The 288,358-nt window shown below is 39.5% G+C and overlaps 2 protein-coding genes, 1 non-coding gene and 2 pseudogenes across 5 annotated transcripts; 2 read left to right on the forward strand and 3 right to left on the reverse strand.

Moving 5' to 3' along the window:
- Positions 1–653: 653 nt before the first annotated feature.
- LOC105492722 (protein FAM8A1 pseudogene) lies at positions 654–2,005 on the forward strand (annotated as a pseudogene).
- Positions 2,006–10,865: 8,860 nt separating this feature from the next.
- On the forward strand, positions 10,866–161,020 carry LOC105492687 (LY6/PLAUR domain containing 6). 3 transcript variants are annotated; one of them, XM_011759919.3, is made up of 5 exons: positions 10,866–11,055; positions 125,172–125,360; positions 136,878–136,976; positions 156,041–156,171; positions 158,062–161,020. In XM_011759919.3, exons 2-5 carry the CDS (start codon positions 125,243–125,245, stop codon positions 158,227–158,229), a joined length of 516 nt encoding a protein of 171 aa, XP_011758221.1. In that variant the 5' UTR covers positions 10,866–11,055; positions 125,172–125,242; the 3' UTR covers positions 158,230–161,020. The 3 variants fall into 3 exon arrangements, with proteins under 3 accessions (XP_011758221.1, XP_070928823.1, XP_070928824.1); XM_071072722.1 differs by lacking the exon at positions 10,866–11,055 and adding an exon at positions 80,866–80,920; XM_071072723.1 differs by lacking the exon at positions 10,866–11,055 and adding an exon at positions 86,179–86,381.
- LOC112428635 (U2 spliceosomal RNA) lies at positions 52,106–52,232 on the reverse strand (annotated as a pseudogene).
- Positions 161,021–244,489: 83,469 nt separating the features above from the next.
- LOC105492680 (metabolism of cobalamin associated D) lies at positions 244,490–262,475 on the reverse strand. The gene is made up of 8 exons (XM_011759917.3): positions 262,343–262,475; positions 261,768–261,828; positions 256,890–257,034; positions 254,181–254,398; positions 251,199–251,304; positions 250,480–250,610; positions 246,113–246,199; positions 244,490–245,198 (listed from the first exon to the last, which is right to left on the reverse strand). The coding sequence occupies exons 2-8, from the start codon at positions 261,774–261,776 to the stop codon at positions 245,004–245,006; spliced, it is 891 nt and encodes a 296-aa protein (XP_011758219.1). The 5' UTR covers positions 261,777–261,828; positions 262,343–262,475; the 3' UTR covers positions 244,490–245,003.
- A 23,136-nt stretch (positions 262,476–285,611) lies between these two features.
- On the reverse strand, positions 285,612–285,718 carry LOC112428638 (U6 spliceosomal RNA). The gene has a single exon (XR_003020685.2). It is a non-coding gene; the product is annotated as a U6 spliceosomal RNA (small nuclear RNA).
- Positions 285,719–288,358: the final 2,640 nt, after the last annotated feature.

The raw sequence follows: 288,358 nt of genomic DNA on the forward strand, positions 1-288,358 counted from the left end.
CAAGCAGCCATATGTTTTTCATTCACTTGATACACTGTTTCCTTTCAACCCCCACATCCTCACCACCTGTTTGTTTGTCTGAGCACCAATAAATAGCATGGGCTTCCAGAGCTCGGGGCCTTTGCAGCCTCCACACTCGCCATGGCCCCCTGGTCCCACTTTCTCTCTCAAACTGTCTTTTTCTCATTCCTTTGACTCCACTGGACTTCTTCGCCCCCATGACCTGGTGTTGGGTCTGATCACCCCAACATTCCTGGCTGCCCAACATGGGGTGACAAAGATCGCAGTGAAGGAATGCCAGAGCGTGTGAAAGTGAAGGATACATCATCAAAGGATACCTGAGGATGTCTGAAAAAAGCTCCGTGGGAAAGCTGAGCACTCAGAAGAGCCAGGGTAACAGTGGGACAAAGTGAAAGCAGACATTCTGCTTACTTAAGTTTTTTTTAAAGTGTTTGTTATGAAGTTGGGGAGTAAAAGTTAGTACTCAGAGTTTGTTATCACTTTTTAGTACAGTAAAGCAGTTTAGCCCACAATTCCTGGAATAGGGGACTATGGAGTTGGATGAATGGGAGAGAATTGGAAGAGACTTTTTAAAAAAGGTGTATAAAGACCAAGCAATGACAGGTACCATGGAGGGTGCTGCTGAGGCGATGATGGCAGAGGGACCCAAGGAAGCCAGAGGCTGCCCTCCCGGGGCACCACGAGGGCATAGGGGACCACGAGCTCTTCCCTTCCCTGAGCGGTTCTCCTGCCGCCGCCATCCCATGCCCCTGCAGCAGCCCCCAGGGCCACAACTGCTAACAGGTCAGAGCCACCTGGCAGGCTCAGAAGGAGCCAGGAGGCGACCTCTAGCTCCTGTGCGGGGCTGAAGGAGCAGGTGGGGTGTGAAGCATCCAAAGCCATGGTGCTGCAGGAGAGCCAGAGCAGCTGAGCACCTGTGGGTGCTCCCGGCAAGAGGACGAGTGGCTGCAGCAGTCCTGTTGTGGCTACCTCACCTGGCACAGTGGCCCGGCCACCTTCCCCACCTGCTGCAGCCCCCAAACCCCACAGAGCTTCCCTTCATGTGGCGCTGCTGTCCCCTAGGCCATGGTGCCGCCATTCCCGTGGCTGGGCTATTGCAATCCCTTCTACTTCCTGAGCCCTGGGCTGTGGGGCCTGACCCCGGGGCAGCTGCTGGCATCAGCACCCCTGCTCCAGTTGTGGGCCTGGGACCCCGGGATCCTCATGTACAGGCATAAGTCTGGGCCACTCCATTGAGGAAGGTAGGATCTGCAGCCCCTTCATGAAGCCCAAGTGAGACTGGGCAACAGGCAGGCAAAGAATATGTTATTCCATCATTGGGCCACAGATTTATGGCAAGGATGGTGGATTTCTTTATTCTCTTCTTTGTAAAAGCAACCATTGTCTTCAGCATTATGCATCACAGTGGGATAAAGGATAGCTCTAAGTTTGCTATGCACCATATAATGGAAGAAATAGATGAAGAGACATCAATGGAAGACTTTCAGAAAATGATGGTTATGGCTCTTATATACAGATTATTAGTTTGTTTTTATGAGATAATTTGCATTTGGGGAGCAGGTGGAGCTACCCCAGAGAAGTTCCTCGTGGGGCTTCGAGTTGTGACATGTGATACATTAGTGCTTATTGCACTAAGTTGGGTTTTAGTGATTCCTTTCTCAAATGTTAGCATTACAATGTCCACTATACAAGCTTTGATCGAGATTTTTTTTTGATTGCTTGTTTTTTCCCTGCTTTCATCACACTGCTGTTTTTCCAACTTAATCAAACAGTCTATGACAATGTAGCAGGAACCATTGTGGTAAAAAGAAATGGGGTTAGATGTTTCCCCCGCAAAGATCTGATTTCCACACACTATGATGACAAGACTAAATTATGTATCAAGGCCGTCAGTATCCCTGGGTTACACTAATTGATGATTTAGAAATTAAAGCAGTCATTCCAGTGTGATGCAGCTGACTATTCTAAAAGTATTGATTTTACCTGAATGCCAAAGAACTTTTCCAGAAGAAAAACCTATTAAATTCAAGTATTAAAATTTTTAGATCAGAAAGGTAAATTATTTTATAAACAATGGACAATACATACTTTCTTAAGATCCAAAGCACTTTCTTAAGATCTAAGAATTTGCTGAAAGCATTTTCAGTTTTGAAATCTCCAAATGAAACTTTAAAGTTTATTTTGGTTTATCCCAAAACAATGAAAAATGTCCAGTTGTGTTTTGTAAACATCTATGTAACTCATCTTTTAGTTCACACTTCCTGGGGAGCCACCAAAGAAGCTCCCCATGGGAGTTAGGGGACCCTTACCCTCAGAAACAGTCAGTCTACTACTTGGAAGGTCTAGTCTAAATTTAACAGGTGTTACTGTACATACGGGAATAATTGACTCTGATTCTACTGGAGAGATTCAATTAATTATTAGTTCCCTGACTCCGTGGTCTGCCTCCCCAGGAAAAAGATTGTTCAGTTGTTGCTGTTACCTTACATAAAATTAGGAAGCAGCACAGTGAAAAGAACAGGAGGCTTTTGTAATACTAATCCAGCATGAAAGGCTGTGTATTGGGTTAATCAAGTATCTGACAAAAGACCTATTTGCACAGTAACTATTCAGGGAAAAGATTTTGAAGGAGTAGTAGATACTGGAGCCGATGTCTCTATTATTGCTATAAATCAATGGCCCCAGCACTGGCCTAAGCAAAAGGCATCCATTGGTATTGTTGGAATAGGAGCTACCTCGGAAATTTTTCAGAGTTCTTTGATTTTACCATGTCAAGGGCTGGATGGTCGGGACTGGACAATTCAGCCTATCATTACATCTATTCCTGTCAATTTATGGGGTAGAGACTTACTGCAACAATGGGATGCTGAAATATCTATTCCTATGGATAAATATAGTAATCATAGTAGACAAGTGATGAAAAATACGGGATATTGCCTCGGAAAAGGACTAGGAAAAGATAAAAATGGCCAATCAGAACCTTTAGAATTAAAAGGGCAAACAGATCGGACCAGACTGGGGTGTCATTTTTAGGAGCGGCTGTTGTTGAGCCTCCGGCTCCCATTCCTCTTGTTTGGCTAACTGCCAAACCGGTTTGGGTGGAGCAATGGCCACTGAAACAGGAGAAACTGGAGGCTTTAAAAGAACTGGTGCAGGAACAATTGCAAAAAGGACATATAGAACCTACTTTCTCCCCTTGGAATTCTACTGTATTTGTCATTAAGAAAAAATCAGGGAAATGGAGAATGTTAACAGATTTAAGGGCTCTTATTGCTGTGATTCAACCCATGGGCATGATACAACCAGGACTGCCCTCCCCAGCAATGATCCCAAAATACTGGCCTCTCATAGTGACAGATCTAAAGGATTACTTTTTTTCTTACCATTCCTTTAGCTGCCCAAGATTATGAAAAATTTGCTTTTACTGTTCCTGCCATAAAATTAAGAACCAGCAGACACATACCATTGGAAGGTACTACCACAAGGCATGCTAAATAGTCTGATTATTTGTCACACTTACGTTGGGAAAGCTATTAAGCCAGTTAAAGAACAGTTTAAAAAATGTTATGTCATCCATTCCATGGATGATATTCTGTGTGCAGCTGAAACTAGGGAAGAACTGATGTTGTACTACAAACAGTTAGAAAAGGCTGTAAATACAGCAGGGTTAATTATAGCCTCCAATCAAATCCAAACTTCTACTCCCTTTCAATAAAGCCAAGGCTACATTTTTTTCAACAATGGAATATTACCCATACTATGGGTATTCCATATGACTCACAAGGACAAGCAATAGTGCAAAGAGCTAATAGTACTTTAAAAACTCAAATACAAAAGCAAAAGGGAGGGGACCAGGAATATAAGACACTGCATATACAATTGTGTTTAACTTTATTAATATTAATTTTTTTAAACTTACAAAAAGATCAACCCATCACTGCAGCTGAACAACACCTGACAGGACAAAAGAAGAATAAAAAGGCTGGACAAGATATATGGTGGAGGGATGCACATACAAAGAACTAGGAAAAAGGAAAGATAGTTTTATGGGGAAGAGGATTTATGTCTCTCCAGGTGACAATAAATGGGCCTGTGTGGGTGCCCACCCAACATCTGAAGATCTATCATGAGCCACAGCATCTAGCACCTGTACAGTGCAAATTGAAGGTTGAGGGATTGCTTTTAAGCCTTAATTTGCTTACTCTGTGCCTTCTGTTATAAGGGACCTGCTTCTTGTTATCAATAGTAAGTTTTACCCTGGTAATTAACTAAAGAGGCAGAAACTGAGTTACAAATGCTTCAGCAATGGCATGCCTCCCAGCTACAGCCACAAAAGTTTTTGCTTCTGTTTCAGTAGACTTACTAACGTGGGGGTGAGGGTATGCTTGTCTTTTTGCAGGAGATAAACAACCATGTAGATACCCTCAAGATGTGTACCACCATGGAACAGGAGACTGGAAGGACCCATGGATCCCAACCATGGACTGGGTTCCCCCAGTACGAGCCATGCTGAGAAACTGCTGGAACACCAAGGTTTTACCTATAGTTGCTTAACGGACCAATGCTTTCTGACTGAACTCCTCTCTACCCTGAATACAAGAGACCCTAATAGGTAGGCAGGAGTATCATCATCCTTATTCAGCATGAAGAAGTACAGAAGATGGACCTTCATCCTTATGCAACCCCTAGGATTAAGGGTCTTCTTGTAAAAGGGAAAGGGGAGATATGTGGGAAGCATTTGAACCACAGCAACTCCATTTTGAATAAGTGCTAAGAAAAATGAAGCTGGATCACCAACTGGCAATTAAGGGCTATACAGCCTGCAATTGCCTTGCTCAATTAATTAAAAAAGAGGCCACCTTATGCTAGTAACAATGATAGCTGTGGTGGTTTTTACAAAAAAGAGAAGAGGGGGCATGTTGGGAGAAAAGCTCAGTGTTGGGAGAGAAGCTGAGGCAGGGCTTGCATGTCTGCTAGACTTGCTGGCTCCTTGCTTCTAGCACTCCCATTATCTCAAGCAGCCATATATTTTTTCATTCACTTGATACACTGTTTCCTTTCAACCCCCACATCCTCACCACCTGTTTGTTTGAGCACCAATAAATAGTGTGGGCTCCCAGAGCTCAGGGCCTTTGCAACCTCTGCACTCTCTATGGCCCCCTGGTCCCACTTTCTCTCTCAAACTGTCTTTTTCTCATTCCTTTGACTCCATTGGACTTCTTCGCCCCCACGACCTGGTGTTGGGTCTGATCACCCCAACAATGACTCCCTGCTCTATGAGCTGCAGAATTGATGTTGTGTTATCAGGCAAGGAAACACATGAATCTCCTTGTACATTTTCATCAGAGCTCTGAGATAAGTAAGTGAATTGTCAATGAGTAGTAGTCGTTTTGAAATAAATCTTTTTTTTTTTCTAAGCAGTAGGTCTCAACAATGAGCTTACAATATTCAGCAAACCATGCTGTAAACAGATGTGTTGTCATATAGACTTCGTTATTCTATTTAAAGAGCATAAACAGAGTAGATTTAGTATAATTTTGAAGGGCCCTAGGATTTTTGGAATGGTAAATAGGGTAGCTTCACTAGCTGCATCAGCCCCTAAAAAGAGAGTTGGTCTGCTTTGTGAAGCTTTAAAGTCAGGCATTGACTTCTCTATAGCTATGAAATTACTAGATGGCATCTTCTTCCTATGGAAGGCTGCCTTGTCTATATTGAAAATCCGCTGTTTAGTGTAGCCACTTTCATCAATGATCTTAGCTAGATATTCTGGATAACTTGCTGCAGCTTCTCCATCAGCACTTGCTGTTTCACCTTGTGCTTTCATGTTAGGGGCATGGCTTCTTTCCTTCAACTTCATAAACCAACCTCTAGTAACTTTTTTTTTTTCCTGCAGCTTTTTCACCTCTCTCAGCCTTCATAGAAGTCAAGAGAGTTAGGGCCTTGCTCTGGATTAGGCTTCTGCTTAGGGGAATGTTTTAGCTATCTTTAATCTGAACCACTGAAACTTTCTTCATATCAGCAACAAGACTGTTTTGCTTTCTTATCATTCTTGTATTCACTGGAGTAGCATTTTTAATTTCCTTCCAGGACTTTTCCATTTATAATTTGGCTAACTGGCACAAGAGGCCTAGCTTTGGCCTATCTCAGCTTTCGATACCTTCCTCACTAAGCTTAATCATTTTTAGCTTTTGATTTAAAGTGGGAAACATACAACTTTTCCCTTCACTGGAACACTTAGGGGGAATTGTAGGGTTATTAATGGCCTATTTTCAATACTGTTGCACCTCAGGGAATGGGGAGGCTGGAGGAAAGAGAGATGGAGAATGGCTTGTTGGTGTGTAACAGTCAGAACACACACATTTATCAATTAAGCTTGCTGTCTTATTTGGGCATGGTCCACGGCCCCTCAAGACAACTACAATAGTAACAACCAAGATCACTGATCACAGGTCACCATAATGAATACAATAATAATGAAAAAGTTTGAAATATTGTGAGATTTACTAAAATGTGACACAGAAACACAAAGTGAGCACATGTTGGGAAAATGGCACTGATAGACCTGTTCAATGCAGAGGTACTTCAAACCTTCAATTTGTAAAAAAAAAAAAAAAAAAAAAAAAAAATGCAGTATCTTTGAAATGCAATGAAGTGAAGTGAAATAAAACAATATATGTCTGTATGTAGGAATAGGATTATTGGGTTATATGGTTAGGTGTATATTGAATTTTATAAAAGTGGCAAAACTATTTTTAGTGCGGACATACCATTTTGCACCACCCTCACCAGTGCTGTATGAGAGTTTCAGTTGCTCTGCAGCCTCATCAACACTTGGTATTGTCAGGTGTTTTTTTTTGTTTTTTGTTTTTTGACATTCTAATAAGTGTCTAGAAGTTATCATTGCAGTTTTAATTAGCATTTCACTAAAGACTAATGATATTGAGCATCATTTCATGTGCTATTTGTCACCCATATATCTTCTTCGGTAAAGTCTCTGTTCAAATCTTTTGGCCATTTAAAAAAATTTGGTTGGTTTCTTATTGTTGAGTTTTGAGAGTTCTTTGTATGTATTAGCTACAAGCCCTTTGTCAGGTGTCTGATTTGCAACTATTTTCTCCCAGTCTATGCTTGTCTTTTAATTCTCATAACCGAGTCGTTTGCAGAGAAAATGTTTTAACTTTTAGAAAGTCCAATTGATTTGCTTTTTGTTATGTATTGTGCTTTTGGCTTTGCAATTTCAACCTTCAATTTTTATATATTAAAATTTCTAAAAAAAAGAATTCCTCCTAGCAATAACAGATTATCTACATGTATGTAAATAATAATTACCTATATCTCCTAAATGTGAAATTAAATAAGAAGACATTAGATAATTTGTGCAGAAAACACAAATTAGAGTTAAGAAAGATGAGACAAGGATCTAATAATTTTTAAAACATGGAACTAATCTCTTTTCAATTTTGGGTAATAGTTGCATGTAAACACATGAAATAAAATGCCTCATGGGGTTTCAAATACCAATTCATTTATTTACCCATTCATTTTAGAATATTTACTGACACCCACTATAAACCAGGCACTGTGTTCTACATGGGGGTATTCATATGATGGGACCAAGAACTTGCAATAAATAGATAAATGGATAACACAATGTGGTAAGAAGTGTGATTGACACATGTTCAAAATGAACCAGGTTTCTTTTTGTACGTGTAGTAGTGTCTTCATGCCTATCTCAGTTTGAAATTGTTCATGTGACTATTTGATCTAAAGTGTTTCTCTCCTACTCGGGTGATGGGTAAACTACAATCTGACTTCACCATCATAGAATTCACCCATGTAACCAAAAACCACTTGTACTTCCAGAGCTATTTAAATAAAAATATACATTAATTTAAAAAATCAGAAAGGGCTGCTTTTAAAATAATCAATAAACAAGGCTGGGCATGGTGGCTCATGCCTGTAATCCAAGCACTTTCGGAGGCCAGGATGGGCGGATCACCTGAGGTCAGGAGTACAAGACCAGCCTGGCCAAAATGGTGAAACCCCATCTGTCTACTAAAAATACAAAACTTAGCTGGGCACCAACAACTCAGGAGGCTGAGACATGAGAATCGCTGGAACCTGGGAGGCAGAGGTTGCAGTGAGCCAAGATTATGCCACTGCACTCCAGCCTGGGCGACAGAGCGAGACTTTGTCTCAAAAGCAAAAACATAAACAAAACAACAACAACAAAATAATCAATAAACAGATCTGTAGTGAGAGCTGGGCAGGTTGGGAAGGTGCAGGGTGAGACCAACTGTGGTAAATGTGAGCTGGCAGACTCAGCAGCAGTGAAACAGAGGATGGCACTCTGCTGTGTTGGGCAGCGGTGAGGAGAGGGCTTAAAAAAAAAAAAACAAAACACAGTGCATCTCTCTTTTCGTGCACTCCAGGAGTATAAAGAAGGCGTTGCTTAATTCTGCCCTTGGCAGTTTCGAAGACTTGATTTTTAAAAAGGTGGGATTTGAAGTGAATCTTGAAGCAAAGATAGGAATTGCTGTTGAGGCAGGAGATAGTTGAGAAGGAAGAGAACGACAGCATTCTAGCACTGTGAAATCTTAGACACGGGTGTGTGAAGGTCCATGGACAGACAGTTGTATGTGGAGTAGAACCATCCTGCCTGCATAAGTGTGAGGACAGAAGACAAGACCAATGTGGAAGGCTGGGAACAGACTGGGAAGGAAACGCCTTGCCAACCAGGCTCTATTTGAACTTCCTAAAAGTGGGGTTGGGGGACTGAAGAATTTTAAGCTTGAAAGTGACATGATTACATTAGTGATTCCCAAATAGAGAGGGCAGCGTGTGGCCGACTGGAGAGCAGAGCAGTGAAAGCCTGTTGCTGAAGCGCTGGTAAGGCATGATGAGGTCTGGCAGTGAAATAGAGATGCTGGGAGGGATGGATCTGGAAGTCATCCTAGGAGACAGAAACACAGGACTGGGCGATTGATAAGATGTGAAGGGAAAAGCAGAAGGAAGATTTAACATTTTCGCTCTTCTGATGACTGAGGAGTGTTGCATGTTGGTAGTCAACATATTTAAAAAATTTTTTAAATTAATATTAATGTTCTTTAGAAAATACCATAAAGAACAAGAAAACCATCCATTATCCCAACACGCAGAGATAACCACTGCAGACATTTCATATGCATGTATTTCTAGCCTTCTTTGAAAATATATTTCTGAAAAGAGATCCTAAGGGTTCCATCTCTACCAGGAACTCGGCTCTCATAAATTGCATTAATACGTTAACCTTCACTTTGAGCCCAAATATGAGTATTTTCACTAAACTATACACCGATTTTTTTAAAATAAAGTAAGTACGTGGACTGGAACTGCCAACTGGAAACTAAATGAGTGTCAGCAGTGACACCCGGGACATGCCCTCATTAGTAGATGCTAACCCGCAGAGGTAACCTGCCTAGACACGGAGGGACATTTCCAATTTCAGGTTGATTAATTAATATTAAATTCATTCACTACGCTGAGCCCTGCAGGAAGACAGCCCGGCAGCGATCTCCACCTTGAGGGGGCGCTGTTTTTTGCCTACCTGAACCCTGAGCTTGGGCAAGCCTGTGCACATACACTAACAGAAAAAGTTTCTGAGGTCTACCAGCTGTCGATCAAAAACAGGTTATCCTAGGCTCTTCCAAAAAGAGGGACTGGGGAAGGAAGTTTAAAAAAAGAATAACAATGCTTTTATGTCGAGATGGATAGATTATTTGGAAGATCGGAGGCAGGGTGGTTCAGGAGAGGCCTGAGAAAATGCTCCAGGGGTAGAAAATCCAAGGAGAAAGTGAAGGGGTCTCAAGGATGGACAAATAGCCACAGGGCGGGCCGCCCTCACGAAGGTAGACTTGCAAGCCAAGTTCAGGGCGGCGGTGGGGACGCTGGTTCCGAACTCCCGGGCATACCCGCGGAGTCCTTCCTCCAGATCTTCCCGGGGACCTGGTCACCCCGGCTCCCCGCCGGGCCCCCGCGCTGCTCTGAGAGTAGGACTATGACCCACTTCCACTCTAAGACTCTAGATCGAAACGTCCAGGGGGGTCAGACAGGATTTACAACAAGGAAGAGAAAAACCAATACGTCCCAAGAGGGCTGCAGGGGCTTTACCTGGAGAAAGGCTTGGGCAGAGGGTGGCAGTATTATGCCCTGGACTTTTTTTCACCAAAACCCATAACCGGATTCCCACTTCCTAAGACCTGCCTTCCTGGCTCTTCCCACCGTCTCCATCCTCTGCCCAGCAGCCTGGGTCTTTTACTGCAAACGTCAAGTGGTCTCTGCCTGCCCTGGGTTAGGAGTTTCAGTTGCTCTTGAACTCTGCGGTCCGACGTATTTCGCGGGGCCCAGGGGATGGCTGGGGTCATTTCACACTGCCGGGCCTCCTGCCATGCACGCAACCGCCTGACTGGCGGCCAGGGAGAGGGGCAGGGGGTCGCGCACAGGAAGGAATCGGTGCACCCTCAGCAAACACTGCTCGCTTCCAATGCTCACTGGGAACAGGCTTCCCAGGCAGGTCCCAAATCTCTCCAGTTCCGCTCACCCTGCGGGCAGAAGCGCGGCGCCCCGGTGCCCCACCTGCGCCGGGCGGTCGGCTCCCGCGGGCCAGAGTTTGCAGACTTGGCGCTCAGGCCGATTCTCCTGGAGTTGGGTCGCGCGCGCCGGGCCAATGAGCGCGCCCCGCGGAGGGCTCCGCTCCCCCGGCACGCGCTGATTGGTCCCGCGGCCCTCGAGGGCCGGGCCGGCCGCGGCTGCGGGCGGCGGCCAGTGCCCGGCGCGAGTGGGAGTGGCGCGCGCGCCCCCAGCCGCCCCCGGCCTCTCCCCGCCGAGCTCCCTCGCTCCCTCCTACTCGCTCCCTCCTACTCGCTCCCTCCCTGAGCTCCCGGGCTCCGGTAGCGCGCTGGCGGGGCTCCGCATTGCACACTCTGGGGGCGCCGCAGTGTTCGTGGGATGGGGCAGCGGGCTGCAGCTGGCGGCCGGAATCCGCGCGCAGCCCGGGTGAGTAGAGGCGGGCTTCCCGGGAGAGCACAAAAGAACAGGGGGTTGGTGCCAGCGGCCCCGGCTCAGGCGGGGCCTGGCCAAGCCGGGGAGTGCGCTGAGTCGCTGGAACTACCCAGTGTTAGGGGGCCAGAGGAACTGGGGTTCCGGCCTCTGGCGTTTTGCTCCGAGTGGGCAGAGAGCCCAGCGCGCAACCTTAACGGGTCCAGAGGGGCGTGTGTACTCGTGTGTGTTGGGCTGGCGCGCGGAGGGTGGAATGGAAAGGTCAGGAGCTGCCAAGTTCAAGGCTGGAGGAACCTTTCCCAGGAGTAGTAATTCAGCATCTTCCCACGGCCCAGCATGCGTCCACCAGGAACTCCAGCTGGAGGGAGTTCCAGGGCGGCGGACTGGCAGCACCCCACATGTTGCTGCGGGGCGGTGGCGGTGGCCCTCCTGCGCTCACCCGGAGCTTCTGAGGGAGGTGCAGTGTGCTGGGGGTACCTCCCCGCAGCTGCAAGACCACGCTAGGCCTTTCAGCCATTCACCCCGACGACTCGGGGAAGGGGCCATCCACCCACAGAGTTGGGAATTGGCCTGGGCTTGACTTAGCGACCTGTTTTTCTCTCTGGTAACAGCAGTTCGGTTGATTCACGTTTGGCTAAGCGTTCAGTTACAACCTAAAGCTTGCTGTCTGACGGTGTGACTCACTCTGACCCCCACCACATCCTCACCGTCTCTGCGGCTGCCCTCCTCCAGTCCCCTCTCCCGCCCCGGTATCTGCCCTGCTCCTCACTGCGAGGCTCAAAACTTGGTGTTTGAGCATGATTGCCTTCGGTGTGGTCCTTGGCATTTTCAAGTGTCACAATCACATCCCGTTTCCTAGAGGACTCTGAAGACTTGTTATAATGGGATAGGGGGAGAGAATTGGGTGGGGGTTGGGGGGATGGAAGAGGGTCTTTGGTAGTGACTTGTTGGAAGAACAGCATTGACCTCCCAGAGCATGTAACAAAAAGAATGTTAAGCTTCTTTCTCTGGTAACCTACCCAAGGTGTGACCTCCAAAATTCAATTTTCTTTGTGGGAGGCAAGGGAGTTTAGATTCTCCAGGGGGAAGCTTATTTCTTGTTAAATTGACTTGCGGTGACATACACTCTGTTCTGCTCTGCTCTGGCCAGCCATTGCAGATGCCATGATATTATTAGAGCAATTCCCTTAAAGCCATTACATTTTCTTTCGAGTGAGAGGAACTCGAGCTAGCTGTTTAAAATTTGAGATCTGCACCTTATTTCTCTAGAAGACATTAATGGTTACTGTATATGCGCTCACGTGTACCAAGTTTGCAAAAGATACTTGTGCAATCGCCCGTGAAATGGCTTAATGCACATTTATGTTAAACCCATTTAAATGTAAAACATCTATCTGTTTTCAGTTTTAGTTTCCACCTCGACCAAAGGCACCAGACTGAAACAGGACTTAAAAGAGGCTTAAATAGATGTTTATAGAACTCTGGTCCTGAGAGCACACAGTAAGCTTGCTGAGCTTGTAGGCACACAAAGCTTGTTAAAAATTGTAAATTGGTTCCTTGGGTTAAAAATAATGGAAATGCTTCCAGACCAAATAAGACAGACAGTTGATGAAGCTACACTCTGAAACTGTTGGCAGTCTTTGTAAGGTGAATGTTTATAGTACATAATGAATAAATGGGGCTGATTTTAGGCAAATAGTGTCAAGTAAAAAACCATACCATGTGTTGTATCATACTGGATAGTTTATATGGCACATTGAAATCTGCTGTTAAAGTGTCTGAGGAAATCATATCTTTATCATCCCCATTTCACAGATGAAACAACTGAGGCTTTCAAAGATTGACTTTTCCAAGATCAATAGAAGAGTTTAAAGTCAAGTGTTTTTCAAATTCTTTCCTCCCTCACTCCTCCCCTTCCTTCCTTCCTTTTTGGTGTTTACCTACTTCTGATTTCTGCACCTTTTTAATGTTTAACCTGTAGCTTGAGGGACCATTATGATTCATCCCCAAAAGGCTTTGCTGTCTGTAAATATCACTTAGCTCCCACTAACGTGAGAGCTGATAAAGATTTAAGGTGAAAACTAAGAATGATTTTAGAGAGCTACCCTTTTCAAAGAGATACATTAGTTTTGCTAATGAGTTGTTAAAGGTACATACAATCAAAACCCTAAAGGACGATGTCCTAATGGTCATGTTTCAGAAAAACCAAGGAACAGTAGGAGAGATGCGTGAGAAATAGGTAAGTCTCCTATTTTATAAACACACTCTTTGTAAGCTCTGTAGACAAGTAACAATAGAAACAATAAATGAGTATCTCATTAGTGCTATTATTTTTAAAGAGAATTGACAAAATTGATGACTTAAATAAAATCAGAACTGCTCTGGAAACACAAAAAGCACCCACTTATCAAAAGTCCTGAAATCCTCATTGACTTGTGTACAAATGTAGCAGAAGACATTGGTTAAAGAGAAATCATATTTTTACTTGCAAAGCTAGTAATAAGAAGCATAAAGATATCTGTCTATCTGATTATTTTTTAAGGACTCATTTGCAAATCTTTTCTTGGAATATGATTGCTTACAGTATTTACTTGTGTCATTGCATAATATCTATTAATGGGATTAATTTCATTTGCAATAATGTGGTGAAGTGTTGAGCTTACTAGTAGTAAGTCTTGGTTAAGTATGCGGGCTTTGGATTCAATTCTTGTCTTAACATATACTAACTGTGGAACTTCAAAAGATGATTGAACTTCTCTGTGCTTTGGTTTTCTTATGTGTAATGCATGAATAATGCACCTACCTCATGCAGTTTTTAAAATTTATTCATGCAGCAAATATTTAGTGATTGCCTATTATGTACCAGCTCTGCTCTAGATGCTAGGGATACATGTGCAAACTCCTTGCCAGTGAAGTTTACCATCTGGTGCCTGACATCTAATGACACAATGCATTTAAAATGCTTGGGATGGGACCTGACACCTACCAAATGCCCCGTTATTGTTAGCTGTTGGTATCACACATTCTTTCAGGAAATGTTCAGAGTGCCTACCAGATGTAACACAGATTGCAGCATGTAATGATGAATGATGCGTATTTCAATTCAATTAAGACTTCTAATGGAAGAGGGGACTCCAAAGAAAGACATCAAGAGTATAATCAGTCTCTAAAAAGGAATTCAATGCTGGTATGTTAGGGAAGAAATGAAAAGAAATAATTTACCCGTAAGAAAGTGGGGAGCATCTGAATTACCTTATAGGAACCCAAAAGTGATAAGAAAAACAAGTCTTGTACCCAAGCTCTGTAAAACACTAAACACATAGGGAAAACATGCAGGGAAAGTAAAGAAAAGAAAAAGAAAGCTTACTTGGATACATATAATGAAAAAGGAAAACTCGAAGGGTCAGTTTATTAAATTGACCTTATGAAGGGCAACAGATCCCAGGCATACTAGAAATGGGGTAACCAAAAGTGAATTTGTTTAAAAAAAAAGTCCTTGCAATGGATTTCCAAAACAATAATGAAAGTCCCTTAAATACTGTGAAATAAGAATTGTGGAACTACTCGTCTTTCATCATACCAAAGATGTACTGGGAGATAAAAAGAGATAAAACAGAGTGTAAATGAATTCTTTGCTTCTGTTTTTGCTGAGTAATATTCCTACACCCATGCTTTCTCAAGCAATACACACATTGGAGGTAATACATCAAGAAGTGGCAAGTGCTGAGGATATTTCAGACCTGATCAGCAGACTAGTTAGAGATAAATTGCCAAGACTAGATGGCCTTCACCTAAGTATATTGAAGAAGCCTAGTGTGTATGTGACAGCAATCTGGGGTATTGCTGGGGCATTGGCTGGTGTCTTTAGGGGATCCAGTCAGGGGAAGGGTTTCCAGAAGGACTGGGGGCAAAGAAACCAGGCCAGTGTCCCTGTGGATGATGGGGAGATGGATATTCAAAGTAAACACACATTACAGCAAGTCACATTTTTTTTTTTTTTTTCTGAAGAAAAGAGGGATTGACGTATTAGAGTTAAAGAAGGAAAATACAGTCATGCACCTCATAACAATGTTTGGGTCAAGAATGCACTACTTATGTGATGGTGGTCCCATACGAGTATAATGGAGCTGAAAAATTCCTATCACCTAGTGACATCTTAGCCGTGGTGATGTTGTGGCACAACACATTACTCACCTGTGGTAATGCTTGTGTAAACACACTTACTGTATTACCAGTGTTATAAGAGTATAGCACATACAATTATGTACAGTACGTAATCCTTGAGAATGATATTAAATACCTATGTTACTGGTTTATGTATTTACTGTTAATGTGATTTATCATTATCTTAGAGAGTACTCCTACTTATATTCTTAAAAAGTTCACTGTGAACAGCCTCAGGCAGGTCTTCAGGAGGTATTCCAGAAGAAAGCATTGTTATCATAGGAGATGTCAGCTCCATGCATGCTATTGCCCCTGAAGATCTTCCAGTGGGACAAGATGTGGAGGTGGAAGACAGTGATATTGATGATCCTGACCCTGTGTGGGCGCAGGCTAATGTGTGTGTTTATGTCTTAGTTTTTAACAAAAAAGTTTAAAACATGTTTTTATTTAATAGCAAAAAAGCTTACAGAATAAGGATTTGAAGAAAATACATTTGTACCATGTGTTTGTGTTTTAAGCTAAGTGTTAATTACAAAGGAATCGAAAAGTTAAAACATATAAAAGTTTGTAAAATAAAAAAGTTACAGTAAACGAAGGTTAGTTTATCATTGAAGAAAGAAAAAATGTTAAAATGAATTTAGGGTAGCCTAAGTGTAGTGTATATAAAATCTTTAGTAGTCTATAGTAATGTCCTCAGCCTTCACATTCACTTCCCATTCACTCACTTGCCACTCACTCACTCACCCAGGGCAACTTACAGTCCTGCAAGCTCCATTCATGGTAAGTGCCCTATATAGGTGTATCTTTTTTCTTTTATACGGTATTTTTATGGTACCTTTTCTATGTTTAGATACACACATGCTTACTATTGTGTTACAGTTGCCTGTAGTATTTAATACAGTAACATACTGCACAGGTTTGTAACCTAGGAACAAAAGGCTATACCATATAACCTAGGTGTGTAGTAGGCTTCAGGCTTGTGTAAATACACTCTGTGATGTTCACACAGTGACAGAATCACCTAATGATGGCTTTCTCAGAACGTATCCCCATTGTTCAGTGATACATGACTATATGTTGGTTGCTAAGTGTTACAGGAAATATATTTTAATGTTTCAGAAAGCCTAACCATGTTTCCAATTCCAGTTCCCTCCTCATTCATGACCCTTTCTTATGAATGGGAAATTGGCTAAGGAAACAAGAAACAAAAAATGGAGATCAATAGGTATGTCTCTGAGTGGACAAATAGCCTCTTCCAAGAAGTAGTTTGGGGATGGTCTAATTTAACACTTTTATAAATGCTTACGGGTGATATGCAGTTCTTATGGTAAGTAAAAACCAAGCTGCTAAAGTTGAACTATAGAAATAACTTAAAAGACAATCTAAATAGGAAGAAAAATAATAGAAGATTAAAGTCAAAATGGAAGATCGAAGACAAGTGTACTTGGAAAAAGCAATCCCAAGAACATTTATAGGAGATAGTTTTAAATTCTGTTCCCATCAGCAGACAACATAGCTGGCTAATAGTCTCTCAGCGCTCTAAAAACATGTGTCCACCAAGTTAAAGTCAATGTTAGAAAAAGGGTAGGATATAAAACTCTGTATTAATGTGGTGCTATTTTAAAAATATATATGGTTGAATAAGTTTATATAAATAAATCCTCTATGTGGAAGGAAATACATCAAAATATTAACGTGACTATCTCTAAGTATTATGGGATTAGAAATGATTTTTATTATCTTCTTTTACCTGTTTTCTCCAAATTTTCTACATCAAACACATATTATTCTTATAAGACAAAACATTACGAAAATAAGATTTAGTATTATAATCTCAGGATTCGTTAGTCTTAATAGAAAGGCTCAATTGATTATCATTTCTTTGTCTTCTGAAAATCTGTAGTTGAAAATGTTGCCTTTTTCTCCCCTCTGAATTCCCCATGTGAAAAGGGCAGCATGTTGAAATAACTTTTTTTTTTTTTATTTTTTGTATTTAGTGTTAGGAAAAAATGTGGTTGAAGATGAACACCTGTGCTTTTTAAAATAGAACTAGGAAATGTAAAAAGATTTTGTTTTTGCCGTAACTCTTAGGATTTGAAGAACCAAGTTATAGAAGCATTGCTGATTTCTTTCTAGACTGTAAGTGCTATGAGGACAGGCACCAAATCTGTTTCTTTCCTTTCTATGTAGTGCTTGCCTTGGTGTCTAGCACAGAAGACTCTCCCAGTAAATATGTTTGAATGTTTTGAATTGAATGAAAGGATTGAAAACTCTGATAGGCATGTAGAAATTTGAAATAAGAAGAGTTTCTAGGGCCCATTATATCCTCTGAGGTCATATGATTAACTCACGTCTTAGTTTAATTGTTTCTCTGTAAGTTATCCTGGCAGTCTTTGTACCATATGACCCCAGGGCCACGAAAGTGGTTTGTGCTGGTCATCTGGGATCCTCTGGCTTATTCTCAAGTTTTGATCCAGCTCCTGCCACTTGCATCCATCTCTCATTTCAGTTTGTTTTGTGCTTTGAGGCTGGTGTTTTGTTTCTTTCCTTGGCTCTGGATTTTATCTCTCTTTCAGGCTTTGGCTTGGGTTCATTATCTTTTTCTCCCACTGTGGACACCAGTGTATATAATCCCAGTTAGCTCAGGCCCCCTTTTAAAAAAACTTTAATTTTAGATTCAGGGGTACATACACAGGTTTGTTATATAGGCAAATTGCATGTTACAGGGATTTGGTGTACAGATTATTTCCTCACCCAGGAAAGAAGCATAGTACTCAATAGGTAATTTTTCATTCTTCACTCTCCTCCCACCCTTTACCCTCAAGCAGACCCCAGTGTTTGTTATTCTCGTCTTTGTGTCCATGTGTTCTCAATGTTTAGCTCCCACTTATAAGAGCATGTGGTAATTGGTTTTCTGTTCTTGGATTAGTTCACTTAGGATAATGGCCTCCAGCTTCATCCATTTGGCTGCAAAGTATGTGATCTCATTCTTTTTTATGGCTGCATAGTATTCCGTGGTGTTTATGTACCATGTTTTTTAAATCCGGTTTACTGTTGATGAGCATTTAGGCTGGTTCCATGTATTTGCTATTATGGATAGTGTTGCAGTGAACATACACATTCTTGTGTCTTTATGTGGAACAATTTGTATTCGTTTGGGTATATATCCACTAATGGGATTGCTGGGTCAAGTGGTAATTCTGTTTTAAGTTCTTTGAGAAATCGCCAAACTGCTTTCCACAATGGCTGATCCAATTTACAATACCACCAGCAGTGTATATAAGAGTTCCCTTTTTCTCTGCAACCATGTCAGCATCTTTTATTTTTTGACTGACCCTTCTTGATAAGCTAGAATCTTTTACAGAGTGGTTTATACCATAAACTATTAAATATTAACAATTGAATGTTACTGTGGTCTGAATATTGGCATACCTCCAAAATTATGTGTTGGAACATAATCCCCAATGTAATAGTGTCAAGAGGTGGGGCCTTTTGGACCGAGCCCTCGTGAGGGGGATTAGTGCCTTTATAAAAGAGGTTGAAAGGAGCTCCCTTGTCTCTTCTGCCATGTGAGGACACAGCAACAAGGTGCCATCCATGAGGCAGAGAATAAGCCCTCACCAGACACCAGATCTACTGGTGTTGTCATCTTGGACTTCTCAGCCTTCAGAACTGTGAGCAATAAAATTCTGTTATTTATAAATTACCCAGGCTAAGGTGTTTTATTATAGCAGCCTGATGGACTAAGACAAATATTAACACCTGATCCCCAGAAGGGATCTAGGAGTCATTGTAGATTATTCTCCAATATTAGCTTAATAAGGCACTGTGGTCAAATTATTCAGTAATATCGCTGGTACTGTCAGAAAGAATCTTGGCAGAAGAACAGAAAATTTTATGTTGTTCTGACATAAAATCTGATATATATGTTACAACATGCAACCCTTATTGTCATTTTCAAGAAAGACAGATAGGGAGGAATTGTATAAGAGCAATAACATAGTCAAGCCAGTGCCCAGGATTTTGAGTGAGGACTTAGGGGAAGTAGCTATTTTCTGATGACAGAATGTAAAGAGAACTCTGGCTTGGAAGATAAAGGCTCAAGGGATAGGACCTTGTGTGTACATTATGAAGGCCACTGCCTACTAGAGAGTCTTCTTTAACTAATCTGACTCCAAGACTAACATAGACCAACCCAAAGGCTACGTATAACCAGAAGGCCCTAGGGCAGGAACTCCCGCTTGCCATCAGGTGCTTCTCTTTGAGGGAGTTCTTGAAATGGTCCACGACTCAGGTGTGAAGAGGTGAGATCTATATTGGACAGGTGCTGGAGCCATCCTGACTTAGAAGCCTCATACCCCTAGGAGCTGATATCTCTTGTAACTCCATAGACAAAGCTTCCAGAGTCTCATAGGGGATGTGCCCAGTTTACAGAATCATGGCCCTCAGGGAAGCGCCAAGCATGATGTCCTGTCAAGTAATTTTAGTTTTCACCCAGCCTACCAATTACAGTCATAGCTGTAACTTGTTACTATGACGTTTTTACCCTTATCAGGTTGCTACAATAAAACAGATACCCAAAGTCAAATTCTCATGCACAGTTACAAGTAGAGTGAATTTGCATTATTTTTCACAAACATTAAAAACTGGAACTAGAATACATCTGTTGATATCTGAAAACAAGGGATTTTAGACAGAAAGCAGTAAGGTCAGACTACGTAATACCCCTGCCTCCTGTCCTGCATTCCCACCTCCTCATCCTTATTCTCTGGAGAAGAGGATGCAAAGCAACATTAAAAATAGGTTCAAAAGTGTTTAGGTGTATGCATGAGTAATTACCACATAATAGATTGTTAGGCAAAATGAAAGTATTGGGTGTAAAATCTTCATCTTTTGCTAGAATTTTTATTGAATTCTTCTAATTCAAATTTCCGATCACCTAACAGAATGAATTCACAACAACTTTTGCAGCAGTTGTGATTTGCTCTCAGCCATGGATGTAGGAATTCATAAACCCAGGATTGTCCTACTATTTCTGCCTGTTTTTTTTTTTTTTTTGGAAATCATTATTGTTACTTGAACTATCAAAAAAGTACATTTAAGCACTCCAGATGATTAAATAACAATGCAGTCAGTGTGTTTTGGTAGTAGGATTTTGGGTAAACATTTTCAAAAAATATTTAATATTTTGATGACCTAAAAAAGCAGGAGAAATAAAGGTGGTTTTAAGCACAATTTTTAGTACCTTGTAGTGTAACATATTAGCCCAAATGTACACATTACTTAAATTTCTTTCAAGATATCTAGAAATACTAGTTATTTTATGCTGTTACAGAACTTTAGATAATATATACATTTATTTGCACTTATAATAACAGCATTTATTACCCTCTACTTTTGCTTGCATGGTTTTTCATCCACAGGACTCTACCTGCTTGTGAGAGATTATGTTAATTTTTCATTGGCAGAGAGGCAATGTAGAGGGAAGGTTGGAGGTCTGGGCTCTCCTGTGGTGTAATTCTGCCTCCACCAGTTGCTACCTGTGTGACCTTGGGCAAGTTATTTAGTTTCCTCCAGTTTTACCGACTACACCATTAACTAGCTGGCTGACCTTTAGGCAGTAGGTTACCCACTGTGTGGGCATCATTTGCTTCAACTACAAAAATCAAAAGGCTGCACTAACTTCCCAGATGAGTGGGAACCAACGTGTATTTTTTTGACACTTAAAACTACCCATTAATGCTGATCTAATAAAATTGCTTTGATTAACTGAAAGTGTGGCATAATATTGGTATATAGCCTAAAATAATTAAACATTCAAGAATTCTTGTCTTCTAAGAGCATGATACCTCTAATAAATAATTTAAAAGATGTAGCACATTCCCCCAGAATATATTTTCTTGCTATATAGATCTTCACTGTTCTTTGACTTGCCATGTGGAATACATTTAATTTCTTAGAAAATTTTCAATCGTGGAGCAAAAAATTCTCTTTCAAGTGTTCTGAAAATATTGCCACTTAAAAATACTGACTTTAATAGAAGTAATATCCTGCGTTTACATAGTGGCTTTTCATGGAAGATCAAAGGAATGGCATTAGAAGTACATGGTTTTTCTTTTATGTATAACTTCATAGGAGAATTTTCTTTTATTGAGTTCTTTTAATTCAGATTCCCGATCGCCTACCCGAGTGAATTCACAAAAAGTTTTGCAGCAGTACTGACTTGTTCTCAGTCAGGTGTGTCCTTGGTCAGGGGTCTCCTTCCATCCATTATTCCACAATTGACAATGCTTTTCATCCTTCAAAGCCTAGTTCAATGCAGCTTCCCCAAAGACACCTTTTCTCCTGATTCCCTCATCATGCTCTTTTACGTATACCTGTATTTTGTACTGACATGTTCTTTGTTACATTCTATACATTCTCTTCTTTGTTACCTGCATTTGCAGTCTTATTTCTCATGAATGCCAGCATGAACATAATGTTTTGCATAGAGTAAGCCCTCAGTAAATATGCTGAATAGAAGAATACCTTTCATAGAGAAAAGCTGTAAAGATCTGGGGGGAGTCACAAAGGATTGCATCTTAGACTCGTTGTGCTACTATAACAAAATACCTGAGACTGGGAAATTTATATCAAACAAAAATTTATTTCTCACATATCTGAGGCTGAGAAGTCCAAGATCAAGGCACCGACTGGTGAGGGCACAGTCTCTCTGCTTGTAAGATGGTACCTTGTTGCTGTGTCCTCACGTAGGGAAAGGCAGAAGAGCAAGTGAGTTAAGGCCACGTGAAGAAGCCTCTTGTACAAAGCCCTAATCCCATTCGTGAGGGAGGAGCACTCATGTGTAATCACCGCTTGAAAGTCCCGCCTGTCTTGTACCTAATGTAAATGATGAGTTACGGGGTGCAGCACACCAGCATGGCACATGTGTACATATGTAACAAACCTGTCCATTGTGCACATGTACCCTAGAACTTAAAGTATAATTATAAAAAAAAGAAGGGTACTGGGGGGGTATCGGTCAAAGGGTACAAAGTTTCAGTTAGAAGGAATAAGGTTTTTTTTTTTTTTTTTAAATTATACTTTAAGTTCTAGGGTACATGTGCATAACGTGCAGGTTTGTTACATATGTATACTTGTGCCATGTTGCTGTGCTGCACCCATCAACTCGTCAGCACCCATCAACTCGTCATTTACATCAGGTATAACTCCCAATGCAATCCCTCCCCCCTCCCCCCTCCCCGTGATAGGCCCCGGTGTGTGAATAAGGTTTTAAAATCTATTGCACAGCAAGGTGACTTTATAGTTAATAATAATGTAATATATGTTTCAAAATTGCTAAGAGAGCAGATCTTAAATGTTCATACCACAAAATAAAATAAATATCTGAGGTAATGATAAAAAAAAAAAAAAAAGAAAGTCCCATCTCTTAATACTATCACATTGACCACACCTGAATTTTGGAGGGATCACCGTGAAACCATAGCAGATTGGTTTAGATGGAAAGGATAGGTTTTGCATTATATGACAAACTGTCGCCTAATTTGGGTCCCTGGATGTCCAGGAAGAACAAATGAATACCACAAGCTATACACATTCTTCTTAGAGACTGTACTCTGCCGCTGTGTCCTTGGAATGAATACCTTTTAGGTATTGAGGGTATTCACAAAACAGACTCTAAGCCCTGAGTTGCCCATGACCTAGGACTTTGGAAAGTTAGGTATGATATTTTTACCCTTATCCTGGCGGGGGGGGCACCAAATCATTCATGGAGGATCTGCCCCCATGACCCAAATTCTAGGCCCCACCTTCAACACTTGGGATCACATTTCAACATGAGATTTGCATGGGATACAACACCATATCAGTAGGTAATTTCTGGTTTTTAAAAATCACAAAAGTTTAAGGAAGAAAATAATCATTCCCCATTTTATCACACTGATTTAATTATTCATGTATAATTTCTTTATTATTTTAGTGATATTCTTTTTCTGTATATCACATGGTGGCTGCCTAGTTATGGATATAGCATATGTTGAATGTATTTGATCCTTATCTTAATAGAGTAAACCAGAGGCCAATATAGCAAATTGACTGTGTATAAAGATGTACACTGTTCTTCTATGCTACTGAAAAACACTTTCATCAGTGGGCTCCCATATGGCCTCCTATTTGTGGAAGGGACTAATGTGCATAGTTAGGGCTGGTGTTTTTTAAACAAAGAAATAGACAAGGCCAGATCTGTTTAATCTCTAATGGCCAATGTTCTTTCTGTTTATTTCCATAGATTAGAATCACAGCCAGCTGGCTTAAAATGTTGTTTTAAGGAGCACCAGGTGAGAGGTGGTCAGATCAGTATCAGCTCCCCACAGTCCTGATAAACGACTCAGGGTTCAACTCCTCCTGTTGCCAATATTGTTATTCTTTGGTAAGGTGAACCAGGCAAGCAAAAATCAACATGGTACAAAAAAATTTTTCTCACCAAAGCTATTCAGTGGCTCATCTTTCTAAATGAAGGGCACTGCATTTCATAGATAGAATAGCATTTTAAGGATATGTACTGTCTATAATGGTACTTTCTTCTTAGTTGGGAACTGTCTAGGAGAGATCTTTGCTAGAGGAGACAGTTTTCAGCTAGGACATGCAAATTCAAGAAAGGTACAGTGCCATAGCGTCTACAAGACACTAGAGAAGTGAGCAAACTCATTTCCGGTAGCTTCTGGGCAGTTCTGGCATTGCATGTGGGTTTCAGATCTCTTCTGGAGAAGCAGTGTACTGAATAAGATTGAACACGGAAATGGAAAGGAAGAGTGGGCAGAGAAGGTGGAGCTAAAGGACTTTTAGTAAAGAAATTATCATCTGCTTTATAATAGATTAAAAAAAACTTTTCGATCCGATCTAACTCCTGTCCTGTCAGAGAAATCCCTAAAATAAAGAAATTTGAGGAGAACGACAAACATCCATCTGCCTTAAATTATCTCCCAGATTTCTGCCACTCCCACCTTCAAAGCCACTCCTTTGGCAAGTCATTGATTCAGCCTTAGAAGATCACTGTTAAAAGTCTTCCCTGAGGGGAAAATCATGCTCATTAATGAATAAATCTAAGCTGGGTAACATACTCTTCCAGTAGGCAAGTGAAAGCTGGGGGAATATGAGTCCAAGCAAGGGGACTGAGATGGGGAAATAGAGGAGGTAACTTTTTCCTTGTAAGGTGTAGGTGGAAAGGAAAGATGTTGAGATCTTTGCTTGTTTCTCACTTTTATCTAAACTCTCATCATGCTGTTTGCTGAATTATCAGCCGCCAATTAGTGATAGGTTTTAGGCCAAGCCAGTTAATATCTTTGAACCTCAGTTTCCTTAAAATGATTGCATAAGATCGGCACTTCCAAAGGAGGATCTGTAAGGAAAAACATTGGTTCTGTGGGATATTGCAGGAAGATAAAACAATGGATTGAGAAACAATGGATTAAAAATGTTTTTGCTTTTTGAGTTGCAGGACTTTTAGAACATTTAGTAACTGAATGTTCACTCTGTATATCCGAAAGAAGGTGTAATATATAATATTCAGTGACTCCCAGACCTATTTGACAGTGATAATCATTTTGAGGGTTCATCTTGAGGGTCAGCGTTTTCTGCAACACAAAATAATGGATTATCTGATGTCTGACGTCCTTCTGAGTTTTAAATTCTGTGAATATACAATTAGTTTGTCTCTCCTCCTATTTCTTTCCTAGCCAACCCCCTTGCCTCTTATCTAGAACAGTTTTTGTGTTGTGTGTAAACCATTTGATCAAAAATGTACTCTGTTAGAAAATCTCTGCATCTGCTTTAAGAGAAGTGCATGTTGAGGTAGTGCAAACCTGCAAGCTATGCACTTTTCCCTTTTATTTTTATATTTGAGACTACAGTAAGTCAAAGGCGTCAAAAAGCAAACAATAAATTCCCCAAGTGCCGTACACCCTCCCCAATATCCTAACAAAAATATTGAAACATTTATACTAATAGAGGGCATAATATTTCAGAAAAGAACAATTTATAAAGACCCAGATTTTATTCTCACGGAGGCATTTCTAAGCAAAGCAGGGCAATTAATCATAGAGCTATAACATAAAGATGAAAAGATGAATACTGAATATACAGAAAATGTGCACTATTCTTCCCTTCATCTTTAGGATTACAAAAGATGTTTATCACCCCTTGCCTTATGAACACCAATCTTGGATTTTTTGTTTGGCTTCTGTACCGGATTCACCCTTGACTTGATGAGGGGCAAGTAAAAGCTGAGGTGCTTTGTGGGAGTGGGTGTGGCAGTGGAGAAAGCTATAGACATCCAGGACGTAGAATAGCTGTGTCTGAATTAGACCTCCTCCTACAGAAATAGCTCCTCTTCCAGAGGTTTTTTAAAGTGAGGGAATACAGGGTGGTCATCTATAGTCTCCTGGGTCAGGAAGGGAGAGTAAGAGGTAGGTGTAGTGTCTCGTGCTTATAGTTCACCTACTTGGCAGGCTGAGGCAGGGGTATGGATTGAGTCCAGGAGTTTGAGGCTGTAGTGTGCCGTGATTGCACCTGTAAATAGTCGCTGCATTCTAGCCTGAGCAACATGGTGAGGCTCCATCTTTACAAAAAATAAAAATAAAAAGAGAGTAAGGATTCTCACTGACACACTGCCTGACCCCATCTCTGAAAAAAAAGAATGAATGAAGAGTAAGGATTCACACTATTTTTCATATACTTATTGTTGCATATCATGAATTCTCTGAAATTAGAGCAATCTGAATATCTACAGGTAATCTACAGCAGACAGCTTACTGAAGGCTATGTGTTTGGTTTGATTGTCGTCCACCCTTAATTTAAATTTTTAAGAATATTTGTCAAATTTTCTGTTACTTGAATTCAAGCTTACCTCTGATGAAACATTAGTGTTTCTATTTAGTTTTCCTTGTCTTATTTAAAAAATTGGAATTTGTTGTGTACATTTGATTATATATATTTTAAAACTCCAAATTGCATTTTGAAATTTGGTAGACAACCGATAACTACATTTTTCTCAAGTGATACAAGATATATTAATAATATTAGCTTTGTTCTGAGGTCTCGTAGGTCCACAGCCTCCTTGAGTTGCCTTAGAGAGGCTTCCAAACTGCACTGTGCTCCAGTTTTTGAATTCAACCCTTCCATTTTTACAGGCCACCTTTACTATTCTCCTAAACGTATAAACGATGCCTTAGTTTACTAGTCTCAAGACCTGGCAGAGAATAGATACCCAACAGATATTTGATGAGCAGACTCTCCCTACTTGATCAGTGTTTCTTGAATAAATGAATAAATTGTTAATGATAAGTGCTTATTATAATTGTCACAATTTCATTCCAGTAATGTAGCCACTTCTTGGCATCTAACACTATTTTTTAAAAACAATTAAAAAATAATTTTTTTTTGTAACTCACAAACTTGATGCTAATTAGTATTTAATGTTTGTTTTTCTATTTAAAAAATACATAAAGTTAAAATTATTGTACATAAAAGTTTTATACAGATTTCACAAAGCTGAACATATGTGTCCGTGCAGTTGGTTCTGTACTGCAGCAGCTCAATGAACTTGGAGGAGACCTGAGTCCTCTCACGTAGGACTGAGTTGCTCTTTATGGGACTGAACATAAGTGCCATAAAATCACTTGGTAGGGTTTGTTTTGGCATGTTACAGCATTTCCCCTCGGGAATGCTCAAACATTTTATGGATGGAAGATTTCCATAAAGTCTTCTACATAACCTTCAAGTCATCTTGTGTGAAAAAGAACTTAGTTTGCATTTGTTCTGTAGATAATTGTCGATGTTTTATAGGTAACATTCTGAATGTGTAGAAAGATTGAGGCTTTCCAGCCACTTCTCAGACTTACTGACTAGTACAGAAAGAGGAGGAGGGGGGAGAGGAAGAAGAGAGAAGAGAGAGAAGCTAGCTCTTCTATGTCTCCTTAAGAGCACTAACGCTGTTCAAGAGAGCCCCACCTCATGACCTCCCAAAGGTCCCATCTCCAAATACTATCGCATCACATTGAGGTTTAGGGTTTCAGTGTATGAATTTTGGGGGACACAGACCTTCAGTTTTTAGTCCATATCTTTCTTTTTTAGGATGGGCAGGGGAAAGCCTCCTCATCTGTCTGTGGCATTCCCCCTATTTCCCCAATTTCCTAACAGTTTGACCAAAGCCATGACCAACATCATCACTGGACAAAATGGAATTGATTTATTAAAGCACTTGTTCATTTTAATCATCAACCTAAAGGAAAAAGAATTCAAGTTACTTGTTTTGGAGTCTTGCATTGAAATTTATTTTATTTACTGTAATTTTATCCCCAAAATGACAGATTCCTTTTTCATATTTTTTGAGTAGGTATTTGTGTCATTTTTTTGGCAACACTTAAGAAACTATCTCTGATTGGTGATTTTGAGAATTGTTCATACTTGAACAGAGATTATGAGCTTAAGTTTAAATAGCTTTGAAATCTTTAAAAAATAGTTACATCTTTTAATTGCATCAACACTGTCTATATTTAACATGTCCAACTATTTAAATGACCTAATATTTTGTATTTGCCAATGCAAACATAACAACAATCAGGCAACAAGTACTTTTTTTCTGGGCCCTACCCAGGGACATAAAAAAATAGAGTGGAGCTGGGCGTGGTGGCTCAAGCCTGTAATCCCAGCAGTTTGGGAGGCCGAGGTGGGTGGATCACCTGAGGTCAGGAGTTCAAGACCAGTCTGGCCAACATTGTGAAACCCTGACTCTACTAAAAATACACACACACACACACACACACACACACACAAAAGGAGTGGAAGACACGGCAACTGTTCTCATGGAACTTGGCTTCTCTCCCTGTCTCTCTCTTTAAATACCCAAGGGCCACCTCATGCCAATCAGTTCTAGGTGGAAAAACAATAATAAATGAAATGGATAAACGTCTCTAGGGATAAAGCAGTGAACAAAAACCACAGAAAATTCCTGTCCTGGTAAAGCTTACATTCTAGAGGAATAGAGGCAGAAAATAAGGAAATAAATCAGAAATGTGCAGTATGTTGGGCGGTGGTAAGTGCTATGGAGAAACTAAAGCAAGGAAGGGGAAAGGAAGTGCAGGTTTGGGTGGGAGGCAGCTGGTACCTTTACCTGTGGTTGTCATGGATGACTCCACTGTGAAGGTATCACATGAGCACCTGGACCAGGTAAGGGAGAGAGCCCTTAGGACCTCTGTGGGAAGAGCCCTCCAGGCAGAAATGCAAAAGTGCTGTGGTGGTCTCATGCCTGGCTTGCTCTCCAAGAAGGCTGGTGGAGCAAGCCAGGGGGAATGTAGTAAAAAGTCAAAGATGTAAAGGGCAGGCTGTCTAACATTCAAAGCCTCAGAGGTTATCACACTATGTTGACTCTTCCCCCACTTTCTTCCTTCCTTCTTTGTGAGTTGGGGAGCCATTAGAAGATTCTGCACTGAGGAATGACCTGATTAAATGATTTTAAAGATCACTGGTTATTGTGAGAATAAATATAGGAGGGCAAGGTTGGAAAGAGGGAGACTTAAGAGGCTGTTGTAGCAGTCCAGATGTTGGCTTAGATGTGGGTAGTTGCAGTGGAGATGCTGAAAAAGGGCATTCTTTGTCTATTTGGAAAGAGTGGAGGAGAGGATCTCTGAAGGATAGGATGTGAAGTATAAGTGAGAAAGCAGTGTCGAGCATGCTTCTAAGGTTTGGGGGACTGATAACTGGAAGGACGGGGCTGTCATATACTGAGATGTAAAGACTGAAGAGGAGCAGATTTGGAATAGGATCAGATATGGTGTACACACCTTAAATTTGGACACCTATTAGGCTTCTAAATGTAGAAATGGAGTAGGAGGTTGGGAATGTGAATGTGAATTCAGGGGAGACATCTGGGCCGAAGATATAATGCTGGGAGCTTCATGATCTCAGTAAAAGCCATAAAAGGGGAGCAAATCCACGAGAGTGAGGAGATGAGATCTGTCTGTCAGAGGCAGAGTGAAGACAATGAAGTTGCAGTTGTGTGCTCCATTATTATTTGCTGTAGGTACAGAGAGAAGTAGGAATTTGTGGGCTAGAATAACTGAAGCAACTTTCATGAAAAGTATGGGACTTGGACTGGTCCTTGCAAGTAGTTAGGATTTGGAGGGGTAGAGAAAATGAGGAGAGGGCATTTTGGTTAAAAGTTACCAGAGTTAAACACAATGCAGTATGAGGTAGTAAGGGAAAACATACCGAAGTCATGATGGGATTTTTCTCATGTGTGGAAGGGGTAGTACTTGAAGGTTTTGTTCAGTCTGTTTCCAAGGATCATGATATGCAAATGGTAAAGAGACTTGGGTCCCATTAAATTTTTTAACATTTCCCAATACTTTGCTAACAGCGTTTCCTCCTTACCCTTGCAGCTGGTGCTGCCTTATATTTTGTAGTAACTTGAAACTGACATGTGGGGAATTTTAAGTACATATGTTATCAAAACAGATGTTTCACAGACTTCATAGACTATCAGGAGGTCATCTTGTCTTTCAAAAAGCAGCCTGGAATTTGAATTTAGTTCCTCTTATAATTTCATGCTCCAAAGTAACTATATGAGAAATTTAAAATTTATTAGCAACTTTCTCTTGTTCTCAGATTTTAGAGAGATGGCAATTTCATTAAACCTGAAAAAAATATATATATGCTACGTTACCTAGAGGCAGATTATCGAATAACTTTACTTGCCTGGTGATAAATCTAAGGGACATGAGTATTTTAACGCTTTCCCAGCAACTTTGGAGTTATATTTTTACAAAGGAAAAACATCAACAACCCTGCAGTCCTTTTTGATGCAAAGTAGTGAAGCAAAAATGAACCTCATAAAAGAATACAAAGGATGCTGGCTTCAGAACAAATGGTTAGACACATTTTGCCTCTTGTCTCCTCTTCCCACTTTTTCCTAGAATCTAGATGAGAATCAAGTATCGTTTTTATTCTGTGTCAAAGTTTTTCATGGAGTTGCAGAAGCTAAGGACTTTGGCAGAACTCCCCGAAGTAAGAGCAAATTATGCATTTTGTTGTTCATTTTCCTTAAAGAATGCCTTCAAAATAATGTGGTGTTAATTGTTTGGCATAACCAGGCGTGACATTCCGTATCCCCATTTGTCCTTTGGGGTTTCAGAGAGGTGCAGAGTACAACTCCTGCAGGACTTGACAGTTTATCTGTGTCCCTTGAATCCTGCAGGTGTTGGCTGGAGAGCAGCAAGCAGTCAGTGGCAAAGGGGTTTGTAAAGAAACCCCGTGGACCCTCTAGTGGTGTCCAGTAGAATTTTCTTTTTATTTATTTATTTATTTATTTATTTATTTATTATTATTATACTTTTAAGTTCTAGGGTACATGTGCATAACGTGCAGGTTTGTTACATATGTATACTTGTGCCATGTTGCTGTGCTGCACCCATCAACTCGTCAGCACCCATCAACTCGTCATTTACATCAGGTATAACTCCCAATGCCATCCCTCCCCGCTCCCCCCTCCCCATGATAGGCCCCGGTGTGTGATGTTCCCCTTCCCGAGTCCAAGTGATCTCATTGTTCAGTTCCCACCTATGAGTGAGAACATGCGGTGTTTGGTTTTCTGTTCTTGTGATAGTTTGCTAGGAATGATGGTTTCCAGCTGCATCCATGTCCCTACAAAGGACACAAACTCATCCTTTTTTTATGGCTGCATAGTATTCCATGGTGTATATGTGCCACATTTTCTTAATCCAGTCTGTCACTGATGGACATCTGGGTTGATTCCAAGTCTTTGCTATTGTGAATAGTGCCACAATAAACATACGTGTGCATGTGTCTTTATAGCAGCATGATTTATAATCCTTTGGGTATATACCCAGTAATGGGATGGCTGGGTCATATGGTACTTCTAGTTCTAGATCCTTGAGGAATGGCCATACTGTTTTCCATAATGGTTGAACTAGTTTACAATCCCACCAACAGTGTAAAAGTGTTCCTATTTCTCCACATCCTCTCCAGCACCTGTTGTTTCCTGACTTTTTAATGATTGCCATTCTAACTGGTGTGAGATGGTATCTCATTGTGGTTTTGATTTGCATTTCTCTGATGGCCAGTGATGATGAGCATTTTTTCATGTGTCTGTTGGCTGTATGAATGTCTTCTTTGGAGAAATGTCTGTTCATATCCTTTGCCCACTTTTTGATGGGGTTGTTTTATTCTTGTAAATTTGTTTGAGTTCTTTATAGGTTCTGGATATTACCCCTTTGTCAGATGAGTAGATTGCAAAAATTTTCTCCCATTCTGTAGGTTGCCTGTTCACTCTGATGGTAGTTTCTTTTGCTGTGCAGAAGCTCTTTAGTTTAATGAGATCCTATTTGTCAATTTTGGCTTTTGCTGCCATTGCTTTTGGTATTTTAGACATGAAGTCTTTGCCCATGCCTATGTCCTGAATGGTACTACCTAGGTTTTCTTCTAGGGTTTTTATGGTTTTAGGTCTAACATTTAAGTCTCTAATCCATCTTGAATTAATTTTCATATAAGGAGTAAGGAAAGGATCCAGTTTCAGCTTTCTACTTATGGCTAGCCAATTTTCCCAGCACCATTTATTAAATAGGGAATCCTTTCCCCATTTCTTGTTTCTCTCAGGTTTGTCAAAGATCAGATGGCTGTAGATGTGTGGTATTATTTCTGAGGACTCTGTTCTGTTCCATTGGTCTATATCTCTGTTTTGGTACCAGTACCATGCTGTTTTGGTTACTGTAGTCTTGTAGTATAGTTTGAAGTCAGGTAGCGTGATGCCTCCAGCTTTGTTCTTTTGACTTAGGATTGTCTTGGAGATGCGGGCCCTTTTTTGGTTCCATATGAACTTTAAAGCAGTTTTTTCCAATTCTGTGAAGAAACTCATTGGTAGCTTGATGGGGATGGCATTGAATCTATAAATTACCTTGGGCAGTATGGCCATTTTCACGATATTGATTCTTCCTATCCATGAGCATGGTGTGTTCTTCCATTTGTTTGTGTCCTCTTTTATTTCCCTGAGCAGTGGTTTGTAGTTCTCCTTGAAGAGGTCCTTTACATCCCTTGTCAGTTGGATTCCTAGGTATTTTATTCTCTTTGAAGCAATTGTGAATGGAAGTTCATTCCTGATTTGGCTCTCTGTTTGTCTGTTACTGGTGTATAAGAATGCTTGTGATTTTTGCACATTTATTTTTTATCCTGAGACTTTGCTGAAGTTTCTTATCAGCTTAAGGAGATTTTGGGTTGGGACAATGGGGTTTTCTAAATATACAATCATGTCATCTGCAAAGAGGGACAATTTGACTTCTTCTTTTCCTAATTGAATACCCTTGATTTCTTTCTCTTGCCTGATTGCCCTAGCCAGAACTTCCAACACTATGTTGAATAGGAGTGGTGAGAGAGGGCATCCCTGTCTTGTGCCGGTTTTCAAAGGGAATGTTTCCAGTTTTTGCCCATTCAGTATGATATTGGCTGTGGGTTTGTCATAAATAGCTCTTATTATTTTGAGGTACGTTCCATCAATACCGAATTTATTGAGCGTTTTTAGCATGAAGGGCTGTTGAATTTTGTCAAAAGCCTTTTCTGCATCTATTGAGATAATCATGTAGTTCTTGTCTTTGGTTCTGTTTATATGCTGGATTATGTTTATTGATTTGCGAATGTTGAACCAGCCTTGCATCCCAGGGATGAAGCCCACTTGATCATGGTGGATAAGCTTTTTGATGTGCTGCTGAATCCGGTTTGCCAGTATTTTATTGAGGATTTTTGCATCGATGTTCATCAGGGATATTGGTCTAAAATTCTCTTTTTTTGTTGTGTCTCTGCCAGGCTTTGGTATCAAGATGATGTTGGCCTCATAAAATGAGTTAGGGAGGATTCCCTCTTTTTCTATTGATTGGAATAGTTTCAGAAGGAATGGTACCAGCTCCTCCTTGTACCCCTGGTAGAATTCAGCTGTGAATCCATCTGGTCCTGGACTTTTTTTGGTTGGTAGGCTATTAATTATTGCCTCAATTTCAGAGCCTGCTATTGGTCTATTCAGGGATTCAACCTCTTCCGGTTTAGTCTTGGAAGAGTGTAAGTGTCCAGGAAATTATCCATTTCTTCTAGATTTTCTAGTTTATTTGCGTAAAGGTGTTTATAGTATTCTCTGATGGTAGTTTGTATTTCTGTGGGGTCGGTGGTGATATCCCCTTTATCATTTTTTATTGCATCTATTTGATTCTTCTCTCTTTTCTTCTTTATTAGTCTTGCTAGTGGTCTGTCAATTTTGTTGATCTTTTCAAAAAACCAACTCCTGGATTCATTGATTTTTTGGAGGGTTTTTTGTGTCTCTATCTCCTTCAGTTCTGCTCTGATCTTGGTTATTTCTTGCCTTCTGCTAGCTTTCGAATGTGTTTGCTCTTGCTTCTCTAGTTCTTTTAATTGTGATGTTAGAGAGTGTTGAATTTTAGATCTTTCCTGCTTTCTCTTGTGGGCATTTAGTGCTATAAATTTCCCTCTACACACTGCTTTAAATGTGGCCCAGAGATTCTGATATGTTGTATCTTTGTTCTCATTGGTTTCAAAGAACATCTTTATTTCTTCCTTCATTTCGTTATGTACCCAGTAGTCATTCAGGAGCAGGTTGTTCAGTTTCCATGTAGTTGAGCGGTTTTGATTGAGTTTCTTAGTCCTGAGTTCTAGTTTGATTGCACTGTGGTCTGAGAGACAGTTTGTTATAATTTCTGTTCTTGTACATTTGCTGAGGAGTGCTTTACTTCCAATTATGTGGTCAATTTTGGAATAAGTGCGATGTGGTGCTGAGAAGAATGTATATTCTGTTGATTTGGGGTGGAGAGTTCTATAGATGTCTATTAGGTCTGCTTGCTGCAGAGATGAGTTCAATTCCTGGATATCCTTGTTAAATTTCTGTCTCGTTGATCTGTCAAATGTTGACAGTGGAGTGTTGAAGTCTCCCATTATTATTGTATGGGAGTCTAAGCCTCTTTGTAAGTCTCTAAGGACTTGCTTGATGAATCTGGGTGCTCCTGTATTGGGTGCATATATATTTAGGATAGTTAGCTCTTCCTGTTGAATTGATCCCTTTACCATTATGTAATGGCCTTCTTTGTCTCTTTTGATCTTTGATGGTTTAAAGTCTGTTTTATCAGAGACTAGTATTGCAACCCCTGCTTTTTTTTGTTCTCCATTTGCTTGGTAAATCTTCCTCCATCCCTTTATTTTGAGCCTATGTATGTCTCTGCATGTGAGATGGGTTTCCTGAATACAGCAGACTGATGGGTCTTGACTCTTTATCCAGTTTGCCAGTCTGTGTCTTTTAATTGGAGCATTTAGTCCATTTACATTTAAGGTTAATATTGTTATGTGTGAACTTGATCCTGCCATTATGACATTAACTGGTTATTTTGCTCGTTAGTTGATGCAGTTTCTTCCTAGCCTCGATGGTCTTTACATTTTGGCATGTTTTTGCAATGGCTGGTACCGGTTGTTCCTTTCCATGTTTAGTGCTTCCTTCAGGGTCTCTTGTAAGGCAGGCCTAGTGGTGACAAAATCTCTAAGCATTTGCTTATCTGTAAAGGATTGTATTTCTCCTTCACTTATGAAACTTAGTTTGGCTGGATATGAAATTCTGGGTTTAAAATTCTTTTCTTTAAGAATGTTGAATATTGGCCCCCACTCTCTTCTGGCTTGTAGAGTTTCTGCCGAGAGATCTGCTGTTAGTCTGATGGGCTTCCCTTTGTGGGTAACCCGACCTTTCTCTCTGGCTGCCCTTAAGATTTTTTCCTTCATTTCAACTTTGGTGAATCTAGCAATTATGTGTCTTGGAGTTGCTCTTCTCGAGGAGTATCTTTGTGGCATTCTCCGTATTTCCTGGATTTGAATGTTGGCCTGCCCTACTAGGTTGGGGAAGTTCTCCTGGATGATATCCTGAAGAGTGTTTTCCAACTTGGTTCCATTTTCCCCCTCACTTTCAGGCACCCCAATCAGGTGTAGATTTGGTCTTTTTACATAATCCCATACTTCTTGCAGGCTTTGTTCATTTCTTTTTTTCTTTTTTCTTTTGGTTTCTCTTCTCGCTTCATTTCATTCATTTGATCCTCAATCGCTGATACTCTTTCTTCTAGTTGATCGAGTCGGTTACTGAAGCTTGTGCATTTGTCACATATTTCTCGTGTCATGGTTTTCATCTCTGTCATTTCGTTTATGACCTTCTCTGCATTAATTACTCTAGCTATCAATTCTTCCACTTTTTTTTCAAGATTTTTAGTTTCTTTGCGCTGGGTATGTAATTCCTCCTTTAGCTCTGAGAAGTTTGATGGACTGAAGCCTTCTTCTCTCATCTCATCAAAGTCATTCTCCATCCAGCTTTGATCCGTTGCTGGCGATGAGCTGCGCTCCTTTGCCAGGGGAGATGTGCTCTTATTTTTTGAATTTCCAGCTTTTCTGCCCTGCTTTTTCCCCATCTTTGTGGTTTTATCTGCCTCTGGTCTTTGATGATGGTGACGTACTGATGGGGTTTTGGTGTAGGTGTCCTTCCTGTTTGATAGTTTTCCTTCTAACAGTCAGGACCCTCAGCTGTAGGTCTGTTGGAGATTGCTTGAGGTCCACTCCAGACCCTGTTTGCCTGGGTATCAGCAGCAGAGGCTGCAGAAGATAGAATATTGCTGAACAGCGAGTGTACCTGTCTGATTCTTGCTTTGGAAGCTTCCTCTCAGGGGTGTACTCCACCCTGTGAGGTGTGGGGTGTCAGAATGCCCCTAGTGGGGGATGTCTCCCAGTTAGGCTACTCAGGGGTCAGGGACCCACTTGAGCAGGCAGTCTGTCCCTTCTCAGATCTCAACCTCCGTTTTGGGAGATCCACTGCTCTCTTCAGAGCTGTCAGTCAGAGTCGTTTGCGTCTGCAGAGGTTTCTGCTGCTTTTTGTTGTTGTTGTTTAGCTGTGCCCTGTCCCCAGAGGTGGAGTCTACAGAGACAGGCAGGTTTCCTTGAGCTGCTGTGAGCTCCACCCAGTTCGAGCTTCCCAGCAGCTTTGTTTACCTACTTAAGCCTCAGCAATGGTGGGCGCCCCTCCCCCAGCCTCGCTGCTGCCTTGCGGTTAGATCGCAGACTGCTGTGCTAGCAATGAGGGAGGCTCCGTGGGCGTGGGACCCTCCCGGCCAGGTGTGGGATATATTCTCCTGTTGTGCCCGTTTGCTTAAAGCGCAGTATTGGGGTGGGAGGTATCCGATTTTCCAGGTGTTGTGTGTCTCAGTTCCCCTGGCTAGGAAAAGGGATTCCCTTCCCCATTGCGCTTCCCAGGTGAGGCGATGCCTGGCCCTGCTTCAGCTCTCGCTGGTCGGGCTGCAGCAGCTGACCAGCACCGATTGTCCGGCATTCCCTAGTGAGATTAACCCAGTACCTCAGTTGAAAATGCAGAAATCACCGGTCTTCTGTGTCGCTCACGCTGGGAGTTGGAGACTGGAGCTGTTCCTATTTGGCCATCTTGCTCCGCCCCCAATAAATGTTCCCAGTAGAATTTTCTGTCCTATTCTTGGTGACAGGAATATTCTACTTATGTACTTTCCAATATGGTGGATGCTACCCATACTGGCTACTGAGTACGTGAAGTGTGGTTAGTATAGTTGAGGAACTGAATTTTAAGTTGATTTCATTTTAATTAATTTAAATGCAAGTAGCCACATGTAGTTAGTGTCTCCTGTGCAGTTGTTTTTATTCTGTAGATAAAATAGTGACTGCACAGCCAAAGCTGACAGCTCATCTTGGGTTTTCTGGAGCACAGAGTGGACAGATGCCCACGCTACACTTGCCGGGGCCTTTCTGCCATCCTGATGGGTGTCCACCAGCAGATCTTTCACACAGGGACACGACACTCCTGATTATTTCCAGGACAGTATACAGGACTTTTTGAAATGCCTCCCTCTTGTCCTTACCAGAAGTGGGGAGAAGGAATAAGGAAAGGCAGAATGATGTTAGATGAGATGAGGTCATTGTTATGGTCTTAAAGACCTTTTTCTCACAGAGATATTTTTTAAAAATAGCCTAGGCTGGTTATGGTGGCTCACGCCTGTAATCTCAGCACTTTGGGAGACCATACGGGTGGATCACTTGAAGCCAGGAGTTCGAGACCAACTTGGCCAACATGATGAAACCCTGCATCTAATAAAAATACAGAAATTAGATGGGTGTGGTGGTGCACACCTGTAATCCCAGCTACTCGGGAGGCTGAGGCATGAGAATCCCTTGAACCTGGGGGGCGGAGGCTGCATTGAGCTGAGATCATGCCACTGCACTTCAGCCTGGGTGACAGAGTAAGACTCCATCTAAAAAAAAAAGAAAAGAAAAGAAAAACAAGCCTATTTGTTTATTTTATTACCGATTGAGAATTATCCTGGGCCGCAGATGTTAGAGGAAACATTAGTATATTCTCATCTTACTGGTGTCTTGAAAGTAAGAATTCTGTGAAGAACCCAATTGCATACCTGGAGGAAGATTGTGTGTTCATAAGGAATATTCTCTAGGTTATTATTTTTAAAAATTAAAAGTGGATTATTGAAGGTCTGCCATGTGCCTTCACGTAAATACAAAATGTGTATGTATTGTTCCAGGAAGGGGATTATTAAAGAAAGGCATAGATAGCACAGGGCATAAAAATGATGAAGATTGGGTTACTGTAAGCCAAGGAAGGACTGAGTGTGTGACGAGGACAGGCAATAGGCCCTGCCCTGGGATTTTCCAGAAGGGTGTTGCTGTTACAGAAATGCTGGTGAAAATCACACTCCAGGAGCACGATAGGTGATGCAGGATAAAGGAGGTCTTTTTGCTTCCCGGTGGTCAGTCTTTACACTGAAGAAGTTGGCCACAGTCTTACTGCTGCTGTGGTGAGCTGCCCCTGCCCTGCCCCAGTATCAAAAACTGTCCCAGTTGAATTTGCTGAGAAAGGTGTTTAAAAAGATTTGTTGGTTGATATTTCTGTGGACATTCTGCCACTCTCACTCATAAAACTAAATGGAGCTTATGTGCCAGGGACCATGCTTCACTTGCCATCTAAATGAGGAAGAAAAAAATGTGTACATGGAAGAAGAAAACTAATGATAAAAAATGCTACAAGATAGATCCCCAATGAGTGGTGCAGACAGTAACTGCCATATCCGATAGTTGTCTTCAAATGCATAAAGGGCTGTCAGGTGGAAGAGGTGTTAGACTTACTCTCTGGGGCTCCGGAAGGCAAAACTGGTGGTATTTCTCCTTAACTAAAAAAATGATTTTTGAAGGCCTATTTGTGTAGAGTACTCTGGGGAGAGAAAGTGATTTAGGAGAGGACAGCATGTGCAGGATATGAAGATACGACAGTGGTTGCAAGTTACAGGGAAGTTCATTCCAGTAAATAGAAGGGAGAGCTTCAGAAAACAGAACAGGCTGCTATGAGGAGGTTATCCCCCTTCCTCGGAGGTGTTCACAAAGACACCTTGCCTGTTGGCTGAGAAAGGGGTTTCATTCTGGTAGAGCAGGGGTCAGTCAAATCTGGCTGGCTACCTCCTTTTGTAAAAGAAGTTTTATTAGAACTCAGTCATTGCCCATTTGTGTAAATATCCTACATGGTTGGTTTTGCAATACAGTGGTAAAGGTGTGTAATTGGGACAGAGATGATTTGTTCCACAAAGCCTAAAATATTTGTTATCTGGCCCTTAATAGAAAAAGTTTACTGGGCCCTACATAGGATTAGATTTAAAGATTTGTAAAATCCTTTTTAATTTTCTGGTTGTAAGGGATTCAGAAAAGAAGACGAAAGCCTTGTGGGAAGTCTGAAGAAGGTTTCTTGCAAGATGGGAACTTTCTGTTGGACCTTAAAAGAAAGCACTTGCTGGTCCTGGCAGAGGAGGCCTGTCTACATGGAACACTTGGGCAGATCTCAAGAGGACTACATCTCTGGTCCTTGAATGCAGTGTACAGACACATTCCGACATTCGACATTCATGCATTCATTCATGCATTGTGCCTCCAGCATATTGCAGGCCAATGTAGTCATCTACAAACACTTCTTTGCCTGCTTTTGGTAAAGTAAGCACAAATTCTGGCATGAGATGTTGGCATTTTGATACTAACTTTGCCAGAATGAAAATGCTCATGAAGTTCAATGTTTATCATTGAGTTTTGCAGAGTTATTTTATTCTACGTGTAATTGTCTCACCTAGACACAACTTAGAATTTATTTACATATTCTGCTTAATTGTAGGATGTAAGAAATGATGGTTCCAAAATGAAAACCTCACTGTATTTGCAGGAGATGCAACTCGGAGTGTTAAGGATAGGATGATGCACATTACTATTCATGCCTTTTTAATTGATTAGCCTTTAAGGCTTCTGCAAGCCTTTAAAAGTTGTTTTGTCAACATTAGACCAGCTGCTGTGTAATTATGGTAGCTCTTCTTGCAGTTAAATTCCTTTAATAACGTGTTCAATCTGCCGATGCCAAAGTGCTTTGAACCTGTGATATATACTATGGAGAGCTTTTGTTTTACTTACAGATGGTCGGTGCCATTTTCTGGGCAACTCTAGAATTTTCACAGAAATTTTAAAGATGAATTACTTCAAAATGGGAGGCAAATGAATTTGAACATCAGGTTACTCCTCCCCCTATAAAATTTGTTCATATGTGACTTGAATTTTGAACTTGGCTCATAACATCATAAATGTGCTCATTAAAAAAAAAAATTCCACCTTGAAACCTTTTTAAGGCTCTTTTCTCTGACTCTCCAGCTTGTAAATGAAATCAAATCTTTCTGGCACCAGATAGATGATGGTGGAAACAGTGGGCCTGTAACAAGGATCACTGCTTAATGAGGAGTCACAAAAGGGTGGTTCTGCCTTCCATTCAGGGGCTGAAACTTCACTCAGAAACTGAGTGTGAATTTAGCAGTGTGTGAAGTCTGGCATGAGAACCTATCACTAGGGATAGGGTCTGGTGTCAGAAAGATACAAACAGAAGATGTTGTGTTTGTCTCCTACCCAGTTCACCCATCCTTTCCCCCACATTGGATTGTACTGGTGGATAAGGCATGAGAGGTGGGAGCAGTGATGATGGTGGCTGTAGAGGCTGCCCCTGTTAGTTCAGGCCGTTTTGGTGGCTTCTTTCCTATAGCTTTTCTTTTTTTTCCCAAGATGGAATCTTGCTTTGTCACCCAGGCTGGAGTGTAGTGGCACGATCTTGGCTCACTGCAACTTCTGCCTCCTGGATTCAAGCAATTCTCCTGCCTCAGCCTCCAGAGTAGCTGGGATTACAGGTGCATGCCACCACACCTGGCTAATTTTTGTATTTTTAGGTTTCAACATGTTGGCCAGGCTGGTCTCAAACTCCTGACCTCGAGATCTGCTCACCTCAGCCTCCCAAAGTGCTGGAATTACAGGCATGAACCACTGCGCCCGGCCTCCTATAGCATTTTAAAAGGCAAACCATTCAAAACAGAAGCGCAGAGCATCAACACATGAAGGAATAAGAGATTAGACCAAGCTACAGCAGCTTTCTATGGCCCCATTATTTAATTTGTATTAAGGAATGCACCTATGTTGTTGGAAAACCATGAGACGAGTCCCTCAACCACCTGTGCTCACCTTTTCTTTTCACTGTACAGCATAAGGGGGTGTGGAATGCAGTTGACCTTATACAGTGTGAAAAAGCCGACATGCTTCAAGCTTGAATAGAAGTTCAAGAATATTAATGACCTGCAGAATTTGGAGAAGCAGCTAACCTTGACGATATTGGCTTACATAATGGTAGGGCTAGCCAAAAATTGTGTCTCGTGTACTCTCTCACAATGTGCAGATTTGTTTGCCTTGAAAGCTCGTGAGCCCTGAGAGTTGGGGCATTTAAGAGTTTGAGGAACCATAGACTTACAAGCATAGAGCACTTGTGGTGGTATGAATTCAGTAGCCACTAGACACTCAAATGAAGAAAACTAGAATTTATGTAATTAAAAGTTGTTTAATTAATTATATTTTTTTCCTGTGGGATAAAACTGTTCCTGGTAAATGGCTTAATCTTTTCAAAGTTACATTAAATGTTAATCTGGAGTGTGTTTAATATTGCAAGCTCATAGAGTTGTGTACCAAGATGTGCCTAAGAAAACTACCATCAGTCTCAGCATTTTATTTCTAAATAACAAAACTTGCTAGTGTCAGTAGAAGCATACATCTTTTTGGTAACATCACCTTTTGCTAAAATGCATAGTTTACATTGATATGATAGGAATTAAATCAGCCTCAGTTGTCAGTTCTGATCAGCTGCATGAGACATGGTCTTCAATTAATCTTATAACCATTAGCATTTTATATACTTTGTCAAAGTCTTGCATACAGTTTTAGAAAATTAGAAACTTTTAGAACTTCTTTGAGGACTTCAAAATCGTTTTTGTTACCCTTCCAAAATAATCTTATGTTATCTTGAGATTGCATTGAATCAGAGAGGAGATGTTGGCTTTAGCCTCTGGTGCTAAGACCCGATAGTCATAAACCTACATACATACATATGCACATATATCCACATACATGAGTAATCAGTTCCCAAGGAACCCAGCGGTCAGCAAGACAAGGGACTTGTGTATACTCCCAAATGTCATGGAGGTCTTTACTTCTCTAGTCATCCCCTTAAGTCTCCTCTTATGTTCAGAGGTACCCAGGAATAAAATCTTTTTATTTTTCTTATCAAGTATTTAGAATCTTGTTTGTAAGCAGCAAATACGTGGCTCAAATTAACTTAGGAACATTTATCTCATGTGTCTTTCTCTTTCACTTGGCTTACTCTCTGTGGACTCTGTGAGGATTGGTGTTTGTACTCCGGGTCTGTGTGCTTACCTAGGAATAAATTTTTATGGTGATGAACTGTGCCACCCCTGTCTTATGTTATTAAGTGTAAAATAAATTGAAAGAAGAATTAAATAGTCAAAATGCTGGAAGAACAGGGCAATAGCAGGGACTTGAGAGCATTTAATACTCTTTCCCCACCTTTTTATTTTTTTCTATCATCTTACTGGTTTCATTCTTTCTTAATGCAAAACAAATATGCAAACAAGGTGGGAGTGATATCCTCAGATGCTCCTGAAATGTACAAATGTCATAGTTTATGCCACCATTTAGGACTGACTGATGCTTTTTCCAGTACCAGACTCAACAATCCTAGGGAAGAGAGCTCATTGGCCTATCTTGGGACAGATATCAACATGGACCAATTAGTTGTGGCTGGAGGTAGGACCACATTGTACAAACTTGTCATTGGTGACCCCATTTCTATGTATTAGTAAAAGAAAAATCACTGTGGGCTGGAGAAACTTCAAACACACGAGATGTTTTCCTTCCCTACATGGACACATCACCTCAGTCTTCCCAAGTATGATACTGGCCTCTTCTGGATATCTTCTTTCTTCCCCATTACCTCTAGCCTGAGTGCCATTTCTTTTCATGATTTGGTAAAGAACTTGGGGCAAGACATACTGTAGACAGGAGGAGAATTTCTGTGTTGGTGATTTAGAGCAGATCTCTTCTGATCCTTTCTCCTGAGCCCAATGACCCTCATCTTCCTTTTTGTCATGCAGGAGGAAGTGGCAACTCAGGAGAAGGCAGATGGAAAAGTTAAATGGTAAAGCTCACAATCTGCTTGTCCAAGGAAATGATGCCCTTTTCTTAAAGGCTAAATGTTTTTTCAGGATGAGTGGTTCAGTCAAGTCCAAATATTCTTGACTACTATAGGAGATATTTGATTCTTTAAGTATGTATAACATTGTGTAATAGTTGTAGATAAAGCAATTTTGATTTTTCTTTGTTTACTAATTTGTTTTCATTATCCAAATTCACTCGTATGTACTTTTAGGCTGAGAAGGTTTTACAAACCATTTTAACATGCGAGTCTTCAAAACTTTAATGGGATTCTTTGTGTTTGCTTAAATAGGAGCCATTCTGTTTTTTTTTTCCCCCAGGTTAATGATGCTAACACACTTATGTTCTAATTCTGACAGCCATTCAGTAGTAATGCGTTTCCAAAGGAGTTGCAGTAGATTTTTAAGCCTTGTGTTTTCAGTTCCTGCCTAGTTATCTACCCTGATTGGCATTTAACCATTGAATTAGATTTTTCTTCTACTAAAGAGAGCTTTATGAGCTTTAACTTCAAGTGCCTGTGTCACAGTGTGATTTGTTTGCATTGTGATTGACACTGAGTAAGCACTTTTTGCAGGAAAAGGCATTGTCTTTTAGGATTGAGGGAGGATTTGGACACATAGTCTCCTGACAGTTTTTTCCAGGGTTCCATCTAATAGTGGGCACATCAATAACAATCCCACCTGGCACATGTTAACATGGTTACTTTGTTTTTGCCATCAGTAACTATCATATTCCCTGAGAGCCGTTTCTCTGGGCCTGTTGACTGACATGGCCATAAATATATCCCCAAAGGCTAAAACTGTACCTGTTTCAGCACAGATGAAACAAAAACAAATGTCCCACTGTTTTAGGATTACAAATTAAAGTCTCACTACAGCATGAACTTTAAGGTGGTGATAATTCAATTTCTACTCTTTGATTTTGACATGATGGTACAATAAATACAGTTTAAAAACACTTTATTCAATTAATTTTCGTGACCATTTTGTGTGCCTGGTTCATTCTGTGCTCTCTAAATCATGAAATACATTGTATTTCTTTCTTTTCTTTACTTTTTTTTTTTTTTTTTTTAATAGACAAAGTCTCATCTGTCGCCCAGGCTGGAGTGCAGTGGCACGATCTTGGCTCATTGCAACCTCCGCCTCCCGGGTTCAAGTGATTCTCCTGCCTCAGCCTTCTGAGTAGCTGGGGTTACAAATGTGTGCCACTATGCCTGGCTAATTTTTAGATTTTTAGTAGAGACAGGGTTTTACCATGTTGTCCAGGCTGGTCTCGAACTCCTGACCTCAGGTGATCCGCCTGCTTCGGCTTCCCACAGTGCTGGTATTACCGGTGTGAGCCACTGTGCTCGGCTGAAATACATTATATTTCAAAAATAGTACTACCCTTCGAAGTTCTTACCTTTAACTGTTAATAGTAAATAAACAAAATAATGTTTTCTGGACCTATAAATTGATTTTGAACATATCCTTGCCTTAAAGAGACCAAATAATACACTTGCTGTTTCTTCCTATTATATTATCATATTCATTCACTCAATCAGCAAACATTGATTACTGTACCTCTGGGAACCTAAAACATACTAGGGATATATAGACAAGTAATAAGTCTTTAATAAAGAGTTAGATAAATCATGACATGAAGTACAGTGGGGACACAAAGATAGGGACTGGCTGGTTCCATTCGGGGATTGCTTTAACTAGAAGATAACATTTGAAGTAAGCCACTTATGCTAACTGGGAGTGCCCAGAGAGGGCCAGAAGGAAGGCCAAAAGAACGTGAATCAAGTCTTAGAGCATAAAGCAGCATGGGCAACTGGGGGATGTTGTTGAAGTTTAGAGTCAAATGTGTAAGGGAGTGAGTATCTAGAAGTGGGACACAAAAAAGGTGGGATAGAGCCTAATCAGAGATGAATATGCAAATATATATATTTTCTAAATATATATATATATTTGACTAGAATTTGAATTTTATTCTAGATATTAGTAGTATTGCAGTGTTTTTGGTTTACAATATTAAATTTAACAGGAGGATGAATATTCCTGTGATCGTCAACTTGGGGAAGTATCAGAATCTTGTTGGGCGAAGGAAAGGGGCACATTAATAATTTAAAAAACCCACGAGGTGATTATGATAAGTCCTTGCTTCCTCCCCATTGAGAATTATTGCTTTTGGTAGTGGAAACCACTGAGTTTTAAGTGGAGTCCTTAATATCAGTGACCTCATTACAGTACTATCTCAATTTATTATTCTTTAAATAAAACGATTGAAAAATATACTTACCTCCTCCATCTCTATGCTCCCATGATCCCCTATGTAATTTTTCAGTATCAAATTAAAAAAAAAACTCATTTGTTGTGCTGCTGGCATAAACATATTTTAAAAGGAGTGTTTGGGAATGGAACATAAAACAGAAATGGAAAACAAAATTGACATTATATGTGTCTATCTTTGATTTCCATGACTGCACATCTTTGATTTCCATGCACGTCTTCAGTTTTCATGACTTAGGGCTTTTCTGAGATTCCTTTGGGGGTGTCCAGGCTAATGGGAGAAGCAGCTGGAGGAGAGTATGGCAGGCTGAGTGCCCGGCATGCAGTAGGCATACAGTGATTGCTAGTGTCTTTAGCTTCTCCTTTTAAACTTTAGCTCTTTAGTTGAAAATTAGGAGCCACTGGATTTTGTTAGTGGCTAATGTCAAGAGTGGCTGAGAAAAACGTTTGAAACTGAGGAGAAAATAATGACTCAGATATTAGACACATATAAATATTAGAAGGGAATTTAATGATTATCTCATATCCCAACCTGCTGCTTCACAGATGGTGAAACCAAGGCCTTGAGAGGTTGAGTGACTTGACATCACAAGGCTATTAAATGACAGAGAAGGGCCAGAAGCCAGGTCTTTTAACTCCTTCATGTCTCTCAGATATGTAGATGGCATTTCTTCCTGTTTTTTCTTTTTCGTAGAGTTAACTCCATGAAAGGTTCTAATCAGCATATCTAAAACATAGCCCTTCATGAACTTCTTCCTCTTTCTCTGCTTTTTGTATCCCTCTATTACCAGAAAGGGGTCCCAATCCAGACCCCAAGAGAGGGTTCCTGGACCTCGTGCAAGAAAGAATTTGTGGCAAGTTCATATTGTAAAGTGAAAGTAAGTTTATTAAGAAAGTAAAGAAACAAAAGAATGGCTGTTCCATAGGCAGAGCAGCAGCATGGGCTGCTCACTCGAGAATCCTTACAGTTACTGCTTGATTATATGCTAAACAAGAGGTGGATTATTCATGAGTTTTCTGGGAAAGAGGTATGCAGTTCCTGGAAATGAGAGTTCCTCCCTGTTTTAGACTATATAGGGTAACTTCCTGATGTTGCTGTGGCATTTGTAAACTGTCATGGTGCTGTTGGAAGTGTCTTTTAGCATGCTAATACATTATAATTAGTGTATAATGAGCAGTGAGGATGACCAGAGGTCACTTTTGTCACCATCTTGGCTGTGGTGGGTTTTGTCCAGCTTCTTTACCACAACTTGTTTATCAGTAGGGTCTTTTTGACCTGTATTTTGTACCAGCCTCCTGTCTCATCCTGTGACTAAGAATGCCTTAATTTTAACCTCCTGGGAATGCAGCTCAGTAGGTCTCAGCCTTATTTTATCCAGACCCTATTCAAGATGGAGTTACTGTGGTTCAAATGCCTCTGACACCTCAGTGGCATCAGGCATCTACCATGCACTTGAGCTAGTCATTTCAGCATCAGTTTTGTCTCCATCTTATACAGCATTCAGCTAGTCATCGAGTCCTGTTGGTATCACTTTGGAAATGTCTCTCACATCTATATTTGCTTTTATTTCCTACATTACTTCCTTAATTTAGTCTTTCCTTGTTTTGTTTTTTTTTTCCCCTCTGGACTATTAAATTAGCTTTTTAATTGGGTTCTGCCTTCTGCAATCCACTGTCTCCACTGCCTCTGGAGTTTTCTTTTTGAAACATAAATCTGAATGATGGGTTTACCAGGCTTCAGTGGCCTTTCATTCTATTGAAAAGTCCCTTTCTCTAGCTGTAGCCTTTCACAATATAGCTTTGATGTCCCTCTTCAACATTTTCTTCTGACCATTTTCTACTCCTTTTATCTGCCAAGACTCTGATCACACCAGCCCATTCAATGTTCCTAACTTTCCAACGTACTTTCCTGGGACGCCCTTCATCACCTCAATTTGAGCACACATCAGTGCTCAATTCTCTGCATGTGTAGGAGAAGAAAAGTTGTTTTCCTTTGTTCTTCGTAATTCTTAATTGGAGTGGACCCCTGTAACAAAAGACAGATTAAGATGGGAAAAACAAACACAAGTTTATTAACACATATAGTTCATATATACATGGGAGATAAATGAGTAAATCTCAAAAAGGTAGATTTGAATTCAGTCTTAAATTACATCTTTAGCTAAAACAAAGAAAGCTGTTGAGGGATACGGTTATGGGAGGTAACCAGGAAAAGCATGAGACACAAGGGTAAGATTCCTTATATAGATTTAAATTGGTGCCTTCTCCATTAATACGAGTCTGTAGTGATTTAGAGTCATCTTTCCTGATGCAGAGAAGGTGACACAGTTACAAATAGAGATTTCCTTTACAGATGTAAACTTTCCTACAAAAGGGTAACTTCTGCCCTGCTTTTAGAGCTTCTCCTGTGTTTTCAGTGTTCAAAATAATCAGCTTGAAATAATCTTTATGCCAAAGAGGCATACTTTGAGATGGCATATTCTGGTCTCTTAAACACATCACTTTCTTTATGAGGCCTCCTTTCCTTTCTTGGTTGAGATAAACAGATGGATCCTCTGTTACCCACAGAGCACTATGTTTCTTCTCTAACCATACTGAGTGCTGTAGTCTGATGTGCATGAGAATTAATTTTCTTTTTGAATATGTCTGTTTTACTCAATAGTTTGTGAAGTCCTTGAGCTCAGCAGTTGTATCAAATTCATTTTTATATCCTTGGTACCTGTGGTAGACTGAATAATGGTCCCCTATAGATTTTCATGTTCTAATCCCTGGAGCCTGTCAGTATGTTACCTTACCTGGTAAAAGGGATTTCTTAGATATGATTAAGTTAAAGATCCTGAGATGGGGCTATTATCTTATCATGGTGGAGAAAGGCGGCAGGGTTGGAGCAGAGAAGATGATGTGATGAGAGAAGCAGGGGAAGAGAGGGGATAGTCAGAAGAAGCAGAGGTTGCAATGATGTGCTTTGAAGATAAAGGAAGGCACCATGAGCCAAGGAGTGCATGTAGCCTCTGGAAGTTAGAAAAGGCAAGGAAACTCATTCTCCCTTAAAGCCGCCATAAGGAATGAAGCTGTGCAGATGCTTGGTTTTAGCCCAGTAAGACCCATATTGGATCTAACCTTTAGAACTTTGAGATAACATGTTTGTGTAAGTTTCGAGCTGTTAATTTTGTGGTAGTTTGTTACAGCAGCAATAGGAAACTAATGCAGTGGAGGAGAGGAAAAATATTTTTTTCTCTACCCATTGTAGGTTTATGGATGAGGCCTCTATAACAAAAAACAGATTAACAAGAAAAAAAACATACAAATTTATTTAATAAATTTTTATGTGATGTGGGAGCCTTCATAAGGAAATTGAGACCCACAGAAATGGGTAAACCTGAGTAGTTCTAGGCTAGGTTTGATAATGAGTGGATAGTAGTGGAGAAGTGTGATAGGATAAAAAGGGCATAATGTAATGGGAATAAATTGAGGAGAACTTAGAAAGATCTGTTTGTTCAGATTCTGCTCCGTAACTGTCTTAATCCATTTTGTGCTGCTACAACAGAATAGCTGAGACTGGGCAACTTACAAACAATATAAGTTTACTTGTTTCATGGTTCCAGAGGCTGAGAAGTTAAATATCAAGGATCTGGCATCTGCGGGGGGCCTTTTTGCTGCATCATCCCATGGCGGAAGGTAGAATGGAAGGAGAGTGCTTGTGAGAGAGTGAGAAGTGAAGGGGGCTAGAACTCATTATTTTCTTAGGAATGTACTCTTATGATAACCCACTCTGAAACTAATGGCATTAATGCATTCCGAGTCACCTCTTAAAGATCCCACCTCTCAACACTGTTGCATGGGAGATTTAAGTTTTCAACACATGCAGTTTGGGGGACACGTTCAGCTCAAAACAGTGACCCTTTATCTTCAGAGACAAGGAAGTTCCTTTTCTCCTGGTATAGGGAAGCACCTCTTAGATGAGGGTCAATGATCTCCTTCAAGGGAAGGTCAGTAAGTTCTTCCTAGGTTTCTTGACCAGCTTTCGGGGAGAAGTATGGGGGCAGGTCAAAGAGACCTTCCTGCTACTGAAGGAATTTTTCTGACACTCCTTTAGCCTTAAAGTTTCAGTCCGCCACAGTGCCATGTTTTGGGTTAGTATGGTCTGAGCCCCATCAGCAGCACTTACACACATGTAACATACAGTTGGGCTCAGTGTATTTGCATCTGACCTTGACTAATCAGAGAATTGTTCTCGATGCCCATGATGATCAAAGCTAACATTTGTTGAACCTTTTGCTGTGTGCCAGTCACTGTGGTCAACATTTATACTTGATCCTCATAATCACGCTATGGCACCGTTATTATCCCTGTTTGGCAGATGAGGAAACTGATGCACAAAGTGTTTTGATAATTTTCCCCCAATCACACTACCCAACAGGTGATGGCACTGGGACTTGGAAGTGAGCAGTCTGGCTCCCAGGTCTGTGGCCACAGCACTCTGTCCTGCTTAGTCATGTTCTCATGTCACATATATAGAGTTCATGTGTGCTGTCCTAGTGTGGTATGTTGTGAAGAAGATTGGAAGAGCTAGATTTGAATATTGATGCCTACAGTAATCAGTTGACTCTGTAAATGTGGGCAAGTCAGCTAACCTAGATCTGTGTGCCTGTCTTTGTTAAATCATTCTTTTTGTGCTTACCTTATGGGGTTAATATGAAGACTGAATGATAAATCACATGAGAAAGTACTTTGAGAAACAGCAGGCACTACACATATGCTATTTATCAGTATATATTTGCTTGATGTATATCTTCTGCAGATTTCCTCATACGAGGATTACCTGGCTGGTCTGACTTATTTGGTGACTGGGGGCTTAATAATATTTGCTAAATGCATTTGATAAAAATGCTCTTTTGTTCTCATTCTTATATTTTGGGTTGTTGACACTAAAAATCTGAAAGCTCGGCCGGGCGCGGTGGCTCAAGCCTGTAATCCCAGCACTTTGGGAGGCCGAGGCGGGCGGATCACAAGGTCAGGAGATCGAGACCACAGTGAAAGCCCGTCTCTACTAAAAATACAAAAAAATTAGCCGGGCGCGGTGGCGGGCGCCTGTAGTCCCAGCTACTCAGGAGGCTGAGGCAGGAGAATGGCGGGAACCCGGGAGGCGGAGCTTGTAGTGAGCCGAGATCGCGTCACTGCACTCCAGCCTGGGCAACAGCGGGAGACTCCGTCTCAAAAAAAAAAAAAAAAAAAAAAAAAAAAAATCTGAAAGCTCAGAATTTAGTCTCCTTCATAGAACTTTATTTTCTTTCCTACTTTTAAAAAAAATGAGGCTTTCTTATCTCACTCCTGAGCTAATATGTTTATCTTGTAGCCCATAGGAAGGTGGGACTTACAGAAGATTTGCAATGATTTCAGCAGCTTTTCAGAAGGGCTTTGAGTGAACAGTTAATCTCTTGAGAATGCAAAGTCATTTGTGGCGGAGAGTCTTAGGCCAGTGTTGAGTTGCAAATCCTGGGGAGTCCTGACTCAAGAAGATAGGGAATTTAAAAAGAAAGCCAGTGAAATACATTTGATTCTTATTCTCCCTGTCCTGCCTTAGCCTGCAATGTTACTTATTCCTTTAAGATGCTTTAATTGCTAATTGTCTGCTGTTTGATTTCGAGGTTAGTTGAGATCACCAGGATGATGGAAGGCCTGACCTGACCAGACCTGAATTCATTGGTACATTCTCAACTTTTTGAAAAATTAATGAGTTTTGGCTGAGACACACCTGACTTTTGCAGCATCTTGTTTTTATTTATTGTTTCTTTTGTTTACTTGTCAGATATTCCCGCCCACAACATGGATTTACAGAGTAGATTTTTTTTTTTCTTGCATGTTCAAAGAAAGTCAAGCTATCCTGATTGGTGCAACATACAGACATAAAATGCTACTTTGAGGGGCATGCTTATGGATGCATTTTTGTTCCTCTCTCATTGTTTCCCTGATATGAATTCTTAGACATAGAATTACTCCAGGAAGGGTACCAACTTAAAACATTACAATCAAACCAAACCAAAAAAAGATGCATATTAATAGATCGTATTCCCTAAAGGCTGTACTAATGAACACTCCCACCAGTAGCGTATGAGAATGCAGATCTCACGGCAACTTTGTCAGTTTCACTTACTCCGTAGCGTCTCTGGAGTACTCACAGTCTTCCAGGTTCGGACATTTTTCAGAAGTTTTCCAAGTCACCCTAGGTGATTTGAAGCTGAAACCACTGGTTTAGTTAATAGGAGAAAAGTATTTTCTCACTATCTCTTAGTGGTCTGAATCTCTCTCACTATCCCCTTAAAATAGATCAGTTGCTTTAGGTCATTGGTGTGTTTTGCTATACAGGACATACTATTCCTAATGAGCAGCCCCTTCATCAGTCTAAAACTCTCTTGAACCACTAATTCACAGTAATGTCACCTCTAGGCTTATTAACATAATCTTTTGCCCATGCAAAGCTCTCCAGTGTTCAAATAATTCTGCTGGATGATGTTACCTTTCAATTGAACCGCATCATCTTGTTGGCAAAGCACTTCACGAATACTATCATTTCACTATTGCAGGGACCTTGGAATTAAGACATCTTCATTCTATTTTTACAGAAAAACAAAAAGGAACTCAAATAAGTAGCTTTTCTCTAAGGTTGTGCAACTTATAATCACATGTTAGGACTCAATGTAGGTCTTCTGACTTCAAGTTCAGAGTTTCCAATGCTGTGTCAGAACCTGTCTTTGGCCTTCTCTAGTTCTGCTGCTTTTTAAATATGCAAATGGATCTGGTTATTGGATTGTTATTAAGGTTTTTTTTTTGGTGTCTGCATTTCTTACGCTCATTTTCTTCTCTGTATGCTCATTTAGAATTCTACATATTTACAGCTGTGTTTCTCAACTTTTTTTTATTATTGCTCCTCCTTCCCTAGGAGAAAAATTTAATTTAAATTACATTCTTCCTAATGATAGAAATTAAATATTAAACTGATAAGAACAGATACTGTACTTGATCTTAGCCAAAAGGCTGAGAAGTGAAGAGAAATTAAATATTAAGGAATAAGATTTTGACAGGTACAGTTGAGCCTTGGAGGACCACAAACTATGATGTCTTATACTTTGTTCCTCAACAACCAATTTTAATCTTCTTGGGAGTTCAGAAATGCTGTTAATGGACACACCAATTTAGATAACTAACCCAGGCTATCAGGGCAGAGAGGAGAGCTGTTGAGCATACTGATGGATGGTATAACCATATGTGTGTAACTAGTGGAACATATGACACTGACATTACTCTCAGCTCACATCAACTAATGACTTACAGGGAAGCTGTGCTTCAGTGTGGATGGCTAATTATTCAAACATGCATTCTGTATGATTAAACCACATGGAATTTCACATTTGCTTTTGTTTTCCATATATTTTATGGGTCATATAGGTTATATCTCCACCTTTCACCCACTGCCTGCCTTTTTTATTAAATATGAGCTTTGTATGAGGCTTTTGGCTACTTGTGGTCACAGCTCTGGGCTGAACTTTTAGATTCATTAGTCTCTGATTTGTAGCAGTTACCTACATTTTTACTTATACTTTTAGATAAATAAATGCTGGCCTGTTCACAGGCAGGAAAGCACTGCATTGGTAGATAAGGGCCATTCCATGCTGGGCTTGACTGGTTGCCACCAACTCTGACATCCCCGACCCCTTGGCAGGGAAAGAATGTAAATGAGTGAGAATAAAGAGCCCCAGGTAGCTTCTGTTTGTTTTTGCAAGAGAGCTAGATCTAGGTGATTTGGGAGAATGCCAGATACTATAAACACAGAGCCAGAGAAAAAGAAAAAGGATGGCAAGAAAAGCCCAGGGACTGGGGGAGGTACACTTGCAGGGAGTGGAGGTTGGCCCTGAAGAAGGTTTTCATTCATTTCTATGTGTAGAATTTTTAAGATTAACTTGCTAATTTTTTTTTTATTGAAGTCAAGCAAGATTTTAAGTCATTTATCAGGGCTCATAGAGTACCTATTTATAGAAGTCAGAATAAAAGTAAATGAACCATGAATGCTAACACGCATCTTGCAAATTTAATAAGATTTAAAAGTTAAATAAACCAATGAGCCTACAGATTTTCTCCAGGGCCCCTTTACAAGTTTTAACTTTGTTTCCTTTCCACGAACTTCATTTTACACACTGTCTTGTGTGATTCTTTTAGCCTTAGCTTGTAGAATACTAAAATGATTACAAGCCTGCTTTTAGAGGATATTTCATTTTTAGTGAAACATTTACATGATAATGGTTTCCTATGTAACCTGCTGAAAAACAAAGTTTTTTTTTTTTTTCTTTTTTTCAAGTGCTAGACTGTCAATCAGGATAAAGGAGGTTGTATGAATTATTTGTTGTTGCATAACAAACTACCAGAAGTAAAACAACAAATATTTATTATATCAAATGTTGTATGGGTTAGGCGGGTCTTGTGCTTCAGGGTCTCTTACAAGGCTGCAATCAGTTGTTAGCCAGGACAGGGATCTTATCTGAAGGCTCAACCGGGAAAGATCCACTTCCGTGCTCCCATGGTTGTTGCATAATCCAGTTTGTTGAGGGCTTTTGGGCTGAGGGCCTCAGTTCCTAACTGCTTTGGGGGCCACCTTCAGTTCCTCCTGGTTATGTGGGCCTTCTCAACATTGGAACTTGCCTCCTCAAAGCCAGCAAGAGATACAGTCTGCTGGAAAGACATCCACCATCTTTGCCATATTATGTTGGTTAGAGAGTCGTTAGACCAGCCCACACTAAAGGGCAGGAGATCACACAAGCGCATTAACACCAGATCGAGGGGCACCTTAGGATCCTAGGCCAAGGAGATACGTGACTCCATCCCAACAAGCCTTCAGGATCTTAGATTCTTTGAGGGAAGAGACCTTTTTTTCAGAGTTAAAATATTTACAAAACCTTTGTAAGGTGGTAGCTAGCACTCTGTGCTGAACTGGATTGTGGAGCCCTGGGCTAGGACTGTGTGCGGCATTAAAGACCAGCCACTCTGTAAATGCACGTAGAAAACAACCTCCTTGAGCAATATCAAGCAAGAGAAAGAAGAGGCCTCAGAGCGCCAGCAAAACAATGGCAGAAAACATATCCTTATCTTTTCCTTCTCATTTTCAAAGCTGTGTTAGAGGGAAAGGAATATATTCTGGTTCTGGAGATTTTCAGTTTTCTTTTTATCTCATTAATTCCTGGCTGGGTGCTCCAGGACAAGATATCCAAAAAGCCTTTTTTGAATCGCAGGTACTGTGAATATAAATAGAAGAAAGACACCATCTCTTCCTTTAAGGAACTTACAGTCTTAAGGAAGAGGCACAGATGGAAGTGGACAATTACCAAATATCATCAAAAAGCCTGAGAAAAAGTTATGCGAAAGCTACTGTGTGAGCACAGAGGCTGTAAACCTAATCCTAAGTTGCAGGTGGGTAAGTATTAGACATCACTCAAGAAAGGCTTCATGGAAGAGGTGACACAGAGTTGAATTAGTTGGACTTAACCTTTGAAGAAATGAAGGCAGGCTTTGCTGGGAGGCATTGGAGTATTAGATATAAAGGCTTAGAAACAGTAGAGCATTTGGGACCTCACAAAACTGCAAGTTGTTCAGTGTGGATGGAGTTTAGGGGCCTTCTTGGGAAGTGGTAAAAATTGAGGCTGGAGCTGGGTGTGGTGATGCCTGAAATCCCAGCTATTCAGGAGGCTGAGGCAGGAGGATCACGTGAGCCCAGGAGTCAGAGGCTTCAGTGATCTATGATTGCACCACTACACTCCAGCCTGGGTGACAGAGTGAGACCCTATCTCTACAAATAAAAAATAAAAAGATGAGACTGGTAAGGTAGGCAGGAATAAAATGATCATCAGAGTTCTTGGATGTTGTTCCAATGATTTTGGACTTTACCTTAGAAGAATCAGGGGATAATTCAATCAGATTATGCTTTAGAAGTAGAGAAGTATTGGAGGGATGTTAGGAGACAAGAAGACCAAATAGTATGTAGGCGAAGGGAGAGGGGTCTAAAATACAACGAAGTCAGAGGGAGAAGAGACAGTGAATTTGAGATCCTAAGGATGCAGAATCCTCAAGACAGCGTGATGGCACTGGTTATGAAGGGAGAAACAGGAAGAAGGGAAGCTTGACTTGGATTTCTGACTTCAGTGACTGGGTAGACAGTGGGGTGACTCGCCCGTCTACAAAATATTGGAAAGTGATACGTTTGAGTTCAGTTTTGGAATTATGCATTATAGGAGTTTGTAGGAATCTGAGCAGAGATGAGCAGTGTTTCAGGGTGTCCAGATCTGGAGCTCAGGTGAATATGGAGGAGACCACCAGGGGAGCGTATGCAGACCCAGAGGAGAAAAAGAGTGAAGGGTGAGTGCCTGTGACATCTGCAGTTAGGGGGAAGAGGACACTGTAGGAGAGGAGGAGAAATGAGTGGTATGATAATCGAAGTTCCCAGGGTTACAGGCCACAGGAGCCAACACAAGCTAGCTCAAGCAAAAACACACCTTTTAGAATTTAGGATATCAGGCACTAAAGGTTCTGGAACTAGGACCCAAAAAGTCTCCAGGAGCACAGCAGGCACTCTGTCACACTAAGGTCCTCATATTGCAACAAAGCTCTTTCCTTTTTCTGTCTAAACACCATCTTCCTCCACTGCTTTGTGTGAGTGACAAACCCATAGCTCCTGAGTTGAAGCCCCCCCTTCCCCGAATAATGAGGTCACACATCCAATTGACTGCCTTTTGACCTCAACTCCAGTTTTCTGAGAGAATTAGTCTAGTATTTCATCTTGGAAAGGTGCCCATGGTGTCATGCAGTACAAATGTAGCTAATGAGGGCCCACCCTGGCTGTAGTCAGCCCTTAGGGAAAGAAGGATGTAGTTAGAATTGTATCTACCATGGGTAGCCAAAATGGTAGGAAGACAGTGGCAGGAAGAGGGGTCAAGAAAGCCAGACAAAGGGAGAGATTCAAAGAGGAGGGAGAAAGTGGTCCACTGTGCTAGATGCCGCTGACCCAACAGAAGGATTGAATTCAGGAAGAAGAGGACTGTGAGTCCACGACTGAGTAGCTAAGTTTGTGAAAATAAGTGGGCAATTGTTGGTTTTCATGTTGGTAAGGCATAAGTATGCTTCTCTGTGGGGGAAGAGGAGGAACAGGCATTAAATTGGGAGGGTAGACAATACAGATGAAGGAGGCCATAACGGATGGATGAGATTCCCGAGGAAGCAAGAGGGAACACAGGTGGAGGGATTAGCAGCAGACAGGAACAGGCCACGGTTCTCACCAAGGCAGGCAGGAAAGTGGGGTGCAGATGTAGATAATTTGGAGTGTGGGCTGCTAAGAAAGTAAGTCCAGATTCTGGTGACAGGAATTATTTACTCTTGACGAAACTCTAAGTTCTTCTCTTGCTCCTTAAATGTATTGAATCAATGCTGCAATTTAAAGATCTTTGACAACGAAAGAATCTGGTATTCCTATGCCGGGGGATTGACACAGAGAGCTTAGGCCAGGCCAGGACTCTTTATAGGAGCCCCCAGTTGGGCCCAGTGTCCCTGTCTGAAGTAAATGCTCCTGTGTTCCTGCTGTGGTCTGTGTTCCCCCAGAATCCATAATGTTGAAACTTAATTTCCAGTGTGATAGTATTAAGAGGTGGAGCCTTTAGGAGGTGATTTAGTCATGAGGGTGGAGCCCTCATGAGTGGGATTAATGACCTTATATAAGAGGCGTGAGGGTGCTGTTCATCCCTGTTCCCCTCCCATCTCTTTTACCTTGTGAGGGTGCAGCAACAAGGCACTATCTTGGAAGCAGAGAACAGCCCTCACCAGACACGGAATCTGCTGGTGCTCTGGTCTTGGAATTTCCACCGTCAAGAGCTGTGAGTAGTACACTTCTGTTGCTTATAAATATATCACCCGGTCTGTGGTATATTGTTACAGCAGAACAAACAGACTTGGACAATTCCTAAGTAAGTTCAGGAATATCCGAAGAGAAGCAAACATAAAAATATGAATGTATCACTCCAGCCTGGGCAACAGTGAGACCCTGTCCCTACAAAAAATTTAAAAAGTTAGCTGGGCATGGTGGTGTGCACCTGTAGTCCCAGCTACTCAGGAGGCTGAAGCAGGAGAGTTGCTTGAGCCTAGGAATTCGAAGTTACATAAGTGAGCTATGATTGCTCCAGTGTTCTCCGGCCTAGACAACAGAGTAAGACCCTGTCTGTTAAAAAATAATGAATGTAGCTAATGACAACTGTACACAAATTAGAAAACTTCGAGTTTGTCTTTCTCCTGTCTTCTCACCATGACTTTCCTCTCCTCACTGAGGCTGACTTCTTTTTATAAGTGACAGGATCCCACTCTGTTGCCCAGGCTGGAGAGCAGGGGGCGAGGCCATGGCTCACTGCAGCCTTGACCTCTCAGTCTCAGGTAATTGAGGCCGACTCTTGGTTGCATGAACAGTATAGGGCTGGGATCCTCTGCAAGATGGCCTTGCTCCCAAGTCTGTCAACTGTCACTGACTGGCAAAGCACGTATCTAAGGATGTCTGGCCCTAACTGGACTCATCTTCCCACCCACCACTCCATTTACCGGAAGACCTGGAAGGTTTTCTTCCATGCATCTTTAGCCAGGCTAAGTGAGAATTACTTGCATAGGATTCAAGAGAAACTTAGGTTTAGTAAAAAAGAGAAAGTGGAGTTATATAACATGAAATATTCTAAAGCAATATTTTTTCCTCTAAGAAATCTTCTGGTTTAGTTTATCAAAAAGAGGATGGGATGATGGTGATTTTACTCAAGTTAATTTATATTTCAAATGGAAGAAGCAAGCATGGTTTTTTATTTTATTTTTACTTTTATTTTTTGTATTTAGAAAGCAGAAACCATGATTTGTGGGAATTCTTTCATGGTGATAGTCACCAGCATTTTTTGAGTGCCGCACATGCGCCTGAAATCGTGTCGTCAGAACCTGTGCCTGGCACTTAGCAGGCGTCAGGAGGCACGGGTCTGCTGATGCGCTTTAACTAGTGTTTGTGTTACCAGAAGATGCAGAGGGCAGACTTTCTAGTACCAGGGATGAGCTGTGAGAGTAGCTTTGTCAAATCTGCCAGACTCTGCTGGAGTGGCCATAGTACTCCTATGTAATCCTGATTTTAGGCCTAGAGATTCTCTGCTTGATCTGAGGGAGGGGTATTGGACCATCAAGGGAGCAAAAACAAGTCCTTAAGCCCTTCTGTCTGCTCATCCACAGAGGCTTCAGAAATTCCAAACCCAGGGGAGATGGCTCTTTGGGCTTCAGGTGGCAGAATAACTCGTAGGAGAGCTGAGGCATTCCAGGGATTTGCTTCCCTGGGGTATTTATTTGAATAGGCCCTTATTCTGGACAGAAGGACTACAGGACTGTGCCTTGAAATAGAGGTTTGTTAGCCTTCTTCCTGGGTGAATAGAATGTTCAGTGGGTGCAGGTGAGGCTTTATCAGACTTCAAGCTGCCCCACCACAGCCCATCCTCATTGATTCCTAATACTTGCAATACAGCTCTATCAGTGAGACCTTATGCCTGGTAAAGTCCCCTTCCTCTCCTAAGACTATAGCCATATACTTTGCTCATGCTATTGTATTTTTGTCACTTTGAAGTCTCTGTTTGAATTTAAAGAGTGGTCTCTTTGACTAACTTTCCCTAGCAGAATATCCAGATTGGTTCAAAATCCGTGAGTAGAGGCAGTAGGTCCTCTTAAATACTGTTATCTTAAACACTGAGGGACAATTCACAAGGACACCTTCATCTGGAGTGTTGGGTGCATTTAATTCTCACTTTTTCATTAGCAAACTATTTTGAGAATTGAGACATTTGACATTAGATGACTCCAGGATATCTCTGTCTTAAAGCTGGTCTAATACACTTGCAGAGCATTCGAAAAATTTGGTTCAGTTTAAAAAATTATTGATCTGGCCGGGCACCGTGGCTCACGTCTGTAATCCCAGCACTTTGGAGGCCGAGGTGGGTGGATCACAAGGTCAGGAGATCGAGACCATCCTGACTAACACGGTGAAACCCCGTCTCTACTAAAAATACAAAAAATTAGCCGGGTGTGGTAGCAGGCACCTGTAGTCCCAGCTACTTGGGAGGCTGAGGCAGGAGAATGGCATGAACCCAGGAGGCGGAGCTTGCAGTGAGCCGAGATGACGCCACTGCACTCCAGCCTGGGCGATAGAGCAAGACTCTGTCTCGAAAAAAAAAAAAAAAAAAAAAAAAAAATTATTGACCTCTATGAGTCAATGTATATAATGGTCAAGAAAAGACAATACTAATCCGTTGTAATAAAAGCTAGAGTAGTAGTTTCCTCTGAAGAGGGTGGGAACAGGACAGGGCATAAGCTTTCTAGAATGCTGGAAGTGTTTATAACTTGGTTCAGGTGTGAGGTATTTTATACAAACATAAAAATTCATAGAGCTTTATTTATAGCAGTGAAAAAGAACACAAAAAGTTTCATCTAGGGGTTGATCTCATCATTCCCTAAGATTGCAGGCTTCATTATAGGTCCTTAGTGTAAATCTTTGTGGGGTTTTAAGACCCCATAGGGAGTTACAGGATCGGATTTATGCTTTGAGGAGCTCTCTCTGGTTGTTGCTAGAGAAGGGGTTGGAGGAGACTGAGTGAGAGCAGTGGCCATGACTGGGAGGCTGATGCTGCGGTCAGTAAGAGAGAGCGGGCCCTTGATTAGAGTGCAGGCAAGGGGCTTTGTGAGGTTCAAGAGAAGGTGTTGAAGGTGACTCCCAGGAGTCATACACGAGCAGTTGTGTGGAGGGAAGGGCCATTGCCTGGAGATAAAGAATTCAGCTGCAGACATGTTTAGTTTCTAATGCCAGTGAGCCACCCTTGAAGATGACAAGTAGGTAATTAAGTAGATGAGTCTGGAGTCAGAAAATCGGTCTGAGCTGAAGTTATAAATTTGGGAGTTGCTGGCATGGTATTTAAAGCAATGGGAATGCATGAAATCATTTTGAGAGAGAGCATAGAATAGGAAGGAAAGGGGTTCCAGGACTGTGTCCTGAGAAACTGCCACATTTGGAGGTCAGGTAGGGGAGGAGTCAGAATAGGAGGCTGAAGAGGAGTGAAAGGGGAGTACAAGGAGAGCAAGGAGACTGGGCTGTCCTGGCATCCAAGGGAAGAATGTTACAAGAAGTGGTCAGCTGTGGTGAGTGCTGTTGTGTAGTCGAGTAAGTGGAGGACTGAAATCCTCAGTGGGATTTCATAGCATGGAGGCCATCCGTCATCTCTGCAAGAATGGCTCATATGGAGGTGTGCTGGTAGAAGCCACACTGCAGTGAAGCAAAGCTGTACTTTTTTTCTTGCAGGTTATTTGTTGCTTTAGTCGTGTATTCAGAATATCAATCCTGCATGTAACATTTAATTATATAAGCTTAATTCTATTGTGTAATGTAAAGGGATTAATTGGAATCCAGTTTCCTTAGCTGTTTTAGTGAAATAAATTGAAGATAGAAAATTGCTGTGGGAAACTTATTTTTGAGGCTTTGTATTTACTCAGTTGGATTTTTAAAGAGGTCATTTTATGGTCCATTCCTGCCCCCATGCGGGAATGAACTGGACAATACTTGATTCATATTGCTTTAAAGGGCAAGGTATTGAGGGAACTTTTTGGGACATTTAGAATTTCTCTAGCTGATCCTGAGGCTAAGTATCCCTGGAGGCTAAATGGCCATCATCTTTTCTTAAACCAATCATGGGCCATGTGCAGTGGCTCACGCCTGTAATTCCAGCTCTTTGGGAGGCTAAGGTGGGTGGATCACGAGGTCAGGAGATCGAGACTATCCTGGCTAACATGGTGAAACCCCGTCCCTATTAAAAAAAAAACCCAAAAATTAGCCGGGTGTGGTGGCGGGTGCCTGTTGTCCCAGCTACTCGGGAAGCTGAGGTAGGAGAATGGTGTGAACTGGGGAGACGGAGTTTGCAGTGAGCTGAGATCGCACCACTGCACTCCAGCCTGGGTGACAGAGCGAGACTCCAGCTCAAAAAAAAAAAAAATAAATAAAATAAAATAAAAAAATAAGAAACCTATCGTGGAAATCCCAATAATGGAAAGAAACCAGGGCAGGGAGGTCTCACATCACTTTATTTCAGAAGTCAAGCATATGGTTTTGTTGACTAAAATACATAGACTGAGAAAAAAGAAAAACAAAGGGAAAAAGTCTCAATTCTATTCAGGTCTTGAGTGTAGGAAGTGTTTTGTGCATACGATGCATCTTATAGGTTTGTATTTGATATCGACTCAGTATTTAGTCAAGGTTGAAATGTAGAGTAGATGTGTGACTTTCCTACTTCCCGGGACACAGTAACATCTAGCCCTGGATCCTGGTGCTCCATGATACCGGGAATGAAGGCAGCAATTTGAGTATTATCTAGGTAGAGCCCAACAAGTAGTGGGTGCCCGAGTGATATTATGTTGAATAATGTTACACTGAAGGGAAGTCTGTCCCTGACAATCTCCCTTCTTTTGTTTGCTGAGTCTCATGCTCTTACGAGAAGTGATCTGTATTAATTTTCTTCTTATTCCTGTACTTAGGAGGTTCTGCTGAGAATCAAGAGGTTCAATCTATAATCTCTAGGTTTCTCTATGCTGTTGTCAACAGGGAGCATTAACATCCTGCCTCATAGGAAGGTAGCACATGTTAGGCTTTTACTATAGATGGTTAATATTTTCAGGATGAAGTTTGATTTTACAGCATAGTCATATTTATGCAATATGATATTATAATACAATTATGAGGAAAAAGTCATTTTGTTTTGTTTTGTTTCGTTTCGCATGCAAGGAAATGTGCTGGGATGACCAGGAAAGAAAACAATGAAGGAAACAACTTCACTCCCACTATTTGTGGAGCTTGTTTCATTCTGGCAGGAAGTCAGGGTTTCAGAGGAGATGGGATGTTCCGTTTGGTCCAGGTGATCTTCAGTCTTCAAGGATCTAGAGAGACTGGGAGTTGTCCATGATTCATCAGAAGAACTGTTTCACAGACCTCAGGGTTTGTTTTGGTTTAGAATCACAGTGCCTTCTTACATTTTTCTTAGATTGAGGTGAAGGTATGAGTAGGTTTATTTTGAAGGTAGACAAACCAGGATTTGCCTTGATTTCTTGAGTATTTTTCATCAGCATAAATGAACCCAATAAGTAAGTGCCCATGGGTGGCCCTGTGATTTTTGATATACAGTTGGTATCAAACTAATTGTAAAGGGTCTTGGTGAGATGAAGTCATGGACTGTGGGAGGTAGATGGGGTGTGAGTGGGGAATACTTGAGTGAGAGGTTTCTTTTCCTCTGAAGGAATGATGATGATGATAATGATGCCTACTGTTTATTGAATGGGCACAGATGTGGTCCTGCCCTCTGTCTTGGCATGATGAAAATAAAGCTCGGCAAGTTCTTATGTGTTTTTTGACCCTGAAATCCCAATGGTCTGAAAATAGATTGAGAAAATACCTTTCCTAAAGAGAATCAGAAAAATGTTTGGGGTTCTCCCAACATTTTCTCTTTGTATATTCTTCTTTCTCTGTTTCTTCTACTATGCTTTTTTGTGCGCCCATTTGCTGTACCTGTTACCATGACATTTGAAATTCCCAAGTGCTATACAGAGACAGCGTTGTTAGTGTTACTGTTTGTTGTTATTTTTATTATTGCTGTGATTGCAGGGAGGGAAGGAACTGGGTTTGACAGGTGGAAGGGGGAATTCCAACAAGAGTACGTCTGGGATGATGGGAAGCCGAGGACTGGGATATTGAGAGAGTTAGACAGGATGTGACTAGTGAGAACAATGCCATCAATATGCAAAGCATACAGAATTGCAAGTCTGGTTCAAAAAATGCTACCACTGCAAAATTACAATAGCAGCGTTTTCTTAGTGCATATGCCAAGTGTTATTTTAGCCTGAGAGGAGGCTGCTGAACTGGAGATAGTGAACGCACCTAAACAAATGTGGCCTGGGATGAAGCTGCAAAAACACAAAAGGGCTGCATGCTGGCATGGAAACCGCCTCAGAGCTGAAACAACAGAAGCTGAAGTTGAACAGTGTCAGCCCGGGATGTGTGGTTTGCCCTGGGTCTGTTTTGGAGGCCTTGGGAAAACAGCCCCACAGATAAATTCTCCAGATTTGCGGTCTAAAACTGGTACAAAAGAAACAGCTCTGTCTAACTTGGCAAGATTGAAGAGCTTTCTGGTGGTTAACTTGCACTGTGCATATCTATTTGTGTGCCCTGCATTTCATCTGAATACTATTAAAATAAATGGAGTTAGAAGTCCCTCACCCACCCCATTCCGACCCAGAACATTTTTTTTTTCCATTGCTTTCTGAACTCTGCTCAGTAGGGGGGCCCTCCTAGTTTGGAAAAACCACTGCTTGGGTGTTCTATAGGAGGGGATAAAGAACAAAGTCAGATAAACCTGATCTCCCATCTGTAAAATGCTGCTAATAATAACTACTTCATAGGGTTGTTGTGATAATTAAATGCAATTAATAACGTTGCAATTTAATATAAAATTCATTATCATTAGATGCCATACATGTGTAGAAGATCTAATAAAAAATATATTACTGGGTGCTCATCGTGTCTTACCCACTGTTTCACTGTCTTTATATGCAATTTCTCATTTGGGATAAGCACCTTAATCCAGGTACGCACATAAAGCTTATAAAGTGTAGAAAGATTTAAAATCCTCAGAACTGATAGCAAAGCTCACATGTAACCATTGCTACTGTTCGCTAATTTGGAATCTGGCATTTTGTAGGTGTAGTACTGACTAAATTCATTTAATTAAATACGGAGCAATCCAAAGTTCACATGTTCTTTTCTCCTGGTTTCATGTAAACTGTCGACAGTGCAGTCACCAAACCTTTGCATCTCCTTTGTCACTGGGACCAAGAGATAGCATAAAAACAGACTTCTGCTGTATATGGTTATACATATATGAGCCATCTCACTATAGGACTCAGCCGTCTTAACCAGGGTCTGGACTGTTGCTGCTAAGAAAATTGATGACCCCTGGTTTAGAACTTTGTCTAACAACAAACGACTTTGAATAGGCAAGTGGTTTTCTGTGGTGAAGTAGATGACTCTTTTTTTTTTTTCTGGGAAACATGCTGAGTGATGTCTCTCAGGTCTGCTGGCAGGTTTTGTTGCAAGGAGACTATGCAGGAATCTGCCTGCTTGGTTTAATCACTGGAAAAAAAAAAAAAAAAAGACAGTTGCTGAGCAAGTCCCAGGTTGAAGTGGGCACTGTGTACAAGAACTGCTTTATCAGACTTAAAGGGATGCTGCGAGAGGCAAGAGTACTTCTCCCGGATGTAGGCTCTAACCTTGAAGGAACAGTGGCTCTCACAGGCCCGGTAATAACATGAGCATAAAAAAGCAAAGTGGTCGGGCGTGGTGGCTCATACCTGTAATCCCAGCACTTGGGAGGCCAAGGTGGGTGAATCACCTGAGGTCAGGAGTTCAAGACCAGCCTGGGCAACATGGTGAAACCCTGTCTCTACTACAAATACAAAAGTTAGCCGGGTGTGGTGGCACATGCCTGTAATTCCAGCTACTCGGGAGACTGAGGCAGAAGAATTGCTTGAATCTGGGAGGTGGAGGTTGCAGTGAGCCGAGATCATGCCACTGCACTCCAGCCTGGGCGACAGAGTGAGACTTCATCCCCACCCCCACACCCCTCCCTCCAATAAAAAAAAAGCAAGGGAAACTGTTAGGACACCTCTGATCCTTCCAGTGTCTGTATCTGTGTTTGCTGGCTTTATCATTACCCTTGCCCTGGAGCCTCCTGCAGGCCTCATGTGTATTCATCGCAAATATACCATCTCCAATGTGCCAGGCATGAGTCAGGCCCTGGGGATCCAGTAATGAGACATAGTTCCTATCTATATATTGTCTCTTCCTTTTTCTATGTGCCCTCTAAAGCTGGAGATGCCATTTTACCTATTCTTGGAAAGACTTTCCTAGTTATGTGTAACTCATAGTAAGAATCAAGGGAGTATCTATGATTAATAATACATATATTTTGAGACAGGGTTTCACTCTGTCACCCAGGCTGGAATGTAGTAGCATGATCACAGCTCCTTGCAGCCTCAACCTTCCCTGGCTTAGGTGATCCTCCGACTTCAGCCTCCTGGGTAGCTCGGATTACAGGCACCTGCCACCACGCCCAGCTAATTTTTGTATTTTTTATGGAGACAGGGTTTTGCCATGTTGCCCAGGCTGGTCTCAAACTCCTTGGTTCAAGCTGTCCAGCTGCCCTGGCCTCCCAAAGTGCTAGGATTACAGGCATGAGACATTGTGTTCGGCCCAATTAAACTTTTAAGAGGACTTGTCCCATCGTTTCATGTTCATTCTCCTGTTTTTAAGTAGTCAGTTTAACAGCAATATTTTAACTTACTCTAATACTCACTAATGTATTAGCAAACATTTTCGGATGTCTCTTATCTGTAAGGTGTGATGTGGTTCATGTTTTTGATGAGTGGTTATTTTTGTTTGTACAGATTTTTAAAATGAGAATTTGCAGAAGTTGAAAGGGGAGTCTTGCATTCAGCAATTTGCCCTGTATTTAATGAGCCAGGCACCTTGTGTCTTCCCCTCCTATGACATAGCCCTGCAGCTCACCCTCCAATTGACACATGAAAACTTCTTTCATGAAACGCACAGTGTCAGTATCTCTCAAGTACTCTTCTCCTCCACTTCTGGGGCATGATCTTGCAATGTACTCCTTACTACCCCATCCTGGAAACTTTTACCTATATCTTTGTTTTCTATACAGTGTTTAGCTAAGGTCCTCGACCAGAATATAGATCACAAGAAGTACTGGTTGTCAAATGTCATAGTAACTGACATTTGACAGAGAGAGATTATATTTGAGGATGCCAAGAATTAGCAAACGTTTTTTTCTGATCATCTCAGGCTATTTGAAGAAGTTATGAATTCACCGAATTGACTGAAACCTGCCCTCTAAATAATTCTTCAGCACTACATAAACCAAAGTTTGTGTTGGTTCAAGCAGGCAGGAGGGTTGTGCATCTGTGGTATGGGAGTCCCCTCAACTAGAGGCTGGAAAAAAACAGCATTTATGCTGCAGCTGGTTTTAGTAACAGATGAGCAGCTTTAAATTGGGAGTCAGAAGAACTGGAAGACTGGAGCCCACGAGGAAGGTAATTGAAGCAGAGATGGCTCAGAGACCACTAGGACCTGTGCATCAACACCTGCCTCAGGTCTTTATGGACACAACTGCTAAACCTTTGGAAGCCTGAGGTTTACAAACCACTTACCTTAAATGTTTAACACTTAAATTTTGAAAAAAAAATTTTAAAAGTTTACCAAAGGATGCCCAGTGCCTGAAGTAGAAGAGACCTTCATTTTACAATTGATGTTTGGAAAAAATTCCAGATTAGTTCATATTAGATTCAATGAAAATCAGCAGTGGAAGAATTTATTCTCATGATCATGATTGAACTTATCTTGGGTGGGTGCTTCAGTTCTGTCTTTGTGTCAGGAAAGGCTGTGGGCTGTAAAGAGCTCTGAGCTCAGCTGTGTCTCATGTCAGCCATGCTCCTTCAGAACCACAGAATAAGGCAAGGACTAGACATCTGAAATCACTCACAGCTAATAGCTGTAATTCCATCATTTAGTTCATTAATTCAACAAATGTTTATCAAGCATCACCTACTAAGTGCCAGGCATCTTCCTAAGTGCTGGTTTACAGCAGTAAACAAACCAAATCCCTACCCTTGAGAAGCTTCAATCTGCAGCATGGGTGAGACAGACAGTGAGCAAGATAAATCAGTAAACAACAGTAGATATCAGAAGGTGAGAAGGAAGTATTGTAGAGAACTCCCTCGAAACAGAGCAGAGGAATGGGAAGGATTTAACTCAGGCAGCGTACCCTGTTTTCAATAAGGAAGGCTTCCCTGAGAAGGTGACCTTGAAGAAAAACTCGATGGAGGTAAGGAGGTAAGGAGGCAAATGCCACGGGTCTCTGGAGAATCTTCCTGACAGAGGAAAGAGCACATGCAGATGCCCTGAGGCAGAAGCTTGTTGGCAAGTGTGGGAAATAGTGAGCAGTGGAATGATCCTGAATAGGGGATAAGGTCAGAAAGGGGGAGAGGGGGCGGCTCTTGATTATATAGTTTCTTGAAGGCCTTTGTTATACTTCTGGATTTTGTTGAGTGAGGAAGAAAGCCACAGGGGGTTTCTAAGCAGAGCGAAGCTATAACATAACTTATCTTTTAAAAGAATCACTCTACATGACATGCTAAGAAGAGGCTATAGAGGTGAAGCAAGGAGCCCAGGTGAGAGGCTATTGCAATATTCCAGACAAGAATTGATGGAGGTGGTAAAGGGGTGATCCATTTGAAAGATTTGCATATGGTAAGTTGTGGGTATGGGACAAAGTGTAGAGTCAAGGATAGTCCAAGCATTTTGGCCTGAACAGCTAGAAATATGGGAGTGGCCATTAACTCAGGGAGGGTACCCTGTGACCATAGCAGATGTTTGGAGACTGACCAGTTATTCTGTTTTGGACATTGTAAGTTTTCTAAGAGCATGAGACCTCCAGGAGGAAATGTTGGGTAGACAGTTGGATACAGAAGTATGCAACTCAATGAAGACATCTGGGATAAAAATATGTAGTTGAGAGACATGAGCATACGGATCGTATTTAAAACCATCAGCCTGGATGAGCACACCAAGGTATGAGTGAGAAAGAAGGTATTGAAGGAAGGGTTTAAGGACTGACCTTTGGGATACTCAATTTTGAGTCTGGGACACAAGGACATAGCACAGTAAGGTGTGAAAAAACAACCATTAAAAAAGAAGGAAAGCCAGCCCAGAAAAGAGTCCCAGAAGCCAACTGAAGAAGAGGATATGAAGAAGATATGATCTGCTGTGTCAAATGCTGTAAATAAGATGACAATTGAGAACTGAGCAGTATATTCAGCACCCTGGATGTCATCAGTGGTTTTGAGGAGAATTGTTTGGGTGGTGTGGTGGGGCAGATGCTTTTTGGAGGGAGTTGAAAACAAAATGGAAGAAGAGGAACTGGAGACAAGTGTAAAGACTCTTGAAGAGTTTTGCTGCAAAAGGAAGAGAAGAATAGTCTGGTACCTTATAGGGGAACTTCAGTCAGGAGGATTCTGTTTTGTTGTTTGGTTTGGTTTTTGCTTTTAGAGGGGCAAAACAACAGTGTGAAGGTTTACTGCTGGTACTGATCTAGTAGAGAACAAAAAGTTAATGATATGGAGGGGAGAATTGCTATTGGGTTGCTGAGTAGGGAGGAAGAGATGCGGTCTGTTGATGAGGTGGCCCTGTTTTAGGAATATAGTTCATCCTCTGTAACAGGAGGTAGGCAGAGTGTTTGGGCAAGATTCTCACAGGTAGATAGAGGTGGTGGTGAGACCATGTGGAAGTTCTTTTCTGATTTCTTCAGATTTTTTAGTGCAGTCAGAAAATAGGTCACCAACAAAGATTGATGCTTGGGTAGAAAATGATAGAAATTTGAAGATAGAGAAGGAAGATAGAACATTGTCATCAAAGAGAATGAGAGCATGAGTGGACTAATGTCTAATACTGCAGACTAAATTTTAATGGTAACAGTAGATTTTTATTAACCTACATTTGTCAATGCTTTTCCATTTACCAAGTGCTTTCTCATATGTTGGTTGCCCCAACAACCCTGTGAAGTTGGCAGAGAGTTGGGTGTTCTAAAATCACACAGCTTGAAGTCAAAGTGTGGTTCTCAAATCCAGGTCATCTGAATTGCAGTATAGAATTCTTTCCTTCTGTTAATATTCTCTTTTTAAATGACTGTTAATTCGTGATCATTTCCAGGTCTGAATGTACTCATAGGATCTCTTTTTTCCCCTTATGTGTTTTATTGCTCTGAATAGTCCTAGAGAGACAAGATCAGATTAAGTATTTTTTGTCCATTACTATTAAATGTTGAGTTTCACCATTTTTCAGTTATAGTTCAGTGTATAGCAAGTTTTAATGGGGAGAAAGTCCTTGTGGAGCTTAAAAATGAAACCTTCTTAATAGGAAAAACATAACCTTGTTAATGGAAGTTTTGGTTGCTTTCCAGCCCCAAAATACATTTTTAGAAATACATTAATTAACATGAGAAGTTATAATTTCCTTAAGTGCTAAGTATTATTATAAATAAGGTTGAGGTAGATGGAATTGCTCTTCTTACCTTGCAGTCACATCTCATACAATGCTAATTGTGCTGTACGCATAAGTAATATTGGGTTAAAATGTCTCTAATGTTCCCTTAGAGATGATTAGAATTTTTAGGTGGAATTATTTTCCTGTTGTATTAGAAGTCGTTTAATCAATTTCAACTCGTACATCTTCTCCTCAAAATGCCTACTCTTAAAATGAACTCCTTAAATACTCCACCAAAAAGTATTTGCCCATTTCTTTCCACCCTTTTTTCCCAGACTTGATTCTATGGCCCCAAATCATGTTTGTGAACCTCATGTTGACATCAGTCAGCATTTCAGTTCAGTATTACTGTCTATACCATAAATCACTGGAGTTTCTAAATTTCTCATCAGCTTGATTCAAATCTTGCATAAGATTTAGTTAGTGTCAGAACAATTCAACTGTGCACAAATTCTCGTCAAACAAAAACTGTAAGAATTGAGATCATTTTAGAACATAGAAAAGTTTTAGAAAAGTAGTAGTTTTGATAGCATGTTTGCTATCAAATTGATAGCTATTATAATTCTGTTAGCTCATTAATGTAACAAATTTATGAAAATATTGTGGGCTCTTCTCTAGAATTCTTTAAGATAGATAAAGTTTTCTTATAGTACTTCATATATGGTTTTGCCTGGATAAAAGGCAATATATCTACAATCTTTGATCTCTTACAATACTCTCCAAGGAAAATGGTCAGAATAAAAACTTCAGATGTCAAATATCTGTTCTATAAAAAATTCTAATAAGTGCTTTTTAAATAAAATATTTCAATAGGGTATTTTTATTGTAGTGAAATATATATTGCATAAAATTTACAATTTTAACTAAAGTATGTAATTCAGTGGCATTAATTAATTCAGCGTTTTGCAACTATCACCACTATTTCCAAAACCTTTTCATTACCCAAACTTAGTAAGTGCTTTTGAAATTACAGAAAAATGTTAAAACTTTTCTATGCCGGTTGACTAACCCTGAATAATGCCTTGAGTTTTAATAGGTCAGTAAAAATGTTTTGGGTCAAAAACTGAGTGTTCATTTTGTAATATTTTTGTTTCTTACTAGGATAAACTTAACCACATCTTTTGGCTCATTGATTATTGTTAAAATTCAGTTTTTTTGGGGGTAGGGTGATTGCTTTTGTGAGCCTTCTTTTAATCCTTTTTATCAGAGTACCACAAAATTAAACTCAACATCTGTTTAACATCAAAGAGATTTGATGGTCATGTGCATTGCCACATGTACAGTCCAAAGATGAAAGTCAGTTCAGTTTAAAGAGACTCCAAAAACAGCTGACTAAAGGAAACAGTACATGGAAATGGGAGTGAGAGAAGCATTCATCTTATTGAGTCATTATGGGTCAAAGCCTTCCATGTACTGTATAAAAACCATAGAAAGAACCAGTTTGGTAAATTCCAGTGAAGTGATCATACATTGAGCACATTTATAACTTTTCAATTTAAAGCATTGGTCCATTTGCTTTTAGATGATAGTGGGGATGATTTCCTAGTAACGGATGATATGTACTAGTAAGTAATAAAACTGAGTTTTCCTACATATGGTGTGTTTATTATAACCTACACCTCTTTCTTCACCTATAAAACACATATTCGTCCCTAAGGATCTAAATTAAATACTTTGTTTTGTGAAGTCTTCCCCAACTCACATAGACAGTCAATCAATCTTCCTTTGGTGTAATAATATGCTACAAGAAATACATATTATAGCAAACCTCACATTAAATTCCTGTTTTTTCTACACTGTAAGCTGCTCAAGGGTGGGGGCTATCTCTTATTCCTGCTTATATTCTCAGTATAGTTTGTGTCCCATAGTAGAATCCCATTAAATATTTGTTGACTCACTATTTGAATGGATGAACTGATCAATGTAAGCATCCATACTGGAGTCTTCATTTTTAAACACTATCTCAGTTATAAGATATTCATAGTTTATTTACTAAGGCAATTAGCAAAATATATATAGGATTCAATCGTATGCATTGAGGCAGCAGACATTTCCATTTGTGACATAAGCTGAAGGCAAGTAGTATTATTACAAACTCGTGGGCATTTGTCAGTGCCTATAGAAAACTCAAATGACATCTGCAATAGAAACACCTGGATGTCTGTGTTTGTTGGTTGCCTATGCTAGACTATGAACTCTCCATCATCTGCTTTGTTCCTGGGCAAAGGCTCAGCACTGGCCCCAGTCATGGGCACTGGTTGGGGGAACATTCCATCTGACATGGCGCCTACCACAGTTGTGTGCTCGTGTTGGCACTATAGCTATTAATAGTACCACAGTGGTAATGGCACAGAGGGAACAGCCTGACTCAAGGTGTCACCATGCATCTTTGTGACTAGACAGTGGGACTTCCCTTACTCTTCTCCAGGCTCTGTTTGTGGATGTAGACAGCATTTCTCTACCTTCAGTAGCTTCGTGGGACCATCCTTTCATTTCCTCTCCTTTCATTTCCTCTCTCTTCCCTTTGTTTCCCTTCTGATTCCTCCTTTGCCCTGAAGGAAAGTTATGAATCTCTAGGTGGCAGAGTGCAAATGGGGAAAGATGGGGTGTTCATTAGTGCCTTTTTATCAGTTTTTATCACTGAATACAGTGATGTATTCACTGTGTGTAAACCCAGCCTACCCATCTCACAGACCGCCTTTGCCTGAGATCCTCTATTTAACGTGTGGCATTCAGAGCAGAAGAATCTGAAAGGCACATTTCTTCCACTAAGCCTCCAAGAGGACAGACCCAGCAAGGACATACTGGATTTATCTGAGTTTAATGGTATTAGCCTGAGACCAGCCATGATGTGCCAAAGACACTGGCCATTTGGAAAACTAACAGGGTCCCAATGTCAGTCATGTCTGCATAGGGCTACCTTGGTGACAATTTTGCTAAAATTCAGGGACTTGGCTGGTCTCCTCAGTCAGGCATTTGGAGTGATTTATTTTCTGGGACTGAAATGACCAGTGGATTCAGTGAAAGCAATTAGACTGACTCTGTATAGATACTGAAATTTTCCTTTCCCATGATTAACAAACAGAGTAATTAAGCCTTGTTTGTTTGTGCTCATTCTGGAACAGCTATGGCAAAGGGAGAGGGGAAAAGGGTTGACTTTTCTTTGGCACTGGAAATCAAAATGCACATTTGTCTTTGTGTATACAGAAAGAGAGGGAAAAAGAGAATGATGGGGCAGAGAAGGAGAGAGGCAGAGAAGGAGTGAGGCAGAGAACAGGAATTACCTGCTTTAGAGAGTGGAGTGGGGTTGGGACACCCTTTCCAGGGGTTGGGACACCCTTTCCAGGAGTTGGAAGATTAAGGCAGCACTTGGGTCTAGAAAACTGCTACTGTTCCCCCAGTACGGTTAAATAGATACATCTTGACAAAAGATTCAGAATTTCCCCCCAGACCTGTAATTAACCATTACAATTGCCTATGTTTTCCAAAATGAAAATTTCCTTAAAATTTAATCCACATATTTTAACCTTTTAAATCTTTTGTAAAGAGATAAATAGCATGTGGGGGAAGTTACCCCTTTTTGAAGAATGATGATTAACCTGAACTCAGCTATAATTATAAGGAAAGGAGAATCTTTAGAAAAACAATGGCAGGGTGCTAGGTTTTATATCCTGTTGTACCTAGATTTAGAGTATTTTGGTTTCCATTACAGCTGCCTGAGCATTTCTTCCTCTGTGTAAGATGATTTTTAGATTTCTCATTCACTACATGCTTTAAATTTTGATAATGTTACGGACATGGAAGGTCCTGATTTTCTGCTTCTTACCAGTCTCATCCTCTTACTTCAGCTGCTAGAAACTGTTCTCTCCACAGTAAGCCTGTCTGCAACCTAAAGCCTTCAGCAGTGAGGGTGGAAATGGGTTCTTGAATATGAGGCTCAGAGTGGGGACCTGTGACCTGCTTTCCAGATGGAAACCGTGAGAGCCATGCATGTAGACATATTCCCAGCTGCTGAAAACAAGGAGGTGTGGTGAGCACAGGATGGTGCTGGTGGTGAAGAACCACGTCTTCTCATTTAACAAAGACAGATATTCAGAAAATAGACATTTTAGAACAAATCTGAATGCTAATAGAATTTCTGAAAAGGGAGAGAATGGATGTAAAGTATACTGTAATCAACACTGGGAAGTTCTGGTAGACCAAAATGAATGTACAGTTTCTGTGTGGCAGCCTGTAGCCAAGCAGCAGATGGCTGCCTGTGGGCTTTACCTTCACTACCTCTTGAGTATAAGCAATGAAAAAAAATTGAGAACTTGGAAAGATGTTTTATCAAGACTTGGAAGATCTTTCAACCACCCTTACATGTAGTACACATTCATGGCTGTCACACCAGCTATCATGCTTCCCAATTATGAAAACAGAGCACTCTGTCCTCACCCCCAACATGACCCTCATGACTCTTGTGTCTCCTGGAAAGGCTGGGGACTGCAATGGCCATTGAACCAAGTGGAAAAAAAAAAACAAAAAACATCTCAGTGCACCCAGCAGGCCACTTCCCTCTAGCAATATCGAAGTGTGCTGTTTAGGAAAGCCAACCTCTTCCTTAGTTTGTGATCCTCTATTTTCATGTAATATTAACTCTCAGTTCAATGTGAACATCTAAACAAAAAGTTTTTCCAAATGAATAGAGCCAAGGGGAGATATTGTATTGAGTGTGGATAGCAGAATGAGAAAGAAAATGTTTTAGTACTTCTAGTTCCATAAATTTAGTTTTCTTGATACTTTTCTCTTAGGCCAAACCACTTTGAGTAACAGAAGTCCTTGGCTAAGTTCCTGGTGGAAAGAAGCAAACTGGCATTCAATTCAATTCTCTTTCTCACCTTGCCCTTTTTTGAGGTAGCACTGACTGGTATGTTAATTTCACTGATTCATTTTTCATTTAATAAATATGCACCTAAGATTTACTGCATGGGAAGCGCTGTGTTAGATGCTAGTGATGCAAAGATTAATAAGACAGGTTGCAGCCTGGAGTGACTCCTTGGGTGGAATTAAGGAAGTATCAAAGAAGTTAGCAACTCAGCAGGAAAGGATTGGGGTGGAGCTCTAGAGGGGGAATCTGCTTGAGCTGAGATAGGGCAGACGATGAACATGAGATGCTCCCAGCAAGGGGGATAGGTCAGAGAAATGTGGGTGAGTGAGAGAATATAGAGGGAGCTATGAGTGTAAATGATGAAATAAATGGAGAAAATGGGGACATGTACTTTATCAAGAGTTGGAGCATCTTCTCAATTGTCTTTGCATGTAGTACACAAAACCAAGGCTCATCCATCAGTCACTCTTGGCCTATGGAAGGTGGGGTCTACGTGAAATATGACCTTGTTGTTATACCAAGCAGTTTTGACTTCTAAGTATTTGGTAGGGAACACTGAAGGATTTGCAATTGGGACTTACATGTCCATATTTTCATTTTGGAAAATGTATTGTGACCCTCAGTTCTAAATGACCGAGCCTTATTTAAATCACCTTATGCCAAAATGAAATTTTAAGTTGAAATACTCTATGTCTTCTAAATAGTAACCTAAATTTCATTTAAGTAATTAAATATGTGTAACTACCTTTCTCTCTCTCTCTCTCTTTTTTTTTTTTTTGGTCTAGGTTGGTCTACAGTGTCTGAAAGAGTTGAGTGGATTTCTTTAGAAGCAGAGAGTAGTGTACTTTGATACTGTCAGTGTGCCATGGATATACAAGGACACAGGGTTAACCTGGGATGATTCATTCACATGAATTCAGAAACATTGCTATTAAATGAAAAAAAATGTATATATTATGGAGTAGAATGCAATTGGCATGTTTTAAAAACAAACATGAGGCATGAAGGAAGTTTCTACTTTGGGCTGAATCTCAAGCCCTCTTGGGTGGGCGCCTGCTGTGCTCTGCAGTAGGGTTGTCAAGAAGACTGAGAAGCACTGGGCTCTGTTGTTGAGCCAAGCCACGCACAAGGAGGTCCTTATGCAGAGATGGTGTGTCAGGAGAACATGTCTGGGTGTTAGTTAATGCTCATGCAACTCTCACAACTCCACCAGGGGGATGAGGAGCTGAGAAAGTAGGGGATGTGGTGGGAGGGAGAGTCATGTAATTCTTGTTTCGAGGCCTGGCTTCATTTTTACAAGATGATTAGCTACATTTAAAAAACTGTTCTTTACATATTCTTAATTTCACTGGAGTTGTAATATCTTTTCCTCTTCTCTATGTTGGTATTTTATGAGCAGATCAACTCAACCTGTTTTCAATAACATTCAAGTTAATAGTACTATGAGTTAGATTAAAAGAAAGATAAAAAATTACCAACAGCTTGGTATACTTAACCCTTCCTAATGCTGGACACATTAGCTCTCCTTTCCTGGATGGGCTGGGGAAATTCTGGAAAGTAGTTGCCCAACAAAATAGGTTAGTACTGTACTGCACACTTTATTCAGCTTTACTGTGGGCATTGTCAGATCAGGTTACAGCATAGGATTTAAAGGTCAATTATGCCATGACTTTAGGGGAAAGGGAGAGTGGCTAGAAGGTTAAAAAAAAGTCCTAAGTTTTGGCTTAAAGACTTATGAAATTGTATTCCCTTTGTGACATTTGATGAATCACTTTTCTTGATTTCCATTCTGATAACAATCTCCCTAACCTTTTCCTAGGAAGCTCTTTCATGGCAAAAATACTGTTCTGTGGATGCCTGAGAGAGTTGGGGCCAGTTAATACAGGGTGGGGGAGAGTTTCGGGAGCTATTCCTGTCTCTCCTAGTTGATTTGATACTGCTTCCTTGAATTTACTGAAATCAAGACACCTAAAGAGATTAAAATTTTGTGGCATAAAAACAGTCACAGCTAGGCATGGAACCGGCTTCAGGGAGAATGACCAAGTTAGGCATTTAGATGATGAGAACCAAATTAGAGATATATGAAAATTAGAGAAACCAAAATGACCCCATGCATTAATGAATGGCCTGAGGGAACATTTGTGATTGTCTGCATCTTAGCTTAGAAACTGAATCCAGGGACGTTTTCATCACAATGGCTGCATTTGAATAGCATGGAGGGTCACCAGGATTAAGAGTTTTGACCTGTCACCGCAATGGGGTTTAGGTTTGGTATCTTTATTTTTGGTCTGTAAGCTCTTTTGTTCAAGGCAAAGTTGATCTCTCCCTGAGTCAGGCCTTGAGTGGAGGTGGACTGGCTTCATGTTTCTAATTAGTCAGCCACTCCCCCTGCTGCTGACTACTGATGGATGTCCTGTTAGGACAGGACCCCCAAGCCCTCTCTCTCTTTGAGCTGCAGTGCAGGGATCCACTTTAGTACTGAACTGTCATTTGTATGGTTAGCATGGTAGCCGGCTCTCTTGAGATTATGTTAGCAGACCCCCTCCCTATCCCTGACTCTTGACCTTTCAGCATACAGCCTCTTGGCATTTTCCCAAATGGAATGATATATGTGTAAGCACATTGAACAGCATTATATGCTGTTTTCTAATCAGATGTGGTTGACTATAATTATTTTGCATTCAGTTCCTTGTTGGTAGATATTCTGTACAGGTAGTTCATTTGTATTTTGGATCTTAATTAATTTTCACAGTGCCATATGTTGACCTTGAAAGAAGTCTTGGTCAGTTTTGAAAATCTTTAGCCATGCAATGGTTAGTCCTTCAGCCCCACCATTTAGTTTGACTTTCTGGCCTCTTACCCTCAGCATCTTATTACTTCATCTCTACTTTGAATGATCTCTTGTCCATCCTTTGGGAGGACAGTGGCCCTTGTCCCTCAGGGGAGACCCTCCTACATGCTGTAGCTATGAAGCTAAATGCTCACTGGTTCTTACTGGTTTAGGGGATTTGGGGAGGCCTGGTTTGTCCTAGGTCCCTATCTTCCACTCATGCAGTACTTACTGTGGTTCCATTTAATTGTACATTTGTATATTGGTCATTTCAACCTTGCTTAGTGGCCCTCTGTCCTACTTAGAGACAGCTAACTTTTTTGGCTTTCTGGAAAATTCCTTGGGATTTGTTGCAGCAGTGCCCACTCCTCAGTTATGTAGGCCTTGTCTGTACTGCTTATCCTAGAACATCAGGGTACATATCCTAGCTTACATTATAAGTCTCAGTACCTCAAGTCTTATAATAGCCAATTCTGTCTTCTTAGTATTATGACTTCTTTTTTTTTTTTTTTTTTTTTTTTTTTTTGAGACGGAGTCTCACACTGTTGCCCAGGCTGGAGTGCAGTGGCGCGATCTCGGCTCACTGCAAGCTCCGCCTCCTGGGTTCACGCCATTCTCCTGCCTCAGCCTCCTGAGTAGCTGGGACTACAGGCGCCCGCCACCGCGCCCGGCTAATTTTTTGTATTTTTAGTAGAGACGGGGTTTCACTGTGGTCTCGACCTCCTGACCTTGTGATCCGCCCACCTCGGCCTCCCAAAGTGCTGGGATTACAGGCTTGAGCCACCGCGCCCGGCCAGTATTATGACTTCTTGATGTCCAGCAGAAAATACTGCAATCCATTAACGCACAGAATAGTATGGACAGTTAATTGAATGGAAATATTACTAGATGCACTTTATAGATGATGAACAGATTATGACATCATGTAGTAGATATAATTGGGTTCTTCCTTGGAGAGATTCATCAATAATAAAAACAACTTTTATTTATTGAGAACATATGCTGGATTGCATAATGCTCTATGTATTTCCTCTAACGCTTTCAACGTGTATAGTGAGCATTGGTATCTCCAGTTTATAGAGGAAGGACATGAGATACTTGCCTGAGGTGGAATCAGTGTTACTGTGCAGGTATATCTGACTTCAAAGTCAGTTTTCCATTAGGCTGTGTGGCTATATATTCACAAAGAAGACTCCTAGTGGTGATAATTAGTGACCTACTATTGGCAGGAGAAGACACTAGCGTTCTCTTGAATGTACACCATGTTTGCTCATTGACTGATTGATCCTTTTTTGTTATGTGCCAGGCGCTGAGATGGTCTCAAGTTTTAAATGTAAGTAAGACTTCAGCTCTTACCTCAAACGTTTCATAGTTGAGTGGGGGAACCACTTGTTTAATGTCACCGATTTTTTGGTCTGGTGTAGAAAGATCATGAAACTACTACCTTTGAGCTTTTTCTTATTCCAACTCCCTTATTTTCCCCTGATAATGGAGAAAACTTCTTGCCCTAAAGAAACACACCTTAAGGGATGGCATAGACTATTGTGAATCTTCATATGCTCGTGGGTTTTTTTTTTTTTTTCTTTAAACTTACTTTGTTACTGGAGCTGTGCGATCTTTGCTTTGAGGTCAATTCCACAAAAGGAGCTAAGATTGTGTAATTATGTTTCCCATCTATAGGGCCCCTCACGATCTATAAAATGCCTTCCATATACATTATTTGATTTGCTCCTAGAAGGGCAGATATTTGATCCCTGTTTCACTGTGGTACACTTAGGGGCCACTCAAGGGTATGTGATGAGCTGGACATGACCCTGAGTTCTCCCTGCCTGTGATATACTTCCCTTCCAATAAGAGGAAGAGGTGTTGCTGGCAGAAGCTTTCTGCAAGAATAGAAGGTATATTAGAAGGAAATGTGACTATGTGTATCCCTATTGGTGGGGAAATAGAAACTAATTGATGTATCTCAGCAGGACAAATGGTTGGGCCACCTGCGGCCCAGAAACAAAGCAGGGGGAAGCCATAGAAGTTGGTGCCTGAATCAGCTAGGGCTGCCATAATGAAATACCACAGACTGGGTGGCTCAAACAATAGACGTTTATTTTCCCATAGTTCTGAAGGCCAGGAAGGCCAAGATCAAGGTGCCTGCCAATTTGGGTCCTAGTGAGGGCACACCTCTTGGCTTACAGACCTTTGCCTTCTAGCTGTGTCTTCCCATGGGGACGGGGTGGTTAGGGCAGACCCAGTTCCATGGCGCCCCTTCCTATAGGGCACTAATCTCACCATTAGAGTCCTACTCTCCTGAACTCGTCTCAACCTAATCACCTCCCAAAGGCCAAATCTCCAAATACCATCACAGTGGAGGTTAGGGCTTCACCATGAATTTTATGGGGTACAATTCAGTACATAGCATAAGGGTGGAGAGGTTAAAACATGTGGAGGAAGATCGAACTCCAGATGTTCAGGGCAAGTGTGTGGGTGTTTTAAGCATGACCATAAGAGGCACAATCAAGAAGGTTATAGAAAACAATCAATCAGTGTTCTGTTTGGACTGCAAGTAAGAGGAAAGTGGGACTTGTGAATGCTTGGCATACCTCAGCCCTTCTCTCAACTCTTGGAAACTCATAGGATGACCAGTCCCCCTGAGGACCAGGGAAGCTGTGATGGCATGGGAGAGTGTTGTCCCCATTGCCATAAGCAGAATGTAGACGTGTTATTTATTTATTTTTGAGGCTATACGAATATCTGTTCTTTTGAAATACATTAGGTTCAAATTTGACACCCTGGGAAAGTTTTCTGTCAATTGAAAGGATACTGCTTTATGTATGACCCCACTAGAAAGACTAATCCTTGGCTGGGCACAGTGGCTCACGCCTGTAATCCCAGCACTTTGGGAAGCTGAGGCTGCTGGATCACAAGATCGGGAGTTCAAGACCAGCCTGGCCAATATATGGTGAAACTCCGTTTCTACTAAAAATACGAAAAATTTAGCTGGGCGTGGTGGTGAGCGCCTGTAGTTCCAGCTACTTGGGAGGCTGAGGCAGGAGAATTGCTTGAACCCGGGAGGCAGAGGTTGCAGTGAGTTGAGATCGCACCACTGCACTCCAGCATGGGCGACAGAACGAGACTCCATCTCAAAAAGAAAGACTAATCCTTGTACTTTGGCCCAGGTACATGGTGAAGTGTATGGTCTTGTGTTCTTTTGATATACTCACCTGATTGAGCAGAATCTCACAGAAGTCTTTCCTTGCTTCCAAAGTTACAATGACTCAGTGACATCTATAAAAGCTTTTTTTCATGGTAATTATAATCAGACATCTGAATACATTTATGCATCTGTAGCTTCTCAGTTTTACACGTAAATAGATGCCATCAGAAGTATTTTGAGGGCTGATTTAGCTCGAAGACGGTCCATTTAGAACCTATTCTTGTGTTCCCATCATTTTCGGCAGCCAGGCAGCTGAGGTCAGTGTGGTCATAAATGGCTTTGGGTGAGTGTGTGAATTAAAAGCTCTTCTCTGTGTGACGGTAACAGTGTATTTTCTGCTCACAATTACAGAAGCATACATTTTGAAAGTAAATAGCCTCATAGTTGTTGTTTCAGGTACTAAAGAGCCAATTTATCAAGAATTAAGGCCTACTGAGTTAAGGGGCATAAAAGCGGAGTGGACAGGGCAGCCTCACCAAGATGGAGCTTGAGCCAAATGTGGTCCTCCTGCCCTGTGCGCAGGCTACTGACTCCGTGGTGCACTAAGGAGCTGCCTTTTTGGACTGTATTACTTAAACATCAGAGGGTAAGTATTATGCACAAATCTGAGGAAGATTAAGGGATCTGGGTTGCTCTGTACCGTGAGAGAAGAAGAGATTAGCTTTCCCCAGCTAGAGAGACTGGAGACATTTTACAAAGCATTTTAACCAGAGGGTTTTCTAAGTTCTCCTGGAATCCATTACCATCTATTAGCTTTGAAACACTGACTGCCAAAAAGATAGGGCAGTGACAAGGCAATTTGCTGTCCTTTGTGGTGGGGTTTGAATCCCAAGGTGCCAGATGAGACTGGAAGGGCTCTCTAGACCTGCTGATAGAGGTAGGGAGATACTAGACAAAGCCCGCTTACAAATTGGGCAGCTCGACAGTCTCAAATATAAAATGTGGTCATTAGCTTACACTGTCACATATCTAGCTGGATGACAAGAGGACTTAAGACCTTCTGTTTGGAAAGTCAGAAACTAATGTTTTTGCTTCAACTCTCAGCTCCCAATAATGTCATCTCCTGTTGTTGCACAGTCCTGTGGAGAAAATCAGCCCATATTCTTGTTTTCCTCTGGATGGAGGTGATTTTAGAGCCATTAGTGCTTCTAGAAACTTCCCTCCCCTCTGGGTCCCTGAGGCGATACTTTTGGTACAAGTAGACAGAGTTGTCAACAGGTGATCATGGACCTCTGAAAATAGTAGTAAAAGGAGCAATCATTATTCTGTGTGTCAGGCACTGTGCCATGGGCTTTTACTCTCCACCGTATTTAAACTCCTCAAAATATAATAGGAAAACCCACCAACTTGGAATCCATTTTGGATATATGTTAAAACTAAATTTACACCCATGCATTTATATTTTATAATTTCAGTATATTTGATAATGAAATTTGTTTTTTTGATCATATAAAGTAAAAACTATTTGACATTTCATCTGTCTGTAATGACCACAAATAACATTTTGGTACTCATTCTTTCATCTCTCTCTCTGTCTCTCTCTCTGTCTCTCTCTACACATGCACTGGTGTGTGGCATGGGCATAAAGAGATTTTCACAAATTATTATACATTTTGTACTTATTGTACATATCTTTTAAAAATTATGTGTTGTTCCTTTCCTCCCCTTGATACTCACTCTGCGCTCACCACCATCAACCAGTGTTGAACAGCCTGGTTTGTAGATGTCCACATTTCTATCCGTGTTTTTGTAACCATCTATAAATGTATATATTTATGTTTTGTTTTCTACAAAAAGTCACCCTCCAAAGCAGTATTTGTCGTGTGCCCAGGATCCATTATTCACAATTCAAAATGGTGGACAAGATATTCCAAAAAATGAAGAGATTATTGTAACATATATTCTTTGCATGTTACTTTTCTCACTCAACAATACTTCATGGACTGCCCTTCCTGATGGCTTAGGGCTGACTCACTCTCTAATGGCCTTGGAATACGATGTGAGGTGGGAGACCAGCCATTTTCTTTTCCATATGAGTAGTCAGTTGTGCATGTGCCATTTATCAATAAGCTGTTCTCTCCACCTTGGATCACAAGACTCACCTTGTCACCTAGAAGCTTCTGTTGGTACTGGAATTGATTTCTGCGCTCATCAGTCATTTCTGTTGTTTATTCCCATGCCATGTTTTCATTTTAATGGATTTCAGTCTGATATGATACTACCCTCATTATTCTTTTTCAAATATTTTCTGCCAATTTTTGGATATTTGATGTTACCTAAAAATGTATTATATCCACATTAAAAATTTTGGGATTCTAATTAAATGTATATGTGAAATTTGAATTTGTATGCTTTAATTTTTCTTTTCCTTTTCAATGACAGTATAATGCTATTGTAATTTTTTTCAATTTGCATTACAGATATTTTAAAACGCCCTAAACTTTTCCTGCCACCTGATTAAATTCCTTCATTGATTTGAGTACTTTTTATTTTTAGAGTTGGTGTTCCTAGGAGTATGAATATATTATTAGCAAGAAGGGAAAATTCTGTCTTCTCATTTACTCTGTTTATAGAAACTATTTTTCCCCCTCAATTTGAATTATAATGATAACAGCAGGTATCCCATCTTATTCCTGGCATTTGATTGTTTGGAATGATGTTTGCAATTGATTTTTGATGAATCCATATTCAAGAGGTTTCTTTTATTTCTATTTTACTTGAAGTTGCATTAGAAATGGCTGTTGAATTTCACCAAATGCTTTTTTAGAACCTATTGATGTAACCAACCACTTTTACTCCATGCATTTGTTGCTCTCATGAATGATGGTAATGGATTTGCTGATGTGAAAACTGCCTTTCTGGAGTCGTCCTCGTTTGATCATTGACGATATTCATTTGATATAGTTTTGGGTTTTACTTCATAATGTTTTATTTAGAATTTTAGCAAATATTTACGAGTGAGATTTCTCTGTAGTTTTCTTTTATTGTACTGCCTTTACCAGTTTTGGTTTTAAGGCCAAACCAGTTTCATAAAATGGACTCGGGGATTTTCCCTATGTTTTTGTTGTCTTGAATAATTTAAACAACATTTCTGTCCTTTGTTATATAGACCTATCCATGAAATCAACTGTTTTTGCTGTCTGCTTTTTTTTTTTTTCCTCTTAGTGGTAGAAAATCTCTTCTGTCTTTCCTGTGGTAACTGGTCTATTCAGTTTTCTACTTGAGTCACTTTTGTTCCTTTATATTTTATGGAAAGTCACACCAAGAACTTCAGAATGCTCTTCTTTCTCCCCCTCCTGCCTGCAGCCCTGCTTCTTCCTAATGCCTATGTTTTCCTTTGTTCTTGAGTATTACTATATCCTTGAAGTTTGCCTCTTATTTCAGAAATCTTTAATATTTACTTACATGTTCTCAGTCATGGTATCATTATCCATTTAGATTTCATAATGTATTTGCAAGATACCCTTCTCACCACTCTTTTCTCCTTTCCCCTCCCCTCTCCCTGGGATCTCTGCCCTGATTTATTTTTGTTGCATTAGAGTCTTTCTTGATGTTTTCCTCAGATGAAGCCTGGGGTTGATTTACTATTGAACCTCTGCATTATTCCAAAGATTTTCTTTCTGACTGTATAATCTTGAGAATGTTATTTAACTTCTCTGGGCCTCAGTCTCCTTAAGTGTAAAATGGGAATACTAAGAACAGAGACCTTACAGGAACTTTATGAAGATGAAATGAGTTAATATATGCATTCTGGTTATCTATTGCTGCATTGTCCCTCAGTAGCTGTGGGGGACTGGTTCCAGGACACCCTCTGCCCTCCCATACCAAAATCCACAAGTGCTCAAGTCCCTTATGTAAAATGGCTCAGTATTTGCATATCACCTTTGCAACCCTCCTATATGCTTTAAATCATTTCTATATTATAATACATAATACAGTGTAAATGCCATGCAAACAGTTGTTATACTGTATTTTTTATGTTTTAAAAATATATTCTATCTGTGATTGGTTGACTTAATCGGTGTCGAACCTGTGGATATGGAGGGCCAACAGTATATAATGAACTACCTTAAAACAGCAGTGTAACAACAATGTATTATTATCTCTCATGGATCTATGAGTTGGCTGGGTTTAGCTGGGAAGTTCTTGCTTGGGGGCTTTCATGGTTGGAGTTAGATAGCAGCAGTGGCTGGAGTCATCTAAAGGGTCAGCTGGGCTGAGAGTCCCAGATGGTTTTTTTATTTATTGTCTCAGTGTTCCTCAATGAGGCCTCTGTCTCCATCAGAGTAACCTGGATTTCTTACCTGCTAACTCAGAGTTCCCAGAGGCAGAAAACTGCTGGTCTTCATAATGTCTTGGCCCAGAACTGGTATAGCAGTGCTTCAGCCATATCCTATGAGGTGGAAGAATAGACTGTACCTTGAGTTGGAGGACTGGAACAAGTAGAGAGGGAGGGAAGGAATTAATCATAGCCACATTTGTAGACAAACTACCACAATAAGTGAAGCGCTTAGACGAGAATCTGGCACTGAATAAGTGCTATAGAATTATTAACTCTGATATTATTGCAGTTGTTCAATTACCTTCAGAATTTGCTTTTACTCGGAGAGCTGAATGGTGTCTTGTATGAGTATAGAAGTCTAGGACTGCGGTTCTTTTCTGTAAGTAGTGTGCAGATGAAGTGTGATGCCAGTCTAATGACTTTTCCGTTGTAGGCAAGTTGTTACTTTTATCTAGGAGCTTTCAGGATTTTTCAGTAAAAGCAGAAATAAGATAGTTATCACGATTTGTTAACAGACCTTTGGAGGTTCTAGAAAATATAAGACAAGGAAGAAGTCGATATTGAAAAAAATAAAATTTCTTCTCTGTGCTGATGATTATTTTTAGCAAACCCAGGAAACTCCATTAAGAAAAAAACAACTAACTAGAATTAAAGAGGGAACATGGTAAGATGAGAGATTACAAGATAAACATGGAAACACAATAGCTTTTTTTTTTTTTTCCTATTCTAGCAAGTACCATAGTTTGGATTGATAGAAGTCTTTTATAATCTATTCTTAACCTGGAACTGGATGAGCTCTTTCAGTTCAGTTGGATGAGACTTCTTATGCCAACTGAAGTCTTTTTAAATAGTAGGGAATTTGGCCAGGCGCGGTGGCTCACGCCTGTAATCCCAGCACTTAGGGAGGCCGAGGCAGGCGGATCACGAGGTCAGGAGATCGAGGCCATCCTGGCTAACACAGTGAAACCCCATTTCTACTAAAAAAACACACATACAAAATTAGCTGGGTGTGGTGGCGGGCACCTGTAGTCCCAGCTAGTAGGGAGGCTGAGGCAGGAGAATAGCGTGAACCTAGGAGGTGGAGCTTGCAGTGAGCCAAGATCGCGCCACTGCACTCCAGCCTGGGCAACAGAGCGAGACTCTGTCTCCAAAAAAAAAAAGGAATTTTTCCTCTTTTATTTCTTCAGTTACTCTCTCTGTCTCTCTTTCATATACTCCTTTTTCTCTATTATTTGCTTGGCTGTGATATGAAAATTGCCTTTTCATGGGAAGATTTGTTCTTTTGTTATAAAGTTCTGTTTTTCCTATTGTAGAAGATTATCCTTTATGAGATGATGGGAATAGCAAAGATGGCTCTGTGTGTGTGTGTATGTGTGTGTGTGTGTCTGTGTGTGTGTGTATGTGTGTGTGTGTGTGTGTGTGTGTGTGTGTGTGTACGTGCGCATGCGCTTTGTTGTTTTTGTCTCCTGGCTGTCCTGAAAGTGTTTCCAGCAGATTTTCAGAGGGAGGCTGCTTTCCTTACTTTCTTGTTACTGAGGAGGCTGGAGTGGGGAAGGGATAGGGGTAGCAGAGAAGCTTTCCTGGAGACCTCAACAAAGGACAGGCAGCTAGACCTGCTCCAGCCCTAGCCCCTCTCATGAGGTTGTTGCTGTTCAGAGTGCCCAAATAGTTTGACCTGAATTGAACTCTGAGGGCGAATAGAACCATGAGAAGCCTGGAAACCAACATAAGGGGAACTCAGCCACCAGAAAATAATAAGCAGAAGGTAAGTGGTGCAAGTCAAACAGAATGGATAGAGGAGAAGGTTTAATCCTAACAAAAAGGTATAAAATAGTTCCGTTGCAAAAAATAAGTTTTCTAGAATTTAAACAAATAGTGTAAAAATGAGACATTCAATATATGGAAAAGATACCCAAGAAATTGCTAAGAGATTACCTCCAGAGAGGAGGCAGAGGGACGGCTGGGGACCAAGGTGAGAAGATGACTTCCTTTATTCATTGACATTTGCCACTATGCCAGAATGATATATCATGTATGTATGCAGTTATGTAGTTGAATGGAGAATGAAGAGGAAGGTGTTTTAAAAAAAATCAAGCAGTGGTGTTAGGCCGGGGTGGAAATTTCCTGTTTATGAATTATAGTAGAATACAACATTTAATTTGGAAGTAAAAAAATGCATCTTTATTTTCATTTTCTTCTTCTTCTTTTTTTTTTTTTTTTTTGAGACGGAGTCTCGCTCTGTCACCCGGGCTGGAGTGCAGTGGCCGGATCTCAGCTCACTGCAAGCTCCGCCTCCCGGGTTCACGCCATTCTCCTGCCTCAGCCTCCCGAGTAGCTGGGACTACAGGCACCCGCCACCTCGCCCGGCTAGCTTTTTGTATTTTTTAGTAGAGACGGGGTTTCACCGTGTTAGTCAGGATGGTCTCGATCTCCTGACCTTGTGATCCGCCCGTCTCAGCCTCCCAAAGTGCTGGGATTACAGGCTTGAGCCACCGTGCCCGGCTATTTTCATTTTCTTCTAATGAAACTGCAACAATGTTATTCGTACCTGTAACTTTGTCAGCAATAGAAATCAAAAATATTTTCATATAGTATTACAGTCGTTTCAGACATTTGAATATCATTTATGTTCATCAGAGCCTAAAGTTATAATTGTTCATAGTACCACCACTAGAGCTTGGTATTTAATGTCATAATAAAAGCACATGTCATTGAGTTTGTGCATTTTAGTATTTTGATACTTAAATAGGATTGGTTTCCTTAGTAATCCTATGGGTTTCACTTTATACATTTAAACGCATTATTTTTGGGATAGGGTCCCTAGCTTTCATTACACCACTAAAGGGATCATGCCCTCAAAAAGGTCAAGAAACCTGTGGGATATAGGGGCCACTGGAGTAAACTATTGGCCCAGAAGATCAAGTGGAAAAAGAAATTTAAAATACAGACCAAAAACGTATAAAAAATATAAAAATAAAAGTGGAACAAAAACAAAAAATAAATGATAAATTATAAAATATATAAATTATAAATAAGTATGTGGATAAATAAAAATAAGTACATAATGAAATAAATTAAATAAAATCATTAGAGGGACATAAAGAGACTTAGAGGACAGTCTAACACACCCAAAATGGGAAGAACAGAATCCTTCATAATAAAAGGATAAATCTTCCCAATAAAGGGTGGTTGGGAACATTATGTCTAATAAGGCTTTGTCCTTTATTGTTGCTTTATTTGGATGCTCATTTTAAGAAAAACACAGCATTGGCAAAGCTTTGTTGGACCACACTTTTACTGGTCCACAAAACCCTCCAGCTGACAACCCACAGACGCAGGGTGGAAAAGCCTGTGTGACTGTCGGAGGGGAGCAGCTGGGTCCTTCCCAGCACACTGCAGCTGGAGAGAGTGTCCTGGCAGTGGGAAGTCTCAGCACAATGGCCTGGTGCTTTTACACCTGCGAGAACAGCTAGTGATGTGTGTCCTGCGTGGGCAGAAGCAGCAGTAGTGTGTCCACTGTCTGAGCACTTCTTGCTGCTTACTCCACCCTCCTGGGTTACCCGGCTCTTCCCATTGTTACAGGGGTAGTGAAGATGTGGATTTGAGAATGCTTGAATTGTTTCCTGCTGACCATAGGTCGCAGATGGCTGTTTATGTAGCAAATGGAGAGCAACATCAGTTGTTGGGACTGGTGACTGTATGTGAGAAAACGATAAAAGGATGGGGGCAGGGTGTGTGTGTGAGTGAATGCCGCGTTGGTGTGTTTATAGTTCAGTGTCTTTCCGGAGCATGAGAGAGGAACAAGTATTGTTTAAACGAATGCTGTTTAAACCCTGGGATTATATAGTCATGTGAACTTTTTTGGAGGAAACTGCAAATGTTGCTAGCCATTGTAATTGTGTTAGTTCTTGACTAAATGTCGTATATAAACTTCCTGGTAACACAATTGTAATAGCGTTTGCCACTTAATTATAGCAGCATTTTACAAAAGTGTCAGGGCATCCTTAATTTCCATTTTGATAAGAGTGAAAGATTCAGAAAGTTTGCTTTCAGTTATCTAAAACTTGGGGCCTTCTCCAGCATATGCCACCAAATAGTAATGCTTAAATGTACTATGTATATGAGATGGGTTTTTGTTTGTATATATCTAGATGGATCCTCACTCCAGGGGCTTAACTAAACTGGGATTTACTTTTCTCATTAATATGAAGACTGGTAGTGGGTAGCCAAAAGCAGGTGTGAAAGCTCTGGGATGCTAGTCTCATTTCATCTTTCTGTACCTCATGCTCCCCCAAATGACAGCCATGCCTTTGGGCTTCTTGTCTGTATTTCAGGCAGCTAGAAGGCTGGAGGACAAAGAAGGAAAAGCAAAAGTCCAATGCAAAGGTTTCTTGGAAGGCCTGCTAGTGGCTTCCACTTACATCTCATTGATCAGGAATGCACCATATGACCATCTGTATGGATCCATATAGTGGCTTCCTCTTACATCTCATTGGTCAGGAATGCACCACATGACCACCTGTATGGAATTCTGGGAAGTGTATTTTGGGTCAGGCTGGTAAAAATTTTGTTACCTTGAACAAAATTTTTCTATTCATAATAAAGAAGGAGTGATTGGATTTGGGATATGTAAGCAGAAGTGCCAGGCACAGGAGCCTTCACCATTCCCCTCTGTCTTTGTTGCAGCTGATTTCTGTTCATCTGGAAGGCCTCTGTGTCATCTCCAGGAAGCCCCCTGTGAGCCCCAGGTGGGGTTAAGTGTCCATTCTTCGAGCATTGATGGTACTCTGTATCCATGCATCTCATATTCCCTATCTTTTTCCACATATAAATTTTCTATATCTGGTGGAAATCTCTACTTTAAGAGTATTACCTCATTATACTTGTAAGTGCCATGAAAGTAGGATTTGTATCCAATGTTTATTCCCAGCTCTTTTATTTTTAGTATTATTTTAATTTTTAATTTTTTAAATCTCAGTTGGTTTTTGGGGAACATGTGGTGTTTGGTTACATGAGTAAGTTCTTCAGTGGTGATTTCTGAGATTTTGATGCACCCATCACCTGAGCAGTGTACCCTGTACCCACGGGATAGTCTTTTATCCCTTGCCACCCCCCACCCCTTCCCCCGAGTCCCCAAAGTTCAATGTATCATTCTTACGCCTTTGCATCCTCATAGCTTAGCTCCCACATATGAGTGAGAACATACGATGTTTTGTTTTCCATTTCTGAGTTACTTCACTTAGAATAATAGTCTCTGAATACCTAATTCATGAGGGGCTTAAAACCTTGATGACGGGTTGATAGGTGCAGCAAATCACCATGGCACATGTCTATGTAACAAACCTGCACATTCTGCACATGTATCCCAGAACTTAAGACAAAAAAAAAAAGATTTATAGTCTCCAGTTCCATCCAGTTTGCTACAAATGCCATTATTTCGTTCTTTTTTATGGCTGAATAGTATTCTATGGTGTGTGTGTGTCTGTGTGTGTGTGTGTGTGTGTGTGTATCACATTTTCTTTATCCACATGTTAACTGATGGGCATTTGGGCTGGTACCATATTTTTACAATTACAAATTGTGCTCCTGTAAACATGCCTGTGCAAATATCTTTTTCGTATAATGACTTATTTTCCTCTGGGTAGATAACTAGCTGTGGGATTGCTGGATCAAATGGTAGATCTATTTTTAGTTCCCTTAGGAATCTCCACACTGTTTTCTATAGTGGCTGTACTAGTTTACATTCCCACTAACAGTGCAAACGTTTTCCCTTTTCACCTTGGCATCCACGCCAACATCTATTATTTTTTGGTTATGGCCATTCTTGCAGGAGTGAGTTGGTATTATATTGTGGTTTTGATTTGTATTTCCGTGATGACTAGTGATGCTGAGCATTTTTCCATATACTTGTTGGCCGTTTGTGTATCTTCTTTTGAGAATTGTCTATTCATGTCCTTAGCCCACTTTTTGATGGGATTGTTTGTTTTTTTTCTTGCTGTTTTGTTTGAGTTCCTTGTAGATGCTGGATATTAGTCTTTTGAGATGTATAGATTGTGAAGATTTTCTTCCATACTGCGGGTTGTCTGTTAACTGTGCTGATTATTTCTTTTGCTATGCAGAAGCTTTTTAGTTTAATTAAGTCCCATCTATTTATCTTTGTTTCTGTTGCGTTTGCTTTTGGGTTCCTGGTCATGAAGTCTTTATGTAAGCCAGTATCTAGAAGGGTTATTTTCCAAGTTATCTTCTAGAATTTTTACGGTTTCAGGTCTTAGATTTAAGTCTTTGATCTATCTTGGGTTGATTTTTATATAAGGTGAGAGATGAGGATCCAGCTTCATTCTTCTACATGTGGCTAGCCAGTTATCCCAGCACCATTTGTTGAATAGGGTGTCCTTTTCCCACTTTATGTTTATGTTTGCTTTGTCGAAGATCAGTTGGCTGTAAGTATTTGGCTTTATTTCTGGGTTCTCTATTCCATTCCATTGGTCTATGAGCACCTGTTTTTATACTGGTACCATGCTGTTTTGGTGACTGTGGCCTTATAGTGTGAAGTCAGGTAATGTGATGCCTCCAAATTTGTTCTTTTTGCTTAGTCTTGCTTTTGCTATGCAAGCCCTTTTTTGGTTCCATATGAATTTTAGGATTGCTTTTTCTAGTTCTGTGAAGAATGATGGTGGTATTTTGATGGGAATTACATTGAATTTGTAGATTGCTTTTTTCAGTATGGTACTGACAACATTGATTCTACCCATCTATGAGCATGGGATGTGTTTCCATTTGCTTGTGTCATTTATGATTTCTTTCAGCAGTGTTTTATAGTTTTCTTTGTAGAGGTCTTTTATGTTCTTGGTTAGGTATATTCCTAAGGTTTTTTTTTGTTTTGGTTTTTTTTTTTTTCTGTTGTGGAAGGGGATGAATTCTTGATTTGATTCTCAACTTGGTCACTGTTGGTGTGTGGCAGAGCTACTGATTTGTATGCATTTATTTTGTATCCTGCAACTTTCCTGAATTCATGATCATTTCTAGGAGTTTTTCAGATGTCTTTGGGGTTTTCTAGGTATATGATCATGTCATCAGCAAACAGCAACAGTTTGACTTACTGTATTTGGATGCCTTTTCTTTTTCTTGTCTGATTGCTGTTGCTAGGACTTCCGGTACTATGTTGAATAGAAGTGGTGAAAGTGGACATCCTGTCTTGTTTCAGTCAGCTTTTTGAGGGGGAAAGCTTCAGTTTTTCCCTGTTCAGTGCAATATTGGTTGTGGGTTTGTTGTAGATGGCTTTTATTACCTTAAGATATTTCTTTCTATGCCAATTTTGCTGAGGTTTTTAATCATAAAGGGATGCTGGATTTTGTCACATGCCTTTTCTGCATCTATTGAAATGATCATGTGATTTTTGTTTTTAATTCTATTTTTGTGGTGTATCACATTTATTGACTTGTGTATATTAAAACATTCCTCCATTCCTGGTATGAAACCCACTTGATCATGGTGAATTATCTTTTTGGTATACTGTTGCATTTGGTTCACTAGTATTTTGTTGAGGATTTTTGCATCTATCTTCATCAGGGATACTGGTCTATAGTTTTCTGTTTTTGTTATGTCCTTCCCTGGTTTTGGTATTAGGCTGATACTGGCTTCATAGAATGATTTAGGGAGGATTCCCTCTTTATCTTTTGGAATAGTGTCAGCAGGGTTGGTACCAATTCTTTGAGTGTCTGATAGAATTCAGCTGTGAATCTGTCTGGTCCTGGACTTTTTTTTTTGTTGGCAATTTTTTTATTACCATTTCAGTCTCACTGCTTGTTGTTAGTCTGTTCAGAGATATCTTCCTGGTTTAATCTAGGAGAGTTGTATATTTCCAGGAATTTATCCGTCTCCTCTTGGTTTTCTTGTTTATGTCCATAAAGGTGTTCATAGTAGCCTAGAATAATCATTTGTATTTTTATGGTATCAGATGTAATACCTCCTGTTTCATTTCTAATTGAGCTTATTTGAATTTTCTCTCCTTTTCCTGGTTAATCTCACTAATGGTCTATCAATTTTATTTATCTTTTCAAAGAACCAGTTTTTTGTTTGATTTATCTTTTGTGTTTTTTTGTTGTAGTTTCAGTTTCATTTAGTTCTGCTCTGATCTTTGTTATTTCTCTGCTTCTGCTGGGTTTGGGTTTGGATTGTTATTGTTTTTCCAGTTCCATGAGGTGTGACCTTAGATTGTCTATTTGTGTGCTTTCCGACTTTTTGATGCAGGCATTTAATGCTATGAATTTTCTTCTTAGCACTGCTTTTGCTGTATCCCAGAGGTTTTGATAGGTTGTGTCACGATTATCATTCAGCTCAAAGAATTTTTAAATTTCCATCTTGATTTCATTGTTGACCCGATGATCATTCAGGAGAAGTTTATTTAATTTTCATGTATTTGCATGGTTTTGAGGGTTTCTTTTGTAGTTGATTTCCAGTTTTATTCCACTGTGGTCTGAGAGAGTACTTGATATAATTTTGATTTTCTTAAATTTACTGAGACTTGTTTTTTGGCCTGTCACATGGTCTATCTTGGAGACTGTTACGTGTGCTGATGAATAGAATGTATATTCTGCAGTTGTTCGGTAGAATGTTCTGTAAATATCTGTTAAGTCCATTTGTTGTTATAATTTAAATCTGTTGTTTCTTTGTTAACTTTCTGTCTTGATGTCCTTGCTGTCAGTGGAGTATTAAAGTGCCCTACTCTTACTGTGTTGCCATCTGTCTCATTTATTAGGTCTAGTTGTAATTGTTTTATAAATTTGGGAGCTCCAGTGTTAGGTGCATATATATTTAGAATTGTGATATTTTCCTGTTGGACTAGTTCTTTTTATCATTATATAATGTTCCTTTTTGTCTTTTTTAACGGCTGTTGCTTTAAAGTTTGTTTTGGCTGATATAAGAATAGCTACTCCTGCTCGCTTTTGGTATGTATTTGCATGGATTATCTTTTTCTACCCCTTTTCCTTAAGTTTCTGTGAGTCCTTATATGTTGGGTGAGTCACCTGAAGATAGCAGAAACTTGGTTGATGAATTCTTATCCATTCTGCCATTCTGTATCTTTTAAGCAGAGCATTTAGGCTATTTACATTTAATGTTAATATTGAGATGTGAGGTACTATTCTATTCAATGTGCTATATGTTGCCTGAATACCTTGTTTTTTATTTTCATTGTGTTATTGTTTTATAGGTCCTATGAGAGTTATGCTTTAAGGAGATTCTATGTTGGTGTATTACAAGGATTCATTTCAAGATTTAGAGCTCATTTTAGCAGTTCTTGTAGTGCTGGCTTGGTAGTGGTGAATTCTCTCAGCATTTGTTTGTCTGGAAAATACTATCATTCCTTCATTTACGAAGCTTGGTTTCACTGGATACAAAATTCTTGCCTTATAATTGTTTTGTTTAAGGAGGCTAAAAATAGGACCCCAATCCCTTCTAGCTTTTAGGGTTTCTGCTGAAAAATTGGCTGTTAATCTGATATGTTTTTCTTTATAGGTTACCTGATCCTTTTGCCTCGCAGCTCTTAAGATTCTTCTTCCATCTTGACTCTAGGTGAGCTGAAGGCTACGTGCTTAGGCAACTATCTTTTTGCGTTGAATTTCCCAGGTGTTCTTTAGCTTCTTGTATTTGAATATCTAGATCTCTAGCAAGACTTGGGAAGTTTTCCTTGATTATTTCCTCAAATATATTTTCTAAACTTTTAGATTTCTCTTCTTCCTTGGGAACACCTATTACTCTTAGATTTGGATGTTTAACAGAGTCCTAAATTTCTTGGAGGCTTTTTTCATTTTTTAAAATTTTTTATTTGTCTTTGACAGATTGGGTTAATTTGAAAGCCTTGTCTTCAAGCTCTGAAGTTCTTTCTTCTGTTCATTTGATGATGTTGTGAAGACTTTCCAGTGCATTTTGCTTTTCTCTAAGTGTGTCCTTGATTTCCAGAAGTTGTGATTGTTTTTTATTTATGCTCTTCAATTTCACTGAAGAATTTTCCTTTTGTATTCCGTACCATGTTTTTGATTTATTTAAGTTGGACTTTGCCTTTCTCTGACGCCTCCTTGATTAGCTTAATAGTCGACTTTCTGAATTCTTTTTCTGGTAATTCAGAGATTTTGTCTTGGTTTGGATTAATTGCTGGTGAGCTGGTATGATCTTTTGGGGGTGTTAAAGAACCTTGTTTTATCATATTACCAGAATTATTTTCCTGGTTCTTTCTTATTTGAGTAGGTGATGTCATAAGGAAGATGTGGGATTCAAGGGCTGCTGTTCAGATTCTTTTGGCCCGTGGGGTGCTCCCTTGATGTGGTGCTCTCCCTTTTCCCCTTGGAATGGGGCTTCCTGAGAGCCACACTGTAGTAAATGTTTTTCCTCTTCTTGGTCTAGCCACCTAGCAGAGCTCCAAGGCTCTGGGCTGGTACTATGTAGTGTCTGCAAAGAGTCCTGTGATGTAATTCATCTTCAGGTCTTGCAGCTGTGGATACCACCACCTGCTCTGGTGGAGGTAGCAGGGGAGTGATGTGGGCTCTGAGAGTCCTTGGTTGTGTTTTTGTTTAGTGCACTGGTTTTGTGTTGGTTGGCCTCCAGTCAGGAGGTGGCGCTTTCAAGAGCACATTAGCTGCAGTCCTATAGGGAGAGGATGCACACTTGCCCTAGGGACACCTGGTTACGTATTCAGGTTTCTCAGGTGGTGAGCAGGGCCATAGAACTTCCAAGAGATTATGATCTTTGTCTTTGGCTAACAGGGCAGGTGGAGAAAGACCACCAGGTTGGAGCAGGGATACGCGTGTCTGAGCTCAGCATCTCCTTGTGTGGGGCTTGTCGCAGTTGCTGTGGGGGATGGGAGTGTGATTCCCAGTCCAGTGGAATTATATTCCCAGAGGGATTATGACTGCTGCTTCTGAGTCATATAGGTTGCCAGGGAAGTGGGGGAAAGCTGGCAGTCACTGAGCTCGCCCTGCTTCCACACGGCTGGCAGTCCTAAAGGCTGGTCTCACTCCTACCATGCCCCCCACCAACAATAGCACCAAGTCTATTTCCAGGCAGCCAGTGACCAGGGCTGAGAACTTGCCCCAGACCATGAGCCATCGAGAAAGCAAGCAGCAGACTCACAGTTTTTCGGCATTTCAGGGGGCCTGCAGCAGTGATCCATTTCTCCATTTCCTTCAAAGGGCCTGTGGATTCTCTTGGCTTCCCTGGTGTGTTCCTGCAGTAGTTCTTGGAGCAAAAGGTCATGATGTGCATCACCACACACTGCTGTGTCCCTCTGAGCAGAAGCTGCAAGCTAGTCCTGCCTCCTATGTGCCATCTTAATCCCCGGTTCCTATCTCTTAACACTGCACTTGGCATACAGTAGGTGCTTAGCTGAAGTTTGTTGACTTGAACTGTCAGAAACTAGTAAAACTTACTGAAATTTAGGGGTCTCAGAATACTTCTAGTTTTGTAAAAGTTCTTTTCTCATTTTTCTCTTTTTTGAGTGTAATGCATACATTTATAAGTGTATCTGTTGGATACATTTTTGGTTGTTTTTAATCTTGTAAAACATGCTGGTTGTTGGTGCCAGTATACATGAATATTTGTATGTGTGTGTGATTTGTATCTAGGTGCATTGTTAAATACATGAGCTATTTCCTATGGCATCAAGTGCTTTTGACAACTGTGAACCAAGTAGGAGTTAGAAGTGATGGTCTCAGACATAGGATTCTAGTGCTGTGACTAAGGTGCAGTTTACCCCTCAGGGATGTTGGGAAACAAATGAGGTTATTTACCTGAAAAGTAACTCTTGCTTCTCTGGAGAAAAGTCCTATGCCAATTTCTGGTACAGTTAATCCTCCATTCCCTGTGTCAATAGAAAAAAATAAAGAGTGCAGATTGTCTAAAGGTCATTGATTCCTGATTTTGAATTGAATTATAATGTATTTTGGATGTTGGCAGGAAATCAGCCTTCTGTGTGGATAAAACAAGGCTGTTGTTCATGCGAGTCAGTATTCAGTAAATCTGTATTATGAGCTCTTGTCTAAGCCCTATCAGGGGCAGGTGATGTGTAATACATTTGCATTATGAAGGGCCCAGGCAAGTACAATACATTTGTATGTATGGGTGTACTCCAGTTCCATCTTTGTTTTCTGGTTAGATCACAGGAAAGTTATGTGGCCTCATTAGGTTTGTAAATGCTTTCACCCTGTTACATTTCATTGTTTTACTGAAATGCTTATGTGAAGAGTATCTCCAGATCTTCAGCAGAACTACTGATGAAGTCATCAACTATTAGGATTAGTACAGTGGAATGGTTGGTCTAAGGTCCCAGTGTCTCAAAGTGTGGTCCCAGATCAGCAACATCAGCATCACCTAGGAAACTGTAAGAAATGTAGTCTCAAGCTCCATTCCACAGACCTAATGACTCAAATGAGAGTGGGATACAGCAGTCTGTTTTAACAAGCCCTCTGATGCAGGGTCAAGTTTGGGAACCACTGGCTAAGCTGTAAAATCAAGATGTTTTCAAAGTGTCTTGCATAACATCTCAGAATTCAACACCTGGTAAAAATGTGTGTGTATTTTTTTAAAAAAATAAATAGGCATGAAGTCTTTTTCCAGACAACAAGAGTGACATCACTCATCATGTTTCCATTTCTGCCTTTTCCTTCAGGAAACTTGGAGCTGTGCTTATTGCTTAATCATAGGCATTCCATTTATTCCATTTGCCTGGGCTTTTTATTTCCTTTTCCTTTCCATGAATTTTATTGGCTTGTTTTATTTAACAGGCTTTCTATGAATCTTTTATTATAGGCCTTCTCAAATCCATTTTGCTAGTAAATGGGTTGGCAGTGTAGGGTGGGATATAATTTGAAACAAATTGACTCACATGATATGATTGACAGTGGAAGTATTTGACAAAGAAATGATAGTAGGGGAAGCTAGCATGGAATTGAGCATATTTTGCAGCAAATACCGTGTATGCCCTTGAATATTTATACATGGTAAGAAAATGCATACAGTATAGAGAAATATGAAATGAGAAGTTTAAAACCTCCCTCACTCCCCTGGTGTTGGCTCTTTCCCCAAAGATTAATGCAGTTTAGAAAATAAAGGTTACGGCCGGGCGCGGTGGCTCACGCCTGTAATCCCAGCACTTTGGGAGGCCGAGGCGGGCGGATCACGAGGTCAGGAGATCGAGACCATCCTGGCTAACACGGTGAAACCCCGTCTCTACTAAAAAGAAGTACAAAAAACTAGCCGGGCAAGGTGGCGGGCGCCTGTAGTCCCAGCTACTCGGGAGGCTGAGGCGGGAGAATGGCGTAAACCCGGGAGGCGGAGCTTGCAGTGAGCCGAGATCCGGCCACTGCACTCCAGCCTGGGCGACAGAGCGAGACTCCGTCTCAAAAAAAAAAAAAAGAAAAAGAAAAAAAAAGAAAATAAAGGTTAATGAGATCACTTGGACTCGGGAAGGGGAACATCACACACCGGGGCCTATCATGGGGAGGGGGGAGGGATTGCATTGGGAGTGATACCTGATGTAAATGACGAGTTGATGGGTGCTGACGAGTTGATGGGTGCAGCACACCAACATGGCACAAATATACATATGTAACAAACCACGTTATGCACATGTACCCTAGAACTTAAAGTATAATAATAATAAATAAATAAATAAGTAAAAAAAAAAAAAAGAAAGAAAATAAAGGTTAGACAGAGCCCACATATATATGTATGTGTATTTATGCATTTGCCTTTTAAAAATCACAAAAGGGACCTAGTGTACATTCTTGTTTGCATCTTTTTTTCTCATAATATAGCGTATGGTCTTCTCATTAAAGTCTATATGATATTCTTTTGTATGATTGTACTTTATGAACCTACCTCCTATTATCAGGTATTTAGATTATGTGCATTCTCACCTGTATTATCTTGATACACTTTCAAAATTTATCAGCTAGGAAAATTGTTGGAAATGGAATTTCGGGATTAAAGAGTATATACATTTAAAAAATGAATAGTTACTGCCTAGTAACTTTCCAGAAAATATAAATTAATTTGCTTTTCAAATGAGACTCTCTTTTCCCATAGGATATTATCAAATGAAAACCTTTTTACCAATTTTATAGATGTACAAATCGAATCTAATTGTTTTCACGTTTCCTTAACTCTGATAAGGTTGAGCATTTGAAAAGGATTTATTAGCTAATTTTATTTCTTTTTTTTTTGTGGATTGGTCTTTAGAGATGACACTTATCTGTGTTTTTCATGATCTAATCTTAAAGTTCCCATACCTGGAAATCCTTAGAATCCACCGGACAAGCTGTTTTGGTTTATTTTTTTGATACAGATTTTCTGATTCTACTCTAGAGTTCTTGAGTCTGTTTCTCAACTCGAATAGCCTGCTTTTACAGATTCTTTTGCCAATCAGTCAGGTGTAGGCTGTGGTCCAAGAGCAGCATAAATATACATCTAAGGGAGCTTTCTCACACCAGCAGTGTCTCTGCTGTCTATATCCAATTGATTAGAAATCAGTTTTCAATATCGCATTGTGAGCGATATTATCATTGGAAGCCAAAATACTGTGTCAACTTTTTTAAGCCAAAAAAGCATATGTAAAAAGTAATTTCGTATTAGGATCCAAACTGTCTTTTGTGGCAGAAATGGACATGGAAAGTAGAGAATAATTATTTCTAGGAGAATTCTCATTTGTGAATGATGTGCTAGTTCAGTGTTTTCCTTTTATAATCATTAACTCATCATGCTCTCCATACTACCTTTTGAGCCTAGAAGCCCAGAACTGAATTTTAAGACCAATCATGTACTTTGATAGGTTTCTGATATTTATATGTTTTTTTGAATTTCTGTTGTTTTTGAGAATGTTACACTCATCTCCAAAACTCCACTGGGGCTTGTGTTTTCCCTTCTTCTTGACTTTATAAAGGATTAACACATCTTTAAGTATCGTCTGCAGTTGGCTTTTTCCTCACCCAAGGCAAACCGAGGATATTTGGGAATCCCCAACTGGGTCCTCCAGACACCCTCTGTTACTCAGTAATCATGGCGCCAACATCCTGCCAGGCAGCCTTTCCTTGCCCAGGAGAGACTAAGACGGGGGAAAGAGGAGGTTGAGTTTGTGAGTTACTGGATACATTTTCTGCCTTCTGATTTACTGCAACATGATAGAGAAACATGGATAAATAAACCAGCCCAAATTTTCTCATGTGTAAAGAAAAATGAAATGACGAGAGAGAGAGAGAAATTAGAAAAAAGAAGAGTTCATCTTTCTACTATGTTACAGACTTACCACACTACGGTTTATCTGGCCCAAAATTCTTTTAGTTGTTCATCTCCCGCTTATTTTATTCTCCTTTCCACCTCATTTCTGTGAGATTTGCACTTTCCATTTATTATTGAAATCAGTTAACAGTTAATCTATTCTCTGGCATTAGCACTTCCCCTGGGGACTTACCTATTGATTGGCCTTTTAATCTAGTTGTTAAAATTCTCCCAATGCTCACTGACATGGAGCAGTTTCAATTTGTGTGTTTTAAAGTATTGGCCAGGGTCATTAGAAAAGCGAAGTTCACATATCTACTTTGTGGCACCAGTACCTGGCAGTTGATTTGCTGTGTGACTGTGGGTTTTGGGGAAGAAGAAGAGAAGAGGTATTGGGAACAATTGCCAAGTCTACTCTAATTCTGGGGTCCCTCCGCATTCTGCACCATACAACACCGTCAATAAGAACATATCTTATAACCTTTACAGGTTATTGAAAATGTGCGTAAGTTAGGGATACTGGCCAAAGGGGGGCCACTTACATCTTTAAAATGTGTAGGTGATTCTTTAGCAATCCCAGAATCTATGGCCACTTTTCCCTAGAACTAGTTGGTGTTGTGTTTGTGTATTTTTACAAATTTACATAATTAGAAATAGGACTTGATAAGCAATGGAACTTTGATAGAGTAGATGTTCAGTTAAGAAACTTGTATTGTACCTGTTTTCTTCCCTCAGATTAATTTGTGTTTTATGCCACTATTCAGAAAAAGAAATTTCAGAGTATTAGAATAAGATATAATTTTAAAGTGATTTCATTAAAGCATTTGTTAAAACATTTACTAAATGTTCCCTAATATATTTTTAATACTCACTGTTAATATTTCTCAAATTCTTACTTTCTACAATTTTGTCATGACAAGATTTCTCATCCATTAAAATCTTTCTTTGGAAATAGCTGATGTTTAAAGGTGTTTCTAAAAAATAGTATTTTTAAATTTGCATTATATTTTTGTTTGTTTGAGATGGTACTATTCTTTGAAAATCAAAACATTGGCCTTTAGTAGAGAATATATGTATTAAAATCGCCTCAAATAATATAAAATTATACTTTTAACATTTCTGTCTTTCCTATTAAATTATTATTTTCTGGAGGATAAGGATCAACTCTTATTCAAATCTGAACCTTCATAACTAGCACAGAGCTTGGCCCGTATTGAATGCTCAGAAAATACTTGTTGAATAAGACAATAAATTAATTGCCTCTTTGGTGAGGTTAATATATTCTGTAGTAGCCTGAGGTTATGAAATACCCCATGAACTGAAAGGACAAAATCCAAAATATAATGACTTAGTTTCTTAAAATTGTGGCAGTTCAGCTTCTTAAGAGGCATTCTGTGGAGGTCATGTTGAGGCTGTGGGAGCGTTTAGAATGGTGGACACCAGCTGGCAGGCAGGAACAAAAACAGTCATTGGGTGCATTTGTCCTCCTGTTATGTTTTGTTAATTTTGAATCCGTTTACAACATTGAAAATGCAGTGATCTTATAATAAAAGTACAGACTTCTGAGGTTTCTTAAAAACTCAACAGAGTTAACCTCACTAGCACTTGTGGCAACATTCAGCCAGAGCTGGTAGTGGGTGTTCCTTATAGATGGACACACACTCTAGATTTTATCACTGTCCAGTGGGAAAGAGACATTTTGTGGGATGCATGCTGTGTAGTATAAATATATAGAACCCTACAACTTGGTGTAGGATGTGGAGGAGTCTGTGCTCCACAGTCAGGCAGATCCTTTTGAATGGCCATGCAAAAACAAATACGGAAAGCTGGGCCAGAATCAACTCTCGTCCTTAGACTGGCTGCCAAACCTCAGTTCCTGGAGAGAAAGCAGAGGGAGTAGTATAGATCCCCCTCTGCCTAGCTGAGAAAGGAGGACGGCTCTTTAGTGTGGAGTCTGTGAAGCACATGGCAGAAGGCAGGGGGCTTGCTAGGGGCAAAGAAGGGGGCTAAGTCTAGCGATGGTACAGGCAAATTAGGAAGGACCGAAGCAGACGCTGAGAGCAACTGACGGAGAAATATCTCTAAGGGAAATGGTGCTAGAGCTGGGGAAGGCTTGGAGAGCTATCAGACTGCAATGCAGGTCTCACCCTTATGAAGGAGAGAAGGAAGGGAGGGAGGAAGGAAGGAAAGAAAGAAGGAAGGGTTGGGTAGAAGGGCCTTACACTAAACTATAATTCTTTTTTTTTCTTTGAGACAGGGTTTCAGTCTCTCCCCCAGGCTGGGGTGCAGTGGCATGATCATGGCTCACTGCAGCCTCAACCTCCTGGGCTTCATCCTTCCACCTCAGCCTCCTGAGAAGCTGGGACTACAGGCACACACCACTGTGCCAGGCTAATTTTTGTAATTTTTTTTTTGTATTTTTTGTAGAGACAGGGTTTCTCTTCAGGTTGCCCAGGCTGGTCTTGAACTCCTGAGTTCAAGCAATCTGCCCAACTTGGCCTCCCAAAGTGCTAGGATTATAGGCATGAGTCACCATGCCCAGCCTTACCTGTAATTCTAAAAAAGTTTGACAAAGCTAACAATCTCGAGTCAAAGTTGCCACAGTTGTGCCTTAAAGACCTCTTTCTCCACTCAAGTTTGAAGAGCAGTGCCTCCATGGTTTCCATGGACTGCTTTTCCTAAGAGAGAACTCAGAATAGTAAAGTTAGCACAACAAACTATATCCCTTCCTCACCACAGTTAATTTGGGGTCTGCAGTGGGTACTCATCTTCTCCTTCCTGAGCTACCAACTCTGAGTTCTCTGTATCCCTAATTATCACCTTGGTGGGTCTTGCTGGCTTACTTAATGATGTGACCCAAATCCTCTTTCCTGGGGGAATGAAATCTTGTAGTCATGCCCTTCAGAGGCTGGGTTTGCTGCATGTGTCTGTTCAGTTACAGTGGGGTAAGGGAGTATCAGGAGGCACCCACATGGGTTTCATATGTATTCCTCTCTGCCTTACTTGGGTAAAAACAGCCCTGTCTCTTCCTGCCAGTTAGGGCCCAGTTATCTCTGCCAGTTTGTCCCTGGACACAAAGAGTCCAAGGTGCCCTTGTGGCAGCTGTAACTGTAGTTCAGTGGGACCCTTGGTAAGTTCTTTGGCAAGAGGGTAAGGAGACTAGGACCTCCCACCTTACAGAGCCCGGAGTTTTGTGAAGGGGAAGCATAGAATCCCCTGGTGAGTTATCAGGAGTGCTAATAAGCAGGGCTACTCCTGTTCTTGCTTTGGGGGCCCATGTCATCTTCCTATTCGAGACATAGCACCCTGTGGAGGACTCTGATGCAGTGCATATGCTGCATCTTAAAGTACAGCACCACATCCTTTCAGAAGATCGCTTCCTAGCTAGTGCTTCAGCTGCACATTTAGAAGGCAGTTCTAGTGTTCTGTGAGGCCTGCCGCTCCTGGGTGGTGCGGTATGTGATACAACACTGGATTCCATGGTCTTGGGTCCAATCCTGCATCTCTTTTCTGTGACAGCAGGGGAAGATGTCATGCTGTGCAGGATCTCATGCCTATGGATGAGGCAGTCACAAGCCCCCAGGTAACAGTGCTGGCTGGGGCTCTGCTGGGTGTGAGTGCCTTTATGACTGGGCCTGCCCAGTAGAACCTGGCTCATGATGGGTAGTTCCAGATTCAGGATCACTCATTATCACATGGGTAACACTCCATTGTTGGCAGGAATCAGTAACATGCTAAGGGTAGTTTCTTAAAAGGGCTTTACTCTTCTACTGCAGATGGCATGGACTTGCTCCAGAATCCCAGGGCCTATTTTTTGATTCTCCCACTGGGGCTCCCCACAAGCTCTATACTGCCTTGTATATACTGATAAAGCATTTACTCTTTATCCTGTGAGCAGTGGGAACCATTGACAGTTTCTAACTGTAGAGCTATATTATTAGATCTTTTAGAGAACTGTAATACAGAATGTTTGGAAAGAAAAGAAACAGACCAGCAAAAATTAAGGGTCTGAACTAAAATTTAGGCCATAGGCATGATGAAGAAAAGGGGAGTGATTTGAAGAGTATTTAGAAAGTAGGATCAGTAAAAAGGGGAAATTGCATGTTGGGAGGGAAAAACTGTCTAGAACAATTCTGGGGTTTGGGGATCTGCAAAGTAACCAGAAAGGATTTCATGTGTTAAATTTTTGATGCTGAATTTTAGAGTAAAGAGTTCCCAAGGACTATACCACTAAAAGAAACTTGAACTGTGTTGAGCTGTATTTAATCAGCTGGATTTTTAAGTGAATCGCAGTATTAATTAATATTGAATTAATTTTTCTTCCAAAAAATACTGAGCTGAGATAAACCAGAAATATAATGAACCAGAATATCAAATATTGTTTTCACCTCTTTTGTTTTTTTTTTTTGTAACACCAGAACCTATAGCAGTACCTAATACATATTAGACACAGTAAATATTTATTAAATGAATGAATTCTCCCAACTAAACCAATAATCCGAAATTTGTGATTCATTTTTGCCATGAGCATTGAGTTACTACTGGGAGATGTTGAACTTGCAGTGTAATAAATATTGGAAGAGAAATGCTTTGTTCACTCATCTTGTGGTAAGTAGGACTGGTTGTATTAAATTACGGACAACTCGGATGTTTTCTGATTTTGCATGGGCTAGATCTTTATGGCCTCATCAAATCTTTACATCAGGAAGGGATCAAGAAAGATCCTCTTTTTACTCCTGTTGATTATAAGCCGAAGGGAACAAAGATTTCCAGACAATATGGAAATCTCTTTGTGACACAACTGTAGGGGAAGGGAAACCCCCACATTCTTACTGGTCCAACCAGTGCAAACTGGGATTCGATCATTTCCTTTTCTCCCCCGCCATGTCTAGAGTTTATTCTAAGAAAATAATGGGACATAGACCATATAATGTAGTAGCAAGGATGTTGCTCATGCATTATCTAGAACATAAAAATTTGGAACTCTCTGAAATGAGTAATAATAAGAGATTGAAATGGGGGACATGGCCCTTTAAAATAACCTACATTTTGTTTTGTATTGATAAAATTTTATAGTTAAAGCAAACCGGGTTAAAGAGAAACCAACTTTTTAACATATAAAAACACTTCTTTCCTCTAATTCTCTCAAGACTTGCGCTGTTTCTCAGATACCTGTCCACAATCTTCCCATTGACTTTAATAGCTTGAGGAGAAGCTAGCAGATTCAGAGGAGGCCTAGAGCAATTGGCCAGTTGGCAAAGTGCGAGTCCCCCAGAGCCCCAGGTTTCAATGTCTGCTTCCTTCTCTTAACCCTTCTTCAGCACCCAGCTTTCACATGCTTGCTTTATACTTCTTAAAACCGAAATGATCACTTTCCCCTACAGTGACACAGTCTTAGCATGTCCAGGATACATTGAGCATGCCAGCCTCCTCTCAAAGGCAGTTCTTTTGTTCACCCTATCTTCTAACTGACTGAAGACTTTTAACACCTGGCATATGAAACCAGGCAGCTTCAATTCAAATTTTGAGTCTGCCACTTTCTATAATACAATTACAGGTGACAATTATCTCAGCTTACTCATCTGTAAAAACTGGGATTAAGATAATAACCTACCTCAGAGGGTAATTGATGGAGTCAAATGTAAAGCATGGAATGATTCTTTTCAAATAATCTATCACTGTCAGCCATCAACTACAAAAGAGGTGAGGGTAGTGTAGTACTTCTGCAGGTATGATGCCTGGTCTATTTCATTTCCTTTTGATCCCCTTTTACTGGGCTCTAATGATCGGGCCCAGAGTATCTCCCGTAGAAGCAGCTGTGCTATATTTTCTGATTTAATTAACGTTGATGTGTTGGTATTTCACTGGGTAATACTCATTCTTCTTCACCCTAGTCCTAATTGGTTCTGAGGTCACAGCTTTAAGTGATTGAATTTTATTCATTTATCATTAATTAAGAACTCTACTGTCCAGTACTGTGGCCACTGGCCACATGTGACTATTTAACTTAAATTTCAGTTAAATACAATTAAATTCAGTTCCTCAGTCACACATTTCAGTTGTGGCTAGTGACTCCCAAATTGGACAGCACTGACATAGAACATTTCTGTCATTACAGAAAGTCTTATTGGACAGCACTGACTTAGACCCCTTCTTTTGCTGCCCTTGTTACAGAGAATCATTGTAGCATTTATCCTCACCACCTGCGTGCTCCTGTGCACAGACAAGCTGGCAGAAAGCTTCAGATACCTATAAGCATAAAAACAGGAATTAGAACAACCAGTTATCTCATATCAAATGCCAATCCTTCAAAGACTTGATCAAATTCCTTTGCCTCTTGTAGGATAATCCTCTACAACATGTGCTCAGGGGTGTGTGTGTGTGTGTGTGTGTGTGTGTGTTTCCGCTCATAAGGAAAAAGACCTTGCAGGATACAACGTAACTACAGAAATTGTATGGTTTTGATATTGGAACTATGTTATTCTACGTTACAGAGTGAAATCTGAATGTATCATTACCTTTCCTGTTGACTCCTGACTACATTACTTGTATTTATTCCCTTTTGCCTTATTCCCAGGCCTGCCTGCTTTTCCGGTATGAATAACATCAGAACAAGTGACTAGAAAGAGAAGACAGGAAGTATACCACCGTTAGAGAGGGGTCACGTAATCAAGGCTTAGTTCTCACAAGCATAGTTACTCACAATCCAGATGTCAGGGTGGGGGTCCCAGTGAGCTGAAGGCATCTCAGTGTGCCACTGCAAACGAGGACATTGAACTGCAGGGAAGTTTTATTGCTCAAGTTCACCCTGCTCTTTGTAGCAGCGCAGGAGTCAAAGTTCAAGTCTGCAGTCTGCAAAAGCTGTTCTTTTCTGGTCGCTGCATGCTGCCTCTGAAAATGTTGGTGTCTGTGTATGTTTCATTTCTCAAAATCTGACCCGTCCCACTGGCTACCTTTAGAGTAATGGGTGTGAGTGTATGTTCATCCCCGGAGAAGCCTCAGGACATTTTCTCTTTTGTTGTCATAAAAATCGAGAGTGTACTTCACCTGGAGTATTTCAAGGGTAACACCGGACAATCACTTCATCAAGAGGGTGAAAAACACTTTAGGGAAGTTATTGCCAAAGAAGTGACGAGAATCCCATCAGGTTTAGGGCTGAGCATTGTTGAAACCAGGAAAGATGCCATGGTAGTTTCATAGGTCAGGGCCTGCCTACTTCCTCTCCCCAAAGACTTGGAAGAGCCACAGGCAGGATAGAGAGAGGAGACCTAGTGGAATACATCGTGCTCTGATTATGCGGGACTGCTAAGAGCCCCTTCACTGGGCCATGTGGAGAACTTCTCAGTGCTGTTTGCCGCGGCCTGTGGGAGAACAGAACACATTTCGGAATGTTTCTTCCCACTGGCAACTTTGCAGAAGCATTATAAGGCTTCCCAAACTGTGCTGCAAATTAGAATCATGTGGAGGATTCTTAAAATCCCAGTGTCAAGGTCGCATGCCATAACAGTGAAATGGTAGTAGGTGAGAGCCATCATCAGTTTTTCAGGATCCGCAGTGGATTCCGATGTGCAGCAAATTTAGAAACCTTGGCCCTTTTTGACACCCTCTTTCTTTCATCTCCTTCTCGCCTTTCATCCTTTCCCCCTCCTCTTCCCCTTTGCAGGTTTTCCCATAACTGTTGTTCCCTACTGTGGACCAGCACTTGTCTTCCTGGGACGTACCAGGGAAGCCCTCTTTCTTCCCCACCCTGAAACAACAGGAAAATAAGCAAAACCAAAAGGAAACCAAGGCAAGGTGGTCTTCAGTGATCCCATCCTTCCAGCAGAAGACACTGCTCAGGGTCTCCATGTCCTTCCAGTTCACATGGACCGCCCAAACTTTCATCTGGGTCTATTTCTCTATCACCTCATCCCCAGGATGCTTTATTGCTCCCAAGTCTCAGGCACCTGCCAGCTTTTTAGATTTAAAAATGTATGTTTTGGAGTTGGATGTGGTGGCTCATGCCTGTAATCCCAGCACTTTGGGAGGCCGAAGCAGGCAGATCACTTGAGGTCAGGAGTTTGAGACCAGCCTGGCCAACATGGCAAAACCCTATGTCTACTAAAAATACAAAACATTAGCCCGGCATGGTGGTGCATGCCTGTAATCCCAGCCACTTGGGAGGCTGAGGCAGGAGAATTACTTGAGCTTGGTAGGCAGAGGTTGCAGTGAGCTGAGATCATAACACTGCACTCCAGCCTGGGTGACAGAGCAAGACTCCATCTAAAAAAAAAAAAAAAAAATGTGCATTTTTATTTCTTGATGCCCAGTTTCTGTATCTGTAAAATGGAGTAATAATAATTACCCCTACTACACTGAGTGTTGTGGGGATTCACAGAAAGCACTTATGGAAGCATCTTGCACATACTAGGTTAAGCCATATGAAGTTGCTCTTTTTGTAGGTCAAAAATGATGGAATAGTGGCAATCTTATATTGTTCAGTCCTATAGTAAGTGCTCAATAAATGTTAATTGTTGTTATTACTTTCCATGTAACCAATGTATTTTATTTGAATATAATATTTGTATGTGGCAATTTTTATTTAGTTTTAAAGCCATATATTGGCTTTAAAGCGTAATCCCAGTTTTCTGTCTGTATTCATAAGTAGTATCATAATATTCATTAGTTAACGGAGTGGGAGAGGTTCTGTCTGTGAAGCTGTTTTCTCCTTTTATAGAAGAAAATACTTTTCAAATTTGAGAAAGTCTGCCCCAGACCTCCCCTAACTAATCTGTCTCACTTCTGCCTGTGTTTTTATCCTCACCACAAGATGCTGATCTTAGCTTGGGATCAGCTAGGAAGTCTGACAGGTGACCCAGGCTTTTGACTTCTTATAATAGAGCTTGGCATGCCATGGCGCCTTTCGGAAGACCTTTCAAAGGCGTTTCTGACTGGAAAGCAAATGTTCCTGGGCAGTGTCTTGACCCAGATGAGTAACTGGGTGCCTTCTTTGCCTACTGTGAGCTGATTTTGAGGACTATATTATATTAGCTAGCAAGCATGTGCCAGCATTGTTCAAAGTGTACTGTCTGCTTTAAACCTCCTAAGAGCCCTTTGGTTTTAATTTCCCTATTTTGCAATTGAGGAAACTAAGGCACGGAGAGATTAAGCAACCTTCCCAGTAGCAGTCAGCATGCTAGGCTGAGCTGGCCCACTCCAGAGCCTGTGCTCCTGTTCTGCACCACACTGCTTTCGATGCATTACCTATTCTCCTTCACAGTAATCCTAGCAAGTGGGTAATGGGGCCTGGGGTCTCTCTGCTCTGGAGCCCAGCACTTCATGTCCTTGCTGTAGTGGTTCCTAGTCAGCCTGCTTGTGGCTATTGGGTGTGGCTGCCCTATTACCCTTAGAGGCACTCCTTTCCAAGGCCAGGACTCTGCCCTGCTTAGGGTGATGAGATGAAATGGTTTCTTGGAGCCTTCCTAGAATAACTAAAAAACACGTTATCTGCTGCTGGAGCCTTCTCTTGACTGTATTTACCTTGGGGCCCCCAACACCCTCTCCCCTTTGAGTGTTCCAGGGCAGTGCTGGAGGAGGCTCAGAGACAATGGGGTTATTCAGTAGGTTAATAGTTTTCTCCAGCTGTAACTCTACTTCCCCAATGTTGAGAAGGCCTGCCTTTGTTAGTATGGCATCTTTCCCTCTGTGTTTCTTTCCATGAAAATACGATGACAGCATGTATTCTTACTTATTAATCCTTTCTCAGAGAAAAGAATATTATTATGAATCATAACAATTGTTATTGCATTTTTCTGGCCAGGGGTGATGGATCCAGGTTTTTAGAGAGTAGGACCCTCCTTAAGGAAAAGAACACACAATTATAGCCATAAAATTAGGAGCAGGGTCTTGTCATGCAATCAGGTACCCTGAAGCTTAGATTCCACTAAACTCCATGATACATCCACCTCTAGCAATGGGGTTTGTGAAGTTTTTCCTTTTATTTATTTATGTAATACCTATTTTTTTTTAATTTTATTTTTTAGGGATGTCACTCTGTTGCCTGGGCTGGAGTGCAGTGGCTCCATCGTAGCTCATTGCATCCTTAAGCTCCTGGGCTGAACAGATGCTCTTGATGCAGCCTCCTGAGTAGCTGGGATTAGTATTTTTAAAATTATATATATTTATGGTATACAACGTGAAGTTTTGCAATATGTGTACATTGTGAAATGATTAAGTCAGGCTAATTATCAGTCACTTCACATAAGATTTTTTAGTGATGAGAACATTTAAGAACTAACTGTTCTCTTAGCAATTTTCAAGTATATGATACACTGTTATTAACTCTAGTCACCATACTGTACAACAGATCCCCAGAACTTATTCCTCCTATCTCACTGACATTTTATACCCTTTGACCAACATCTCCCCCGCATCTACCCATCTTCCCCCATCAGCTCCTGGCAACCACCATTCTACTCTTCCTCTGTGAGTTCAGCTTTTTTACATCCTACATATAGTGAGATCATAGAATACAGTGTTTGTCTTTCTGTGCCTGGCTTATTTCACTTAGCATAATGTCCTCCAGGTTCATCCATGTTGCTGCAATTGAATTTTAACATCTTTTTCTCTAAGCCCTTTTATTTCCAGTGTCCAATAATAAAATAAGTATACCACTGGTATGAATGAACATAGAGGTTTATCTGATCTTTATAAAATGTAATGGATCCTGAGCTGAGTTGGCAGTTGGAGGCAACACCAAGACAGATAACCACCTGCCCCCACAGGGCAAGGAGGTACAGGGTGACCTCATAGGTAGCTGGAGGATCAGCTGGACTGCCCTGCCCATCTCCCAGCCTCTGTCTTCCTCTCTCATCAGCACCGTGGGGGCAGCTGTATCTCAGGTGGGATGTGGAGGTCAAGGAATTAGATTGGCCTGAAGCATTCATTAAGGGAAGGTTCTCTTAAAGTAAGCTTCTGGGGTATTTGAATTTTGAAAGAAAACATTTGTGAACCTTAAATACATTTCCATTGGGTGATAATATCAAGCTGCATCATGAAGGGAGGAAATTTTGATAGGTGGGATGCAGATTTGGGGTAGATTTTAACCACCCTGTACATTGCAAAATGAGACGATTGCCTACTTTCTCTGTTGAAGTTAAGCAAGGTTTAGAGTTGCCATGTTTCTGCTGACTGTGACATGGCACGCTGGGCTGAAAAGTGTCCTAGCCAGGGTGGCAGGAAAACGAGGCTGCCCTTGAAGCTCTAATTGTTTGCCAGCTTTTTTCTGTGGCTAGATACCTGAAATACTCTGTGCCTCAATTCCTTCATGTGTAAAATGACACACTTTGAATAGGATATTGAGTCCCCAAACTACTCCTCAGAAAACTAGACTGGTTAATAGATGTTCATGAGAAAATAAGCTCTCTGCCGGCAGGGCAGCAGGTGTCACTGTTCAAATAAGTGTGGGGAAAATGCTGGCTTAAGCAAAACCAAAGAGATTTCCTCACTGCACTACTTTTCAGAGCCTTTAGTATGCTCATGTGTATTCTGACTCTTAATGCAGAGTATTTCCCATGGACACCTCTGAGTAAGCTTGATTTGGGAGATGTGGGACACAACACGTTGCTGGTCCATCCAGCTCTGATAAAGTATTACTCAAAGACTTGAAGATTTCCCTGAAAGATGCCATCCTCTCAAGATAGCTTTATCTTCTCACTGTCCTCACCAGAAACACCCCAAATTCTTCAATTCCTTCAAGTTCCTGTAGCATGCATATACAGGTCAATACACACACACACACACACACACACATCCCTCTGTTATAAAAGCAGTTATTATGATTACTTCTATATAAAATCCATGTTTTCAACAAATCTGCTATCAGAGACCTCCTATGTCATAGGGGCTGGGGACCTAAAGATAAATCAGATGATGTCCATAAAATTTACGCCCTTAAGGAGCTCAAAATTTAGTAAAAAGTATGTCATCTTAACAGTTCTACTACATGTTGACAATCATAATAACTATTAAAAGCTATATGTGGTATATTAATTCGTATCATGTCCCTACAGCATAGAAGCTATCAGTCTCATTTTAGAGATGAGGAAAGAGAAAGTAACCTGTCCAAGGTCATAGTCCTAATAAGTGGCAGAGCTGGTACTTGAGCCCAAATCTGTCAAAATACAAAGCCCATTGTCCTTACGAAATAAAGCCTGTAGCCACCTTAGATAGGTAGAGGCCAAAACATCAGCAGAGAAGATGGTTTCTAATTGATCTGGTGTGAGGAGAGGGGATGGGAGCCTTTCTAAAGAAAGTGAACTGAGCCTTCAGTAGAAAATTGAAGGAAACCAAGGGTGCCAGCAGGAGCCAAGGCACTGAATGAGAAGCAGCTTGGTGCACTAGACACCTAATGCACTGTGGCTCTGTCAGTTGAGCTGAGATGTCAAGGGGCAAGTGGTAGGCAGGCGCCAGATCATGGGAAGGCTTGTAGACTTCCGCTTCTACCCAACACCGATGCTTCTCATTGCTGCTGGAGCTCCCACTTTACTTCCTCCCCAAGGTTCGTCTTAGGGTTGTTTTGAAGACAGAACTGGGCCCTACTTGCCAGACTGGAAAGCTTCAATGGGATTACCTTGGATCAGGGAGTCCAGGGCATTCCACAGCTCGCACCTGCCCCTCAGGTTATGTGTCATCACTGTCTCTCTCCCTTTTGTCCTTCCTTTTTTCTTGCAGATAAACTGCCTTAGTTGGAAGGAAGGAATATGGATGTCTTATTGGTTTTCATGGATAATGCCTGTGTAGGGGTGATGCAGTCATGTCACCTGACTCCTTTTCCTGCATCTCACATGTATGTGGCCTTGGTTCTAAGGATTAGCATCACAGCATGCTTACTCTTCACTAAGTGACTGAGGCCAGCATTTCCTCCCATGCTTTTGGCAGCCTTTGTGGGGACTTTTATTTTAAGAATAACATTAATGATTTTACTAAGAGAGCTCAAGAATTTGAGTATTATGCTAGAACTATTAACAATAATGTATATAATAGATAATGTTATCTATGCCTGCCTTGTAGAGCATGATGAATGGGTGAATGAGTGAACATGGAAAATAGAAAACAAGGAGGGCAATTTTTTTATCCATAAGAGGCTACTCAGTACTTTTTTCTCTAAAAAAGAAATTAATTTTGATGCAAAAACAAAAATTTTCTGTTATCAAGGAAAACCGTCTTTTATTAATAACCCCTATATCCTTTTCTGCCTGAATGAATGCTATGTAAAATCTTATTATATTCTGCTTTGCTACAATAATACACTTCTTTAACTGTCATTATTTATAGAGACTTAAATGAAGATGGTGCATTACAAAGGACGAATTCCTGCCTCAATGATACAGAGTTGTGAGCTTATTTGATACTTTTTTTTTTTTTTTTTTTTTGCCTTCAAATGCAGGATAGGGAAATCCTTCTTTCCTCTAAATAAGTGTGCTAATTAGTTAAATGTGTTTGAAAAGTCAAATTTTAGTTTAGATTGATTCAGCCAATCTTATACCCTTTCACAAAAATAAAACTGTGATGGTCTTTGAGCTGTCAGGAGACATACTGTGTGTAGCTGAAGGTATTGGTTGATCACAGATTTGGAGGATATGTACATGCATAGATTTGTTTTTAAAACATATTCATTATCAAGTAAGAAATATTGGTTAAGATTTAGAAGTTGGCTGCTAATGAACCCAGTGGTTTGCAAATAATGGTTTAGCCATAGGGTTTTTACATAAGCCATTTTGTTGTTGGCTGTTTGATTTTTTTTTTTTCTTTTTCCTGCAAGAAAAGAGAGCACAGGCTGGCTTTTCTCTGCTGTAAGAAATTCTGGAAGGACTCTCCACATGTACCAGATTAGTAATTACAGCTCTTTCTTGAACTTAAATTATTTCAAAGGCCAGTTGGAAACAACTCTCAAGGTTTTTTGACAAACATTTGGTCAGGATTCTTGGAACCATGGGAAAAACCCTACTCCATGCCAGGTGGGACATAAGATTCAGCATGAGTTGGTTCTTCCCAGTCTTGAGTGGGAATCAAGATGAGGCTAAGTGCTTGTTAATGGTTGAAGGTGAGCCATATTGTTCACATTCTCTAACCCCTTCTTGACAGCTAGCTACAAAGGCAGATGGTGTAGGCTTTGAGGTAAGGAGGAGAATTTGTGTGGAAAGAAAGGGCATGATTTGTAAACTATGGTGGGAGGGAGAATTCTGACTTCCTCTTGTCCCCAGAATCCATGGGACTTGGAAGAGTGAGTACCCTCTACTGGACATAGCTCAAAAAGGAAGAGCCTTTTTTTTTTTTTTTTTTTTTTTTTTTGCTGTGAGCTGGGCTTCTGTCAACACAAAGCAATGGAAGAAACATTTCATGAAGAGGTTAAAGATTTCAGGGTGGTTTGTTTACATTTGGCTTTCAGACAGTGTGGCGAGGGGTGTCAGGAAGGGCAGAAAACCCTTAAGAATGTGGGCGAGCAGGGCAGTGCCAAAGACATTGGATGGGGTGGGAGAATGAACCGACCTCAAAGCCTCAAACAGAATCTTCATGCCAGCCCTCTAAAATGATGACAAAGTGGCCCAAAACACCTTTCAATGGGCACTGCCAATAAAACTCAGTTCAAATAGTACAGAATATCTTCATGGGTGCATGGCTGGCAGCGTCTGCTTTATAATTGATTACTAGTACTTCTTGTTTCTGAATATTTGGAAACATGAATAAAAGAAAGGTAAATTCATCACTCCAAATACAGAAATGACTACCTCTGTATAGTGCCAAGATAACTCTTTTTTTTTTGATTAAAGGATATAAAACATATGCCTAATAATCTAATGTTAGATTTGGAACCAGGTTATTTTGAATGTAAGAAGAGACCTGGCTGCGATTTAGTTCACTTAGAACTATTATATTGTTTCTGAGTATGTTTTATACTTATACATTTTTGGAATATCTCTAGGGTAAAAATTCCTGAAAAAAATAAAATGAAAAATGGCATTCCGAAACATAAGAAGGGTTTAATAAAAGACACAAAAACAAAAATTTCTTTGGACAACCACCCCTTCCCAATAAATAAAAAATGACAAGCTGTAACTGAAATGTACCTAGTGTTCCATTGCTGCCTGGGAGTTCCTTGACTCCTTTCCTTTCTGGCTGTTTGCACTTGAAAATGTCTCCTTGTCCGTTCTCAAGAACCTTCAGATTGATGGAGAAAGCAAACAAGCATACAACCAACAAGCTGAATAGCTCCTAGAATAAATACATCCTTTAGAATTGTGAATATAGTCATGCACCGCATAATGACATTTTGGTCAACAATGGACTGCATATCCAGTAGTAATCCCATAAGATTATAATGGCTATACTGAATAGCCTAGGTGTATAGTAGGCAACCATTTAGGTTTCTGTAAGTACACTCTATGATGTTCACACAACACCAAAATCACCTAACAATGCATTTCTCAGAACCTATCCTCGTTGTTAAATGATGTATGATTGTATATTACTAGACATACACAAAAAGACATCATTTTCCCTTCAGGAATTGAAATATTTTGATGCAGTTGAACTTTAAATCAAATTGGGGCAAGACAGCTTTTCCCTATAACTCTAGCCTTGCCAAGGGGCTCCAGAAAGAGAAATGAACGTCTTTAAAAAACCTTGATTTTTATGCGGATGGATTCTCAGTTCAGATTGGGTATATGTGAATAACTTTCTCCTTCTAGGTGTAGAAATAAAGCATCAGTGTCTTTGAAGTCCAAGAGAGATCATCTCTGCCTAGTTCTCTATTATTGACATTTTTAAAACCACTTTTAACCTTTAGTTGATACGCCTTAAAGAAATATTAATGTAAAAAGCATATTTGTCTACAAAACAAATTTAAGCTGGTGGCCGGATCCTCTTGGAGGACTCTTTTGGAGCCAGAGTTCCTGACTGCAAGGGACAGAATGCCAGCTCAAACTAGCTTGGGCAAAAGGGAGATTTATTGGATGGATACTAAGGCTTCTATAATCATTAAGGGAAGAGTTAAAAATCGGCCAGAATGCAAGAGTTGGGCCTTTTCTGACTCTTTCTCATCCCTGTTTCTCTTAGCCAGCAAGGACCTTCATTCTCTTCTTCCTCCTCCATGATGGGAGGAACATGGCATACACATGTTCCTGCATGACACACCTTGGGGGCTCCTGTACCAGAGAAGACTGGTTTATTTTTCCATTCTCACTTGAAAAATACTCAGAAAGACTTCTAATTGGCCAGACTTGGCGAAAACGTCCAACACTGACCCAAATAACAGTAGCCAGTAAGATGGGCCATGTAAGAATGTGAAGCTCTTCAATAGTAACATATGATTGGTGTTAGCAGAAGACTCATTCCCATAAGAAGGGGGAAGTATAGAGCAGAATGAATTGCAAATGCCCCCTAGAACTTTGGTTTTATTGTTTCAACCTTATATATTGATTTGAAAAATTGTAATGGAGTGGTATTCAAGTTTTAGAAAATAAAATAGGTAACATTCCTACTTATCAATAGGAAACATGTCAATAAAGAACACTTCTATCTTCTGGTATTTGCAGAAATATTCACCAGAGCAACCTTTAGCTTCATTTGCATGCCTAGGCTAAGGAAGTTATTCAGACTCTGTATTGTTGTTATAGTGGTCATCTGTGGTTTTGCTCTCCCAGCATCTAGTCAGTCCTTCTGCTTCAGTTTGAAACACCTAGGTTTTCCTGTGGGAAACCAATACCTCCCGCACTGTCATACCTTGTGATTTCAATAAAAATTACACTTTTGCTCTTGTTCCAGCTACATGCTAGTGACACAGCCCTGGGCAAGTGGAATGACACATTCCTCTGGCCAATTCTTGGTCCAAAGATGGGCCTCCCTCCTTTCTTAGAGCTTTTCTTGAAACATTTTGGAAAGAGACTTCTGGAGAATGCTTTTGGAACTGCTGGTGACTGTAGTTTGGGAGGAGCTGATGAGAATAAAAGTAAAAGAGGGGGCAGAGCAAAGTTGAGGGATGAAAATTCCTGAAAACAAGGCTAAAAGTCCAGCCATGTCTAAACTAGATGGTTAGGTGAGACAGTAAAATGCTTCCCCTTCCATCCCAGTTGCAGTTTTAGTTACAGCCTATTTGATTGGGATTTCTGTACCTTACAACCATTGTGTTCTTAAAAATGCAATTGTCTTCATGAGCTGAACTGTAATTTCCAGTTAGCTCTTTAGCTCCACTTCCTTGTGTTTAGGTATCTGTAGCTGCTTTGCAAGTCACCACAGACCTTAGTGGCTGGAAGGCAGTAACAATCATTTTATTTTCTCTCATGATTTCCGTGGGTCAGGAATGTGAGAAGGGCTAAGCTAGGCTTTTCTGGAAGTTTCTATGCAGTTGCAAGGTAACTGTGGCTATGGAATAAAAGGGAGGAGCTGGGATTGGAGCCCCTGGGGGTTGGCTGGGCAGCTCTCTTTTTTCATGAAGTCTCAGTAGCTCCTTGTGGACTACTTGGGCTTCCTCATAGCATGGCAGCCTTAAGGCACTTAGGCTCCTTACATGGTGTCTCAGAACTTCAGCATAATTATTCCAGAGTACCAGGTGTAAGTTGCATAACCCTCTATGACCTAGCTTTTGAAATCACATAGCATCATTTATACCACACTTCGGTCAACTAGTTAGAAAAGTTGACCCAGAGTCAAAAATGACAAGATGTAGACTTCACATCTCAATGGAGACATGTGAAAGAATTTGCAGACAATTTTATTTATTTATGTATTATTTATTTATTTATTTATTTGAGATGAAGTCTCACTCTGTCACCCAAGCTGGAATACATTGGCGTGATCTCGGCTCACTGCAACCTCCACCTCCTGGGTTCTAGCAATTCTCCTGCCTCAGCCTCTGGAGTAGCTGGGATTACAGGTGCCCGCCACCATGCCCAGCTAATTTTTGTATTTTTAGTAGAGATTGGGTTTTACCATGTTGGCCAGACTGGCCTCGAACTCCTGACCTCAGGTGATCCTCCAGCCTCGGCCTCCCAAAGTGCTGGGATTACAGGCGTGAGTTGCCACACCCAGCCCCCAGACAAATTTTTAAAGCAGGGCATGTCTTGAGCAATTCCCGAATTGCAAGACAGGTGCCTGTGGTCAGAGTGATATATTTAAGGAGACTTAGCTTTAGAAAGACCTACCTTTAGTTTATACTTTTGGAACTGTATTAACTTTTTCAAGTAACTAAGGTACCACCATATTAAAAATTAAATCAAGATTGATTATGATCTTTTAGGCTTCAGATTTCCATTCTGCTCTTGTATTAGGCATTTTTAAATTTCTGTTTGAATAGCATTGAAGTATTTAGATTTGTATTTGTTTGCCACTTTATAATTGCTTATATGTTGATTTAGTCCTGAGGTTTTGGAATTTAGTACTTGTTTCTTAAGATGGCTTCCAAAGTGCATAATTTTCTCCTAGTGACCAGTTTAAGTGGAAGTATCTCATTTTATAGACTGTACATGAAGTAGTAATTAGGGTGTAGACTTGTAAAACTTGACCTGGGTTATGGTCCTAGCACTTTGCCTGTGACTGATGTAGAAATCCTCCTTTATATTGTCTAGTACCATCCACAGAGTGAAGGTTCAGAATGAAACATTTCTCAACTTTCTCTGAAGTGGAGGAAGTCCAATAGATCTTGAACTAATTTTTTTTTTTCTGTTTTGGAATGTAGCAAGTAATCCATTGGAATAAAACCAGCAGTTGAGTAACTCATGCAAAGGTAATTTAGAGCACAAATTAAATCTGTCAGAGTGGCATTAGATTTGCAAAAGCTCATAAATAACAAATGAAAGGTCACAGAGCTGTGAAAATGAAAGTGTACTTCTTCATAAAGAGAACCGTATTCAGGGACAGGATCCGCAGTGCATATTCAAATAGCAACATCATAAAATGGAAACCCAATGTCTTTTCTAAATGTCTAAAACAGTCCAAAGTCACCGCAGATTCTGTGGAAAAGCATCAAAGTCCCAGGAAAGACTTCATATCTGAACATGTCCAGCATCACATTTGTGAGGTTTGTGGATTAAAGCCCCATCAACTACTGAGAATCTGTGAGGAAAAGATACATCCCCTCAGCAGAGCTTGTATTTCAGTAGCTGTTAGGTTAATTGTGAATGCATACCACTCATCTTTCATTTTTTAGTTCCTAGAAAATACTAATAGAGTGAGTGGTGCTCCATGATTTATTGCAGGAATGTAAACAGTCGGTGATATGAATAAACAGTCCTGCCCATCCTGTTTTTCTCATGGAAAAGAGAGGTGGAAAATACAGTCTTGTCTACTATAAAGTAGACAAGTTCTTTTACTGTGCATTGTATGCATTTTTTTAGTCCTGTGTTGGTTGTGACTTTCATAAAGGAACAAAATCTATGTTTATAAAAAATAATGTGTGGGCTCTATCAAAATTAAGAACTTTTATAGATCAAAGGACTCCATCAAGAAAGTAAAAGACAACACAGAATGGGAGCATATATTTGCAAGTCATTTATCTGAAAAGGATCTAGAATCCAGAATATAGAACTCTTACAACTCAAAAATAATTAGTCAATATTCGAGCAAAATATTGGTCAAAGGATGTGAATAGACGTCACTCCAGAGAAGATGTACAAATGGCCAATAAGCACATGAAAAGATGTTCAGCATCACTGGTTGCTCGGAAAATACAGGTTGCTCGAAAAACCAGTGTGAGATAGACTTTACAGCAACTAGGATGGCTATAATTTTTTTAAAAAAGAAAGGAAAGTGTCAGTGAGAATGTGGGGAAATTGGAACACATACACTGCTGATGAGAATGTAAAATGGTGCAGCTTCAGTGGAAAATTGGCAGTTCCTCCAAAAGTAAAACATAAGACCACAAGACCCGGCAGTTCCACTCCTGCATATATACCCAAGAAAAACAGAATGCATATGTCCACACACAAACATGTATGTGAATGTTAACAGCAGCAGTATTCACAATAGCCAAAAAGTGAAAATCACCCAATGTATATCATCTGATAATGGATAAACATCGCATGTTCATACAATAAAAGAAACCTCAGATTTCCGTGCCAGGTGCTTGCTTTCTGTTTCCTGATCAGAGGTCCATCCGCACTGGGCTATGGCCGTCCATTCTGGCTGCTGAAGTGTAGGGGACGGAGGGAATTCCTTGTGGAGTGAAGCTTGATCAGTGGAACTGGATCAAGCAGGAAGGAACCAGGCAGATGACTTCTCCCTTTCTCCTTCCATGGGCTACACAAAGATGCAGCCCTTCCTCTTAATCTTCTACCGTTGTGACATGATTTGAGGTGGTGAGCAGCATAGTACCCTACAAGCACATTGCCTCCCGTTTTCTAGGCTTGCATCTTCCAAATAGTGTTAGGATACCAGGGAAGGGCATGGTAAGAGAAGAGAGAACATTCTGTTTCATATTGAATCTATTATTTTAGAAGACATATGACTATTTTGAGGTTATGTTCATTGGTTTTAGGTGAAAATCTGACTTGTGCATAAAAAGTCTGTCAAACTCATTCTTTGAAAAATGTTATTAAAAGTTTTTTTCTCTATGAAATAATACTTGCTCATTAAGATGTTTTGAACATGTAAATGAATATTAAAATACTCCCTAAATCCTACATTATTTTGGTGTCTATCCTTTCAGTCCTTTTCTAATTATACATAAACCTAGAAAAGACATACTCTTTTTTTTCCAAAGAAGAAATGATTTTACAAGTAAAAGGTATTGGGAGAATTAGAATTCAAGTACTTTAAGAATTTGTAAATTCAGCATTAAACACATGAAATTCAATGTTAAAAAATTATTTGAATCCCCCAAATTTGAAAACTTGTGCTAAACAAATCAGGCCTAAAGAATTCAGCTTGCTCTTTCCCATGATGAGTAGAGGTGGATCTCTTGTAAAGAATGAAGTAGTTGCTTTAATTTCATCTACGCTGATCCACCATCCTGTGCACACACAGGATGTGGCCTTGGAAGGCGATACAAGGCAATGTGCTCCTGACCTCCATCAGCATCTTTTATACAAGTAAAAAAAAATTTTTTTTGATGTCGAGATATTGCCATACAGTCGGGAAAGCTGTGGGGGACTTGGTTTAGTTCCTGGCTGCAAAGCAGGAACTTCGTTTTCTCATGAGGCACCCTGCTTGTTATGAGTCACAGCTTCAAGCAGCAATTGTAGCCGTTTGGGATTTTTGGCCGTTTGGGTTTTTTAGCTTCTATAAGCAGAGTGCTATACTCCAGTCCCTAGTTTTATGCTGTGAGCCTGGTTTTAGTTCCCTATCTCACATGAAAACATGTAAGACTGTTCTCCACAGAGGCCAAATTCCTGCTGCCACATCCCTGCTACTGGGTCCATTTCCCTGCAGCCCTATGGCGTTTTCCCCACACCGTGTATGTACTCTGTGACTGCTCTGTAAAAATATCCATCTCCTTTTAGACCTGAGCCTTGGCTTTTTGGTATTGTCCTTTAATATATCATTAGCATTAGTGTATAATTTCATCAGAAAGGGTGTGGAAGCATGATATGTTGTGAAGACATCGCCCACCATTTCTTGTTATATTATTATCATACTTTAAGTTCTGGGATACATGGGCAGAACGTGTAGATTTGTTACGTAGGTATACATGTGCCACGGTGGTTTGTTGCACCCATCAGCCCGTCATCTATGTTAGGCACCATGGAGGTACCATGATCACTCTTAGTTCTGCACATAGATATTTGCAAACCAATTAGATGATAAATAAGTGGTATGGTGGAGGGAGGGGGGAAGCATGTTTGACAATTTAAACACACTATTAAAGGCAACACAACAAAAATGGAAAATGCGTCATAAGATTACCTGGAAGAGTAAGTTAAAAATTGAAGTGATGCCACATAGTTTTATAAGTCGTTACTTTTTTCCAAAAAGTAACCAGAACAAAAACGCTGCTATACTTAATCCTCATCCATTTAAACTTTGCCATGAGTTTGCTTTACTGTTCACTTTACTATGAAGATAATTTTTCATATTCTTGATACTGTGAATTTTTAATGATGCCTTCAAGACATTTCTCACTCCCACTTGCTCATATTTTTGGTCATAAAAGATATAGTATACATGGCTTCAAATTAAGTCTTTTTCTATAGCATGGATCTGGATTTTTGTTTTTAGCTGATGTGATGATGTTTTTATCACTCATCTCTTATGGCAAAACAAAGGATGAGTTGACAAAGAGAAGGAGTGGAGGGCAAGAGGCCACCCCTGAGGTATTAGAATAGTCTGACATAAATGTTCCCATCCACTCCACAGAGGCTCTCGGAGCCCTCTCTGTGGCCAGGGTCTGAGGCAGGGAAAGTAAGGATAATCATGGCAAGTTCCTGTCACGAGGAGCTCATGGTCCTGTAACCTGGGAAGGAGTTTACAGTACTCTGTGTCACCTCAGATCAATTACACTCTCTTAAAATTATGAAACATTATCATCACTGGGACATGTCATGTGGGAGGAAATGTTACCTAAAAAACAAAACAACAGCAACAACACAAAGCATGCAATGGGCTGAAATGTGTGCCCCCAAAATTCATATGTTGAAGCCTAACCCCTGGTACCTTGGAATGTGATTGTATTTGGAGATAGAGCCTTTAAGGAGGTAATTAAGGCTAACTGAGACCATAAAGCTGAGATTATAATCCAGTCTGACTGGGTTCTTATGAGTAGAGGAAGTGACACCAGGACTATGCATGCAGGGCAAAGCCATCAGCAAGCCAAGAAGAGAGGCCTCAGGAGACAGCAGCCCCGCCGACACCTTGATCTTGGACTTCCTAGCTTCCAGAACTGTGAGAAATCTCTGTTGTATAAGCCCCCCAGTCTATGGTATTTTGTCATGGCAGCCTGGGCTAACTCATACACCATGTCTTTGCTATCTTAATTTTGTATTTTCCTCTCTGGTCTTTTGTCTGTGCTTTTGTTCACATTTTTGTTTATAGTTACACACATAATGTTCATGCCATTTTGATCTCTGACTCTCAATCTGAGCCCTGCTACATACAGATTGGGAGGAGATGGGGGTATTGGCCATGGTGCTGCCAGGTCTCCATGGGGTGCTGTGCAGACCTGTCCCAGAGGTGCAGCCTCACCTTACCAACCTCATCATGCTGGCAGAGAAAAGCCAGATGGATGTGGAAAGAAGCACTGTTGCATTCTTTCAAGATGAAGTGATGTTTGTCTCTGTCACTTGGCTGCTAACTTGCAAGGGAAAGATACTGGTGGATATTTGTTTTTTCATCATATTGTTCAACCAAGTGCCCAGCACAGTGCCTGGCAGTCACACTTACTAAGTGATTGAGTGGCCCATTCTCTTTCTGAATGCCAGGTTTGCTTGGGGAATTAAATTGTAAACAGAAGATGGCGTAGTGAGCGTGAAATTAGCAAGGTTGGCATTAGCAAGCTGTTATAAGTGATAAGAGAGCTCTACTCTGTTTTCTGACAATTTGCCAATTAAAAAAGAATAATCAACACATCTGGAAGTAATTTAGCATGTTATGCATTTTATGGCTTCAGCTATTTAAAAAAAAATTTAAGAAAGTTATAATACTATTAACTTAACCTGTGTCCCGTTCTGTAATTTTGAACAATTGCTTGCACCCTATAAACAGTTGGGTCTATTTCTGGCCTCCTTAGAGTGTTCTACTTTCTAAATTCATTTTTACACTTTCTATCATTGTGTTTTGATTAATTTTGCTTTGTAGTATATTCTAGATCTGATTGGGTCATACTGATTTTTTCTACTGAGTTTCTGTTTCATAATATATTTCCTTGTGTACGTATTTTTACAAATTTTGGAATTCTTTTGTTATGCATTTAAAAAATCTTGTTGAACATTTATATTAAACAAAATATCAAAATTGTTGGTTATCAGCTAGGTTAAAATAAAATGAATAACCTTGACTCCTGGCAGAGGAATAGAGATAATGGTACTTAGAAAAGTAGTAGAACATGAGGAATAAGCTTTATAGGAAACCAAGAAGATAGCAAGAGAATAGCACCTATATAAAAATTAAGACAGATCTCTGCATTCCCAGTAAGCAGAGCAATTCAGCCTTATTACAGATTGTCTTTTCCTCAATTTTGAGTGAAAAAAGGACACTCAGAATAAAGGACAGAGTAGATAATAATCACTTCGTGCTATAGCAACAACAGGATCTTATCAGTCCCCCCCCCCCCCCCGCCCCCCGAGATGGAGTTTCACTCTTGTTGACCAGGCTGGAGTGCAAAGCAACAGTGCAAACTCAGCTCACTGCAACCTCCGCCTCCCAGGTTTAAGCGATTCTCCTGCCTCACCCTCCTGAGTAGCTGGGATTACAGGTGCCCACCACCACATCCAGCTTATTTTTTGTATTTTTCATAGAGACTGGGTTTCACTTTGTTGGCCAGGCTGGTCTCGAACTCCCAACCTCAGGCGATCCACCCGCCTCGGCCTCCCAAAGTGCTGGGATTACAGGCATGAGCCACCGCGCCCATCCAATCAGTTTTTTAAATACCCCTTAAGTCAGTCTTGAGAACACAGAATTGCCTAGTGTTTAAAAATGCAGACTCCAAAGCCACATTGCCTGGGTTGGAGTCAGATCTGCTATTTATTTGCTGAACCCCAGTTTACCCAAAATGGGTTAATAATTGTGCCTACCTCATAGGGTTGCTGGGAGAATAAATGGATATACATAAAGGACTTCAGTAGTACCTGGCCAACAAATATTAGTTACATTAAGGAGATTTTGTATTACGGAGGCACTTTTTAATTTTGGAGAGACCAGCTTTCCTGTATTTGTTTGTTTTCCCAAATCTGAAAGTCTGCCCTGTACAGGTTTGCATGGCACCGTGGCCCAGTACGGCTGCACTCCCTATCTGACCTGCACCATTCTCAAGGAAATGCTTCTGAGCTTTTGCTTCTGACTTCTTTATCGTACTCTGACAGCCATCCCGTGGCCTCCTGGCAAAAAGTAGCTGGATATCATTAAAATTCAGTCTGTCTTGATACAGTCTCTGCTGGATGTAAGAGGGGATTGCTACCAATTGAGCCTTAGCAACCTGATTAAGACTGTCTCTGGGCTGGAATGTTCTAAGTTTTCTAAAATTACTGTTGATAAAGTTTCTCTCCATATCTACCCACTTCCTTATGCCCTGTTCCCCTCCATCCCATCTTACCAGCACGGGAGCTCAGCCAAGCCTCCTGTAGCTTTCTGCAGTTAATCACTGAGATGATTCTTCATTTTTCAGGTGCAAGTTCTCTGCTGTCGTCCTGAGTGCCCGCTCCCAGGCCCTCTGTATGAGTGACGCTTCGGTCTGCCATGGAACCTGGCCCTGCTCTGGCCTGGCTCCTGCTCCTGAGCCTGCTGGCGGATTGTCTGAAAGCTGCTCAGTCCCGAGACTTCACAGTGAAAGACATTATCTACCTCCACCCTTCAAGTAAGACTGTTCTCTTTGCTGCAGAAATATCACTTTATCTCAAATAAGAAGTGGTTCCAAAACCAGCCAGGAGAAGGCATCCTTCAGTATAGTGAAAACCTCTGGTGATTTAATTAGGGGGGCGCGGTAATTTACAAAAGATGTTTTATGCTTTACCCTCACCTTTTCACAAGAAGATTCTTGGTGGTGTTAAGGCAAATTATTGGGCTTGTTTTCTCTGTTCCCTACACAGTCACTCTGATTCTGAACACTCTTCCCCTTGTACTCATGCTGGTCCTAAGTCAGCTGTTAAAGTGAACCACCATATCCCAGAAGGAGGATTGTTTGTAAAAGATCAGTCTTTTATAGGTGAGATAATAGCTGGTCTTCCTCTCTGTGCATCTAATTCTCAATTTCAGCATAATTTCCTCCCACAGCTTCCAATGCCCTCTGCCTCCTTTTGGTTTCCTATATTTAAGAATTATCTAGGGAATGCATAATAACATAGATGCCCGGATCCCTGCCCCAGAGTTTCTGATTTGCATGTATCTCAGGCTGTACCTGTGGGTTTTTGCTTTCAGCAAGAACTTCAAGTACTTCTGCTGCAGATATTCTAAGGATCACACTTTAGGAAACACAGCAGTTTGACTTCCTCTTTCGTTCTCTATCTTTGTATGTATTGTGTCTGTCTGTATGAATCGTCTTCTCTATTGCCCCTGTTGAGGTGAGAGCTGGTTGTATTGTGTGTGTTCTGACCTTCAGCTTTTGCCCTCAGGTGCATGACTCTTTTGAAATGCTCTGCTCAACACATACAGTTTGAGTGTCCACTGTGTCAAGGATTGTGATAGGCTTGAAAGCATAAAGGCAAATCAAACACAGTCCTTGCTTTTGAGGATCGCATAGTCTACAAAGTGAAGGCAGCCATGTGGACTCCTTCAATCCACGTGGTTGGAATATTTAATGTCTGCATGTTCTGGGTTAGCTGAGAGGTGGTATGCAGAATGCCCTGGGGCTTGGAGTCCACCCACTAGGGTCAGCAACTAGCTTGGCTGCTTTGTGGCCTTTTGACTTAAAATAAATTCCCTGTCATTGCGAAGATTAAATTTAAAATGTGTATGAAGCACTTAGCACTGAGTGTGAGACATAGGAAATGCTCAATCAATGTTAGGAGAGTTCTTTGTGATAATTTTGTCTTTTCTAAAGTGATAAAGTAATATAGTACATACTCTGTAGCTTTATTTTATGGAACAGAAATAATATCTGTAAATCACTAGGCCTATACTACACCAGCAATCAAATGGTTGTTTACATTGTTGCTTTTATTATCATTGGCTTAGTAAACTGGGGGTGCTGAGAATATACTGCTCCAGTGTTGTATAACTCCCATACACTTTTAATACGCAGCAAATAATTTCTTTAGATTTCTATTGTCTCTGTACCCTCTTACCAGTATAGTCTGGTGCCCACTGGTTAATCATATGGAAGACTTATATGACTGCTTGTTTCATGGGGCTTTTTATTTTAATAATATGCATGAAGAGAAGGTGCTTTCATATTTGTTCTCTTTTCTAGATTGCATTTTGCTGTTTTCTCCAAACAGGCATGCTACTTTATTAGACTTGGTGAATCAAAAACCTAGGTTTCTGTCTCTTAGGGTTCATTGCCAGTTTTCAACTTCTGTGTGATTCTTTCTCAACTTCAGTGACAGACTCAGTAGTAACTGGGCTGCAGAAAAGGTCCACACGGGACCTACATGGAGGCTGTGATTGTACACACAGAGTGGGAAGGAGAATTAAGGTGATTGGATTTAACAACACACACACCACTTCTGCCTCAGTAGTGTAGTGGGTCAGTGCCCTGTGTGGTGGGCCTCTATTTGGAAAGTCAATTTCAGAAGGAGGTCTTGAAGGCTGAGTCTTGCAAGCCGAGGGAAATCACTTCTGCTCTTGAAAAATTGATGGAAAAGTTCTGCTCATATGACCAATGTTAATTAAATAAAGCCATGGCCTGATTAGAGGAAACTCGCCATATGTAAAGAATTAGTAGGGCTTCCTCTTCCCTCACTGGCCTGAGGTGATCTGTAAAAATGGTTCACTATAAACTTGACCTGGAAAACCAAATCATGCAAATCAGGGTTCAGATCTTCATGTTCACTTTAAGAACGCCTGGGAAAGTGCCCAGGCCATCAAGTGTATGCCTGTGCAAAAAGCCACTAAGTTGTCTGAAAGATGTCATTTTACAAAACGAATGTCTACCATTCTAACATTACAATGGTGGAGTTGGTAGGTGGGCCCAGGCCAAACAGTGAGGCTGAACACAGGATCAGTGGCCTGAAAAGAGTGCTAAATTTTTGCCGCCCATGCTTAAAAACACAGAGAGTCATGCTGTACTCAAGGGTTTAGATGTAGATTTCCTGGTCATTGAGCCTATCCAGGTGAGCAAGGGATCCAAGATGCATGGCTGAACTTACTTTTTTTTTTTTTTTTTGAGACGGAGTCTCGCTCTGTCGCCCAGGCTGGAGTGCAGTGGCGCGATCTCGGCTCACTGCAAGCTCCGTCTCCCGGGTTCACGCCATTCTCCTGCCTCAGCCTCCCGAGTAGCTGGGACTACAGGCGCCCACAACCGCGCCCGGCTAATTTTTTGTATTTTTAGTAGAGACGGGGTTTCACCGTGGTCTCGATCTCCTGACCTTGTGATCCGCCCGCCTCGGCCTCCCAAAGTGCTGGGATTACAGGCGTGAGCCACCGGAACTTACTTAAAGAGCCGTACATGAGCTCCCCCTGTCACATCGCGGTGACCCTTACTGAAAAGAATCAAATTGTTCCTAAACCAGAAGAAGAGGTTGCAGAGAAGAAAAAGATATCCCGGAAGAAACTGAAGAAACAAAAACATATGGCATAGGAATAAATGCAGCATAAAACAAATACAAATAAAAGTAAAAGAAAAAAGAATTGGTGAGGTTTTCTGATATGATTTTGAGATGTGGAGAAGGACAGAAGTTGTTCCTAAGGGAGATTATAAGTAGATGATTCACCAGCAGATCAGGGTCCAAGTTCTCGTTAGAGTCTCCCTCCATAACTTATGGGAATACTGTATAAATTCTTGTTAGAGTGAAGTTACTATGAATGGCTCCTACTTGGCCAGAACTTTGTTTATTCTGTCAATTTATTTTTATTTTTTTTATTTTTTGAGACAGAGTCTCGCTCTGTCGTCCAGATTGGAGTGCAGTGGTGCGATCTCGGCTCACTGCAAGCTCCGCCTCCTGGGTTCACGCCATTCTCCTGCCTCAGCCTTCCGAGTAGCTGGGACTATAGGCAACCACAACCACACCCGGCTAATTCTTTTTTTTTTTTTTTTTTTTTTTTTTTTTTTGTAGTTTTAGTAGAGACGGGTTTCACCGTGTTAGCCAGGATGGTCTTGATCTCCTGACCTCATGATCCTCCCACCTCGGCCTCCCAAAGTGCTGGGATTACAGGTGTGAGCCATCACGCCCGGCCTGTTCTGTCCACTTTTAAATCAGCGTTAACTTCTAATTTCTTTGAACTATTTTAGAAGTTTGTGGTGTGTGTGTTTTCACACTTTGATTTTTTAAATGGCATGGTTCTCTATCCTTGAGCAATAGACTGTAGTAAGATGTAGTCTCTACAAATAAGCAGGTATCTGTTGAACATAGACGGTAAAAAATATATGAGAGAAGTCTGGGATTAGTTTGGTTTTGAATTATTTATGTAGTCACCTCACTTTGTAGATGAAGGCACAAACAGGGTTCTTTTGTGAGTGAGCCACATTTCATTAATGTTACAATATGTAACATGAAGCTCAGAACCTGCTGAAGGAGGAATGTAGTGATGCTGGAGGCATGAGAACACACACACATTTTCTGTACCAGACAAGCAGAAGCTATTTTCTCCTCATTCCAGTGCCCAGAACAGCCATCACTGACGATAACTGGGGAGAGATTGGAACCCAGGCTGGGAAAATTCAGCCTCCCATGACTAATCTTTTTTGCTTTCTAGTTTCCTAATCTTTGAAGTTTCTGAACATTTAAAAGAAAGAAACTTCATGGCTTTCAAATCTGAAGCAGTGTCGTCAATAATGTTCTTTTCTATAATCCTTGTGTCATTTGTTGTTGTTTTTTTCTTTGCTTGTTTTTATGTGAAAAATGAATTTCTTCCTAGCCTATGATTAAAATACCAAATCAAATAAAAACTTTCAAAACAAGAGTTAGTATTAAGAGAAATGGAGCTGCTTATTTGGTAGTCAGACATCATAAGAGATAGCAGAATTTAATATACTAAGTGGCTGCAACCTATTCTTGGCCTCTGTTTCTTTCCTTTGAATAGAAGGAAACCTTTCCTAAGAATATCCAATTTTCCTCTGGTTGCATGTTTTGAATCTTTACTTAATCATGTGCACCAAAGAGCTGTATTCCTGTGGGGGCTTGTTTGTGCCCACGTAGAGAGCCAGATAAGTTTGTTCAGACTATATTACGTAAATCTTGGAGAATAAGGGGACTTGCTGGGAAGGTACCAGATAATGTATTTTTTTCTGTTAGAAATATGTCCCTGTTAAAATTGTACTCACAATATTTTGTTGCCAAGTGAACTGAGAAAAAACATTTATTAGATTTCTAGAATTTTTATATTTGCATCCAGTTTTCAGAAACAATGGAAGTTAATTTGGTAAGAATCAAAAAATGTTTGGATGCGTTACACATCAGCGTACCTTTCAAAACAAAAGTCTGTTCTCACCACGGTTTTGGTAACTGAAGGCCTTTGTCTAGGCAAAAGTTCCAAGAGGTGGAAACAAAGACTAAATCTTTTCTGATACCGTACAAATGAATTATGGTCGGTTGAACTATGGCTGACCATGAGAGTTAATGGACAGATTATTTTACAGGAAGTAACTGGGCACTTTGGCATTTCTTTTTTTCTTTACAATCACCTTCCCTTAAGGGACCAAGGACTTATGCCCTGAAATACAGGGTACTGAGCTTATTACCTCTGATCAAGAGCCAAATTAGATTCATTCACAGCTGGGGCCACAACAATTTGAAACTCCGCTTGCTCTGCAATGCTTTGAAGTAACAAAGAAGCAAATAGCACATCTCTTAGGAACCTCTTTCCGTCCTTTTTTTAAAAAAAAACACAAACCTCTTTATCAGATGCAGTGTCAGTTAGCAAGTTACTGGAGATAGTGATAGTTGTTCATCTGTAGACCTCATTTTTGGCAAAATATCTCAAGAGGGAAGAATTTAACCATTTACTTGGTATTATACCTTAATTATCCACTTAAAGCAGTATGTTTGCAGAGATTTGTCATTAATCAGGGTGTGATTATTCACTAATTGGTATTACCTGCCAAGATGTCAATAAAAGTTCCTACAAGCAAATATTAAACTCTAACCATTGAGACTATGCACAGATAATGGAACTGTAGATTCTAAAAGAAAATTCACCCAAAATGAGATAATTTGGTTAATTGTCAGTGATACGTGCTGATAAACTCAGAGATAAATGAATTTAAGCAAAGCTTCATTTTGCTGCCATAGTATTTTAGTCCCCATTCCTGTTTAAATTTCAGTATACTTTGGGTTAATTTCAGAATCCAGGCCTGCTTATGTAAGAAATAAGTGTTTGATTTAGTATGTCACTTGTCTCACAGAAGATCATTTTGAAAAGTCTATTAAGTAATTCAAATTTGGGAGCACTACAACTTACTAGGGTTAGGGTCTCAATAAGTTTGTTCTTGGAGTAGTTGGATTGTCAGTCTTCATTCAGAATTCTTAATTTATCTCTTTGATGGGAAAGTTTCCAGGAATAACTAATTCAATATTCCATCCAAAAATTTTACTGGCTGCAGTGACAGAACAGATAAAATTTGATGCCCCAGTGAATTAATCATGCAAACTGAAGTGGTACGGGTAGCTTGCAGCCATAAACCTTGGTGAATATGATGATCATTTTTTTGAGAAATGCTGTTCTTTGACAAATGCTTTATATCTTTTTTTTCCCAAAATGTCTACTTTGATCATTCCACTTCAAATTTTACAAGCTATTTTAAAGTCCAATCTTTGAAAGTTGTTTATGTATTGAGTATTTTAAACCTGATAGGGAAAGTATTTTTTAATGTATCCAATCAGGACAATTTCCTAAAATATTTTACGTGATTAGTTAAAATATCTGCAAGAGTATTGCATGACTTTGGCGTTTGAGAACCTGTTTTGTTTTTGATATTTTAATTCTTCAGACATGTACAGGAATACCTTAGAGATTATTGCAGGATCAGTTCCACACCACCACAACAAAACAACCACAATAAAGCAAGTTATGCAAATTTTTTGGTCTCCTTGTGCATATAAAAGCTACATTTACATTATACCATAGTCTATTAAGTGTGGAATAGCATTATGTCTAAAAAACAACGTGCATATCTTTTTTCCTTTTTTTTTTTTTTGAGGCAGGGTTTGGTTCTGTGGCCCAGGTTGGAGTGCAGTGGTGCAATCTCGGTTTACTGCAACCACTGCCACCTGGGCTCAAGCGAGCCTCCCACCTCAGCCTCCTGAGTAGCTGGGACCACAGGTGTTCACCACCATGCCTGGCTAATTTTTGTATTTTTAGTAGAGACAGGATTTCTCCGTGTTGCTCAGACTGGTCTCAAACTTGTGAGCTCAAGCTATCCACCTGACTCGGCCTCCCAAAGTGCTGAGATTGCATTGTTGGCCACCATGTTCCGCTAACAATGTATGTATCTTAATTTAAAAAGACTTTATTGCTAAAAATGCTAAGGATCATCTGAGCCTTTTGCTGGTAGAGTATCTTGCCTTGATATTGATGGCTGTTGAATGATCAGGGTGGTGGTTGCTGAAGGCTGGGGTAGCTGTGGCAATTTTTAAAAATAAGACAACAACGAAGTTTATCATATCAGCTTATTCTGCCCTTCACAAAAGATTTCTCAGTAGCATGTGATGCTGTTTGACAGCATTCTACTCACAGCAGAACTTCTTTCAAAATTGGAATTAATCCTATCAAAACCCTGCCACTGCTTTATCAACAGTTCTATGATGTTCTAAATCCTTTTTTGTCATTTCAACAATGTTCACAGCATCTTCACCAGGAGTAGATTCCATCTCAAGAAACTGCTTTTTTTGCTCATTCATAAGAAGCCAACTCCTCATTCATTTAACTTCTATCATAAGATTGCAGCAATTCAGTCGCTTTTTCAGGCTCCACTTCTAATTCTAGTTCTCTTGCTGTGTGCACCACATCTGCAGTTACTTTCTCTACTGAAATCAAAGTCATCTGTGATGGTTGGAATCACGTATTTCCAAACTGCTGTTAATGTTGATATTTTGACCTCCTGTGAATCACAAATGTTCTTATTGGTACCTAGATGATTAATCCTTTCTATAAGGTTTTTAAATTTACTTTGCTCAGATTCATCAGCGGAATCATGATCTGTGGCAGCTATAGGCTTACAAATATATTTCTTAAATAATAAAACTTGAAACTCAAAACGACTTCTTGATTCATCAGCTACAGAAGGGATGTTGGGTTCACAGGCATGAAAACAGCATTAATTTTCTTGTAGATCTCCGTCAGAGCGCTTGAGTGACCAGTTGTATTGCCAATGAGCAGTAGTATTTTGAAAGAAATATTTTTTTCTGAGCAGTAGATCTCAACAGTGGGCTTACAATATTCAGTGGACCATTCTGTAAATAAATGTGCTGTCATCCAGGCTTTGTTGTTCCATTTATAGGGCACAGATAGAGTAGATTTCACATAATTCTTAAAGTCTCAAGGATTTTAAGAATGATAAATTAGCATTGGCTTCATTTTAAAAGTCACCAGCTGTATTAACATCTAACAAAAGAATCAGCCTGTCCTTTGATGCCAGGCATTGAGTTTTCCTCTCTAGCTATGAAAGTCCTAAGTGTCTTCTTCCAATATAAGGCTGTTTTGTCTACACTGAAAATCTTCTCAGTGCCATCATCTTCAGTGATCTTAACTAGATTTTCTGGATAACTTGCTGCAACTTCTTCATTAGCACTTTCCATGTTACCTTATGATTTTATGTTATGGAAATAGATTTTTTCCTTAAACTATATGAACCATTCTCTGCTAGCTGCAGACTTTTCTTCTGCACCTTCTTCATGTCTCTGAGCCTTTATAGAACTAATGACAGTTAGGACCTTGCCTTGGATTAGGCCTTGGTTTAAGGGAATGCTGTGGCTGGTATGATCTTCTATCCAGACCACTCAAACTTTCTCTGTATCAGCAAAAAGCCTGTTCTATATTCTTAACATTCATGTATTCATTAAAGTAGCATTTTAAACTTCCTTCAAGAACCTTTCCTTTACATTTACAGCTTGGCTAACTGGTACAAGAGGCCTAGCTTTCAGCCTATCTCAGCTTTCAACATGCCTTCCTCACCAATCTTAATCATATTTAGGTTTTGATTTAAAGTGAAAATTGTATTACTCTTCCTTTCACCAGAACACTTAGAGGCATTTGTAGGGTTACTAACTGGCCTAATTTCAGTATTGTTGTATCTCAGGAAATATGGAGGTCTGGGGCAGGGAAAGAGGGAGAGAGGGAGATGGAAGAATAGCAGGTTGATGGAGCAGTCAAAACATACACATTTATTCAGTTCACCATTTTATGTGGGTGCAGTTTGTGGTGCCCCCAAACAATTATAATAGTATGTCAGAGATTACTGATCACAAGTCACCATACAGATACAAAAGTAATGAAGAAGTTTGGCATATTTCAAGCATTCCCGAAATGTGACACAGACATGAAGTGAGCACATGCAATTGGAAAATGACACCGATAGACTTGCTTAATGCGGGTTGCCATGAAACTTCAATTTGTAAAAATACAGTATCTGCAAAGTGTGCTAAAATGGATTGTGATACAACAAGGTATACCTGTCCTTAGCTAAATAGAACCTTTCAATTCAAGTGTAACCCATTTTTCTATAGGTGGGTAATGTGAAGATATAAAAAGTATTTGTTTATAGTTTACAAAATACTTCTCTTTATCACAATTATATGACATTTTCCCCCTATTAAAATTTCCTCATGAAAATGGAGTGGTTGGATGGCTGTGTCTGAGCTGCTTTCCATCATTTTGTAAAATCATCTATGCACTTTTTCTGTCATTCTGTTTACAAATTTGAGTTACTATGTGAGAGACTTAGAGCATGCAAATGGGCCCATAAAAAGTTCTGATTACTTGTCTTTTTTAGACTGCTTATGACTTTTGATTATGATACATTATTTGATATTGTCACAGTCAGGTCTGTGAAGTAATGCAAGCATGTGCATAGATGGGCAGCTATTCTTGGCAAGGTGAAAATCAAAGTGATATCTGGTCCATCGTTCTGGCCTTAAGCTGCTGCCTTCTCCTTCATTTATTTTTGATAACATATCTAATTGGTTCCATGTGGGCAGAGCAATTTACCCTGAGATGATTATTTCCGCCAGTGGGATATGCAGGCTCAGCCATCTGCGAGGGAGAACAGTTGGCTCCTGCAGATGAAGTGTTTGAGTGTTTGCAGCTTTCAAATAGGCCAGGTAATTTTACAAATTAAACAAAACAAGTTTTGTTTATGAAAGGCAAAACTCTAAGTAGTGAAGCAAGCAAATGATTAGAGCTAAGAAGCAATTAAATGCACATCAGTGGTAAGGACAAAGAACAGCTGGGCCTGACATTCTTCGGTGATCCTCATCTTTTTGTGGAGGGAAGGTCCTGTGTGCCCCTGACAATCTCCAGAACTTGAATCTCATGTGACCCCTCCCCACCTGAGCTTATAGGTAAAGAATAAAAGCCCTTGGAGGATGGTTCCTTCTGAAGGCAGGAAGAAGAAACTCACCAGTGGGAGTGGTGGGAAGAGTTAAGTGGGGTTTCCTGGAATGGCCTAGTCCTCAGGCTAGACCTGGTAGCCTCTGGTGCCTCATCCCCACGTCCCCTCAGCATCCGGCTTCTATGGACATGGGTCCAAAACACACCTGAAGAGGGTCACCTCTGCCTGGGCAGCATATATTTGAGCAATGAAGACTCTTCTCTTAGCTAAGGCTCACCATCTCCAGGGATTCATAACGACATCAGGTCTGACCAGATAAAAATTTTACAGTGTGCCAGAGAAATTGCCACTTTTGTAGATTGAAATGCTCAAACATCAGGAAATTTCGTGATGATTCAACCCAATATTTTTATTTGCATGTTGACATCTGTGTATAAGTTGACATGAGTAAGTTATTAGAAATCCAGAGAATGCCTTTTTAATTAAAATTTTTATTGAGATAATTTTACAGTCATATGCAATTTTAGGACATAGTACAGTGATGCTGAGTGTGGTAGTTCATGCCTGTAACGCCAGCAGTTTGGGAGGCCGAGGCTGGAAAATCCCTTGAGGCCAGGAGTTCGAGAAATAATACAGTGAGATCCCATGTACTCCTTATACAGTTTGTCCCAGTGGTGACATTTTGAAAAACTGTAGCATAGGCCGGGTGTGGTGATTCATACCTGTAATCCTAGCACTTTTGGAGGCTGAGGCGGGTGGATCACCTGAAGTCAGGAGTTCAAGACCAGCCTGGCCAACATGGTAAAACTCCGTCTCTACTAAAAATACAAAATTAGCCAGGTATGGTGGCACATGCCTGTAATCCCAGCTACTTGGGAGGCTGAGGCAGGAGAATTGCTTGAACCCGGGAGATGGAGGTTGCCATGAGCTGAGATTATGCCACTGCACTCCAGCCTGGGCAACAAGAGTGAAACCCAAAAGAAAAAAAACAAAAAACAAAAAACTATAGCATAATATCACAACCAATATATTAATATCAATATAGTCAATCTACCAATGTCATTCTGATTTCCCCGATTTTACTCTGTGTGTGTATGTTTAGTTCTACCTAATTTTATCATGTGTAGGTTTGTGTATCCTCCACCACAGTTGAGACACTGAAGACTTTCAGTAGCACAAGGGTTCCTCCTGCTGGCCTCAAACCCACCTCTCTCCCCACCTGTCCACACCTACTCCCATCTCTGCCATCCCTAACCCCTGACAACCACTAATCATTTCAAAAATGTCATATAAATGGAATCATGAAATATATAACCTTTTGGGATGGGCTTTATTCACTCCAAATAATTTCCTGGAAACTCACCCAAGTTGTTGAAAGTAGTAACAGTTCATTTGTTTTTATTGCTGACTAATGTTCCATAGTATGGATGTCCAACAGTTTGTTTAGCCATTCACCCACTGAAGAACATCGAGGATATTTCCAGTTTTGGGCTATGACAAATAAAGTTGCTGTTGACATTTGTGTACAGATTTTTGCATGAATACAAATGTTCATTTCTCAGGGATAAATGCCCAAGAGTAAAGTTGCTGGGTCATATGGTAGTTGAATGTTTAAGAAACTGCTAAGTTGTCTTGAGAATCCTTTCTTTAAAATGAAGAAAACATCAAACTTCACAGGATTCTGTGCCTTGTCTAAAAATTAATCTTTTCTCTTAATCCTTTTTTTTTTAGCCACACCATATCCTGGTGGATTTAAATGTTTCACCTGTGAAAAGGCAGCAGACAATTATGAGTGCAACCGATGGGCTCCAGACATCTACTGCCCTCGAGGTAAACTCTCAGTAGACTGATTGGGATCCCCTGGGCTGTCTGTGAGTGAACAGCCCTTTTGATTTTGGTGCATGTATAAAGAGAGGCATGCTTGCAATCTCAGCTGCTCCTCTTTTCTAACGCTATTAGATCTTTTGTACCACACCAGTAACATATCAGAGATTCTCAGAGACATAAACTGAGCCATAGGATTGTTTCCTTTCTCATGAAGTATTTTTGGTACTCCACAGGAGGTGATACCTTCCCCTGTACCCCCAGGTCCAGTGAAATGTAGGACAAGACAACAGCCAGTCTGTCTGCCACTCTTTGAGGCATTAGTCAGTGCATAGTAACCTCTTTGATGTAATGTATGAATTGATGTTCATATAAAGATTCCATTGATTACATATCTTGCCAGAGACTTTCACGCAGTCTCTAAAATTTAGAATTCTAAATGTCATCATTGCACAAATAAGATCCCTTGAGATTTTTAAACTATTAAGTTTTTTTTTGAAGGATGAGATGAACACTGAACTGAAGCATGGAATTTTGACCCAAAGGCCCGTTTCAAAATAAAGAAATACCCATTATATTCATGTCTCTTTTATCCTATAAAAAAATAGATGGTTATATTTGGCTACAGAGTCACTGTTAACTGGCTATTTTACTTTGGAGGAAAGTCTATTTATTTGGTGGGGGTAGAGATAATGAGGACAGGGAATTTTACTGACAAATGTTTGAGTGAGTAGTTAGATGGGTTTCACTGCTGATCTAATTCAGTTGTTAAAATGGCTTGGACACAACACCACCAAATCCATTATTTTTCAACATAACACGGGAACTATACAAGAGTTCTCATATTCAGCCCAGTGAGTGGTATTCTGCTTCTCATGGAGGATTGGAAATTGGGAGAGCATGGAAACCAAAATTACAGGAAACGTCAACTATCCAAGCTAGTACTCTTTAACCCAGGAACCTCCACCTAGGGTGTGCAGTAGAAGCACCTGTGAAACTTTTCAAAGAAATCACTGAAAGCTTTGCCCTGCCTAGACCAGTGGTTTTCAAGCTTCAGCAGCAGCATCATTTTCCAGAGGGCTTATTAAAACATAGATTTCTGCTCCCACACCCTTCTACACCTACATTTTTGATTCAGTAGGTCTGAGATAGGGCCTGAGAATTTGTATTTCTAAAGGGTTGTCAGGTGATGAGTTAAGAATCACAGCTGTACACAAATTGAACCAGCATTTCGGATATTAGGGCCCTGCATTGGTACTTTAAATATTGCAGTTGATTCTAATGAAAAGTCGGGCAAGAACCACAGGGAGCTCCTGTACATAAGAGAAATGTAGTGTTGTCATTTCTAGACTCTTCTTGTTTACTTTTAGGTAGAGATGATAATGGGGTCTACAGGACAGAAAAAAACATGGAAGCACTAAAGATTGGCTTAACTGAAAACTAGATATCCAGCCATCTGAGTAATCAAAAATAAGTTTTATTGTCGCCTATAGTCACTATTCATTTCCAAATGGGCCAGTATTTTCTAACATTACCTACTGTGGAATGACCATTGCTAATAGATCTGGTTAAACCACTGCTTCTCAAACTTGGCTGTCTATTGAAATTACCTGGTAAACTTTCGAAAACTCTAACACCTAGATTTATTCCCAGCGATTCATATTAAATTGTCCAGCTAGGCATAAGGATTTTTAAAAGCCCTCCAGATGGTTCTAATATGCAACTAAATTTCAGAACCATTATGAACAATGACTTTAGGCAAAACCAAGATGATTTGCTTTGTATATATAGTCGTCTTTGGGCTGGCTCCTGTGGCGATAAAGCTAGCTGACTTGGTTTTGAAGCTGGTACCTGTTGGTTAGAGCTAGTGTATGGGAAGTGTGTTTTAGTTCACTTGTGATGCTATCACAAAATGCCTCAGACTGAGTAATATATAAACAATAGAAGTTTATTTCTCACAGTTTTTGAGGCTGGGAAGTCCCAGGTCAAGGTGCTGGCAGGTTCTAGAAGGGCATCATCTCTCTGCTTTCAAGGTGACACCTTGTTGCTGCATCCTCTGGAGGGGAGGAACACTGTGCCCTCACATGACAGAAGACAAAAGCGGGGGAAGGGAACAGACCCACTCCCTCAAGCTCTTTTATAAGGGCCCTAATCCCATTCATGAGGGCTCCATGCTCATGACTTAATCACTCCTTAAACGCCCCGCCTCTTAATATCCTCATATTGGTGATTAAGTTGCATATGAACTTTGGGGGGCACATTCAGACCATAGCAAAATGTGACTGTGCTGCTTCTGGTACTGACTGAGCTTTGAGGTAACCTTAGTGGAGATAATGCAGAGGAAAAAGGAATGTGAACTGGTATTCTGTGTAGGCTCTGGGCCACGTTTGATGGTATACAAGTATATCCCTGTCAAAAAGAAAAAACAAGGGACCAGAAACACTGCTTGAATGCCTCTCAGAGAAAAGAGGAAGTTCCATCTTGATGCTTTCTTTTGAGGTCATAATCTATCATTTCAAAGTCCAGATACCTAAAGGTATTGCAGAGTGGTCTCTACACAATTTATCCTTTTCTCTTTTTTCTCCTCTACTTTTATCTTTTTGTCCTTCAATTTAAAGGGATAAATAGAAAGTCATGCACTGAGGTTCAAAATACAAAACAACCATGCTAGGCCCCTTGGGGAATTACAAATTGAAAGATAGGAATCTGGTTTCTTCTTTCAGGGATCAGGCAGTTTAGTTGGGCCGATAGGATCTGAACATATCAGATGTCAGAATTAGCAGGACAAAGGTAAGTGCCAAGTGGAACCTGGCATTAAGCGCTGTGGGAGTTTACAGGAAGAAGAGCTACTGGGGACTGAGGTGGCCAGCGAAAGCATCACGTGCTGGGAAGATTGCAGTAGCTCAACAACTTGGAACTGGAGGTCCAGCATTGAAGAGAACATGTCTTCCAGGAGCTCACTCAGAGCAAAGGTGTAGAGACAAGACTCCCCAGGTGTGCTCAGTGGATGGGGAGATACCTGACCTGGGAGTAGCAACTAGTTTGTATGAGAGGATTATGGACCCAAAATAGTGGAGCCAGGTGATTTTTGTAGGGCCTTGAGCATCAGGTAAGGAGTGGGAACTTAAAGCTGTAACCTGAGAAGGGGTGAGGCCACACTCAACTTCCTGTTAGGCCAGCCCTATTTCCCATGAGTCTTCTGCTCTTTCCTCCAGGTTTTCTTCAGATTTTTCTAACAATGGAAAAATGCCATTTTATTAATAAATTAAAATAGAAAATGTATTTCACTACTAGCTAACTCTAGATTTTTCTGCTTGTTAGTAGTCTGAAGCAGCTCTAGGACTACCAATGGGCTTAGGAAGGGCAACTGAGATATGGAAATTCTAAGACATTCCTGGTTTTTTGGTTTGTTTTGTGACATAGTTAACTAGGTTTAAATTATCACCTGATGTGAAAATAATTTGTTGAAAGTGAAAAAATCATCTCACCTAAGTATTCAATCTTATATACACAGAATAAGTGCACACCCCAAATTGCTTAGGGGATTCACTGAATGTCATGCATTTTCTAAAGCTGACCTCAGTCACATGCATGTGCATAGAGACATAGTGTATCTTAGCAATTGACATTCAGGGATTCAGACTTGTTTTGAGTTATTGTTTGGCCAAGTAAGTGTCAGGAAAGCTTCCTCCTGACTGGAATCACTCTTTTGGCAGTGGCGGCATCAGCTGGACACACCTGTAGCTAACTCAGGTTCCCTGTCCCTCTTCTTTTCAGAAGGTGTGTGATGTAAGTGCGTTCTCCTCCATTACATTATTTGTGCCTCTGGTGCTTCCAGATTCATAGTACCATACCTCCTTCCCAGAAACGGGAACTTAAGATTCTCTCAATAACTGACTCTGGTTGCTTTACTTGCTTGGCTTCCATTTCATCTTTGGTCTCTGAGCACTTCCTTTGCAACAACTTTAATTTCATCAGCTACTCATAAATCTGTCCAATTTTTCTTGACTTTGTGAGCCAGAATGGAAAAAGATCTTGAAATCATATTATGTGAGGGGCCAGGTGAAGGAACTGATGATCTAAAACAAGAGTGTTATGTGCTTGGATCTATGTTTGCCCATGACTTTTCTCTGTGCTGTAAGATGAATAGGTCCTAGAGAGAGGGACTGTATAAATGGTTATTAAAAGTCTGTGGAATTAAATGTGAAGTCAAAGACATTACAGTTTTTAAAAAGGCCTGTTTTGTGGAGTATACCTAAGCCAAAGACATTATGTTCCTTCTTAATTATGGAGTACAGATGCCTCCCTCTAAGGCAAAATCTCCATTTGAAAGTATTGCTGATATATAATCAGGAAAAGGAAATTTTTGAGTTAGAGGACACATACTCTTTTGGCTCCAGCTTCTATGCTCTTCACTGTTTTTCTGTAAAAGTAAAGAAAAAGCTGGACATATCCCTTGATAGTTTTTTCCAGATCAGTTGCCTGATGGTTCTTGCTACAAGCAAGAAATGTAAATGTGATCCTCAGCTCAACTGAGGACAAGACCATGGGTTACAAATTTTCAGGAACGGTTTCTTTATTATTGACTTTTTTCAGACATAGCCCAGGCTGAAACAGACAACCTTTGTGTTTGACTTAACCTAAGGGTGGAATTTTCTTCCTTTTAGGCAATTTTACCATTAGAATATAGCCCTCCAATTTTTTTTCATTTATACAGGAGTCTCTGTTCTCTCTCTGAATCCCATGGGGACCCAGCGCCTTGCGATTTATTATAGCTTATCTTTTAACATTGTTCTTTCCCTAGGAGAGAGAAATCAGTAACTTATCCAGTGTTGGCCCTTGACACTTTCCTTTTGGGAGAATTCATTTGTACATTTACAAAAAGTGTTGGTTACATTTTATCCAACACTTCTGGCTGCTTTGTAATAAGATGTTTTCAGATGATGTCTCTTATCATATTATTGTCATATTGCTCAGTGAAAGTCTTAGACTTCCTCCTTTTTAAAAGTAATTTTAAAGTAAAGTTGAACATACATACTGCAAAGTGAAGAGATCATAAGTGCACAATTTGTGAATTTTTGCAAAGTGAACATGCCGTGTTTCCACCCATAGCAATAGAACCCCAGAGGCTGCTGGGGTGCCCCAGTCATTATACTCCATCCCCAAAGGTAACAATGTTGAGACTACTATCACTGAGCATCATATAAGTGGAGTGGTATAGAATATAGTCCTTGCTTTCAGACATTATGTATGTGAAATTCCTCTATGATTTTTGAGCAGCACAGTCATGTTTTCTCAGGGATGTGTAGTAGATCATTATATGAATATACTAAAATTCATCTGTTCCACTATTGAAGGACATTTGGATTGTTTCCAGTTTCTTAATACTATGAACATTCTTCTGTATCTCTTTCGGTACATGTTCATATGCGTTTCTGCTGGGTCTTTCCCAGAAGTGGGATTGCTAGGCATGGGGTATGTAAGCCTTGCCTTTACTAGATACTGCCTGACCGTTTGCAAAATGACGGTACCACTTATAATCTCACCAGCAGTGCATGCAGGTACTAGTTGCTGCACAATCTTGCCAACACCTAGTATTGACAGAAACAATAGAAGGTAGAAGTTAACCAGATGACATTTTTAAAGTGATGAAAGTAAATAACTGCCATCCTGGAATTCTATGTGGAGACTATCAGTCTCGCTTCTCTGAACCTCCTTTCTCCTGCGGCTGCCCCGCTAGCTCTGATCTCCTGTTTGTGCTCCCAGTCCCCTAGAGACTGATGAAGGTGCTGCCCTACTTCTCTGTCCCTTAGCAGAGCTTTCTGCTTGGTTTCTCAGCCTCTCCACCTGTGCAGTTTTTGAATCAGCAAAAGCCTTGAGGGGAGAACAGGTATAGAATGTCAGGCACCACTCAGGGGGCTTGTCTTTTCTCTGGTACCTTGCTCTTTAAATCCAGTCCACAACGGCAGTCCCGTGCTTTCACACAGATTTTTGTTGTTTACATTTTAATTGGCTTTTTAAATTTTGTTCTCTTTCTTGGTAAGACAATGTAAGCCAGTCCATTTCAGCTGGCTTTATAATTCTCGGAATTAGTCTTAGAACTTTTCCAGCAAGTTTTTACCCTTAAGTTCTATCAGCCTATACAAGACATTTTTCATACACTGAGAGCATCTAACCTTCTCCAATTCACAATGTTTTGTCCAAATATTTTTTACAAATCCAGTTGCCTCAACTGGGACGCTTCCATTTGATGGCCTGCCTCATCACTTTTATTCTAACCATTGTTCACCATGAAGTCCTGTCTATCCTCACTACCTTTGCATACCTTCCCAACTGCCTTTTTGGAGTTGGCCTTGGTAATAAGTACATTGCCTCTTGAATTTCAGTGATTAGTTTTAAAAGAAGTTCCTCAAGTGAGAAGTTCATTAAGAAATGTGGAGGAATGTTTTTTTTAAAAAGATAGGGAAGTCTCCATTTGGCAGCTTCCTCAAGAGGTGCTGACTTCAGGGTAGAGGAGACCAACCAGCTATGATTTAGTCAGGTTGATGAGCATTTATTTGTTTTTAATTTCTGCCTTGAGGAATTTTTTACTTGGGACAAGAGGAGAAAACACATCTTTTTAAAAGATCTATGGAGAGTAATTGATAAGAGCAGAAAAGCCAAAAGAACAATCTGGTGCCTGAAAGCAGAGACTGTAGTAATTCCTAATTAGGGTAAGTTTTAAATAATTCAGTTTATCTGCAACTCAATTTGTAGTTCATCCTTTTCTTGAGTCTCTTTTCTTTCATCTTGGGCTCTTTTTTTCTTTTGCTTTCAATTTTACTGAACTTTGAAGTATTTTTATATATATATATATATATAGAATAGTAAATAGCATGATGGACTTTCACGAATTGAACACTCCATGTAAGCAGCACCCTGATTAAGAAATTGCCCTGCATCTTAGAAGCTCCCTGCATGTCTGTTTCCAGTCACTTTTCCTACCACCAAGCATCTCAGTTATGGACTGACTTGTGTCCTCCCCACTTTTCCCCCTACCTGCTCTCAAATTCGTATGTTGAAGTCCTAACCTCTATTACCTCAGAATGAGACTGTATTTGGAAATAGGGTCTTTAAATAGGTAACTAAGTGAGGTCATTCAGGTGAGCCCTGATCCAGTCTGACAAGCATCCTTGTAACAAGAGATGGGAACAAAGACAGGAACCGAGGGAAGCTGATGTGGAGACACAAGGAAAAGACTGCCCAAAAAGAGAGGACTCAGAAGAACCAGCCTTGGCCAACACCTTGATTTTCAATTACTAGCCTCCAGGACTGAGAAAACCTTTGTTTAAGCACTCATTCAGTGTTTTTTTTTTGTTTTTTTTTTTTTAATGGTAACCCTGGAAACTAATATAGTTACCCTCCTAATTTCCAGTAGTGTAGGTTAATTTTGCCTCTTACTGGGTTCTTTGTAGAGGTGGAATCATACAGTACAATTCTTTCGTGTTCGACTTCTTTCACTCAATATTATGTGAGATTCATCCATTTCTTTAGATTTAGTTGGAATCCATTCATTCTCATTGTTATGTGAACAGATGCCATCATTTATTCATTCTGTCACTAATTGACATTTTTTACACTATGTTTGTATGAATAGTTCTTCTATACACATTCTAGGACTTACCATTCCTGTTGGATGTATATTGAGGAGTAGAATTTTAGCTTCATAGAATATGCATAGGTTTACTTTTGGTAGTCCTGGCAAATAATTTTGAGAGGTGGTGATAGTATGTGAAAATTGCACTACTGGTAGAAGTGTAGTATTATTTCTCTTTTAAATTTGACGAGACTATTCAAAATACAGCAATAGGAGATATGTTACAGACATCATAGAACTAAATTAAAATGTTTTAATTTGGTTCACATTTGAATGGAAGAGCTCAGCTAGATATATTCTTCGCACCCATCCATCTCTGCTGGTAATACAGAGTTTATTAGAGATTAAATGCCTGCTATTGTGTGCAAGGCCCTGTGTTATATGTTGGAGGGAATGCAGACACCAACAAGAATGGGCCTGATTCTCAAGATTATAATGTACAGCACAACAGTAGATCTCAACCAGGAGCAATTCCCTCTTCCCTGCCCAAAGTATATTTGTCAATGTCTGGAGACATTCTTAGTTGTTATTGTCGGCATGACATTGGCATCTAGTGAGAAGAGGCTGTTGGATGCTGTTAAATGTCATACAATTCACCGAGCAGTGTGCCCAAAACAAAATTAGCCCAAAATATCAAAAGCTGAAAACTTCCATTTCTGGAAAGATGGAGCAGATGTACTTTTCTATTCCTCCTGCTAAGTAAAACAAAAAATTCTGAACATTATTTATTAAGAAACAAACCAAAAACATGAAAAGACTGAAAGGGGTAAAGAAAATGACAGACTAGGACTTCAAGACTCAAGGAACAACACAGTGCTTAGTTCACTAGGTTTTCTTTCAGTCTCATATATTCTAGACTTGAAGCTGAGGAAGTCAGCATTCTAAAAATGCGATAGACACTGGCAAAATAAACCTCCAACAAAAGTTTGCTCTTTGGCAAAAGGACTAGGAAGGGGGAAGCCTAGAAAGGTAACTTTTAGACAGTAGCTGTTCTACTTCAGCAAAACACTATGGAAAAAATTGTAGCCCCAACCCCATACCAGCAGAGGCTGAATGGAAAGCTTTGACTTCATCCTCAACAGGCTGTAATGAGATGTCCCAACCTTTCTGCTTGGGATTGTATCAGAGAAGGACAAGTAAAGGGGATTTTTATCCCTCCCCACCAAGCAATAACAAGGTCTCTTCCACAGTGTCAATGGAGACTGTGTTAGGGAGCCTAGACTTCACCTCCACCAGCAACAATGAGATGCCTCTACTTTCCCCTGACCACAGTTGTGTCAAAGGACTTTACCTTTCACCACCACCCACTGGCAATGAGGCTACAACACATCTCCCACCCCATGGCATCAGTAGAGGCCACAGGGGAAGCATTAATGAGACACTCTCGCCACTCTCAAACAGGGAGTGTAAGATCAAGAGTATCCTAACATGATAACAATATGTTTAGACTTCAATTTAAAAAATTGCTTGTCATACCAGGAAGATCTCAAACTGAATGAAAAATAGCAATCAATATATACCAACACCAAGATAAATAGGGATGTTAGAATTATCTGGCAAGGGTTTTAAAGCAGCCATAATAAAAATGTTTCAGTAAGTAATTACAAACACACCTGAAACAAATTTTTAAAATCTCATCAAAGAAATAGAAAATATAAAGGAGAACCAAATGGAAATTGTAGAATTGTAACATAATGTACCTGAAATAAAAATCTCAATAGATGGGCTGAACAGCAGAATGAAAGGAATAAAGGGAAGAATTAGTGAATTTGGGAAATAGAGCAATAAAAATTATCCAATCTGAACACATAGAAAACAGTCTGAGGGGAAAGAAACTTCTACAGAGCCTCAGAGATCTATGGAGCTGTAACAAATGTTTTAACACTACATCATCAGAGTTCCAAGAGAACAGTAGAAAGAGGGTGAAGCTGAAAAAAGTACTCAAAGAAACAGCAGTTAAACATTTTTCTAAGAAGCTGAGCAAACCCAAAAAAGATAAAACTAAAGCAATCCACACAAAAACACATAATCAAACTTCTACAAACAAAAAGTCTTGAAATAGCAAGAGAAAAAGAACATCTGATATGAGAAAAATCAGTTCAATGAAATGTTTTCATCAGAAACTATGGAGACCAGAAGTCAACGGTACAATATTTTTCAACTGTTAAGAAAAAAAAATATCAATGCAGAATCTTATATTCAGAGAAAATATCCCTCAGGAATGTGAAGAAATTAAGACATTTTCAAGGGAAGAAAAACTGAGAGAATTTGTCACTAGCAGACCTACCTTAAAAGAATGGCTGAAGGAAGCTCTATATGATGCAGACCTACCTTAAAAGAATGGCTGAAGGAAGCTCTATATGAAGAAAGGAAATGATAAAAGAAGGAAACTTGAAACATCAGAAAGGGAGAAAAAACTTAGTAAACATACTTTATACTACAATACAGTACAATGGAATGTCCTTATTCTCTTGAGTTTTCTGAATTATGTTTGACAGTTGAAGCAAAAATTATAATGCTGTCTGATGTGGTTCTAATAAATATATTGTAGTGGATTATTTAATATAATTATATTATGGCCAGGCACAATGGCTTATGCCTGTAATCCCAGCACTTTGGGAGACCAAGGCACGTGGATCACCTGAGGTCAGGAGTTCAGGACCAGCCTGGTCATGTTGGTGAAACCCCATCTCTACTAAAAATACAAAAATTAGCCAGGCGTGGTGGTGGGTATCTGTAGTCCCAGCTACTCGGGAGGATGAGGCAGGAGAATTGCTTGAACCTGGGAGGCAGAGGTTACAGTGAGCCAAGATCACACCACTGTACTCCAGTCTGGGCGACAGAGCAAGACTTTGTTTCAAAAAAAAAAAAAAAATTATTACAAACAAGGGAAGGTATTAGGGCATTAAAAGAGGTAAGTTTTCTATACTTCACTTTAATTGGTAAAATTACAATGCCAGCAGAATACGATAAGTTTTGCATATAATTTAATACCTAAGCAACAATTTTAAAAAGGGATATACTCAAAAGCACTGTGCAGCGATATACTCAAAAGCACTGTAGATAAATCACAATGGAATTCTAAAAAACATTCATGTAACCCATAGAACTGTAAGAAAAAGAAAACAAAAAAAAGAAAACAACAAAATTTAAGTCTTACCATATCAATAACTACCTTAAATGTGAATGGCATAAATATACAAAATAAAAGAAATGTATTGACAGAATATGTTTAACCATGACCCAAATATATGTCATCTGTAATAAATTTACTTCAAAATAATTATATAAGCAAATTAAAAGCATAGAAAAAGATAATGTAGAAATATTAATCAAAAGACTTCAGTGCAAACAAAATTACCAGAGTCAGAGAGGAACATTATAGCATGATAATAAAAAAAGCCAGTCCACTAAGAAGATACAGCAATCTTAAATATATAAGCATCAAATAACAGAGCTGAAAAATATGTGCAACAGAATAATATAAATGAAAACAGGAATAGATAAATCTGCAATTATGGTTGGAGACTTCAGTACCACTCTTTCAAAAACTGGTAGAACTACAGAAAAAATAAGCAAAGATATGGAATTCAACAGCACCATTAACCAACAGAATCTAATTGACATTTACAGAACACTCCATCCAGCAACACCAGAATATACATTGTTTCAAAGTGACCATGGAACACATACCAAAATAAACTATATCCTGGGCCAGAAAGCAAACCTCGACAATCTTTTAAAAATTGAAATCATACGGAGTGTTTTCTGACACACAAAACTAGAGATCAATGACAGAAAAATAAAAGGAAGATCACCAAACACTTGAAAACTAAACAATGCACATCTAAATAATCCACAGATCAAAGATAAAGTCTTAAGGGAAATTAAAAAGACAATGAACAGTGCTGAAACAGAAATTTATAGCACTGTATGCACTTATTTAAAAACAGGAAGATCAACTCTCTAAGCTCACACATCAAGAAGGTAGAAAAGGAAGAGAAAAACCAAAAGTAAAAACAAGCCTAAACAAAAAGCAGGAAATAATTATAAGAATAAAACTCAATGAGAATACATATACTAAAACATTTCATTGTACACTATAAAGACATACAATTTTTTCAGTTAAAATCATTGGAGGAAAACATTAAGGTACTAAGAAAAGGAAAATAAGAGAATAGTATGAACAGCTCAAAAACATAAGTTTGACAGCTTAGATGAAATGGACCATAACTCAAAAAACAAAGTACCACAATTCACTTAAAATGAAATAAATAGTTCTATAACTACTAAGAAATTTTTTTATATAACTTAAAAACACCCATAAAAGAACTATTCAAGCCCAAATAATTTCACTGGAGAATTTTACCACGTTTTAATAGAGTAACACAAAATCTTCCAGAAAATAGAGGAGAAGGGGGAATACTTCTCAATTCATTTTATGGAGCCGGAGTTACCCTGATACTAAAACTAGATCAAGACAGCACCAAACAAACCAAAAAATAAAATACAAAATTCCAATCTATTATTTTTTATGAATATAGACACTAAAGTTCTTAACAAAATATTGGCAAATAGAATATAGCAATATGTGAAAAGAATTGTGCACCATGACATAGTGGGGCTTAATCCAGGGATGCAAGGCTGGTTTAATCTCTGAAAATCAACCAATATAATCCACAGTATTAATAGGCTAAAGATGAAAAATCACATGTTCGTATCTTGGCAAAATTAGACACCATTTATGATTAAAACCTCTCAGAAAAACAGGAACAGAGAGAAACTTGTTCAACTTGATAACATCGATAAAAAACCTACAGCTAACATTATGCTTAATGATAAAAGACAGTGTGCATTCCTGCTAAGACAGAGGACTAGGCAATTATGTCTGCTTTCACTACTTTTATTTAGTGCAGTCCTGCAGGTTCTAGCCAGTGCAATAAGACAAGAAAAATAAATAAAAGACATACAGATTGGAAAGGAAAAAAATGACTGTCCTTTTTCACAGATAACATGATTTCTATATAGAAAATTCCAACAAATCTGAAGAGAATTCCTGGAACTAATAAATGAGTTTAGCAAGGTCATAGGATATAAGATAAATTCAGAACTCAATTGTGTTTATATATGCTATCAATTAACATGTGAACACTGAAATTTAAAATGTACCATTTATATATACCTTTTAAAATACACCATTATATTGCTCAGAAAAGTTAAATACTTACAGGTAAATCTAAGCACAACATATATAGGACTTGTATGCTGAAAATTACAAAACATCAATGAAAAAAATAAAATTTAAATAAATGGAAAGACCTCGTTCATAGATTGAAAGACAGCATAGTAAAATGTCAATTCTGTACAGATTGTTATATAGGTTTAACACAATTCCTGTCAAAATCCCAGGAAGAGTTTTTTTTTTTTTTTTTTTTTTTTTTTTAAGATACAGACAAAAGTGTTCTACAGTTTATGTGGAAAGGTAAGAAACTGGGATAGCTAAAATGATTTTGAAAAAGAAGAATAAAGTGGGAGGAATCAAACTACCCTATTTCAGGATTTAATATATAGCTGTAGTAATCAAGACTGCAGTATTGGCAGAGAAATAGACATAGATCAGTTAAACAGAATAAATAGACCCTTAAAAATATGCCCAACTAATTTTTAACAAAGGTGTAAAAGCAATTCAGTGGAGAAAAGATAGCCTTTTAAACAAATGGTACTGACGGAACTGGACATTCACAGGCAAAAAATGAATCTTAGCCCAAGTCTCACACCTTTTACAAAAGTTAAAGTAAGTCACAGACTTAAATGTGAAATATAAAAACATAACTCATTTAGGAAAAAATAGAAAAAAATCTTCATAAATCTAGGGCTAGGTGAGGTTCTTGATGACTCATAAAAGAAAAAGTAATAAATTGAACTTCATCAAAGTTTAAAACTTTTTGCACAAGACCCTGTTAAGAGAATGAAAATGCAAGCTATGAAATGGGAAAAATATTTGCAAATCACATATCTGACAAAGAACTGCTATCTAGAATATATAAATAATTTTCAGAACGCACCAGTAAACAAAATACATAATTAGAAAATAGGAAAAGTATGAACAGACATTTCACCAAAGAAGATAACCAGATGGCACATAAACACATGAAAACATATGTAACATCATTAGCTATAAGGGAAATGCAAATTTCAAGCATGAGATATTACTGTACTACTATCAGAATACCTAAAATAAAGAATAGGAAAAATGCCACATGCTAGTAAAAAGGAGGAGAAACTACGTCACTCATACGTTGTTGGCAGGAATGTAAAATGGCATAGCCACTCTGGAAAGCAGCTTGACAGTTTCTTAAACAACGAAACATGCAACTACCATGTAACCCAGCAATTTCACTTCTGGTCAGTCATACAGAGAAGTAAAAATTTATATTCACACAGAAACCTCTACACAAATGTTCATAGTAGCTTTATTAATAATATCTCTAAACTGGAAACAAACCTGGATGTCCTTTCAACATCTATACTGTGGAATACTACTCAGCAATAAAAGTTAACAAACTCTTAAAAATTAACAAACCCAGTGAATGAGATTGAGTGAAAATGCCCAATTCCAAAATATTACATGTGTGTGACTCATTTACATAACATTCTCAAAATGACAAAATTATAGAAATGCAGTACTGTTTAGTGGTTGCCAAGGCTTAGGGAAGGGGTGGGGGCAGGAGGGAAGAGGGTGTGACTATAAAAGGTCAACATGAGGGATGGTTATGGCTGTGAAGATGTTCTTTATCTTGACTGGGTTAATGTTAGTATCACAGTTGTGATATTATACCATAGTTTTGTAGTTGTTACCATTTGGGGAAACTAGGTAAAGGGTGTAGAGGATCTCACTGTTACTAGTATTCCTTACAAATGTATGGGAATCTACAGTTATCTCAAAATAATAGGTGAAATTTTAAAAAAAGTTTAAAAACAAAAGGTCAACTGTTTTGATCAGAAACTTTGATCTAAAAGGAAAGCCAGATACCCCAAATGAGAAAGTTAAGAAGGACTGGGGCAACATGGAGAAGAGAGATAACACTGACCTGGTTGGGAGGAAGATCAGGAAGGTTTCGCAGAATTTATCACATTTGGATTGAGCCTTGAAGAATATCAGGCATCCAGGAGTAGAAGATAGGAAAAAATATGCAGACCAAGCTAAGGATGCACGTTTTTCATCGTGCATGGTCAAAAGTTGTGGTACTATGTCTCAAGGTATATATGAGGCAATGAGATAGTTTGGAGCCTCCATCAAGGAGAACCTTGAGTAATGAGGGCTAAGTTTCAAATGCCAGGCTCTGAGTTAGAAATGAAATTAATTGATGATTCTATCAGGGAAGAGCAGTTACTCCAATGCACTTGACACACAGCTTCAGGAGCAGAGAGAGCAATGGCCTATTCCCAAGCCACTCAGGTAGGCCAAATAGGCATAGTAATTCAACAATCAGGATTCCTTGACAATTAGGTGGCATTCATGCTTTCATGTATGGTGAGTTGCATGTTAGAGACAAAGAAAACAAGAAACGATGAAGTCCTGAATTGAGGAAATGGAAAATGGAATAGGAAAGATCAGATGGATAATGGAGACATTTCAGAGGACTTGGAGACTCCCAGATTAGGGAGAAGTCTGAGCTGATTCCAGATTTCTAGTTCAAGTTACTGGAGAAGGGACCAGGAGGTCCCTTCCTGAGATAGATACATGTGAAGATAAAAGATGCAAAGGGGAGGGAGATAATGCATTGGGTTGAGACACATTAAGTGTGAGGTGATCCTGGCAGTGTCCAGAAAATAGTTGATAATTTGGTTCTGCAGTTCAGGAGAAAGAGTCAGACTGAAGACATGGCATCAGAAGTTTGACGAGACCACTTGAGTGAGAAGAGGTTCAAAGACAGAACACGGGAGAATATTGACTTTCATATTAGGGAAAGTGTTGAAAGTGGAGAGACCAGAGATGAGGAGAACATCTGTAAGATGGAACTCTGAAGTCTAGGATGAAGAGTCCCACAGATGAGGTTATCCATAGTAGAGTCCCAGAGTCACAAAGAGATCCTGCAGGGTCAGACATGGGAAAAGGGCATGGAATTTGATTCAGAAGGAACAGTCGTTGCAGGGAAGTAGGTGGCAGAAGTGAAGAGCTGCGTGAACAGTAAGGAATGGTGGCAGGGAGAGAGCAGGCAGCTGTGACTGGCTTTTCATTTTTCAATATAATTCTTAGTATTACTATTAAAGTATTCTCCACCCATTAATTTTCTTACACGTGAAGAATTATTCTCTAGCATCATTTTTATCAACCTGTATGTTTATGAAGAAACTAAAACTAGCAGAACTGTGAAGAATAATTGAGTGGTGAGAAAACCTTTTATAAGAAAGTTGGACATTTGTAATGTCTCAATTCAAATCATCTTATGTATGTTTTGTTTAAATATAGTTTCTGTTATTAAAAACAATATTGGTAGGTAAATGAAAGTTTGCAATTTAGCTTTGGGTTACTTTTAAATTTCAGAACTAGATTATGAACTCTGTGTGCATGCGTGCACATGGGTGTGAATTTCATAAAAATTACATTTTCCAATTGTTGATGAAGTTCTCTTTTCCATTTCTGATTTTAGTTGAATGCCTGTGAATCTAATAATAAAAGACTTTTGTTTCACAACCTCTGGGAATACCGTGTAGTTGCAGAATATGAGATTTTAGAGACTGAAACTAACCTGGTGGAAATTCAAATTCATCTTTTTATCTTTTAGATAAAAGCCTTTGAAATCCTTTTAGTGTGAAGTTATCAGCAGGCTTGATTCTCATATTACCTCATTACTAACCCAAGGAGTTTTCAAAATGCATGGAGAACAATGCTCTGTGGCTGAAACTTGGTTTTTATCCTTACTCCAGTCCAGTGATAAGCCAAATGTGGCCCACCTAGTTCTACTTGGGAAATTCTGCCTGTTCACCCCAATATACTGTTGGAGATCACAAGATCACAACACATATAGAAGGTTCTCATAAATTGTGCACTGAAGAAACCTGTTCAACTTTGAGCATTTTCAAAACTTCTTAAACCACAGAACCTTTTTCCACATTAACATTTCATAACTCACCTAGGATTTTTGTAAGATAAGAAGTGAAATAAATGCTTTTGAGGGGTTGATGCTTCAGCACTGAGGTCTGTACTGCTGGAAGTGAGGGCAGTGTTCTCTGTATATTTTTGTTTCATGAATTGGACTGGGTGAAGTAAAAGAAAAAATTCTTACTGCACTGATCTCCCTTCTACCCCCAGAATGGCAAAACATCAGCTTACTAGGTATTAAGCTTTTGCATGTTTTCCTGAAAAATTATTTTCATCAGTTGTTGTATCTACTTTCATTCAATGGAATACGCTGTCCATTAATAAATGTATAAGATATTTTGTTAAAGATAGAAAAGTATGAACAAAGAAGTAGTCATATCAAGTTCACCAATTGTTATTTTAAGGCTTACTTAAAACAGGATAATTCACTACTTGGAGGAAAAGGCTAGTTTCCAAAACTGCAGCTATGTAGTGATTTACTTATTCCATAAGCCTATGATCTTATCTGCTCGGATTTACATTTGGAGCAGTAAAACCTCTGGCAGCTGCTCTTAGCTGTCTGCATGAAGAGGAGACAGGAGATAAGAACATTCCTGATTTTATTGCTCTCTAGAACATTTGAAGTTGGGGTGGGGGTGGGAAAGATGAACCTATTGTGACCATAAAGCGTCCATCGAGTCTGATACCAAAGAAGTAAACCAGTCCTTTTAGAAGATGTGGTAAATCTCCCAGGCCACCGGCCTCCATTTTTCAAAACCTGTCAAAGGCTTAAAAAAGTGGAGAGCTGCTGCCTCATCTTCATCAGAAAAGCTATCACTCCAATGTTAACATAGTTTAGGGCTTTGGGAGAATTATTGCCAGGTAGAAAACTTTCAACTATTCTTATTGTGAGCTCCCCAGATGACCTTACCCTACTCCCAAAGAGCTCCGTAGGACCCTTAGCAACCTTGGAGCAAGTCTCAGCCCAATCCAACTAACAATTCCAGCCAGGATGCAGTGTGGGACAGCATTTAGGGGAGGGTGTTGACACACGCTCTGCCCAGGCACACCCACCAATAGCATCACCACTGGGAATGTGGCAGCTCTTAGTACGATTTAATTGGAAACTATTTGGGATTCCTGTCAGGTGAGGGTCTCTAGGAAGACTTAAAACCCCTGAGTTTTGATGACTTCCAGGATGTGCTAATGGGTCTGTATTAGCTCATTCTCAGGACCTAAAATTTTCTTATGCTTTATTTTTTGGACATTAGTTCTTCAGTTAAAAGCTGCCAAAATCATGACAGAATCTGGTAGGGGGGATTTTTTATTGCCTAATAAATAATCTCATAGGAGGTCATAATTCCATATTAGCCACTAAACATCTGAAATGTATAAAGCATGCAAAGTTGGGTCCAAGATGTGGATGAAAAACAGCTCGGTGACATTTCTTAAGAATTATTCATTTTCTTTTTTAATGTGAAAGGAGAGCAAGAACATTCTCCTAAATCCCATACTTAGAAAGCTGAACATTGCCTGGAGGTCTTAAAGAATTACATTGACAAAGCCATTTTTCTTTAGTTTTTAAATTACACATAAAAAGTTCCCCCAAAGAATTTTGGAAGAAATCACAAGCTTTCAGATTCATTAGACATAGAAGGACCTCTGGAAACTCCCTTCATGGCCTTCATCTGTCGTCCTAGGAAGACACTGAAATCACGCTAGGGAGAAACGAAGCTCCTCAGTTTTGGAAAAATGTTCGTTATTGTTTCAGTCTTCCTCTGTAATGCACCCTGGACCCAGCTATGCTCAATAGCACAAAGTTTTGAATTGTTCCGCTCTTGTGAATAGCTGCTTCCCCCAACACACACACACACACACGCCAGCCACTGCTGTAGTGTTTTATCTCCTTGAGGACCGCTGTTGTCTGCCTAACTCATTTTAACCCTGAGTTCTTTGAACCTCTTTGTCCTTTCATCTTCCTTAAAATTGCTATGACTTATACCTCTTAAGTCATCCCCCCCGAACCACTCATCCCCTAAAAATAAAAATCAGTCCAGTGGCAAAATTTGTTGAAAGGCAAGGAGAAACCATTGTGTCTTGGTTTATGGGAATAATGCTGGGCAGAGAAATCTTTATTCTTTGAAGACTGTCCTCCTACCATCCTACCATGGCACAGTGGAGCTCTCCAAGGAGGTCTTTGGGGGTGGACATAAACTCAAAGCAATGCACATCTTATGTGCTATTAGGTCTTTTCTGAAATGATAATGCTGACACTCCTGTTATTTTCCTTTTAGGCAGGTTGGGCCGACATTTCCCATCTCAAATAAAATATATTTTCTCTGTTGACAGAGACCAGATACTGCTACACTCAGCACACAATGGAAGTCACAGGAAACAGTATCTCAGTCACCAAACGCTGCGTCCCGCTGGAAGAGTGCTTATCCACTGGCTGCAGAGACTCCGAGCATGAAGGCCACAAGGTCTGGGCAACAGAGCAAGTGACCAGTACTACATAGCCAGCTGCTTCTCTTCAGACATCTGCCAGTAATCATGAGCAGATTCTTATTCCCCCATGAAGGCTGCCTTTTGACTGTCTTTATGCTCTATGAAAAGACTCTTCCTTTCGTGTTTGCTCTAAAAGAATACACATATATACCAGAGCATAGGGCAACTGATATAAATTGTGTAAACACACATCAAGAGGGTATTCAGTGTTATTGTAAACCCTTTCTTCACTCAGAGGAAAGTAATAAAGCTACTAGAAAAAAGAGGAGCGAGGGACCAGTGATGCCCATCACGGTGAAGCTTTGCAGATGTACCCCGTTCATTCATCACAAGGGGACTGAGGCAATTCAGCTTTGATAACTTTCTGTAAAGTAGGGCTCATATTGTGACTGGGATGTTAGTTTGGCGAGGGTCCGTTGGCTCTTGAGTCATTAGATAGGTGACAAGAGACCTATCTTGTGTGTTTGCTTAAGCTTTTTCACCTGGTACCTGTAGAAGCCTGTATACGGAAACACCTGGTGCCTACGTACAAAAGCGCTCAGTGTAAAATGAGCTTGGGAGGTAGCCTTGAAGGGCCATGTAAAGATCACAGAAAGGCAGCCTCGCCTTCCTGCTGTCTGTACCTGTGACCTTAACATATCAGGCCTTGGCCTTTATTTAGCAGCTGAACACTTCTCCTGCCGGTGGCCTTCCTGCTGGTTTGGGCAATGTCCACTCTCAATACCTGGGAACAGCACTGTCAGTAAGGGCTTCTTTCTCTTAAGGCAGACACCTAATTTTCAAGCAACCTCTTGAATACACTAATAATTAAAATTTTAAATATAATCTGCCTACTCTGCTCCTGGTTCAAACTGAGTAAAACCAAAGGCTTTCCCTGACCTCTCCAGCAAATTGGACTTGATTCTGAGGAGTTACTGTGGCCTCTTTACTAAGGAGAAAGTTAAGGATTAGAGAAGTTGGGTCATATGCTCAGTCACACAGCTGGTAAGTAACAGGCACAGAATTCCAACTCACCTCTGGTTTGGAGTCTATCTCTGCAACATTATACTGTCTTCCTGGCACATGTCAACTGTGACTAAAGACTCAAATCCCTGCAGGATAATGACTGTATAGGATATTATTAATAACCATCCCATGACTAGGAATCACCTGGGAATCTTGTTAAAATGGAGTTCTAATTCTCCGTCTGGGGCAAGGTTTGAGATTGTGCGCTTGTAACAAACTCCCAGCTGATGTTGGAGCGGCTGATCTATACTTTGTGTAGCCCCAAGACAATTTTTGCACTAACTCTGTGGGTTTCTTTCTTTCTTATGATCTACAAGTAAGGTGGTGTAAAGCAGGAATAGCTGCATGAATGAAAACCCTTCAAACATTAACTCACCCAATGAGAATGGAGACACTTATGCAAACAGTTCTATGAAAGTTAGTACACAAGTTGAAATTACCTGGGTTGTTGCCACTTGACTCTCACTTGAAAACTTAGCAAATGAAGGCTTACCCTCTCTTCCTCAAGTAGTCAGAAAGAGCCTCATGGAAAAAGAACGAGTTTCGTTATTCCCATTTTAAGGGTGAAATAACTGAGGCCCAGGAAGGCTACACACCTTTCTAAGAATCGTATGAGTAGAGGGGTGTCAGAAACAAAACCTAGATCTCTTGAAGTTTAGCCTGGGGAGTTTTCCTGTTGACCAGATTGCTTCTAGATGAAATATTATCCCCAGCCTTCCTGAACGTAGAGTTCCATCTCCTTCATAGATCAGGTAATTTTTACTTGCATCTTGCCATGTGGGTGACAGTTCCTTCAAAAACCCTGCCTCCTTCCAAGACATGCTGGCTTCTCATGATCTTTTTTTCTTCCTTTCTTTCAGGTCTGCACTTCTTGTTGTGAAGGAAATATCTGTAACTTGCCGCTGCCCCGAAATGAAACTGATGCCACTTTTGCCACGACGTCACCTATAAATCAGACAAACAGGCACCCACGCTGTATGTCAGTGATAGTGTCCTGCTTGTGGTTGTGGTTAGGGCTCATGTTATAGCAGCTCAGTGGCTCCATGTGTTAATAGCGATCCGTGGGGATCTCGATGGTCCACAGTCCTGCATGAGTCATTGGCCTGACAGTAATTACACACATGTGACACAACACTCTTGGAGGTCATCACAGCCAAGCATTGCCATTTACCATGAGGAATAAATGTTGCTTCATTGTAGCCATTTTGAGTCTAACCAGGACCCATCAAAGCCTTCTCTCAGTACAGCCCAAGTTCCATACCATAAACCTTTGTTTTCATTCCAAGAAGTAGTTCTGCATTTATCGAGATCCGGGGTTCTTAATTTGGAAGAATACGTGCATGAAATGCAGTAGGTCCTGAGACTCTAAGATATTAGGAGTATGTTATAGGGGCATGTATAGATGTGGGCTTTTCAGGAGAAAAGTAAAGAACCATTGGTTTAAATATAATCATGAATTCATTTGTAGCTTTAGAATTTTAAAACATTGACTCCAAAACGAATGGACTGTTTCCTTGGAAATTCTGACTGAGTCCCTGGAAGAGTAGTAATTCCAACAATTCCAGCCATTTGTTCAATTAATTTTCTTAACATTCTTCTCCCAGTGCTGGGAATTACATTCCCTCTGTTCCATGCAGAAGACAAAAAGGCAATCATAAAAGTTCGTTACATTTGTGGGGGTGCCTGGAGGAGGATTTTCCCCAACTTAATGGAGCCAATGTCCATAAAGTGGCTGTGTTATAATATATTCTTCATATAATATACTTCATGTAATTGGTGAGATCGGCCTTCTCCTTGACTTGGCACCTAATTCTGCTTCATGAGATCCTAGATTCCACCTGAGTCAATTGTGTCCAGAGCCCCAAACCAGGATGGAGTTGTTTTCCCCAGTTATGGGGCTCTATTCAGCCATAGGTAATCTAGACAGAGGATTTCAGAATGAAAGGAAAATGTGTGGAGATTAGTCCTAGTTCATTCTGAGGGCCAACTAAGTGGCTCAGCCAGCTTCTTACTCCATCGGCAGTTCGTACTGCCAAAGAGCTCCCACTTCCAAATCCCCAGTGACTTTATGGAGAAGAATCTGCATTAAATTGTCTTTAGAATGATAGGGAAGCAAGGCATAAAATGCGACGATGAGGAGAAAGTAGACCAGTGGGGTGATTGCAAGACTAACAAGGAGACTTAATGGGCAATTTTTATTTCTTTTAGATATTGTTTTTGAAGTAGATGGTAAAGTTTTTGTCATCCTTCCTGTATTTTTTGTACCCCAAGTTATGATTTTTCTTCTTCCTTGTAAATAATTTAAACAGTATTTATTTTTGTAAGGCATAACTAGAAACTAAAATATATTCTAAAAAATTCATTATTCTGAACAAAGTGATCAAATTAGAATACGTATTTTTCAACAGTGGTAGAGCTTTTAATATATGTTTATTGAAAGTTATCTATAATACTTGCACCAGTGTTGAAAAAGTTAACGTGAGCAAGAGCAATATGTCTCAAGGATTTTTCTCATGGTTTCCTCAGTGATGGTGTCCAGGAATCATTCAGGTGGTGACCATCACTGGTCTAAGTTTCCGTGCAGGGTTTTGGGATGTGTTTGTGTGAAACTTGGTAGAACCATGGCTAATAAAGAGGACAGTGTTGTCAGGGTCCATCTGCCCTCCATAGAAAAATGTCTCTGGCTCATAAAATGAGACTCCCTCAGGGACTAAATATGAACTGACAGCAGTAACTCTGATACAAAATAATCTAAATTGCATCAAATGGCCTTAATTCAGAGTTTGTTAGGCTTATCAATATGTTACTTTTAATTGGGGTAGGAAAGTAGAGGGAGAGAAAGCAAGACATTTATTAAGCACCTCATATGTGCCAGGCACTATGCTAAGCACTTTACATAAGTTAGGATTAATCCCTGCAAGAATCCTATAAGGAATGTTACTAGTATTTCCACTTTCCAAATGGAGGTACCAAACTCAAACACAATGTTGTGAAGCCATTTCCTTCAGATTTAGGTTATGTGGGATGAGGTGGGATTGAAGAGGAAAGAAAGGTGGAATTATCCCCGTAGGAATACTTTCAGGCCTGACTTCATGGGAATTCATCTATCTTATCATGTGGAGTTTATCTCGCCCTGCTGTTGCAGGATGCCATTTGCATGTGTCCCCAGATGATGTTTTTTCTTTGGGGAGTAGGGGTTTGGCTTCCTCATTCATCCCTCTTGCTAAAAGAGGAGATAGTTGATGTTGCATCTAAAGATGCTATAAGACAATGAAAATTTGATGTTGTACATACCTACAAGTACCATTTTTGTGCATGATTACACTCCACTGACATCTTCCAAGTACTGCATGTGATTGAATAAGAAACAAGAAAGTGACCACACCAAAGCCCCCCTGGCTGATGTACAGGGATCAGTTCCACAGTGGTGCAGATTCAACTACCACCCAGGGAGTGCTTGCAGACTCTGCATAGATGTTGCTGCATGCATCCCATGTGCCTGTCAGAATGGCTTGTGTTTAATTCTCTTGAAAGAAAATGATTTGCTCACTATCTCCAGCCTCAAGGAGCCAAGGGAGGTCATTCACATGGAAGGTCCAGGACTGATCAGCCATCTGACTTTTCTAACACATTAAATTCTCCATTAAATCTCACCATTGGTAATGGCTTAAGTGTAAAGAGCCGTGATGTGTATATTAAGCTATGTGCCACATATTTATTTTTAGACCCTCCACAGCATTCATGTCAATATGGGATTAATGCCTAAACTTTGTAAATATTGTACATTTTGTAAATCAATGAATAAAGGTTTTGAGTGTATCTTACCAGGCTCCTCCCTGCAAATGCACATGTCAATCAATGATTAATGCACCCAGGTTATGTACAAGGCACTGGGCTTATTAGCACCACAGGGAACTTGCTTCCGGAGACTCGCTTTCTAGTTGTATAGACAAGAATACATGCATGAGAAGATACAACACAATTCACCAATGCCAAATGATTCATACAGTCTGTTTACTGCAGAAAATAAAAGAAGGAAAGACGACCAGACTTTTCAATAAGGTCTACAGCTTCCCAAGAGCATGTCTTTGGTAAATCAGGAAATATAAAAATTATGTGTGTGTATGTGTAAATATACCACCCTATTAACTATTTTTAAATCTTACTCTATTTTGGGGGTTGTGTTAATGATGATACACCAGAAAAGATTTCCTCTTGATGGTTTCTCCTGCAACAAGAAACAAATACTGGAATAGTGTACATGTCATTTTTATCTATATAATGAATTTATTATATTTTTCTTAGTAAAGTGATAGACATCAAAAGCAAGCTTGAAAAATGTCAGCTTGTTTGTGATTCCTGATTATTCTCCTCCTCCTTGTTTTTGTTTTGTTTTGTTTTGTTTGAGACAGCAGGGTCTTGCTCTGTTGCCCAGGCTGGGATGCAGTGTCACCATCAAGGCTCACTGCAGCCTCAAACTCCTGGGCTCAAGTGATATCCTCCTGCCTCAGCCTTCTGAGTAGCTTGGACTACAGTATAGGCATGTGCCACCACACCTGGCTAGGTTTTAATGACATTTCTTGCAGAGACAGAATCCAACTATGTTGCCCAGCCTGGCCTCAAACTCTGAGGCTCAAGCAATCCTCCCACCTCAGCCTCCCAAAGTTCTAGGATTATACATGTGGCCACTGTGCCCAACCTCTGGTTGTTCTTTAATTACTTATGTTTTGAAATTTCCAGGGAAATCTTTTCCACAAATTAATATGTTTTCTCTTGGTCTGAATCAGTGACACAGTTGGTCACTGATGCTCCTTAAAAGTGTGGTACTTACGTGAAGATAGCTCTTATTGCTGATCTCCGTGAATAGTTATGTCTGTTTAATGTCAATGGTACTGCAGGTGGACTGTGCTTTTAGAAAATTTGATTTTGAAGATACAGACTTACATGTTTACTTAATGTGGGTTTTTTGTTTGTTTGAGACAGAGTCTCACTCTTGTCACGAGGCTGGAGTGCAATGGCGCAATCTCACACTTACTGAGACTCCGGCCTCAGCCTTCTGAGTAGCTGGGATTACAGGTGTCCACCACCACACCCAGCTAATTTTTGTGTTTTTAGTAGAGACAGGGTTTCACCATGTTGGCCAGGATGGTCTCGATCTCCTGACCTCATGATCCACCTGCCTCAGCCTCCCAAAGGAGTTTTAAAGAAATTCTTCACTTTATAAATGTATTTCATATCCCTTTCCTAACACATTTATTTTATTTACAAACAAGATTTAGGGCATGCCAGCTCTGTAAAAGTTAGAAGTGCTGCCTTGGCTGTGTTACAGTATCTTTTATCTGAAATACTTAAAGAGTGCTTACAAATGTTTTTATAACTTTAACTTACCTACTAGGAGTGAAGTACATGAAAACACTGAGAATCTGTTACACATTCTCGTCGTAACCGGGGGCACTTGAACTTAAAGATTCAGATATTTTTTCTAAGATTACACCTGAACTTGGGGCAGGAGTAAGGCATGGACATGAAGCATCATGACTACCTTGGGGCACTCGTCACTAGAGTCTACTGAAAACGGGCCTATGATTTAAAAAAAAAAATAAACATTTCTGACATAATTTGGTGTTACAAAACCAATGCAGATTTCCAAAATGTCTTTCAAATGAAGCCGTCACTTTTAGCAGTTACTCTCTCTAGCTATTTAAAAAAATTATGGCCTGTCTCATTAGCAATTACTATTGTCTTGCTGTTTATTGTCTTTGACAAATTTTAACTCCATTGTGGTTGCTGGAATTGGATTGGGGGACCTCTACATAACTGTATTTTAAACTGGGTAAAGACCTAAAATCTAGAGCCTAAGAAATTTATCTGGGGTCCTCTTTTCTATTACCCCAAAAGAATAATTTTTGTATATGACTATTTGCAAAGCACTTTTATATACCTTGCTTCAGTTGATCAGCATGACCCCGTTTATAGCTTTCATAGCTAAAGCTTTGGAGTGATTTTGGGAGGCCCCACTGGTGGTTTATACTACAAGGATTTTGATCCCTGATCCAGGACTCTGTTCCACACACACACACACACACACACACACACGTCACCAGGGTGACATGCATAATGGCCTCATCCATCTCTGGCACTTTTACTAGAAAGCCATTTCTCAGGTCACAAAGAGTAAGTAGAACCTTAGAAAACATCTGTTTTCTGGGTAGTCTACCCCCTTAGATTTATACAGGAGAGAAAAGAACCCTAGAGAACCCAGATCATTTGTCTCTGAGAATGACACATTGCTTGTGTTAAAAGATAAAGCTCATCAAAATGTCCCTTCTTTGATGCTCAGAGTAATTTAAGACATGAGTGATAGAAAACAATTTAGAGACCTCCTCTCCCTTTACTGTGGGATTGGCAGTCTCATGAGGACCATCATGGTAGTGAAGGGTAGAGAATAAAAGGGCAAAGTTTTGCAGGACAGCAAGCTAGCCTAATGGAAACAGACTTTTTCATTCTCATTTGAGAAGAAAAATATTCTGGGAAAATAATCATTTTCAGAATTATAGCCTAAAAAGGTAGAATGATGTGTCTAAATTAGACCTTATCAGTTATTCAGAAGTGGTTTTCTCGGGGTTTATGGCATGTCCCATGTCAGAAACTGGCCTCCCAAAACCATGTGTTGTCTCTATGCTCAGAGTTCAGGCCTCCATTGATGTCCTGGGGTGGTGACAGGGCTTGTGTTGTCAAAGTGGGAAAAAGTGTATCTGAAAAGCAACTGTTGGATTTAGGCAAAATGAACACAATGCCACCAGGATGTAGCCATGATGCAAAGAGAAGGGCTAAAAATAAGCCATGCTCTCAATAAATCCATTCATCTTTGAGAAGAATTCAAAATAGACTTAGTGTCTTGCTGCTTTTCCATCTCCAGAGGAGCGTGACTGGGTCCCATGGAGTTTGCACCCAGAGTCTGAGCACATGCCACCCCCCCCCCACTGGTGTGCCCCTGGCAATGGCTGGTGGTCCAGCTTCACAGCTACCTGCTGGCTAAGCTTTCCCCTGACCCTAGTTTCTCCCAACCATAAAAAAGGTCTGTGAACAGCGAGCAACCCACATCACACAGTGGCATGTGAAGACCAGTTGTTTGGGGAGAGGGATCATGCTTGAGAAGCTTGGCACTGAGGTGCTTTGGGTGGAAAGGGACTGAGTAGATGTCAGTGGTGGGAGAGAACACTTCTGGACTCACTCATGACTCAGCCTGGCTCAGTCCTGGCACATGTCGGCACTGGGTTTGTCCCTGCCTTTAAAGGCTTTAAACACTCAAAGGGTTGGGCCCATCCTTGACTTTAATATGTTTAATTACTTAATAACCTTGTGTATGTTTTGCCACCTCCCTAAATACCAAGTGTGCTGTGTAGAAACACATCCTCCTTGATGTGAGACAGCCTGAGACCACATGAGATGTACCATCAGACCTCCCATGAATGCCTTTTCTTTAAAGTCATCATCTTGAAAAAACTGAAAGGTCAGCCGGGCATGGTGGCTCACACCTATAATACCAGCACTTTGGGAGACCAAGGAGGGCAGATCACCTGAGGTCAGGAGTTCGAGACCAGCCTGGCCAACATGGCAAAACACTGTCTCTACTAGAAAAACAAACAAACAAAAAAATTAGCCAGGCATGGTGGGACACACCTGTAATCCCAGCTGCTTGGGAGGCTGAGGCAGGAGAATCGCTTGAACCTGGGAGGCAGAGGTTGCAGTGAGCCGAGATTGTGCCACTGCACTCCAGCCTGGGCAACAGAGCAAGACTGTCTTAAAAAAAACAAAAACAAAAACGAACAAAAACAAAAAAACCCTGAAAAGCCTATTTGGAGTATTTAGGAAGAAAAACATAGTGGATGTTTCAGCCAGGCTAGATCTGAGGATTTTAAAAACAACCAGAGTATAGGTCTGGCTTCAGATTAGAGGTGAGAGAAGATTCCCCAGGGAAAATAATATTTAATCCAATACTTGGAAAATGAGAAAGTGTCAGACTAGTGAAAAGAGTCCCCTTCTCAGACAGGCATCAAAAGGTCACGGATGTGGATTTTAGGAAAGCTGTGAGGTCAGTCTTGAGAGAAATCGGTAATTAGCTGTAGGTAAATATAACTTGCCAATAGACTCATCCGTGATTAATTTTTATAGATTGGTCTTCACTAAGGCTGCTTCTGTGATTATTATTGTTCATCTTTGATGGTTGTTGCCCTTCCAGTTTGTTAGCTAGTATCTGCCTGTTAGAATCAACTGGGGGTAGGAGAGCTTTCAAAAACTACCTGATGTTTTTAGAGCACTCCAGACCAACTTGATTAGCTGGGCTCATAACCACTTTAATTTTAAAGACAGTGGGACAGCGAGGGTTTCTCTACGTACTCACCTCGAGAATTCTGGAGTACCAAGGCAGCCTACTAGGAATATGATTTTCACTAGGGTCCTCAGAGCCCCTGTTCAGTGGTTCTAGCCACTGAACAAATAGGGTAGACAAATACCCAAATTCTCAGAAGACAGGGAATTCACCTTTTGGTATATAGAGAGATTGTGTGTGTGTGTGTGTGTGTGTGTGTGTGTGTGTGTGTGTGTGTGTGTGTGTTTTAAAGACAGGGTCTCAACTCTGTTGCCCAGGTTAGAGTACAGTGACACAATCATGGCTCACTGCAGCCTCCAATTCCTGGGCTCAAATAATCCACCTGCCTCAGCCTCTTGAGTAGCTAGAACTACAGGTGTGTGCCACCACACCTGGCTAACTTTTTACTTTTTTGTAGAGATGGGGTCTTCCTATATTGCCCAGACTGGTCAAAAACTCCTGACCTCAAGTGATCTGCCAGCTTCAGCCTCCCAATGTGCTGGGATTACAGCAGTGAAGCACTGCACTTGGCTCTGGAAATGAACATTTGATTCAGTCTAGGAAATGCCTCTTTTGAGCATAACTCTGGATACTTTTACTTTATTTTTCCACCCGCTACCTGGGGCGTTTTACCCCTGGTACTTACTCGAAGGGAATAATAAAGTTCAAAGAACTGGATCTGTCCCACCCACATTCACACATCATAAAAGGAAAACAAAGGAAAATTGACCTAAACCCTACTTCTCCATCCAGCTACCCCCTCTCTTTAGTACTCTCTACAGCCAAACCTCTTGAAAGACTTTTGTGCTCACTGACCCCATTTCCTCACAATCCACCCACTCATTATACCACTCCAGTCTGTCCTTGGGCTTCACAGTGAATTCACCGAATTTACTAATGAAGGACAAGTCGCTCAGCCAAACGGTCACTTCTCAGTCCTCTCCTCACCTAACTTCTCAGCTTCGTTCAACACTTCACCTAGTTCCTCCTTCTTGAAATACTTCCATTAACTTCCATGAGCTTTCCTAGGAGCTTTCCTAGGAAAAGCCACTCCTAGGAGCTTTCCTACTTAGAAAACCTGCTTTCTTTCTATACAAATTTAAATGTCAGAGTTCCTCAAAGTTTGTTGCTAAGATTCCTCTCCATTCTATAATCTTTCCTGGTTGATTCCTCCTTACCTGTTATTTAAGTTTCCAGCCATTCGTCAGTGACTGACAAATAATCTCTCCCCGTCAGATTCCTTATATGAATTCTAGAATGCTCTCCCCAAATCATCTACTCAACACTTCATTTGTATGACTCCTCAAACTCAAGCACCTCAAATGCAAGAGTGACCAAAACCAAATGTATCATCCACGCTCAGGCTCACCTCGTCTAGTGTCCCCATCTCAGTGAACAGCATTGACATCTAGTTGTGTGGACCAGAAACCTGGGTCTCTCCTTCACACTTCCCTCTACTTCACCTCCCAGGTCTAATCTGTCAAATCCTGTCCATTTTTTCTCTTTCAAGTCTACCCACTCCTTTCCATGTCCACTTCCACCCCTCTGGTCCCAGCTATGATCACCTCTTTCCCAGCATCCTTACTGATCTCACCCATCCTTTCTTGCCCTATTTCAATCCATTTTTCATAGCCAGAAGTAGATTTTAAAATGCAAACCTGATTAAGTTACCCATCTACTTAATACCATTCAAGAATTTCACATTGTTCATGGGGTGGAAAACAAGCCCTCCCTATGGGCCAGCAAGTCCCCCTGCACTGGCCACACAGCCTTCCTCCATGGCCTCATGCCTGTTACATGCCCTTTGACTTGAAAGGTACCTGCCACTCTGTTTTTATTCTTTTCTTTTCTTTCTTTTCTTCTTTCTTTTTTTTTTTTTTTTGAGACGGAGTTTCACTCTTGTCGCCTAGGCTGGAATGCAATGGCTCACTGCAACCTCCGCCTCCCGGGTTCAAGTGATTCTTCTGCCTCAGCCTCCCAGGTAGCAGGGATTACAGGCATGCACCACCACATCCGGCTAACTTTTGTCTTTTTAGTAGAGACAGGGTTTCACCATGTTAGGCTGGTCTCAAACTCCTGACCTCAGGTGATCAGCCCGCCTCTGCCTCCCAAAGTGCTGGGATTACAGGCGTGAGCCACCACACCCGGCCTCTGCTTTTCTTTGAACACTGTGCTCCCTCCAGCCTCAGCTGTTTGCACAGTGTTCTTTCCTCTGCCAGGTGTACTCTTCACCCTCTCTCCATTGACCCCCTTTATACCTTCCATATCTCAGCTCATTATCACTTCCTCAAGAACATCTTCCCTGACCCCCCCAAATTAGATCAAGTCCCCTTGTTGCCCACTCTTATGCGACCCTGAACTTTCCCTTCACAGTGCTTTTCAGTTTGTCTTCATGTGTGTGTGGGGTGTTTGTGTCTGTAATATCAGTGCCTGGCTCTCCTTCTAGCTCTAAGTTCCATGGGGCCAGGACCATTGTCTGCTTTGCTCATCACTTGCAGTGGTATTGCCGTGCACCACCCAGATTTCCCTTCAGGAATGATTGTTTCCTCGCTGTTGGGGGAGCGTTGCCCCAGCAGCCCTCTGATCGTAGTCCTCCTCGTGAAGCCATGGAGCTGAAGAGAGTTGCCTCACCCAAGGCCATGCCCCCTTCCCTAGGCAGCCCCTACATGCAGCAGTCATGGAGCAAAGTAAGAATATAAAGGCCCAGCCCCCATCACCTCCCTTGGACACCTTTGAAGGTATATCCCATCTTCAGAGCTCACGTGGGGTTCACTGAGACTTCATTGCAGCCCAGCTCCCCTCTCTGTTCAAGCCTGCATCTGTCACCTCCCTTCCACAAGTGTCGATGCCAAGAACAGTCCCTAATCTCTTGCACACTAATCTCCATCTCAGAGCCTTCTTCTCAAGAGTCCTGACCTATAGCAATACATATTCCCAGCATGGAGAACAGTGCCTGGAACAGAGGAGGTGCTCTGTAAACGTGTGAAGTAGACCCATAAAATGAGGAAGAAAGAGTACGGGACTATCTCAAAGCATCACAGCTAGTAAGTAACACAGCAAGAGTTAAAATTGAGGTCGTGTTTCTGCTAGTCCTGGCCTACTTCTGACACATCTTCATATATTTAAGTTTGCACTAAAAATGTATAATGTCAAATGCTGTAAAACTAGCATCTCTTTCTGGTTGCCACATAAATTGTTAAAGCTCTTTCACAAAGCAATTTGGCAGTATGTGTTGAGTGCTATGAGAATGGACATATTCTGACCCCATAATCCTACTTCTGTAAAGTGGCCTGAAATATTAGAAACAGTGTTATGGACAAATTTGTTCCTTGAAGCATTATTTGTAATTCCAAACAAAACAAAACAAAAGACAAATTGTGACAACCTAAATACACGAAAGTAAGGGAATAGTTAAGTCAGTAACAGCACATCCACTTGATATACTATCAACAAAAATGATTGCTCTACAGACATTTTCAAGTCAAATGAAAATAGTGCTAAAGCCATATGTTCAATATGTCATACTATGTAGGAAGCAAATATGTACATTAAAAAATGCTTGGAGAAGGCTGGGCATGGTGGCTCATGCCTGTAATCCCAGCACTTTGGGAGGCCGAGGCGGGTGGATCACCTGAGGTCGGGAGGTCGAGACCTGCCTGACCAACATGGAGAAACCCCATCTCTAATAAAAATACAAAATTAGCTGGGTGTGGTGGTGCGTGCCTGTCATCCCAGCTACTCGGGAGGCTGAGGTAGGAGAATAACTTGAACCTGGGAAGTGGAGGTTGCGGTGCGCTGAGATCACACCACTGCACTCCAGCCTGGGCAACAAGAGTAAAACTCTGTCTCAAACAAACAAACAAACAAACAAAAAAACACCAAAAAAAAAATGCTCGGAAAAAATAAACCAAAATCCTTTCTTTGTTTATGTTATGGTAATAACTTTTTTCTTTTAAAAAAAATTTTCCAATTTTATGCAGTGTAGTTATATTACTTTTATAATGAAAAACATAAATATAATAAATGCTTAAGACTATATATGTTAAGTTTATGGTTGTTATTACTTTAGGGGTTCCTCAGAAGTGTTGCGTTTAACCCAGTTCAGGGCTCAGACCCTGGGAGCCTGGTTCCCAGCTGTGGCTGCCCAGTGCAGTCCCTGGGGAGCTTTAAAATCTACCAGTGTTGGAATCCTACCCCCAGAGATGCAAATTGTACTGATCTTGGATGAGATAATCTGGAGTAAATGACTTTAAAAAATATTTCTTTTAAAACTACTTACTTTAAAATAATTCCAAACGTATATCAAGACACATTAATTTTTAAATTTTACCACATTTGATTTATCATTCTCTTTGTCTCTAATAATATATTACAGTTTGTGTTCTGAACCATTTTAAGGAAGGTTACAAGCACCATGCCTCCTTATCCCTTAATACTTCAACATTCCTAAGAACAAAGGTATTCTCTATCATAAGCAGAATGCAGTTATAAAAATCAAGAAATTTAAGATAGACACAACAGCTTATTCATATTCTAATTCTAAGACAAGCATTTGACAAAGAAGGTAGTTATTATGGAGGAACTGGCTTTCTTCTCATTGTTACTCTGACTACACAGACCATCAGCTACAAAGCAGCAGGAATCAGCCCTTATACCAGGAATCAGACCTGTCCTTTCTCATGTTTCTTCAGACTCCTTCCATTCTCTGAGCTCCCATATATCATTCTAGCCAGTCCCCTTTTATTCCAATAAGTTTTATGTTATCTAGGGTCAGTTTCTGTTGCTTGCCACCAAAGAACCCTGCTAGTTTAGAGTAGTTGAGCTGGGACTGTTGCTAGAATACTTGAATTCTTCATGAGTGTCTTTAAGCTTATTGGGCTGTTCTAGGACATTCCTCCTCTCCTTTTTAGGACACAGAATGCTTCAGGATACAGAAACTGGTGGAAGACAAGTATCATTCCTGTCCACAGGAGATCTGACCACACCTGACTGGGACTCCAAGGATCAAATCCTGACTTAAGAAAAATCCTAGAAGGCTGAGGCTCTGAGTGAGCAAAAAGCATTGCTAAAAGCTGCTGATCCCAAGACTAGAGGAAGCTATGGCCAGGGACCTCCTGCAGACATGGGACTCCAAAGGTGACTGCTTCAGTTCCCTGTGTCTGGAGAGTCCTCTGGATGGGAGCCCTGTGGAGGTTTGTCAAGACCGCACCTGTCATGGACACCCCCTCAGGTCTTAGTGGAGGAAAACCAGTTGTCTGCGGGCCCAGGGGATCCACCAGCCTCCAGGCAGGATGTCAGGAGCTGCCTCTGTCTGGCATTCCAGCATTGCGGCATTCAAGTGTAGGGCTTTTGCCTGCTCCATGATAAGAAAACCTTTGACCAGGGAACTTCTGTCTGGGCAAGTCTGCTCAACTCCAGGAGTTGTGGGCTGCATATTTCCCTGGAGGAAGAAAGATGCTGAAAAATGCATTTTCTGCCTCTCTGCTTCTCACTGTCTTATCTATGTTGATTGAATATGTGGGATTGTGCTAAGAAGGAAGGGAGGTTTTAATGCTCCCATTGAATACGAAAGCATGAGAAGGTCTCTCCTTCTGCTCTCTTTCTCTTGACCTCCTCCTTCTTTCAAAAGTTTCTGGCTCACTGGTCAAGAATTAGTTAGAAGACTCTAAATGGGAAGAAGGCTTAGACTCAAATTCTGACTATAAATAAATGCAATTGAGGAGGTGAATATATGCTATTTGCAGTTGGTTAAAAAATAGATTTTAAAAGTTCTCACTGCAAAACATTGATAAGTCTGTTAAGTGATGGATATGGTAAGCAACTTGATTTAATCATTCACAATGTAAGCATATATCAAAGCATTACATTGCAGCCCATAAATTATATAATTATTATTTGTCAATTAAAAATAGAATTAAATTTAGAAATTTTTGAAGTATACTTTTTTCTGAAATGTTATTGAACCTAACGGCACATTTTACAGCCAGAATAAACAAATCCAGAAAATGCAGTGTATATTGTTGTGACAAGAGAGAACTGTAAAATGGAATGAGCATTAGCTTGGGATCAGTAGGCTAGGTCTCCAGTCATGGCTCAGCCCCCCAAAAAAAGTGGCCTCAGTTAAATTTCTTCACATTGTGTTGAGGCTCAAAAGAGATCATGGAAAGCTGTTAACTCTGGGCACACAGTGAGCCCACAACAAATGTTACTAGATTTGTGTATGGGTTGCTCTCTTTCAACTGCTTATTCAGTTTCCATTGACTTGAATTGGATAAACCTATAGTACTGTCATCTGATTTAGGTTGAAGTTTACCAAACTGTTTGACATTTCAGAGCGTAGAGAAATGGATTAGAATAGCAAGGGACCCAATGTTGACTCTTGTATTGTGAACTGATTATCCTTAACCTATACCTTATTGAAAAATAAGTGATCTAGTGTCAGTGCCAGAGGACTGCAGCTTGCAGTTTTATGGCTGGGATATGTTTAATTTTACACAGGAATTGTCATGTTGCCAGGATTTCTGTCCAATGGGAAATCCATTTTCAGACTAAACACTAAGCATAGATTTAAAATGCCTTCCATGGGAATAGAGAAGAGAAAGCTTGGATCTTATGGAAAGACCATAAATGGCAGAGAAATTCAGATACAAACACAGAACTTCATAGATCCATAGCTACCCCCATAGTCCATGCATACCAGTCCTTCAGAACCTGGTGGATGCAGGTAAAGCTTTCCTTAGAAATTAATGTGTCAAGGCTTTCGGGTTGTTCTTCAAGCAAATGGATAAGCAAGGATTAGAAATAGAATTCCAAATCAAGAAACGAACATTCCAGCTTAGGCCAATCCTAGTGGGACCAAAACAAGGTAAGATAAAAAAGAAGCACACCTAAATCAAACCAGTTGTAATGAGCAAATGAGTAATTTAGGTTAAAAACAAAAGGTGGGATCAAAAACTGCAAAATGTGCTGCATTTTTGGTGTTATTTTTTTCCCGTTTCCCTCTAAGGATGTCTTTAGTACTGCCCGTGTCCAGACTATACCAAAACAAAGGTGGCAAAACCCAACAAAAGTTGGAAACTTAGCAATCTAGCAATATCTACTTCTTAGCCTTGTTCTGTTTCTTGTCTTGGGATATCTGATATCCAGCCACAGTGTTTTGACTATGCAGGTGGAGTGCCTGATATTAATCCTTCCATAACGAGTCCTGTTAAGTGGGTCATCACGGGCCCCTCAGCACAGGTCAAAAGGATTCATAGCACAAGTGATTGTAGTTAAGGGCCAGGGAGGGATGAAGTGTTTACATCTCGAGATGGAGAAAGGGAGGACATACCTTATGCTGCTGAGGGGAGAAAATTTTGTAGTTCTGTAATAAAATGGTACGTTGGTAGATAAAAGAAAAGCAACAGTTTTTACTCAGCATGAAAATGAGTAGGATAAGGCATTGGAAAAAGCATTAAGTTGAGTCACAATTACAACTTTCTTATCAATTTAATACACCTGTTGAGGCTGCAGGGGTGCAGGTAGAGCAAGGATTGGAGTTGAAAGGGAATTGCTTTCAGGCGTTTGGAGGACAGTCACGTGGGATGTTCCGTAAGTACTCATTGCCATGTTGCATTGCTGGTGCTGTGCCACACGCTTTCCTCTCTACCTGTGAGCCATTTAGGGATTGGAAACATTTTTTCTAAGCTGTCAGCATATGTGGACCTGGAATTCTCACTCTCCAGGTCATGAAATCTACTCTGTTTGTGTGACGCTGAGCCAGTGACTTTGGATCCTGCCAGAGCCCAGCAGCTTATCCTGTATTAATAGCAAGGCAAGTCTTAGCGGGTAGTTTCCATATTTATAGGTTTTATCTTTTCAAAGCACTTTAAGATAATTTCATTCCCCTAATGGCCCTGTCAGAAAGGTGAGCTCAAAATTAGCCCCATTTGAAAGATGGGAACATTAAAACACAAAATGTACATGAGAAGCACAATATGGAGCCAGGTTCTGTAGGCAAAGACACTATGGCCTAAAGGAACCACCTAGTCCCTCCAGACCTCAGGGTCACCAACTGGTGAAGTAGTAGACATTGAATCAGGGGTTTTAAAACATTTTTGGCTGCCATTCATACTAATAGTTTGTAGTGTGACTCATTGCACATATTTCTATGTATATAAAAATGCAACTGAAATACATTTCACAAAAAGGTATGGACCTTCACAATATTCATTATTATATTACACTCGAATATTGTCTCTATTCCATTCTGTTCCAGTTTACTATTTTTTTAGAGTCTTAATTTCAACACACCAATATTGATTTCATGACTCCACTAATGGGTTAAAACTTATAGTTTGAAAAACAGTGAACTATATGATTATTAATGACCCTTTCAATATTTATTTCCAGTTACATACCTGAAGTCGAGAAATCAGGAACTCAATACCTGGTCTAAAGACCATGCCCTGTCACTGCTCAGGTGTTTTGATAAGGTAATGCTCTCTTCCTGAATTATGAGTCCCACATTCACACTTGTACTAATTCAAGCGTAGTCCTGTAATCTTTCTGCAGTTCATTCGAATGTTTTTTGATGTGTTGATTAATTGTCTCACAAATCTTCTTGTTTGAAAAGACAAATCTAGGTTCAGATTCAAGCTTCGCTAGTTAAAACACTCTCCCTAATTTTCTTGAATCTTCTTCTTGTAAAATGGGATAAATGAGCTTGTTGCAAGGGTCAGCCATCAGCAATGTAAGCCCATAGCATGTGCAGGTGCAGGTGTGTGGCAAGCATCAAATAAGCAGTACTTTCTTGATGGGTGTGCTGGGCACTGTGCTGGCACTGGTGTGACAAAGACCATGACCTGGAATGCACCCCTAAGGGGCTCCGGTGCTTCTCAGGCTCACCCTCTTTCTCTTTTTGTTTTGTAAACTGCCTTGAAAATTTACCAATACATCACAAACATTTTTCTGTCAGCAAGTAGAACTGTATTGAAATAATTTTTAATGGTTGGTTAGTATTACATTTTATGATTGCACCATAATTTATTTCATCATTTCTTCCTTATTTTTTAGGTGTTTCTAGTTTTTTACTTTGAAAATCTTTTTATATAAAAGCAATGCATGAGGACTGAAATTTGAAATTGTTCTGTAGAAACGTAAAACCATACTCCCTTTCTACTCCATCTCTTCCCATTCTTCAGCAATAACTACTATTAATAGTTTCTTGAGTATACTTTTAAAATATTTTCTAATGCATATACAATTTTGCATATATTTATATAATTATGTGAATGAGTTAATATATATATGTAGAAAGCAAGATCTGCAATATGCCTTTTAAAATTAGTACATTTGGAACACCTTTTGTTGCTAGCACATGTAGATTCATTTTGTTTTCTAAGTGGCTGTATGTATTCCATTGTATAGATGGGCCATAATTTATTTAACTCATCCCCTACTTATTCAAATTCAGTGTGTTCTAAAAGTTGTGTCTAGATTTTGCTATGATAAACAATTATGCCATAAACATCTGTGCACCCTCTTGAGATAACTGTGGGATAACTAATAGAAATGGAATTGTTTTATGTGTTTATAGTTGTGATCTATGTTACCAAGTTACTCTCCTGAAAGATGTGCTAATTTACGCTTGTACCAACAGTGTATGAGAATGTCTATATCTGCAAAACCTCTCTAAACTTGGTATTCCATCAATATTTTATCTTTGAGATCACTTTTTTTCTTATTTGGAAATATTAACAAGAATGTTTATGTTAACTCAGTGGAGAAAAGTAGGAGACATTTGGATAAGAGGGGTTAATGCCCCTTCCCATTCAGGCATTATTTGGGAGGAAAGCTGCTCATGGGACAAGTCATTTTACCTTCCAGGAGAGATTTCACACTGGCCATTGACTATATGTGCAGCAAACACTTTTTCTGAAGGCTCTAGGCATCCACCATGTGACAGATCATGAATCAAATGACCTGCAAGGCTAGATAGCCTTTCTCAGCCCTGCCACAGGCAGCTATGTTGATGCTGATGTGACTGATTTTACTTCCTCCCCTTTATTCACCAACAGAGAGGTCGCTATCACACCACCATCTTCTGTTACTTAGGTCCTGGCTTATGAAGAAGAGACTCTGGGAGCACATTGGAAATCAACACTCTTGCCTTATGCAGGACAGATGCTGAAATTCTCTTAAGAGTAGCTTCATGATCATTTTCTTTGGAAACATGGATTAACTCACTTGTCATCTTCAGGCAGAAGAAAATCCTCTTCCCCTCCCCACCCCACCCCTATACCTTTTAGACTCTGCAACTCTGTATTCTGAATTTTTTAAAGAAAATCTACAAATTAGAAATATAATTTTAGGGACAATCAGTATTAGGTTTCAATGTAACAGCAACTGTTGAATAAGAGAAAATACCTACTTTCAAAGCCCACGTGTCAGTAAATAGTAATAATAAAGAAGTAGTAAAACTGGCTCAAGGAAAACTAGCAGAGGATTCAAAACTAGCAGATTCAAATGACCAAATGTACACAGAAGCAGCAAGATTCATACTGTTGAAATGTGACAGTGGACCTTAGAAATAATTAAATGAAACATCCTCAGTTCATGTGATGAATGAGAACATGGATACACAAAGAGGAGATATGACTTAGCCCAGGTCACACAGTATGTTAGAGGCACTGTCGTGACCTGTGATAATAGCAAATAAGAATGGCATGTTGAATTCTCAACAGCATGTACATTTGGCATTGAAAGGGAATTATTTTTATGTACAGAATGCTCCTATGTGAGCTGAATAATGTCATGTATTGAATGCACAAAAACCGAATGGATGCAATATCCAGTTTATTCTACATTTCCAGTGTTAATAGAGCATTTTAATCACCTTCTCTAGTCGAATTTGTTTCCTTCAGAACAACACTCCTGCTGAGCACCATGTTTCCATGAAACTCTGTTGTTTTTTTCTCTGCAACTGTGAAACTCTTGTCTTGCTCCTCTGAAATTAGATAACCACAGGCAGGCTCCAGGCTACACCCACATTCTAGAAATATTTTATGAAAGGTTTTCTAACTTCTTGGAGAAGATGCTGTTGTCTCTAATGGCAAAATCAATAGGGGGAAAATAAAAACACTTTAATTTGGGAAATTCTAGCACTTCCAACCAATGAGACCGGAAAGATAGGAAACAATCTGCTCTGCCCAAACATAAAAGTTCTCCCTGGGAAGTTCAGTGGAACACGGCAGCTTGTCTTAGACTCAGAAAATTCTGGGTCTTTGGGATTAAAAAAAAAAAAATTAAATTAAAAGTCTTTTTGTTGGCTTGTGTACCAGAAACAGAACATTCACTACATGTGGGCTTGCAGGAGAAAAGAGGCCAACTCTGGGCACAGTTTCCTCCCACCTTCCGGAGAAGCCACTGAGCCACACCCTAGTGCCTTCTGTGTGGGGCACAGTTTTAGTTTATTATTAGTATTAAACTCACTATCTGTCATCTTTCAGTAGGTTATGCTACGGTAGCCAACAACACTAAAATCTTAGTGGCTTCAAAAAGAAAGGGATTTTATTGTTTTCCCTCCTTGCTCACACTATCAACTGCAAGTTGGCACCACTGGTCTCCTTCATTCTGGAATTCAGGCTACAAGCGCAGCCTCTTTCTGGAGCTTGTCATTCTCTCGATAGAGGGCAAGGAGAGCAAGATGGCTGTGGGGAAGCCACAATGCCTCTTAACGCTTTCTGCTAGAACACACACGTTCACTTCCACTCTCATTTCGTTGGCCAAAGCCGGTCCCTTAGCCAAGCTGTTGTCAATATGGCAGCGCAGAGCGGCACACTCCTCGTCTTCTCCGACTGGGGACTCTGCAAGTCACGTGGCAGGGGCAAGCCAAGTGGGGAAAAGGCAGAGAAAACTTGGGAACAACTGCACAACCTGCCACTCAGGCTGAGTCCCAGAAACGTTGTGCTCCTCAAAAGTCAGAGGGGATGGGGTGTTCTGACCGATAGCTCTGAAGCCAAGGGGCATCAATATTTAGTCATGATTCTAAAAGTAGGGATGGGTTAAGGTCAAAGTTCATGGGAGGTGTGGTTTCACTCTATGCAGCCCACATTACCCACCCGTCCCACCCTCATCTTTTCCTCCTTACTGAAATCGGTAGGTTTGATGTGGTTTCTACGTTTTCCAAAATTGGATAAGATGGCAACAACAGAAAAAGTCTATTAGGATGTTTTCCATATGGCTGAGCCTTGGATTTTTTTTATGTGGAAAAATGGTTTAAGTGGGTGATTTTGAGTGGTGGCTGTAAAAGAAAAATCCAATTTTGAATCATTTCTGAGCCAATTTTCCCTACTTGTGTGTTTAGCTAAAACAAGGAAAAAAAGCAAGACTGAAGATCAGCTGCTTTTCAAAAATGAAATGAGTCTACTTTTTTTTTTTTCCTCATGAAAATCAGTTTTTGATGTTGATTCTGAAATGCAAGTCCAGCTCCAGCAAAGGGTTTTCAGTGGATGGTTTGTCTTGCCTTTTTCCCGCTGAGATCTTCAGGCATTCAGTACCCTCATGCTGCCCTCTGCAGCACTCTGGGCCAGGAATCTCCAAAATTCAGCAAAAATGTAGGACACGTGTACTCAGGGCTGGGAACTATGCCAGCTAGAGCTGAAACGATAGATTCCACACTGCCCCTCCCTTCAACAGCCAGCAATCTCAGAGGGGAGACAAACAAGTAAACAAGAAATTAGACTAGAGTGATGAATGCTGCAAGGTTGAGGTACACAGAGAACTTTTCAAGTGCAAAGGAGGGAAGTATAACTCACTTTTACAAAATAGGAAAGGCTTCCTAGAGAGGATGATTTATAAACTGAGAGATGAAGGATGCGTGGAGCCAGCCAGGTGATAGAGAGGAGAGGAAATCCTTTCTGGGACTCAGGCTGCACGCCCCTAAGTAGGAAGCAAAGGGTGAAGGGCTTTGTAGTTTACTCACGGCAGCATCCCTGACCACTAAGATAATGTGATGACGATGATGATTGTTAGTATTATTATGTTGAGACAGGGTTTTACACTGTCACCCAGGCTGGAGTACAGAGGTGCGATCTCGGCTTACTGCAGCCTTGACCTCCTGGGCTCAAGCAATCCTCCCACCTCAGCCTCCCAAGTAGCTGGGATTACAGGTGCATGCCACCATGGCTGGTTGGGTTTTTTGTGTGTACTTTTTCACAGAGATGGAGTTTTGCCATGTTGTCCAGGCTGGTGAGCGTTTTATAATGGTGATTCTCATCCTGTTAACAGTCTTTTTTTTTTTTTTTTTTAAACAATAAAAAACCGATCTCAGCTCCTGTTTTTGTGTTTTTCCAAAATATTTATAAACTGTTATAATTTATTTTTATTTTGAATAACTAAAGACCAAAAAGTTTAAAAAAGGATAATATAAATGCCAGTGTACTTCCCATCCAGAATTAGCAAATATTTGTATGTCATATTTCATTTGATTTTTAAAGAAATAAACTATTAACAATAAAGTTGAGTTCCCTATCAGCCTTTCTCTGGTTATATTTCTTTTCATTCTTCTCTCCTCAGAGTTAAATGCTATCATGAATTTTGTGAGTCTGGTTTTATACGTTTACTAAATATATATTAATAAACAACATTGTTTTATGTATGTAAATTTTACATAAATGATTTACTGTACATAATATTTTGCAAATTGAATGTTTCTCAACATGACGTTTTCAAGATTTACATATATACTGAGCTTCATGATATAAATATACCAAGATTAATTAGGCTGTACCACTGCTATGAAAATATGGATTGTTATCAAGTTTGTTTTCTTTCTAGGAGGACTGCAGTAAAAGTGTTTGAATGAGGCTATTTATCTATTTACTTATGTTTACACATTTAAGGGGTATTATCTCAAAATGTGATTACTGAGTCATTGAGAACACACATTTTCAGTTTTGCTAGATGTTAATATCTCAAATTGTTAGTTTTCATTTGTTTTCTTCTTGAAATCTTGGTGAGAATATTTCTTTCCTCTTGATCTTTAGTGATTGTGTGAGGTCCCATGTTAATTTATTTTAATTTGCAATTTCTCCAGTGAGGGAAGATCTGTGCAGATATACTCTTTGTTGAATGATTGGATGTGATGTTTCTCCTCACCACCTTCCCTTGCCTTGGTGCTATTAAATGCATTTCTCATATTTTCAGATCCAACACTCTCTTCCCTCCACACTCTCAATAAATGACTTCACTTCTTATTTACTGGAAAAAATATAAATAATGCAAAGAAAATAACCTGAAGAAGTACCTCCAGATTCACTAATGTGTGATTTGTATACCATACCTGCCTTCTCCAGTTACAGAGGGGAGGTGTCCTTGCTGGTAGTTAAGGCCAGTGCTTCCACTTGTACCCTGAATCTCATCTCTCTTAATCTGTTCAAGTCCACAGTTCCTCCAATTTCCCCTGACCTCCTACCTCAGGAGTCAGCACACTTTTTCTGTAAAAGACTAGATGATACGTATTTTAGGCTTTGTAAGTCTCATGACATCTGTTGCTATGTTTCAATAAAATTTTACTTTTAAAAATAGGCAGAAGTCTGGATTTGTTCTGCAACAATTGTTTGTCAATTCCTGTCCTATGTCATCCATAATTTCTCCAGCTCTACTAGGGTTTTTCCCTTCAGTGTACAAATGCGCTGCAATACCACCCATTTTAACAAATAGTCTTCCAACTGTGAGGTTCATTATAATTTCTCCTCTCAGTTCAAATGAAGTGAGAATCCATGGGGTCAGATGGAAAGTGCTTTGTGATAGGAGTGAGGAGAACTGATCCTCCCTCTACTTCTGATGCAAAAAGAAAGGAAAAGAAAAATATTGACTTCAACCCCCACCTCCCTCTAGCTGCTGCCCCACTTCTCTACTTCCCTCTACAATAAACTTCCTAAAGGGTTGGTCTGTTCTTGATATCCCCACTTCCTTTCCTCCCTTTCTCTCTTCAACCCGCTCCTATCCATGTTTGGTCGACCCTTACATGAAATATTTTTCCCGAAGTCAGCAGCCCCCATCTTGCCAGCTCCCAAGGCCAATTCCCAGTCATCTTCATCTCTTGGCAGCGTCTGAACTGTCTTCCATTATCTTCCTTTTCTGAGTGCCTCTCATACCTTCTTGCCTTCTCTCTCTGACTAAATGCAGGAGTGCCCCAGGCTCAGATCCTGGCTGTCTACTTTTCTGAATCTACCCTAATTCCCCAGATCTTATGCAGTCTCATAGCTTTAAATTACAGTTCTTTACAGATGACCTTCAAATTCATGTCTCCTGTCCAAATCGCTCCCCTGAGCTACACACACATCTTAGATTGGATGCCTAAAACTTAGCTCTAGTAAACATATGCAAGGCTGGGCACGGTGGCTCATGCCTGTAATTCCAGCACTTTGGGAGGTGGAGGAGTGTGGATCACCTGAGGTCAGGAATTCAAGACCAGCCTGACCAATATGGTGAAACCCCATCTCTACTAAAAATACAAAAAAGCGTAGCCAGGCTTGGTGGCGTGCACCTGTAGTCCCAGCAATTCAGGAGGCTGAGACAGGAGAATTGCTTGAACCCGGGAGGTGGAGGTTTCAGTGAGCCGAGATCATACCACTGCACTCCCACCTGGGCGACAGAGTAAGACTCTGTCTCAGAAAACAAAAACAAAAACAAAAAACAGAACCTCAATTTCTACCTTCTCAACTGTATTCCTCCCCAGATTTTTCCATCACAATGGCGCCGTCACTCATCCAGTAGTGCTGATGCAGGACCGAGGAGTCATCTTTAATACTCTTTCTCTCACATACTACATCTAATTCATCAGAAGACTCTATCACTTCGGCCTTCAAATTATATCCTGAATATGACCACTTCTAATCACGTGCATAGCTGTTACCCTTATCCATGGCACCTCCACCTCCAGGCTGGATGGGTGCAGCAGCCTCCTAATTGGTGTGCCTCTTCTACCTTTGTTCACATTCCATAAATTCTCAACACAGTAACTGAAATTATCTTTAGATGATGTAAACCCAATCATGTCATTCCCCTTTGGAATAAAACCCAAACCCTCCACTACCTGCCCCCTGGTCACCTGTGTTCTCTTTTCTCCCACAACCTCTCAGTTGATTGTGCTGCTTCCCTGACCCAGGCTCTGCATTCATTTCTGCCTCCACTTCTTTAATTTTCTTTGTCTCTGTAATGCTCACCATGACCTTCACACTGGCCTATTTCTTCCTGGTCTTTCTTCAGATGTCACTTCCTCAGGCCTTTTGAGACCCCTATCTCCACTTCCTTATTTAGATTAATTTTCTTTTTTAAAATTATACTGTAAGTTCTGGGATACATGTGCATAATGTGCAAGTTCGTTACATAGGTATGCATGCGCCTTGGTGGTTTGCTGCTCTAATCAACCCGTTATCTAGGTTTTAAGCCCCACATGCATTAGGTATTTGTCCTAATTCTATCCCTCTTCTTGCCCCCCACCACCTGACAGGCCCCAGTGTGTGATGTTCCCCTCCCCGTGTCCATGTGTTCTCATTGTTCAACTCCCATTTATGAGTGAGAAAATGTGTTTGGTTTTCTGTTCCTGTGTTAGTTTGCTGAGAATGATGGTTTCCAGCTTCATCCATGTCCCTGCAAAGAACACGAACTCATCCCTTTTTATGGCTGCATAGTATTCCACGATGTATATGTGCCACACTTTCTTTATCCAATCTATAATTGATGGGCATTTGGGTTGGTTCCAAGTCTTTGCTGTTATGAACAGTGCTGCAATAAACATACTTGTGCATGTGTTTTTATAGTAGAATGATTTATAATCCTTTGGTTATATACCAGTAATGGGATTACTGGGTCAAATGGTATTTCTAGTTCTAGATCCTTGAGGAATCACCACACTGTCTTCCATAAGGGTTGAAGTAATTTACATTCCCACCAACAATGTAAAAGTGTTCCAATTTCTCCACTTTCTCTCCAGCATCTGTTGTTTCCTGACTTTTTAATGATGGCCATTCTAACTGGTGTGAGATGGTATCTCATTGTGGTTTTGATTTGCATTTCTCTAATGACCCGTTATGATGAACTTTTTTTCATATTTTTTTGGCCGCATAAACGTCTCCTTTTGAGACGTGTCTGTTCATATCCTTTGCTCACTTTTAGATGGGGTTGTTTTTTGTTGTTGTTGTTGTTGTAAATTTGTTTAAGTTCCTTGTAGATTCTGGATATTGGACCTTTGTCAGATGAATAGATTGCAAAAATTTTCTCTCATTCTGTAGATTGCCTGTTCACTCTGATGATAGTTTCCTTTGCTGTGCAGAAGCTCTTTAGTTTAATTAGATCCCGTTTGTCAGTTTTAGCTTTTGTTGCCACTGCTTTTGGTGTTTTAGTCATGAAGTCTTTGACCATGCCTGTGTCCTGAATGGTATTAACTAGGTTTTCGTCCAGGGTTTTTATGGTTTTAGGTTTTACATTGAAGTCTTAATCCATCTTGAATTAATTTTTGTAGAAGGTATAATGAAGGGGTACAATTTCAGTTTTCTGCATATGGCTAGCCAGTTTTCCCAACACCATTTATTAAATATGGAATCCTTTCCCCATTGCTTGCTTTTGTCAGGTTTGTCAAAGAGCAGATGGTTGTAGATGTGTGGCATTATTTCTGAGGCCTCTGTTCTGTTTCATTGGTCTATATATCTGTGTTGGTAGCAGTACCATACTGTTTTGATTATTGTAGACTTGTATAGTTTGAAGTCAGGTAGCATGATGCCTCCAGCTTTGTTCTTTTTGCTTAGGATTGTCTTGGCTATATGGGCTCTTTTTTGGTTCCATATGAAATTTAAAGTAGTTTTTTTTTTCTAATTCTCTGAAGAAAGTCAGTGATAGCTTGATGGGAATAGCATTGAATCTATAAATTATTCTGGGCAGTATAGCCATCTGCATATTATTGATTCTTCCTGTCAATGAACATGGAATGTTTTTTCATTTGTGTCCTCTCTTATTTCCTTGAGCAATGGTTTGTAGTTCTCCTTGAAGAAGTCCTTCACATCCCTTCAATGGTTTGTAGTTCTCCTTGAAGAGGTCCTTCACATCCCTTGTAAGTTGTATTCCTAGGTATTCTATTCTCTTTGTAGCAATTGCAAATGGGACTTCACTCATGATTTGGCTGTCTGTTTGTCTATTTTGGGGTATAGGAATGCTTGTGATTTTTGCACATTGATTTTATATCCTGAGACTGTGGAAATTGCTTATCAGCTTAAGGAGTTTTGGGGCTGAGACGATGGGGTTTGCTAAATATACAATCATGTCATCTGCAAACAGAGACAATTTGATTTCCTCTCTTCCTATTTGAATATACTTATTTCTTTCTCTTGCCTGATTGCCCTGGCCGGAAGTTCTAATACTATGTTGAATAGGAGTGGTGAGAGAGGGCATCCTTGTCTTGTGCCAGTTTTCAAAGGGAATGCTTCCATCTTTTGCCCATTCAGTATGATATTGGCTGTGGGTTTGTCATAAATAGCTCTTCTTATTTTGAGATATGTTCCATCAATACCTAGTTTATTGAATGTTTTTAGCATGAAAGGGTGTTGAATTTTACTGGAGGCCTTTTCTGCATCTGTAGAAATAATCATGTGTTTTTTGTCATTGGTTCTGTTTATGTGATAGATTACGTTTATTGATTTGCATGTGTTGAACCAACCTTGCATCCCAGGGATGAAGCTGACTTGATCTTGGTGGATAAGCTTTCTAACGTGCTGCTTGTGGTTTTGGTTTGTCAGTATTTTACCGAGGATTTTCGATCAATGTTCATCAGGGATATTTGCCTAAAATTTCCTTTTTTGTTGTGTTTCTGCCAGATTTTGGTGTCAGGATGATGTTGGCCTCATAAAATGAGTTAGGGAGGAGTTCTTATTTTTCTATCGTTTAGAATAGTTTCAGAAGGAATGGTACCAGCTCCTCTTTGTACCTCTGGTAGAGTTCAGCTGTGAATCTATCTGGTCCTGGGCTTTTTTTGGTTGGTAGGCTATTAATTACTGCCTCAATTTCAGAACTTGTTATTGGTCTATTCAGGGATTTGGCTTCTTCATGGTTTAGACTTGGGAGGCTGTATGTGTCCAGGAATTTATCAGTTTTTTCTAGATTTTATAGTTTATTTGCATAGAGGTGTTTATAGTATTCTCTGATGGTAATTTGTATTTCTGTGGGATTAATGGTGGTATCCCCTTTATCATTTTTCATTGTGTCTATTTGATTCTTCTCTCTTTTCTTCTTTATTAGTCTGGCTAGTGATCTACCTATTTTGTTAATCTTTTCAAAAACCAGCTCCTGGATTCGTTGATTTTTTGAAGGGTTTTTCATGTCTCTATCTCCTTCACTTCTGCTCTGATCTTAGTTATTTCTTGCCTTCTGCTAGCTTTTTAATTTGCTTGCTCTTGCTTCTCTAGTTCCTTTAATTTGATGTTAGGGTATCAATTTTAGATCTTTCTTGCTTTCTGATGTGGGCATTTAGTGCTTACATTTCCTTCTATATACTGCTTTAGCTGTGTCCCAGAGATTCTGGTATGTTGTGTCTTTGTTCTCATTGGTTTCGAAGAACTTATTTATTTCTGCCTTAACTTTATTATTTACCCAGTAGTCATTTCATTCAGGAGCAGGTTGTTCAGTTTCCATGTAGTTGTGCAGTTCTGAGTGAGTTTCTTAATCCTGAATTCTAATTTGATTGTACTGTGGTCTGAGAGACTGTTATGATTTCCGTTCTTTTGCATTTGCTGAGGAGTGTTTTACTTCCAATTATGCGGTCAATTTTAGAATAAATGCTAAGTGGTGCTGAGAAGAATGTATATTCTGCAGATTTGGGGTGGAGAGTTCTCTAGATGTGTATTAGGCCCACTTGTTCCAGAGCTGAGTTCAAGTCCTGAAGAATCTGGTTAATTTTCTGTCTTATTGATCTAATATTGACAGTGGGGTGTTAAAGTCTCCCACTATTATTGTGTGGGAGTCTCAGTCTCCTTGTAGATCTCTAGGAACTTGCTTTATGAATCTGGGTGCTCCTGTATTGGGTGCATATATATTTAGGGTAGTTAGCTCTAATTGTTGCATTGATCCCGTTACCACTATGTGATGCCCTTCTTTGTCTTTTTTGATATTTGATGGTTTAAAGTCTCTTTTATCAGAGACTAGGATTGCAATCCCTGCTTTTTTTTTTTTTTTCTTTCCATTTGCTTGGTAAATTTTCCTTTATTCCTTTATTTTGAGCCTATGTGTGTCTTTGCATGTGAGATGGATCTCCCGAACATAGCACAGCAATGAGTCTTGACTCTACCCCATTTGCCAGTCTGTGTCTTTTAATTGAGGCATTTAGCCCACTTACATTTAAGGTTAATATTGGTATGTGTGAATTTGATCCTGTCATCATTATGCTAGCTGGTTATTTTGCACATTAGTTGATGCAGTTTCTTCATAATGTCATTGGTCTTTATATTTTGGAATGTTTTTGCAGTGGCTGGTACCAGTTTTTCCTGTCTATATTTAGTGCTTCCTTAAGGAGTTCTTGTAAGGCAGGACTGATGGCAACAAAATTCCTCAGCATTTGCTTGCCTGTTAAGGGTTTTATTTCTCCTTTGCTTATGAAGCTTAGTTTGGCTGGATATGAAATTCTGGGTTGAAAATTCTTTTCTTTAAGAATGTTGAATATTGGCCCCCACTCTCTTCAGCTTGTGGGACTTGTGCAGAGATCTGCTGTTAGTCTGATGGGCTTCCCTTTGTAGGTAACCTGACGTTTCTCTCTGGCTGCTGTTAACATTTTTTCCTTCATTTCAACCTTGGTGAATCTGATAAGTCTTGGGGTTGCTCTTCTCGAGGAGTATCTTTGTGGTGTTCTCTGTAGTTCCTGAATTTGAATGTTGACCTGTCTTGCTAGGTTGGGGAAATTCTCCTGAAGTGTGTTTTCCAACTTGGTTCCATTTTCCTGCTCACTTTCAGGTATACCAATCAAATGTAGGTTTGGTCTTTTCACATAGTCCCATATTTCTTGGAGACTTGTTCATTTCTTTTCATTCTTTTTTCTCTAATGTGGTCTTCACACTTTATTTCATTAAGTTGATCTTTGATCTCTGATATCCTTTCTTCTGCTTGATCAATTTGGCTATTGATACTTGTGTATGCTTCACAAAGTTCTCGTGCTGTGCTGTGTTTTTCAGCTCCATTAGGTCATTTATGTTCTTCTCTAACCTGGTTATTCTAGTTAGCAATTCCTCTAACCTTTTATCAAGGTTCTTAGCTTCCTTGCACTGAGTTAGAACATGCTCCTTTAGCTCAGAGGAGTTTGTTATTACCCACCTTCTGAAGCCTACTTCTGTCAATTCATCAAACTCATTCTCCATCTAGTTTTGTTCACTTGCTGGCAATGAGTTGTGATCCTTTGGAGGACAAGAGACATTCTGATTTTTGGAATTTTCAGCATTTTTGTGCGTTTTTTTGGTCATCTTTGTGGATTTATCTACCTTTGATCTTTGATGCTGATGACCTTTGGATGGGGTTTTTGCGTGGTCATCCTTTTTGTTGATGTTGATGTTATTGCTTTCTGTTTGTTAGTTTTCCTTCTAACAGGCCCCACTTCTGCAGGTCTGCTGGAGTTTGCTGGAGGTCCACTCCAGACCCTGTTTGCCTGGGTATCATCAGTAGAGGCTGCAGAACAGCAAAGATTGGTGCCTGCTCCTTCCTCTGGAAGCTTCATCCCAGAGGGGCACCCACCAGATGCCAGCCAGAGGTCTCCTCTGTGAGGTGTCTGTTGGCCCCTGCCGGGAGGTGTCTCACAGTCAGGAGGCACGGGTCAGGAACCCACTTGGGGAGGCAGTCTGTCCCTTAGCAGAGCTCAAGTGCTGTGCTGGGAGATCTGCTACTCTTTTCAGAGCTGGCAGGCAGGAATGTTTAAGTCTGCTGAAGCTGTGCCCACAGCCACCCCTTCCCCAGGTGCTCTGTCCCAGAGAGATGGGAGTTTTATCTATAAACCCCTGACTGGGGCTGCTGTCTTTCTTTCAGAGATGCCCCGCTCAGTGAGGAGGAATCTAAAGAGGCAGTCTGGCTACAGTGGCTTTGCCGCACTGTGGTGGGTTCAACCCAGTCTGAACTTCCTGGCATCTTCGTTTATACTGTGAGAGGAAAACTGCTTACTCAAGCCTCAGTAATGGTGGATCTCCCTTCCCCCACCCAGCTCGAGCATCCCAGGTTGACTTCAGACTTCTGTGCTAGCAGCGAGAATTTCAAGCCAGTGAATCTTAGGTTGCTGGACTCTGTAGGGGTGGGACCCACTGACCAAGGCCACTTGGCTCCGTGGCTTCAGCCCCCTTTCCAGGGGAGTAAATGGTTTTGTCTCCCTGGGGTTCCAGGTGCCACTAGGGTATGAAAAAAAAAAAAACAAACAAACAACAACAACCCAAAAAAACACAAAAAAACCTGCAGCTAGCTCAGTGTCTGCCCAAACAGCCACCCAGTTTTGTGCTTGAAACCCAGCGACCTGGTGTTATAGGCACCTGAGCAAATCTAATGGTCTGCAGGTTGCAAAAACCATGGGAAAAGCATAGTATCTCAGCCGGATAGCACCGTCCCTCATGGCACAGTCCCTCACGGCTTCCCTTGGCTTGGGGTGGGAGTTCCCTGGCCCCTTGCACTTCCCAGGTGAGGCAACACCCACCCTGCTTCTGCTCTGCCTCCCTGGGCTGCACCCACTGTCTAACCTGTTCTCATGAGATGAACCAGGTACCTCAACTGGAAATGCAGAAATCACCTACCTTCTTCATTGATCTTCCTGGGAGCTGCAGACTGGAGCTGCTCCTATTTGGCCATCTTGCCAGATCACTAGATTAATTTTCTTCATAGCACTTAATGTTAAAAAGCAACATTTGTTCTTTATTTCCTATGTGAAAGTAAGCTGCTTGAAGGCAAGGAGTTTACCCCATTGCCAGGAAGAGTGTCTAGCATATAGTAGCCACTAAATAAATAGTTGCTGAGTGAATGAATAACTTTACCTCAGAAGGAAGGAAGGATTTTAAACACAATCCCAAGGCCAGTTCCTCTCACCCCACATGTTTCCATGCCGTGACTCTGCTGGACGGTGGCAAGGTGCTCTGACACTCAGAACCTCTGGAATACATGTGATATTGCCACTCCCAGATTTTCCCACTGTCATTCACTCCTACCCTGTCCTTCTTCATCATTAGTCAACAGCAGTGTCACTCACCCTCTCCACCTTTGTAGTGCAGACAATTCCCCATTTCTCTGGCTGGTTCAGACCTTATCTGCTGGGCCAGTGACAAGCAGCAGGGACAGGAGAAAGGCTGTCAGATTGCTCCCTTTCTGGAGGTAAAAAATGAGAAGGTTACAAATGTGTCTTTCAATCTAATTCCACCAGTCTTGTAGTTTATAAAAATTCCTCCTAGAGTTGGGCAATAGCTTGACTGTCAGTACTAGCTCTGGCCAGTGTAAATACTTACATTTCATTCTGGATTTTCTTGGATTGTAATGAAAAATTGGGACACCAGGCATCAGTCTACACACTACAGTCTGCTGTCAAATAGAACTTACTTTCTTCCTTTATTTTACAATATACAGCCCCAGTCAACAAATAAACACATTTGTCTTCTTCCCCAACCCCCTCATATCCACCAGACACTAGAACCCAAAGGTAATGAGGAATTAGGCAGAATGTATACTTTTCATTAAAATATTTGTTTACCCATTTCTTGAAAGCTACTTTCAGAAGTGTGAGGTTCCCACTGAAAGAAGTTAACTCTGATGCTGACTTTTTAATAATTCTAGGTTTGAACTGAATACACCTCCCATGGGGAGAATGTGGAGTGGCAGGTGGCACTTCTGGAAGACTGGCCATGTTCCTGCCTGTTTGTCCCTGCTCACCCCTACCCCCAACTATGAATATAGCAGTTCTGACCTGTAAATATGTATGACAAGCAGAGACATGGCATCTTTCAGGGCTTGACACTGAGGATTTCCACAGCTGGGGACCCGACAGAGGGAGAGGCAGCTCATTCAAGGGAAACAACAAGTTCTCTTGACATAATGGGCCTGGAATGTAGATGTGGGATCTGTCAAAGGAGCTTCTCTCTTCTCCATATTGACAGCTCGTGCTTGCTCCATGACATGCTTGCTGCAGAAACATGACCTGGAACTGATGTGTTCTGACAGAAACAAGCTGGGAGATTTCAGGCATGCTCTCTCTGTCTTTCTCTCTCTCTCTCTGCCTTTTTCTCTCCTCACTGATGGTGCTGAACTGTTGAAGAGGAATGGGGCCACGTAGCTGTCAGAACAGGGTCCCCAGCCCCACCATCAATGCCTTCCTGAAAGCCATGCTCCTTGGCCTATTAAATCCACATGGAGGCTGTTCCTGGAAGTCTTGGAAGAATGCGCTGTTATCTGAATGTGGGATTTTACTGTACATAGAATACAACTCTGTTGTGATATCTGCAAAACAGGGATTGAAAGAATGAAAAAAAAAAAAGAAAGAAAAAGAAACCCACTTGTAGAGACAGGTAGTGTGGTAACCAAGATAACAAGAACTTAATATAGAAAAAGGACACTCTTAATTTTGATGTTGAAAGATAAATAATCTATTATGATCAGTCTTGATTGCCTATATCGGTACAATTGAACTCTCTCTGTGTAGTTTTAAAATTTCTTTTTGGGAGTGAGGATTAATCAAATTTTGCTTTGAAAAATTCTACCCAGATGGTCAAGCATTACATTAATCAATTCATTCATCAGGTATTGAAAGAGTATTTACTATGTGTTATGTACTGGGAATATAATGGTGTAGAAGAGGAGGGGGTTTCCCATCGGGTTTGTCTTTATCAAAGGCTTGGACTGATCAAAACAAGTACACAAATAGGAGAATTACAACATCTGATAAAGTATATGAAAGAAATGAATGAGGGGCTGAACCAGAGAATATGAAGGAGGGGTAAAGGACTGAAGCCAATATTTATAGTGAGATTCTAAAGATGAGATTAGAATATTCACATGAGGAAGTGGGAAAGGGCATCCAGGAAGGGGTAGCAGTGAATTCAAAGGCCCTGTGATAGGAGAGGGCAGGATCTGTCCAAAGAACTGATGGAAAACCAGTGTGGCAGAAGTTAGGAGGAGTAAGGGGGCAGAGGAGCTGAAGAAATGGGCAAGGGCAATATGGAGGACACGGCAAGGAGTTTGGATTTTGTTCTACATGTGATGGGAAGCCAGTAAAGACATTTAAGTTGGAAAGTGACATAATCCATTATATACACACAGGCACACACTTTATAAAACAAAAAACAAAAACTTAAAGTACAGCCTTTTCCCCAGAACCATCTGAGAATAAGTTGCAATATGATATCCTGTATCAGTTATCTATTGTCTAACAAATTACCCTAAAGTTTAGCAGCTTTAGGAATGAGATTATGTATTCAGAATGTATTTAATTCTAAAATAAAGGGAGAAAGGAAGTTCTATTTGACTGCAGACAGCAGAATGTAGTTTGAAGACTGATGCCTTGTGTCCCAACTTTTCATTAAAATCCGGGGAAATCCAGAAAGAAATGTAAATACTAAACAACATTTATTATCTCAGAGTTTCTGTGGGTCAAAATCCAGGTGTGGTTTGGCTGGGTCATCTGCCTCAGAGACTCTCAGAAGTCTTTGAACACGGTGTTGGCTACGGCTTCAGTCTCACTCAAATACTCAACTGTAGGAGGATTCACTTCCAAGCTCTTTCAGGTGGTCATTGGCAGGATTTAGCCCCTTTCAGGCTCCTGAACTAAGGTCTTCAGTTGCTTTCTGAGGATTGAGTTCCTCACTGGCATGTGGCTGGCGGCTTCCCTCAGTTCCATGCCATGTACTTCTCTCTATGGGGAAGCTCACAGCATGGAAGCTGACTTCTCAGTGTGAGTGAGCAAGAAAAGAAAGAGTACCCAAGATGGCAGCCATGATCTTTTTGTAACCAAAAATGCTACTCTCATAAGTGATATGCCATCATTTTTGCTGTGTTCTATTATTTGGAAGTGAGTCACTAGGCATAGATGTAACTCAACGGGTGGGGATTATATGAAGGCATGAATGTCAAGAGGAAGGGATCATGGAGACATATTAAAGGCTGCCTACCATGTGACTCATCAACCCAACCACTTTGTAACAAGGACATTCTCCTACTTCTCACAACACGATCCCACAAATCACGAAATTAAATCAATACGTTATTTATTTATTTATTTATTTATTTATTTATTTATTTATTTTTAGACAGTATTGCTCGGTCACCCAGACTCTTAGCTCACTAAAACCTCTGCCTCCCAGCTTCAAGCGATCCTCATGCCTCCCAAGTAGCTGGGATTACAGGTGTGCACCAACACGCCCAGCTAATTTTTGTATTTTTAGTAAAGATGGGGTTTCACCATGTTGGCCAGGCTGGTCTCGAACTCCTGACCTCAACTGGTAAACCCACCTGGGCCTCCCAAAGTGCTGGGATTACAGTCAATTACTATCAACTAATCCTTGGACCCTATTCAACTTTTGCCAATTGTCACAATAATGTCCTTTATGGCAAAAGGATGCCATTCAAAATCATGCTTTGCTTTTGGGTACCATGTCTCTTTAGTTTTCCTCAATCTGCTATAGTGCCTCACGTTTCCTTGATCTTGACACTTTGCAAGATTCGAGGCTGCTTCATAGACATCTCTCAATTGTGGTGTTTCTGATGTCACTTTATGATTAAATTCAGGTTATGTATACTTGGCAGGAATGTCATAGGCGTGATGCATTACATCCTACAGAGTGGCGCATGGTTTTGGGCAACCTATTTAAGCCAGTGATTTTAACTTTGATCACTTGATTATGGCCAGGTGAAGCCAGACCTCTCCGCTGAAAAGTTACCTTTAAAATTTGTATTTTATTTAATGAATATTTAGTATGATCACTAATTTTTGGTGCTAAAATAGTTCCAGATGTGACCAGTGGGAACCCCTTCAAGGTGGCTTCTGTGTTCTTTTGATATGTTTCCATCATTTTATGAACACTTTCTCAATTTCCCACACAAAACATTTTCCATAGTCATCTAGTACTTCCCTTGCCCCAGACTTGGGATGATCCATTTCAATTAGGAGCCCTGGTTCTTTTTAGTAGAAAATGGTATTTAGACACTTGCGCTTATTGTTACTTAGGTGTCACTGCTCCCAGGCTTTCTCAGTGGACAGAGTTAGGGAGCTATATGTGTAAGTATGTGTGTGTGTTTACACATATTTACCTCTGTTGATTTTTATGTCCATTGGTATATATTGGAATCATGAATTCATACTGCTATCTCCAATTTCAATGCAACACAACAGGTAAGTCCTGTTTTTATACCTTTCCATATTTGTAGCCCTTTTCTCCCACAGTGAGAAATATGGCTTCCATTACCCTTAATCTATTTAACTTATTTGATCAGTATCCCTGCATATAATCAGTCTCCCATTTTTGCTGCCAATCCTCTGTACCTTCCAGCATTGACAATCTCACCCACTTAGGCTCCAACAGCCATGCTGGGCTATTGCCATCTCCTCGCCCTCCTATGGGGATATCCTTCTCACCCACCCAGGCTTAGGCAACACCTGCCAAGCTGTCTCTCCACATGGATGCCCTCCTGAGCTCTCCCTGGGTTCTGACCCCCGTTTCTGGGTCATTGTGGCCAATCCCCCACAACATGAATGCCTATGTTGTTTAACACTAGTGAATGGCTTAGGGGCTGAATTGTTGAGGAAGGGTAAGGAACAAAGGAAAAAGAGGAGGAGAAGGAAGAAGAGCTGTGGTATATTTTAAACCAACATCCCTTAGATTTATCTGGAGAATGGATTGGAGAAGACAGGAACTGAAGCAGGGAAACTAGTTAAGGGGCTAATGTGCAAGGTCTGGTGAGAGGTGATTGTGGCACAATTGTGGTATGATTTAAGGTACATGCAGAAGAAAGAAAAATACATTATTTGGAGAGTTGAAAGCACTTTTTCTTGGATTGCATGTAGAAGGTAAGGGAAAGGTAGAAATTAAGGAAAATTCCTAGATGTATAGCTTGAGCAACTGTTAGAAAATGATGCTCTTGGGCCAGGCACAGTAGCTCATGCCTGTAATCCCAGCATTTTGGGGGGCCAAGGTGGGTGGATCACCTGAGGTCAGGAGTTCAAGACCAGCCTGGCCAGCATGGAGAAACCCCATCTCTACTAAAAATACAAAAAAAAATTAGCTAGGCATGGTGGTGGGCACCTGTAATACCAGCTTCTTGGTGGGCTGAGGCAGGAGAATCGCTTGAACCCGGGAGGCAGAGGTTGCAGTGAGCCAAGATCGTGCCATTGCACTCCACCCTGGGCAACAAGAGCAAAACTCTATCCCCCCACCTACAAAAAAAGAAAAAAATAATAATGCTTTTTAATAAGAGAGGAAGAAATTGGGGTTGGGGGGCAGTGTGTTATGAAAAATCAAAAATTATTTTTCAAATATGTCAAGCTGAAAATACGTGTATGAAATATTCAAAAGATGTTAAGTAGGCATATGGCTATGGTAGCAAACTCAAACCAGAAGTCTGGGTTGGCAATATAAATTTGAGAGTCATGAACATAAAAAAGGATAGAGAGAGGGAGGGCATTCAGGACTGACCCTCAGCAGCCCCCAAAATCAAATGCCAGACCTAGCAAGCAAGCTTGAAAAGGACAGGCTAGTGGCAGAGGAGAAAGCCCAGAAAAACAGAAGTGGTAACAGAGAACTAAGAGAACAACCTGTTTTAAGAAGGCAGTCATAACTTCACATTTCAAATATCATTAAGAAGACAAGCATGAGAACCCAAATCTTTTTTGGCTTTAGCAATAAGCACGTTGCTATGGACAAAATTGTGTTCTCCTCCACACCACTCCAACCCTGCAAAATTCATCTATTGAACCTCAAGCTTCCAATGTGATTGTATTTGGAGACAGAGCTTTTAGAAGCTAATTAAGGTTAAATGAGGTTGTAATGGTGGAATCCTAATCCATAGAATTGGTGGCTTTATAAAAAGAGGAAGATTCTCTCTCTCTTTCTGTATCTCTCTCTCTCTCTCTCTCCCTCTGTATCTCTCTCCCGGCTAACCCTCGACCACACATACATACAAATAAACCAAGAAAAGGTCATGTGAAGACACAGTGTGAAGGTGGCCATCTGCAAGCCGTAAAGAGCTCCCTCACAAGAAACCAAACCCTGTTGGCACCTTGATCTTTGATTTTCCAGCCTCTAGAACTGTGAAAAATTAAATTTTTGTTGTTTAACCCACTCAGTCTATGATATTTTCTTATGGTAGCTGGAGCTGACTAATACAAAAGTCATTGGTGATCTTGACAATATTAAATTCAGTGGAATGGTTCAGGAGGAAATCAGATTATAGTGGATTAAATAGAGAGAGAAAGAAAATGGAAATGTGGTATGAGACAGTTTTGAGAGGTTTGCTTGGAATGACGGGAGAAATGGTGCTATCCTGGAGGAGCATTTAGAGTCAAGAATGAGTCAAATGGTGGGTGATTTTGGAATCTGATCATATGTGGAGGGTGATGATCTCAGAGGAGGAGACTGATGAGGCAGAGTGAGGGGAGATAACCTAAAAGGGAAATCCTGGAGGGTGCTTGTGGTTGTTGACAAAGTAGAAGGTTAGCCTTTTAAATGAATAGTCTCCGTGGTGATGGAAAAAGATGAAGACACTATGGATTAACAAATATATTTGTCATGTAGGAGAATAGACATCTAAAAACCATAACCTGACTTTTGTTTTCTTTGTTATGTGCGTTTCTCTCTCGCTGACCTTCTACTATAAGGTTAAAATTACACATATTATTGCCCCAAGGAAGAAGTGGAGGGTACTGCCTTGAGTAAAACACAAAGAATAGAAGAGGAGGAGAAAATGATATGAGGGGACTTCCTGCCAGGCAGGCAAGGGGAGGACAAAGAGAGGAGATGCCAGAGAGAAGAAGTGTGAAAGAAAGAAGCAGCCACACGAATGTTCTTGAGGTCTAACTTGAGAGTATGTTATATTGGAAAGTTCTAGATAGATTTGTAGAAAACAAAATTTATATGGCTAGTACTTACTTTCCTGAGACACAACCTGGGGTGGTTGAAATCCTCTCAAATGAGCCCTACATTTGAGGCAGCATCATCTCCAAGAAGGCAAAGGAATGGGAGATAAATCAAGGCTGAAAGAGATGCTTGAGAGATGCTTCAACAAACATCTCCATCAACACAAAGCCACTCCCACAGATTTGAGAAAGCAGCTGGTTCCAGCCCCCATTGGTGGCGGAAGTGCTGAGAGGAGCCAAGGCTCAGAATAAGGCTGAGGTTGAGATGGAAGTCTGTGATGTGGTGAGGGACCAGAGTATCATCTGTGGAGGCTGCTGGATGGCCAGAAGCCCACTAGAATGACTTATCCCCTAATGGCACTGGGGGCTCAAAGGAGAGGAAGTGGACCAGACACCTCTCTCCCACTGCTGTGAATTCACACAGGGTTCCACTGTGTCCAGATGCTACCGAAGGAGAAGAGAAAGACAACAACAAATGGAAAACACTTTGAAAAATTGAGTATTTAACTCCACAGAGACTATTTAACCAACAGCTTCTTTTAAATGGAAAGAAACCAAGTTACTCTTAGTAAACTTATTATCATTTTTTTTTTCATGGAAATGGGAACTCCAGAGAAAGATGAGGTCAATTAGAGATAAGGAAAAAAAGTCACCCTTTCCCTAAACATAGCCTGTGATATAAATTTTGACAGCAATACAGTAGGTTTATTGGTGAGAAGATGAATGAGGTTGCATTGAATGGCTTCTATGTTGCTCATGAAATGTGAGGTGTGAGTGACAGTTTAGAGGAAGGGCTCGGAGAGAGGTATGGGAGTTTGAAGAAAGAGGAGAAGGTATAACATTGCTATCTCAGGGGGATTCAAAATGCACATCAGTATCTTTTTTTTGAGACTGAGTTTTGCTCTGTTGCCCAGGCTGGGGTGATCTTGGCTCACCACAACCTCCAGCTCCTGAGTTCAAGTGATTCTCCTGCCTCAGCCTCCTGAGTAGCTGGGATTACAGGTGCATGCCTGGCTAATGTTTGTAGTTTTAGTAGAGACGGGGTTTCACTATGTTGGCCAGGCTAGTCTCGAACTCCTGACCTTGTGATCTGCCCGCCTTGGCCTCCCAAGGATTACAGGTCTGAGCCACAGCGCCTGACCTGCACATCAGTAGCTTAACGTCTCTGAGAAGCCCTATTTTGTGAAAAAGACACCTACTTAAATTTATATACAAGCTGAGGAAGATTCAGGTTTGATGGGTATCAAAGTTTATACAATTTGAAGGTCTTTTTTAAGAAAAAGAACACAAAATTATGAACACAAAATTCAGAACAGAGCCTTGGAAGGGACCTATGAGAACAGAAGATTTAGCTTCCTTAGCTTTACCATAAACCCACTTCTGTCTACATGTTACAATGCCTGTATTTGCTCACCTGAAGAATTTCCCCTCTTCACGCCTACTAATAACTCCCAGAATAGGCTTCATTCACAGCAATTTGGGATATGCTGGCATAGACTGTTGCAGCTTCCCCTAACTTGTTTCCTTTCTTCCATTCCTCATCTCAAATGTAAATACATCATCCCACAGTGTTATTTTTCTGGACATGATTTTTCTAGGACACCAACCTCGTCCCCACAGTACATCTCTCTTCATGACTTAGGTTCCAACCTCTCTAGATGAGCACCTTCCGCACTTTTTAGACCACAACCCACAATGAGAAGTATGTTTTATATTATGACCCAATACTCATACATATCATTGAAAAAAATTTCACAAAATCAACCTTAACTTTTCTATGTGTGATATACTCTAAGATTGTCTCACTGATATACTCAATATACAAACATAATCCTGGTAGGGCCGCAGTAAAATAATTCTTACAGTTGGCAGGTTGAGAAACACTCCCTGGTCAGCATTGCACCCCGAATGCTTTTTTATGCTGCCATGCTTTGCTTTTTAGTCTGCTGTTTTATTTTTCTGTGTGGTTTGCTTTTGTGGTTCCCTCACTTTTGTGGATTGTCCTGTACCTTTGTTATGACTCTGCAAATTATTTTCACTCCTCCAGTTTCAACTCAAATTCTATCTTTTAAATAAAGTCATCCGTTGAATCCTCTGTGCTCTCCAACATTTTGCATTCACATTGCTATGGGAAATATTTCATTCTGCTTTTGATTATAATTAATTATTTAAAAGTCAGTCCTTTTGACTTCATTGTAAAGTCCTTGAGGGCAGGATCAGGTCATTTATAGACATGGTCATTTCTATAAATCCTTCCGCATCCAGCACCCAGTATCTTGCCAAGTTTTAAAGTTGGAAGAAATAATAGTGGCTCACAAGGTTGTTGTGATGATTCAATGAGATAATACATTTTAAAAATAATGGTATAACTAATATTTATGATAACTTGCTTTAAACTGAAGTAGCTGGCTTATGGTTGCACAAATAATAACTGGTGTTGCCAGAACTCAAGGCAAGCCCGATATTGGCAGTCACCACATTACAGTCTTATTCAAGTGCTTAGCCCATAGGAAGCATTCAGTAACTGGTAACTGTTATTGTCACTTAACAAAAGGGTGTTGAATCAAAGCTGAATGAATGAATTAGACAGAGACTGTAGATTATGTATAATAGCCTTTGGGCCTAGGGATAATTCCATTCATCATTCTGCTATTAGTTTGCTATTTAGTCTGCTGTTTTATTTTTCCGTGTGAGTGGTTGTGACTATATGATTAAAAATCATCAGATCAGGAAAATGAATTTATGGTCTTCAGTAGTCTTAACGGCCACATCAGATTAACTGCAAGACTGATTCAACTATGAACAAATTAGGTATTAAGATAGATGAAAAAAATCCAATTTTGTCAAAAATAATTTTGAGACTGCATAGATAATACTAATTTTCTTCCTTTGTGCACTTTAGTTCATTTCAATCTTTCAAATACATGGTGTAAGGCACTGCAGGAGATAGCAAAAAAAAAAAAAAAAAAAAAAAAAAAGCAATGTCTTTTGTTACCAAGGAATTTATAATCAAGTGTGAGTATCTTAGGGGTGGGGGTAGAAGGAATATGATGTCTATCTAAATAAACAACCCTAATAGAAGGCAGAGCAAGAGCTGTTTCATGAGGTTTCAATGAGCTCTGAGGCTCCAAGGAGGAATGAATTGTTTCTCCAATGAGGGAATTGTGGAGAGGAAAGGTGTTAAAAAAGTGGAATGAACAAATGTGATTCTGGTTCTCAAAATGAAGTAGCAACATTTTTTCACTAAAGATCATTGGGAATTATATAGATTCCAAATAAGATTCTAGTATTAATTATTAACAGGATGGTGGTGAGAAAGGAATCTGGTGATCATAAATATTGAAAAAGTCTTCTATGAAGACCTCAATCCTATTGACACTATTTGACAAGATAGAGAAAGAGGGAACCCTCCCTAATTCATTCTCTCAAGCCAGTAACACCCTAATACCAAAACCAGAACAGAACATAACCAGAAAAGGAAACTACAGATAGATATCACTGATGAACATAGATGCTAAAATCCTTAACAAAATACTAACCGAATCCGACTGTATGTCAAAAAGATAATCTACCATGATCAACTGGGTTTCATACAAGGGTTGCAGAGATGGTTTAACATATGCAAGTCAACAAATGTGATACACCACATAAACATAATTAAAAACAAAAATCACATGATCATCTGAATAGATGCAGAAAAAGCATTCAACAAAATCCAGCAATGCTTTACGATTAAAAACTCTAAGCAAAATCAGCATACAAGGGACATATCTCAATGTAATAAAAGCCACTTATGACAAACCCACAGCCAACATAATACTGAATGGGGAAAAGTGAAAGCATTCCCTCTGAGAACTGGAACAAGACAAGGATGCCCACTCTTACCACTCCTCTTCAACATAGTACTGGAAGTCCTAGCCAGAGCAATCAGGCAAGAGAAAGAAATAAAGGGCATCCAAATCTGTAAAAAGGAAGTCAAACTGTCATTGTTTACAGAAAATATTATTGTTTACCTCAAAAACCCTAAAGACTCCTCCAGAAAGCTCCTAGAACTGATAAAAGAATTCAACAAAGTTTCCAGATACAATATTAATGTGTACAAATCAGAAGCTCTTCTACACACCAACAGCGACCAAGCAGAGAATCAAGTAAAGAACTCAACAGCTTTCACAATAGCTGAAAAAAAAAAGACAAATACTTAGGAATATACTTAACCAAAGAGGTGAAAGACCTCTACAAGTAACACTACAAAACACTGCTGAAATAAATCATAGATGACACAAACAAATGGAAACACATCCCATGCTCATGGATAGGTAGAATCAGTAGTGTGAAAATGACCATACTGCCAAAAGCAATGTACAAATTCAATGCAGTCCTCATCAAAATACAACCATCATTCTTCACAGAATTATAAAAAACAACTCTAAAACGCATATGGAACTAAAAAAGAACCTGCATAGCCAAAGCAAGACTAAGCAAAAAGAACAAATTTGGAGGCATCACATTACCTGATTTCAAACTATACTATAAGGCCATAGTCACCAAAACAGCATGTTACTGGTATAAAAATAGGCACATAGACCAATGGAACAGAATAGAGAACCCAGAAATAAACCCAAATACTTACAGTCAACTGATCTTTGAAAAAGCAAACAAAAACATAAAGCGGGGAAAGGATACCCTTTTCAACAAATGGTGCTGGGATAATTGGCTAGCCACGTGTAGGAGAATGAAACTGGATCTTCATCTCTCACCTTATACAAAAATCAACTCAAGATGAATTAAGGACCTTAAAGAGACAACCCACAGAGTGGCAGAAAATGTTCACAATCTGTACATCTGACAAAGGACTAATATCCAGAATCTACAACGAACTCAAACACATGAGTAAGAACGAAAGAAAAAACAAAAAACAAATAATCTCATCAAAAAGTGGGCTAAGGACATGAATAGAAAATTCTCAAAAGAAAATATAAAAATGGCCAACAAACATATGAAAAAAATGCTCAACATCACTAATAATCAGGGAAATGTAAATCAAAACCGCAATGTGATACCACCTTACCCCTGCAAGAATGGCCATAATAAAAAATAAAAAAACAGTAGATGTTGGTGTGGATGTGGTGGTCAGGGAACACTCTACTCTGCTGGTGGGAATGTTAACTAGTACAGCCACTATGGAAAGTAGTGTGGAGATTCCTTAAAGAACTAAAAGTAGAACTACCATTTGATACAGCAATCCCAGTACTGGGTATCTACTCGGAGGAAAAGAAGTATTACACGAAAAAGATACTTGCACACACATGTTTATAGCAGCACAATTTGCCATTGCAAAATCATTTTGCCATTGCAAAATGCCCATTAATCATCGAGTGAATAAAGAAACTGTGATATATATATACACACACATATATATACATATATACATATATATACATATATATACGTATATATATGATGGAATACTACTCAGCCATAAAAAAATGAGTTAACAACATTTGCAGCGACCTGGATGAGATTGGAGAGTATTATTGTAAGTGAAGTGACTCAGGAATGGAAAACCGAACATCATATGTTCCCACTGGTATGTGGGAGCTAAGCTATGAGGATGCGAAGGCATAAGAATGATACAGTGGACTTTGGGAACTTGGGGGGAAGGGTGGGAGGGGAGTGAGGGATAAAAGACTACAAATAGGGTGCAGCATATACTCCTTGGGTGATGGGTACACCAAAATCTCACAAATCACCACTAAAGAACTTACTCATGTAACCAAACACCATCTGTGCCCCCAATAACCTATGGAAAAAGAAAAAAAAGTCTGCTGTAGGTGGAATGTTTTGGTCATCTCCAAACTTATGTTGAAACATAATTCCCAATGTAACATTATTGGGAGATATGGGCTTTGGGAGATGATTGAGTCATGTGGGCTCCACCCTCAAGAATGAGACTAGGAGGTCTCCTTGTAGAAGGGCTTGATGGAGGAAGTATGCCACTTTTTCCCTTCTGCCTTCTGCCATGTGAAGACATAGTGTTCCTCTTCTTCAGAGGACTCAGCATTCAAGATACCATGTTGGAAGCAGAGAGCACTCCTTACCAGATCCTGGCATCTTGATCTTGAACTTCCTAACCTCCAGAAATGTGAGAAATTAAATTTCTGTTCTTTATAAATTACCCAGTCTGTGGTATTCTCTTATAGCAACACAAGTCATATCAAACTAATTTTTTTTCAAGGGGGCCTTGATTATTAAATTGGTACAAAGAAGAAATGCAATATATAGAGGCAGCATCCAAATTTCATGATAGCCTTGGGAATGGAACAGAAGAAAAATGAGGAACATTAAAATTGATGAATTGAACAATTTTATCCAAAGGATGCTGATTAATAGATAGATGTTACCCTGAAGGACACTCTTTAGTGTCTTTTCATAGGCCTCTAACTTTAACACTGCTTGATTCATATTTAATCAGAAACTTGGATAAAGATATAGAAGACATGATCATTAATCTGCAGATAAACCAAAGCTGGGAAGAATGGTGAACAGTGACAAAATCAGGATCTAAATTGACCTTTGTTAGGTTGAAATAATGACTCAAATCTACCAACATATGGTCAGTAGCTTTGATCTTGGTCCAAAAGACAACAGTAGATTGAAAAGATGATGGAAATATGACTTAGTAACAGCAAAACACGCCTTTAGTTTTAATTAATTCACTAAATCAAGAGTATTATATGATTACTGAAACTATCACCATCTTCACCACACCACTATCACCACCACCACCACCACACCACCAACTCCACTACTACTGTCACCCTCCTCACCACCCCAGCCACCACCATAACTACCACCACCACAACCATCATCACCACCACCACAAGGACTTGCTGTGTTCTTAGGTTGTGTTCATGGAAAAACTGTTTCTGGAGTGGAAGGGATAGCACCACTGATCACATCACACAGAGAACTGAACAATATACAGTTTTACCACATGCACAGCCTGGAGATTATTCTGGGGGAGAGCAATTATATGAGTGAAGAAATCTTAAAGTGTGTTATATTCACAAAACTAAAAGGCCCTGGAGTTGGTTAGCCTGCAGTAGTGAAGTCTTAGCAGGAATATGATAAAAGTTCCCAAATGGTTCAAGGACTGTCATATAAGAAAAGCAATGTAATTTCTTTTATAGAGCTTCAAAAAGCAGGACTAGACAAGTAGCATTGATGATAAGAACAGAGGCTTCAGCTTATTAAAACATTTCTCATTGATAGAGATGTTTGAAAATGGAAAGTATGACTCCTGCTGTAGTGAATTTTCTTTTTCTTTTTTTTTTCTCCTTCAACTTTTCAGTTCAGGGGTACATGTGCAGGATGTGTAGGTTTGTTATATAGGTTAATGTGTGCCATGGTGGTTTGCTGCACACTTTATCCCATCACCTCTAGGTATTAAGCCCAGCATCCATTAACTATTCTTCCCGATGCTCTTCCTCCTCCCAACTACCCCCCGGACAGGCTCCAGTGTGTGTTGTTCCCCCCATGTGTCCATGTGTCTCATCATTCATCTCCCACTTATAAGTGAGAACACACACTATTTGGCTTTCCGTTTCTGCATTAGTTTGCTAAGGATAATGGCTTCCATCTTCATCCATGTCTCTGCAAAGGACATGATCTCATTCCTTCCTATGCCTGCATAGTATTCCATAGTGTATATGTACCACATTATTTTATCCAGTGTATCACTGATAGGCATTTAGATTGATTCCATGTCTTTGCTATTTTGAATAGTGCTGCAATGAACATACATGTGCAAGTATCTTTATAATAGAATGATTTCCATTCCTTTGAGATTATACCCAGTAATGTGATTGCTGGGTCTAATGGTATTCCCGCCTCTAGGTCTTTGAGGAATCACCATGTTCTCTTCCACAGTGGTTGAACTAATTTACACTCCCCCCAACAGTGTAAAAGTGTTCCTTTTTCTCCGCAACCTCACCAGCATCTGTTATTTTTGACTTTTTAATAATAGACATTCTGACTTGAATGAGATGATATCTTATTGTAGTTTCAGTTTGCATTTCTTTAATGATCAATGATGTTGAACTTTTTCTCATGTGTGCTGGCTGCATGTATGTCTTCTTCTGAGAAGTGTCTGTTTGTGTTCTTTGCCCACTTTTTAATGGCGTTTCTTGTAAAATTGTTTTAAAAGTTCCTTGTAGAGTCTGGATATTAGACCTTTGTCAGATGGATAGATTGCAAAACTTTTCTCCCATTCTGTAGGTTGTCTGTTCACTCTGATGGTAGTTTCTTTTGCTGTGCAGAAGCTCTTTAGTTTAATTAGATCTCATTTGTCAATTTTGGCTTTTGTTGCAATTGCTTTTGGCATTTTCATCATGAAATATTTGCTCATGCCTATGTCCTGAAGGAAAATCTATTGCCTAGATTTTCTTCTAGAGTTTTTATAGTTTTGGGTTTTACGATTAAGTCTTTAACTCATCCTGAGTTAATTTTTATTTACAGTGTAACGAAGGAGTCCAGTTTCAATTTTCTGCATATGGCTAACCAGTTCTCCCAGCACCATTTAATAAATAAGGAATCATTTCCCCATTGCTTGTTGTTGGCAGGTTTGTGGAATATCAGATGGTTGTAGGTGTGCAGTCTTATTTCTGAGTTCTCTGTTCTGTCATTGATCTATGTGTCTGTTTTTGTAGTAGTACCATGCTGTTTTGGTTATGGTAGCCTTGTAATATAGTTTGAAGTCAGGTAGCATGACGCCTCTAACTTTGTTCTTTTTGCTTAGGATTGTCTTGGCTATTTGGACTCTATTCTGGTTCCATATGAATTTTAAAATAGATTTTTTCTAATTCTGTGAAGAATGTCAATAGTGTTTTAATGGTAATAGCATTGAATCTATAAATTACTTTGGGCAATATGGCCATGTTCGTGATATTGATCTTTCCCATACATGAGCATGGAATGTTTTTCCATTTGTTTGTGACCTCCCTGATTTCTTTGAGCAGTGGTTTGTAGTTCTCCTTGAAGAGGCCCTTCACTTCCCTTGTTAGCTGTATTCCTAGGTATTTTATTCTTTTTGTAGAATTGTGAATGAAATTTCATTCATGGTTTGGCTCTCTGCTTAACTGTTGTTGGTGTATAGGAATGCTAGTGATTTTTGCACATCGATTTTGTATCCTAAGACTTTGCTGAAGTTGCTTATCAGCTTAAGAAGATTTGGGGCTGAGGTGATGGGGCATTCTAGATATAGAATCATGTCATCTGCAAACAAAGATAATTTGACTTCCTCTCTTTTTATTTGATACACTTTATTCTTTCTCTTGCCTGATTGTCCTGGCCAGAACTTCCAATACTACGCTGAATGGGAATGGTGAGAGAGGGTTCCTTGTCTTATGCTGTTTTTCAAGGGGAATGATTCCAGCTTTTGCCCATTCAGTATGATATTGATTGTGAGTTTTTCATATATGGCTCTTATTCATTTGAGGTATGTTCCTTCAACACCTAGTTTATTGAGAGTTTTTAACATGAAGGGATGTTGAATTTTATCGAAGGCCTTTCCTGTATCTGTTGAGATAATCGTGTATTTTTTTATTTTCAGTACTGTTTATGCGATGAATTACATTTATTGATTTGTGTATGTTGAACCAAGCTTGCATCCTGGGGATGAAGCCAACTTGATTGTGGTGGATAACCTTCTCGATGTGCTGCTGGATTTGGTTTGCCAGTATTTTATTGAGGATTTTTGCATCAGTGTTCATCAAGGATATTGGCCTGAAGTTTTCTTCTTTTGTTGTATCTTTGCCAGGTTTTGGTATCAGGATGATACTGGCTTCATAGAATGAGTTAGGGAGGAGTCCCTCCTTTTCAATTATTTGGAATAGCTTCAACAGAAATGGTACCAGCTCTTCTTTGTATCTCTGGTATAACTCAGCTGTGACTCCATCTGGTCCTGGAATTTTTTTGGTTGGTAGGCTATTTATTACACCTCAATTTCAGACTTGTTATTGGTCAATTCGGATTCAATTTCTTACTGGTTCAGTCTTGGGAGGATGTATGTGTCCAGGAATTTATCCATTTCTTCTAGATTTTGTAGTTTATGTGCACTGAGGTGTTTATAGAATTCTCTGATGGTTGTTTTTATTTCTGTAAGGCCAGTGGTGATATTCCCCTTATCATTTCTAATAGTATTTTATTTGATTCTTTGCTCTTTTCTTCTTTATTAGTCTAGTTAGCAATCTATTTTATTATTATTATTTTTAAAACCATCTCCTGGATTCGCTGATTTTTTTTGAAGGGCTTTTCAAAAAAAAAGGGAACTTCTGCTTCAGTTCCTCTCTGAGTTTGGTTATTTCTTATCTCCTGCTAGCTTTGTTTTTTTTTTCTCTTGGTTCTCTCGTTCTTCTAGTTGTGATGTTAGGCTGTTAACCTGAGATCTTTCTAGCTTTTTGATGTGGGCATTTAGTGCTGTAAATTTCCCTCTTAACACAGCTTTAGCTGGTATGTTGTCTCTTTGTTCTCATTAGTTTCAAAGAACTTCTTGATTTCTGCCTTAATTTCATTGTTTACCCAGGAGTCATTCAGGAGCAGGTTGTTCAATTTCCATGTAGTTGTGTGGTTTGACCCTCTTAAAGTCTGGCTGCTTTTTGGTAGAGCAGGTGTGCTTTGTTGAGGGGGACCCTTCCTCATCCGGACTGTTTAGATTCTCCAAAGCTGGCAGGCTGGAATGGCTGAGTCCACCAAACCACGGAGATGGTGGCCACCCCTCTCCCAGGGAGCTCCATCCCAGGGAGAGATCAGAGCTGTGTGCATATAACCCTGGCTGGAGTGGTTGAAGACCCTGCAGGGAGATTCTGCACAGTGAAGAAGAATGGATCAGGGTTCCTCTTAAAGAAGTAGTCTGGCCACAATCTGGCAAGGCAGCTGTGCTGTGCTGTGGGGGCCCTTCCTTGTCTGGACCATTTGGATTCTCCAAGCCAGAAGGCTAGAATGGCTGAGTCGACCAAACCCCAGAGATGGCAGCCACCCCTCCCCACAGGAAGTCAGTCCCTCTCAGGCAGACTCCAGCCTGTTGCTGTTGGCTGGCTGGAATTCCAAGCCAGTGGGTCTTAACTTGTGAGGTACCATTGAAGTGGGGCACACAGAATGACACTGCTTGGCTCCCGGTATTCAGTCCCCTTCCTAGAGGTGTGTAAGGACGGATCTGTAGCCTCGCCAGGGATCCTGAGGCTGAAGTATGCAAAATTCCTTGGTTTCTGTGTGTGCCTGAACAGCTGCTCTGCTGAGACTCCACCAGCTCTGTGTATTGGACCCAAGGCCCTGGTGGTGTGGACTTACGAGGGGATCTCCTGATCTGCAGGTTGCAAAGATCTGTGGTTCCTGACGGGGCCGCACAATCACCCACCACTTCCCCTGGCTGGGGATGGAGGTCCCTTTGGCTTCCTGCGCTCCCAGGTGGGCCATCCCACCACCCTGCTTTTCTTTGTTCTCCATGGGTCGAGTTGTTTGCCTCGTCAGTTCCAATGTGAGAACCTGGATATTTCAGTTGAAGGTGCTGAATTCACTTGGGTCTTTCATTCTCTCCTTGAGTGCCTGCCGCAGACCCAGTTGCTTCTAATCAGCCCTCTTGACCCCACTGTAGTGAATTTTCTATTGCTCTCTTGGGGCTTGAGCTAGTCATTCAAGTATTTGATAAGTAATTTGAGTCTGGCATTGCTGGTTCCTAGACAGACATCGCTGAGCGTGATGGAAACCTGCGGGCTCAGAGGAGAGGCGGATGAGAGGATGTGATAGTTAAACGGTGGGATCATCAAAAAAGGGAAGTTCCTCCAGTTGTGGAGGGAAGGCATGGGACAATGATCTGGAGGTGGCTGTAAGGGATTTGCTGACCAGTGCCTAGGGTGTGATGATGGGGTACAGGATGAGAGAAATGGAGAGAATGGTACCACTAGACAGATCCTGCACTGTCATGGAGGATAAAAATAAAAGCACATGTTAGTGGATGATATACAGAAAAGTTTGATAACCAAGTAGGCTGTTTGTAATCAAATGGAGGAACAGGAAGAAGCTGGAGGGGTGGTAGAGGGATCTGAAGAGGGGTGGGTTTGATTTGGAAAGCCTGAGTGTCCTGGAGCAGGTGGGAGAAGTGTTAGGGATTGCGGCAGCAAACACAGATAATGACAAGAAAGGAGGAGTTGGAAGGCCAATCTGACTTTCATGTAGGTAAGAAAAGAAGGACTAAGAGGCAGGATTTAATTAATGAAGATGCCTCTAGGACTAGTTCCCCATTGTCTACCCCCCCCCCCCGCCCCCACTGTCACCCTCAGTTCTCCTGCAACAGAGAGGTGAGGTATCACTTTGCACCAGCCTGCAGAGTGCACTGAGCTCTTGGCCTGTGTAAATACTGGAACAGATCCTGAGTGCACACACTGCTCCTTCCTCCTTTACAGGGTTCATATTTGTTTTTCTAATCTCTTTTTTGGGGAACAAAATCTAGAATATATCCTGAGGGGGTTTGGCATTCTGGCAACCCCTTATAGAAGATTCCAGACACTGGAGAAAGGAGGAGGAGCTGGGAGCTGGGAAGTGCCCTCATCACAGGGGTAGATGATGTGAAGCGTAGACTCTCAGAGTCATGCAACCTTTCTATAAAGAACATTTGAACCGTTTGAGGGTGAATTTTCTGGTTTTGTGTCTCCAGGGTCTAGCCCAATCCTTGTAATATAGTAACTAGACATTGACAGATATTATCTGGTTGACAGAGAGCTGGATCAATGCATGAGGTTGCCATTCCTGGAAGGTTGACTCCCAAAGCAGGTCAGCTTCTGGCCCTGTTCACCCTTCTCTTTCCCACTCTACTTTAAAGAAATGCGGACTCCACAGTCTTAAGTGCTAGATGTGAGGCAATCCTATTTCTGAGGCATAGATTCTGAAACAAGAGGAACTCACGGGTAAACAGGATTTTTTCTCTTTGCAAATAATGAGAAGTTCTGTCTTAGTAATAGCTGGATTCGGTAGCAAGTAAAGGATATTTATAAGGATATCTTTCTTGGAAGTATATCTAAATACTTTAACGCATACGTGGTCTTCAAAAAGTCCTTGTTCAGTGTATGACATTGTAAAATAGCTGAAGGCATGCTAGAAACCATCTGTAGATGACATTGAAAGAGAAGTTGAATTTCATTTTCACATTCCATTTAGACTTCAGTTCTTAGCCATAGGGTAGAATTTGCCTCCTGTGCTAAATAGCCACATTTTGCTTGTCATGGAATCTGAAATAAGATAGCTGTGTGTACAACGTGTAATGCAATCGTCCTAGACTCGAATACATCTGATTTAAACTGCTGTTTTTACAGATTGTTCCCATCGTTCCTATGGCTCCAAATAGCCCAGTTTAAAGGTACAGAAAGGCTGTGTGAAGACCTGGTGTCACTTTACTGTCTTCAAAAGTAGTTTACATCAACACTTCACTGAAGTAATCTGTTCTGTGTACTGGGCGAGCAGGAACCACCATTGGCTGTCAAGAAAAAAAAAAATTCCTAACATCACTTTGCCTTTGGCAGAGCAAAGACAATACAAAAGATTGCTTCCTGTCTCTCTACTGCCTGTGCACTTTTCAAAGAAAGAAAAGCATTTTCTTCTCTGTGGCCAAGACCGTGAACGCTAATAGGTGCAGCCTGTATGCACTCTATCCATCATTCCCTCTATTATTCTATGCCCACTGGCTGGCCCCGCACTTGGCACATAAGCGGTTTGAGTAATATTTATTTATGTTGAAGGAATGTTACTAGATCAGGTTCTACCCAGGGGAGCTTTTTTGATTAATCAAGAAACTATTTTCATTATTAAATTTGCATGAAAACTAGACTTCTCTTGAGACTTAAGTTCAAGAGAAAGAAAATCTATCCCTTTCATTTATTCAGAGTCAAAGAGCCCCGACTTGGAATAAACCTAATAAACACCATCCTACGGAAGTGGCTTTGTTGGTTGTTACTTTGAATCATCTCGTGACTGCTAGGAATCACTAAGCCGCGCATATAGAAAGAGCCTAATAAGATGGATAGCAGAAAGCAGAAAATCTGATTAGAACGACCCAGCACAATCAGAAAATAACCACATGGGCTGAACACAGTCCTGCTGTTCTCAGCTGATTGCTGCTGCGCCCTTCCCCATGGGCTTTTTCTTTTCCTCACTTAAGCTCCATTCATTCATCCTCTCTCTCTGTCTCTTTCCCCTCTTTTTCTCTTTCTCAATATCCTGGTCTTACATTTCTAACAGGGTTGGTCTGTGATAATTGTGATTTTGTTACAAGATGTAAATGCGATCCTGGCTTTGTGACAGGCCTAAAAAAAAAACAGACATCTGTGTAAATGTTTGGATTTGTAATCTTATCCCACTCCCAGACTACAAGTTTTGATAGGATTAACTGAAAAACTAGCGCCCAGGTAAATTCACACTGACTCAAACCCATCTGAGCCCCTGGTGGGTTAATGAGACCCATTGTCATCAGCTTCCCAAGCATGAGAGGTGTGTTCTCTGGAAGGCACTGTGGGGTGAGCATTCTCTTTGTGCACAGGGGGTAGCAATAATCACAGGAGAACTTCATGTCTTTCATCGCTGGATCGTTTTCTGAAATGAACCATGTGCAAAGTGATCCAGCAAAGCTGGGAAACAAGCTGACCTGTGGGTTAGCCCTGGCCAGGGATGAGGAAGTATTTAGCATTCTGGCAAATGCAAGAAGCCTCTAGCTAAGGCAAATCTGTTGCCCAGGCTTCACCCAGAGGTGGTGGAGACAGGCTTGTCTGCACACAAAGGCCTTTCCCCACATCCCCCTACACCTCAGTGCGTCTCCTGCAGGGCACAAACAGGTGAGCACTAGATTTCCTGGCAATTGAAAGAACGTGGGTCCCAAATATATGTGACTGACTTGTTGAGCCTCTGTCAACACCCTTCAAGTGAAGATGAGGACTGATGCCATGATCCAGACATATCAAGACCCCAAAGGTCTATTAATTGCAATATCCAATTAACTGAGAGTTAGCCAGGTAGGCTAAAAGTCCTGGGTAACTGTCCCTTCTCTTAGGATGTGCAGATGAGCTGATTGCAGGGCACAGGTTCTAAGCTGCACAGCCAGCCCTGGCCTGCTGTGTTGGTGGGAGAGCTTGTTGCAACTGCCAGTAGGATGCTGCACTCCAAGAAAAACAAGACTGATGACATTTACCATTGCCATGTGTACTCTGACCTAACTCACTGAAAGGGGATTTGTGTGTGTCTTTGGCCTCATCCTGTGTTGGGGGAATGTTCAGCTTTATAAGACCTTAACCTTACACATTTTTAGGGGTCTTCTTTAAGAGAAAGCATACAAAATTGGGTGTAGGAGTTTCTAATAACGTTAACCGTACACGTACTCTGTGACCCAGCAATTCTACTCTGACTTATATCCCCAAGAGAATTCTTGCAGATGTCCACAAAAAGACTAATGCAAGAATGATCACAGCAGCTTTATTCATAATGGCCCCAAACTGCGGAAATTTTAGCTATTTGAGATTGCAGGCTATCAGTTTTCCACTTTAGAGAGTGGTTCTAATGCAATTCCTCTGTTTAATCAAAAATTTTGATTTTTCTTGCTTTTAGCTGGAAAAATGACCATCCGCCAACTTTATACAGTCTTTACTTGTTTTTGATCCAGAGAATATAGCACATTCCTTGTGCAAGCTGTTGATTCAGCAAGGCTAACAACAACAAAAAGACAAGAAACTACTGAAGAGCTTGTAATTGCCTGTTTCTGTACAACCCAAATGTCCATTAACAGATGAATGCATAAAGGAAGAGATATATATTTATACAATGGCATACTACTCAGCAGTAAAAAAACATGAATTACTGGTATGTGCAATAACATGGATGAACTTTATATACATTATGCTAAGCAAAAGAAGCCACGTAAATGACTCCATTTGACTTTCTAGAACAGGCAAAATTAATCTCGGGCACTATCTATTAGAATGAGCAAATGATTAAAAACATCTGGAACTCTCTTTGGAAAGCACTTCAGCAGTTTCTTATAAAGTTCAACATACATTTAGCCCACAACTGAGCAATCCCATTCCTTGCTATTTACCCAAGTGGAACAAAACCTATGTTCATACAAACACCCATACATAAATGATTATTATTATTCATAATAACCCCCAAGCTAAAATCAGGCCAAATGTCCCTCAACTGTGGAATGAATAACCACATTGTAATATGTCAATATAATGAAATACAACACAGCAATAAAAATAGATCGTTGGTATACACAACACCACAGGTGGCGCTTCAGTGCTCCATGTTAGTAGGGGAAACCACACCCAAAGCACCCAAAGGACACATACAAACTCTGATTTCATTTCTGTGACATGCCACAGAAAACAAGATCAATGATTGCAACTGGTTGGCTACAAAAGGTGTGAGGAAAATTTTGGCGGTGATGAAAATGTTCTGTCTTTATTGTGATGGTAGTTACAAGACTGTTTATTTGTGAAAACTCACAGAATTGTGGCCTTAACTCCACGGAGGTTTCTCCTTCAGTAGAAGTTATATATGTTATGAAAACCATGTGAGAAACAGCCTGGGGAGAAAAATCAATGAATTAAACTCAGAGAAATATCCAGCAGGAGACTTAGCCACGAGCATCCACATAAAACTCTTTCCCATCTCTTAAAATCACAAACTCTATGGCTGGTAATATAGGTAGCAGTGTCCTTTTCTCTCTCAGAATCATGCCTCTCATCTTGGCAGCCTGGACATCTGCTTATTTTCTTGACTGAGAAAGCCCTGACTCTAAGGGAGAGAAATCTTTATATTAGATAAGTTAGACCAAACTGAGATAAGAAATAGACTCAAACATGTAATGGCTCAAACAATAGAAGTTAGCTAGAATTCAGTCACATCACCTCACCAAACTAGAAGAGAGGCTGTAATATCAAGTCCAGGTGCATCCCAGGAAGATGGGGAAAATGGAATTGGGGGCACAACCAGCAGTAGCTTTGATGCTCTGAAACCATTTAAAATAGCAAGTGGTACTTTCAACTGCTTTGCTTATCAAGGGTTTGGCTTAAACATAGGCAACTATTCACATATCTACTTTGTTTTGTTTAGTTTTGAGACAGGGTCTCACTCTGTTGCCCAGGCTGGAGTGCAGTGGTGCAATCATAGTTTACTGAAGCCTCAACCTCCCAGGCTGACGTGATCCTCCCACCTCAGCCCCCTGAGTAACTGGGACCACAGATGCATGCCACCATGCTGGGCTAATTTTTTTATTTTTCATAGAAATGGGATGTCACTATATTGCCCAGGCTGGTCTCGAACTGCTGAGCTTAAGTGATCCACCCGCCTTGGCTTCCCAAAGTGCTGGGATTACAGGCATGAGCCACAGAGCCCACTACTATTTTTATCAAGGCTTTGGACCATTCATAACTCTTTTGATAGAAAGATGGAGAACAATGGCAAAGAAGATAAAAAATCATATTAACAGAAGGTCCAATAGTGAAAGATCTTATAATTATGGTTTCAATTGAAGCTGATGAATTACTTGTAGATTTAATGATGACACCACTCTGATCTTAGGTAATTGATAGGGGTCAAATTATTAATATAATTAAATTTATATTTGATATAATACATAATAGGCAAATCAATAACTACTAGGTGTAGCTGCGTTTGAGTTGACCTGAACTGAGAAGGAAGGATAGGCTGGAATCTTTCAGACAGTAAGAAGCTAATTAGGGAGATTTTTCTAGGCTTTGCAATTTTTTTTTTAATGTCAAATGCATTTCACCATGAGCAAGGGGGAAGGTGATGGCGCTGGGGAAAATACAGTTATGTAACACCTAATGATAAAGGCATGTTCTGAGAAACGCCTCATTAGGTGAATTCATCATTATGGAAGCATTACAGCATGTATTTACACAAACCTAGATTGTATGGCTTACTACACACTTAGGCTGTATGGTACAGCGAATGGCTCCTAGGCTACAAACCAGATAGCATGTCACTATGTTGAACACTAAAAGCAGTTATAACACAGTGGTATTTCTGTATTGAAACACAGAAAATGTAGAGTAAAAATATGGAATTATAATCTTATGGGACCATCATCCTATATGTGGTCCAACATTGACCAGTATTGACAACATGGTCCAACACTGTCATAGGGCACATGACTGTACTCCAAAGGATGATATAACCCTAAATACTCAAGCATTACTCATGGAACAATGCTAATAATGACTACTGACAATGTGTACTAAATAGGTATATTTTACAACAAAAAGACAAAATGTAGGCCATGATTAGAAGGAATACTGGGAACCAAACAGAATGTTTTCCTATCTTTGTTTCAGAAATGCTGGGTTCTGTGGGAAGCGCTAGCTGTGAATTATTAAGTAAGACAGAAAGCTACCTGAGGTATCACAGGTAAGGACAAGAGGCTAAGCAAGGAGAGTAATATCTAGCTCTGTGAAGGTAAACTACAATATAAAAAGGACTTTTGTATAAAGTAAATGATCTTTAAATATTTGTCAAATAAATACATAAATTAATCAAAATCTTATAGGGTATAGAACATAGACGTATTTGCCAAATGCTGGAAGTGAGGATTAAGAAGATAAATTTAGCACACTCATAAAAAACAAAGAAGAACTTTGCACAAGAGCAGTAAACCTAAGGAACAAGTTTTCTTTTTTTTTAAATTATACTTTATGTTCTAGGGTACATGTGCACAACGTGCAGGTTTGTTACATATGTATACATGTGCCATGTTGGTGTGCTGCACCCATTAACTTGTCATTTACATTAGGTATATCTCCTAATGCTATTCCTCCCCCCTGCCAACAACAGGCCCCGGTGAGTGATGTTCCCCTTCCTGTGTCCAAGTGTTCTCATTGTTCAATTTCCACCTATGAGTGTTTGGTTTTCTGTTCTTGTGATAGTTTGCTGAGAATGATGGTTTCCAGCTGCATCCATGTCCCTACAAAGGACATGAACTCATCCTTTTTTATGGCTGCATAGTATCCCATGGTGTATATGTGCCACATTTTCTTAATCCAATCTATCATTGATGGACATTTGGGTTGGTTCCAAGTCTTTGCTATTGTGAATAGTGCCACAATAAACATATGTGTGCATGTGTCTTTTTAGCAGCATGATTTATAATCCTTTGGGTATATCCCCAGTAATGGGATGGCTGGGGCAAATGGTATTTCTAGTTCTAGATCCTTGAGGAATTGCCACACTGTCTTCCACAATGGTTGAACTAGTTTACAGTCCCACCAACAGTGTAAAAGTGAGGAAAAAGTTTTCTTAAGAGGCAGAACACGAAAAAATCAGTAGGACTGAGAGTGGATAAATAAATTCATGAACAATATATCATTAATGGGTTGCTAAGGGAAGCAAGGGATGTTTGAGGATTATTTTTTGGGACTGTTGCTAAACTATAGTGTAACTTGGGGGAAGTTCTCCAAACTATGCTTTTCTATAAATTGTCCCTGGATGTCACTATCGGAAAGAGGATAGTGGGATGAGCAGTCTATGTGTCCAGTATGGTTCTTCTTTTATAAAAACAAGCTTTTAAAGTAAAGCCAGAACAACAACAACAACAAACACCCAGGCATTTGTTTCTGTCCACAGCATTTGCAGATGGAGCCTGCCTGCTCAGAGATGCTGAGGAGTGCTCTGTGACTGACAGCCATTATCTAAAAAGACATCCATGACACGAGAAAGGAGTGGCCACTCAGGAAAGGGCTCTGTGCCCACTTGTGTTACAAGACACAGTCCAAGGAATCATAGTGATGGAGTTTCTGCAGCCTGAAAGAGTGAGGGTAACAATTAATTAATGTTCAAAAAAGTGGAAAGCGTGCTAGCTATTTTTGGCTGCTGTGTCTTCTAGAGTAGAGGCTGAATGGACAAGGAAGCAGGAGGTAGACAGAAAAGAGCAACGAAGAGCACCTGGAGCCACTCCCAGAACACAAAGCTTTTGTGCCAGGGAGCTAGCCTCCTGGGAAACTTGTTGTCTTTTCCTGCAAGCAGAAAAAAGCACTTAGGTCCATAGGAGCACACATGCCCTTATGCCAGAGGACCACAGCCAGAGGCAGTCTGTGTGGCATCCTGGAAAGGCCAGGATGGGACTGTGAAACAAAGGAGTCTCCCAGGCCCATGTGCTCAGCTCTGGTGACATCCTTTGAAACTTGGTTTCTGTTCTGAGATTTCCTCTTTGATCTCTTCATTCAAAAGTCTGATCTGCGGGAAACACAAGTCCCTTGAGCTGGGTTATCTCTCCATCCATCCAGTTCCTCTTCCAGGCAACTTGTTTCAGGACAAAAGTGCCAGAGGTGACTGCCAGCACGATGACTTCTGGGGCTTCCTGGCATGAGCGATGCTGTATCGCTTGGGTATAAGCATGGCTTGGATGCTACATCATGAGGACAAAATGTACTTTTCCTCTCCCTGCTCTGGGCGCGTTGTGGTTTGCTCTCTGCCTTTCTCTCTATACACCTGTCTCTCTCTCCCTCCTTCTCCCCTGCCCTCCCTCTCTCTATTGCTCTCCCACCCAAGACATTTTTCATTCTAAAAAATGTAGCAACACATTTAGTACCCCTGGGTAACTCCACAGACAATCAAGAAAATGCATTTCAGCATGATGAAGTGTCACACACAATGAACATAAAGCAAAATAAATTACCCTATAAATGAAGAAAAACATTTCACCAATGCATGGTTCAGAAATATCTGAAGGTAACAATTTACTTCAATTAACAACTATGTGGAAAAAAACAACAACCCTAAGTCAGAACCTGATATTTATAAAGGGTTTCAGACTTGTGCAGTGCAATTATTTAGCCAGTGAGTTTGTTAAGGTGGAAGGCAGGCTGCCAGCACTGAAGCCTACTCATCCTTCATGTCTCGTGATCTTATGAGACCCCCCCAGGTCTGTGTTGGTGCCCTCTGACCTCTCATTACCCACGCACATAACTTTATTTTGCATCTAGTGCATTGTTTTGGGATTGCCATTTCATGCACCTGCACATGTGGCCAGGTTGCAAGCTTCTTGAGGAACAGGTAGGACCTCAGCTGATTGAACTCTGCTGGCACAGGGCTCCCAGCATGATGGACAATTAATACATGATTGACAAATGCACAAGTGAATAATTGATACCAGCTCCAAGATCTTGATTGATTTCTGCAAGATGGCAGGGTGCCAAAACTAGTGTGTGGCTTCATGTTCTCTTGAGATCCAAGAAATATGAGTCAGGCCAAGTGGTCTGCAAGAGCAACTACCATCAGGGATTGCCTTTAGATGGCCTCCAGGCCAGCCTCACATAGGGTGGGACTCAGCAGCAACCTTTTACAGTGAGTCTATCCACCATTTTTGTAGCATTGGCTCACCTTCAAGTCTCTGCTTGTATCACCGTCTCAATGAGGCCTCCTCTGACCACCCATTTACGGTTGCACCTGCCCCACCCCACACCAGAACTCCTGACTCCTCTGGCTCTGTCCTCCATTTTCCTCTCTAGCTCTTATCTCCTTAATGTATTACCTGATTTACTCTTTCATCCTGTTTATTGTTTACTGTTTCTCTTTCCCACTAGAATGCAAACTCCCCTATGTGCTTGGCACATAGCAGGTGCTCAATAAATATGTGCTGAATGAATGTATACTACCTTATGACACTGGCCAAGATATATAAACTAAAGCAATGGGATTGTATCTATGTCATTTGGAAAAGAGAGTTCTGCTGAGATACTTCTGGCTGCAGGACGCTGAGAAGGAGGCCAAATAGTCAGGGTTTAGGGGATCTTCCTTCTATGTAGCCACTTTTGCCTGTTTTTTACTTTACGGTTTTATAAAATATTTATTTTGAGAAAGGAATTCTGCTGCTCTTAAAACATGTCTGAAACCTGCTGATATATAGCAAAATATACATGGCTCTGTATTTGAATAAAAGTGTAACAGGGAGGATCTTTATTTGATTACCTATATTCTGAACCTTATGTAAAAGTAGAATAAGTTCTTATCTATTGCTTGTCAAGGTGTACCACAATTTGCCTAAGCCTTTTCTACTCAAAATGTTTGGATCCAAGGACCAAAGATGATAGCATCACATGAAAACTTGTTGGAAATGCAAAATAGGACCGGGCGTGGTGGCTCACGCCTGTAATCCCAGCACTTTGGGAGGCTGAGGCAGGCGGATCACAAGGTCACGAGATAGAGACCATCCTGGCTAACACCATGAAATCCCATCTCTACTGAAAAACTATGAAAAAAAAAAAAAATTAGCCGGGCGTGGTGGCATGTGCCTGTAGTCCCAGCTACTCAGGAGGCTGAAGCAGAAGAATGGCATGAACCCGGGAGGCGGAGCTTGCAGTGAGCCCAGATCATGCCACTGCACTCCAGCCTGGGTGACAGAGCGAGACTCCGTCTCAAAAAAAAAGAAAAGAAATAGAAAAAAAAAAGAAATGCAAAATCGTAGGCCCCACTCCAGACTCACAGAGTTAGAATTTGCATTTTAACAAGATCCCCAGTTGATTCAGAGCCACCTCTAAGGACTGTGTCTTTAATACTGTAATTTCTTGCTTTTTCTAGAATGCTGTGAACCCATTGGGAAGCTAGACTTCACTGTGCTGTCTTTCTTTAGGTTGGATTTAAAGCACAGGACTGCTGACAAAGTTGGGTAGATAGAGTGGGCGAATATGGGGGAAGCAGTGTATGTGGACACACCACACTTGAGATAATAAAACTTGAACAGCTGACTGCATGCCTGGGACTGGATTATTTGGCTAAAGAACAGAGTGAGAGCTTAAGTAATTGAAATATACTATATTCCCTGAACTTCATTTCAGCCAATACTTTCAACATCTTCCTGTAATAAATCTTCTACCATTGCTGCTAGCAAGAGGTAAAATGAATGGAATTAAGTTTCAGCTCCTTTCTCTGCTCCTTTGCCAAGTGGAAGCACTAACAAGGGATGACATATCTGGAAAGTAGGCAGCAGGAAAAACAAAGGAGAAAAAGGGGAAGGGAAATGGAGGCTCTATACAATCCCAAAACATTACTGCCAAGCTATGGCCTCTGAAAAAGTAAGGACTCACTGCACATTAATTTGAAATTATGCACACATTCTGTAAGCCAAACTTTATTAATTACATTTGGGAAGAGAAGTTTAGTAAGGTAGCTGAGCTTTTACCCACAGTATACTTTTAAGTTACCTGCAATCAAATTGAAAGATACTTTAATATTTCTTGAGCAATTGCAAGAGATCCTATAAATACCTTTCAGTTTCATTTTATCTTCCCTGTAACTTAGGGTTGTGGTTCTTGATGAATGATTTGGCATCTTCCTATATGACTTTGATCATACCAGTTAGCAGCACTGTAGCAGGATACTTATGTGCCTTTGCTCTGAAACTACCCATTAAGGGATGAATAAAAAATCAACAACATTACCCACATCATTAGTTTATGTAATAAAAAGTGATTAAATACAGCTAGCTTTCAAATGCATGTAAAATAGATCTAGCTGAAAGTATAAATTTTCATAATGTTTACGTTCTGCTTGGATTGAATTACCTTAAATAACAGAAAATCACCATCCTACCTCACTGATAACAGTCAACACTGAAGTCATTACTGGATTATGACAATTTTGCAAAAATGGTTGGATGATGCTATAGTTTACATTGCTAGTATTGTTATAGTTCTAATTGGTTAAATTCCCCAAAACTGACCAATTATATCTTCAGCAAAAAGAAATGAGAGCATGAATTTTTAGGTGTTGGAAGTGGAAGTGGGATATGTGAAAGAGGGAAAGATGAACTTATTATTTAAGAAATATACATGGTTGACCAGGCACGGTGGCTCACGCCTGTAATCCCAGCACTTTGGGAGGCTGAGGTCAGGAGTTTGAGTTCAGCCTTGCCAACATGGTGAAACCCCATCTGCACTAAAATACAAAATTAGCCAGGCATGGTGGTGTGCACCTGTAATCCCAGCTACTCGGGAGGCTGAGGCAGGAGAATTGCTTGAACCTGGGAGGCGGCGGTTGCAGTGAGCCAAGTTCGTGTCACTGCACTCCAGCCTACACCTAGCAAGACTCCGACTCAAAAAAAAAAAAAAAAAAAAGAAAAAAGAAAAAAGAAAAAGAAATACATGGCTTTGCCCTACCAAAAGATTTGATGAGTCAAATGTGTGTGTTTACACTCTCTGTTTTTAGAGATTAACAGGATTATGGGCATTCCCAGCTCATGTCCACATTTCTGGACTTCTTTGGGTGGAAGTTCTAGGAGCCAGGGTACTATCGGTTTGGAAACTTCATCTCTAGAACACCCTTCAGGTGGGTGAGTCATGGCTTATTACTAATGCTACTTGGAAGGCCACCAAGTCTCAAGTTCCCTAATCAGCATCAGGCACTTCTTTTAACATTCACAAACAGTGTTCAACAGCACTCAACAGTGGTCACGCCTCCTCATTAAAAGGTTGTGTCTGGATGTGAGGTTTGTAATTTAATCTCTTTATGAAATACTTTTGACATGGAACTATATGAAGTTTTCACAACGGACATTTTTCAGTCTTTATCCTTACTGAGTTCTCAGCAGCACTCAAACCACTCTTCCGTGCTGGTGGCTCCTTTCTCTTTGAAACACTCTCTTGCCTTGGTTTCCATGACGCTGGATTATGCTGATGTTCCTTCTACTTCTATGATGAACACTTCTCTCTCTCGTTTAGTGGCTCATTCTCCTCATGATGGCCATTAAGTACAGATGTTCTATAAGTTCACTGTGGCCCTCAGTCTTATAGTCCTAAACTGGTCTTCTTTGCTTCTTGCTCTGTTCTCTCTTCCCAATCAATCTCATTCACTCCGAGGCTTCATTGACCATCCATATGATGATGACCCCTAAATTATTATCTTCAGCTCAGAACTACTCTACCACTAACCTTGTCCAACTTATGAATAGTATCCCCCACCAGGATTATTTTGATTGAACCCTCTCCAAATTATTCTCCACACTATGGCCAGAGTGATTGTTGGAAATTCAGATCTGACTGTGATGCTCCTGGCTGAACAGTTTCATATTGTTCTTAGGTGAACCCTGCCTTAGCCTTGCCTACAAAGGTTGTAGGAACTCACCTCTGAGGACTCATCATGTCTCACCTTGTCCCCTGACATACCTCTGGGCTCTGCCACATTGGCCTTATATTTTAGGTCTCCATGTGTTCTAGGGTCCTTCTTTCCACAGGCCTTTTTCAAATAGTTCTTCTTTCTGGAATTTCTTTTTCTCCTTTGTTGCCTTCCTATAGCAATTTTCAAGATTTTATCTTGGCTTAGTCTCTTCTCTCTGCACTTTCTCACTCAGAGTTTTAGTTTTTATCAGTTTCTGTGGTTCCAATAACCATTTCTGTGTCAACAATACTCATATCTACCTCTTTTTAATTTTTATATTTTTTCTCATTTAGAACCACGTGCATTTGAAGAGCTACCTCTTCAAATTACACTTTCAGTAATGAATATTTCTATCTACATGTCCTGTAAATGCCTTAATTTAATATGTCTCAAAATCACTTTTTTTCCTAAATCTGCTCCTCCTTGTGTTCACTGTATTCTGGTAATGGTATCAGCAGTCTTAAAGTCACTCCCTTTTTAAAATAACATCTTCATTGAGATAAAATTCACGTGCCATGAAATATATTTATATTTACATGAATATAAAAACCCTTCAAAGTGTCCAATTCAGTGGGTTTTGGTGGATTCAAAGAATTGTGCAATCATTACTAATATCTGATTTTAGAACATTATCATCATCTCACAAAGGAACCTCAAATCCATTAGCAGTTATTTCTCACCTGCCTCTCCCCCTAGTACCTGGGAACCACTAATCTACTTTCTCCCTCTGTGGATTTGCCTATGACAGGCACTTCGTATAAACAGAATCAAAGAATCTGTAGCTTTTTGTGTCAGGCTTCCTTCACTTAGCATAATGTTTTCAAGGTTTGTCCATGTTGTAGCAGGAATTAGTACTTTATTACTTTTTAAAGCTGATTAATATTCCATTCTCTGGATATACCACATTTTCTTTACCTACTCATCAGTTGATGGATATCTGAGTTGCTGCCACTTAAGGCTGTCAGGAATGATGCTGCTGTAAATATTCTCACGCAAGTTTTTGTGTGGATGCATGTTTTCCATTCTCTTCTATATCCCTGAGAGTGGAATTGCTGGGTCTTACGCTAGCTCTATGTCTGACTTTTTGAGGAACTGCCAAGCAGCTTTCCACAGTGGCTGCACCATTTTACATTCTCATCGGCTGTGTAGGAGGGTTTCAGTTTCTATACATCTTTACCAATAAGGCCACGCACTTTTGAAGCCATAGTCATGCTTGGATATGGAAACAAAGAAGGAGTAACTGATTAGCTGCCTCATCTCACTTATTCAATCTCTGCAATGTCTCCTGAATCTGCCTCCTGCTTTCCACGAGCACTGGTACTGCCTTACACCATAGCTTCATGACTTTTCCTCTGGGAGACTGAAAGGTGTGCAAACTCCTCTTTCCTTCCCTGTTTCTCCTTATTTTAGCTCTGCCTTTATCAAATTAATAGGGGCCAAATTAAAGCTCTGATTCTGTCACTCAAGTGGTAAAACATCCTCAATGACTTCCCAGTGCCAAATGAATTAAGCCAGACTCCTGGATGGGCATTAGGGGCCCTCCATGGTATGCCTCTTGCCTGATGTTTTGGTCTTAACTCCATCTACTCTAGCATAAAAGTTGATCTATTTGTAAAGCCTTTCCTGAATAATCACAATCACATTCCAAGTGGAAACCAGGTGAATTTTGTTAATCCTTTCCTAATACTTCCATAAGCACATCCATTTGTATTACAGTAAAAGGCTTCTTAGAACAATGTGCAAGTTCTAGAGCAATACATGTAGCAGGTGCACAATAATGCATCCAACAATTTTTTGAATGAATTTTTAAAATGTATGAGTATTCATTTTCTTATCTGTCTCCCATATACTCATTGAATTCATTCAACATCACTCTAGGGCGGTAAAGTTCCTGAGGGACAGGGCTGTATCTCAGACATCTTTGAATCTTCATCAGGTAACACATGACCTGGCATACACTAAGTTTTCAATAAATACTTGTTGAATGAATGAATGGATGAATCAACCAATGAAAACCACACTGTACTGTGTCCTGGTCTTTGGACATGGTCTGAACCTCTCCATCACCTTGCCTTTGATAACAGTGTTCCTTCTTCCTGAAATGCCATCTCTCTCCAATAAGACCCATTTCAGAAAGCTTCCTCCATTGAGCCTTTCTTCCTGCCTAGTCCAGTGAGAAACAGTCTCACGCACTACTCTTGTAGCACTTTATCAGTACCTCTCTCATGGCAAATCCTAGCCTGTCTTTCCTCATAGTCATTTTTGAACTCCTCTTATTCAATACTACCTGGGCCTAGCCCCTCCCTCAGTTATGATCCCTGGAAGAGGAAGACATAGGTATTATTATTCCAGGCAGAACGTTTTACACATAAGTAAATAGTTAAGGACTGAATCACGGAGTAGAACACTGATTTTTAACTGAGGGGAAAACTCGGAAGATACAGTAGAAGTCTGCTTTTCCCTCCTTGAGTTTTCTCATTTCAGTGTATGGCACCATTAAGCCAAAATCTGGGGATAATATTTGATTTCTCTGTTTTTCTTATCCATACATCCAATCTCTTAGCAAATTTTATTGATTTACTCCAAGGTGGATCCTGAACCCATTTATTATTTTTTTAAAGTCACCTTGGCTACTACCTTCGTCCAGGCTGCCATAGCTTCTCTCCCCAACTACTGCAACAACCTTGCAATTGGTCTCTTTATTTTCACTCGTGCATCTATGCAAAATTAAATTTATGTTAAAATGTATACATTTAAAAACACACAGCAGACTTTTGGCTGTCTGTTGTACTTAGGTTAAATCCAAACTCCTGTGTGTGGCTGTCCCTCTCTTCTTGAGGTGCTTGTCCCCTCGCATTCTCCCCCTTCTCACCTCTGCCAGCAACACTGGCCTGGAATACCAGGCAGGAGTTATATTTTACTTCCCATTCTGCTACTAGAAATGATAACTTTGGACAAGTCTCTTTACCTCTGGGGCTCAATCTCTAAGATGAAGGGTATGGACTAAAGGCTCATAAATGCTTCTTTTAGTTTAATTATCATCTGAGTTCCTGAAGTTATTTGTCTCTATAGCCAGCATGGATTATTAGTAGGAATCGGTTTTAAAACTGCTAAGCAGTAAAAAAAAATTGGTTGTGCTATGCCATAGTAATTTATTATGCTCAAGTTTTTTGACATAATATTTTAAGACATGTTTTGAACTCCTCTTATCCAATACCACCCATGCTTAGCCCTTTCTTCAGTTATAATATATGTAAGAAGAGGGAATACATATTATTATTCCTAACAGAATGCTTTACACATAAGTAATTACTCAAGAACTGAATCAGGAAATAGTACATATACGACAAATACATCTTCTGAGACCAGGAAGATGAAAACAAGTGCTTCATAAAGTATATAAGTGGTTGAATTTTTCTTCCTTTTTAGTAAATGAAGGTTTCAGACAGTCCCTAAAGTGACTGTAGCTAGTTCATACGTGCCATGTTGATTTATTTTGTTCACATATTACTTTACTAGAAAGTGTTTAGTTTGTTTTTTTTCTCTTATTAAAAATCTTTTTTGTTGGGTAGGATGTGTATTAATTTTCTGTTACTGCTTTAACAAATCGCCACACATTTGGTGGTTTAAAACTACACAAATTATGTAACTTAGTATTCTGGAAGTCAGACTATTGACGTTAGTGTTCTTGGGCTAATATCAAGGTGTCCCTGGTCTGGTTCCTCCTGGAAGCTTTGGAAAACCATTTGTTTCCTTTCCCTTTCCAGTGTCTAGAGGCTGACGGCAATCCGAGGTTCATGACCCTTTCCCTCTTCAGAGCCAGCAATGGAAGGTTGAGTTTTGTTGACCATATATCATCTGACAGAATCTCTGCTACCTCCTTCTTCTACACTTAAAGGCCTCTTATGATTTAATTGAACCACCTAGATACCATCTCCTTTTTCAAATTTTTACTTTTTTTGAGATGGAGTCTCTATTGGTCACCCAGGCTGGAGTGCAGTGGCACAATCTTGGCTCACTACATCCTCTACCTCCCGGGTTCAAGCAGTTCTCCTGCCTCAGCCTCCCGAGTAGCTGGGACTAAAGGCATGCACCTCCATGCCCAGTTAATTTTTATATTTTTAGTAGAGACAGGGTTTCACTATATTGGCCAGGCTAGTCTCGAACTCCTGACCTCAGGTGATCCGTCTGCCTCGGCCTCCCAAAGTGCTGGGATTACAGGTGTGAGCCACTGCGCCAGACTGATAGTCTCCTTATTTTAAGTCAGTTGGTTAGTTACTTGCCCAAAGGCAAATGAGATAAATTTTAGTTTTGACTGGAATGGATCACAAAGTCATCATAAAAATGATGAAGCTCAACACTCTTCTTTTAGATAGGTATAATCTGAAACCCAAGAGAGGTCACACAATTTTCTCAAAGGTACCTGTGAGGTAGCCACCCTGTGAGGTATCCAGGACTGAAACCTATACTTTCCAACATTCGACCCAGTGTGCTTGCCAGTGCAGTGAAGACTTGCAGGAAGACTGCTCCTATGCCTCCATTCAGTTCTTAGCCACTACCATTCTGTTTTTATGCTTGACATTCAAATCTTGGTTTCATTTACATTGTAGCCCATTATTTAAAGTAGTGTTAATTTATTCAAGCAAAGAGATTACAAATCTTTTTAAAATTTATTCAGTGAACGTATTCACTGAATCAATCACTCAAAACAAAACTCAAAAATTCCCTCATTCTTGGACATGCTCTGAACGGTAGGACCTTTTAATAAGTGTAGAGCCCCTGTTATGTGTATACTAATGGGCTAGTTTAGGAAGATGATGTGAATAAATGTACGATGCCACATCTCTGATAATTCAGGACAAGACAACAATAAGGAGACACATAATAATGCAAGTCAATGGGGGATTAGTTGCCAAATGAAATGATGCAATAAAAATGTTGATAATAAAGTTCAGAGCAGAAGAGACCAATATGGACTGTTTAGACATGGAGAACTGGATCTTTCTTGCTGGAAAGGACAGAGATTAAACAACAACAAAAAAAAAATGCAGAAGGAGATGACAGAATGCTCTAAGAAAAGACATAGTATGAGAAAAGAATTGGAAGTAAAACCTAACATGTTGTTCATAAATATAGTAAGAAAACTGCCCAGCCTGGAGGAAGAGATTAGCATCAGGAAACGGTGGATGATAAAGTTGAGTGGAGAGCATAGGACAGTTAGTGGAGAATTCTGAATGCTGTCATTTGCTTTTGCAAATATGAGAGTCAAGAAATGCTTGTCTCCGTCATTTTTTGCAATGATTTTCAGTTTTTATCCAGCAAAAGCAGAATATCTCACGTTCATTGATAAATTTCAGAACAGCTCTTTGTTTTGACAAAATTATACACAGAGACACAAAATGATCCGCTATTAAAAGAACACCAGAAATAAAACTATGCACTATATATATTTTGTCTAAGTGCCAATAGAATTGAGAAATGAAGAGTGGAGATAATGTATACTGTATCTTTAGGGATGCTGTTCTGAGATAGCTCAACTCATGCTTCGTCAATTCATGGAATCAACAAGTCTGGCGTCCTGCTTTGTACCAAGTGTTCTACTAAAAGGAGGGATTGTTAGGGCTGGGAACAATTACCTGCAGAAATTGAAGACTAAGAGTGTACCTGAGGGATAAGGTGGTGGGGAGGGGGCATTCCAAGTAAAGGGGAGCAGATATGCCAAGGAAAAGCTTTGAGGTTAGAAAAATTAAATGGGCAATGCCAGTATTCAGGATGCCTGAAGACTACTAGAAAACAAAACTGAAAGTAGGAAGGCGGGAGATAACGAAGGGCCTTACATACCATGCTAATTACTTTGAATGTCAAAGCAGTGATTTTTTTTCTCTTTAAAAATGTTTTAATTGACTAACTTCTGTATACTTATGGTTTGCAACATGATTTTTTAATAGATGTTTTCATTGTGGAATGGATAAAGTGAATTATCGTATGTATTACCTCACATAGTTCTATTTGTAATGAGAACATTTAAAGTCTACTCTCTTAGCAATTTTCAAGAATATATTTTATTAACTATAGCTACCCTAATATACAATAGATATCTTAAACTTATTCCTACTGTCTAACTGAAATTTTGTATTCCTTGACCAACATCTCCTCAGCCATTCGCTTTCCCTAGCCTCCGGGAATCACCATTCTACTCTATGTTAGAAGTTTGACCTTTTTTAGACTCCACTTATAAATGTGATTATGTAGTATTTATCTTTCTGTGTCGGACTTATTTCACTTAAAATAATGCTCCCCAGGTTTATCCATGTTTTTGCAAATGACAGAATTTCTCTATTTTTAAGGCTGAATAGTACTCCTTTGTGCATATGTGTGTGTGTGTGTGTCTCACATTTTCTTTGTTTATTTGTTGGTGAACACTTAGGTTAATTCTATATCTTGTATATTGTAAATAATGCTGAAATGAACATAGAGGTGCAGATATCTCTTCAACATATTGATTTCAGTTCTTTTGCCTACATACCCAGAAGTGGAATTGCTGGTCCTATGGTAGTTCTGTTTTTAATTTTTAGAGAAAATTCCATATTGTTTTCTGTAATGGCTGTAGTAATTCAATTCACACTTCCATCAACAGTGTGTAACGGCTCCCTTCTATCCACATTCTTGCCAACACTTGTTATCTTTCATTTTTTTGACAAATGCCATTCTAACAGGTGAGAGGTGATATCCCACTGCAGTTTTCATTTGCATTACCCCAATGATAGTGATATTGAGCATTTTTTTTCATATACCTGTTGGCTATTCATTTGTATGCTTTCTTTTTCTTTTTTTTCAACTCTTATTGTAGGTCCAGGAGCTGCAAGTGCAGGTTTGTTATATGAATAAATTGTGTGTCGCTGAGGCCTAACCCTGTCACCAAGGTAGTGAGCATAGTACCCAATAGGCAGCCTTCCAAGCCATCCCCCTTGCTCCGCTCCCACTTCAAGTGGTCCTCAGTATCTATTGTTCCCATCTTTGTGTCCATGTGTATTTAACATTCAGCTCCTACTTATAAGTGAGAACATGCGATTTTTGGTTTTCTTTTTCTGTATTCGTTCACTTAGGATAATGGCCTCCAGCTGCATCCATGTTGCTGCAAAGGACATGATTTCATTCTTTTTTATGGCTGCGTAGGATTCTATGGTGTATGTACCACATTTTCTTTATGCAGTCTGTTTGTGGCGTTGATGGGCATCTTGGTCGATTTCATGTCTTTACTATGATGAATAGCACTGCATGAACATAGATCACATGAACATAGGACACATGAACACATACATGTGTCTTTTGGGTAGCATGATCTATTTTCCTTTGAGTATATATCCAATAGACGGATTGCTGGGTTGAATGGTAGCTCTGTCTTCAGTTCTTTGGGAAATCTCCACACTGCTTTCCACAGTGGCCAAGCTAATTTACATTCCTACCAGCAAAATATAAATGTTCCCTTTTCTCTGCAACCTCGCCAGCGTCTGTTATTTTTCAACTTTTTAACAATAGCCATTCTGACTGGTGTGACATAGTGTCTCATAGTGGTTTTGATTTGCATTTCTTTAATAATAAGTGATGATGAGCATTTTTTCATATATTTATTGGCTGCACGAATGTCTCCTTTCGAGAAGGGCCTGTTCGTGACCTTTTTAGGGTGGTGATTTCTATATAGGTTCCATGGCGTTCTGGAAGTTTCCTTATTAAGGGGGCACTGTGTAGTGTTATGGGGAACAGTGCAGGTTGTGGGGAAATGGAAGAGGGTTCTGACACTCTCCCATTGCTCAACCAGTGCTTAATATAAGAATTTTTATTTGCTTATACTCTTACATAAGTATGTAAACAAAAGTTTTCAGGGCCAAAATGGTTATAAACCACTGGAGGAAAAAGGAAGCTATAAGATTTTGAAAAAGACAAAATCAGGTGCAATTTGAGAAAACTACTCTGAATTCCAGACTAGAGTATTAGTCTCCAATCTTAAGTGGCTGTTCCCCAAAGTATATTGGATTGGATTGATTGTTGTCAACTGGCACCATCAGCTCCAGTATCTTCTGAGGCTGGGAAATACATTTCTTGGAATTGCCTTCTCAGTAGAGTAATGTTTTAGAGTTTTCTGAGGAGAAGAACTTGGCGAAATTGAGAAGGTAGAGGTGAAGCAAAAAGCATCATATGCAGAAGGTCCTGGGGTCCCCAGAGATGGTCCCACACAGCAGTTTTCTGAGAATTCTGTGGGAGCTCCCACTTCACTGTCCTTATTTGTGGTCAGATCTACTGCTTCTGAGACTTACCTACAAACTCCAACTGTTCCGTCAGCATTTCTACTTCAAGCTGAAGTTGTTAGTGTTTCTCCAGTCCTGACTCTCCCCTTCCAGACCCACCTGGGCTTCCTAGCTTCTCCCACATTCAGGTAAGCTGTAATTCTTCAGTGACTCCTCCAATGCTTATAGCATCCTTTATCTTGACAGTACACAGGATGATACATGTATGTGTCAAATAATTCATTGAATGGGGAAGATCATCTTAGAACTTCTATTCACATTTATCTTTTAATCTGTCCATTTAAACATTTTTAATGTGTATAAACATCTTATTATATGCATATAATAGTGAAAGTATACATACTTATAAAGAAATCCGTGTGCAGGCATGGAGGTGTGTGCTCAATGTTTTCACCCACAGGGGTGTGAAGTTTTAAAAGTTTGGAGAATAGTGGTAGAAAAATGACCTTGGGAGGGAGAACAAAACTGAAGGCAAAACATTCCATCCATAGGCTATTACAGAAGTAGTGCAAGAGAGAATTTATGAGCATCTGAAGTAAGGCAGTGGCAGGGGCAGTCCTGATTAAAGTGGTATTTAGGATGTTAGATAAATAGGAAGCAGCAATTGATAGATCACCTTTGAGGAGTCAAAGAGAAGGACACTTTACACAGCTCGCATGCTTGCAGTTTAGCTGCTCCCATTCACAGAGCCAAGGCTGCTCAGTTTTTTGTTTGTTCTTCCCAGCTCAACCATTTAGAAAAGCAGCCAGTCTGCCACAACCAAGTAAGGTTTATCTTAGGAATGTGAGGGATGATATGAGAAAAACACTCCCTCAAATCTATCTCATAAGAGCTTTAAAAGAAAATGATTGTAGGAGCAAAAGCTAATTTTCCAGCCAAATTTTGTCTTGGCTTTTAAGTTGGCTTGACCCAGAAATGGCTCACATCACCACCACCGCTTTTTTTTCCTTCCCCACACTCTTTCCGCTCTTGTCAGTTGAATGTAGACCGGTAAGAACTTCGGAGTTAATATAGATATAAGGTGGAAGGAGTCTGGGTCCCTGAATTACCTTCTGGAGGAGAGCCACCTGCCTTCCTGTAATACGACTGAGAAGTAAGACTTCCATTGTGTTGGACGCCAGAATATATATCAGTGCAGGCCAATGTAGTAGTTTAGTCTACCTTAAATATGACAGCGATTATTATAATAGGAGCCCCAAAGTATGCAATGATAGTAAATAATCATTGCTGATACAAACTTGTGGAAAACAGATATCTTAGTTACTTTCTTAACAAGAGGTCCATGGACTTCCAGGGGTCCATGCATAGAATAAAATTTGGTTGGAAAGAAAATTAAATTTTTATTTTGGCATTCCTTTCCATTATGAATATAGGCAACAAATCAAGTGTTATTAGCAGTTCTTGTGACTTGTCACCAATAGAAAACACAGATTTTTCCCCATCATATTACAGCCGTTGCAGATATCTCATAAGATCCTTTCTCATCACTAATTCAAAATTATAGCAGCATTAGAATGCTGTTCGATTTTGTAATTTAATGCATTAATAAAAAGTATATATATCACAAACTTTAAAAATGTTTTTGATAAATGTGTTTCAAAATAATTGGATTTTTAGTAATTATATGTATTTTATGCATTTAAAAACATAATTCTGAAAAGGGGCCCATGGCATAAAAAAGGCTAAGAGCCCCTGAAAGATATTTTTTCAATGTAGCAATGAATAGCTAATGAAAACAAGGGTTGCTGCCTCCAAATTTCATATTTCTAGTTTGAATAATAACTAAGATGTAATAAAGAAACAGACAGAATTATAACAGTTAAAAAACTCACAGTATTTCTTAAGTACCAGAATAATATTAATTTGTAATAATATAAAATAAACAAAAATTTTAAAAACCTGTGCATATCTGTGTATGTTTGGACATATGCACATACATGTTTGTAACTTTTTTATTGAGGGCAACCATAGCCATTATACCTATTAAGACTTCTTTTGGGATGTTTCTTTCTAATTCATTCATACAATCACTTTATAAATAGTAGAATTCAAGTTATTTACACTATTCTTGAGCTTCACCAAACCATAAAAGCAGGTGCTAATAGACACTTTATTCAGGAATCATGCTGGGGACTGCAATACTAAAATTTTAAATTTCATCTAAATTTTGTTAGTCTAAAAATATACTAGTGCACTTTTTCTAAATCCAGAATTCAAAGCTTCTTGAACTTTTATTTTCAAACATGGCAGAACATACTCTGAGCCACCTGCCATATAAAGACTTGTATTATCAAGGCTTTTCATTTATGACTTTGGGATACCTAAAAAAAATCATTTATCAAAATCACTTTAAATCATGCTCCAATCACTTCGTTATAATCAACAGCCCCTCCCTTCAATAAAATATCCAAAAGTCATTTCCAAAAGTGAGAAGCTTGATCAGTGGTTTTCATGAAGCAGTAGGGCATGAAAGATTGGAACTTTCATATCAAAAAGACCTGAGTTTGGATTCCTAGTCCGTTACTTAGAAATGTTGTGAGCTTAAATCATTTACTTATTGTTTTCCGAGTTTCGATTTCCTCCTCAAGAACTGGAGATACTATCACTTATCCCATACTGTTTTTATGACTATTAAATGAGATACAGTACTTCTGTAAATTTTAACAGTTAATGCATGTGAAAAAATGGTTAATTTCCAATCTCCTACTGACTCGTAAATAGAATCATGACAATAGATGTGAACAGTTTGACCTTTGCAAAGACCTAGCAAAATCTCTATGGAGGGAACTATTTTGCACTAACGTAGGATTCTTAAAAACTTAGCTTTCTAAACACACAGTATCTGTCACTATAAATGCTGATACTTTGAAGACCTGTATTCTCTCACAGTGCATGTATATAAGTTTTTAAACTATTGAGGTGGAATTCTGTTGGATACAGTGTTTGCCTGTTGGGTTTTGAGGTACTGTACACTTCGCCAACAGGAAACCATTTCAAATGCCAATAAAAACTTTCCAAAAGAACATCTCTGGGCATGTAATGGCTGATTAAGTCTAAAGCAGTGAATTCCATGATTACTTAACACACTATCTGTGTATGAACAGCTAGTAGGGGTGCTCCATTTATTTGTTTTGGACGTGATGAATTGTTTGTGAAGGTATTACTTTTCCTTTTCCAAAGTTGTGGTGAGATTAAATACTAAAGTGTTCTGCCAAACACGTCCTCTTGAAGAGGTTTGTGTTATAATTTTAGGAAAATATATTTGGGGGTAATTTTTACTGTTTAGATGTCCACAAAATTTGTACACATTCAGAGGTCAGATAATAAGAACAGTTAAAATTTACTGACCTCTTCCACAGGAATAGTAAGAAATGGCTTGCATATGTCATCCCTCCTAAACCTGAAGCCTTCTCATGAGATGGGTATTAACAGAAGTGGAACTTGCTGAAGGTCAGGAAACCTGTAAATGGCACAACTGAGATCCAAACTCAGGAGCTTTTTTCCAAACCTCAGTCTCTCAACGATGCTGTATAGCCCTTTGATTTTGGATGAGTATCTGGATAACTGAACTAGTCATGATATTTCATGCATGTTGTAATGTTGAGAAATTTCAGAATCCTAAAACAGTTGTTAAACATTGGAACATAAGAATGAGCATGAAAATATTATAAGCGACTTGATTTCCTAGAACCAAATGGAAATTAAAACAGTACATGATGACGTAGCAAATTATTTGCATACATCAGAGAACAAAAGATAAGCAGAGCATTGCTACTGAGAGCTGTGATGACAAAGCCTGTCAAAACTCTTTCCAATGGGTTTGAAAATCTTTATTGTTCTGATCCCAGCCCTACCACACCCTCTGTCCTGAGCTGTGGAAAATCAGGGGGTTAGATTCTATCATCAAATGCAGTAATGGAGTTTCAAACATTCAAGTTGAGTGAAGTATGCATGTCATTCAATTTTATATCCTCTATCCTGAGTACTCTCTGAACGCTAGGTTCCCAACTCTAGGTATATGCAGATATTCACCACCATTTTAACTTTACCACATAAATTTAAAAGGGCTATATGCTACAAACTAGTACTTGGTAGTGAGACCACCAGGCTAGGCATTAGGGTCCAGGGCCCAGTTGCTTGTGTTCCAGTCCTGGCTCAGCCGTTCAATATCCATGCGACTTTGAACACATCATCCAGCCCCTCTCTGCTTCAGGTTTCTGATCCATGAAATGGGAATAATAATACTTATTTCATGGGGTTGTTATGAAGATTATATGCATTAAGTATAAAGCACTTAGATAAGTGCTGGGCACCGTAAGCACTATGAAAATGTTGGCTGTTATTATTATTACCAGTGCTATTATTATTCTTCTTTTAATCATCCATGTTGAAAACTGCAGTCTTTTGTTTGGATTGCTGGAAGTGGGATTGGACAGCAAGACCTAGGGAGCAGTCAGTCCCTGCTTTAATTTCTCCTTTGGAATATTTATGTCATTCTTACGGCCACCACCCTAATTTAGGCCTCTATTACCTTTGAGTTACCCCATTACAATAGTAGTCTTTTTGTTGCCAGTTACTTTTTGCCTACAATTTATATCCTATACCACCAGGAGAGCTATCTTTGCAAAAGTTGATTTAATCGAATTATTCTCCTACTTGAAAACCTTCAATGTTTAATGCTATAGCATATCGGCGAATCCCTTATTCTGGAACTAAAAATTCCTTCAATCTAGCCCCAACGTGTCTTTCTAGCCTCATTTCCCAAGTCCTTGCAGTCAAGGAAACTCTAGGTAAACCAGTCCACTCTCTTGTGTTAGTCTCACATTCCTAGCTCCTGGAATATCCTCTGCTCACTATTCAAATCCCACCTGCCTTTCAGGGGCCAGCTCAGATTTCCTCTCCTCCAAGAGTCTCTAGACATGCCATAAGCTCTACGACTTGGAGCAGACATAAAGGACGTCAGCATCAAACGTCAAACTTTACTAATTCAGAGTGGATGTATATTGGCTATGATTAAGTAAAAAGCAAAGGAAAGGTGTAGAGTTTGAGAAAACTTCTGTGAATCATAACATTTTAAGTGATTTAATTATTCTTATACAGTGTTAGTCCGTTTGGGTTTGTTTAACAGAATACCACGAACTGGGTAATTTATAGTTACAGGTAAATATGAACAATACGTGTTTGAACTGCCCAGGTCCACTCATATTCAGATTTCCTTCTGCCTCTGCCACCCCTGAGACAGCAAGAACAATCCCTCCTCTACCTCCTCCTCCTCAGCCTTCTCAACATGAAGACAGTGAGGATGAAGACCTTTATGAGGATCCCCTTCCACTTAATAAAGAGTAAATATATTTTCTCTTCTTCATGATTTTTTTTTAAAAAAACATGTTCTTCTCTCTAGTTTATTTCCCAGCACTTTGGGAGGCTGAGGCGGGCGGATCACGAGGTCAGGAGATCGAGACCATCCTGGCTAACACGGTGAATCCCCATCTCTACTGAAAATACAAAAACTTGGCCGGGCCTGGTGGCGGGCGCCTGTAGTCCCAGCTAATCCGGAGGCTGAGGCAGGAGAATGGCGTGAACCCGGGAGGCGGAGCTTGCAGTGAGCCAAGATCGTGCCACTGCACTGCAGCCTGAGGAAAAAAAAATACAGAATGTAATCATTTAACATACAAAATATGTTAACTACTTATGTTGCCAACAAGGCTTCCAGTCGACAGTAGGCTATCAGTAGTTCAGTTTCTGGGGAGTCAAAAGTTGTATGTGGATTATTGACTCAGCATGGGTTTAGGGTGGTCGGCACCCCTAATCCCCCTCTTGTTCAAGGGTCCACTGTAATAGAACTTTCTCACTGTTCAGGGTGCCGGCAGATGGGGTGTGTGGGAAGGGCTCTCTCTCTGCTTCCAAGATGGTACCTTGTTGCTGCACCCTCTGCAGGGATGAACAGTGTCCTCACATGGCAAAGGGAGGGAAGGGTAGAAGGGTCAAGGCGCTCTCTGAAACCTCTTAAAAGGGCATTAATCCCATTCACAAGGCAGAGTCCTCATAACTTAATCACTCTCCCAAAGGCTCCACCTCTTAATATTACCACCTTGGCGTTTAAGTTCTAAGCTTCCTAATTAACACTGCATTGCAAATACATTATCATGTAATGCAAATTGATGAAATTATAAAAGTCTATACTGTAATTAAAAAATCTTTTTTCATAAAAAATCAAATGTTAAAGTCACTTACCTGAATTATCAGAAATTGCCAATTAGACAAGAAGTAGTTAATGGACTAAGACCCAGAAAAGCTGTATTCTAATGCAACCTTGGGCAAATCATTAAACTTTTCAAGGCTTGAGTTTTCTCATCCAAAAAATAAAGGGCAGGACTACACAATTTCTAAGACCTCCCAAATCAATACTCTTTTATTTTTCTTGTCTACAAGGCTATTATTTGTGTAAAGTTCTGTTACTTACTTACCTTGACCTTGAAGTTCAATGTGTCTATTCCCACATAACTTATTTTTCAAATAATTAGAATATAATTTCTTAATATTAAAATAATTATAAATTTTGAGTTTTCTTTTACTTTTCACAAGACACTTTGGATTTTGCCATGGTCTGTTCTAAATACTCCATAGTAACATGACAAAATTGAATTGATTCATTTTTTCATGCATTTTCTCTGCATTTCACATAGTATGTTTTTAATGACTCTGTAAAACCATATTTTGCTTTCATGTCAGAGCCACAGTCCCGGTTTTTTTTTTTTTTTTTTTTTCCCCAGGAATGGGAGGCACTAAATAATTGCTTAACAACTAAAAATTAATTTTAAATATCAGATCATGTCAGATCTTTTGACTAAACACAGTGCTCTCAATTCAGGATTTCTTGACTGCTTTGCTGGTGAGAAAAAATTCACTATCTCACACCAGGTCTTTTTGCTGCCTCTTTCCTTATTTCCCTAAGTGCCTAGGAGTGCTCCCTTATCTTTCTTCTGATTCAAGACACTAGATTGTATTGTAACAGACTGATACTTTTCTAGAAACTCACAATTTTAAAAATGATAAAAATTACATGTATAATGATGGAACAACATGACACTGCATCAGGCATTCATTTTCTATTTCATAGCCCAAGTAATGGCATCTAGGAAATAGCACTAGAAAAAAATGCTAGTTTCTAAAAAGCCACACAAAAAAGTAATTATCAATGTGCAGGAACTTTTCTAATAGTTTACATTTCAAACATGCAGAATTGATAAGGTAACTTTTTTTTTTTTCTTGGCCAAACTACAAGTCTCAAATGTGAGGAATTTCAAGGTAACTAAATGGTGCCACCTATTGGCCAAATGTATCACTGCAGCCTGTCTTTTTAAATATAGAGGTTGTTCAATAAAGTTGGCAAAATCCTAAGTGCAAAATTAGAGGTTCTTATCCATTTGAGATAGTCACATTTGTGAGTAAATTTTAGTGCAACATAGATAACATATCTCAAATATATAACTATTTTTGTTGTTAGAAGGTTTGTCCATAAGGTGTGTGTATGTATAAGAAATACATATATATGCTCATGAAAAGGATGCTCATTGCAGCATTAGGTTATTTTTCACTCTGAAATGGAGGGGCATTCTGGAAAAGCTAATAGCTAAAGGCAATCCTGGACTTACAATAGCTCTTTCTGCTGGTTGAGACTAAACAGTACTCACAACACTGGGGATCTAGTATTTGAAATGACTGTAATTTTTTTTTCATACAACTTATGGAATTAGTTAATCTCAGTGATTTTCAGTTATCTTTCATAATGCAGTATCAGAAAAGGGGTTATCATAGTAGGCTTCTACAGAGTCTTTAACTTGCCTGTGAAAATAAACGTCACTTTAAAATGAAAGCCAGAATTAAGAAGCAGGCCACGAGTTCTGATAGCCCTAAAGAATAAACTGCTTGTTTTTTGCCTTATTGTGACTCCCCTACTTTGTTGAGAGAATTTTTAGTTGTATCTCTATTTTAGATTCCATGACCAACTTGCAGGGTTTTTTTTTTTTTTTGTCAATATGCTAAAATATTTTTTGCTTCTTAGAGATACTGTCTTGAATTAATATGGACTTTTGGCTAATCTACATAAAACTACACTGTAGGTTAACCTACATTTGATTCATGAAAAACTGTAACGTAAATAGAGAGCAATCTAGAAGCCAAGTGCTCATTCATTTGAGATTAATTGCCTCTTCAGATCACTAATTCATGCTCCAGTGTCCCAGGAGAGTTAATTTATTTCCCATGAGTGACCACTTGACTCAGAAGGTATTTTAACTCATCCAGGCTTTGTACAGGACAAATCTTGTTACTGTAACTTAGTTACACTGCTATAAACATAGTTTCCCTTTCTCTTTCTCAGCTTGATTACTTAGTACCAGAAGAAAGTCTTCTCTGTGACCACTGGTGACTTAACTCAGTTTGAATGGGCACAGATCCAGCACTGACAACATTGTGTGACACTGAAAATGGAGTTCATCTTATTTAAAATAACTTTAAACAAGGGTAAATGAAGTCACATTCACTGTAAGCAAACAAGGAATAGACCTCATGTCCTTCTGCAATCAAAAAGGGATGTGAAAAATAAAATTCTTATACAATTATTGTTTATTTCAATGTTGAGGATCTTAGTCACAAATTTAAAACAAACAGGAGACATAAAATAGCAATGAATGAACAGTAATCATGAACCTTCAAAGGCAACAACCTGAAATTATAAACTGATGATGAGCCATGGAGGCACTGTTTAACCCAGAAAGTGCTGATTTTCTAGAGTACTCAAAGCTTGTACCCTTTTTGGCTTTAGCAATTTTTTTTTTTTTGAGTCCCTCTACAATTTTACTATTAAAAATAACTGTCATTTGACAGCAATGTTGTCATTCACACAGAGTCACCAGATTCAGCAAATACAAAAAGGAAGACACTAAGATAAATTTGAATTTCAGATTAAAAAAACTTTTTTAGTATATGTGCTATTCAGTATTTGGGAGACAAACAGTGTATTTCATTAAATATACTATCACAATTGTGCCGATAAAATAGTGCTACAATTGTAAAACAGGCTAAACCAGTCTGAAACTACAGTCATGCATCTCTTAACTACAGGGATACGTTGAGAAATGGGTAGTTAGACTTCATCAATGTGTGAATATCAGGAGTGTACACAAACCTGGATTGTATAAGCTACTATACGCCTGGGTTCTAATGGTATAGGCTATTGCTCCTAGGCTACAAACCTGTACAGCATGTTACTGTACTGAATACTATAGGCAACTGTGACACAATGATACGTTTTTGTGTATCTAAACATAGAAAAGGTACAGTAAAAATATGACTACTATCATATTTGTGGTTCAAACTTGACAGAAACGTTGTTATATGGTGCATGACTTCAATTAAAGATCTCTACACCAGGTTTTTGGATTAAAGCGGATACATGACACAGCTCCAGTTTGACCTCAACAAATCTAGATTTACTCTTCTGAATCATCATTAAGTTAATCAGCATCTAATTCACATCTGTTACTGAACATCTATGTGACAGGAACTGTGCTCAACCATTCTTCCAGTAACAAAATTGGACTTTCTGGCAGGCACTTTTTCATGAAGTCTGTGACAAGGATGACATTAAACTATTTAAAAACTACTAAAAATTAAATTTTTAGCAAAATGGCATATACAGCTACAACATAAGCTATGAGTACAAACCAGTGTTTAAAAAGTTTAATGTCTATTTTTGTACTACTGAATTGTCACTCATTTTAAATAGAGTGGCAATTTAATGACACAAAATCTTTATACTAGAAGATATAAGAAGTCGTAACTTAAATATAATCCTATCTACATAAAATTAAAGCAATTAGAGCCTCTATTTTTATATAGAACAATGAGATCAAAGCAGATTATAGCATTGCAACCTTACCAGTTTAGCCTATTTTCATTTAAAGGAAACAAAGTTAGCGACTATGCCATTTCATATGAATACTCTGTGCCCAAGATGCAACATTTCATGAAATAACTGAAACAGTGAAAGAATGTTAGATTGATAGAGAGGAAATCTACATGGATGACTCAATGTCAGGAACCCTAAGCATGATTTAACTATCCAAGGATTAAGAGGTTCTGGGAAAACTCTTAAAGCGCTTGGCAAAAATGATCATGCTATAAAGAATGTAAAATATGTCTAATAACAATATTAGTAAGAAAAATAAAATGCTTTGAAAACTTGTTTTATATACTATAAGCATTAATGTATAATTAAAACTCTAAATATTTAATAAGAAGATAATTTTGCTTCAAAATTTCATTTACCTATAAATTTTAGTTCCTTTTTAAAAACTGGATTCAGTTTAAAGACCCTTTGCTGGCATCATTTATTTGTGAATAGGTTCTCCCACTATTTTAAGAGTGGATTTGATTGTATTTTTCAAAACTTTATTGGAGTATACTATACATACAAAAAAGTGCACGTTAAGTTTGCACAACTATATTCATCGTGTGGTCAATACTCAAATTCAGAAAAACAAAACAGAACGCAAAACATTACCAACATTCTAGAATCCTCTTTGTCCTTTCTTCCAGTCAATTCTTCCTTTCTGAAGGGTAAGCACTATCCTGACTTCTAGCAGCATAGTTTTGTTTTTGTGTGTGTATTTCATATTAATAGAATTACATAGCACGTACTCCTGTGTCTGGCTTCTTTGGTATATTATTACTTTCATCCATTTTGTTGCTAGTCATAAAACATTTATTCTCATTATTATATAGTATCTCATTATGTGAATGAGACACAACTGATATATAAATTGACAAAAAAAATTCTAGTGTGCATCTGAGTAGTTTCTTACGTTTGGTTATTTAGCACCGGTATAGATTTTTACATGAGTAAACATCTTTTGGTGAATATATACATACATATATACACACACACACATATATGCATTTCTGGTTGGTCTATACCTCAGAGTGAAATTGCCAGGTCCTAGGGCGCATTAAGCCTTAGAACCGTCAGTTTTCTGAAGTATTTATACCACTTTACATTCCCATCAACAGAATTTTAAGTTGTTCTACATCTATACTATAACTTGGTGTTATCTATTTTTTCATTTTTCATTCTGGGAGAGATGTAGTGGTATGGCATTGTAGGTTTAATTTACATTTCTGATGATTAATGAAGTATTCCACCTTACCATGTTTATCGACCATTTGAGTATCTTTCTTTGTAAACGTTTCTTTATTTTTCTGCTGGTTATTTGCTTACTGATTTTAGGAGCCTTTATATATTTTGAATACAAGCTCTTTATTGGATATGTATATTGCCGGATTGTTGATATGTACTTATCTTTAACTCTGTTAGCCGCCTTCTCTTTCCTAATGTCTTTTGATGAATTAAGAGTTCTTAGTTGTTTTGTGTGCACGTGTGTGTGTTTTTGAGACAGTTTCGCTATTGTTACCCAGGCCGGAGTGCAATGGCACGATCTCGGTTCACTGCAACCTCCACCTCCCAGGTTCAAGCGATTCTCCTGACTCAGTCTCCCGAGTAGCTGGGATTACAGGAGTGCACCACCACACCCGGCTAATTTTTTTGTATTTTTAGTAGAGACGGGGTTTCTCCATGCTGGTTGGGCTGGTCTTGAATTCCCAAACTCAGGTGATCCGCCCGCCTTGGCCTCCCAAAGTGCTGGGATTACAGGCGTGAGACATGGCGCACGACCAAGAGTTTAGTTTTAACATGATCCAATTAATTATTTTTCCCTTTGTATGATTATGTTGTGTTCTCTTAAAAACAAATCTTTACTCCAAAGCACAAATATATATATAACCTTTCACATTTAGACTTGGAATCAATTTAGAAGTAATTTTCATGTATGTGTCATGTAAAAGCAAAAATACATTTTTTCTATATGAATATCCAGTTGACCCAGCAATATATATTGAAAAGATCATTCTTTTCTCACTGCACTGCAATGTCACCCTTGTCATCAATCAAGTGACTTTATGTGCTTTTTATAGTAATGACATGGTTTTAACCGATTATAATTTCCAGTAATGAATGGAAGTCAAATGCTCAAAGTCTCAAAATACAAAAAATGCTCAAAGCCTTAATTTAAGTCTAGGTAATTTATAGTTTACATGTATTCTGAGAGGGCAATGAAAACCCTATGAAAAAGTTTAAAATATCCTGGTGGGTAATGAGAGGATAAGAGGAAAGTTATTACTGCATATTCAATGGTGTGTTTAAGTTTAGTGGGAAATTCGGTCCTTACTTTCCAAGTATGGGAGGCAAGATTTAAGACAAAAATACAAAGGAACTGTGTACAAAATCGTGTGGTGGAGACCAAGATACAAACGAAGGAAAAGACCAGTGAGGGATGGAAGAGCCAGGAAAGGTTTCATAGAGGAGTGCAACTCAAATCCTTGAACTGATTTAGGCCTGATTAGGTCACTCTTAATGCAAAATATTAGAGCCTTCACTTTTGTTTTCTATAGCTCCTTAATACATGAACTGGATGACCAAATCTTACTCTTACTTCCTTAGATGCCGCTAATCCACCAATCACTACTGAGTTTTAGAAGAGACCAGAGGTTGTAACCCTCAATGCACACTGAAACACCTGGGGAGCCCTTAAAAAGTACTTATGTCCAAACCTCATCAGACTAATGATATCAATCTGTGGGTGTGAGACCAAATCATCAGTATTAAACGCCCTCAGGGGGATCTAAATGTTCAGTTAAAGTTGAGGACTTCCAATCAGTGGTTCTCAACCCCAGTGATAGAGTTGTCAGATAAAATTCAGAACACCTGGTTATATTTGATTTCTGATAAGCAAGTATTTTGTCCCATAGGAGAAATATAGCAATAACTGAAGACATTTTTATCATAACCATGGATTGGTGTTATCTAGTAAGCAGAAACTAGGGAATGCTGCTAAACTTCCTACAATGTCTAGGACAGCCCACACAACAAAGATCTGGTTCAAGACGTCAGTAGTGCAGAAGTGGATAAACCCTGCTTTGGAGCAACAAGAGTCACAAGGACAATACAGAGTTGGAACTAAAAAGAGAGTTTTGTTCAAATGTAATAGCAATAAGGACTAGGTTGATATTACAAGTAACAGAAGCCCAAGAAAGACACGAAGATTTTAAACCTGAAGCTAGAGAACTATTGTTTGAAGTCAAGCATTCTATAATTGAATTTTTAGATACATGTTTCAGTAAATTTTCAAAGAAATTTGGAACAGATAGAGTTCAATGTAATGAATTCCTAAGTTTATGAAGTGGCAGCATTAGTTAACCCAAAAGTTCTTTCACTTTAAATTCTTCAACTCTTTGATATTTTTGATCAGACACTTAATAGACTTCTTGATTATGACCATGAAGAGTGAATATGGAAAATAACTATTGGACTAATGGTCAAGTCCCAGTGCTGGGTCTTAACACTAGCTGTGTGACCTGATGCATGCTCCTGTTTCCCATTTTGTCTATTATAAAATGAGGAATGTGGATCACATGATCTGAAAGATCTCTTTCAGCATAATTTCTATGTGCTTGATAAATTTTCATCTATGTAATCAGCATTCAAGAACAAAAATTCCTAAGTTCTTGTGAAAACATAAATTTAACAACAAACTTTTCTTCAGTGATAGCTCTAATAGTAATTTCAATGGCTCCAGTCTTATTTTAAAAGGTAGCAAATTTATGTTTAAGATACATAATTTTGCAAATTCTTTCTTGTCCACGAGGTCCTGATCAAGTGAACAAAGTTACCTCAGGTGTTTTTTTCCTGTGGTACATAATAGTCAACCACTTTGTATTATTATCATTCAGTAAAAGTTCCTTGGGTTATATTTCTAAAACCTGAATCTTGCCATAATACTTCAGAGAAAAAAGTTTTTATAACAGTTACTGCTGATCATGATGTTTGTTTCTGGAAATCCTGTTAAAAAGCAAGTTGATAAGGAGTCCCACCACCATGTACCCTTTCTCAGTACAACAGAATGCACCGAGTTAGCCACCTAGAGGGAATAAGCATCATTTTCAATCAGTAAGTGACATTTCATAATTGTTAAAGCAAATGTTGAAATTTCAAGGGAACTTGTCTTAAAGAATGGTGCAAGGTAGGAAATGGCTGAATAAGCAAAATACACATTAGAAATAACGAGTGGTACAAGGTACTTGACCAAATTCTGTATTGTGTAAAACTGTCCTCTGTACTGTGGGATGTTCAGCACTAACCCTGTCCTCTACCTACTAAGTTCTGTAGCACAACTCCCCCATATCCCTCCAAATTGTGAAAACAAAAAATGTCTCCAGACATTGCTAAATTTCCCTTGAGGGTCAAAGCTGTCCCAATTCAGAAGCAATGAGGAAGCAAAAACTACGCAAACAAGTGATACCATATATGATAATAGAAAATAATTTCACAATGTTGAGTAAAAGCAGTCAGATACTGAACACATTATACAGTTTCATATATATATAATATATATATAGTGTGTGTACATATACATGTGTATGTGTGTATATCTATATATAAAGCATCAAAAGAGGCAAAACCAACCTATACTAAGGAAATCTGGACAGTGGTTCCTCATGGAAAGGGCAAGGGCTGGGGCATGTTAAGTACTTAGAAGGGAGCAGGATGAGTATGTCTGAGGTATTCTGTGTTTTGATCTGGGTGCTGGTTACATAGACAAAAATTTATTGAGGATATATGACGTGCATATATATACATACACTTTAATGTTATTCTAAATGCTGTGGCAATCACTACACTTCATCATTTCAAAATGAATGAAAACTTTCTGGCTCTAGATCATAAGCAACACCTCTTATCAAATGACATGTTAACTAAGCTAGGGGTTTTAAAACAAGGTGTGATTAAAAAGTTATCTCCATGTAGTCCTTTTCAAAACAGGCATTTCATGAAAAGACAAAAAATCTATTTCAATTCATTTTGTAGAAGTTACTTTTACTCCTTAGATCTGCCTATTTCTATTAGAAAAGGTTCAAAAATGAAAGATAATTCTTTTGAAGTTTCTAATGCTGTAAAAACAAGCCCCATCTCAAATGAGGCACCTCTGTAAAGTACTGCAGTTTCTGCCTATTGCTAAAATTGAAAATAGATTTGGCAGTTAAGGCATAGTTTTATTTATCTGTCTCAACTTAGGAGTTAAGAGAGAATTACCTTTTTTAGTAGGGATAAGGACAAGACTCGTGTGTTTAAAGATATATTATCCTTCTTCTTTTCCTGAACATAAATTATTTCAAAGTAATACTCAGACTGGTACCACAACACTTTAATAGACAATAAAGATAAAAGAAAATTTGAAAAAGTAAAGTCTACAATGAATCCAAAATTCTCAACTGCATTATTAAAAAGAACTTTAAAAAGATTAATACAGAAACTTAAGAATCAATAATGATGGTATTTTAAAAATATTGTAATGAAAACACACATTATTGTAACCAAATGTGTGATTTATTTTGGGAAGAAAATAATTAAAACTGAGGCCTTTTTCCAAAAACGGGGAGAAATAACAATAGCAGATCATACCCTGGTTACAAGCTAATTACCACATCTCATACAATGTGGATGTGCTCAATGTGTATTCAATGATATGAATAACGAAGATTTGCAATGTTAAAGTCCCAAATCACTTGCCAATGTTGTAAATTCATAAATGCTGAAATAAATACTTAGAAATAAGTCTATTTTAAAAACTTTAGTATGACAGTGTTTATAGATCAATCCAAAGATCACATACAAATAGTACAGCAAATAAATGGACATTTCTGCTAATTTCCACTTAATTTCTTCATAATATGGCTGTCTGGTGTTGCATTAGTGAAGATACTTCCTACAACTACATGGGTACCCCAGAGACTATGGCGAATCACTTTACAGCATCCAAGGTCATCAACAGAGAATCCTAAATGTCGGTAGCGTTCGTCAGTTTCAAAAAGAGTGTTGTTTGTATATGGTCCAAAAAACTAAGGAAATAAAAATGAAGTATTTTCATTAGTAAGAAAGACATTTTAGTAATAAGTTTTAGGTAAACATGACACCTATCTACTTTAATATTCCAAATATTTAAAAAACTAAGTAAGTAAAAAGTCACATGCAACACTTAAACTGCCTTAACACCCCTTTTCCCCAATTCCTATGCATTCCGGAAATGTGAAATGATCTAGCAAATTTCATGTTACCTAGAATCAAACGCATACTATTGCACATCCTTTAAAGATGGAATAAACCTTAGACAATTATCTATAGTTCACCATCATTTTCAAGACAAGGAAACTAAAGACCAAGCAAGTTTTCCATTTCTCGATATCTTATTTGACTTTGAGAAGAAATGGTATATATTCCTATCTTAAGATTCAGAAAATGATTTGATTACTACTTGTTACTGAAAGATATATCCAGAATTTAAAATGTGACTACAGTAGTAGTTCAGTTATTTCTTCAAAGTATAACCTTATAAATGTTAATTTCCAAAAATTTACTGGTTTAAGTATTTATTTTTACCACCTGTATTTTAATCAATTAATTCTAATAATAATTATTTCTTCCTTACAGAAACTAGACTGTACCAATTTATAGTTTTCAAGTTATAAAAAGTAAACACACTTATGCAATGCAACTCAAATATATAATATCTACTAGTGAGAACAGAAAGTAAAAACATTTCTAATCAAAAAAATTGAAGTGATGGAGAAACTTAACTGTGAGTGATAGAGGTCTCTCAAAAGTTGTGAATTCCAGTGACTCACAGTAGTATTTATTTGGGTAAAATTGTGAGATTTTTAAAAAGTCTTAATCTATTACCAAAGTTATAAACAAATTTTATAATAAAAATCATCTCTACTTCACATAATTTGATTTTCAAATGATAATTACTCACTGCCAAACCAGATGATGGGTCAATAAAGTCAGCCCAATATCCCTCAGCTCGAAGAGCGTAGCAAATTTCCTTAGCACCGTTGATGAACTGCATTGAAAGTCACAAATAATATGCTTAAAGATAGCATTACTAGAGATTGTTTTATTTTTAAATAAAATTTTAAGTGACTATCTTGTTTCAGAAAAGAACTCAAGATTAATAAAAAATAAAAACCAATAGCAAATTAGACTATAAAAGCATAAGATTATTTTGACCATTCCAGAAGATTGTAAATACAACACTTTATTTTAAAAAGACTAAATTCTACACATTTTCTTTTGAATTCTTTCTTACTTTATGAACTACTTCTAATCAGTTCTATGCTACTAACTTCTGAATCTGTCATAAACTATCAACTATGGTTGCTATTTTCTATTATTACGGTGATAACAGATACAGGTAAAATACTAAATAGGTATTTTAATAGAAATAGGTAAAGGAAAACAAAATGCTCTTAGTGAAAAGATCTGAAACATTCATTCGTTTGAAAGAAAGTTGTTTAAAAACATTTACTTGTTTGTGTGTCCTTCAAAATACATCTATCTACTCACATAGTCATGAAATCATTCTGAAAAAACACATAAAAATAATATAACCTGGTAAATGGTGTACTTAAACAAGGTACTTGCTTCTCATTATATACTCTTCTCTATCTTTTGTATAGTGTACAATTACTACTACCATGTGCATGTATAAAAATTGTGGTCTTACCATCCTAATTTATAAGCTATTTTATTAGCTTTATCAGAAGTCTAAGTAGTGAAAAGACAGTAACAAATATTAAGACCAGATTACAATGTTGAAATAAAGAAGAGATCATGAATGTTTAAAAACAAGGGCACACAGCTACTCAGGAGGCTGAGGCAGAAGAATTGCTTGAACCCGGGAGGCAGAAGTTGCAGTGAGCCGAGATCACGCCACAGCACTCCAGCCTGGGCGACAGACAGACTCCGTCTCAAAAAACAAAACAAAACAAAAAAATCAAGGGCACAGTTCCACTTCTGGCCGTAACAGAGTTAACAGGTACTGAACTCGCAATCCTGTTGTAAAACTATAAAACTGATCAAAATACACAAGGTAACTATTTTTAGACCCTGAACAACAGGTGAGACAAGACCTTTGAGAGAAGGGAAACAAATGAAAAAATCCCCATATTTGCTCCAGCTTTCTGTCTGTGGACATTTGCCTGTCACAGGGCAAAGAACTAGAGCCCAAGCAAAATGATGTTGTCACTGGAGCTGAGGAGGTAGAAAGCAAGAGTTCGAGACAGCTGAGGCACCTGGGATTTGTAAGGCAAGGTACTGGAAATGAAGGAGATACATAAAATGGGCTCCTGAGTTAGGCTGCAGAACTATTCACCATAGTTTCTTAGCTAAGGGCTGAGCTGTGCACTCATGAGGCAAGATTCTGAGAGGCCTAGAGATCATGTGTCATGCAGTGCTGGGAGACATGGATTTCCGACCCACCCAGAATGAAAAGACCTTACTGACTAATTGTGGTATTTCAGCTGAGATCTCCAAAAGTCCAAGCCTTAAATCAAGACTTTATTGTAATTCAGAGGTTAGTAAGCTACTGTCCAAGGGCCAAATCTGATCTGGTGCCTGTTTGGATAAACAGTTTTAGTGGACACAGCCATGGCAATTCATTTACATATTGTCTACAGATGCTTTAACAACACAGGGGTAGAGCTGGGTAGCTGAGACCCTAAGGCCTATAAAAGCTAAAATATTTACTATTTGGCCCCTGTTAAACAAATTTTATGGGAGCTCCTTGTTTTGGACTAGCCTCCTGCACTAGGTCGCAGGAGATGAGACCAAACCAGAATGGAGTCACTCATGCTAGGTACTGCCTAATCTAACTGAATTCTGAAACAGACTAGTTTTCAAACAAACAAACAACAAAAAAACCAAGATTCACAGCAACCAATCAGAATGGGCCTAGTTTACCTGAGCCAGCATAAGAAAGCCACCTGTGTTTTAACCCTATGAGGAAAGTAACTTTGAAAGGAATAATCTGCTTCTCGTTTCCTATTGCTGCTTTCTCCAGCTCTTTGCCGTGTATAAAGCCAGCCTCCTCTGCTTAACTGTTTGTAACAATCTATTTTACAGAATGAGGCGTTGCTTGATTCTAGAATTTCAAATCAAAACCAATTAGATCTTTAAATTTGTGATAATTTGTCTTTTAACACCCCTTCCAGAAAAAGTTAGTTGACCTAAGGTAACTTTTCTCTTAATACTTTCTTGTAAACTAACAATAACCATTAAGATAATACTGTATTCTTTAGGTTATCTTCCATATTTAATATTTATTGCTGTATTTTATTAATCCTCACAATTCTTAAAAATAGGAAAACTACTGAATATGGCTTAGAAAACAGTCATTAGAATGTATTTCAATTTAATGAACAGATGTATCATACATAAACTACAAGGAGAGCAAAACAATGCAATGCAATCAAATGTTTACAAAGGTTAACTGAAAGAATCTCAAATTAACACAAAGCTGAAGTATTTTTCTTAGGATTTCTGTTCACCAACACTGACATCTGCTGGAAAAAATTAGAATAGATTTAAACCATAAAATATCAAATATTTACTTGGAGAGCTAGGTGTGGTTCCAAAATAATCACGAAGAAATCTTTAATCAAAAAAATCTTTTTTCACAGAAAATAAAATAGCTTCAGTCATTATAAAATTAAAACTCTCAAGTTGAAGCATGTTGCCATTCAAAGCCCTGAAACTGGTTATAGGAAACTAACTTAGAACTATACTGGAGTCACTATCAAATTAGGTTCAGAATCTTAAACTGACCAAAAATTAAAACTAATGCAATATACATGTGATAATATTCTAGCACTTCAATGATAGTGATGAGTATATATTTACTAAGCATTATTTTAATATGTAAATAGAAAATATCCTACGCCTCTCTATAACTTTTGTTAATCACTATATAATATGCTTGTGATTGTTAAAAACCACACAAAATCTATTAGCAGCTATATGACATTTAAATGTGAAATTATAATATTGCTGAATATGTAAATTACAATACTTTTACAAATAAAAACCATATATCTAATCCGAAAGAAAACATAAAATAATTCCTAATATCCTGCATAGAAATCACTAATGGGATTTTTAAATTCAAGTTAGTGACTTGAACCCCTTAGCTAACCTAAGTTGGAAAGAACTGCTAACACCCAGGGTAAGCTAGCATGACAGTTTATATACTAGAACAATCTTTTTGGTGGGCAAATTGGAAGTGTCTTATCAAAATTTAAAAGGTAGATACACACTGATTCAGCAACTCTCTATTTAGGAATCTATAGATATTAGCATGCATAAAAGTATTTGTAAAAAGATTGTCACTGCTTGTTGCCTATAATAGCAAAAGTTGGATTTTAAACTTATAAATGACTAAGAAACTTCTTTTATAAGAGATGGGAGGTCTCACTTTGTTGCTCAGACTGAAGTGCAGTGGCACCATCAAGGTTCACTACAGCTCGACCTCTCAGGCTCCAGTGATCTGCCACCTCAGCCTCCAGAGTAGCTAGGACTACAGGTACGCAACACTACACTTGGATAATTTTTTTTTGTAGAGACAGGGTCTCACAACATTGCCCAGGTTGGTCTCAAACTCCCAGACTCAAGCAATCCTCTGGCCTCAGCCTCCCAAAGTGTTGGAATTATAGGTGGGAGCCACTGCACCCGGTTAAAATTCTTAAATAACTTAAAAAGTTTATGGTTTACCCATGTGATATAATGCTATGCAGATTTTATAAAGAATGAAATATATCTATGTGTAAGTATGGAAACATGTCAAAGCATACTTTAGGTTAAAAGCAAAACACAGAAAAAAACGTGGGTAAACATTATTATACTGTTATTGTATTGCATACTGTTACTGTTTACTCTTGGAGAGAGCTGGCATAATTTTCACTCATTATTTGACATGTTCTAAGCCCAGGAGAAAGGGAAGATGGGGAGATAAAGGGGGAGATGGAGGAGGAGGGGGAGGGGGAGGCTGAGGGGAGAAGGATAAAGAGTTAATTTTACCTTTTTGTCATTTTCCAAATTTTCCAAAATAGACTTTTAAAAAATAAATTGAGGAAAGTAATAAACAGAATCTAAATTTTTAAGGATACTAGAAAAGCACTTTTATTCTCAAAAAAAATGTAAGTCCTTTAGCATTACAACACTTTGGAGGAAAATGAATAAAGGGTGGAAATGACCTTTAAATGACCTTAAAAAGTCATCATTTTAAGACACTGGTTCACTGTTACTTAGTGACCATAAAATTAAATTATTAGCAATTGAAAGAATTACCTTTTCTAAGAGCACTTCTCTTTCAATTTCTACTTCTTCACTCCAAACAGTCATATCATTCTTAGTTTTCTGTGTTACAGTCAGAATCAGTAGTTTGCTATTAGCTACTTCTGGAAACAGTGATTCAAAATCTACAAATAAGAATAAATATTCCAGGTAGAAAATAATTTGATTTTTAAAGAACAAATTTTTAAAGAAGGTTAAAAGTACTTCTTTAGAAAAATGCTGATTAAGTAAAATTACTGTGGCATTAGATTTTTATAAATGTATATTATTTTTGAAAAGGGTAAAATTAAACTTAGTTTTGTTTACTTCTGCTTTTGTTGGATGAACTGAAATATTACTACCAACAATCCTGAAAGGTAAGTAGGATTACACATTATTTGGGGTTAATATAATTTTCAAAAATGCCTACTAAGATTTTTCAGTATTATATTAACTCATAAAATTATAACTCTAATAATCACCCAGGAGTAAAAATGACTTTAATTTACCCTTAGGAAAAAAGTTATAAAAATTTTACTCTTCCTATCTAATGGCAGCATGAGGTCAGATGTCACAGGACATTTGAAAGCCTTTATCTTGGTCATGTAATCACTTCCAGCCAGATACAGTAAAATATAATATTAAGGTATAGAGCATTCCAATTTCTATAGAGGACATTATTCAACATATTAAAAAATTAGTAACAGTGTTTCAAAATATAAAGCATGACATACCTTTTCGCAGCAATTCTGGACATGTTTGTATCGCACACTCTACTCTGGCACTTTCAAAGTAAGTTTCTGCACTGTTAATTTCTTGTTCAACAGGTGCATCATTACCCTAAGGAGAACAAGGATGTAAGTCAACAAAATCTGGAGTTCAAATAGAACGGTATCTTGCCTGTTATAAACTTGTCTTCCTTAGAAAGCTTTTTGTTTGTTTTTACAAATAATTATAATCTATCTGGGAGGTGAGGTAATGATGTTTCTTCATTTACTCAAACTTTTCTCTACAATGAATATAAGATTTGGAAGTTCAAAAAATGTGAATACAGCAGATCATGACTATATAAATATCCTGATATTCTAAAACTTGCTATGAACAGAAATTGGCTAAGTAACTAAAATGCCATAATGTGTCTCATAATGTTACGTCTTCTATTTTATGGTAATATATTTAATTATCTTTTCTTCTATAATCTGTAAAATGGGGATAATGATACTAACTTACAAGATACATGATTAAATAATACAGCCTCTCCTACAGGAAGAGCTTAGAGGCTTTTATTCAACTGAAATTTACTGAGAGCCTACTATACATCAGGCACTATGACAGGAGAAGGCACTGCAATGGTAAAAAATTCAGTCCTTACTTTCAGCGATTTCAGGCCTAATAAAAAAAAAAAGCACAAGCAAATAAATGCAATTCAATATGACAAGTGCTATCGAGTTACGAATAAAGTCTTCTAGGGGCACAGATGAGGAAGAAACACTTTGCTGGGAAGAATCAGGAAATGATTGAAATGGTGATATTTGAGCTACAAGTTAATATATCTGACAGGTAAAAAATAGATGGTATAGAGATTATGAATTCAGGAGGAAAAACAGTGCAGCAAAAGACAATAAAGTGCAAAGACACAGAATGTTGTATTCAAGAAAAATGGCAAGTATGTTGTGGCTGGAGTACAGAGGGAATAGGAAGTAGTGGCAGATAAGGTGGGAAGGATAAGGGATCAAAATTGTGAAATGCCATTTTTTCAGCATTAAGAAATTTGGACTTTAGTCTACAGGCAATGAGAAATAGCAATATCAAATGCAAAAATTAGCCAGGAATGGTAGCATATGCCTGTAATCCCTGCTCGTTGGGAGGGTGAGGCATGAGAACTGCTTGAACTTGGGAGGCAGAGGTTGCAATGAGCCAAGATCGTGCCATTGCACTCCAGCCTGGGCAACAGAGCAAACCTCTGTCTCGGGAAAAAAAAAAAAAAAAAATCTTGTGGGCTAGAGATTATTACTATCCTCATCTGACATATAAAGAAACAGGAGTGGCCAGGCATGGTGGCTCACGCCTGTAATCCCAGAACTTTGGGAGGCCGAGGCAGCCGGATCACGAGGTCTGGCGATCGAGACCATCCTGGCCAACACGGTGAAACCCCACCTCTACTAAAAATACAATAATTAGTCGGGTGTGGTGGTGCGCGCCTGTAATCTCAGCTACTCAGCAGGCTGAGGCAGGAGAATCACTTGAACTAGGGAGTCGGAGGTTGCAGTGAGTCAAGATCGCACCACTGCACTCCAGCCTGGTGACTTCATCTCGAAACAAAAAAACAAACAAAACGACAACAACAACAAAAAAGAAACAGGAGCTTAGAAAGGTTAAGTATTTTCCTCGAGGTCACAAAATTAAGTAAGCTGCAGAGTCAATCTTTGAACCCAGATTTATTCTATCTTCATTGTGTGTCATGCTATAATGACTCTTAAAAATCCAGGTAAGACAAACAGGCCTTGAACTCTGGCAAAGAATTGAAAGGACACTAATATTTTAGGAGCAACTTGAGAGAAAAAAGCGATGTGATTTTTATATTATTTATAGTGATATGATGGAGAGAGAAGGTTGGTGCTCTAAGTTTTATCTTAGGAGAAAGGGGAGGATGGTTATTCCACTAACAGTATTGGTTATACGGGAGTTAGAACAGGTTTTTAAGGGAAAAAAAAAATATTACTTCAGTATTAGACACACAAAATCTGGGGACTTGCGAGACATCCAAACAAAGATGGTTCAGTAGGCATATAGAAATATAGAACTGGAAATGTCAGAAACAGAAATACTGAATTAGAAATTATAAAAACATAGACTGTGGAGGAGCCAACGGATTAAGTGTCCAAGGGGTGATTCAAATGAGAAGTTGTAGGACAGAAACTTAGGGGAAATGTAATTTAATTGACAGACAGGAAGAACAAGAAGCCAAGAAGGCTGAGAAGGAATTATCTGATAAAAACATAGGACTGGTCAACTGTGTCTCAGTGTCAGGTCATCTAATATAACTCAAAAGTAAGGAATTGCTGCTGCTTATAATATGGCTTTGATTTAAAAAAAAAAAAAAAACTCAGCCTAAAACTATGCAAAAATATGAAAAATGATAAACATCAGGGGTTTGACAGGAACCCTGAATTGCATGTAGCTTTCCACTTTAAACAATCACAAATGCAAGTTAAAAATGTTTAAAAATGAAGAAAAAAAAACCAACCTTAAGAAATTATTTAAGAAAAAATAAACTTATGAAACTGGGTCCTTTTTATTATTATATCTGAACAATTTCAGAGATCGCAAATTTTTCTTAAGCTTTTAAATGGCTAGAGGAATACAGAACCAGTTGGAATCAGCTCCATGTACAAATTTAATTGCCATTTATTAAAAGTGAAAAACAGGAAACCTAAATTTCCAGTATATAGATATAATTACATTATATCTATACTTAAAAACATATTTTTGAAGAAATATTTTAAAAATATTATAATCTACAGTACAAAAATTATATAGCAAACACTTTGTAGAGGACAATGCCAAGTCTTCCAAAGCTATATATGCTGTTTTTGTATATACAGGTATTGGAATTGATTTTTAACTTTTTCAACAAAAGTAATATGCTTATAATAATCAAGAGTAATATAGCATTAACAATCAGGAAACCACAATAAATGTTACCAACAATTTACCTGAAATTCATTCACATATTGTGCCATCACAAACTCATGTCTTTCACTTGATAAAGGTTCTGCTAGAACATCAGGCAAAGTTTTATGAACCAGGCTTTTCTTCTGTGAAGAAGTCCCATTGAGGTGACAATCAAAACCTATGTTCCCAGGAAGCTGGAACCTCTGATCTTGAGGTCCGAAGGGTCCCATAGTTTCATCAGGCCACACTGTTCGAGAGCCTGAAGAGAAACAACAAAAGGAACAGTTTCTCCTTAATAGTCAAGTATATTGGTAGACTGAAAGAATGTTCTTCTTAAAATTATGTATATTTTTATCTAAAAGATCTTTAAAATCTGTTTTCCTGTGTGAATATAGATAGTTTCCTATTGTTTCCAAAACACTAATCAAAGCAACTGATTGACAGATTACAGGCAAGTCTGTTATTAGGGGAAAGACTGAATAAAATAATCCATACTAAGAAATGCTTGAATGTCATTAAAAAGAAGACAATAAACCTTTACATACTGACACTGAATGAAATCCAGGATACAATGCATTAAAAGAAAAAGCTAAGTCAAAGAACAGCATGTATAATAACATTTACATCCTCATATTTGTGTATTGTTTTGTTCTGTTTTGTTTTTGAGACAGGTCTCTGTCATCCAGGCTGTAGTACAGTGGTGTGATCGCAGCTCACTGAAGCCTTGACCTCTGCGGTCCACCTCAGCCTCGCAAGTAGCTGGAACCACAGGTGCACACCAAAATGCCCAGCTAATTTTGTTTATTTTTGGTAGAGACAAGGTCTCCTCCTCCCTCAGCCTCCCCAAGTGTTGGGATTATAGTCATGAGCCACTGTGCCAGGCCCATGTTTTTAAGTAAAGAGAAGATCTAAAATGAAAGACGCTAAACTTAGTAATGGTCGTCTGGAGAGGGTCATTCTGCTGCTGTTACCTGGTGGCACAAAACATGAATGGGAAAAAAATTATGCATCACGTGACCTAATGCTCTGTTTACCAGCCACGTGAGTTAACATGGATTGCAAATACAGAACAAACCACATTACTTTATTCACTTAAAACTTAAAAACAATACTAACTTACAAAAAATTCAAAAAGATTCAGAAGAGAATAAAGTAGAAAATTAAACTAAAAATTACTCAGAGTAGCGATCTGGGCTTACAGAAACAGGGACAACTGCTATGCATATTACTTAGCAATAAAAATAGATATTTAAAAATATCCTGTCAGAGAACTAAGTAACTGAAAATGGCTATGTCAGTATGGCTGCCTCATTCCTAGATCATGAGCCACCATATCCCTCTTCCACACTTAGGGCATACATCGCCCATCAATCATGGAACCATTTCCTGCTGAACCCAGACGATGTCTCAAGATTCTCAACATAAACTCTAGTCCAATGCTTCTCAAACTCTAAAGACGTACTTAAGATACATCTGGGATCTAGTTTAAATGCAGATTCTGATTTAACAGGTCTGGAGTGGGGCTCAAGATTTTGCATTTCTAACAAGCTCCTAAATGATACTGATGCAGATCATGTTGAATAACAAGGCTCTATATAGACAGCCACTAATGACTACTCAAGTCACTTCCCAAGAGAAAACCTGTTAGCTATTTTTGAACAAGATGGTTTTTAAAGGTCTAACAATCTCTAGTTCTCTTTACAGAAAACACACGTCCCATATTAATAGTAGATTTGGGCAGTGGATTTGACCGTATGTTTACTGGTCATTTTAGGTTTTCTTTTCTGGGAAAGGCCTATTCATGTCCTTTTGTTTTCTGATTTTTCTTTCAGGTTGTCTTTTCCTATTGATCTATTACAAATTCTTTATATATTCCAGATACCAATCCCTTACATAATTTGAATGGCAAATCTTTCATTTATTATAAATATATGGTTAGTCTTCGGGTGATGTAAATTGGGGAGTAGTCAGAGAGTTAGAAAACTTGAGCAGGATGGACGGCTCTGAATGCTCAAGTGAACTTAAATTACACTGTAAGTAATGTGTGCCACGAAAAAAGGATTCCATGTCCAATATCTTTGGGACACATTAGGTTAAGTTTCTAAGAGTCTTTAATATTTTAGTGTGCATTATAAGCCTCCAAGACAGGAATATGGCATATAGCATTTCTCAAACTTACCTACCACAGAGACTATCCCCCCTACCCCCACTTTTTCTTTTTAACCTTGAATAATGCTTCATGGCTTGACGTTAGTCTGGGAACTACTGCTGAAAGCAATGAAAGGTAACAGGTTTTTCAAGAAAGTGATGTGGTTAAAATATTTTAGAATGATTAGCATGGTAGCGGTGTACCAAACAGATGAGAAGAAATAGACTTTGTAGAAAGCAGGTAAGTTAAATAAACACTAACACATAAAAAGTACAAGGTACACTTATGAAATTTAGCAAAGAATGGGAAGAAATAATAATATGGTTTAACAGGACCAAAAGGAGATTTGTTTCAGGGAAGACTCTATGTTTGAAGATAGAAAAAGTTTAAGAAGTTTTAGAAACCAGTACTTATTCTTTCTTCCTTTTTTATACTGTAGCTTTCTGACATAAATATATTTAGGCAGAGCTGTGATTCATTTTCAACAGAATAAACACAACTTCAGAAAAATCCATTAAGCCTTAAGAAGAAATATTAGAGGAAATACAACTAGAAATGTTTTGAAACAATTATAAGTAAAGCAATAACAACTTTCACTTGCATATATCTGGAGGTGCAGCGGCCACATGAGACTCATCCGAACCTGACGATCCTGCAGTCGAAAAGGCTCTGGGATTGACAACCCTTTTAACTAAAGAGCAAAATCCTGGGAGATAGGAAACCAGTCTGGCTCTGTTACAAAGCACCTAAAAATGACACAAAATTAAAATTATTTCTTCTGAATATAAATGTTATACTTACATAGACAATCTCTGGCAAATCTTCACACTGCAAGGTTCTTTTAAAAACCAACATTCTACTTTTACTGAACACCTACTATATGACAAGCATTATGTATATTTGTAATTTTAAAACTAAAAATAAATATTGAAAAAAAACAAGTAATGAGTTAGTTTGGGTAAAAGTCTATGTACTTTTCAATAAAGGCTAGAATTCAAGAGTGTCACACATGAGAGAACAGACATCTAAAAGTTGTCTTACTTAAACACACTAAAAAGGTAGCACAACGAAGAAGATTCTTCTATCCTCAATAAAGAACTCTCAAAACATCTCTTTGGACCAAAATCTGTCACTTTCGAACTTTCCTCTCTTCTTTTACTGCTATAAATTATGCTAATTCTCTCCCATACTGTCCTTTCATTGTAGTTTCACGGCAATGTCTGCTTTTCTCCATTTCAGCACATATCTTTGTGGTACATTTTTTTCTACTTGTATGTTCACTTACTAGACTGTGAGATCACGTATTACAATGGATGAATGTGTAAATATCTTTCATTCATAAATTTTTTCACAAAGTACTTGGGTCAGAACAATTTAATGCAGGGATTGGCGAATGATTTCCCAATACAGCCCACTGTTTTGGTAAATAAAGTTTTACTGTAACATAGCCATACTAATTTATGTATTGCCTATGGTCACTTTCCCACCACAATGGCACAGTTAAGTCGTTACAAGAGAGATTCTATGGCCCACAAAGTCTAAAATATGCACTATCCGGATATTTGTATTAAAAAACACACACACACTGGCAACTCTCAGTTTAGTGAAAAAGATATTAAGAACAAACACCAAATCATCTGTGAAATGCTATGAAAAGATTTGAATAATTATTAAGAAATCTTTGGGAGAAAAGGTAATTAATTTCATGGAGGATATACTAAGCTTTGAAGACAATAAAAATTTGCTTGGGAAAAGGTGCATTTCAACCAGTGACTTTCAGGAACAAAGGAATAGAGACATATTTCAAAGAGTGACAAATTCAGTGAGGGTAGGTATAAGAATGCAATAAAAAAAAGGTTTGAAATTGAACTTATGGGCAACTATATAAGACTGTATACTTAACTCAGATGGTAAAGGGCTTGTTACATCAAGATAGTCAGAATTTTAATTTGTAGGCAGGAAAGAGTCAGAGTAAACTGACAAAAACAAAGGCTGTTTCAAGAAATGTACCACTAAGGGCGGTATAAAAAATGGACTGGAGGAGCAGTAGAGAGGTGGTGTGAAAATTAGTTACTAGGATATTGGAAAAATCCAGCCATCTGACACTTGAGAATTATTCTATTTCCCTTTCACAAAGTACAGTATTCTAAAATTCAACCTATTTTTTCCTTCCACCTTTTCACCGTTAAGTATAAGAGTGCATCCTAACTGGTCTTTTTGTCTTTCTGACATAATTTCCTACAAATTTACCCTCACTTCCCTTACTCTACTTTTCAATCACATAAAAATATCTCCCCGACATTTCCCATATTTCTCTTCATTCTTTATACTGCCGTAAGATTTCTTCTAGAAGATACTGTTTCCTTATCATTCTAGAAAATTCTAGCAAATTCTTACTTTTTAAGACCTGTATAAATATAACCTCCTTGGTGATACGTGTCTCCAAAGAATTCTGTCTGCCTAAAATTTAAGCAGCCTCTCTTGGGGTCTGTACCCAACATGCCCAAAAAAACAAAAATGGTAATTACTTGGCTTTTTACTTACAAAAAACTCAGACTTTTGGGTGTTTATATATTACAAATTTACCTTTACAACTAAAGATATTTAAGAGAATGCACCCAAGATCTAAAGGAATCTAAAATTTCAAATTCCAAAAATATTTTCAGCAAGGGCTCAAAATAAGCAGCAGCAAAATAAAAGATTACCTGAAGGGGACAATATTTGAGAGCATGTAACAGTAATAATCAATTGATGTTGGACACTATGGGTCCAAGTTCTATAGTAAGTGCTTTACATATACATTGTTTTATTTACTTTCCATAACAATTCTATACACTGTTATTAGCACTAGTTCCAGGATGATTAATCTACAATCTGCGATCATTCACATCGTTTCACAAGCAAAAAACAGAAGCAAAAGGAAGATCATCCAAATTATTTCAAAAATTGCCTATTATTAATTATTATTTCAGCCTGTCTATCAAGGCCATTAGATTATATTTTGACATTCTTTTCTTGGTGATACAACTTTTAACAAAAGTTACATAATTACTAGTTTTGTTCCTAGCCTAAGAAAATCCAATCACCAAATTTCATTTTAATGGCAAAATAAACCAGTATCTAAATTGCCTACTGAAAGGGACAGTTGATGACAGTACTAATCTGTTTCAAATCTTACCCGTTAACCTGTAAGATTCTCAAATCTTGGGCGGGTGCAGTGGCTCATGCCTGTAATCCCAGCACTTAGGGAGGCAAAGGCGGGTGGATTACCTGAGGTCTAGCCTGGCCAACATGGTGAAACCCTGTCTCTACTAAAAATACAAAAAAAAGACAATTAGCCAGGCGTGGTGGTGAGTGCCTATAATCCCAGCTACTCGGGAGGCTGAGACAGGAGAACCACCTGAACCCAGGAGCCAGGCTTGCAGTGAGTGGAGATCCTGCCATTGCCCTCCAGCCTGGAAAACAAGTGTGAAACTGCATCTCAAAAAAAAAAAAAAAAAACAAAACCTCAAATCTCTAATTGTGGAAGTGGAGTATTTTCTGACCACCTGACAGATTTTATGACTGGTTTAGCTGGTGAACATAATAAAAAGTAATTGCCAAAAAGCAAGACAAAATTACAGCAGAGACTTCATTCTAGTTTGAGGGTAAGTACATATTTTATATATGATTAAATTCAAACTTCTAGACTTAGGAAGATGACATGCTATTGTGTTTTAACTTTAAAATCCTTATTAGTATATAAAAAGAAAGTGCCTTTTGTGCACTGCCTTTGGACTAGGTTCTGCTTTTGATCATGTGAGAAAATACAGTCTGTACAAAAACTAAAAACTGGTAGTTTATGCAGTGCATCCAAATCTATCCAGATATTTTTTGCAGCCCCCAGTGTTGCAAGATATTTGAATTAAATACAAACATTGAGTAATTGAAATATTTACACAAAAGGTCCAGAAATTTGGCTCTTCCTGAAAACTCAGAAGACCTGGCAGTATTGGACTCACATAACCAAATGGCATTAGTTAGCAACAAATCACTGTGGCTAAGGGAAGGCTGCTCCCCTTTTAACAGAAAGGCTTTGTCATAGTCCCCATGAAGGCATCTTAATTTACCTGTCTAGACTCTGAAACATCAACATTTTTGCCCCTTGTTATGAAACACCTATCTGCATATTTCATTAGTAACATCCATCCAGAATTTACAATCCATATAAATTAACACAAAAATTGTTAACGTACATTTGGATACTGAAACTTAAAATTTACTTTAATATGAACTCCTTTCTAACAAAAGACTTACAAAAGGATCTTCCCTACTGAACTATTATAATTTATTCATTTAAACCAAAATAAAACCAGGTCAAATAATAGCTTTCTATTCTACTTCAATTAATTTCTCTCCTTTGAAAGTGCCACATACTTCTTTTACAGCATTCTTTTTCTGTGCAGGTTACGGGCAGGCAAAAATTCACCGTAGAACTTGGCCAAGACTAGTAATCTACTCTTATGACTTGTCTCTACAGTCACACTTGAGACTTAATATATCATGTTCAATTACAGAAATACCATCCTGGCTAACTGCTGCCATATAAGTCTTCCTAGTACACAGCTCTAAGTGAATAATCACAATTTAAGGAATAAAGTCTAAATTACTGAGTTCGGCATTCAAGGTTCTCATTTACTTGGTACCAACCTCACAATTCAACCTTATCTCCCACTTATCTCTTTCACACATCTTACATTTAGGTTAGCAGGGAGCAATGACTTTTTTTCAGAGGGGTAGGCGGGGTGGGGAGTTCTATGAATATACCTTCCTGTCCTTCCCGCTCATATTTTAGACTATACAAATCTCACCCATCTTTCAAACCTTTCAAAAGTTAAATGTTTCCCTCATGAAGTGATCCCAAACTCCTCTCCACAAAGCCTTGAATCTGCATTGCACCTTTGTGTACGTTCTAAAAAAATTATTACTTTATACTTTAATTGTAGCTGTTTTTATATATGTCTTATGACCGCTACATATGAATTCTATAGATAGGATGTGTCTAATCACTGGAAAGTTACAGTCAATAAATATCTTTGGTGTGTGAGAGTATCTCCTGTTCTTATTTTGTAGGATTTGGAAGGTCACTTCCAATACAGAAACTGTTGAAAAGAAAAGAAAAAAACACCCTTCAGTTTAGCTAATCTAAAAGATAAAAAAGGGCCTAAAGTTACTGAAACGCTGTATTTAAAAATACCGAAAGGGTGCTTGAATTTCCACATCTGTACAAGTCAAATTGTATAAGTGTATTTGCAGTGAAAAGAATGCTACCACCTTCAAAGCATAACACAATTTCACACCACTTGCTTCCCCTGACATTTTTGATACATTATGTCTAACACTATGCCACCCAATGCCATCATAATTAAACCCGTTCTTTCATTTCCTAACATTCCCAAACTAGTTTACTATGCTGATTCTTAGGAGATAATGTACTCACATTGGCCATCTCCACTGGAGAGGGCAGTTCGCAAAATAGCTTTCCTTTGGTAAAGTTATTCCTGGGAAAGAACACAACAAAACAGACGAGTGACGGATTAAACTCCAACAACAGACAACTGAGGTAACGTCCACTCTTCGGAGGTGTGTCCTCCACCACGTCAGGACCAAAGTCCAAGCTCTCCCCGTACCCTAAGGAGGCCAGAACTCGCCCCCATACCGGGCACAGATCCCCCGGCCCGGAGCGGGCACTGCAGCTCAGAGCCCTTCCGGTTTACAGCCGCGGAAAATAAACTCGGACCAGATCGGGGCGGGGAATGGGGGCTGGGCGGCCACAATTCAGTCCCGGGAATCGAAGCGGCTGCTTTAATAGAGGTTGGGGCTGCATAACAACAGCTCCAGGCAAAGCTTCCGGCTAAGCTGAAGGATGAGGAAGCAGAAGAGGGACTAAAGACAGAGGGACAGGATGGCTGGGGACAACGACAGGGACCCAGTGAAAATACAGGCAATACCGAGGGCTGTAGCCCTAACACGAGCAAGTTTGGAGGGGCTAACGTGGGCGGAAACCGTCCGTACCAGGCACCACCACTGTCCCCAGCTGTCCCAGAACCAGACTCTTCCTGCCGTTAAAATGGCGGCGGCGACTGCAGCTGTGGTAGCGCCTACGCTGGCGGTGACCAGGCAGAAGAAGTTGCTGCTGAGCGCGTCGATGCGAAGGATCGCCGAACCGATGATGCGCACGCGCAAAGTAGGCCTACGTGGAACCGACCTGTCACTGGGTTAAACGCATGGGAGGAGAAAAGGTGGGGCGAGGGTGATTTGGGTGGATGGAGAGGAGGGCTCCCAACCTGCGTTAGGCGGTCAATTAACCTTCATGAACTCCTTGATGCGTTTGATAGTCTTCCCATCTTAAGCCTTTCTTACTGCCTCCAGGAGATACAGTCTTCTTTTTGTCATAGTTGTTTATTTTTCATGACTCGCTGTTTTTGAGCGTAGGACACTTACCTCTTTCTGTGTTCCCATCCCTACCACAGTGCCAGGCTCTCAATATGCTCAATAAATAAATATTAGGCGACGGATTTGTAAATCGTATATCATTTTCATGTATCTAATACGTTTTTTAAAAATTGACTAAAGCCCATAAGCCTATATTTTATTTCAGCTGTCCTTAGTTTTCGGCCTGGTGTTCTTTTCCGTTCCAGGTTCCTGTCCGGAACACGTCACCATGTCGCTCCAGGCTTCTCTGGACTGTGACCGTTTCTCAGACTTTCCTTGTTTTTGATAACCTTAATAATTTTGAAGCGACTTATCGGTCATTTGGTCAAATGTCCTTCAATTGGGTTTTGCCTGTATTTTTCTCAGGCATTGACTGAGGTTATAGGTTTTTTTGTTAAGAGGTAAGGTAAAGTGATCTTCTCATCACGTCATGTCAAGGGTATATACTATCAACATGACTTATTACTGTTGATGCTAACCTTTATCACCTTGTTAATGTAGGGGTTGTCAGGTTTCTCCACTGTGAAGTTACTCTCTCTTTGGAAGGGCATCACTCTGTGCAGCCCAACTGTAGAAATGGGAAATTGTTATACTCCACCTTTATGAGGACAGAGTATCTTCATAAATTATTTGGAATTCTTTTGCATGGGAGATTTGTCTGTACTCCTGCATTTCTTTAAGTATTCAATCATTTATGTCAATATGGACTCATGGATATTGATTTTACATTTTGGGTTATAATCCAATACTACTTTATTTTGTTGTTCATATTGGTTCCAGCTTTGGCTATTGAGATTTCCTTTAGTTGGCATTTGTGTCTTTTTGACACACCCTCCTCTTTTTATGTTTGTAGATTTTTTTCTTGAGCATTTTCTTAATTTCTGTAAGATGCTCCAGGCTCATCTTGTATATTCCCTGCCCCAATCCTAGAATCAGCTACTTCCCCAAAGAGCCAAGGGTCCTTCTAATGGAAAATGATATTAGAAATAAAGATTTGGACATTTGGGATATTGTTGCCTCTAGACCCTCTCAGCTGACAGAGCAAGGAAATGTTCGTGCATATGCTAACCTGACTAAATATGCATATCTGTAAGTATTTATATATGTATCCATCTGTATCTTTGACAGCTACACAGGAGTTCTAGGTTCAAGTATTAGAGCTGTTATCTTCAGTGCAATTCCAGCACCACACGGATCATTGTAGCCTTCTCCCCTTGCTTGTCTGTAACCTCCCACTCCAGTGTGAGACACTTGGCTGTCATCGTCTGCCATCCATTTACCTAATTGTGCAATTACAGGTTACATGTATAATGGATTCAGAACCGTTAACCCATATTCAGAGTACATGTATAGTTGTTTCTGAATCGTTATCAGGTATACCTGTGAGAAACAGATTTACCGATTAGAGTACAATGCTTATGGATAGTTCTTTTGCTTTTAATCTTATAGACTCCACTTATTTTCAACTGAAGTCAGCAACCCTCCATCCTACCTCTACCTGGCTTCGGTCAAGTTATTTTATATGCTCCTAATACAGTTGTAATCTTTTGCCACAATCTGCATTACCTACTGGGATTCTTTGAGTTCCTAAGATTTTTTTAAAAATCTTCCTCCATTTAAGTTCTCTTTGTGCAATCCTCATATTGCATATTTATTTTTTTTCTTTTCCTGTACCTAGTAGCAGACAGCTGGTCAGTAATGGGATAGATGTAAAACATTTTTTCACTTTAAATTTTCTTTCTATAGGGTTTGACAAATCCATACATAGTGTCATGGATCCACCATTATAACAGTGTCATACAGAAAAGTTACAGTTCTAAAAAGATCCCCTTTGTTCCATCTAGTAAACCCTCCCACCTTCCTATACCTCTAGCAACCACTGATATGTTTACTATCTCTATAATTTTGACTTTTCCAGAATGACATAGAAATGGAATAATACAGTATGTAGCATTTTCAGACTCGTTTTCTTCACATAGTAATAGCTACATTTAAGATTCATCCATGTTTTTGTGTGGCATAACAGTTCATTCCTGTCTTTTTATGGATTCCTTTTTAAGATGGTCTGATAGCTCTGTTGCCCAGGCTGCAGTCCAGTGGCACGATTATAGCTCACTGTAACCTCAAATTCCTGGGCTCAAGCAATCCTCCTGCCTCAGCTTCCCAGGTAGCTGGGACTACAGGCACACACCATCATGCTTCACTAATTGTAAAAACTTTTTTTATAGAGAAGGGGGCCTCAAACTTCTGGCCTCAAGGGATCCTCCCACATCAGCCTCACAAAGCATTAGTATTACAGGTATGAGCCTCTATGCCTGGTCTTTATTTCTCCCTTTTTGATCCCTGAATGGTATTCTAATGTATAGATGTACCATCATTTATACCTATTAAAGAACACTGTGATTCTTCCAGTTTTTGACAATTGTGAATAAAGCTGCTATTAAGTATTTAAGTTCAGGTTTTTCTGTGGACATGTTTCAAATCAGTTGAGTAGATATCTAGAAGCATAATTGCTGGCAATTGTATTTTTATAAGATATTTGAAAATAGTTCTGCTAGGTTATTTGAGCATTTCCCCACAATCATATAAACAGTTAATTTAAGAAATGCTGTTCTATGTTAATAACATAGAGCAAACTTCATTCCACTCCTGTCTGGTTACCACAAATTGGTGATGTCCGAATGAGTAGGCTTTACAAATCACAGGCTGACACTCCTGCAGCTGTTCAAATCAATGAATACTCAATCACAGATAAAGGAGAATATCTTGGAATGTCTTTGTTAAGGATATTCAGAGAAGGAATTCTAGGACTTTCCTTGGAAACCATCTGATAACTCAAAGAACCTTAATCTTAGGAAATTATCCCTGCCCCAGAATCCTCATGTTGTACATTTATTTCCTCTTCCTGTATGTAGTAGGAGACAGCCGGTCAGTTGTGGGATGGAAGTCAAAACATTTTGACTTCAAATTGTCTTTTTCTTTAATTGATTCTTTTTTATGCTGGGAATTTGTTGCTCCAAAAGTAGGCCAATTACTAAAGTCATCAGACTCTCTCTCAATTTCTGAGATGTGAAATTGAAGGAGAGCAGCATATTTTCTTACAGAAAACGCTAGATATAAGGCACAACCAAGGAAGGGGTGGCAGCTCTGTTTCTCTGTTGTGACTTCATGATTCCTAGTTAAAGTCTGTGGGTGTCAAGTTGTTCAGTGATGAAGAGAGCAGAAAAGTGCCAAAGAAGCTGGTGATTTGAGACCTTTACTTTGCAAACATTAGTCATAGGAAACTAGAGTTGAGAAGAAATTCTAAATTTGAAAAGTGAATTCTAGATTATCCTTCCAAACTAACTATGTCCAGGAGTTACTAGCCTGAAGACCTCTACCACCACTACTGATGCTATTTTATAAAGGCAGAATGTTGTATGTAATGGTACAGGTATAGACTAACACTATATGGCCCTGATTGGATTCTTGAATCTGACATTTCTAGTTGAGTCATTGTCTTAGTCTATTTTATGTTGTTATAATCCCACAGACTGACTAATTTATAAAGAAATTTATTTAGCTTATGGTTATGGAGCTGGAAGTCCAAGAGTATATGCTAGAATCTTCTAAGGGCCTGTGTGCTTCATTATCCTGTGGCCTGAAGAAATGTAGGGGATTGAGAACATTTCAGGCAAAGGAAGCAACATGAATAGAGGAATAGAATCCAAAAGACTGTGGGCAGTTGGAGAGATCCACAACTAGTTCAAGGGATTGAGTTGGAGGTAGATGGGGACCAGATCATAATTGGTCTTTAGTGCAATGCTAAAGCAGATATAATCTGGAAGCAATGAGAAGTAAGTGAGCAGGTTTAAGCAGTCATGCCATTATTAGATTTGTGTCTTGGGAAGATCCTCTGGCTACAGCTCAGAGAATAGATGGGAAGGGTGTTGGGCTGCAATTGGATCAACTAGTTAGGAGACTCTTGTAGTATCCATGAGGAAGAACACAAAAAGCCTGAACTAAGGGAAGGGGAGAGTTAAGGAATCAATATGGCATAGCTATCCATGGGTTGCTGATGAGAAAAAGAGGACAAGTTGAATCTTCAGCGTCTACATTTTTGATTTGAGATATGTGGCAAATGGAGTTCCTTTTACTGAGATTGGGAATCCAGTAAAAAGTGGATATTTGTAGAATATATCCTATGTGGATAGGCATTTTTTCAATATCTATTTTAATCCTCAATAATGCAGAAAATTGAGATATTATTATCTTCATATTATACATGAAAAAACGAAAGCACAAAGAGGAAGTATATTACTGAAGCTTCTGGGGCTGGATTTAAATCGGGTTCTGTTTGGTTTAAAACTAGTATTCCCTTTTTCATAGGATACTTCCTCCCAGGAAGAAAGCAAATTTAAGGAGAATAATATGCTTAGTTTGAATTTTGAATTTTAATTTAAGATGCCTGAGAGCATTCACATGGGTTTTTGTCCAATAAGTCATTTGAAAGGTCTATTGCTCAAGAAAGTTGTTTGTTCTGCTCAATGAAATAAAAGATGACACAAGCAAATGGAAGAACATCCAATGCTCATGGATAGGAAGAATCAATATCATGAAAATGGCCATACAGTCCAAGGTAATTTATAGATTCAATGCCATCCCCATTAAGCTACCAATGACTTTCTTCACAGAATTGGAAAAAACTGCTTTAAAGTTCATATGGAACCAAAAAAGAGCCTGCATTGCCAAGACAATCCTAGGTCAAAAGAACAAAGCTGGAGGCATCACTCTACCTGACTTCAAACTATACTACAAGGCTACAGTAACCAAAACAGCATGGTACTGGTACCAAAACAGAGATATAGGCCAATGGAACAGAACAGAGCCCTCAGAAATAATACCACACATCTACAACCATCTGATTTTTGACAAACCTGACAAAAACAAGAATGGGGAAAGGATTCCCTATTTAATAAATGGTGCTGGGAAAACTGGCTGGCCATATGTAGAAAGCTGAAACTGGATCCTTTCCTTACACCTTATACGAAAATTAATTCAAGATGGATTAGAGACTTAAATGTTAGACCTAAAACCATAAAAGCCCTAGAAGAAAATCTATGCGATACCATTCAGGACATAGGCATGGGCAAGGACTTCATGTCTAAAACACCAAAAGCAATGGCAACAAAAGCCAAAATTGACAAATGGGATCTAATTAAACTAAAGAGCTTCTGCATAGCAAAGGAAACTACCAGCAGAGTGAACAGGCAGCCTACAAAATGGGAGAAAATTTTTGCAATCTATCCATCTGACAAAAGGCTAATATCCAGAACCTACAAAGAACTCAAACAAATTTACAAGAAAAAAACAAACAACCCCATCAAAAAGTGGACGAAGGATATGAACAGACACTTCTCAAAAGAAGACATTTATGCAGCCAACAGATACTTGAAAAAATGCTTATCATCACTGGCCATCAGGAAAATGCAACTCAAAACCACAATGAGATACCATCTCATACCAGTTAGAATGGTGATCATTAAAAAGTCAGGAAACAACAGGTGCTGGAGAGGATGTGGAGCAATAGGAACACTTTTACACTGTTGGTGGGACTGTAAACTAGTTCAACCATTGTGGAAGACAGTGTGGCGATTCCTCAAGGATCTAGAACTAGAAATACCATTTGACCCAGCCATCCCATTACTGGGTATATACCCAAAAGATTATAAATCATGCTGCTATAAAGACACATGCACACGTATGTTTATTCTGGCACTATTCACAATAGCAAAGACTTGGAACCAACCCAAATGTCCATCAATGACAGACTGGATTAAGCAAATGTGGCACATATACACCATGGAATACTATGCAGCCATAGAAAAGGATGAGTCCATGTCCTTTGTAGGTACATGGATGCAGCTGGAAACCATCATTCTCAGCAAACTATCACAAGAACAGAAAACCAAACACCACATGTTCTCACTCATAGGTGGAAATTGAACAATGAGAACAACTGGACACAGGAAGGGGAACATTATACACTGGGGCCTGTCGCTGGGTAGGGGTGGGGGGAGGGATAGCATTAGGAGATATACCTAATGTAAATGACGAGTTAATGGGTGCAGCACACCAACATGGCACATGTATACATATGTAACAAACCTGCACGCTGTGCACATGTACCCTAGTACTTAAAGTATAATAAAAAAAAAAAGTATATAATTTAAAAAGTAAAAAAAAAAAAAAAAAAAAAAAAAAAAAAAGAAAGTGGTTTGTGTATGTGAGAGATCAAGTTTTGAGTTTTTTTGTTTGTTTGTTTTTGACAAGAGTCTGGCTCTGATATCCAGGCTGGAGTGCACTGGAGTGATCTCTGCTCACTGCAACTGCCGCCTCCCAGGTTCAAGTGATTCTTCTGCCTCAACTTCCCGAGTAGCTGGGATTACAGGCATGCGCCACCATGCTGGGGCTAATTTTTATATCTTTAGTAGAGACCGGTTTCACCATGTTGACCAAGCTTGTCTTAAACTCCTGACCTCAAGTGATCTGCCAACCTTGGCCTTCCAAAGTGCTGGGATTACATGCGTGAGCCACTGTGCCCAGCCAGAATTTGAGAGTCTTTAACAAAGAGTTAAAGCCATTGGAATCCCTTCAACTGGAGTACAATGATGGGTTTTGCAGAGAGTGAAGAAGATTTGTGAAATTCCTGAAAATGCATGTAAATTCCTGTATATTTATAAGTAGGTTCTCTTCCCCCTTAGAGGGAGCCGAGCTTCTTTAGGTCTTTGAAGGAGTCTGTGCCTCTGAAAAGATCAAGGGCTGCTAGTGGAGAGTGTAAAAGAAAAAGGGCAAAAGTCAGAGCTCTAGGAACTATCAATTAAAGGAGTAACCGAAGAAGAAAACTAGCAACAGAGACTGAAAAACTTTAGTCAGTGGGTAGACAAAAATCAGGAGAAATACATATTTTAAACATCATGAAGATAATTGCTCAACATTATTAGATGCTACACAATGGTCTTATTAAGGACCAAAAAGAGATAATCATATTTGATAGGGCAATAGTGACTTTGCTGGAGGAATTTCAGTGGAACAGTAAGAGATGAAATTGTGATTACTGTGGTATTCAAAGGATGAAACATAAACCTCTTGAGGACAGAGATTTTTTTATCTGTTCACTGTTCTTAAGACTTCACTATGTTCCTGCCACAGAGAGGTAATCAATAAATATTGTTGAAAGTTGAACAGATGAAGAAGTGGTGGCAGCGACCATTAATAACAGCTTTTCTTTGTTGTTCTATTGTCAGGCTCCATACCTACCTAACATCGATCTTCTCAAGAGCTCTGCCAGGGAAGGAGTAGTTTCTGTGTTCCATAAACAGACTGAGACTCAAAGAAGCTAAGTAAACTACCTGAAGCCATATGGCAACACAGTGACGGATGTGAGATTCGAACTTGGATTAATCTGGCTCCAAAATTTCTGTTTTTTTTTTTTTTTCCCACTACAACAAGACTAAGGAGAAGAGACAGAGGTGAATGGCTGTCTCTCAGTGGTTATTCTATTTTCCCTTATCTACATGTTTTCCTCCTTTCACTCTCTTGGTTTGTTCTTATCCTTCAGAGGTAAAGAGGAGCCTTCAGAGAGCTATAAAGGTTGATCAAAGTACCAGATTATGAGATTATTCAGAGACTAATATGTAATCCTTGGGGTTTCCTTTCTCATCTCACTCTTACAGCTGCCTGTATTATTGCTTTCTGATTAACATATGGTCTCCTTTTTACTTTAGAAAACACTGGATCTGAATAACAAAGGATGCATACTTAAGCAAACTAAGGCATATATAGTTATCACTAAATGCTCAACCTGGAAAGAATATTGGATTGCAGTCTGCTCTTTCTGTAAAGACAATAGTATTATAAAACCACAAGAGACTAGAGGGAATATTTTCTACTCAACTAAGCATATCTAAAAGCACATTTGAAGTTTGGAGACAATATTCTATGTTATTTTAAGAAAAGATTCTATAGCATTATTACCTGGTGGTAAGAAAATAACACGTTAAAAAAAGATAATAGTAAGAATAAAAAATAAGTAAAATTATGTGAACATACTAGACCCGGTTATACAACTCTACTGTTGAGAATCCATTTTTTTAAAGTTGCCTGCATGGTTGCTCCAAGAGTTCTTCAATATTTAGTGTATGAAGACAGGCATATGCTCTGGCCATTTCCAGAAAAGCCAAGGCTGTCCTGTATGTTCTAGCCATCCGTTGTTAGGTGAAATGCATGAATGGTATAGAGAAATGTTATGGAGAGTGAATGTTACATGCCTCTGAGATACAATAGAAAAGAAGCCCTTGATTTAATATTTTAGTTCTTAGTTTGACTGTGACTCACAGGGAGTGATCCTGACCTGGGCCTTTCTGTCTCCTTTGTATCAGGAAATGATTTAGTTCAGAGAAAAGCAAGCATAGGTTTTAGTGGGACTCCCACCAGGATAATGGCCTTCTTTGTTCCTAGCTACTTCTTGAGGTGACTATGGCTATCCTTTAGGCCTCAAGCATGTGGACAGAGTCGAGAACAGGGTTAAGGAGAAGACTTAAGCAAAATCTCTTTAGCCACTGAGCAAGAAGCACTTGTAAGTTTCATTTTGTAAACTCAGAGGATTTTACAAATATGTAGTCTGTGGTGATCTAGCTACGTAAGAACTGGAAATGCCTAGGTTTAAAATCAGGGTATCAAGCAACCCAGAACTTGTTAGATATGCAAGATCTCTGGCTCTATCCCTAAACTACTGTGCCGGAATATGCATTTTAACAAGATTGCTAGTGACTCATGCTCAATAATGTTTGAAAAGTCCTGCTCCAGACTATTGAATAAGATTGGCCAGGAGGTGGGAAAAGGGATGGTAGCAGTGGTGCTTTCAATGTACATAGCTCCAGATATACCGAATCAGGATTTGTAAGAGTGGGGGCTTAGGAATCTATGTTTTAACAAGCTCCTCAGGGAATTTTTATGGACACTGGAATTTGAAGATCACAGGTAAGAAATAAAAACAGCTCAGGGGAGAAGTGTGATATACACTGTGAACACCAGCTGTCACTACTCTACAATTTAAAAATGACCTTGATAGTTAACAGTGAAACGCATTATTACAAGAACATTTTCTAAATTTGAAATGTAAAGATCTAGGGAACATGAGCTCTAAGTTAAACAGATTTGAATTATCCTGTGATTTTATTAAAGATCTCTAGACATATAAATAGTTTACAGAGAGTAGTGGTTGGAGATTTAGAGATTTTGGGTACGTGTGACTAAGTCCATGTCAGAATAATGTCTTACTGTACTTGGGGAAATAAAGTGAATGCTTTTGTGGTTTAAAACCAAACTGGACTCTACAGTCTGAAAGTATGTAAGGCAGGTCAGTGACTTTCTGAGAATATCTTTTCATTTTCTTGGCATTATGTCATGATGTTACTGGGTTTTTCAGATACTTAATTTTCATGTGCAGCTCAGGGATTAAAAGTCTGTCTTATACAGTATTCACAGGAACTTTTTCTGTATTTGTAGACACCGCACCACACTGGCAGACTTGGATTTGAATTCTGACTTTTGCTTATAGCTTCATGCAGATTACAATGACAATTCCTTAACATCTCTGAGCCTTTAAGTGTGCATAAAAATACCCACATAAGGGTTGTCATGAGGAGGAATATGAAATGCTCTACCAATTGAAGCATTAAATAAATGCAAAGTAGTAGTTGAATGCTTATGGTGTTGGGCCTTCACTTTTATATTTGATCTTTGGAACCCCACTATAGCACCCATTTCCATAAAAATGACTCAGGTTTCACTAGGAGCCTAGTTACTTTTCCTAGTTAGGTCTTTTTTTTTCCCCACCCCAAATAGCATTGCCTGATAAAATACTGGACAGCTAGGTAAGTTTGATGTAAAGTTTGATTTCATGTAAACAATGAATTTTTTTTTTTTTTTAATTCTTCAGCTAAGACAGCGGAAGAGGTGATTTGTTGTATGGTTGTTACACTCGGCCACAAGTAAACACAGAAGTAGGCCAGAATGTCACAGGTCCAGGGCAAAAGACCAACAAGGGCAGTTTTGGTTATGAGCAACATGGGTCTTAGAGGTGATTGGTGATCAGAGGGCAATGAAGTTCTAGATCATGAGATAAGCTCTGGACAGTAGCATGCAGTCCTACAACTTGTACCAGCATCCCCAGCGTCTAGCATTCCATGTTTCTGCTCCTGTGGCCTCCACGGTGCAAGAAGCTAGTGGTTTACTTGGACATCTGACTCATCTTTCTTCCTTTGCGCTTCAACCTGCACATTTGCTTCTTCCTCCACTTGGCTTTCATGGCACAGAGGTTTCTAAGAAAATGGTGCTAAGGCCGAGAGGACAATGAATAATTTTTTAGTATGACTATGTCCCATGTATTGCACAGCAAACTGGAAAATCTAACTCCAAGACCAAATGCTATCTACATTCATGCATCTTCTACTCACCAATGTCATCTGATTACTTACATCTTCTATTTTGCCTGTATTGAAAAACTCTGATTCAAAGACAGTAATGTAGATCTAAAAATGCTCTTGAGAGAAATTATTGCTATCTGCAAGTGCACGTCTTAAAAAATTTTTACACTTCCTGTCTAGAAATGGCTCTGGCTTATCTCTAAAGATTGCTTAGAATAAAATAGAGTCTCTTAAGTACTTACTCCTTGGGATTATTTTTGATTTTTGTTACATTCTGTTATTCTGTTGACTTTTGGTTATTCATTAACATCTCTTTCTCTGTCTCACTGTGTGGTTGTGGGAGTAGAAGGAGGGAAGAGGTGAATCTCCAAAATGCAATAATGCGAAAGCCACTTGCATGTTGCTATTATGAACAATTCTGAGGCATTTTTGGTACAGCTTTCTCTTTCCAATTATCTTTGGTGTAGCAAATAATGGTATTAAAATATATAGACTTTATATAAAGAAAGGCCACATGCTGATACTGAAGGAGAGGAGGAAGAAGGAAAGGTGGGAGTTTGCTGTGTGCTCAGTAGAAAGAAGGGTCGTCCTGGGGAACACTTTGCAGTTTCAAAGTACTTGAGGAGGGTAGGTCACAAAATGGGAGTTTAACAGCACTAAAATAAATTCTTAATGACACTTTCACGTGGATACCCTGAAGTAGAGTGAGGAATCACACCAGGAAACCTGATGTGGGAGAGAGCCACGTCCCACAGTTGGTTCGAAGAAAAATGTCACCTTTGGGCTCACCTAACTCCGGACACTAGGTGTCAGTATACAGCAATGTAACGATTTTAGGATACGGGATGGATGTGCTGATTTAGTAGAGGAAGAGTTGTGAGATGATGTTTCGTTTCCTGCTGTTAACATAGGTCCTCGATTTATGGTAGAAGGTTCTTTCAGCTGTGATCTTATGAATCACCAATTGAGACAGGAACTGTGTTAGAGTCACCTCTGGGGGTTTCCTTCATATTTTCTTTTTCTTTTCTCACCGACTAGGACTGATTACTTCTTCACACCTCTGCAAAGTACTTAATTAGTCTCATCAGGCAGCCAAACTTGATACCTTCGTCCAATTTTAGATACAGAGATGATGAAGGTGTTTCATTGGTAGTTGGAGCCATTAGAGGGACCCTGCAGGGCAGAGAGACATTGCGTTGAGGCGATCTGAGCTGAGCACAGGGGTAAGGATATATTCCTGGACTGTGCGCTGCTGTCAGTGAGAACATTTGCAAATCTGCTGACACATTACAGTGGGAATATCCCCTGGACGCATGGAAGGCCCAGTGCCCTGTCATTTGAGCAGTGCAGGCACGTCACCAGTCCATGGGAATGTCAGTGTTTATGCTGCTCTTTGATATAAAGTTCGCATTTTCTATATGGTTTGATGATGTTTAGTGGGATCAGTGATGCCTGTTTGTTAATAGCTTACAGGAGATTTGGGCTTAAAAATAAGATCTTGGTAATATTCTCTGTTTTAAATTTTATTGATATTTCTGAATTCCAAGGAAATTACATACATATCAGATGATCTTTGAGACCTCATTTTTTTCTATTATTTTTAGTATTCTCTGCACTCTCTCTTATATTTCTACCCTTTCTCCTGCATAAGTAAAACAGAATGATTTGGTTAGAATTTGAGGATGAAAATTATCAAGCCTATATTCTTAACAACAATCTGGGATTTGAGTTAATTTTAATGTCCAATTGGTATCCCACTTGCCCCCTTTACATGTGTGACTTTATTTTCAGCTTTTAATATTATTCACTCTTAGTCATACGAACTATGCTTATCCCTATCTAAGTCTTTCTCATCTCGTTATCACCAGCTGGTAAATTCTTCCTGCTTCCTTTACTTATATAAATGTAGCTGCTTTTTCAATATTCAGCTCCAAGCCATGTCCTCCGTGAAGCTATCTGGGTAATTCGTGGTAATTTGCTTTCCTGAATCATAGAGCATTGCTCAGTTTAGCTCATGATTATAACCTAGTCTCAGTCACTTTTTAATTAGTTTTATTCACATGTACATATACACACACATGCCCACACACACGACCAACTAGATTACAAGCTTTTCAAAAGTGGGGGCTGTGCCGCAGTGACATCTAGTAATATGGTGGGTATTATATATACATTTTCAATAGATAGCCATTTTTTGTTTATCTCTTTGATTACGGAGGCTAAAACATAATAGGTATTTAATAAATGTTGAGAGATCTGAGGAATTGATTTAAACTACTCTGCTGAAGTACTAGATCTTTGATAATATTAGATTGTGACATTTGGTGTGACAAACCTGGTAGTCATTAGCATATACCTTTACAAGAGCTAGCTCAAGTCGTATGCCTTCCATGACAACTTCTCTAGGCTAATACAGTCCTCATTGCTCCTCCTGGTCCTGATTTTCTCCTTCTTCTGTTTCTGAAAGCATCTTATCATATCTACATTGGGCAAGTGCCTTAGGACTATATCTGTAGAATGGGTTTAATAATAGTGCCCATATAATTGGAACTATGATAATTAAATGAATTAATATATATAAATTACTTAGAACATTTTCTGGCATATGATAAGTAATCAATTTAGTCATGGTTCTCCAGAGAGGCAGAACTGATGAGATATATGAATTAGCTCAGTTGATTATGTAGGCTGTGAAGTCCCATGACAGGCATCTGCAAGCTAGAGAACCAGGGCAACTGGTAGCATGGCTCACTGGGAAGTGTGGAGGCTGCAGAACCAAGGATGCCAATAGCATAACTCTCAGTTCAAGGCCAAAAACCTGGGAGCCTGGGGGTTGCTGGTGTGTTTCTCAGAGTCCAAAAGCTAAGAAGGGGAGTTGTAACATTCAAGACCAGCAGGAAGGTATCCTAACTCTAGAAGACACGGCAAGATTTTGCCCTTTCTCCACCCTTTTATTCCATCTGGGCCCCCAGCCAATTGGAAGGTATTTGCCCACATTGAGGGGGGATCTTCCCCACTCAGTTCATAGACTCAAATTCTAATCTCTTCTCAGAACATTCTCAGAGACATACCTATGGTGGCCCAATAATTTTAGTCAAATGCCAAATCACCTGGAGTTTCCTTTCAGCAGAGCGAAGGACTTTAATTTATCACAATCTAGCTGGAGAGATTGTGGAGAAAAGGGAAAACTTATATACACAGTTGGGGGGAATGTAAATTAGTTTAGCCATTGTAGAAAGCAGTTTGGCAATTTCTCAAAGAACTTAAAACAGAATTAAGATTTTTATCCAGCAGTTCCATTATTGGGTATATACTAAAAGGGACATAAATCATTCTACCATAAAGACACATGCACGCATATATTCATCACAGCACCATTCACAATAGCAAAGATGTGGAATCAATCTAAATGTGCATCAGTGGTAGACTAGATAAAGAAAACGTGGTACATACACACCATTGAATACTATGCAGCCATAAAAAAGTACAAGATCCTGACCTTTGCAGCAACATGAATGAAGCTGGAGGCCGTTACCCAAACAGCAAACCAAATACTGCATATTCTCACTTATAAGTGGGAGCTAAACATTGGGTATGGACACAAATAAGGGAACAACAGACACCAGGGTCTATTTGAGGGTGGAGAATGGAAGGAGGGTGAAGATCCAAAAACTACCTATCAGGCATTATGCTTATTACCTGGATGATGAAATAATCTGTACACCAAACCTTGTGACTTGCAATTTGCCTATGAAAAAAACCTGCACATGTACCCCAAACCTAATTTTTTTAAAAAAGTCACATATTGATGTAAAAAAAAACAAATAATTTTTATTAGAAAAACCTTATCCCAATCTACCTTATACCTCTTCACATATAGTATAAGAACATCACAACAGGGTGCTTCCATCTCTATATCCTGATGGCTGCTGTTCTCATGTATTTTACTTCCACATTTGCTGTGAATCCCATACTACACTGCTCTCATTTTTGCTTTAAACAGTCGATTATGTTTTGATGATATTTTTTAAAATGAGAAAATTGTTTTTTCACATTCCCTTACATATTTACCATTTCTGGCTTTTTTAATCCTTTGTGTAGATTTAATTTTCCACCTGGTGTTATTTCAGCTCTGCCTAAAGAATTTCCTTTAGCGCTGTTGGAATGCAATTCTTTTGGTGATGAATTCTCTTTATTTTGTTCTTCCAGAAATGTTCATTCATCACATTGGAAATATATTTTTCTTGATAAAGAAATGTAGGTAGACAATATTTCCCCCTCTCAATACATCTGGCTTGCATAGTTTATGATGGAAGTCTACTGTCATTCTTCTCTTTATTGCTTTGTTTGCAGTGTGTCACAATGTATCTTATTTTTATGACTGATCTTAAGATTTTCTTTTTATCATTAGTTTTTGGCAATTTAATTATATAGTGCTTTGGAATGCAATACCATTTTCAGGCTTCTACTTGATACCTTATATATTTGTTTTTTGGTTTTTAAAATGTTGTTGTGGTTGTTATTGTTTCATCTTGGCTGGTAGGAATATGAACAATTCCTAGCCTGCTGTGAGCTCCAGGAATATTTCTGACTACACCTTTCTTGTGGTTCTTTCCCAAGCTTGAGTCGTTTCCTCTTATGCATGCACAGATCAATACTTAGGCAAAGTGTCCTCCAGACCCCACTGCAGATCTCCAGAGTTCCTTTTCCATGCAGCTCCTTCCTCTGTGCTGCTATGCCCCACAAACTCCACCTTTCATAATATCCCTGAATTCTAATCTCTCTTTCTTCAGCTTAAAAACACTGCCTGACTCTGCTGTTGCCTGGAAACTGCCTACAGGAAGTAAGATGGTACAGGTTAGCATTTCATCATCTGGTTTCTTTCTCTCAGGGATCACAGTCTTATAATGCCTCTTTTCAAATGCCTGTAAACCACTGTTTCCTATGTGTTGTCCGATTTTTTCTAGTCGCTTACAGCATGTGATGGGGTGATAGTGCTAAATCTATTCCATTTAACTCTATTTTAACTTGCAACAAAAGTGTCCATGGAGATGGAGCCAGTTTCTTACTTCCTGAATTCTTATTCCTAAAGACTAATAGAATACTCCAGAGTTTATGATAAAAGAGAATAGCCATTAAATTAATGATAAGATCAGTGCATATATGAATACTTCAGTAATTCCCAGGTGATGATAAATAAAATGATCACAAAGAGCTGCAGTATTAGAAAGCTATTTGAACTTTGAATCAACTATGTTGAAGCAATATCATGAAATACAGAGTCTTTTCTTCTAAAGACTCTGTAAGGTCATAGAATTTTAGAAAGTATTGTTCTCATTATTTCTGATGCAGTAAAGTTCAAAGAGGTAATTACATTGCTTTCTGGCAGACAATTGACCAGAAAGGCCAAAGTAGAACTCATAAGCCAACTGCCTTAATGGTTTTGGTAGTGGTATAGGTAAATGAAAAGGCAACTTTAATCTTCTCACTTCAAATTACAAGATTATATATTTAACTTCCTAATAGATAAACATATTATTGCCTTTCAATTCATTTTTGTTTGAAAACAGCTTCTTCTAGAATTCTGTTTTGGTGTATTGCCTTAGTGTGGGCACAAATTCCCAAAGATTCCATGAAGAATTTAGTATATAATCTCCCTTAGAAAAAATACAGCATTCTTATGAGCAGAATAATAATATTCAGAAATGATATAAATGTACACACAGGAATATGTGTGTAGCTTCAATCTCTATAAGGAATTATAATTTTAACATTTTCTTTTTATTGATCTTTTAAGGTGTTTTGAGTTTTCAAATAAAATCACTCTTTATTATTGTGCACTTAGAAATACTTTTCCAGGCAATAATATGTAATTTCATTGCCTTTTCAAGCTGTGCTATGGTTTCCCATTGTACCATGGAATAATATATTCGGAAGATTTTTCTGTTTTGTGGCAGTTTTAACTATCTTTTTAAAATGGTTAAAATTTCCAGTTGCAATATCTTAGCGTTAAATTATTTAAAAACTGTTATGAAGAAATATATCTCAGGATTAATAGAAAAAATTTCTTATATTGGCCAATTTCAAATTTAACCACAATTCTTAATACATTTCTCTTTGACATGAATTTATAAATACCAATTATAATGAGTATGGTTCTCTAAATCAAAGAACCTGTTAAAACCAAATGATCCAATTACAGGTTTATATTAAAAATGAATGAATAAGGAAAGCTTTTTAGCCCTTAAGATGCTATCATTCCTTTTATAGAATGTCAAGATTTACAGAATACCAGGAAAGCAATCAATCTTCCTTTGATTCGGCTTGTATCTTCTCTTTCTCTCAAATTTCTGCAGACTTTCCTTTTGCTAGGGGGAAAAGTGGAAAGCTATGGGACAGTGAAAGATGACAGTTAAGAATTTCGAAAGGATTCAAGGGTGTAGAAACAGAAATGACTCAGATGGTCATTGCACTTCAAATTCCATCAGAAAGGCTGAGATGCTGTAGTCCTATCCTGAACTAGTCCTAGTATTCTACCTTCACATATGATTTTAATTTTTATTGCATATAGAATTCTAGGTTGCAAATAATTTTCCATAAAAATTTTGAAAGCATATTTCTATTGTTCTCTGATTTCAGATTGGAATTAGAGAAATCTCTGCCATTGTGATTCTTGAAACTTTGTTTGAAACTCCTTCCCTTTAAACTTGTTTCTGGACTCTTACATTTTATTATTTTAATTATTACTAATAATTTTTTTAGATATGGGCTCTCCCTTTGTTGCCCCAAACTGGTCTCAAACTGCTGGGCTCAAGCAATGTTCCCATCTTGGCCTCCCAAAGTGCTGGGATTACAGGTGTGAGTCACCATGCCTGGCTTCTCTGGACTCTTACTGGATTGTCTAGTTCCTACTCACCCTCCCCCCGACCACGTGTTTTACAATTTCGTAGTGATGGCATTTGGTGTAGGCCTAATTTCTTTCATTATGCTTAGTACTGACTGGATCCTTTCAATCTGGAAACTTTTGTCTTTCAACTCTATAAAATTTTCATGGATTTTTTCCTTGATGATTTTCTTCTCTCCATTTGTATTTTTCTCTGAACTCCTATTATTCAAATAGGAGTTGTATTGTTGTTCTATTTTTTTCTTTCCTGTTTTCCGTATTTTGACTTTTTGTCTTATTTTTGGAATATGTACTCAATTTTTTCTTGCAGCCCTTCTATTAAGGTTTTGCTTTGTTTTGTTTAGGTATGAAACGAATGTCTATTTAGGCTAAGAAATTCCCACCAATTACAAATTTTAAAAAGGTGACAAATATTATAAACATTATTTTTTGCTATGCTTTTCAATAATATTTGTTGGTAATTTGAATTAACAAAGTAGATTAATAAAGATCATAAAGGCAAATTAAGTATATTTTTCTGCTACTGGCGTTACTTGTCAGATTCAGCAGTCGATTTATTATCTCCTCTTACTCAACTGTTCTACAGCATTTGACAGCGGTGACCACTGCATACCTCTTTTGACACACTTTCTTCTTCAGCCTCAATTACACCACAGTCTTCTGGTGGTTTCTTCTACTTTACTGGTTGGTCATGCTCAGTATTTTTTGCTGGCTTCTCTTCCTCTGCTGAATTTCTAGATAATGGAGAATTTAATAATGTGCTGAGAATTTAATCCTAGACCACCTCCTCTTTTCTTATTAACCCTGTAGGTGATTTTATTTTTTAAATACAAACTTTATTGAGCTATAATTCACATACCATGAAATTCACCATTTTAAGTTGTTTAATTCAATGTTTGTTGTACAATCATCATTACTATCTACTTCTATTTATTTATTCAAAAATATATTTGTATTTTTAAATGTTATTTTTACTTGAAAAATTGTAATTATATATATTTGTGGGCTATGATGTAATATTTTTATATATGTATTCAATGTGAAATGACTAAATCAAGTTAACTGACCTAGCCATCACCTTACTTACCTATTGTTTTTTACAGTGAGATAGTTGAAATTTACTGTTATTTTGAAATACACAATACATTTTTATTGACTGTAGTTACCTGCTGTGCAATAGATCTCAACATTTATTTATCCTGCCTTTCTGAAACTTTGTACCCTTTGACCAGCAACTCCACATTCCCTTCCTTCTCTCAATCTCCCAATCTGTAGTAACCATCATTCTACTCTCTACTTCTATGAGTTCCACTTTTTTAGGTTCCACATATCTACACGTCTGTCTGTACCTGACTTATTTCACTTAGCATAATGTCCTCCAGGTTCATTTCTGTTGTCACAAATGATAGCATTTCCTTTTTTTAAAAAAAGTCTGAATAGTATTTCATCATGTACACATACCACGTTTTCTTTACCTATTCATTCACTAAGAGATACTGAGGTTGATTTCATATCTTGGCTATTGTGAGTAATGCTGGAATGACTGTGGGAATGCAGAGATCCCTTCAATATGTTGATTTCAATTCCTTTGATTATATACTCAGGAAATGAGGTTGTTGGAGTATATGGTAGTTCTAGTTTTACTTTTTTGAGGAACATCCATACTGTTTTCTTTATAATGTCTCTGCTAATTTACATTCTCACCAGCAACGTGTAAGAGTTCCCTTTTTGCACATCCTTGCCAACACTTATCTTTCATCTTTTGAATAAAAGCTATTCTAACAGGTATGAGGTAATATCTCATTGTGGTCTTAATTTGCATTTCTCTAATGATTAGTGATACTAAGCATTTTTTTTTCATGTACTTACTGGCCATTTGTATGACTTCTTTACAAAAATATCTTTTCAGACCCTTTGCCCATATTAAAATCATGTTATTTGTTTTATTGCTGTATTAGGTCAATCTTGCATTGGTATAAAGAAATACCTGAGACTGGGTAATTTATAAAGGAAAGAAGTTTAATTGGCTTATGGTTCTGCAGGCTGTATAGGAAGTGTGGTGCTGGCACCTGCTCAGCTTGTGGGGAGGCCTCAAGGACTTTTACTCACCGTAGAAGGCAAAGTGGAAGCAGGCACATCGCATAGCAAAAGCAGGAGCAAGAGGGGTGGGGTGAGGTGTCACACACTTTTAAACGAACACATCTTACAAGAACTCACTCACTATTGTGAGGATAGCACCAAGTCTTGGGGATCCACTCCCATGATCCAGTCACCACCCACCAGGCCCCCCCCCCACATGTTGTGGGAGGGGTCCAGGGGGAGGTAATTGAATCATGGGGGCCGGTCTTTCCGATGCTATTCTTGTTATAGTTAATAAGTCTCATGAGATCTGATGGTTTTATCAGGAGTTTCAGTTTTTGCTTCTTCTCATTTTCTCTTGCCACTGCTATGTAAGATGTGCCTTTCACCTCCCGCCATAATTGTGAAGTCTCCCTAGCCATGTGCAACTGTAGGTTCAATTAAACCTCTTTTTCTTCCTAGTCTCAGGTATGTCTTTATCAGCAGCATGAAAACGGACTAATACAGGTGGGCACAAATACTCAAACTATATCATCCTGCTCCTGGTCCCCCAAGTCTTATGTCCTTCTCTAATTGCAAAATACAATTATACCTTCCCAATAGTTCTCCAGAGTCTTAACTCATTCCAGCATTAACTCAAAAGTTCCAAGTCCAGGTTCAAAGTCTCATCTGGACTCATTTGCTTCTATTTATGAGCCTGAGAAATCAAAACAAGTTATTTACTTCCAAGATACAATGGGGGTACAGGCATTGGGTTATCATTCCTGTTACAAAAGGGAGAAATCAGCCAAAAGAGAGGGGCTACAGGCCTCAAGCAACTCTGAAACTCAGCAGCACAGCCATTAAATTGTAAAGCTCAAAAATAATCTCTTTTGACACCATGTCCCATGTCCCATGTCCAGGGCACACTAACACAAAGGTTGGGATTTACAAAAGTGGAGCTCATGGTGATAGAGAGTAGAATGGTGGTTATCAGGATCTGGGAAAAGAAGAGGAAGAGGATGAAGGGAAGTTTGTTAATGGCTGCAAAAATACAGTTGGCTAGAAGGAATGAGTTCTAAAAATCAGTAGAGTAGTAGGGAAATTATAGCTATCAATAATTTATTGTATATTTCAAAAAATAGCTAGAAGAGAAGAATTAAAATGTTCCAAACACAAGAGATAAATATTTGAGGTAATGGATGTCCCAATTACCCTGATTTGATCATTACACATTGTATGCATCTATCAAAATGCCATCTGTATCCTCAAAAGATGTGCAAGTATGATATGTCAATTTTTTTAAAAGAAACCGTTATCTAAGGTCATAAAGATTTGCTGTTATGTTTTCTTCTGAGGGTTTTATAGTTTTTGCTCTTACATTTCAGTGTCTGATCCATTTTTAGTTAATTTTTGTGTATGGTGTGAAATAGGGATCAAACTTTATTATTTTACATGAGGATATCCAGTTATCTCAGCACCATTTATAGAAAAGACTGCTTTTTCCACATTGAATTAACTTAATATATGAAATTCTGATTATGTAATCACTTTTAAGTTTCAAGAACTCTGTTTTCCTTTCAGAATAGTCCTATTTGGTAATATCCTGTTTTTGTTTTTCTCTTGTTTTCTCTGAGGGTCTTCTCTGAGGGTATTTTGATATGACTCTCTCCGCAGAAACCTTTTGTTTCCCTTTTAAAAATCTCCCTCCTCTACTCTCTTTTTGGTCACATCTCCCATGTTACAATATTTCTTCAGCTATCTGGTAATCCTTGGTTCCTGGTTCTTGACTAATATTGGTGTCTTATTTGGGGGGCTTGTGAGCTCAATTGTAGGGTGATTTGAGTGGGGTTTTTTTGATGAAATGCTGATGCCAGTATATGTGAAGTCTTTTTTCTTGGGTTGGTCAAGTTCTGCAGTGAATATTCCTCTATTCTCTTTCCAGGAGGGTAAAGGTCTGGCTGCCAGTATTCTGGAAGCTTTGTGGGGGAAGAAGTTAGGGGCCTCATTATTCCATCTCTAGTATGATTGCTGTTACTTAAGCCTCCTGTGTCAGGTCTGGTACCACACATTCAACTATGCCCAGTGAATTCCCAGTCCAAGGACTTTATCTGTCAGAGAATAAATTCCCAGTTTCCTTTCTGAGAGGTGATGGGTCAATTTCACAGCAACAGGAATGGGGAGGAGATCTAGGGTTCTAACTATTTATAAGCAACTTGTATAAAATATTTGTACAAGTGTAAAACTATGTACATATAGTTTCACACATATAGTAACCTTGCACATATAGTTCTGCACTTGGTGCAATCTAACCTTGCACATATAGTTTTGCACCTGTACAAATAACATTTCAATATTATTTATAATCCAAATACATTGGACACTATCTAGATTTCTAGCAATAAGATAAATATACACATTCCATACAGTAAGATATAGTATAAAAAAGATTAGGTAGAATGTATGTTAATGTGGAAAAAAGTTCATAAAATATTGCTAATATAAAACAATTGGAATAACATGCTCCAATTTATGTAAAAATGTATACAAATGTTCATATAATGCATTCCATGCATGCATAGAGAAGAGTCTGAAATAATATACACCAATATGTTAATGCTAGTTGACTATATGCCAGAATTAGAGGTGAATATGATTTTGTCCCCTTTATTTTTAGCTGTATTTCATACTATTCTACAAGACAGATCAGTTACTGACAAATGATGCTTTTGTAAAGTGTAATTCTCAGTTCACAGGTGTGAGCTCCTTTCTTAAGCAGGAACTATCACTTTTGAACTCATGTATTGTAAGTAAACAGCACAGAGCCTGCACCTAAGTACTCACCAAACCTGTGTGTAAGGAATTCATTCCATTTGCTTTCTTTCATGTTAATAATTTCTCCCGTATTCAGTGAAATCTACTTTACCTTGATGTTCCTGTTTTCTTTTGTCCTCATCAGTGTGAATGCTAAGGGAATGTGTGAATGTAATTTGTTGAAGTGGTCTGATGAAACTTTTGACAAAATTGATATAAGCTTGTTTTCAAAAGATATAACAATGTGTTAAACTTATAAGTAAGACTGTTGAAATGACGTTTGACTTAAAATTGAAAAGCTATCAACTCTGAGTTACTGTTTAGAGGGCCATCTGAAGAAATTGCTGCCTCCTAGCCCACAAAAGAAGAAATGATAGGATCATTTTATAGTAAGTCCATTGGCAGACATATAGAGTGGAGGCTGGAAGACAGGATTGCTTGCTGATTTTGGAAAGGGTTCCGAACATTTGATTTGGGGGTTCTGTCTCATAGGAATCACTGGAGGAAACAGCAGGAGTTGTGTTTGATAAATCACTTAAGAAATAAATTCTATTGTGTATATTTAAGGTATACAACATGATTTTATAAGATACATGGATAGTAAAAAGATATATAGAGCATTCACAAATTTGCATGTCATTCTTGCACGTGGGCATGCTGATCTTCTCTGTATTGTTCCAATTATAGAATATGTGTTGTCAAAGCAAGCACTCATTTTTTTTTTTTTTTTTTTTCAGAGGGAGTCTCGCTCTGTTGCTAGGCTGGAGTGCAGTGCCACGATCTTGGCTCACTGCAACCTCCGCCTCCCAGGTTCAAGCAATTCTCTTGCCTCAGCCTTCTGAGTAACTGGGACTACAGGCGCGCACCACCGCGCCCAGCTAATTTTTTTGTATTTTTAGTAGAGACAGGGTTTCACCGTGTTGGCCTGGATGTTCTCCATCTTTTGACCTCGTGATCCACCTGCCTCTACCTCCCAAAGTGCTGGGATTACAGGTGTGAGCCACTGTGCCCGGCCTAAATCATTTTTATTTATTTATTTTCTTACTAGTTAGAAGACTTGATAGGGAGAAGCAAGGAAGAGGAGGAGAGCTCTGGTCACGTCCTTCATTGGCTCAGCACTTCAGCTGCTCTTTAATAGGCCTCAGGCTGCCCTTGAAACCCCAGGATGAGAGGTACTTTACTTTGCCAGATTATCCTGTGTATCAGTCAGGGTCCAGCCAGAAAAATAAGTCACTCTAGGTCTTTCAGTAGATGAAATTTAGTCCAGGAAATAGATTTTGCAGATGATGGAGAGGGAGTTTAGGGGCCAGAGATAGGGCTTTTGTATGGGAACCAGAACTGTGGAAGAAAGGATAACCTGGAAGGAGGTGGAGCTTCTGGAGACATCAAAGGAGACAGAGAGAGAAGGGAGAAAATTCGCTTGCCATGCCCTTCCTTGTGGCCTTCATCTTCTAGCTGTGCCTCCCATATGCTGAAGCCAGAGGGCAAAAGAGCCTGGAAGTGTCGTTCCCTGAGATGAAGAGCAGAGCAGGGCAAGGCAGGGAAGAGCACAGACTGGCAGGGATAGGCACATTGAGTACATTTTATGAAGTTGAGATTGTATGAATTAACTTACTACGTCTGCACCTCTGACATGTTCTTACATACCTACACGCACCCAAGCATTTTCAGCGTGTGTGTGTATCTGTGTTTGTGTATGCATATCTCTGAGATCTTGGTTGGGCTAACGTCCTGCTTATGAGAAAAGTGCAAGTGCTCATTCTAAGATTGTATGCAAAATGACAGTGAACACTCCTGTTTTCAATTGGCACTTAGCATTTACATAATGCTGAAACATCTGGTCTTTCCCATCAACCCGGGCTTGAAGTTAGTCCAGTTGATTGCTTGGCATTATGTACAGACAACAGCTGGCTGGTTAACTGGAGTTTTGATTATGACTGAATTGGCTGGATGTTTGGTGTTACATAGACTGATGTTATGACTGGCTAACAACGGAACAGAGCCAGTTACGGGGAAGATCAATGACAAATTTGTGAAATCAAACTTTTGTATGGAATTTCACCGGAAAAGATAATTATTTATTTCCAAGACTGAGTTTCAGAAACTCACTGGAATTTCACTGGAAAAGATAATTATTTGTTTCCAAGACAGTTTCAGAAACACTGAGACCTAGCTGAGTTTATCTCTGGTGTCTTTTCATTCCCATTTCATCTCCTTGTACCCAAGTGTCCCCTGCCCATGTACCCAATATCCTCAGGTGCCCTTGGCCTTTCACCCTTAAGGCACCTGGCTCCTGGGCTCATCACCCTGGGAACAACCTCCAGATTCTGAATTTCTTAGCCTTTATGTCTCTTTCCCCTTTGTCCCTTTCATCAAATTACATTTGTGCTATCATTCAGAGATCTGCTGTCTGTTGCAGGATCAACTGATCTCAGAATCTAATTTTCATGAAGATGTTTGTAGATGATACTGTGCTAATACTTATCTTTTCATCTTTCCATATGTGGAAGCGGTCTCAACTGAGACTGAAATTCAGGCATACTTGGCACATTTTTATCTTGTGCTTGCCAGAAGCATGTTTGCACAAATACTCAGGAATGTCCTGGGAGAAGAAGAAGCCAGGTTGGATAAGCTCTCAGCAGAGGGCCTTGCTTGTCAGGCCTTGCCTGAGCCAGCATGTGCCATGGTTTCAGGCACCTAGAGCTGTCTCCCTGCCCTAATGGAACATATCTGAGTTCTGTGGAGAGCAGAGGAATTCTAAAATTTTAAGGGAGGTTAGGGGTGAGAAGAGAGAGAGAGAGATAGAGAACTCTGTAAAGTAAGTTCTGAGACCTAAGTGATCATGCTTGAAAATCTCTCCAAAGCAAAATGGAAGTAAGATTTCTTTCTTGTGACAGAGTTCTTGCATAGATTTGATTTCTGGAGAGCCCTAGGAGGAACTGGGGTACTTGCAGGAATGATGGCTAAGCCAAGCTGAGGTCATCACAGGAGCCAGCAGGAATGGGATTATTTAGCAGCCTGTCTCAGACTCAGAAATATTGGAAAAAAGTTTTTGAAGGGATCAGGGCGAGTAGTGGGGTGGGGAAGGCTGAAGGCCTGAAGGCCTGTCAAACACAAATGGTTATACAGACTAGAAACATTTAAATTATTCCATTAAATAAAACTTCATTTTAACCCACACTTTTAAGGTCTAAGGAAATTCAGATGGTACCTGTAGCATATTTGCCTTTTACCAGAACCTTTGAATGTTTTGCATCCAATACATGATTGATGGTAGCAACTTCAGATCATACCAATGGTAAATTGGTGAAGGAAAAATACTTTTAGGCAATCATTTAAGTATTCTTCAAA

Source organism: Macaca nemestrina, chromosome 11 (assembly GCF_043159975.1).
Source record: "Macaca nemestrina isolate mMacNem1 chromosome 11, mMacNem.hap1, whole genome shotgun sequence".
NCBI lineage: Eukaryota > Metazoa > Chordata > Mammalia > Primates > Cercopithecidae > Macaca > Macaca nemestrina.

Bases quoted from the DNA above. Each gene is read 5' to 3' on its own strand.
- LOC105492687 (XM_011759919.3), top strand. From the start codon at position 125,243: ATGGAACCTGGCCCTGCTCTGGCCTGGCTCCTGCTCCTGAGCCTGCTG. The intron at 125,361-136,877 runs GTAAGACTGTTC...TTTTTTTTTTAG, and splicing joins TATCTACCTCCACCCTTCAA to CCACACCATATCCTGGTGGA. The intron at 156,172-158,061 runs GTCTGGGCAACA...CCTTTCTTTCAG, and splicing joins CCGAGCATGAAGGCCACAAG to GTCTGCACTTCTTGTTGTGA.
- LOC105492680 (XM_011759917.3), bottom strand. The intron at 254,399-256,889 runs GCAAGTGAAAGT...GTTTCTCTTCAG, and splicing joins CGCTGCACCTCCAGATATAT to GCTCTCGAACAGTGTGGCCT. The intron at 251,305-254,180 runs GTAAATTGTTGG...TGTTCTCCTTAG, and splicing joins AATATGTGAATGAATTTCAG to GGTAATGATGCACCTGTTGA.